The 250072-nt window shown below is 34.8% G+C and overlaps 10 protein-coding genes and 1 pseudogene across 24 annotated transcripts; 7 read left to right on the top strand and 4 right to left on the bottom strand.

Annotated features, from left to right (window-relative positions):
* The first annotated feature begins 810 nt into the window (after window positions 1–810).
* LOC138333385 (uncharacterized) lies at window positions 811–22774 on the top strand. 2 transcript variants are annotated; one of them, XM_069281734.1, is made up of 41 exons: window positions 811–895; window positions 1889–2001; window positions 2647–2838; window positions 3184–3279; window positions 3469–3625; window positions 4164–4273; window positions 4606–4800; window positions 5148–5243; window positions 5477–5630; window positions 6147–6256; window positions 6682–6876; window positions 6994–7089; window positions 7478–7631; window positions 8488–8597; window positions 8870–9064; window positions 9182–9277; window positions 9666–9819; window positions 10675–10784; window positions 11057–11251; window positions 11588–11683; window positions 12033–12186; window positions 12562–12671; window positions 12795–12989; window positions 13231–13326; window positions 13476–13629; window positions 13764–13873; window positions 14089–14283; window positions 14606–14701; window positions 14952–15105; window positions 15238–15347; window positions 15793–15993; window positions 16240–16338; window positions 16863–17031; window positions 17252–17365; window positions 17593–17705; window positions 17969–18055; window positions 19174–19254; window positions 19561–19660; window positions 20098–20247; window positions 20921–20988; window positions 21604–22774. In XM_069281734.1, the coding sequence occupies exons 1-41, from the start codon at window positions 850–852 to the stop codon at window positions 21697–21699; spliced, it is 5322 nt and encodes a 1773-aa protein (XP_069137835.1). In that variant the 5' UTR covers window positions 811–849; the 3' UTR covers window positions 21700–22774. The 2 variants fall into 2 exon arrangements, with proteins under 2 accessions (XP_069137835.1, XP_069137843.1); XM_069281742.1 differs by lacking the exons at window positions 9666–9819; window positions 10675–10784; window positions 11057–11251; window positions 11588–11683.
* Window positions 22573–33345, bottom strand: LOC138333399 (uncharacterized). Its single transcript, XM_069281755.1, has 5 exons — window positions 32968–33345; window positions 28552–28833; window positions 27848–28024; window positions 27364–27454; window positions 22573–26926 (listed from the first exon to the last, which is right to left on the bottom strand). Exons 1-5 carry the CDS (start codon window positions 33044–33046, stop codon window positions 26407–26409), a joined length of 1149 nt encoding a protein of 382 aa, XP_069137856.1. The 5' UTR covers window positions 33047–33345; the 3' UTR covers window positions 22573–26406.
* A 7613-nt stretch (window positions 33346–40958) lies between these two features.
* On the bottom strand, window positions 40959–43653 carry LOC138333421 (interleukin-1 receptor-associated kinase 1-binding protein 1-like). The gene is made up of 3 exons (XM_069281787.1): window positions 43300–43653; window positions 42520–42716; window positions 40959–42316 (listed from the first exon to the last, which is right to left on the bottom strand). Exons 1-3 carry the CDS (start codon window positions 43597–43599, stop codon window positions 42052–42054), a joined length of 762 nt encoding a protein of 253 aa, XP_069137888.1. The 5' UTR covers window positions 43600–43653; the 3' UTR covers window positions 40959–42051.
* LOC138333427 (protein jagunal homolog 1-like) lies at window positions 42608–50610 on the top strand. Its single transcript, XM_069281800.1, has 3 exons — window positions 42608–42749; window positions 43814–43975; window positions 46191–50610. The coding sequence occupies exons 2-3, from the start codon at window positions 43887–43889 to the stop codon at window positions 46672–46674; spliced, it is 573 nt and encodes a 190-aa protein (XP_069137901.1). The 5' UTR covers window positions 42608–42749; window positions 43814–43886; the 3' UTR covers window positions 46675–50610.
* Window positions 50611–50648: 38 nt separating this feature from the next.
* Window positions 50649–58181, bottom strand: LOC138333407 (quinone oxidoreductase-like protein 1). 2 transcript variants are annotated; one of them, XM_069281766.1, is made up of 11 exons: window positions 57853–58180; window positions 57250–57327; window positions 56771–56894; window positions 56428–56496; window positions 55945–56126; window positions 55043–55106; window positions 54633–54731; window positions 53171–53304; window positions 52655–52760; window positions 51872–51917; window positions 50649–50876 (listed from the first exon to the last, which is right to left on the bottom strand). In XM_069281766.1, exons 1-11 carry the CDS (start codon window positions 57919–57921, stop codon window positions 50780–50782), a joined length of 1068 nt encoding a protein of 355 aa, XP_069137867.1. In that variant the 5' UTR covers window positions 57922–58180; the 3' UTR covers window positions 50649–50779. The 2 variants fall into 2 exon arrangements, with proteins under 2 accessions (XP_069137867.1, XP_069137875.1); XM_069281774.1 differs by lacking the exon at window positions 50649–50876 and adding an exon at window positions 50883–51535 and having other exon boundaries at window positions 57853–58181.
* A 42-nt stretch (window positions 58182–58223) lies between these two features.
* LOC138333435 (intersectin-1-like) lies at window positions 58224–115109 on the top strand. Of its 8 annotated transcripts, none has more exons than XM_069281820.1 (45): window positions 58224–58375; window positions 71553–71597; window positions 71949–72038; window positions 72305–72368; window positions 73217–73440; window positions 74453–74566; window positions 75000–75081; window positions 75493–75587; window positions 75809–75872; window positions 76106–76296; window positions 76640–76756; window positions 78698–78848; window positions 79163–79274; window positions 79510–79659; window positions 79851–79991; window positions 80203–80290; window positions 80456–80595; window positions 80905–81056; window positions 81561–81583; window positions 81769–81939; window positions 82425–82534; window positions 82951–83093; window positions 83311–83467; window positions 84366–84512; window positions 84998–85062; window positions 85414–85511; window positions 86114–86283; window positions 90626–90689; window positions 91063–91184; window positions 91316–91447; window positions 94441–94516; window positions 94785–94979; window positions 104219–104340; window positions 104637–104743; window positions 105325–105400; window positions 105758–105865; window positions 106105–106203; window positions 106578–106745; window positions 107021–107092; window positions 107446–107577; window positions 107989–108110; window positions 108336–108418; window positions 109567–109644; window positions 111635–111808; window positions 113974–115074. In XM_069281820.1, exons 2-45 carry the CDS (start codon window positions 71582–71584, stop codon window positions 114126–114128), a joined length of 5160 nt encoding a protein of 1719 aa, XP_069137921.1. In that variant the 5' UTR covers window positions 58224–58375; window positions 71553–71581; the 3' UTR covers window positions 114129–115074. The 8 variants fall into 8 exon arrangements, with proteins under 8 accessions (XP_069137921.1, XP_069137912.1, XP_069137951.1 ...); XM_069281811.1 differs by lacking the exon at window positions 109567–109644 and adding an exon at window positions 110715–110792; XM_069281850.1 differs by lacking the exon at window positions 109567–109644 and adding an exon at window positions 110715–110792 and having other exon boundaries at window positions 82437–82534.
* A 9833-nt stretch (window positions 115110–124942) lies between these two features.
* Window positions 124943–164292, top strand: LOC138333474 (cation-independent mannose-6-phosphate receptor-like). Its single transcript, XM_069281880.1, is given in 43 exon segments — window positions 124943–125080; window positions 125082–125140; window positions 126252–126537; window positions 126898–127162; window positions 127708–127925; window positions 128734–128896; window positions 130599–130803; window positions 133055–133158; window positions 133353–133529; window positions 133680–133811; window positions 134859–135146; window positions 135470–135635; window positions 135855–136148; window positions 136307–136475; window positions 138721–138888; window positions 140930–141142; window positions 142342–142522; window positions 142762–143064; window positions 144813–145000; window positions 146079–146162; window positions 146703–146919; window positions 147246–147614; window positions 147813–147879; window positions 148338–148482; window positions 149092–149230; window positions 149581–149706; window positions 150471–150736; window positions 150854–151060; window positions 151289–151438; window positions 151902–152090; window positions 154061–154256; window positions 154540–154616; window positions 154948–155105; window positions 155476–155621; window positions 155983–156127; window positions 156572–156637; window positions 157270–157347; window positions 157871–158025; window positions 158742–158842; window positions 161357–161442; window positions 161713–161865; window positions 162141–162204; window positions 163545–164292. Coding segments are annotated over 43 exon segments (7251 nt in total). The 5' UTR covers window positions 124943–124957; the 3' UTR covers window positions 163710–164292.
* An 11608-nt stretch (window positions 164293–175900) lies between these two features.
* On the top strand, window positions 175901–183554 carry LOC138333484 (elongation factor 2-like). 2 transcript variants are annotated; one of them, XM_069281892.1, is made up of 14 exons: window positions 175904–176064; window positions 177675–177889; window positions 178217–178395; window positions 178771–178976; window positions 179430–179663; window positions 179945–180197; window positions 180346–180547; window positions 180669–180927; window positions 181135–181239; window positions 181472–181615; window positions 181978–182187; window positions 182444–182626; window positions 182763–182895; window positions 183096–183554. In XM_069281892.1, the coding sequence occupies exons 1-14, from the start codon at window positions 176062–176064 to the stop codon at window positions 183287–183289; spliced, it is 2520 nt and encodes an 839-aa protein (XP_069137993.1). In that variant the 5' UTR covers window positions 175904–176061; the 3' UTR covers window positions 183290–183554. The 2 variants fall into 2 exon arrangements, with proteins under 2 accessions (XP_069138001.1, XP_069137993.1); XM_069281900.1 differs by lacking the exon at window positions 182763–182895 and having other exon boundaries at window positions 175901–176064.
* Window positions 183555–184865: 1311 nt separating this feature from the next.
* LOC138333493 (NADP-dependent malic enzyme-like) lies at window positions 184866–197581 on the bottom strand. Of its 2 annotated transcripts, XR_011209985.1 has the most exons (14): window positions 197410–197581; window positions 195726–195855; window positions 194406–194689; window positions 194210–194285; window positions 193589–193750; window positions 193019–193122; window positions 192689–192798; window positions 192395–192492; window positions 192000–192113; window positions 191397–191508; window positions 191028–191170; window positions 190281–190451; window positions 189484–190005; window positions 184866–189401 (listed from the first exon to the last, which is right to left on the bottom strand). XR_011209985.1 is itself a non-coding variant. In XM_069281915.1 (13 exons), the coding sequence occupies exons 1-13, from the start codon at window positions 197469–197471 to the stop codon at window positions 189757–189759; spliced, it is 1815 nt and encodes a 604-aa protein (XP_069138016.1). In that variant the 5' UTR covers window positions 197472–197581; the 3' UTR covers window positions 184866–189756. The 2 variants fall into 2 exon arrangements, 1 of the variants encoding a protein (XP_069138016.1); XM_069281915.1 differs by having other exon boundaries at window positions 184866–190005.
* Window positions 197582–197878: 297 nt separating this feature from the next.
* On the top strand, window positions 197879–222841 carry LOC138333503 (centrosomal protein of 85 kDa-like). 4 transcript variants are annotated; one of them, XM_069281928.1, is made up of 13 exons: window positions 197879–197968; window positions 203992–204200; window positions 205531–205569; window positions 208284–209071; window positions 209650–209792; window positions 213201–213315; window positions 213519–213613; window positions 214122–214203; window positions 214363–214515; window positions 215739–216023; window positions 216277–216447; window positions 216656–216875; window positions 217159–222841. In XM_069281928.1, the coding sequence occupies exons 2-13, from the start codon at window positions 204125–204127 to the stop codon at window positions 217326–217328; spliced, it is 2337 nt and encodes a 778-aa protein (XP_069138029.1). In that variant the 5' UTR covers window positions 197879–197968; window positions 203992–204124; the 3' UTR covers window positions 217329–222841. The 4 variants fall into 4 exon arrangements, with proteins under 4 accessions (XP_069138029.1, XP_069138046.1, XP_069138038.1 ...); XM_069281945.1 differs by having other exon boundaries at window positions 197880–197964; XM_069281937.1 differs by lacking the exon at window positions 197879–197968 and adding an exon at window positions 203674–203812.
* Window positions 222842–223973: 1132 nt separating this feature from the next.
* LOC138333525 (Golgi-associated PDZ and coiled-coil motif-containing protein-like) lies at window positions 223974–239371 on the top strand (annotated as a pseudogene).
* The last annotated feature ends 10701 nt before the right edge of the window (window positions 239372–250072 follow it).

The following is a 250072-nucleotide window of genomic DNA, read 5'->3' on the forward strand; positions in this document are numbered from 1 at the left end:
AATTAATTATTTTTCATATTTTTAACTTGAAGTAAAATTAGAAGCTCAAACTTTTCAATGGTGATAATGGTGTAAATTAAGTAAATTTTGTAACTGGAGAAAAATACTAAATCGTCTGCTCCCGTTTTTGATAGTGAAAAAATACCATTTGTCAGCGGCATAGCATCTTTAAAAAGATGTTAGATTATTTTGCCTGAAAGAATTGCATGTCGAATATTATTACGTCATTCACGTGGAACGTTTACGCCTTGAAAGTTTAGAAGCGGCACAGTCATTGGCCAAACAAAACTACTAGCTAAACTATCAATGCTCCGTTTGTTTTATTGTAACAATATGTAAAAGCATAAAAACACATTAGTATATCGCTGATTTGATTATAAACATTATTCTCAATAATGCTTAAATATGTTTTTGCTTGTACAGCTTTGACAAACATATTTGTCATATCAGGATTTGAATGGCACATGTTAGAGCTTTAGAGCTTTATAAGTAACATATAGGTTATATAAAATGGGAAAAGAGCGCGCCCGGTGAATATTTTAACAGCAGCATTGCTGCTATAGAACTGATATGACAAGTTATTGAAGTTTTGAAATTTACAATTGCACGAAAATTTCTCCATGTTGGTAAGTGTCAAATAGAAAATCGTTTTCTCCTCCCCACGAAATTGAACAGCTATAAACCGTACGATGTTTATGATATGTATATATGAGATGCTGTACATTCCGTAAATCACTTTTATTGAGATAACACTACGTCCTAAGTCAGGACGCACACATGATCATCATGTGCCGGTTTATAAACTGCACCTGATGATAACACCAGGAAATCTGATATATTGATCTGATAATGTTATCCTGTGTTCTGTACACAGTGGAGCAAGGTACACACACAGGTGGGCAGCATATTCTTATTATTTTTCATTATTTTGATATTCGTGATGAGTTTCATTGTATGGCCCTACGGAATGGGAATGTTATTATAAAGTTATATTACTTTGACATCGTTAAATAGATCAACAGAATAATATCAAGTATATAATAATACTACCCTGTATAAATAGCAGCTGATACAGGTCTAACTAATTACATTAATAGTGATCTTTCGTGCTTTTACACATGATATTATTTTGAAATATTAGAATTGCTGAGATTAATAATAACATTATTATTTATGAAAACTGCCATATCCTGCATGCTTAAAACTTTTACTGATCGACTCTATTCACGTGACTGTCACGTGACTAAACGTGTTTGAAAATTAAAGTGAACTTCATGTACTGTTACTGATAAGCCAATCTGATTATATCCCATTTTGTAGATTATATCCCATTTTGTAGATTATATCCCATTTTGTAGATTATATCCCATTTTGTAGATTATATCCATTGTACACTTTTGCCGTTCATTACTCCACTCTCAGTAAATCGGACAAAATCTTCATATGAGTCACTGCATAGAAATAACTAACTAATGCTATGTAGCAATCACTATCATCAGTTTGGAGAAAAAACTGTTATTTGTAAATTAAATTATTAAAACAACAAAAATGAGAAAGGTAACATGTTTTAATAATTTATGAGCTACAGTCGACTTCAGGTTCCATTTTGCTCATTTCATATCTCGTTCATACATTCAATGCCACAGTTGACTTCAGGAACCATTTTGCTCATTTTATTTCTCGTGCATACATTCAATTTACTTTCTCTTGTGATTTCATTTAATTGAATGTTTGTCTTGTCAAAGAAAACTCGTGAAAACGAAAATTGATTCTCTGTCAGTCAGAACTAGCTATATTAAAGCACCGAAACTTTGGTACATTCCAAAAGCGTTAAAAAATCTTACTGGACAATATGTTGGTGTATGACCACATATTTCGACATTTGTAGATCCGGTACCATTACACGGGAGGATGAACCGTCTATTTTACGCGTGTATGCTTGGTTTGGCTGTCACTGTAGTTGGTACAGCTGACACTAATAACAGCACTTCTACAGTACAGGTACGTTAATCAGTACAAACACATGTTATACGAGGTTTTAAAAAACTAGTTAAAGGTACTACTAGACTCAAAATATCAGTCAAATATTTTTTACATTAAAATGCTAGAACAGACTACGATCTATTTTCAATATACTTTCAACAGAAATGCCCATGACGTAATATTTTTTGTTGTTTTTGTTTTTTTTTTTTTTTTTTGTTGTTTTTTTTTCATAAAAAAAAAATAAAAATTTAATATCCCAGACATGTTATACATCTGAAGGCTGCCAAGGTTGGGGCGTAATATTTGTATCGTAAATTAAGTATTTCTACTTCATCGACAATTATATGAGATGCAAAAATAAAAGCATTCAAAATTTCAAACAAAACTAAAGAATCAAATCAAACAAATATGGATACTATTTTCTTCAGACGTATGCAAGATCATGATCGTTATTTATTTATTTATTTATTGTGCTATTCAATTCTCATTATTTCAATTTGGATTCAATGAATACGGGGCAGAATTAAGAAAAAAATAAGTCATACACATTTAGTGTAGGAAGGGAAAACCAAACAAACACAATATGACTAAAACACACACAACAAAGCGATTGAAAATATATCAATACCGTCCATATATTGTATAGCAATCTTTTTCTTACAGCGACGGCGACTCGCACTTGATAATGACTGTGACACAGACTGTTTCCAGAAATGTGATAAATTTGGTTGCGAATTCAGAGTTAAGTGGAAGAAAGTCGGTGATTACGTGGAATTCGATGTTCAGCAGGATATATCGACTCTGACCATTATAAGTGTGTGGAACGCCATAGGATTTTCACAAGACCGCGAAATGGTATAACTAAATATTCTCTTCACAATCGTAGATACTCTAAAATGAACATTTTCAAATGTTCTTATATCTCTTTTATGGCAAATAAATAAAATATTTACAAATATAGACTTGATGTCATGCTAAATAGTTTCATAAATAATAGTTTGTGTTTATATTGTGTACATTTATGTTACTATTGTAGAATAAGTCTTTAAATGACATTAATGCGATTATTAATGATATTAAAAAAGATTGCATCTTTCAGAAATATTTTAAAAAAAATTCATACATAAAATGTACCTGTTATTTAACGTTAAATTGCTTCATTTGACTTAGTACATATAATGTATGATGACGTTCCTACAGCCAGGCGCCAGTGTGGTGATGTGCATATATAACGACTTATCGATGGAAATAGACATTGGCTACAACAAAGGACACAGCTACGAAAAGTTAAGAGGCGTATGTTTAGCTTCTTTTTTATTATTTAGAATATATATTTTCTGATGTACCTCTGTTCAATTCAAAAGTTATACATATTGTTTAGAAATAAAGAAAAATATTGGATGAAATCTACAAAATGATCTTATATCGTGACTATTGTTTCATTAACGTTTTATAAACCTAGAACTCTATTGTTTTATTTCTCAGGCATCCAGCACATTAAAGAACAAACATGGATCTGTCGTCGACTTTATTTTTACCTGCAGTTTTCAGCGTCGTATTGACCCCGACTTTCCTCACGAGGCTTCATTGTCACAACCGGCATACCTGATGGTTGGTCAGGGCGAAGTCGGTTTAATCACGGGTGATTACATACCTAACAGAAGATATTTGAAAATTATTCTTAATTACAATTTCATTAAGTATTGATGTAACCATTTTTTAATTTCAATGGGGTATGAAAAATAATGTTTGCAAACTGTGTGAATCCATAGAGCGGATTCTCAAAAGTTTACAAACAAAATTTTGACATCAATGCTTATAATTAATTTTACAATCTTTTTGATAAGTGTGTTAAAATGTATCATTCTGGTGATCAATAGTCAACGTCAATGTGTCTATTGAAAACATTAATTATAAAAATTAATAAAATCAATTATATTGATATATTTCATATGACTTCACAGCATAAGAGATTAAATGTTTTTTTAATGTTTCACAAAACAAAATAATCAAAGTATGCAAAAGAAATTATCATTGAGAAAATGTTTTAGAGATTTAAAGCATAAAAACTATCCCAGTAATACTTAAGCGGAGGACATCAAAAGGTCTACATCATGTTTTAATATTGAACTAGTACTATTATGACGAATTTTAGAAATTTTAACTTTTTTTAATTAAAGATCAGATATATAAGCATGATCGAGACCCTGTGATCTCTGAACTCAAGTTTGACTTCATACATAGTCCGGATCATCCAACAACTACCTACACTCCTGATATCACAATAAAGGTACATTTAGTTAAACATCACCATGTAAATGTTAGTCTTAATCATGTTCTAAGATGTTTGAAAAAAATACTATAATGATAACTGCTTCATAAAAAAAACATTCGCTATTTTCAGTACTTGAAACACAAAAAGTGTCTAGTTATCGTGGGGAAGCTAATTCCATCATTAAGGAACGGTGTTAAATAGAACATATGTGGTTTTTGTTTTGAAATTCCATCAGAGAAATCCGTGATTTGCGTCTTCTCCGGCACATTTTTGGCAAGCAAGCACTCACAACATATAGATACGTTGTAAATTATTGATATTTTAATCAATATTGATTCCTGTTTAAGCCTGCTCCATTTGTGCTGGATCCGGATTGTGGAAAGACAAAAGGTTGTTTCCGAAGCTGTGACGATACAGGGGAATGTTCTTTCCAAGTGACGTGGCAGGAGGCTGGAGATTTCATAGATTTCACAATGTCACAGAATATCAGTGCTCCAAACAACTATTGGGCAGCACTTGGGATATCGGACGATCAAAACATGGTAAGGAGTAACACTTTTAATAGCGAAGCAAAGTGGGTTTTTTTCCAAATCATCAAATTTGTCAATAATAAGTATTTATGTATTACTGGGATTTTTAATTATTACACATATTCTATGAAAAACTGTCACTTTTTTGAAACACCCATTTATTGTACTACAAAGGATTTAACTGAATAATCAAATGACTTAATTTATATTGTTAGACTGTTAATGCACATTATTATCATCTTATCGTTGTTCTTACGGTAGGTTTTCGATAAACAATTTTTGGGAAAGCATTGCATAAAAATATTAATATCTGTTTCCTATGTAAATGAGAAATATAATATAAACTTCAATACGTACAGAAAAATACAAGTGTGATCATGTGTAAGGATTTCGATGGAAAAATTACAGTAGAGCTCGGCTATACTCCTGGGTACTCGTACGAAACTGTTGCAAAGGTTGGTATTTCTTACACTTGGCTGTTATTCAACTTTCATGAAATTGGCCTCCAACCTAACTTCAAATTTTTGATTTTATTATGTTAATTCGTTCCGAGTTAATTCATTAAAAAGGAACATAAATAGTGTTCTATAAATAAAATAAAAAAACTATAATGTGTACTGACTTTTCAGAATACCAGTTATCTTGTTAACAAAATCTAACATATGTTTGGTGTGTACTGACTTTTCAGAATACCAGTGATCTTGTTAACACCAGCGGTTCACTTGAAGATGGAATCTTTAACTGCAACTTTCAGCGAAGGAAGATAATCACTGACTTTAATGACTCATTTCCTTTAATCGAAACACATTATGTTATTGTTGGTTATGGACAAGTTATAAATGGTAAGACATAATTTAATTTTGTATCGCGTCTCATGTTAAACTCTCCATCTTAAATACAACATAACTGGTTCATTGTACGAAAACACACGTGTCTGATGTAATATTTGCCATAGGGACTTCCTCTTTATAAAGTCAACCTGTTAATTAATAACGCTATCTGTTGGCTCAAATGACCAATTATAACACAATGTGACCAGTGTATAAAGACTCACCGCGTATTATATTCAGCAAAGCGTTCAAAGCACGCAGAACTAATCAAGTTATGCATTATTCAACGATTCCCAAATTCGGGTTATGCAAGGGCGTTTTGGGGTTTCAGGAACGTCCCCCATACATTTAATAGTCATATATTTCTCTCGCTTTTCTCAATTGTTACACTCATGCATTCCCCCTAGGCATTTGGAAACCGTTCAAGACACGTCTATTGCGATCATTTGTGTGTTTCAGTCATTATAAAACACATGTTCATGTCAGATTGATGAGTATACCGCTTTAGAAATGCATATGTTTGAACAGGCACACCTATAATGCATGAGCTTTTTCCGACGGTCAGTCAACAAAAAGAGGACTTTATCCATGTTGGACCAGAGATGACTACAGTACATCCGGGAGATATAACCACTGAGGTTTGGGGATTACGACACGTATATAACCGACAATGAACTAGCATTTTTGTTTTTGTCCTTTGCCTTAAAATTAAAAAAAAATCTTGCTGTCATTGATTTTAAGATGCAACATCACTGTGATTGCAGCAAGGAAATGTTTTCTACAGAAGTTTTGAGATAAAATTTATAATGTAGGTGAAAAAATGATGGTTATCCTAAGGTCATCATTCTGTTATATGACTATAAGGAAATAAACAGTCTTTCTGAACTATAAAAAAGACAAATAAAAAAATGCTACCTTTGTGAAACATAACAAAAAAATGCCTGTAACATTTACAATATTATTTATAAAATAACAATAAAATTAGGATTGAATATTAAACATAACGATGAAGGATATTTTCTTCTATGTATTGAATTTGCCATTCCTTTTGTTTTTGTCACAGCCGGGCCCGATCGTGCCTGACGCTGATTGTGGGGTCACCAAAGGTTGTTTCTATAGCTGTGACAGCAATGAAGATTGTATGTTCCAAGTGACGTGGCAGGAGGCTGGAGATTTTATAGACTTTACAATGTCACATAATATCAGTGCTGCAGACAACGTGTGGATAGCCCTCGGCATATCGGACGATACCAACATGGTAGGAACTGCTTAATGAATTGGTTCAAATTTTCAGCATCAGAATCAGATGTTTTCAACCGTCACTTTCATAAAATCTACTTACCGGGGTACATACATTATATCATATTTGTTACAGAAAAACACCAGCGTGGTCATGTGTAAAGAGATGAATGGCAGCATTTCAGTGGAGCTCGGCTATAATCCTGGATACGCATATAACACCGTGGCAACGGTATGTGTTCTATTAGCAATGATTTCAAGTTTTTGGTTAAACATATCACATAACACGAAAAATCAATCAATATACAAAAATAATATTGAAATACGGACGTCAATATCCGTTTAAAGAGAAATGCTGATAGTTCCCATGTTCGACAAATAATCAAGTTTGAAATACCACAACAGGACTAATTATCTCGATATGTCCCATCGATGACACGCATACCTGCTCACTCCTCCGAATAACTTGTTTCTAGGTTCATATTTTACGAACCTATAAGTCTAAATCCATGTTTCCTTTTATCATCACAGTTTTGGTTACCATTGTGCCCCATTGTCGATATTGTTTAAATCTGACACAGAGGTTTGATTCATCCTGATTTTCGTTTACTACCTTCCAGAATACCAGCGATCTTGTAAACACTAGTGGTTCACTCGAAGACGGAATATTCACTTGTAGATTCCAAAGGAGAAAGATAATTACTGAGTTTAACAACACTCTGTCGTTGACAACAAGACGCTTCGTCATTGTAGCTAACGGTTCCATATCATCTGGTAAGAGTGTTTACACTTAGAAAGATTGTTACTCTGATGATTTGATATCTTATCGCATTGTAGTACATAAAGTGATAGTATACTGGTTACACATATGGGTACTCTTTGCAATAATTCTCTTGGAAGCAGGCGCTATTGAAGTGGTGCGATATTTAACGTGAACGTATTGTGGCAACAGTATTACACGACGTCATTATAACGTTGCGCTTCGATTAAGGCGCCAAGATGGCAGACAGGCCGTGGTGTAGGTGAAGGAAACAAATGTTGCTTTTCCACAAAAAACAGCTCACTAAATCCTCATGAAACTGAATCTCGTTTTTTTTAAACAGAATTCTGTGATAATTTTGATAAGGTAGCAACGTTAATCAGCATGCTGTGGAAATAAGGATAGCGGTACGAGGGTTTATGTTACAATGAAATGAAAAGAGCCCATTCACACGGGAGGGTGATTTACTAAACCAATTATGGCTTGATTGAGAGGACACTATTGCCTCACAGTATTGCTTCATGATGGAATAGTGCCCTCGGCTTCTTCTCGGATACTATTCCATCCCTCGACAGTACCACGAGGCAATAGTGCCGGCTCAACCAGGCCATAATAGATCAGTATCATTGAAATAATTCCATTTGTTAACGATGAAGGTCGATATAGATTGTTGATATTGTTTCTTTAGCTAAGATTGTTGAATCGTTGATTATCATGCTGGAAACCAATATATTTGAATCCTCGACGTTCTCTCCACAGGAATAAGTTTTTTCTCGTCCCTTTACAGTTAAATATCATCCTATCCAATATATTGTTTAACGCATGTGCAGAGACATACAACTACATTACATAATATTTTGGCTTGAACAGGATTGCCACAAAAGCACACAACCCCTCCGGCCGTAAGTTCGCAAAAAGAAGACTTCATCAATATACATCCCGAACATACCACAGTCAACCCAGGGGAGATAACAACACAGGTATGCCACAGTCATAGACAAATCACTAGTACTAGTGTTAAAATTGATATAATAAACAAATGCAAAAACGGTTCATATAGGCTGATTGTAATTGTGAAAACTATTAAATAACGGTAAATTTAATAGTTTATCCATTCATTTTAAGAATGGTTCAGACATCATTTGTCACATGTACCGCATATTTTAAAGACTTAAGTTTCCAACAACGTTAACCCCTGTTCACTATACCAAGAATGTGAAAATTTAATTTTATCATTATAAATTCGTCACAGCCCGGCCCGATCGTGCCTGATGCTGATTGTGGAGTCACCAAAGGTTGTTTCTCTGAATGTGACAGCAATGAAGATTGTATGTTCCAAGTGACGTGGCAGGAGGCTGGAGATTTTATAGACTTTACAATGTCACAGAATATTAGTGCTGCAGACAACGTGTGGATAGCCCTCGGTATATCGGACAATACCAACATGGTAGGAACTGCTTAATGGTTTGGTTCAAATTTTCAGCATCAGAATCAGATGTTTTCAGCCGTCACTTTCATAAAATCTACTTACCGGGGTACATACATTATATCATATTTGTTACAGAAAAATACCAGCGTGGTCATGTGTAAAGAGATGAATGGCAGCATTTCAGTGGAGCTCGGCTATAATCCTGGATACGCATATAACACCGTGGCAACGGTATGTGTTCTATTAGCAATGATTTCAAGTTTTTGGTTAAACATATCACATAACACGAAAAATCAATCAATATACAAAAATAATATTGAAATACGGACGTCAATATCCGTTTAAAGAGAAATGCTGATAGTTCCCATGTTCGACAAATAATCAAGTTTGAAATACCACAACAGGACTAATTATCTCGATATGTCCCATCGATGACACGCATACCTGCTCACTCCTCCGAATAACTTGTTTCTAGGTTCATATTTTACGAACCTATAAGTCTAAATCCATGTTTCCTTTTATCATCACAGTTTTGGTTACAATTGTGCCCCATTGTCGATATTGTTTAAATCTGACACAGAGGTTTGATTCATCCTGATTTTCGTTTACTACCTTCCAGAATACCAGCGATCTTGTAAACACTAGTGGTTCACTCGAAGACGGAATATTCACTTGTAGATTCCAAAGGAGAAAGATAATTACTGAGTTTAACAACACTCTGTCGTTGACAACAAGACGCTTCGTCATTGTAGCTAACGGTTCCATATCATCTGGTAAGAGTGTTTACACTTAGAAAGATTGTTACTCTGATGATTTGATATCTTATCACATTGTAGTACATAAAGTGATAGTATACTGGTTACACATATGGGTACTCTTTGCAATAATTCTCTTGGAAGCAGGCGCTATTGAAGTGGTGCGATATTTAACGTGAACGTATTGTGGCAACAGTATTACACGACGTCATTATAACGTTGCGCTTCGATTAAGGCGCCAAGATGGCAGACAGGCCGTGGTGTAGGTGAAGGAAACAAATGTTGCTTTTCTACAAAAAACAGCTCACTAAATCCTCATGAAACTGAATCTCGTTTTTTTAAACAGAATTCTGTGATAATTTTGATAAGGTAGCAACGTTTATCAGCATGCTGTGGAAATAAGGATAGTGGTACGAGAGTTTATGTTACGATGAAATGAAAAGAGCCCATTCACATGGGAGGGTGATTTACTAAACCAATTATGGCTTGATTGAGAGGACACTATTGCCTCACAGTATTGCTTCATGATGGAATAGTGCCCTCGGCTTCTTCTCGGATACTATTCCATCCCTCGACAGTACCACGAGGCAATAGTGCCGGCTCAACCAGGCCATAATAGATCAGTATCATTGAAATAATTCCATTTGTTAACGATGAAGGTCGATATAGATTGTTGATATTGTTTCTTTAGCTAAGATTGTTGAATCGTTGATTATCATGCTGGAAACCAATATATTTGAATCCTCGACGTTCTCTCCACAGGAATAAGTTTTTTCTCGTCCCTTTACAGTTAAATATCATCCTATCCAATATATTGTTTAACGCATGTGCAGAGACATACAACTACATTACATAATATTTTGGCTTGAACAGGATTGCCACAAAAGCACACAACCCCTCCGGCCGTAAGTTCGCAAAAAGAAGACTTCATCAATATACATCCCGAACATACCACAGTCAACCCAGGGGAGATAACAACACAGGTATGCCACAGTCATAGACAAATCACTAGTACTAGTGTTAAAATTGATATAATAAACAAATGCAAAAACGGTTCATATAGGCTGATTGTAATTGTGAAAACTATTAAATAACGGTAAATTTAATAGTTTATCCATTCATTTTAAGAATGGTTCAGACATCATTTGTCACATGTACCGCATATTTTAAAGACTTAAGTTTCCAACAACGTTAACCCCTGTTCACTATACCAAGAATGTGAAAATTTAATTTTATCATTATAAATTCGTCACAGCCCGGCCCGATCGTGCCTGATGCTGATTGTGGAGTCACCAAAGGTTGTTTCTCTGAATGTGACAGCAATGAAGATTGTATGTTCCAAGTGACGTGGCAGGAGGCTGGAGATTTTATAGACTTTACGATGTCACAGAACATCAGTGCTGAAGACAACGTGTGGATAGCCCTCGGTATATCGGACGATACCAACATGGTAAGTGAATGTTAATTCGAAATAAACAAAAAGATAATTCTGATCTGAGAAAATTTGTATCTTACACCATATTTCTACTATACCATATATGTGTTTTCTCAACTCTTTGGATTGCAATTGTTACATAACAAGTATGAACTCTGTTTTGATTGACAGACAATGTGACTTTTGATGACGTGATTCTGTGCATCTTTTGATTGGCTCTTACCTAACAGATCACTTTCATCATAGACTAATGTAAGAGCCTACATTGAATAAAGTCCTTTCGTTGTTTTTATAATGTATAAATGTCAATTTTGAGGATTATTTATTTGAATTTTCTCTTTTTAATTAAAGAAAAACACCAGCGTGGTCATGTGTAAAAAGATGAATGGCAGCATTTCAGTGGAGCTCGGCTATAATCCTGGATACGCATATAACACCGTGGTAACGGTAATAGATTGAAAGATTTGTTCCTTCTGGTATTCGCCGTATTCACGAACAATCAATGATATTATTGGTCACATGAGAATGCTGACGACATGAAAGACATGTGTTCCTGAATTGTTCATGAAACAAACATATTAATTACATCATATCAAGAAATCTAGAATAATATTTTTATAGATTTACAATGCTGTAAGCAATATTTCGACATTATAAGTAGTTATTGTGTGTGTTTTAGTACATAAAATGTTATGTAATCCTTGCAAAAAAAAAGAGAAAAAAATTCTCTCCTTCTAGGGGATTTAACTTTTCAGAGCTCTTGAGTCTATAAAATTGATATTATATATTTTTCCAGAACACCAGCGATCTCGTGAACACCAGTGGTTCACTCGAAGATGGTATATTCACTTGTAGATTTCAGAGAAGGAAAATAATAACCGACTTCAATAACGCGTTTTCACTGACAGAAAGACGTTTCCTGATTGTGGCTAATGGTACTTTATCATCTGGTAAGATATCAAAGATATCAAACATATTATTTATCTTATAGCTCATCATTTGATATATATAGGATCCTAAATGAGCATTCATTTCATGAGCCTTATATTTGGTAACACAAATTTAAGATAATTTGTATCACATAACTACAACGACCTTCATTTCAAAGAATATTAACGCAAAAATGTGTTGAGAAAATCCAGCAGAAGCAGTCATTTTGTACTCCCGTCCGCGAATCCGAACGCCACTTTATTGTTTCATTCCTAAGTAACAATGGATTTCCTGTCCGACACAGCCAATGAAAGTCGCTCTAGGTTATATTACACTAGTGACATACATGTACATTAATTAAACACTCTTTATGTTGAAAGAATTTTTTCTAACAGGGATTCCACAGAAGCACACAACCCCTCCTAAAGTCAGTTTAGAAAAAGAAGATTTCATCAATATTCATCCAGAACATACCACGGTCAACCCAGGGGAGATAACCACACAGGTATGAGTTGACAGTAAATGAAAATAAAATGATGCTGACTGTTTACAATATATTTCTGCTACTTTCTGCTTTGTAATTAATTTGTATGTACAGTTACTTAGAGAGGCTTTTTTTCTCTTTTAGCCCGGCCCGATCGTGCCTGACGCTGATTGTGGAGTCACCAAAGGTTGTTTCTATAGCTGTGACAGCAATGAAGATTGTATGTTTCAAGTGACGTGGCGGGAGGCTGGAGATTTTATAGACTTTACAATGTCACAGAATATCAGTGCTGCAGACAACGCGTGGATAGCTCTCGGTATATCGGACGATACTAATATGGTGTGTACCCTTGTACCATAAATTTTATTTTATCATGAGGCTTAAGAATACCAAGAACCATGTTTTCTTTTAATCTTAAAGCTAATCGCACATTGGTTTGTAGAAGGAAAAGCTATTACCAACAACTTGACTCATTCACCCTTGTAGACACATTTAAGCTCTTCTAAATCAACGACTTAATCAGTCCATTATGAAATTTCAGGGATAGTTTACGTTATACGGGTAAAAATATTTGTTATAGAAAAACACCAGCGTGATCATGTGTAAGGAGATGAATGGCAGCATTTCAGTGGAGCTCGGCTATAATCCTGGATACGCATATAACACTATAGCAACGGTAGGCAAATTAGATTCTAAATAACAAGTAAAAAAAAGTTTTTGTTTTCATTCACTTCGAACTTTGAATCAGACAAAGTCATGTTGATGTAGTATTATACATTTTCAATTATATTTCTTACGCAAATATTTGCTTTAATTCATTTCCAGAATACCAGCGATCTGGAAAACACCAGCGGTTCACTCGAGGACGGAGTCTTCACTTGTATATTCCAAAGGAGAAAGATTATCACTGATTTTAATGATACTTTCTCACTGATTGAGAAACGTTACATCATCGTGGCAAACGGCTCCTTAGTGTCTGGTAAGTGACATTGCAATGATTCAAATACGTTCAATATGAAGTATAGACATATTTCAAAATTATCACAGAGAAGTGCCTCCTTCCACATTCAAAATTATTTGACATGAAAAAATATGGTGAACATTTTCAAACAGGGATTCCACAGAAGCATACAACCCCTCCTACAGTCAGTTCAGAAAAAGAAGATTTCATCAATATACACCCAGATCATACCACGGTCAACCCAGGGGAGATAACTACACAGGTAAGCTGAAGTTGTCTTAACACAGGAAATCTTATTTTGCAGATAGCTTTTCCTTGTTAGTCTTTTTATATGACTGTAGGATTTTATTGATGTATTTTTACTACAATGATGTATCACAGATCATTAAGAAGCCCTCTTTATCCAGAAAATAAAGCAAGAACATTGTTACATATTGTTGTAGGCTTTCGTATTTGTATACTAAAAAATGTTTTCAGCCCGGCCCGATCGTGCCTGATGCTGATTGTGGAGTCACCAAAGGTTGTTTCTATAGCTGTGAAAGCAATAAAGATTGTATGTTCGAGGTGACGTGGCAAGAAGCAGGAGATTTCATCGCATTTACAATATCACAGAATATAAGTGCTGAAGATAATGCATGGATAGCCCTCGGTATATCGGATGACACTAACATGGTAAGAGTAGGGGATTTATTTCAGGTACTGTACAGATACAAAGGGTAAATGAATGATACAATTGTTCACAGGCTATAATAGAAATATTTTTAATTCTATTTCTTTACTACAATTAGCATTTTGATTCGTCATAACAGTCTACTTTATATAATATAATTAGGAGACGAATAAATGAATATATCTTTATCGCTTTAAAGATTTATCAGTATAAATACTTTTTAAACATTATGGGGACTATTCTCACAATACTTTATTTCTTGAGATCTCTTTTACGGTTTATTTGGTTTACCCATATAACAAAACAAGCAATGTTAATTTACAGAAAAACACCAGCGTGATCATGTGTAAGGAAGTGAATGGCAGCATTTCAGTGGAGCTCGGCTATAATCCTGGATACGCATATAAAACCATGGCAACGGTAGATACAATTATTCCGATTCCTAGTTCTTCTGTTTCTCCGTTCTAGATCGGTTTATATATTTTGCTTAATATGCAGAATATCGCTTAATACGCAGCAACACAATTTTCATTATAATGATTCAATGACTTTGTTCGCAAAAAGATAATTATAAGATTAACGTTGATAAGTTTACATGCTTTGGAGGATTTCGGTTTCAGTAACTTTTATCAGAAACACTCTATCAGTGTACTGTTATATTTTATTTCAGAATACCTCTGATCTTATCAACACCGACGGATCTCACGTAGACGGAATCTTCAAATGCAGTTTTCGACGTAGGAAGATCATTGAGGACTTTAACAACACATTCAGTTTGACGGAAAATCGCTATCTCATTATTGCCAACGGTCTGATGTCGGCTGGTAATATATCATTTAGAATTCTATATAGAGCATATTTATAGAAAAGTTCGTCTCAGCAGTTCGATCAATAAATAGGTCATTGCTTATTACATATATGTATAGTGTGCTCATTATTTATTTTCGTACAATTAGGTATCCCACAGAAGCACACAACGCCGCCAGTTGTAAGCCCTAATAAGGAGAATTTTATCCATATAGTCCCTGATACGACTCCGGTAAACCCAGGAGATATAACTACACAGGTAACAAATCTTTTGTTGATAGGCGGTAAAATTGAAGTGTTATTAATCCATTCAGGTTATGAGCATAATGTTAAAAATATGAAATATATCATTAAACATATGATCACAGTCTTTCAGTCTCAAATTGATGAAAAACTATTTTGAACGGAAAAAAATGAAATTAAAGTTCTTGCTTACGAAACTAATGCTATCTCTGAATTGTCCGTAAGAATTTATTACAAAGGCCGTTTTCGATTATTAGGTTCTGATTAAAAGACGGACCTGGTGATTTTATATTGTTTTCAGACGAGCCTTGACAAAGCCCTCACAGGCTTGTATCAAAAGCTACAGCGTCAGGATTTGTACTTGAAATAATTACTTTAACAAACGGTCAAGCCGGCAGTTCCGAATAAACGAAAACGGCCGAAATCACAATGGACTTTTTTGTTTTGTTTCCCTATCACAGAGCGGGTCGACCATAGTAAAGGACCCGGAGTGTGGTAAAACAAAGGGCTGTTTCTCGGACTGTAAGGGACAAACATGTACATGCCTTGTCACATGGCAGAGTGAGCCCAAAACCAAGACCATACTGTTTGAAATAGCCTCCGTTGTAACACCTGGAGCAGACGACTGGATCGCTATAGGCTTATCTTCAAACGGGAAAATGGTATATACTCCTAAGAAACTTCACTTTACTTTTCGTATATACAAAAGTCCCGCATTAGTCAAACAAATGTATATAGGGATTGATACTTCTGTTCAATATCTATGAAGAACCGTAAAGTCCACAAAAGTTTCAATCATAAGAATTATTTTTTATAACCGTCACCACATGTTTATTTTTTCACGTTTGAATTGAGTTTTGTGCCTTATACAAGCGACATAGTAATGTATTGTATATGTATATTTACAGGCTAAATCTAGTGTGATGATGTGTATCCTGAAGAATGACGTAGTATCTGCAGAACTTGGTTACAACAACGACGACCCTAACTATCAACCACTTTCTAACGTAAATGTTTTGTTTTACAAATAAACGAATGATTGACAATGCATCCTTGTAAACGTAAAAAAATAGATAAATCAGGTGTGACATTTATACAACTCTTTCGAATGGAATTCTTCAAAGAAATGATAAAAAGAAATGCATACAAGATATAGCATGCATACTTTAAAATAGTTGGACGCGTTAAACAGTTTTTCATATCTCGATGATATTTAAGATGTTTCAGTTATATGAAAGTCGTGTGTGTTTTTTGTACAATTGGTACAGAGTAGGAAGAACAAGTTACTGCGGTTAACGCAATTGTTCCTCAACATAGACTATATGTTGCATCAAAAAAGCAAAGATCATGAAAAATCTTCTTTTCATATATATAGGACGTCACTTATTTTGTATGTAGCGGTATATCAGGATTAAAAAGTCAGGAATGAATATCTTATGTGCGTTTATATTTTTTACCAAGTTTGTCATAGATAATTCACACACAGCTGCGCATAGGGTGTCCGAATATATCATCTTCTAATTTCTTACAGAAAACTGAATTCCTGTCCGATATGAGTGGTTCCATAGAAGGAAACATCATGAAATGTGTATTCCAAAGAGCGAATCAAGTCTCGGGTGCTTTAAGTGCCGATAGTAGCAAGATCTTTGATCTAAACAAACAATGGTACCTGTTATTTGCCCATGGACTAGCGCCATCAGGTAAAACTATATATGCAAATATAATAGCTATATAGTGAAAGTAGCACAGAATATTGACTGGCAGATTGGGCATAAATATAGTTAAATAGCTGAAGTCAAAATCAAACACTATTTTCCTTCTTATATTAGATTGCTATTCTGTTGTTACATTGCGCTGTTGATACTCAGTTTTGTTTCAATATATAGTATGCTTAGTGTATTATGTAAAACATGATGGCAGGAGTTCCCGAGAGACATAAGGAGAAACCAAAGACCAGCAAAGGAAAAGTAGATTTCCTTAAATCATCAGACACGGGAATCGGAAAGCAGGAGTCTGGCCTCGTTAAGTTACACGGTAGGTAGTTTAGCTATGATGGCTAGAATAAGGCATCAACGGTATTCTGTATGTATAGGTAAACGGTTTCCGCAAATTACAATAGCTAGCTGGGATTAAACTTACAAAACTGCTATCAAGTAATAAGATTGAAATAATAGCAAAGCAAAAAAAATGTGAAATGTCTAACTATAAACAAAAATGATCTATAAAAAGATAAAATAGATTTTACATGTCATTTCGTGTAGGTTTTCTGATGATACTTGCCTGGATTATATTATCCTCTTCTGGCATGCTGATTGCGAGGTATTTCAAGCCAGTTCTACACAAGAAAGTCCTGGGGAAACACCTATGGTTCCAGGTAAAGTATCACGATACATTGTCACTATAAATGAGGATAAGCATAACTTATTTTTGTTGACTTTGATTTCCTGTCTATTTCATTTTAATAGGGAGCTTAGCACACAGCAATGCAAACACAGTAGTGCTAGGATACTATATAAAAATAAGATACATTAGATACAAATTGTATGTTACGTTATACATTTGCAATGACTGTACGATTTCTATGGGTATACCTTATTGGCACACAAACATGTATAATTGACGTTATGCATATTTCAGGTTCACAGGGCCTGTATGTGTACAGTTGTTGTTCTAACATCGATTGCCCTTATTGCTATATTTGTGGAAGTAGGAGGATATAGTCAGGTAAATATTATTCATACATGTATATAACATTTTATATTTCTCCAATATTTGACAGGGTTATACCGCTGTTGCTAGGGAAAATATTAAAAGGGTCTTTCCCTACCTTGAGGGTAGGACAGAGAAATCTCTACCAGAGAAGGAGATTCACGAATGTCTAACCCGAGGCTTGCCGAATAGATATTTCGCTGTCCTATTCTCTAGGTAGGGAATGATGTTTTTTGCCACTGTAATCCCCCCACCAAAGTCTTGAAATCAACAAATACGCGATTTATAAAAACAGCAAGGAATAATCAATAATGAATCAACTTGGCGATTTCCACTTTAGTTTGTCTAAAACTTTGTTTAACCTGTTGTACTGTGATAAACAAGAATCTAAATCATTTCAAAATATTCACAGCCATAGAAATTTTATCTTATATTGTATGAAAACCTGTTAAGTAAGTCATTTTACTTGGTAAATATAAAAGAATTATTGTGAAAGAACGATTGTGATGATTACTAGGTCAAAGATGAGCATGCGCGTGAAGGTCGAGTTCGAATGTGATATTGATTGTCCAATTGGTCTGCAAAGGTAATTTTTTATTTGCATATGACGTTTTATAACGTCCGGTTAATCACGCGAATATGTTCTACGCGTGCAGGCTGTCTTGCCCTGGGTAAGAAATCTTACCCTCGCCGGAAGTGCAGATATCTCTGTCCGATGGGGTACAAAACTCTGTCTTTTACCGAGGTAGGGACAACATGCAATAATGTGACATCATCATTACATGCAGTGACACGTCATTAATTTTGACGCATTGCGAGGTTCTTATGATGACGGCACATTAGAAATGACTAAATTTCCATAAGTACAGGGGGAAAAGAATCAAACATGGGTCTGTCAGGTGGACAGCCTCGGGTTGACAAGCCAAAAACTTCCACGAAGGTTGAGATATCCCTGTCCACCTGACAGATATGATATGATTTGTGGAAATTACGCTTTATTTTAACTATTTCATGTAACAAAATACTTGATGCAGAAAACTTTATCATTACTGTATCAACATTGTTCAACATCTGTAAGTTTCTTTTTAGATACATGCCTTTATAAAGTCATATTGCATTTCATTGCCTTGTAGATTAGTGTGCCAGACAGCATTTCTTACGTTAAAGTCCATCCTGTTCTTGGCATCATCATCGTGGTGTTGATGTTTCTGAATGTAAGTTTTGATAACATTAACAGTTTATTGTTTAATCTGAAAATGGAAATCTCGACAAAGAGGAAAACATTACTGATATCGATTTGATGAAAAAAGTTTTAAAACTCACACGTAATAATTAGAAAAATATGCATACTAGTAGCTTATGTAACATTACGTTTTTCCATACCTGTGATATTACATATAATTGAATAATATTTAAGATGAAAAAAATAATGACAGGTAATCGGTAGGGTCATATTTACGAAAATAATCATAACAAATATCGATGTTTCGGGGTACAGTAGTCTTTAACATTTTTTTCAGCCAATGATGGCGTTTTTCCGCTGTGACCATGAACACCCCTACCGACCTGTATTTAACTGGCTTCATTGGGGCGTGGCATTAATCGTTCAATTTTTGGCGGGTAAGATATTCAAAATGGGGCGCTGATTCTTTTCGAGATTAGATATCAATACTATCATATATTTCTTTTCGGTATATCAAAAGGACATCATTCGCTCAAAAATATTTAGTATTTAGATATAAAAATGATAATCAACATCATTTAGATCTATAATTCAATCACCTTATTTCAAAAGGTAATAAAATCAATATTCAAATTGCATCAGAATAAAAACTCATTTATCACTGCGAAAGTATTGGTATCATTCCGAACCTTAGTCAAACATACGTACTGATGTTTGACTAAGGAATATTTGACCATAAATAAGACTAATCTTAACTATTAAAATTCAGTATTTGTTTCTGTTGTTGCATGGACACCATTAACTCCTTTCCGCTTTTCAGTGCTCTAAGTATTATTGACTGCTTTAAGTATAATTGACAAGATTTGTTTTCCAGGTTTCAACATCAGCTTCGGATTTCACTTAGATAAGGTCAACATGCCAGAAAATAAAGCTGTGGCTGTTATGTTTTGTTATGCTGCAACCTTTATAGGCATGTACGTCGCCTTTGAAATCACCAAGTGCATTAGGAAGCGCTTATATAAGCGTAAGTAAAATCAGTTATAAGTCATTAATTGATATATATATACCAAATAAGTCTCAATTATACGATTGTGGTGATATGACAAAAAGGCAGTTTGATTATGTGAGTTCGTTTATGTTTGTCAAAGAGGATGATACATGGAGTCGTCGATTCTTGAATGTCTTTGGCAGTACGAGAGTTATGAATGAAAGTTTGTGTTAAAACTTATCTTTTACTGTACATGTATCGTTTATATTGTTTTCTATTTTCTGTACTTTTTTACGTATCTTGTCTATTTTTCTCGGAATTTAGATAGTAAGATAATATAAGTAGTGATATGCTACCCCTCACTACAGGAAGATAAAAGCAATAGTTGAGGCAACTTCACCAGACAAAACATTGTTTGGAGTGTACAATGTAGCTGATGGATATAATATACATGTATGAATGTTGAGTGCAGAATGGACCAGTCCTAATTGATGGCAAATAGGTGTATGTTGTCGTTTTTTCAAACCATTTTTATTGGATATAATATGTTTATTCTAGTCAGGGTTGATATTTTGGTTTAAACTGTCTTGACGGAGACATTACATAATGATCATATATATCGATCAATTATTGCTGCCTATGGGCTCCTTCTTTATACCAGAATCATATCGGACGTTTGAATGTTAAAATCTCTATTATTCTGCTCCAGCGAAACCCAATGATGAATCAGAGGAATTTGCAGAGGACATAAATTTAGTTAATAATGACGACGAAGAAGTAAGTGACAATAATACATAATATAATCGGAAAACAAGAAAGCTAATCGGGTTCACTTTTGTAGATAAATGTATTGCAATCTGTGATCCCCGAGGTACACATTTTCATATGGTGTTTTGAGATGTTACTGGAATGACAGTAGGGGCTATTATTCGGCACGAAAAGTGGAGGGTTAAGATATTGTGAACATTTAAGATATAAATACAGGTATTTTTAATACTTTTTATAGTATATATTAGCGTAATCATGCGTTTGTTTTCGCGAATTAACGATTACGTTTAACATTGTAACACGTAAAATTTGTAACATTTTTTTACGTAATAAAGCGTTGTCCAATACGATAATGCGATCAATCAGTCTTCATAAAGAAGTCATATGTGGTTTTATTTTCGTTATAAATCTGCCAGTTTATAAAACAACTATGTATAACGAACTAAACACTTTCGTTAAAAATATTGATATATGCCTTAATCCGGGTATTATTTACAATATCAAATTGAATAAAGAGAAATGAAGAAATTGTTGAATTTGATATATTCATAGTTATTGGTTCAGTAAGATTTTTTCTTTCTTTCGTTTTTTTCCTTATGAATTAATATTTGTATTTCCTTACAGCCGGGCTATACCAGTTTCAAGTTCATCTTTGGATTCCATGTCATAGCAATGCTTTCCTACGGTATAACGCTGATGGCAATGTTATTGTCCGGATAATAACCAGCAAAGTCCGTCTCCCATACAAAGGGTCTCCTGACTGACTAAAGTGGTGTTGATGTATAGGAGGAATACAGCTGTTCTCGTAATATTCATATAGCTCTCAGTGCTATTGACAAGTGATGATGGAATCAGCTTTCGTAGGAAATATTTTATACATACCTCCATGTTGCTAGATAATTAAAATTTTAACGGAATACTGTATTCTCTACCTTTCGCGTTAAATATTGATTGTATATGAATTAAGATTATTGATATAACCACAAGTCAAAAAACAACAATAACACATATTGGTCATTGCAAGTCATATTAACAATTAACTTGATTTATATAATTTTAAACCACACCTATTAAAGTATATTATTTGTTTACATTATTGTTAAGCTCTCGCCATGAAATGGGGGAGGGGCTAAGGGTGTTACCCCTGTCCGTCCTAGAGTGCCTCTTCCCGTCCCGTTTTGTCCCGCCACGCCTTGGTAATGAAGAAAGTATTACTCATGTACATGTCTATGTATCACAACCAGGGTTTGAACTTTTTGATAACCTTTCTTTCTGCAACTTATCATATTTCCGTTAGTTCACATAACTAGTGAAATCATTGCATAATACAATCCAGTGAGAATGTATTTAGTCGTTTCTGTAGGAATCGTTTGTCATATAACTGGGACGTCAATTCATGCCATAAATCTCCTAAAACCCACGTGCAATAACACTAATGCTTTGTAATATGAAAATCAAACTGGTTAAAGGATTTGATATACCATTAGCATTTAGACTAGGCTCATGTAATATTGAATGGCATATTGAACTCGTTTGGCATATTTATATAACATATGAACTCCTCCAATATCCTTTATTTGTAAAACAAAGACATTGTAACTTGATTAAGTATTTTATTCAATTGTAACAGCACTGAGTAATGAAGGTCATATTATTTGACAATGTAGTAACACTATCGTAACCAAACCTGTTATGTTCTTCAACAGGTTACATTCAAATGAATTGATGGAAGCATGCAATTATTGTAATGAACATATGCGTTTAATAAAATAATTAAACAAAGTATGTTTTAATATTCATTTGTTGGTTTGTTTTGTTGATTCAACGTAAATTATAGTTTTGATCGTTGTCATTTTATTTGTAATTTATTCGCATTTTTTTTTCTTTTTATTCATAATGACATTGAACAAAACAGAATATGTACAATAAACGTGGAAATTTTCGCTATTTGCATACATAAAACTTTCACGGTGTTGTTATTTTCGCGGTAGATACACTTTTAGACATTTAACAACAAAGTTCATACATGCAAATATTACGCACAGAGGAAATTTTCGCGATCAATTGACTTTCGCGTAATTTTCGTAAATCCCCCCTCACGAACATTTCCACGGTTACAGTATTTGATTCAATCTCGTGTTTCTGCTTGTGCCTTAACTTTATGATTCAAGCACACATAACTATATGACACGAACTTACATAATGAGGTACATATCTATACATAATTTGCAGCAAATAGCGAGTTTGTAACGATAATGATTATAATGATTGTAAATGGAAATAAAAACATAGGTATAGATTTAGCACGATCCGTGATTAGAGACGTAAGCAAACTTTAGCACCATCTGTAGATAGACTTCCGTTCTCATTCGTTCACGTAAAAGAAAATCGGAAAAACTATATAGATTTACAAGATAGATACAGAAATTAATACATGTATTATGAATCGGAATAATCATATATATTTCCAATCAATCGGCGTTTGACATCAACATCATCGAACTAAGGCGACACATAAACGATACAAATAAAATATGAACTATTCTTATTTTGGAAAAGTTACGCAATGAATTTACGCAACCAAATAAATATATTGACATCAAACTTAAAATGCAAATAGCAAAATAATATATAAGCATAAATTTTTGAGTGATTTTTTAGTTTATTTGTTTATGATTGGAAAAAGCAGGACCTCATTGTAAAGGGTAAGAATAGATCGTATGAAACAACTTGTGATGAATATTATTAAGTGGAGTAAGAGCACAGTAATGCAAGGAATATATATACAGGATAACTGGATACATACAGGAATGTAAATGTACAGGAATGTGTTTTGTGTAACAGGCATATTTTTGATTTGTATATCATAAATAATCTGTCCTCCTGGGTAGGTATTCATTGTAACAGTACGTGAGCATGACGTCATCTTTTTTTCAAAGAAGGACGAGGTCAAACTAATGACGTAACAATAAACAACTCTCAGGAAGGGGCAGATGACTTTGTAAATAGGGGGAAAGGAAATTCATAATACATTCAATAGTACTATACATACTGGTATATTGAAGAAAGATAGTAAGGTAAGGAATGTTATAATAGGGTGTATAAGTATTTAATGACTATTATAGAACTGATGTTGCTTGGATTCGATGATGCATGATTGAATATGATGGCAATGCACAATTTGCAATATCATTGAAGACCCTGATCTATCGTTTGTTTCATAAAAGATGTATTTGGGTCTTGTTGGTTTCAGACGACCAAATTTATTTAATGATATTAACATACAATGTTTGATATACAAATTTCAACTATATGATGTGCAACAAATAATGTTTCATGCTAGTGCTGGTTGGATACATGGCTATGATACAAAAGTATGATGAGACCTGAATATATTGCTTTTAACATACAGAAGAAGGATATATGATGTGTGTGGTACAAATGTATAGAATAGAATGGAAAGAATAGTGTGACTATGCACGTCTTATAGATGGCTATATTGGCAATATACAATTCCACAGATTGATGATGTACTAATATTGATATCAATACTCGGAGGGTGTACCGTATACAATGAACGAAAATATAGATATAGGCATGCTTAAGATGGATATTGGGTACTAACATATGAGGAGTTGTGAGTGATACAAACATAAATATTTGTGTGGGTATGGTAAAATGTATTATATGAATACTATAGATATACGCGTGTGAAAATAGGATATGTGTACATAGAGTTGCTTTATGTAAGAGGAATGAAAATTATAGATATATACATGGAACGGTTGGGTATATGAGTATGATTATGATGCATGATTAACAATGAATAAATAGTGTAGCTATACAATGCTAGAATGAATGAATACTAAAGCCATGAGCAATGGATGATTTGAATGAATACTGTGGCCATACACGTGCTAGAGTATATGAGTATGATACAAAGGTATGATTAACAATGAATGAAGTGAATGCATACTATGGCCATACATATCCTAGAGTTGGATGTATGAGTATGACACAAATGTATAATGAGCAATGTATAAAGTGAATGAATACTATGGCCATACATATCCTAGAGTTGGATGTATGAGTATGACACAAATGTATAATGAGCAATGTATAAAGTGAATGAATACTATGGCCATACATATCCTAGAGTTGGATGTATGAGTATGATACAAATGTATAATGAGCAATGTAAAAGTGAATGAATACTGTGGCCATACACTAGCAAGAGATGGGCATATGAGTATGAAACAAAGGAATGACGAGCGATGAATGAATAGCATGAGATCATACACATTCTATAGGTATAGGAGTATGATAAATTATGTATGGTGAGCACTGACTGAATTACATAAATATGGTTGAGGTTTATACGAAATGAATATTAAAAGATACACAAGCAGGTACAAAAGCTACATCAAAATGCACGGATTAAACTCGATATGTTATTGCTTTATAATTGTGTTAACATGTATGATAATTAATGAAGATTACGTGTTAATAACAGTGATGTATTTAGATACAAAGTATGGCAGAGGAATTCGAATGCATCTGTGGATTGCAAACCTACGATAGACATGCATATGCCACGTTATATTGGTTATATGGGTATGACTCGGTCTATATACCGGTATTACCTTATATGAATGTGATGTCAATAATAGTGTTAATAGGGATTATAATTCTATGATATAGGTCGGAAACTTGTGTATGTCAAAAGTAAATTTCGAGTGTTTCATCCTCGATGACCTTGGGTTAGAAACGAATATTAGCGAGGATGCTTGTGAATATAGTGCACACTGTTGATGCCTAACAGCGAACTGTCTATAAGTAAAATGTGTTTTTTCCCAAATACAACTGTTAATCAAGTACATTTGTATATAGATGGATAATACGATTGATAAATGTGATACATTCCATGGTTACTAGAAAACTCAGGCAAACTTTCATTCTACAAAGTCATGATATATTTACAGGAATAGGTATTCTCTAAATTAGATGAAGTTGTATGAAAAATGATAACGAATTATATATATGTAGCTATGAAATATATACAATGAAAATGAATATATGCATATATATATACATGATGAATATGATAAATGAATATCGGTTAGTTAAGTCATACATTAAATGATACCTAGATATTTGTTGTTGGCGCTAAACTTGTATTTGTCTTTGTATGATTTTAATGATGTTCTCAAGTGATGAATGACAAAATTATTGCATATTTTACTGACACAAATTCCTGATTTTAGTTAACTTTGTTAGATTAGCAAAATATTGAAACTAATCATACAATTAGCATTGGTTAATATCTTTAACTCTGGTGTGTATATACAATTGCAATTTCAAGGCCAACAATATTTTCCACCTCGTGAAAGGATCTGTTTACTAATGCATTAAGGAGAAGACGATGCACTACACCGCAGTCGTTCCTGTTTCTCCTGGAAGGCTGCCAGAAGAAGATGGGTGACTGTTCTTCCCCTGAATAATAACATGTTGAAGATGACGCTTGTTATCTGTGTCTTTTATCTTATTGGACTTGTTATTGAGTAATATGTTCTGATTATATAGAGACATACGTTCATCCAATACCGGTAATTCACGAACTTTTGATTCACATGCAGTTTTGATATCCGGACTAGGTTCGTTTCGTTTTCGCTTTCGTTTGCTTTGTGGAGTGCAATCTTGCGTTATTTCCGGTGTATTTTCTTTATATTGAATGTCATCTTGTGTGTCACTTACGACCGTTAATACTATTGTTGGAATAGTTTCGTTGCCATGGTTATTATTAGCCTCTCTGTCGACGGTAGCTGGACTTACGGCCGTAGTGTTACCGGAAGTTTGATTAGTACCATCCGGGTCTTCACATCCATCCGGCGGTTGTCTTGTACACATCCCAACAAACATGGATAAGAAACATTGTTTTTCACTTTGCCTGTAAAACATGAACGATGACATTTGTATAGCCGATATTTTATAAAGATTGATAAATTCTACATTTCATTTTTGGCGATTCACTATCGTAGCATATTCCGCCCGAGCTATACTGATGAAACTTAAACAGACAAAAACATGTGCTATTCCAGTCATTATGCTAGACTTAATTGAAGTGTTTGAAATGTTTTTGACACACAAAGGTATTTCAGATTTTAGACACTATGATGCTTGAAAACAAACCAGTTTGCAATTTTCTCATTCCTTAAAAAGATAAAGGAAATTTAAAGCGTTTTCAAAATGCGTTAGTATTTATTCCATATGAGCATGTTAAATCGTGTTTTTGAATGAACGAATATTTGTAAAATGATTCAAATCTCTAAAAGTATCCATAGTACATCTTTATAAATGCTAAGTGTTAATAAACGCATGACTTACCATTGATATTTCCTTAACATGAAAATGACAGTTAATATGGCAGCGAGCAGTAAGGCGACCAATGCAGCAGACCCAATGATGATGGTGAGATCTGTTGGCCGAAAATTTAGCAAATGATGTAAGTAATCTAGCAAAATATTCCAACAAATAATCGTTGTTCAGGTTTTGAAAGGGAAATGTAAATTTCAAATGCAATCTTTTTTTATTATTAGATTTGAACGATAAAACATTTTATTGTATTCCCTGCTCTAAATTTTATTGCAGCAAAAAAATATTTTCGGCGGGTTTTTTTTAAATACGTAAAAAAATGCAATAACCATCATCATCTTTACATCTGAATTGAACTAAAACACAAAAAGAAGTTTGCAAGCATCATTATATTGGCATTAATAAATCATTTTATGAAAAAAATAAGGAGTGACTCACGCATCATATCAGAAATAAATGTGCGAAGACATCAATACATTAGTAATCAAAAACGAACCTTCTCTGTCCTCGTTTACTGGGAGCGCCTCTTCTTTCCTTGGCCTTGATGGGCCAGTGTATGTGGTGACAGTGGGATGCATGTCGACCTGTGTTGTGTTGGGTATGGCCTCTGTGTGCAGCGGGTCTGGACTGGGATCGTCAGGGTCTACGTATACCATACACTCCGACTTATGGGCTAGAATAATATGATAAAGGAATCTAAAATAGAGGTAGAATGCTTAAACTGAAAGACTGATATTGCAATTATATGTTGAAGGCTAAAAATGATGATAACAGCCTTCGGTTACTTAATTACAATGGAGTGGAATAAGTCATTGGCCGGGGGGGGGGCTTTTTTTTAAATGCCTTTTCCCTTGATATCAATTCGAGGCGTCATCGATAAGACATAAAATGCATTTCACCATGAGCACTTGGTCCTATTATCATTCTACTTTGTCATGGCTATTTTGTCTGTGTATAATCTGTGTTCATTATTTTTACATTGTGTACAGTTAGTTTACAGAAGAATATCACCGAAGAGAGACACCTCCTCGTTTAATTACAGTACCATACAAAACGAGAACACGTTGTTTAAATATTCAATGATTCCTCAATTATTTTGTTTCAGAGTTGAATGAAATTCATTTCCGAAAAAATATCCAAAAATTTAGTACATCATATAAATCTATATTTGTTTTCACGTCTCATTATAGTTTAACCTACCAGGAATACAGTCGTATATGAGTCTAAAGAATGAGACGTAGTGTCCACATTTGGCAGAGAAAACCCGCCATATGGTGACGTCACACTGCCGACGCCCACAGCATTCGTTGTCCAAGTCGATGTTTTCTATACAATCGCCAACGGTGTACATGCAATACTTGAGCTGGTTTAGGCCGTATATCGCCTCGTTAATCCGGATCACCTTACCCTCCGAACACCGCACGTGCAAGGTCTTCTTACTGTCGTTAACATTTTCGTCTGTGCACTCGAAAATGCGTCCGTCTGAAATATAAACAAGAAATACATTTTACACTCCCATAAAATAATGAGATAAGATAGCATACTTTCGAACTAAAAGGAAAGGGATATGCTACCTGATAACAACTTGCTTTTGTCATTCGAAGAATCGTTATTTGTATGACTGACTGTAGATATTGTCCTGGTCATAAGGTTTACGCTGCAATAGTTTGATCATATATGGATGTTTTCCATGTTTTCCATGTGGTGGAAAGCTGGAGTGTTCGATGAAAGAACAGCTAACATACGAATTGTAGGGTGTGCGTGTTTAGAACCGGCGACCCAATGGTGTACAATGTTGCATGTAATCACCCGATAAATGCTTACCGTAACTGCATATGTAGTACAATGTAATGACAGATTGGTCTAACACATCATGTCACCCACATTATATAACTAATGTTAAACTAAAAGCGAAAACCTATTTAACGAATCTAATGGGGATCTACCGAATACGTAGATATATACTGGCAGTGTCATGTCAGATACATACAAACTTACTTCTGCACATAATGATTCCATTGTCACCGCTCTGGTTCTCAGTTTGAGGACGTAACATTCTTATGCAAAATTATCATATAAATCTAACGTCAATTTTCCAAGATTTGAAACTAAGGAATGGTGATATTTCACCCAATTCGATATCATTAAAGGATAGCTAGAATGTAATTATCATAGCTGTATCCCATGATCGAATGTTTACATTTTTGTACTTCTGACGAAAAACGCAAACAAACAAAGCATATCAAGTGCAAAAGACGCTTAATTTTCAAGTTATAAGTGTTTGTTTACTTATTCTCTCATACTGCAATTTTATGAATTGACATCATCAACAGCTATGCCATGTAGACAGCTAAATACTTATAGAGTACCGCCAGGTTGGCTGTAAATTTTTATAAATGTTGTTATAACTTATATGTGGACACTTTGAATTCAACAGTTAACAATGTTAGGTTGTTTTTTTAAGATCGCATGATATATCGCTTACGTAATAGTGATAATACATCATAAAACAGTAATAAACAATAGACAGATGTCAGTGATAGATATATGTATCATTTAGAAAACTTCCAGATAGAATTCACAAAGCATCATAAATATTCCACTTAGAAATAAGTTGTAAAGTTTTGTAAATACTTAAATCACAGATAAGTTCACCTGTTCTAATTACCATATTATCACACACGACAGGGATACGGTAGCGTGTCGTAGGGCGAGGACACACCATCATCTGCCAGTCAGGTGTTCTCACCTGTCGCCTACCTTAACTAATCACCTGTATACACAGGTAAGGAGATGGCCACTTAGCACTTAAAATGTGTGTAACAGAGAACAGGTTTCGATAAAGGTGCTAAAATGTTAAAATTGAGAGGCAAATCATTGAAATACTTTTTGGCAAAACAAAAAAATTAAAACCTGGATATATCAAAATTGTAATCAAAATTACACAGCGATCAAATAATAACAAAACACAAACAGAATGAGATATTATTAATCAATACACGATGAATATTTAAAATATTGTTATTTGGAAGTAACTGAAACTAAATATGAAAAAGATGAAAGAACAAATTAAAGTAGATTATTTATCCTAGTACATGTATTCATAAATCCAACTGAAGTTTAATACGAATATAGTACTAAGCCTTCTGCAATATATTCTCATGTTTAGGTTTCAATTAATTGATTATTGTGATGTTAAGCGGCCCATTCTTTTAACGATGTCAATATGTTTAGCTATCATGCCCTAGAACTCTAAGAAACTTTGATATCCGGCTGTATAAAAAGGGAATAAAACACCTGAAATGTCACAGAGAAGTCACCTTTGTGTTCAGTATGTCATGTTCCCTGGGGTAAAAAAAATGTGTCAGATACTGAGACCCGGCTGAAAATCAAACACAAATCTGTGTGAAGTGTTCTATTGTCAGATATAGTGGCAGTTAAAAAAGTCACGGAGAACTATCTTGTATTATACTGAGGTCAGAAGTTCGGACGGGTGGGAGAGGACAATTCCGCACCTGTCTTTATTTATTGGTCAAAATCTCACAAACTAGAAAATTTGTTCCGGGCTTTTTTTATATTCCTTATGATTGTCTGTCCAACAGGTAACAAGGGCCATTACTTTATGGAAACAATGGATGAATGCATTCCTGTATGAGGCAAAAATCCTTTCCCTTTCTACTAGACTTCAGCGAAATGTTTACAGCCGTCGGGCCTGGCCAAAGGAACTGATAAGTGACAAACGATTGTGATAAATTATTTGAGAACGCGATGGGAAATAAATGGAATGCAGTAACCAGTTGCTGAGAAATTGAGTACAAATTACCAGTTACAAGACCAAAGCATATTTCTGCCCAAAAGGATGTGTAAAACATGAAAGTGAAGTTGTATTTTCGATCATATGCAACTTAATCCTCGACAATTTCACAATTCATAAATACTAAAAAGTATTTTTTAGAGAAACATATCGTCTGATTAAATCAATTTCTATATTATGAACAGATAAATCATGTACTGAAGTGAAACTTTCCTGGCCTGAAATTTAAATACGTTAGATCGTAAAGAAATACCATGTCGTAGTCCCAACGAAGACAAACATTGTACTTTTTTGTATTATATTTACTGTTTAGATATTGGCATAGTGATATACATGTATACAAAACTACATTTTCGAATTCTAATTGATATAATGATTTATAAAACCGTTAAACAACCTCAAAATTAATTCGACAGAAAACAGACATCTCAGAGGTACAATATACCCTTGTGTTTCGGAGTTGAAAGCGCTCCTTGCTTCATCTTCGACACATATCATACAAATGTAGGTCAAATATAGGATACCAGATTACTATGTAAAATCGTATATGTATGATAACGGTGAAAGCAACAAATATATCTGACTTCATATTATATCAAAAGAAGGAAAATAAGGTCTTCATGAAGAGTCGTGGTGTTAACCGTAAGATTCTTAATACTAGTGTTAAGTTTTTTCAGCTTACATGGTCACTATGATAATAAATTTTATTTTACAATGTATGCAGTCTAAAACTTTTGTGTTTTAATGTATTAGGATAAAGTGCCTATATTACATATCATCAAAAGGAAAAGAGAAGTAGACACCTTAAAAGGAGGAACTTTTTTTTTATATAACTTAAACATTTGCTATAGTTTTACCTATCATAAGAAACAACACTTCTTCTATAGTTTACGTTAAACACATCCATCAATTTATAGTAAAGTCGGTTGATCAGTCTAAGATAAAATGCTGACTGAATTATAACAAGAAGCAGTATCTTAAAATACTGTGAGAAATATTCACTTCTCTGCAATCATCAAACAAATAATATCAATAAACTACTGAAGCTTGTTGAAAAATTAATCTATACATATTATTCGATAAAAATAATCTACAATAACATAAATAATTATTACCTACGAATAGCACATATGTAAATAGTAATACAGGGTAAAACTGTATTTTGTTTTAAACTTCTTAAAGTATTTACTTATATAGTAAAATGCGCCTAATTATAAAACCGTCAAGTGACACTCGATTAGATGGGAAAACAGATCGAAATATTTTGCAGTATTACACAATTTGACTCAATTTAGGGACATTATATTTGAAAATTTCTGGAATGTGTTGATCACACAAATCAAACAATACCAAAAAGTGAATGACAAAATAAAAATATTCAACGCAATCTTTAAAAGTAAACATATTCCTTTTTTAATTGACATTACAGTTGGCATTTAAATCCTAACTTGTTTAAAATCATACAATGAACTCTGTGTATTCTTTTGAAACACAATTGAATTAGATACTATATGCATTAAAACACAAAATACATTATAAGATTATGAATGTTTAAAATACCATTAGTGCTTTATCACAATCTGTAACATTTTATTAAATGGTTTTCAAATACATACTTCAGATATTTACCCTAGCTATGCAATCAGATTATCAGTAAATATAAAACGTAACTCAAATACGGAATATCAAAACTAAATCTCGTTTATGAAGATTTTGCCGTTAGATTAAGATAAAGGGCAACATCAGGTTTTTATCAGTGAGTATAAGCGATAGGCATCTTCTACTCTGTAGTATGTACTTACCTTGGCAGTGACAGGAACCGACCAGGAGAAGGAATACTGATACTAGTAGTACACTGTTAAAAGTGTTGCAGCACATCATCCCAAATCCATATTTCCAGATTGACGAGGGTTTAAATCACTGACTAATTAACATTCCGGCCACTACTCACATCGTCACTGGACAATGGTCATGTCGGATACATAGTGGTCAAGTCTCCGCGAAAGCTTGATAGATCAACTGGAACGCGAGTGAGGGGAGGAGAGTTAAGTCGGGGGAAATAATATACGGGAGTCTTTGTGTGGTTTCAAGGTTTGGGTGAGGAAGTTTTGTAACAGACCAGCTGTCTAACTTTATAATAGCCTGCGCTAGCGTAGGCCCGCCTTTGTGAGAACATCTGCCAGGCCAGGGAGCAATCACTGTACTGACACTGTCGTCTGCTGTCGAACGACACCTTGTCTTGGCTCCTTTAAAGGCACAGCATACACGGTCAAACTCTTGTTTTATCAGTGGAAACATACATCATGGAAATCTACTAAGTATACAGTTACACAAAATCACTTTCTTTTGTGAGTTAATCATTGTACCAGATTAATGGGTGCATCTTAAAGAATATGCATTACAATAATTGCAGTTCCAAAATTGAAAGCGCATGGAGAATGTAGCATCATATGAACATATACTTCACTAAGCATTGTTAGTTTAACCGTTTTAAAATTAATGAATTCCCTGTATATCATGTACATATATTTGCTAAAGCTATTGTAAATACACATCACTATGACCAGATCAGATCAATAATAGTAGTTCTATGGCAACAAGTCAAAAATATTGAAAGTGTGAATTAACCACCTATCTTTCATTCAGATATCTATCATTTTTAAATACTGGTACAGTGACAACAATTGATATCATATATGCATTGTATTTGCAATAAAACATGCAAATGAAATGAAAGGCAGAGTTACAAATTTATAATGAACCTGCGCAACATTCATTCACGTTTGTCATCAAATTACATTTAACCAACGAAAAGGACGCTATAACTTTCAAAGGCATCTCTTTCATACCAAATACTAGTAGCACACGTGGCTATGTTTAACTCAAACGTAAATTTGTAAGCACCTGTTCAGCATTAGCATACGTTCTGTGACGCCAATATTACACGTAGTTACATTTATAGTTTTTAAATCTCACACCATGCTTTGGCTAAACTCCTACACGATTTGACCTTGTTTAACCTTAAATCTAAACTTGTGAGTCAACAAAAATATTGATCTCATAAAAACATTTTCGCAAACATTTTCAATCTGTGTGTTTTGTCCTGCCCTAGACAATGGAGGCTCGTGTGATTGACTATCAGTTATTATCTGCACTGGTCCCCTACACGCGTGGATGGGATAACCAAGTGCTTTGTTTGGCACAAAAAGTGTGGATAAATATTTTTAGAATCGTTAGACCATGGCTATTCCTTCTTTAGCCACGTGCATCTGATGAAGCCGAACTATTTGGTCCCTGATATGGAAACAGCCATATCACGTGGCTTCCTTCAAGCAAATAAAACAATAGTTTTAAGACACAGAGGGAAAATCCAGACGGAATGCAAGATTTCCACTCATAAGAGGAATTTTGGATAAAATGTGTAAATATAAAAGATTATCAAATCAGCAGTTGTATGTTTAAAATAGAAATACACTGAGAATATCAATGTTGAAATAATTACTAAACCTTATATCATAAAATATATAAGTGATGAAATTCATCCAGCAAACACCATTTTATACGAAAACTACAAAAAACAAAAACATTGAAGTGTTTCCAAAAATAAAATGATATAGATATTGGTGGTATACTCATGTATGGAGGAAAACTAAAACAATACATGTTAACCATAGTAATTAATCAATAAAAGGTTTAATTCAACAGTGATTAGTGAAAATTAAAAGACTTAATTAGTGATATTACAGCAGATACACTAGTCAGTATACAGATACATATAAATTGAGTTTAGTACAAGCGTTACCACTAAAAGATGTAAACTTAATGGCGGGCAGCTTAAGTGATGTCGTTTTGATATATGTGTTGTTGTTTTTTTAAGTGACAGTGTTATGAGGTATCTATTGAAATGTGGAGAGAAACAGGTGTATACAGGTAAATTAATATTTCACGTAAAACGGCAGGTGCAACGATTATATCCTCATCGCGCGTCTAGCTCGCGAGGCAGCCACGTGTAGCAAAAGAAATCCATCAAATATGTCGCGTGGCACACTTGATAAGGGACGTCCCATCGCTCTACATGGACTTTTTTTTCCTTGATAAGAATAAATGATAAAATTCTTAAGTGACATGCATCAAAACTAAGATTTCAAATACTGTAAAGATTTATATGTAGAATGTGCATGTTGATAATATTTGCTATCATATTAAATATGTGGAGAATATATTGTTGAAAGCAAAAAAGAGTTATTACCTATTTTTCTTTGATAGAAAATATATACCATTTTTAAAGACTATGATGTGTCTCGGTCAGCGTATTAATCTGGAAAAATAATCCCTTGGAAAATCAATGGAATAGTAAGTGTTAATGTATTTTATTTTATCAAGAAGATTTTTAGCATTGATTCCACTATTTTTTTTTTATTTCATCGGGGTATGAAATCAATTTTGTTTGAAAACTTTTATGAGAATCCGCTACGCTTCGCACTCGTGAAAAATATCAAAGTTTTCACCTCACTCTATGAAATATAACTGGTATTCATCAAGAAACAAGGACTATCCTCTATTTATCCGTCTGCGGATAGCTCAAGTTCGTGTCATGACTCTTCTACCACAGAAAAGTCGAGTCTATCCATAGTTTTTCTATCTCTATCCTTCTTACAATGCTGCATATTTCGGTCTCGAAGTCAGCCTTGCGCCCTGACATATTCGGCTACCTTCTTTGTGTGAACTGTTAAATCCAAAATGACCAGCTTGCATGACAACATTGTCGAAATGATATTTGAGAACACTGATGACTTATCTAAATCAATCATGTTCTGGGGATTATTTTCCTCTAGTGAGCTACTAGATAAGTCTTCGCCATATACAAAGTTTTTGATTTAAACATATTCTATTTGTATCAAATACATACAATGGCATCGAGCACAAGTTGTCCAACTTAGTTTAAGCCCTCTCCCAATACAATTTGATAAATACAATAAACTACACAAACTATATGACAATGTATTTACATATGTACAATTTGAAGAGGGGGGATAGATGGAGACGGAAGGATGAGGCAGAAATTAGGATATACAAATAGGTAGAGGGAGACTACAAAGCTGAAAATGTACACACTTGTGTTTACATCCAATTCGAAACTCAAGAACGTTGATTCAAATATCAAAAAGCATTCTCGAAACTCGATCAAAAGAAATCTTTCTTTATGCTTATGCAACACGTTATATATTTTTATCTTACATCTGATGATTTTTTTTCAGTTACATATAATTATTTTTTCTTTGTTTTCCTACTAAATCTGGCTTATTAATTCTTGCATTTAAGCACTATTTTTTTTTTTAATTTCATCGGGCTTTTGTTTGCAAACTGTGTGAATCCGTGGCCGCGGAGTGGATTCTTACAAAAGTTTGCATACATTTTTTTTTCATTACCCAATGAAATTAAAAAATAGTGACATCATTGCTTATAGTAAATTTTGTAATTTTTTTGATAAAATGAAGTTATACGGAAACGTCAATGTCTTTATTGTGACGTCACGATAACATCGAGGTTTCACCTCATTTTTTTTTTTTTTTTTTTTTTTTTTCGTAGTATGCAAAAGAAGTATTTGCCAATAAAAATGCTAGGTTTAGTATGAAAAACAAAGAAAAATCAATATATCCATGGTCAAATATTAACCGTTTGCTCACTGTCTTGTTCCTTGCCCTTTAGAAATAGCAAACAATACCGATATTATAGCATTAACGTAGTTCAAAAACAAAGTAAATTAAATAAGGGCAGATATTATCTGTACCGATAAAATGCAAAACCGTTAAAAATATGTCTGTTAAATCATAAATCAATACCGTAAACACAAAGCCGTAAAGTGAATTAAACTAAAATATGAGCTCGCCATCTTTGGTATCCAAACTAATTGACACGATATAACCGTTAGTCTGTTGGATTGTCGTGGTGTTAATCTGAGATCTCATTTACCATGCATGGCTGTTGACAGTAACCAAACTGGGGTAAAAAATGAGATTATTTGATTTATGCTAGGGGTGATCAAATAGGAAATGTGTATTCTTCACGTTCCATTCAATATTAACAATATACGTACGATATCACAACCATCGAATTTCTGTTAGCAATCCTATTGTAGAAATTCTGATATGCATATCAACATTCACTATTTGTTTTAAACGCATTAACTCATTCAAAGCTATCTCACAGTGATGTAATTGTGTAGAGAATTAAACACTCGTTATGTTTTCTGTGGTTTCAACTTTTGGTGTTACAAAATTGGACAAATTATCTGAGACTATTGGATGCTATTTTGATACCATCAAAACTGAATAGTATTTCATCGATAAAAAAATGCCCTATGCATAGTCATCGTAAGTGACAATTCGTTAAATCAAATTAATGTTTCTCAATAATGATGTACATTGTATACTGTACTTGTAACGCCTTTTCTCCGTTTGTATGTGATATAACATTTAGCACACTAGTAAACACATCTGTCATAATCTGATGAATAAAATGTGAGTTCAGCAGAAAAAAATGCAAATATATGGTCAATATGATTATTCAAGCATATGATTCACTGATATAATCAACTGTTAGATTTAAAATTGAACTCAAATCTAAAATGTAAAACAACAAATCCTAAAAAAGAGTGAATAACGACTTGGCACAGTGCTACCCTTGCCGTTTGGGCCCCGAAGAACCCTCCCGACAGGAGTAGATACTACATAAGTCTGAGTAGAGAAGTTAAGTGTTTGTTCTTTCTACTGCGCCACGGCTCACCCCGTATACACACTGGGAATAACATATAATATACGTCAGTGTTTGATTGTGCAACTTCCGGTAAACAATAAGATCAATAATAAAATATATGTAGAATTAATATGGAGAGAACGAAGTTGGTTGTTCCGCTAGAATGGCACACACATGTAACTTTTTAAGAAAACGAACTTTAAACACGGAATTGTATTGTAATTACCCATATGTTGTTATATAGGATAATGCACCACATACCATAATAAGATTGGACATGTATGTTTAAATCCATTACTTGCACTGTGATAGTTTATAGTTTAATAAGAATAGTAGAATCCCTTTACAGTTAGGCAGGAGATTCTCAACCCGATGGGTAAGTTTCCTATAAATTGTAAAATACGAGGCATGCCAAGATTTTGGCAGGTACATAATGTGCTCCGGAGGGTTGAGATATTCTTTATATTATTTTGTCTTACCCCGGTTACTCTTTTCAAAGTACTAGGATGGTAGAACAAAGTTCTATCTCTTTCTTAGACGGAAAACATATAATTATAATATAACCTGTTGACTCGATCTTATTATAATTAGACTTGCAATTCGTATACGATACGTATCATCGTATTAGAACAGAAATACGAGTCAAATTGTAATTAGATTGCTCTGGACTGTACTTCCACAAGTCATCCCACTGCGCGTTACGACTTCTAACATGAAATGTCCTTTTAAAAGCAGTGATTGTCTGTGTGCGGATAGTTCAAGCTCGTGTCTTGCGGATAGTTCAAGCTCGTGTCTTGACAGTTCCACCACACTTTCGTAGAGTGAATGAACTCTGTCTATTGTCGAAATATATCTGAGAACACAGTCACTGGTTTTCTTACCTCAATTAATCATGTAATCTGGAGATTATTCTCCTTTAGTGAGCTACTTATCGCCATGTACAAAGTTGGAAATTGTACACACTACTCTGGTGTTTACGTCCACTTCTATTCCGTAATTGTCTTTCCTTCATAAAACATACCTGATCCTTTTAACGTTGTTCATCAGTTCAACAGATGCTAGTATTCAATACCGGTTACTCTTTACCCAGACAGTAACTGTTCTGGTATTGCTATTAACTGGTATCACGGTCACCTAAAACCCTGGGTATTTGTACACATTTTTCAAAATAATTGAATTGTTTTGTAGTACCGATGTTAAAACTCTAAGAAATTTTGGTAAATATTTAATTCGGGCAACGGCTAGAAGAAAGGTCTAGAACGTCTTTCTTGTTTTATCTCACACCCGCTTTCGTTGATTTCACTACATGGATGGTTTGGTTTCAAAATTACTCATCAAATAAATTTGCAATGCACATGATTGGGTCTTGGTGATTGATGTTTTCTCATATTGCGGATAAATTGTACAATCTTTGTCGTTTTGCATTGAATCAACGATCTTGGACCATAAAGTTTGACCAACATTCTTGCTCATGATGTTGGAGCTACGACTTAAAGGGACAATTCAGGCTAAAAGAACATTAAAATTTGTACATATATCGGGAAAACCCAGTTCTTATGGAAATTAGATCAGTTGGTTTTACTGTAATATGCCAGAAAAGCCCATGGTGGTGAAATGCGTGTGGAGTGTTCAAACTCGCTCGCTGTCCGCCATTACACATTGTGGTCGAACTTCTTGTATGCCGAACCCTGTCCCTTGCTCGTAGAGTAATGCTACTTTTGTCTAGAACTGCTCAAATCGCTCTGACAATGTAGTGTGTTTACCTTATTAGGTGAATTGGTTCGTCTAAAAAAATCATTTTATCACCTCCTCAGTGGTTATGCAGTTCATTTGTTAAACGTGCGTGACGTTGGCTCGGGTATAGATACAGCGAACATATTTTACCTGCTGAATCGTATTGATCAACGATTTATAATTACAACGGTATAGATTAAAATACTAAACAATGACGTGGAATTTGTCAATATTTTATGTTATATGTTTCATAAGAAATGTAGAACAATACATTTATGCCATATTTTGCTTGTTGGTTATGTAAAAGAATTAGCCTGAGTGAATTGTCCCTTTAAAGGCCCATTACCTTTCCGAAACAATAATTAAAAGTTTCTAAAAATATTCATAACAAAGAAAATTTATATTGCTAGCCTTAGATTAGGTTACAACACCAAACAAATGCTAAATTTCCTTCGTAATCGATGTTTATAGTGAAGATTCATTTCGTTGTTTTTTCATCTAGCGCAGCAATAGTCAACTAACGCGCAGTAATTAGGATGACGGCGGGAAACTTAAGATGTATAAAAAATCAATTAATCTAATTCAATTGTTCAAAAGGTGAGGATAAGTCTATTATTGACGTTGAACTTATAAAGTTTGCGATTCTACAAAATTATCGATCTCGTTTTACATTCCTATTTTAAAAATTAAAAGCCGTTTCGGAAAGGTAGTTGGCGTTTAAAAAACCGTCCAGCTATTAAATTTTCCCGGTTGTGTTGGATTTCTTTCTATTCTACTGGCGTATCTTTATTGATCTGGAAAATGTTAATAGTATATCCACGTGTTATTAAAATCAATAAATCACTAACGATCTTTTCAGTTGATGATGGGTTCTTGGGTGATCTAGGATATGATGCTGGCAGCCTAGCTGTAAAGCTGTTATTCTGATTTAGAGAGATGGTCTCAATTATCTTTAGAGGGTCTGAGCAGAAGATTTTACTTTCTACATACAACAGTAAAATTATACCCAAAAGTCTTGTGGATCGTACGATTGTGCCAGGACGCTTTTGGATTGCAACTCTACTGAAAAGTTTCTGGTCAGCCACTCTTGCTTCCAGTGCTCCATTAGCAATGCAATCTTTGTATTACTTCTCTATTGATCTTGACTTCATCTTTCCTCCCCCACAAAATTTGAAAGCACATTGCCCCTTGTGAATGTATGTCTGATATTGGACATAACTACATGTATCTTCAGGAAGGTAAATATAAGTTGACATATAGAGTATAAAGTATATAATGTAATGTTTGGACAAACTCAAAAGTATAATATGTTCAAACATATTTATTTTATTATATTTATGTATTCCTGATAATAATATACATGTTAATACATATATCACAGAAATTTAAAACACATGACAATCAAATAAAATTGTTAAAGTGAACAGTCGGGCAAGGATGGCTAAAGTCGGTAAAAAATGGTGTGAATGTATCCAGTATAATTTCTTCTGGAATAGAAAAATAAAAATTCTCGTCAAAATCTGTCTGCGTAAGTTGAAATTAATTTAAAGTATAGGGATCCTAAAACGTCCTCCCGGCTGACTATGTCCGTGGTTACATTTCCACGCAGCCTGGCTTTCATTGCTTTCAACTTTTCTTTATTTCAATAGTTAGAACTGGGAAACGTAAGCAGAACTTGACCGTCGTATTAATATGTGAGAACTTTTGGAAGGCCAATGAACGCATTTAGACTGGTTTTCTTTGCCCCACTATTCACTTTAAGCTAAATCTACAAGCAATTAATTTCAAATTATCCAAACTTCTAAACGTCATGACATCATGCTTTTAACTTTTTGTTTTTGTTTTTAAATCATTTTGCAAAACATTTAGAATATCCGAATATGTTATGATAAATGGATTTATCTTAATGCTTTTTTGTATGATTTCATTAAAGTATGAATTTATTACATTTGCTTCACTAACTCTACTTTCATAATTACAATAAATGATATATTATAGCACTAAGCAAATAGAAATTAAAGTGAACAGTCGGGCAAGGATGGCTTAAGTCCGTAAAAATGGTGTGAATGTATCCAGTACAATTTCTTATGAAATGGTAAAACAAAAATCTGTCTGCGTATGAAGAAATTAATTTAAAGTATGGAAATTCTAAAACGTCCTCCCGACTCACTATGTCTGTTGTTACATTTCCACACAGCCTCGCTTTCAATGCTTTCAACTTTTCTTTACTTTAATGGTCAGAGCTGGGAAACTTAGCAGAACTTGACCGTCGTATTAATATGTGAGAACTTTTGGAAGGCCAATGAACGCATTTATACTGCTTTTCTTTGCCCGACTATTCACTTTAAAATGTTATCACAGTTTCATATATTTGAATAAGCTACAAAAGTCCTCTATTATCTCACAGCTTTTGTCTTCACTTTAGGTTTTAGTTCAAAGCGTACAGACACTTTACATGAGACAGTGACTGTGCTATCGGTAAGTCTCTGTTGTACTGTCTTTGTGTTTTCAATATCTGCAGGCGTCTCCTGACTGCCCTGCCACTCTTTTGTCTCTTCCTCTGCTATACTGATTGGCTGACCAACAGTCTGATGCACAAATTTTGCCATTTCCTGGGCTTTTAATTTGGCATTGTGAATTGCTAATAAACTTGCTTGTTGTCTACAAAAGAAGCCAAAAATAAATATGGTAAAGACTGTAAGACAAAAATCTTTAATAAACTTTTAAACACATGGTCATAAAATCATATTTAAATACATAATTTTTACTTTAAATTGCAGATAGCCATAAGCCATATGTGATATTAATTAGGGATGTATATATGTCCTAGTCAAGCATATGAAAATATTTTCCCAGTTGCTTACCTAAGATTCTGCATTGTGGTTGAAGCATGATAGAACTCTGGAAGACACACTGTTACTGTCTCATCAAGCTTCTCTACCAACAGGTTGGCAACTGTCTGACATTTGTGTTGATCTGCAAAAATGGCCTGGAGCTCAGCCTCCATGGCAAAAAGTCCTTCAACTCTTCTGATGGTTTTATACATCTTTATATCCGACTCCTGAAAGGAAGAAAAGTAGAAGCAAAATGTTTGGTAATTTTTTCTATGCTTTCCCTGATGAAATTTTTCTATGCTTGTAAAATATACAAGAGAGGTTCTGTTTTTCAGACAAAAAATAGCATACATGCAGCACTTACTCCGACAATGTTAGAGGTATAGCATGACGAGACACTTTTGATCATTAAATGGTCGATAATGCCTGTCAGATGTTTCTATATATTGACGTCTTATATTATTTTGGATTAAAATTAACTTAGATACAATGTATCTACTTTATTATAAAGCGTGCGTTGATTAATTGACAATTGGCTGTTTAATATTAAATAGTGTAACACCATTTATATTATTACATTTAAAACAGGCAATAGCTACTGAAAAGGTGTCAGCGGAAAAAACGTTCCTTGTTCAACATACATTATTATGTACAAATCTACATCTACCAAGTGATCAACCTCCTTCATCGTGTTGAAGACTATGTTGATATTGAAGTGTGTGCTATGTACAGATGGTGTTTTTATTGTAATACACGTCTATGATTTAATTTCTACTACTGCATATAACTATTAGTCCTAGTATTGCATACCTTTACTGAGTGGTTATGAAATGTTTGAAGTACATAATCAACACGTCTTGTTATGCTAGTTTTAACTTCATCAACATTTTCTTTCTGCGAGTTTATACGTAGAGTCAATTTACATCTGTCGGGTGGCAAGCTCACTTCTCCAACTGCATTCACAGTTATGCATCGATCTGACACCTTTACATTTGTTAACGGAGTCACATTTTCAAAATCAATATCTTCCAACTTCAGTTGTTTCTTTGGAGGACTTGATACTGATGCAAACACATGAGAAGGTTGGAAACCCGCCATCTCTGAGTTCATCAACTGTTTGTCGAAAAAGTTCTGCGTCCAGACTTGTTTTTGTCGCTTAAGTACAAGAAAATAAATTTCCGGATTACATTTATTTATTTCATTGTGTAACTAAAAGTTATCAAGACTATCTATTTTATTCAAACAAATATTGCAAATAAATCTATATTGATAAAAGAAAGCCTTATCTTATTTGACCAACGTACCTTTTATTTTCTAATGATAGAAGCGTCAACCGGAAGTGGGATTCCCCAAGGTGTTTTTTATTCGCATCGTCCTGTCAGTCATATTTCGCCGATATGGCGTCCAAATATGGGAACAGGCCAACGGGTACTGACGGGAGTGACTTTTGGCACCGTGAGAGTGTTGCATGGCAGTACAAACACAGGTATAAAGCATATTTTACTCTCTTAAGTAGCTATGTTAAAATAAAACGGTCGAGTAACACAGACCACATGGATGTACACGTTGCATTGGTAGATATAGGTCTTCGTGTGCTATGCTTTTCTTAATATTCTCTTTTCTGCTATTTTATCGATGTCAAATAGATTATATGATTAAATCTGTTAACCATGTAATTGCTATCTTTTGGGGGGAATTTAGTGGCTTGTAACAAATTGTTGTCAGTTTGTAGCGGTTCCTGTATGCACGGTCGATACTGTAGTGCGTGTGTAAGGTTGCGTGTATGTAACATATGGTTACCGAGAGAATCCATCAGACGCGTATCAACGCCGCTTCACAAATATCCTAGCAGAAGCATCAGAGAACAATCAACAGTTACTCTGTGTGTATAAATACCTACATGTGTGTATGGTTACACAGCGCTTGACCTGGACTACACATTGCTTCCCAGGTCAGAGGAGTAACTTGTTACATTTGATGCCAAAAGCTAAATACGACATATTTGTTAAAAAAGAAAATGGAACATTTATTGGAATCCCCATTTATAGCATAAAATTTCCAACATATTACAGAATGTTTGTAAATAAATTTTAAATCTAAAATAGTTTTGGTATTTAAAAATGCAATAAAATTTGTCTCCTAATTAATCATAAACTTAGTATTGGTATAGAATTGTACCTGCTGCCCCTATTGCATGATCGCAAAAGGCGACTAAATTTAGGATCTTATCTTTTCTCTTCTTCCTAACTGACTTTATGTTTCCTAATGCCTCCCTTGGCACCGCCTCACTTTTGGCCTTGAGTTGGGCGTTTGCCCCCAAGAAGAAGGCTCTGGGTTCTGTCCCCTGGCCGAGACACACCAAAGTCTATAATAATGGTAGTTTCTGCTCCTGCTTAGCGCTCAGCAAACAGGGAGTGGGACGACTGGTTCGCCCATTGTCAATATAATGTGACCGGATGGAGTGCGTTGCTTGGTGTCTTCGGCAGCATGCTTCAGTGATATAGCACTGTAAAAAGGGCAACAGTTCCACTATACAAGAAGACACGACATGAATATACCGCAGTCTCCCAAAACATGCACCTCGCACAACATACACGCAACACACCGCATACATTGGAGGCCGTCCTTACATGACCATAGCTGTTAATAGGAAGTTAATTAATCAAACAAACAAACAAAAATAGTGAAGAAAAATGTAATTCAGGATTTGCTAGTTTTCTACAATATTCTGCAAGAAAGTAGACAAACATTTCCATCATTTGTCATAATAATCCATGTTTCTAGTGGCTGCTTCATTAATATTTGTTATCCAGTTCTGGACATGTTTACGATCACTATATAATACCACTTGAATTATGTTGGTCATGCCATTTTGCTAAATGTAGTAGGAATGCATCTAATATTACAACACAAATGTTTTATTTATCTTTAAATCAGAATTATATTCATCTTTTATTGGTTATCTTTACTTGATTTAAATATCAATTGTAATATATTTACCAGTCATATGTCAGTGATATGGCCATATTAGGGATTTGCTTAGTGATTGATTTGAAAGTCGCTCACTTAGGACCAAATATACACAAAAGAATGAAATTATCGCAAAGTTTATTTCAAATTTAAGTTTATTTACAAATTACATATATCAGTATAATAAAGAAATATTTATACTACCAGGTAATTTTATTCAAGAAGGTCAAGAACTACCTGTAGATGTAACCATGGCCAGTAGGTATTGAAGCCATTGATGTACATATATATATATCTTAGTCTTGCAAATGTTAGAAGATAACAGCATTGGTAGACAAGATCAATAGCCTTCCCTGGCAAATTTCTACACCATTAACAAGAGAAGATTAGATTATATAAAGCATATACATATTGATGGCAAAATGCCCATAACAGAATTTCATCATCATATGTCTGCTAGGATTATTCTTATCATGTGATTCACACTATTATAGTATTATATTATTCCGTGTTATTTTCATTTCCCTTTTAATAAAAATGTCGTCATCTTGAGATATGTACTATACAGTTCTAGTAATTCTACTTGTCATTTGTGGATTTTGATATGATTATCATAAACATCTTAATAGTATAAATTTCTCAAAGGCTTTGTGTTGTGTGAAGAAATTCCATAGACATGGATTTTTTTCTTAAAGTTACATAAAATTATTTGTTTTTTTCTTTCATTTCAGTACAATGAATAAATCCCGTTTGAAGATGGTGCTGGTACTACAGATACTATTATGCTTGATGCTGGTGATACGAGTACTGCCGGGAATGACTGCCTTTCTAGGACTTACAATGTTTGAACGCCTAAAACAATGGGACTTCCCTGCCCCACGTCCTTGGGAATACATATGGATCATCAACTTTTTGGCAGGAATATTAGGTCTGAAGTCACTCCCAAAGAATGACTTGCCCCTTTTGAGGCAGTATGTCATAGGAACAGTAGTTTTCGGAATTTGCGCCGTTGGCTATGGTGTTTTTGATCAGGCAGATGATTTATATGCCTACTTGAATGAGAAGAAGTCTATTGGAACCATTCAGGGATACCCAGCAGTGATTGTGTGGTTTATGTTTCTAACCATGGCTATACAGCTACATTGTTTTGGACTTTATTTTGCAAAACAGTTATACAATTCTTGGCGACCAAGATCAGAGAAGAAGAGAAAGTGAAGCTAATAACATTATTCATTTATTTTATAATTATGTGTGCTTGTTTTATTTGTCAGTTTGAAACTACAGTTTATATTTGTTCATTTTTTGAAAGCAAGAACATATCTATTCCTAGTTCTTTACTTGTATAACTTTATGAGCAGTTGAACCTTGTTAGATTATAAGACCCTTTCCAATTTTCTGCTCGAATTTTTAATTGTTTTTTGAGTCTTTTCTAGTGAAATAAAGTGATTGCCAAAAGTAAGATCTTTCCTTATTTTATCATCAATGAGGAAAATTAATTTGTTGCGACTTTGAATTAGGGTTTTGAAAATCTAGAGGAAATTAAAGATAATAGAAAAAAAAAATATAGGCGATAAACAAAATATCAAATGGCTTGGCATTGTGGTAGCTAACAACAGCAAATAAAGATGATAATGATATATATATATAGAAGTATATATATAACCTTTACGTGAAATCTTTCACTGAAATATTCATTTTAAATTTTAATTTATTGTGCGATACCAGGTATATACTCACCAACCATTCCTGCTGCCTGGTATATATACTCTGGAGAGTCCGCTGGAAATATCCCTTTTTGTTCTCATATGCTTCCACTCATTGGTAAATATCACAGTACAGGGTCTCGTCTATTTTTGTTATATATCTGTTTTTAATGAAATGTAAGTTTTGGTGCATTTTGTATTTAATTCTAAGGAGGAAAAAAAGACATAATTCAATGCATGATTTCTATTCATCATAGACACTAGTACTCCAATCATAATCAAATACTGCCTGTGTTATATAGATTGGATGGTTTCGAAAATTGGAAATTATTTATTCTTGTAGCTTTTAAGATTGGTTTGAATAACAAACTTTTCACTGTACATGACGTGAACTTTAGTTAAAGTTTCTGACAATTTTCTGTAATGAAATTTAAAGTATCATGGTACAATTACAGTGTATTTATTGAAACTCTTTTTTCTAAATAGGTTTTTCATCATGCAATTTACCTTAATTTTGCCTATCATAAGTTTATCATTATTCTAGAAAAAAAATATTACACTTTATCTGAACTAAGACTAATTATCCATATCTACTCCTAATTATCCATATCTACTCCTATTAAATTTTCCTTTTTAAGTTGTTTTCTTATTTCAATAGTAGATATTGTGTACTGTAAGATGTTGTGTTGTTGACAATTCCATAGTTCCATATTTTACGCTGTAACTTGTTATTATATATAGCAATATGATGTGTTCAGAATTTCTCCTTTTTGCCATTCATAATTACTGTTGATTATTCTACAGAGCTGTGTGGTAAATGTTATTTTTGACTGTTGTAGCATAACTGAGTGAGAATTGTGTTATATGATTTTAATTACCGTAAGCGTGTCGTGCTTTATATTTGCCTGTACATGTATTTAAGTATCCAGTAGGTTTCTTATTTGGAAAATTGTATTTTAAAACTTACTATCAGCTATTTAGATTATTGTTGATAAGTTACACATTTTTTCACAGATCTGTAATGTGTACAATATGTAATGATTATCAGATAACAGATTCAATTCTTCCAGCCATTTACATCTGTTACCATAATTTTTTTCCCAACATATTAAATTTGAACCAAAGAATACAAATGATCTACAAATAAGTGTGTGGAAGTGTATATCTTATTAGTTCACTGATTTTCAGTATTGTACTTTAAATCTTGTGATATTAAATCTTGTGATAACCAATCTTGTATAGAATCTTTAAAATTATTTTCAGAAATTTTGCTCAAGTCACAACAATATATATATCGTATCAATATTATATTATGGCATTTAGTTGGAAGAGTTGGAACATATAATCATGAAGTGTGAGACTCAGCATATTAGTTGAAGATTATGTTCTAAAAACTAAAACAAATTGTAGGAATTTATAATTTTGTAAATGACTGCATAAAATGCATCCAGGATGATTTTATTATATAAATAACAGTTTAAACAGAAAAGCAATACAGATGATTTATAAATAATAACAAATATTAGAAACTCTTATAGTATATACTGATATATAAGATGCAATTCTATTTCTTGCAAAAAAAATAGATTATTAGGACCAGGAAAGAAATAGGTGCCTACAAATGTTCCTACGATAAATGTGAAATAGAGACAATGAACTCCACTTTTACTTCTATGTCTATGCAATCAGGATAATGTAAAATATTGTTTTACTAATTAGGTAGCAGATTTTCTATATTTTTATGTAGAACCTTGAAATTTATGAACTTGTTTAAATCTTCTTATATGCACTTATGTATAATGAAGGCAAAGTTTTTGACAGGAAGCTTAAAGCACTTATTTGTTGTTGTTACATTATTGTGTTCAGAGAAAGTAATGTACATTTTTGTGTTACCATGTGCAATAGGACACCTTTTATTTACTACACAATCTTGAGTTGGTCTCTAAATGTATTCATCCTTGCTCTATAATATGCCAAATGTAAAGTTTGGGATTGCTTTGATCTTACTTTAATAATTATCTTTGAGACCTGTACCTGAGCTTTCATCTAGATATGTTGTTTGAAAGCAAAATGATGTTTATTAGATATTCCTTTGTATTGAAGACAGGATTTTTGTTTAAATATTAAGCTCATTTTCATGTAAGACTTTAACCAAGTATTGCAACATGACTGCTGGTTATATAAGTTTAAATTTTGCTGCTGTTCCTACTTTCGTTTTGTTTAAGTGCTGGCCCTGAACATGCACTTTGTGTAGAAGACTACATAAGTCTACTCAGGAAAATTTTAAGGGAGAAGAAATAGATAGATAGCCAAATGAACTTATCTTTCCTGTTGGACACAAAGGTTTAAGTTTGACCTTTCAGCATACATGTGGAACTGAAGTTGACAAGTTTTCTTGTACTAAGGAACTAAAAACTTTGTTTCATGCATGCCACACAAAGAAATTGCTTGCTTTTTCGTTAGAATTTTGTTTCTGCTGTATGCAGATTTTATAATGTAAGCATAAAGAGTTTCTACTCCATATGTTGAGTGTTAAATTTTGAGCATGCTCTTAGATATTTATCAAATCGGCTAACATAAATTTTATGAAACATAGACAAAAAGTGATAACAATTTTTGTTAGTTGTTGAACTCTAGTATTGATTTATGTGTGGAGCAACCTGAATTGTATTGCCCATTTTTCCAACTTGACATTAATTAGCATAGAAAAACATTGAATTATCTAACCATAATATCCTAGAATTCCTAAGACATGAGGGATTGTTTGTGTGCCATCTATAGCAGCATTGATTACCAGTACATTGTATTTAGTACATACCGTATTACAGAGGTATCTGCCCTTATTGGTATATATTTATTGTTGCATCACGTGTTTGTTGGCATAACATCAACTCTTTTTTGGAAAAAACAATATAATGTTCACTTACAAACTTATGATGTCACAATCAATACCTACTGGCAAGGGCAGATAACTCTGTAACATGTAGAATATTTTAAGTCTTGAACTTTTACACCGTTCCACTAGTCTGGTTTCACAGTGTCCCATTAATTTAGGAGGATAATTAAGAGAAAATACATTTTGACTGCACTCCTGGTTTCGAATGTATAGATTTTGAATAGTATCTTGATGGCAGCTTTATTACAGTTCCGTAGTAGTATCTCTTAGAAATACAACACAGAGACTTGAACATCGAATTTCAATCAAAATGAATTTTACTGAAGCTTGTGAAAAAATTGTCAAAGATACACAATTTGTTTTAGTGAGAACTATTCTCTGTTCTACAGTATATTAATGTGTGTACAACAAGCTACTTGCATCAGGAAAAATCATGTATATTGTAGATTGTTTGTTCAATATGGCCCTACATCCTGAGCTATATATGTTTTGATCATAACATTTTGTTACTATCCTAAACTTTTAAATAAAATTTCTCCCTGTGATTGACAAGTGTTGTTCGCATATATTTATTACAAAAAGTTGATTGGTTGACTTAATTCTTTTATTAGTACATACATGAAGATGAATTGACCATACAAAATTTTTCATTGGTTCTGCAGAATCACATGATGTTCTATCTTGACGTTTCAGTAGTGATCAAAGAGCTCCTTATCACATATTACATGGTTACCACTGCTCGTCCTATTCGTAGCTGGTCCAGATGCATCATGGCATCCACTGCCATATCCAATGTAAATTCCTTGGCTATTTTACATCTAAAACATAATTCAGTAAAACCTGTCATAGAAATCATCTCTGTATAAAGAACATTTTGTGTAGGTCTCAATAAAAAAAATAATTTGCAAATGGTCAATTTCAACACAATTTGGTATGTTTATAAATAAGACCAAACACACACGTCTCTACAGAGAACATTTTCTCTTTTTAAACTGTACAAAATATGACTTCAACATTCGCTCAACTTATATATTGAGTACTGTAAGGAAACTAAAATCAAATTCTTAATTAATTTGAAGGCATATTTTGTTTTGGTATGTGTGTAACCCTGGTCAATACTAGCCGCAATATATCGCTCGGCTAGAGAGAACTTCTCTTTAGCTCCATCGGTTGAGCGTCAGACTAGTAATCCAGAGGTCCTGAGTTCGATCCCTGGCAGAGGCAGGTATTAAATTTATTGTAAATCCTGCACCCTGTTACATTGGCGCCCATGTAGGGACTCTGGAATGATACTTCACGATACCTGCAAAGGAATCATTGTGACCCCTGGAAACTCGAGGACGAGTTGATTCCTGGAGGGGGAGTATGTAATCCTGGTCAATACTAGCCGCAATATATCGCTCGGCTAGAGAGAACTTCTCTTTAGCTCCATCGGTTGAGCGTCAGACTAGTAATCCAGAGGTCCCGAATTCAATCCCTGGCAGAGGCAGGTATTAAATTTATTGTAAATCCTGCACCCTGTTACATATGTTTGCAAAAATGGCAATTTATTTACAATATTCAAACTTGATATTAAATTATGAAAATTGCCTTATGACATTTAAAGATAGTTGAATCTATCATGTTCATTTCTGACCCCATACTAACAGGTCTAGAGTCTTGAACAAATTCAGAAAGTGTATTGGAAAGGAGTTGCAAACAGATATCTCCTATTATTAAATTTAATTACTTATTACATTCACCACCACCACCCCCAGATTTAGATTTTTGCATTACCAAAAATGTTGCAGCTAGTAACCTAAAAAGTACATACTTGATGACTCCTTTCTCCATTTTTTCTACAGCATCGTGTAGTATATCTGATAAGCAAGTCAAGGATTTATTTTATTGGTCATTAAAGAGTGATAGTAAAGAGGCAAGCTGTAACAAAATAAACAGAATAAGTTTTATACACTGTACGTCACAGGTACCAAGTTCAATATCAAGTCACTGTCAGTCACCATTCATACGTGATTACCTATTCTGTATTTGCATGTTATAGAGTTATCTGCCCTTATGGAAGGTATTGATTGGGATGTTGTTATTTTCTCTGAAAAATATGATGTGCTAATACTGTATATATAAAGTCGCAATATACCACTTACTCGCATGGGCCGATAACATATGCAAATATGGAATAATATTTATAATGTATATTGAGTATCAGGAAAGGACTTGTTGACATTTGTTTGTTTAAATAATTAATTACCTAAATAAAACAACCGTACATGAGCTGGGGCAAATTTCATGGACAAAAAAAAACATTTCTGAAAGTCCTATTTCAAACATCTGTGATCTTACCCTGCATGAGCATTACACATACATGTATTATACAGAGGTGAACTTTCCTTTCTCACAAAATGGGAGACACATTTAGTTGGTTATCACATAGCTAGTTATTTTCAAAAAATTGCTTGATTTTCACTTAAAAGGAGAAAACTAAGTTTACCAAGTTATATTCAATGTCCCATGAAATCAGAAAAGCAACACTTCAATGGAAAAACTAGTCATTAAAAGTCATTACCAACACACATAGAATATCTAATGTAAAGGATACGTTGATATCGTCCATGTTGAGAACATGACAAGTTCCATACTTTGTCAAACAAAAAGCTAACGCTTGCCCCTCGCAAGAACAACTGTTGGCAATCAGGTGGGTCCAGCTGCAGATGAGATACAATTTAACGTAAAAGGTATCACTATTTATACTGGTATTTTACTAAAGGTGTGTTCCGGATGCAGCAGTATCGTCATGTTTGTCTCCATGGAGACAAAGATACATCACAACACATGTATAATGGTAACGATTTATGAGTTCTATCTCACAGTTATGTATACCCTCATGTTGCTTGTCATCACAACTTAACATTGATTGTGTTTGATCATCCTGTGTCAAAATTGGGATAAGGTAATGAATTCAAATATAAGAGATATCTTTTTATTAATCAAATTTTAAGAAACAAGACAAAGAATAAGTTACATTTATAAGAGAAAATCTTTTTTCTTATACATGGAAAAGTAAATATTTACTGACTGCAACAAATCTTATTGCAATATGCAAATATATGTTTACCTGGAGATTATACTGAGATGTAATCCATTTCCCTGAAGCCCCAAGACAGGAAATTATTTCATGTTTGTGTGGTATTGAGTATTTTCTTTTCTCCTCCATGATGTTTATATCTTCTTCGTTAGTAAACATACAGGCTGTAAAAATATAGGCAAGAGAAACTCTGATGTTAATACATTTTGTATTTTAATCATGAAAACAAATGGCAATACCAGGATGAGCCTGAATGTTTTACCCTGAGAGTTTTAACTACTTGTGTATTAGGACACTGTGATATCAAGTATCCTTGTACAAGAACCTTTACCTGAATTACACTTCTATTTCGTTAACGCCCGCACCTCATGTCTCCTCCAACACATGTTTTAACTCGCCTCCATTGTCAATGACAAAACCAAGACCACACTCCCTGTCTCCTCCATCAACATGTCTTAACTCACCTCTGTAGTCAATAACAACATCCACGCCTACACCTCTTGTCTCTTCCATCAACATGTGTTAACTCACCTCCGTTGTCAATGACAACATCCACGCCTACACCTCCTGTCTCCTCCATCAACATGGGTTAAATCACCTCCGTTATCAATGACAACACCCACGCCTAGTACACCTCCTGTCTCCTCCATCAACAGATGTTAACTCACCTCCATTGTCAATGACAAAATCCAAGACCACACTCCCTGTCTCCTCTATCAACATATGTTAACTCACCTCCGTTGTCAATGACAACATCCACGCCTACACCTCCTGTCTCCTCCATCAACAGATGTTAACTCACCTCCATTGTCAATGACAAAATCCAAGACCACACTCCCTAACTCCTGTCTGTCTCCTCTATCAACATATGTTAACTCACCTCCGTTGTCAATGACAACATCCACGCCTACACCTCCTGTCTCCTCCCTCAACATGATTGACATGTGTTAACTCACCTCTGTTGTCAATGACAACATCCATGCCTACACCTCCTGTCTCCTCCATCAACATGGGTTAAATCACCTCCGTTATCAATGACAACACCCACGCCTACACCTCCTGTCTCCTCCATCAACATGGGTTAAATCACCTCCGTTATCAATGACAACATCCACGCCTACACCTCCTGTCTCCTCCATCAACAGATGTTAACTCACCTCCGTTGTCAATGACAACATCCACGCCTACACCTCCTGTCTCCTCCATCAACAGGTGTTAACTCACCTCCGTTGTCAATGACAACATCCACGCCTACACCTCCTGTCTCCTCCATCAACATGTGTTAACTCACCTCCGTTGTCAATGACAACATCCACGCCTACACCTCCTGTCTCCTCCATCAACATGTGTTAACTCACCTCTGTTATCAATGACAACATCCACGCCTACACCTCCTGTCTCCTCCATCAACATGTGTTAACTCACCTCTGTTATCAATGACAACATCCACGCCTACACCTCCTGTCTCCTCAATCAACAAGTGTTAACTCACCTCCGTTATCAATGACAACATCTACGCCCACACCCCCTGTCTCCTCCATCACACTACTAGCTAAGATATTGGTCCTCTTACTTATGTCTATCACTTGAGCTGTTGAAACAACAAAGCAGAATATAGAACAATATTGTGTATTGACATTTTTCTTATATTACATATATATATAAACCATAATCTTCAATAATATGTACCATTTAAAACATATGTCAGGGTGTCAATGAACATATCCATGCACCAAGTTAAAATGTTGATTAAAAAAATAAATGACAGAAGAATGTAAATATCAAAAATAATAAATGGCTATCCAAAAGATCAGAGAGCTAGTTGTTGTTATGGTTGCCCGTATGCCCTTTGGTATGAGGAAAATCATATGTGAGATGACGCTGTTCTTGAAAAAAACTTACCTACAGATATCTGCAGACCATCTATGAAGTTGCGTTCATCCTGACTACTAGATGTTGTGATAACCTATTACAGAAATAATACATTAATAAGTCTCAAATGTCATTTTTCTTTCACATTCTGGTGCTTTCTTTTCTAAAATTAAAGAAATTATTCATACCATAACTAACAGCTGTAATTATCCTATTAGGATCTTTATACACAGGTAAAAGCTGTAATTATCTCATTAAGGATCTTTATGCACAGGTAACAGCTGTAATTATCCAATTACTTTATACACAGGTTATAGCTGTAATTTTCTCATTAAGGATCTTTATACACAGGTATCAGCTGTAATTATCTAATTAAGGATCTTTATACACAGGTATCAGCTGTAATTATACATTAAGGATCTTTATACACAGGTATCAGCTGTAATTATCTCATTAAGGATCTTTATACACAAGTAACAGCTGTAATTATCCAATTAGATATCTGTATACACAGGTAACTGCTGTAATTATCCCATTTGTTTATACACAGGTATCAGCTGTAATTATCTCATTAGTTTATACACAGGTAACAGCTGTAATTATCTCATTAGTTTATACACAGGTATCAGCTGTAATTATCTAATTAAAGATATTTATACACATGTAATACCTGTAATTATCTCATTAGTTAATACACAGGTAACAGCTGTAATTATCCAATGAGATATCTTTATACACAGGTAACAGCAGGCGATATTACTACAAGACCTCTACCTTTGGGTTGCAAGTTCGACTCCCATGTGGGGCATATGCCAGGTACTGACTGCTGGTCAGTGGTTTTTCTTCTGGTACATTCTTAAATGATGCTGGTTGTTAATAGGAGATTTAACTAATAAAGCCAAAATCAAAGATGCAATGACAGTTCAGTTTACCTTGGCACCCCAGTGGCTGGCCAGGTGAAGTGCTACACATCCAAAGGGAGTGGCCCCGTCCATCACCAGAACTGTGTCTCCCCCACATACTCGTGCCTGGTAGTGAAGTGCAGTATATGCCTTCACGCTGTCCCCTATCCCTGCAGCAGCTTCAGCAAAACCCATTCTGTCTGGCTTTCTTACTAAATTCAAGATTCAAAGTAAATATCAATTTCTATCTCTTCCATCATTGAAGAATAGCTCTTGCTTTAAAGGGCTAACATTTATAGGAATTTAGACTACCAATACTATCATTTAGCACGGTTGAATTTCAAATATTTACATTTTTTCAAACTAAAACACTTCAGCTTGTGTCAAGAGTTAAATTTGTCAGTATTTGTCAGCAGCAAAGCATATCAAAATGGAGTAAGCATCTACAAATGTCTACTTAAGATACGTTATCAATACATAGTCTAACAATGATCTGTTTTGTTTAATACTCACCTATATCATACTCAGACATCAAGCAATATTCTCCACATCCTGAGTATCTGGCATTCAGTGGCACAACCCCTAGTATATAAAGTACTTAGTCATTCAAGGTGAACATTACGGGTATGTAAACAATGGTCTGAATGAAAACTTATAAATGAAAAAAACAAAAACAAGGTACACATACTGACATTCACCAGTAGAACGCGTTTTAAATATATTCATTAGTGTGTAATACATCAACACAGAAACTTTAAGGCCACAAGAACACAAAGTATACTGTTGAAAGATGAAAATTCATCTTTCATACAATCTAACTGTGTATAATCTTCAATTTATTGACAAAATATCTCACCAACGACACTGTCTCCGAGAGCTACACTGGTAACAGATTGGCCAATCTTGACCACAATTCCAGCAACATCATGTCCAACACTATATCTGTCTCTCTGACTTTTCTTGTGAATCTCTGTCAGTATCTGCAATATCAGGCACCATTCACTTAGAGGTTTTTTCACCATTTCTGATTATAACTAGGTAAATGATTAAACTGCACTATTTGATTTCTACTAGACTTCAGTGCTGCAACATCGTTTGATATCACTCAAATGGTATGGTATGATTTTCAGAGAATGAAAAAATACACCTTAGTTACACTACCTTTCTGAATCGACTTTGGATTTTCAAAATGGTAATGTAAAATGAGATTGATAATTTAGAACCTTTTAACCATTGTATGTTTATCATGAATGATAAATGAGATACATGTACTTATGTATGCTATACAGTAGGCTTTTGTATTAAAGAAAAAACTGTCTAAACAATTCAATCTACCTTTTGGTTATATTTAGCTAAAGCACATGCTTTTACTTGTACAACAATGTCAAATTTCTCTGGGGATGGCACCTCTATCTGAAACATAAGAGCATAATGTTTTAATTGTCAATTAAAAGCATGATATAGTTAGAAAATAGAAAAAAAAAAGATGCCAATTGATCGAGAACTCCATCACAACTTAGATGTTCTTATAAGAAATTCGTTAATTATGGATGCCAAATATGGTTAAATTGTAGCTACATGCAGCAAAAAGACTGGTAGACAAAACAGAGAATGACAAATAAATATTTTACCACCGAGACATATAGTACTAATTATGTACATATTACTGTAACAGGGCAAGAGTAGTGTGTCACCAACCGGGTCAAACCTGGACTTACTGGTCCACTGCTCTACCGACTCAGCTAAAGATATTTTCCCCCTAGTGCAAAGCTAGAAAGGAACCTATCTATATGAATAGTATTTACAATTAAAACTTGCTGCATTACCAATACTTTAATAGTGTATGTATTGCACAAAATGTTAATGTATATCTGGACAGTTGGGACATCTGAGAGTTAATAAAAATGTGTAATGGATAATTAAGCATCAAATACTTACATCAGTTTCTAAAGTATATTTGGGAGCTCCATCAGTTGGGCTCAACGCATCCTGTACCACGGATCTCATTATTTCAATAAATGTTTAGGGTCACCTATCTACTACTACTAGCCAATATAACTAAAACTGCCAATATTTGTAAAGCTGTGAGATTTAAAAAATATTACAGATTGTTACATTGTTACATTGTAACAATCTGATATGTAGTGAGTAACGAAATTGCGATAGACATTCTTTGTGTATCGATGAGGCCTAAAATGAAATATGTGCAGTGATTACATTACTGGTGCTGTAAAGAGCTAAAACGAAAATAAAACCGGAAGTGCTTCTTGAAACGACACGCCCCCAATTTTCCCATAGTTCATGTCATTTCCGGTAGAGCTGGGGTGGTGACTGCTGAAGATAAATTTTCATAATTTTTGAGTAACTGCAGACTATATCTGACCTTGGAGTTAACAGACAGACGACACATTCCAGGAAATTATCCATAATTCAATTATGCACGGGATTTAATGCGAAAACGGTACTTGATCTTGCAATTTTTCTAAACTTGGCATACGGATATTTTGGCCGGTGCCATGATTGCATAGGTAAAATGATGTCAAATTCTGTCTATTAAAATCGATTACTTGGCTAGTCCGAGTTATTTCAAAGTATTATCATATATGAATTCCTTCTATGTACATATAGTTTGTGATATTTTGACGACCGGATCTGTTAACAGCAACAACATTTTTGTACACTATATGTTGTATGAATTAGTGGAATTGAATATATGTATTATTATATTGATCACATTTATGTCAATTGGAGATTTTGTATGCTAAAAAAAATCTCATATATAGAGCATTGTGCTGATTTAAAGTATGAGGTTGAGGTAATTTCAGGTTTTGGGGCAATGTTAAAACTCAAATATTTTGCTATAAATTTTTTTGAATTGGTGTGTGGAAAACCAGGCTTTTGTTGCCAACAGTGATACAGTACTGCCAAACAGTCAGAGAGTCTATTTTCACCCTACTGCTGAACGTGTATAAAACCTTATTCCACCTTATAACTAGCTGCGATGACGTAGCTCTGAACGACGGACGGAAGATTTCTGACAGATGGTCGTCGTCAGAGCTACGATTCCGTCCCATTGCCCGTAGTGTTGCAAAACATCCAGCGGTTAAAATGTTGCATTTCATGTGTGTCATGTAATTTTTTAATTAAATTCAACAATATCAAACATTTTTAACATACAATGGTTATTTATTTACCCACCTCCATGTCTAAATTATGTTTTGAAGCACTTTTGAATGGCTCACATCTCCGACACGGCTCACTTGGCCGCCATGATGCTTCTCGTTAGAAAGTCTCGCGCTCCAGATATGGCACCTAGTACCATATATGGAATGACCTACAAATTTTCACTACGAAAGAAATAAATGTTACAAAGTTTTTAACATGAACTTTAAAAATTCTTTTTTGCTTAATTCTTATTAATACTTACATTTGTTCAGTTTCACCATATTTATTCTTAGTTTGTTGGCTTTTTAATACTTTTAAACATATTTTACCTGTTGAGTGTTTCATTTCGTCACGGTTTCCGGTAAATCAAACATGGCGGCGTATTTGAACAGAATTATACATGTGTTGTGTTTGCCTTGGATTTTACCACTAATAGTTGATGAAAGATTATAATCGAAAGGTTTGTGAATTGAATATTGATCATAGTTGTCAGAACAATACAGTTACATAAGGATAATACCCGAAAAATATATTTTTAGCAGTCTCAAAGTGATCACATCGGGGCTTGCAACACTAGCGGCAACGGGGTGGAATTCATACCCTGCCGGGAACCGGAGTGGAGGCAGGGTATGATTATTCGTTCTACCTTATAACTTGCATGAGGTTCCGGTGGCCATGTATATATTTCGAATCACAGTCGCATGACATATGTTTCAAAAGTGTATCCACTATTGTCATGTTAATCTCTAATTAACATTATATCTTCACCCCTGCTGAGAGATTATTAAGAGAACTGATTTTTGCAGGTCAATTTTGGAAGCACACTTATTATACTATACTTATGTAGAAGAACAGGGAAAATATACATTCCTGTCGAGTGCCCCGACCATAGTGTTTCCCACAGCCCCGATTAGCATGGCGCCGCGCCGTGCCCTTTTTACCTGACGCCATGCCCCTATGACCTAACGCCATGCCCTGTTTGTCCCCAGTACACTTCTACTAAACTACCAAAATACCAGGTAGTGGCTTGATAATTAAGTAAACAAAAGAAGTGTGACCACTCCCTTACCCCCTGACCAACACCCCAGTGGCCCTAATTAGCAGCCTTGGGCTTTTTCCACCTTGGCTTGTGGTGTCACTTTCAGGTCTGTGTATTACGTAAGCTGAAGTCAAGCAGCCGATCGGCAGCCTAGAAAACAATCAGCTGGCCTTTCAATAAGTTTTATGACTACAGCTAGTGAGCATTACTTCAAAAACAAATACTGCTTCCAACTGTAAATGATTTACTCACGTTTTTAATGTTTAATAGGCCTATCTATATCGGATGGATGTCAAAAGATTTGCAATCGTAATGGCCGCCATTTTGGGTTTATTGTAATAGTAGATCCGGAGGTATTGAATTTCAGGATTTTACTAATATTCACGTTTTTAAAAATGAAAACGGTATTATTTTTTAGGTCATCTGACCCGAAGGGTCAGGATGACCTATTGTCATCATGCACCGTCCGTCGTCGTGCGCCATGCGCCGTGCGCCGTCCGCCGTCCGCCGTGCGCCGTGCGCCGTGCGCCGTGCGCCGTGCGTAAACTTTTTATTCAAACGACTTCTTCTCAATAACCGGAAGGCCCAGGGTACTCATATTTGGCCTGTAGGTTGCTGGGATGGAGGGCTACCAAGTTTGTTCAAATGAATGACCTTGACCTTCATTCAAGGTCACAGGGGTCAAAAAGGCTAAAATCTTTAAACAACTTCTTCTCAAGAACCAGAAGGCCCAGGGTACTGATATTTGCCCTGTAGGATGCTGGGATGAAGGGCTACCAAGTTTGTTCAAATAAATGACCTTGACCTTCATTCAAGGTCACAGGGGTCAAATAGGCTAAAATCCTTTAAACAACTTCTTGTGAATAACTAAGAGGCCTAGAGACCTGATATTAGGCCTGTGGCATGCTGGGATGAAGGGCTACCAAGTTTGGTTCAAATAAATGACCTTGACCTTCATTCAAGGTCACGAGGGTCAAAAAGGCTAAAATCTTTAAACAACTTCTTCTCAAGAACCAGAAGGCCCAGGGTACTGATATTTGGCCTGTAGGATGCTGGGATGAAGGGCTACCAAGTTTGTTCAAATAAATGACCTTGACCTTCATTCAAGGTCACAGGGGTCAAATAGGCTAAAATCCTTTAAACAACTTCTTGTGAATAACTCAGAGGCCTAGAGACCTGATATTAGGCCTGTGGCATGCTGGGATGAAGGGCTACCAAGTTTGTTCAAATAAATGACCTTGACCTTCATTCAAGGTCACAGGGGTCAAAAAGGCTAAAATCTTTAAACAACTTCTTCTCAAGAACCAGAAGGCCCAGGGTACTGATATTTGGCCTGTAGGATGCTGGGATGAAGGTCTACCAAGTTTGTTCAAATAAATGACCTTGACCTTCATTCAAGGTCACAGGGGTCAAATAGGCTAAAATCCTTTAAACAACTTCTTGTGAATAACTAAGAGGCCTAGAGACCTGATATTAGGCCTGTGGCATGCTGGGATGAAGGGCTACCAAGTTTGTTCAAATAAATGACCTTGACCTTCATTCAAGGTCACGAGGGTCAAAAAGGCTAAAATCTTTAAACAAATTCTTCTCAAGAACCAAAAGGCCCAGGATACTGATATTTGGCCTGTAGGATGCTGGGATGAAGGGCTACCAAGTTTGTTCAAATAAATGACCTTGACCTTCATTCAAGGTCACAGGAGTCAAATAGGCTAAAATCCTTTAAACAACTTCTTGTGAATAACTAAGAGGCCTAGAGACCTGATATTAGGCCTGTGGCATGCTGGGATGAAGGGCTACCAAGTTTGTTCAAATAAATGACCTTGACCTTCATTCAAGGTCACGAGGGTCAAAAAGGCTAAAATCTTTAAACAACTTCTTCTCAAGAACCAGAAGGCCCCAGGGGTACTGATATTTGGCCTGTAGGATGCTGGGATGAAGGGCTACCAAGTTTGTTCAAATAAATGACCTTGACCTTCATTCAAGGTCACAGGGGTCAAATAGGCTAAAATCCTTTAAACAACTTCTTGTGAATAACTAAGAGGCCTAGAGACCTGATATTAGGCCTGTGGCATGCTGGGATGAAGGGCTACCAAGTTTGTTCAAATAAATGACCTTGACCTTCATTCAAGGTCACGAGGGTCAAAAAGGCTAAAATCTTTAAACAATTTCTTCTCAAGAACCAGAAGGCCCAGGGTACTGATATTTGGCCTGTAGGATGCTGGGATGAAGGTCTACCAAGTTTGTTCAAATAAATGACCTTGACCTTCATTCAAGGTCACAGGGGTCAAATAGGCTAAAATCCTTTTAAACAACTTCTTGTGAATAACTAAGAGGCCTAGAGACCTGATATTAGGCCTGTGGCATGCTGGGATGAAGGGCTACCAAGTTTGTTCAAATAAATGACCTTGACCTTCATTCAAGGTCACGAGGGTCAAAAAGGCTAAAATCTTTAAACAACTTTTTCTCAAGAACCAGAAGGCCCAGGGTACTGATATTTGGCCTGTAGGATGCTGGGATGAAGGGCTACCAAGTTTGTTCAAATAAATGACCTTGACCTTCATTCAAGGTCACAGGGGTCAAATAGGCTAAAATCCTTTAAACAACTTCTTGTGAATAACTAAGAGGCCTAGAGACCTGATATTAGGCCCGTGGCATGCTGGGATGAAGGGCTACCAAGTTTGTTCAAATAAATGACCTTGATCTTCATTCAAGGTCACAGGGGTCAAATAGGCTAAAATCTTTAAATGACTTCTTCTTAAGAACCAGAAGGCCCAGGGTACTGATATTGGGCATGTAGGATGCTGGGATGAAGGGCTATCAAGTTTATTCAAATGAATGACCTTGATCTTCATTTAAGGTCACGGGCGGCAAATAGACTAAAATCTTTAAATGACGTCTTCTCAAGAACCAGAAGGCCCAGGGTACTGATATTGAGCATGTGGCATGCTGGTAGCATGCTGGGATGAAGGGCTACCAAGTTTGTTCAAATGAATTACCTTGACCTTCATTCAAGGTCACAGGGGTCAAATAGGCTAAAATCCTTTAAACAACTTCTTGTGAATAACTAAGAGGCCTAGAGACCTGATATTAGGCCTGTGGCATGCTGGGATGAAGGGCTACCAAGTTTGTTCAAATAAATGACCTTGACCTTCATTCAAGGTCACGAGGGTCAAATAGGCTAAAATCTTTAAACAATTTCTTCTCAAGAACCAGAAGGCCCAGGGTACTGATATTGGGCATGTAGGATGCTGGGATGAAGGGCTATCAAGTTTATTCAAATGAATGACCTTGATCTTCATTTAAGGTCACGGGCGGCAAATAGACTAAAATCTTTAAATGACGTCTTCTCAAGAACCAGAAGGCCCAGGGTACTGATATTGAGCATGTGGCATGCTGGTAGCATGCTGGGATGAAGGGCTACAAAGTTTGTTCAAATGAATTACCTTGACCTTCATTCAAGGTCACAGGGGTCAAATAGGCTAAAATCCTTTAAACAACTTCTTGTGAATAACTAAGAGGCCTAGAGACCTGATATTAGGCCTGTGGCATGCTGGGATGAAGGGCTACCAAGTTTGTTCAAAATAAATGACCTTGACCTTCATTCAAGGTCACGAGGGTCAAAAAGGCTAAAATCTTTAAACAATTTCTTCTCAAGAACCAGAAGGCCCAGGGTACTGATATTGGGCATGTAGGATGCTGGGATGAAGGGCTATCAAGTTTATTCAAATGAATGACCTTGATCTTCATTTAAGGTCACGGGCGGCAAATAGACTAAAATCTTTAAATGACGTCTTCTCAAGAACCAGAAGGCCCAGGGTACTGATATTGAGCATGTGGCATGCTGGTAGCATGCTGGGATGAAGGGCTACCAAGTTTGTTCAAATGAATTACCTTGACCTTCATTCAAGGTCACAGGGGTCAAATAGGCTAAAATCCTTTAAACAACTTCTTGTGAATAACTAAGAGGCCTAGAGACCTGATATTAGGCCTGTGGCATGCTGGGATGAAGGGCTACCAAGTTTGTTCAAATAAATGACCTTGACCTTCATTCAAGGTCACGAGGGTCAAAAAGGCTAAAATCTTTAAACAACTTCTTCTCAAGAACCAGAAGGCCCAGTGTACTGATATTTGGCCTGTAGGATGCTGGGATGAAGGGCTACCAAGTTTGTTCAAATAAATGACCTTGACCTTCATTCAAGGTCACAGGGGTCAAATAGGCTAACAATCCTTTAAACAACTTCTTGTGAATAACTAAGAGGCCTAGAGACCTGATATTAGGCCTGTGGCATGCTGGGATGAAGGGCTACCAAGTTTGTTCAAATAAATGACCTTGACCTTCATTCAAGGTCACGAGGGTCAAAAAGGCTAAAATCTTTAAACAATTTCTTCTCAAGAACCAGAAGGCCCAGGGTACTGATATTTGGCCTGTAGGATGCTGGGATGAAGGTCTACCAAGTTTGTTCAAATAAATGACCTTGACCTTCATTCAAGGTCACAGGGGTCAAATAGGCTAAAATCCTTTTAAACAACTTCTTGTGAATAACTAAGAGGCCTAGAGACCTGATATTAGGCCTGTGGCATGCTGGGATGAAGGGCTACCAAGTTTGTTCAAATAAATGACCTTGACCTTCATTCAAGGTCACGAGGGTCAAAAAGGCTAAAATCTTTAAACAACTTCTTCTTCAAGAACCAGAAGGCCCAGGGTACTGATATTTGGCCTGTAGGATGCTGGGATGAAGGGCTACCAAGTTTGTTCAAATAAATGACCTTGACCTTCATTCAAGGTCACAGGGGTCAAATAGGCTAAAATCCTTTAAACAACTTCTTGTGAATAACTAAGAGGCCTAGAGACCTGATATTAGGCCCGTGGCATGCTGGGATGAAGGGCTACCAAGTTTGTTCAAATGAATGACCTTGATCTTCATTCAAGGTCACAGGGGTCAAATAGGCTAAAATCTTTAAATGACTTCTTCTTAAGAACCAGAAGGCCCAGGGTACTGATATTGGGCATGTAGGATGCTGGGATGAAGGGCTATCAAGTTTATTCAAATGAATGACCTTGATCTTCATTTAAGGTCACGGGCGGCAAATAGACTAAAATCTTTAAATGACGTCTTCTCAAGAACCAGAAGGCCCAGGGTACTGATATTGAGCATGTGGCATGCTGGTAGCATGCTGGGATGAAGGGCTACCAAGTTTGTTCAAATGAATTACCTTGACCTTCAATCAAGGTCACAGAGGTCAAATAGGCTAAAATCTTTAAACGACTATGTTGTATTGTACTAATAGTCAGATGACCGTTAAGGCCCATGGGCCTCTTGTTTTTAGAATTTTGGTGTGAATTTATTTTTAGAAAAGATATCTTAATAATAATAAAATTATTAATAGCAAAGTAATTAAAATAAATCAAATTAAAAAGAAATCAACTTTTTTCTCTATCAGATTAAATTGAAATATTTTGCATACTACTCTAACACTTATCTGTATTTTCTTAATTTAGTGCTTGTAAGTCCATTATTATGAAACATGTTATCTTATTCAAATCAATACAGTATTTTTAATATTTAAAAAAGATATATATTAAAATAAAGGTAATTGGATTGAAATAAAGGAATACATTTTGAATTTTCCCATTCTTTTGATTAATATAAATGAAATTTAGATCTTTATTGTGAATCAATTATAGTCATGATCATATGATCTGCAGATTGAATTTTCAAAATCATTTTTTTTCACTCAGAATAATTAAATAGATGTCAGAATAATTAAATAGGGGGGGGGGGGGGGATGTCCTGATATTACTTAGCAACTCAGAGAGTTTAAAGCATTTAAATGATATTAAGTTGAACCAGAATTAAATAAACAACAAGACAGTTTTAAAGATTTCCCCTTGTATTGGAAGTTGTCGATATAACCTTTGTGCCCCTCTGATGGTTATTTATCGCGGTCAAGGTGCCCTTTTCATAACCCAGCACCATGCCCTTTTTTTTCCTGTGGGAAACACTAGACCAGGAATCGAACCTGGGTCTCCGGCGTGGAAATCTACGGCTCTACCGACTGAGCCAAAGAAGCATGCTCCGTCAGCTGAGTGACAGAGACCGTATTTAACACTATGTACAAGCCACACCGACCTGCTCCTTTTACTCTTATATAGCTCTGTTTCATCAAGGATGTAGATGAGAAGGATAAGTCACTCTGGGTTTTTGACGAATATGTCACAAGCACTTTTGTGTTTGTGTACTGACCTTGACATTGGGCAACAACTGATTTCCTTTGATATCTGCTGGCACAACCTTTGATGTAGCTTGCGGGTGCAAGGGTTACTGTCTTACTGTCTGAAGTTTTTGAAGTTTAGTAACATTCTACTAGACAGACTACAGAGAAAGAAAAACAAATACTATCAGGATTCTCTACAAATCTATAATCTTAATAAGTACACACCGCTACTGACTAGCAATAATTAGATTTTTGATATGGCTGCTGGTTTATGTATGGTTACTGTGCAGGTATACATACTGGTATATACCTTAGCAGCAAGTAATGTTTATAAATCTTTTTAGCATATGTTCAGTTATATAACTTCAAATAATTGTAGGATAATAGGATGAAATCCAATTCATTTACATTTTGTTTTATTTGTATATTGAGCTCTGGGATTCAACAAATAGATAAATCCTGATGAGGGAGCCAAAGACCCACCAATGTGGCCAAGTAGTGAAGGCTACATCAAAATTTGTCATTCCTTCATTTATATATCGGCCTATATGTATCAATAATTGATATATTAGAAGGTAGACTTGTAAATAAATTGGCCTTGCATATTGTAAGTGCCTGGTTTGAAATTCTGATAAATGATTTAAATTGATACATTGATATCATGTTTTAGATGTTCGTCACATATACTGTACAACAGTATTAAAGACTTCTTTCATGGAAACAGGAAACTTTGTTTATTGTGCGTCCAAGCCTCTTTTGTAGGAATTATTGATTTCCTGAAATCTGCTTAACAGTTGAGTAGTGATATCGATGTGTCAATAATGATCTGTACATGTATATGGTATATATAGTACAAATATCCTGATTGCCTTATCAAACTCTATTGAATTGACCTGTTAGAATATGATCCATGTATGATGAATTATAAATCTATAATATATGTACAAATTGTACTTACATATATTGATGTTAGAGATTAACAAGATCTTCTTGGCTACTAGCTAGTGCTTAGCAATTCTTCTATAGACAAGGGGAAGAATTCAACTTAGAAGCTAAGTGACGGCCATCTCGAATGAATCATTAATTAATTAAATTCCTATTAGTAGAAAATTATACAGAATCCATGTGTAGATTAATTCATTGATACCTCCGGATCCAGTAAGTGTAATAAAAACTAAACTCTGGTAACTTAAGATCAAAAAACGCCTTAGCAAAAGTTGCTAAAACCTTTCTTTTATCTTTAGCAAAAAAAGAAATATTTTAGCAAAACACACCTAGTGCCCAACAAAAGCCACTTTTTTGTCTTTTTAAAATTACGATCTCTACAATAGTGCATAGGGCGAAATTTGCAATGCTAAAAGTAAACTAAGAAAATAATAAAAGAACATGATATTTTCATAATCTTCCACATATCCCTCCCTATTCCTCAAGGCCATAATAAATAACCAGGCCATTATTGTTTCAGTGTTACACTTGGAATGACAAATGTTTAGGAACTTAAATTCCATCTTGAATCATATGGATTTGATAGCTCAGGTATTTAGAATGAAAAAAAAATGAAACTACAAATTTTTTATTTTAGCAATTAGTGTCTTCTATTAGCAAAATGCCCAAAATGCTATCCATAGAGTGGGCACAGCTAAATATCCAATGTTTAGACCTCAAAATGCTTTTGTCTCATTGATGCAACATGCTTTTTAGGTCATCTGACCCGAAGGGTCAGGATGACCTATAGTCATCATGTTTCGTCCGTCGTCGTCCGCCGTCCGCCGTGCGCCGTGCGCCGTCCGCCGTGCGTTAACTTTTCACATTTTGAGCTTCTTCTCAAGTTCTACCAGTGCCATTTAGCTGAAACTTACATGAAATGATCCTGACATGGTCCTGACAAAGTGTTGTTATTTTTTGGGTCGATCCGAAATCCAAGATGGCCGCCACAGCCGCCATCTTGAAATCACATTTTGAACTTCTTCTCAAGTTCTACCGGTGCGATTTGGCTGAAACTTGCATGAAATGATCCTGACATGGTCCCGACAAAGTGTTGTTATTTTTCGGGTCGATCCGAAATCCAAGATGGCCGCCACAGCCGCCATCTTGAAAACACATTTTGAACTTCTTCTCAAGTTCTACCAGTGCGATTTGGCTGAAACTTGCATGAAATGATCCTGACATGGTCCCGACAAAGTGTTGTTATTTTTCGGGTCGATTCGAAATCCAAGATGGCCGCCACAGCCGCCATCTTGAAAACACATTTTGAACTTCTTCTCAAGTTCTACCAGTGCGATTTGGCTGAAACTTGCATGAAATGATCCTGACATGGTCCCGACAAAGTGTTGTTATTTTTCGGGTCGATTCGAAATCCAAGATGGCCGCCACAGCCGCCATCTTGAAAACACATTTTGAACTTCTTCTCAAGTTCTACCAGTGCGATTTGGCTGAAACTTGCATGAAATGATCCTGACATGGTCCCTACAAAGTGTTGTTATTTTTCGGGTCGATCCGAAATCCAAGATGGCCGCCACAGCCGCCATCTTGAAAACACATTTTGAACTTCTTCGTAAGTTCTACCAATGCGATTTGGCTGAAACTTGCATGAAATGATCCTGACATGGTCCCGACAAAGTGTTGTTATTTTTTGGGTCGATCCGAAATCCAAGATGGCCGCCACAGCCGCCATCTTGAAAACACATTTTGAACTTCTTCTCAAGTTCTACCAGTGCAATTTGGCTGAAACTTGCATGAAATGATCCTGACATGGTCCCGACAAAGTGTTGTTATTTTTCGGGTCGATCCGAAATCCAAGATGGCCGCCACAGCCGCCATCTTGAAAACACATTTTGAACTTCTTCGTAAGTTCTACCAATGCGATTTGGCTGAAACTTGCATGAAATGATCCTGACATGGTCCCGACAAAGTGTTGTTATTTTTCGGGTCAATCCGAAATCCAAGATGGCCGCCATCTTGAAAACACATTTTGAACTTCTTCTCAAGTTCTACCTGTGCGATTTGGCTGAAACTTGCATGAAATGATCCTGACATGGTCCCGACAAAGTGTTGTTATTTTTCAGGTCGATTCGAAATCCAAGATGGCCGCCACAGCCGCCATCTTGAAAACACATTTTGAACTTCTTCTCAAGTTCTACGGGTGCGATTTGGCTGAAACTTGCATGAAATGATCCTGACATGGTCCCGACAAAGTTTTGTTATTTTTCGGGTTGATCCGAAATCCAAGATGGCCACCACAGCCGCCATCTTGAAAACACATTTTGAACTTCTTCTCAAGTTCTACCAGTGCAATTTGGCTGAAACTTGCATGAAATGATCCTGACATGGTCCCGACAAAGTGTTGTTATTTTTTGGGTCGATCCGAAATCCAAGATGGCTGCCACAGCCGCCATCTTGAAAACACATTTTGAACTTCTTCTCAAGTTCTACCGGTGCGATTTGGCTGAAACTTGCATGAAATGATCCTGACATGGTCCCGACAAAGTGTTGTTATTTTTCGGGTCGATCCGAAATCCAAGATGGCCGCAACAGCCGCCATCTTGAAAACACATTTTGAACTTCTTCTCAAGTTTTACCAGTGCGATTTGGCTGAAACTTGCATGAAATGATTCTGACATGGTCCCGACAAAGTGTTGTTATTTTTCAGGTCGATCTGAAATCCAAGATGGCCGCCACAGCCGCCATCTTGAAAACACATTTTGAACTTCTTCTCAAGTTCTACCAGTGCGATTTGGCTGAAACTTGCATGAAATGATCCTGACATGGTCCCGACAAAGTGTTATTTTTTAGGTCGATCCGAAATCCAAGATGGCCGCTGCAGCCGCCATCTTGAAAACACATTTTGAACTTCTCAAGTTCTACTGATGCGATTTGGCTGAAACTTGCATGAAATGATCCCGACATGTTCGTGACAAAGTCTTGTTATTTTTTGGGTCGATCCAAAATCGAAGATGGCCGCAACAGCCGCCATCTTGAAAACACATTTTGAACTTCTTCTCAAGTTTTACCAGTGCGATTTGGCTGAAACTTGCATGAAATGATTCTGACATGGTCCCGACAAAGTGTTGTTATTTTTTCAGGTCGATCTGAAATCCAAGATGGCCGCCACAGCCGCCATCTTGAAAACACATTTTGAACTTCTTCTCAAGTTCTACCAGTGCGATTTGGCTGAAACTTGCATGAAATGATCCTGACATGGTCCCGACAAAGTGTTATTTTTTAGGTCGATCCGAAATCCAAGATGGCCGCTGCAGCCGCCATCTTGAAAACACATTTTGAACTTCTCAAGTTCTACTGATGCGATTTGGCTGAAACTTGCATGAAATGATCCCGACATGTTCGTGACAAAGTCTTGTTATTTTTTGGGTCGATCCAAAATCGAAGATGGCTACAATGACACTATATCTAATTAATTTCCTATATGTTAAGGCCCTTGGGCCTCTTGTTTGAAATAAAATTTGTTGAAAGAAATTGAAAATGGATCCTGACATGGTCCTGACAAAGTGACACCATATATAATTAATTTTACTATTGCCAAGGTAGTCAGATGACCGTTAAGGCCCTTTGGGCCTCTTGTTAAAATGACATATCTTGATAGTTTAAGTTTTGATGTAACCATCTTGTCTCAACAGTTTAAGTTTTGATCTAATGTTACCATCCTACTCCAGATTGGAGTGTTTTATATGTAATGGATACTGGTACTTATGTACGTAATAGATGTTTAATATATGTAACCAGGAACTAAGTATCAGAAACTGTTACATATACATGGCTTTCACTTCTGTCATCATTACTACATGATATGTAGTGTAGTGCTATATTTGTTGTGTATCTCTGACAGATCCACTTCAGAAATGTGTGGGAAAAGGAAATAATGACAAGTAGGAAAAAGTTGGATAGTTGATGCAGATACACATTACAGATATATCTACATCTTTATAAAATGGTTGATCAGGATATGAAATTGATTCAGATGAGATACAAGTACTTAGTATGACTATGGAATTAATGCAAGACAGTTATAACTTCTTTTTTTATTATTATTATTTTATATTCAGGAAAATTTATGGTGTGTGTAGTTATTTGCTAGTATTCTTTTTAGAGAGTGACTGTATAATCTAAAGAAGCTTGAAATCCTTTGAAGTGTTACGAAGACACATACATTACAGCAGTGTTTAATTAATATCTAGATCTATGCAAATTTGATGTTTTGCAGAACTGATGGTGTAACCAACTTGTAAGACAATGACAGCAGCAGGAGGTATGTTTATTATCGTATATCAAGTGTCAAAAACATTTCCATCATAGTCACAAATTATGAAGTTACATACTGGTAATGTAAAATGTGTACAAATTTTCATATATTTTCAAATGATGAACCATAGATATTATTTTTATTCTTATCCATCATTTTCCATATATCACATTAATATATTTATCTAGCTATTTTGTAGTATTTGATATTAAAACAAACTCGTCAGTCACTTACACTTGGTACTCATAATTCAAGATAATATATACATCTAGAAGTAGTTATGTTCAACTATTCTTGTAAATTTCACTGATTAATCTTATAATTCTTATTGAGTACCTATGCTATGATATCTTGAAGGTGGAGCTGCGTGGACGATCACGGGAGAGGATCGGACCAAGCATGACTCCCAGTTCTTCCAGCTTAGACCAGTTAATGGGTTTGTTACAGGTAAACATATTGACACACTGCAATATTATTATACAGTAGTTTGATGGAAAAACACATTGGTCTATGCTCATGTTAAATTAATTCAGTCGAAGAACTAAAGACCTGGATTATCCAGGAAAACAGAATTCAGAATTGACAATTTTTTTTTTTTAAATCTATCAGAATGGAAAATCTTTGATTTAATATCATCGTTACCAAAATCTTAGTAGACTTCTAAATGAATGATATAGTTTCTTCAGTTATAATTGTGATTTATTATATTGTAGGTGACCAAGCCAAAGGCTTTTTCATGCAGTCAGGTCTGCCCACTGCCATACTGGGACAGATCTGGTAAGTAGGGTATTGGTACTTGAAAAGCTTAGTTGATTCATTTGTAAGTTTCTTCTCATTATATAATAGATTCAATGTTGCTCTTTTCAAAGTTATCTGTTTTTCAGATCAATCAGAAACATATATACATAGAGATTGGAAACTCCTTCTTTGTCTATGTTGACAGGCAGAGAGACCTCCAGTTTATAGGCATTTTCCCTTGGCTAACTACTTTTAAGTGTATTCTTTTAAACATGAATTTTTTGCATCAACACAAAGTTTAAACATTATATCATGGTTTGATGTGATCAGTTTTCCCAATTGATGTTATTTAATATGATTTTTGAAAGTATGAAAATGAGCAATTTTACCTGGTTTTTCGAAAATCAGGCATTCAAAACCGGAAGTGCATTTTGTTTTATTTTCTTTCCAAAATCGTACTCAAACCATCTGAAAACTACTTAACTTTTATAACGTATCAAAGTTATTCTGCTGTATTTAACTATTTAAGAGTTTATCTAAAAGCCCCTAGGGACATACATAGGTACATCTGCCTATCGTAAAAATGGCGAAGTTGCCAATCTCTATGTATATATGTTTCTGGATCAATGGAAAACGTTAATTTCATACAGTCACTTTTCAGATTTCGTAGTGTATACAATTGCTTTGGTTATTATTGGTAGATGTATTGTGCTATTTTACTCTAATTTTCAAGATTTTGTTTATGTTTCTTTGATAAAATGGGAAGAAAGAAAGAAAAGTCACAAGTGCAATAAAATAAACATGAATACATATTGATAGTGTTCATATATTAGCCTTAAATGCTACTTTTCACACCAAAATTTCACCTTTCTTAATATATATTTCAGGACACTTGCTGACATGAACAATGATGGTAAGATGGACAAGAAGGAGTTTTCTATTGCCATGCACTTGATCAAGAAGAAACTTCAGGGCTATGAGCTACCCAAGTCTCTGCCAGCCTCACTGAAGGCTGACCCTGTACCCCCTATGATGGGGTCGTTTGGTGGCATGTCGTCCGCTGGACCAGGAATGATGATGGTATCTAAGCCTGGTGGTGTGATGGGCCAAGGTAGCTACATGTACTCATACTGATTTAAGCTTATCATTTAAAGATCTTTATAATTTGTATCAGAGTTTTTATGCTCCTGTCCTAAAATGGAAAACATTCATAGACGTTTCTAGTTTGTCAGTCATTTGAAATGTCAAGAAAACTCCCTTAAGGGCTAATTTTGGTCCTAAAAAGGACAAGCATGTATGTTGAAGATGTTTTGTGTTAGCTCAGCTGCTACCTGACTAACAATATATTTAGTATTAGTGTTAAAGGGACAATTCAGGCTAAAAGAACATTAAAATTTGTACATATATCGGGGAAAAAACCAGTTCTAATGGAAATTAGATCAGTTGGTTTTACTGTAATATGCCAGAAAAGCCCATGGTGGTGAAATGCATGTGGAGTGTTCAAACTCGTTTGCTGTCCGCAATTACACATTGTGTTCGAACTTCTTGTATGCCGAACCCTGTCCCTTGCTCGTAGAGTAATGCTACTTTTGCCTAGAACTGCTCAAATCGCTCTGACAATAGTGTGTTTACCTTATTAGGTGAATTGGCTCGTCTAAAAGAAATCATTTTATCACCTCCTCAGTGGTTATGCAGTTCATTTGTTAAACGTGCGTGACGTTGGCTCGGGTATAGATACAGCGAACATATTTTACCTGCTGAATCGTATTGATCAACGATTTTTAATTACAACGGTATAGATTAAAATACTAAACAATGATGTGGAATTTGTCAATATTTTATGTTATATGTTTCATAAGAAATGTAGAACAATACATTTATGCCATATTTTGCTTCTTGGTTATGTAAAAGAATTAGCCTGAGTGAATTGTCCCTTTAATATCAAAGTATTTATCTTCATCTATCATTTTGATTGTCAGATTATGAGATTATTTTATCATAGTCGAGATTCATTGTGTTAGTAAAGTGATAATTTTGCCTATATACCATAAAATGATATTTACTATTTCACTGGTATGTTAGTTTTAATCATGAAGAAGAAAATGTCTAAATGTATTTTGCAGCAGCCATGCCTGCCATCGGTAGTATGGCCCCGACAGCTATGGTGGCCAGTCCTATGACAATGCCGGTCATGTCCAATGGAGTGGCTCCACCCATGTCCCAGGCTGGATTTGGAAGTAAGATCATCTAAATGTAATCTGAAATTATTTGAAGTAGTTGTTTCAACACTGTATACTGTATGTGTCTAAAAAAAAGTGATTTTGCGGCTCGTCTAAAATCTCTATACAATGTTGAACCTCATTAACCCCTAACTTCTATATGTAACTTGAAGACCAAACTTTTCAATACATAATCAAATTAATACATTGGAATACTTTGATAAATTGAAATAGTATCATGGTCCTGCCAAGTTTACCAGGTTTGACTGTATACACATGTAGAATCGGAATATCCAGAATAGGTATTATGTGTTTCCTGGGAGCCAGCTGTAAAATTTCATATTGATACTTTGTTCCTTCTGATAATCATAGTAAAAAATATATTTCAACTAGCAAGATTTACCTTGACAAGAAATGACTTAATACATGTATAATCTTTTGTTTGCCTTAGTGATGGGGATGCCAGCTGGAATGGATGGTAAGCCGAGGGCTGGATCCTTCACTGCAGTTCCTCCACAACCAATGCCGGTCGGGTATGTGAGATACTCATCATGTATTTGTTATATGTATATAGTTTATTGCAGTGTTTGCATTATAGAGAATATGACACTGTAATATGAAATGTATCAAGTAACATACTTTCCCTATTGTCTAGTTTGACATGAGTATGCATTTAAATATAATAATTATATTTCTGCTCTCGAGGGTTGGTATAAACATGTTGTGGTTGTAATGCTATACACGTGTTTATGTTCAAAGACACAATAATTTCTATTGATATTCTGTTTTAAAGATTGTTAACTGCCCGAATGTGTTTGTATTAAAGAAGAAGTATCAACACAAAATGACTCCCTTTCAAAGGTTCTTAGAACTACAACTTTATCATATGTCCGAGCATAGATATTTACCATATCTCTGAAATCTCTGAAAATTTTCTTTTACAGACAAATGAGTTCGTTTGCGATGCCCCATCCAATTAAACTGAAGTACACCCAACTGTTTAATACCAACGATAGGAACAAACGAGGGAGCCTCACAGGTGAGATTTCACTTTAATAGCTTGGAAACAAGACATTTATTTCTGTCATGCAAAAAAGGTGTCAGTATCTCTAGCTTAAATTGGATCCAACCTCCAATCCTCCATAACATTAAATATTCGTATTTACAAATGTCTTTTGCTGGAACATCAATCTACGATTCAATTTCAACATATACATGCTATATTTGAAGAATACTGATATATTTGGTTTTGTTTGTCAGGTGTTGAAGCTAGGGCTATCTTCCTTCAGACCGGTATACCACAGCCAATTCTTGCACAAGTCTGGTAAGTATCTATATAGCTAGTGCATTTAGCATTTTACTACTCGAATGAATCTTGTGATAAGCTCTTCATATGATTCTATCAAAGTTGAGAAAGTTGATTTATTTCAAAATGAGCACAAAAATGATTAAGATGTCATTTCTAGATAATAACAGCCTTCAGCTTTATACATTGAGAACAATTTAGAATAAATGGAATTTTTGTTAGTTTTAAATTATTTGTATGGTGTTATACAGGGGTCTATCAGATGTAGATAAGGATGGAAAACTGACGTGTGATGAGTTTTGTATAGCCATGCATCTGATAGACTTGGTAAAGATGGGCGTAACGTTGCCACCCACACTGCCCCCAGAGCTCTTACCAACTAAAGGTCGCTCAGGTAGCTTTGGTCCACCACAAGTTAGCCAGGCACCACAACCTGTCCCAGGTTTGTGTTCACCTCCATTCTCTATTGTGAATTGCAGAAATTTGTGTATGATCTTTCCAGGGGCCTGTAACTTTTAATTTGGGAAAATACTGCATTTTTCCTTCCTTGAAATACATTTATTTAACAGATTTTTATTTATTTGGGAAAATATTTACATGTTTGCTGTCAAAAGTGCAAATATGTTTATGTAATTAACATATTTTCTATTTTTCCACAAATTATAAGCATGCGTTTTTTATAAAATCTGTATAATTTGCCAACTTATGTAATGTCTAATTTAGTAGAAAATTGTGTGACAAAGCTCTTTCCATGAGTTTTGTTTATTGTCCTGTATCACTGACAGGTAAGCCTAAGGATGCGTTTGAAGACCTGTTAGGAGGGATGGGTATGGCACCACCTCAGCCTATACAGCCCCAGGACAACAACACAAACCAGGAGCCAGAGGAAGATATGTCACAAGGTTAGCTGTAGAACATTCACCAGCAGTTGATAGTTATGTTCATTGTTTATAGGGTATATAGCAAAAGTCATATAGTTATGTTCATTGCCTATAGGGTATATAGCAAAAGTCATATAGTTATGTTCATTGTTTATAGGGTATATAGCAAAAGTCATATAGTTATGTTCATTGTCTATAGGGTATATAGCAAAAGTCATATAGTTATGTTCATTGTCTATAGGGTATATAGCAAAAGTCATATAGTTAGTTTCATTGTCTATAGGGTATATAGCAAAAGTCATATAGTTATGTTCATTGTCTATAGGGTATATAGCAAAAGTCATATAGTTAGTTTCATTGTCTATAGGGTATATAGCAAAAGTCATATAGTTATGTTCATTGTTTATAGGGTATATAGCAAAAGTCATATAGTTATGTTCATTGTCTATAGGGTATATAGCAAAAGTCATATAGTTATGTTCATTGTCTATAGGGTATATAGCAAAAGTCATATAGTTATGTTCATTGTTTATAGGGTATATAGCAAAAGTCATATAGTTATGTTCATTGTCTTATAGAAAAGTCATAGTATATGTTATGTCAAAAGTCTATAGTTATGTCATATGTCTATAGTTAGTTCATTGTTTAGTATAGCAAAAGTCATATATAGTCATTGTTATGAAAATCATATAGGGTATATACAAAAGTCATATAGTTATGTCTCATTGTTTATAGGGTATATAGCAAAAGTCATATAGTTATGTTCATTGTTTATAGGGTATATAGCAAAAGTCATATAGTTATGTTCATTGTCTATAGGGTATATAGCAAAAGTCATATAGTTATGTTCATTGTCTATAGGGTATATAGCAAAAGTCATATAGTTATGTTCATTGTTTATAGGGTATATAGCAAAAGTCATATAGTTATGTTATTGTTTATGTTATAGAAAAGTCATATAGTTATGTTCATTGTTTATAGGGTATATAGCAAAAGTCATATAGTTATGTTCATTGTTATAGGGTATATAGCAAAAGTCATATAGTTATGTTCATTGTATTATAGGGTATATAGCAAAAGTCATATAGTTATGTTCATTGTTTATAGGGTATATCAAAAGTATATAATGTTCTTGTTTTGGTATATAGCAAAAGTCATAAGGTAGATTCTTTGTACTCTAGCTATCTAATTTACACGGAATTTAACACTGCAAAAAATCTTAAAATATTATTTCTTCAACATGACATAATTGTGTCCTTTGAAACGGTCATTATCAGATGTGTATAAGGATCCTTTTATTCAAATAATAAATGATTTTTACTTTAAAGAGACAATTCACTCAGGCAAATTCTTTTACATAAGCAATAAGCAAACTATAGCATAAATGTATTGTTCTACATTTCTTATGAAACATATAACGTAAAACATTGACAAATTCCACGACATTGTTTAGTATTTTAATCTATACCGTTGTAATTATAAATCGTTAATCAATACGATTAAGCAGGTACAATATTAACTCTGTACCCATACCCGAGCCAAAGTCACGCACGTTAAACAAATGAACTACATAACCACTGAGAAGGTGATAAAATGATCTTTAGGCAAGACAATTCACCTAATAAGGTAAACACACTACTCTCAGAGCGATTTGAGCAGTTCTAGCCAAAAGTTGCATTACTTTACGAGCAAGGGACAGGGTTCGGCATACAAGAAGTTCGACCACAGTGTGTAATGGCGGACGGCGAGCAAGTTTGAATATTTCACACACGTGTCACCACCATAGGCGTTTCAGGCATATCACAGTAAAACTGACTGATGTAATTTCCATTAGAACTTGTTTTATCTGATATATATACAAATTTTAATGTTCTCTTAGACTGAATTGTCCCTTTAAAATTGTCTTTTGATTTTAAATGTATTATAAGAAAATAATCAGTCACTTACAACTATCATTTGTAGTAACATTTGAGGATAGACGGAAAGAGAACTTTGCTAAGGGACAGGCTGAACTTGACCGTCGTCGACAAGCGCTTCAGGACCAAATGAAAAGGGAACAGGAGGCTCGCATGCAGAAAGAGAGACAAGAGCAGGAAAAAAGGGAAAGAATTAGGTAAGTCATAGTACTTTTTTCTTTGTGATAAAACAATTTCAATAGTACATTTACTTAACAGGAACTTTATTTCTTCTTTATTATCTTGCATTGTATTGGAGTTTGAATGTATTTTTTATGTAGATTTACATTATGGAAAGAAAGTTTATGAGCACATTTCTATGATAATACCTGGGCTTCACCTGATTTGGAAATTATATTTGTCATTATTACGTAATAGATACATCTCATACGATTATTTGATCACATAATTTTTATGAAAAGGAATACTGCAGTACATTTTGTTTATAAGATTTCATTGTACTATTTTGAAGGCAAGAACAAGAAAGGAAACGACAAATGGAGCTAGAGAAACAAATGGAAAAGCAAAGACAGAATGAGCGAGAAAGGGAAGAACAACGTCAGAAAATAATGGAACAAAGAGAGGTACAAAAAGGATGTCCAAAACATGTATTACCAGTCAATCTTTTACAGCATTGTTGATTTTGTTTACTTGACAAAGTGTTAGTATATGTAGTATTTCTTTTTTTGAATAATGATAATTAAAAACCACCTTACAAACTGCAAATCTCTCATTATGTAATCATCATATTACCAACATACATGTGTTTTAGATTTTCTTATATTGAAATAATTGTGTTCATATTCCTATGTTAATTAGGCTGCCAGACGCGAGTTAGAGCGTCAGAGACAGATGGAATGGGAACGACAAAGGAAAGAACAACTACTGGCAGAGAAACGTAGAGAATATGAGCAGTTAGGCAACCTAAAATCTCGCTCAAGTAACCTCAAGTGTGAGCTGGAATCACAGGTAAGACTGATTCTACTAGAATTGGATGGAAGTTCATGTGAAAATGAACTTATTGTTTCAAACATACACATTTTTTAATATGTCATTCTCAGTTTGATATTAAACATAAAAAATCAGTGATTTAAGTGATATTCCTGTATTATTCCAAAGCTTTATGTTCAGTTTTTCTAAATATGCTGTTTTAATATCAGGAAGGAAAGAAAACAGAAATAACACAGAAAATCTCACAAGTGCGTAATGGTGTGACAGACTTCACAGGAAGTATAGAGTCTATGAGAGGCAAAAGGGATACCAAAATGTCTGAAATGGAAAGACTTCAAAATGAGCTACAGGTAGGTATCTGTAAATCACCACTTTATAAAAAATACTTATTATTTTTATTGAGATAGGTTCAGATTCATCTCCTGACTGACTACATGAAAACTAGTGATTGAATTGAAAAGGTTTTGAAAATTAATCTGTTTTTTCCCCATGTTATAAAATGTGTTTTTGCCCAAAAGTGTAAAATATTGTATTACGTATTTCCAAATGTTTGTGTTACAGCAACTAAACCAGAACTACCAGCGTGTTCAGCAAGAGAGAGAACAATTACACATTCAGATGCAGACAACTGTCCAGAGCAACCCTCTATGTAAGTGTTGGTCATCTGTGTAGACCTGTTTTATGATCATGACTGGAGGTCAATGTTGTTATCTTACATGTCATGTGTGATTCTGCAAGCAACAGTTAACGGCAACAGTTGAAAAGAATTTTCTGGTATATCAATGATGTAAAATTGATCTTATTTCTTTAACAGCGGAAACTCACAGAACAGTATTACATAGTGTGGAACTGAAGAAAACGACGATACAGAAGCTGAAGAAGGACCTGGAACAGATAGAGAGGGACACAGAAATCCAGCTTCAGGAGATCGACAACAACAACTCAGATCTCAGTGTTAGTACACTAAGTAGTGATCATTTGTTTGTAGAAAATATTAAGTCTTTTATAATGCCCTATAAATGTTAGATAACAGTCTCTGAGATAACAGTCTCTGAATAAGATCAAGGAGTTTTGTTATATAGAACTTTTATAAATGGGTGTTAATAACACCTTAATTCTTGGCTTTAAAGATGAAAAATCTGTGCATAATGATATAAGGACATGAGTGTAGTATGTCTATAAAAATCTATAAAGCTTACAAAAAAGAATTAAAAGCTGACAAAAGAATGCCTTCTGACCTGAATTTTGAACTTTATCTTTCAGGAACTGAATACAAAGCTGAAAGATCTCCAGAATGAATTGATTTCCATTCAGTCACAACAGGCTTCAAATCAACAGAAAAAATCAGAACCAGATAACGCTAGTAAATTAAAACAAGATAAATTACGTAAAGAATTAGAGGCTCAGAGACTACGGTAAGATTTAGTATTGTTTAGTATATACACATCATATACATCTGGGAGAATAAAATATTTGTACTGTGAAAAAAAAAAAATATTTAGTATTGTTTCATTTTGATTTCAATTTTAAAATTCATTTCTTAGAGTATTTTAGTTCCAGAATTAGCATGTTTCTTTTCATTGTAATTTTTATATGGTCAGAGATGAAAAAAGGTTTTGGGTACAAGTACTTTAATCTATCCAAATGTATTGCGACACAGATGCTGTTTGTTAATAAGTTAACTGTTACAGTAAAACATGGTTATAACTAACCTCTGGTGACCAATTAAATTGCTTTGTTATAAGTATACTTCGTTATACACACATTATAGACATCTAGGAACCATAATAGGAATGAAAATTAGTACAGTATAACCATGAATTTGTTCTAAACATGTTCTTTATAAACATGTTTTACTGTATTTATATACTGTTTTATTATCAATTTTGGCTATTCATTTCTGTTTGGCTTTTTTTCAGAGAGGAAAATGAAAAGAAGGAAAGTAAGTACTTTAAATATTTACTGCAGATTTTGTTTATGGTTTTATTTTGATGTAATTTTGACATCTTCTCCAGGAAAATCAAAGCTTCTTCAAATGAATACCTCAATGGTTTAAAAATCAGGGGTGCTGTTACTTTCAATTTTATGTCTGTTCCTATAACCTTTTGTTTATTGTAATATTTATAGAATTAACAACAAAAAGTGACAGTGGTTCGTGGTTTGCTTTTGGTAATGACAAAACAACAGCAGAAAGTACTCAAGATGATATATGGAGCAGTGCATTCAGCTCAGAGAATCTAAAAGCTGCCGAGAACAAACAGGACATTTGGGCGTCAGCCTTTTCTAGTCAGTCCACAGGTAAGATATTATTGGTGGCTATTGCACTTGTACTGAAAAGTCTGACAAGTTTATTTTCTGATTTGCTCAAATATTAATAGTACGTTGGAATTTGAACTCTGTAAAATTGAAGACTTGTAATTCAAAGCATTTGAAACTTTTTACTCCATATATTCAAGTGTACTTAACTCAAAGTACATTTTTTACCAAATTCTTCACAGATTTGAGATAAAAAGTTCTGAAACATTATGTCAGATCAAACCACTCATTAGTTTGTATTATAGATACATCGCACTACAGAACAATTCATTGATACAGGTTCATGCAAATTGATTTGTATACAAAATGCACTGTAGTTTGGCTGCAACTATTTTTTTCTGGGAAAAAATCACAGTGAAAAATTGCTATTCATACAATGATCTATTACAGAACCACTTATTGTTAGAAGTATTAGGTAGCAGTAAAAAAAGCGTATTTTAATGAAATGATACCATCTTTTTATTCAGATAAAACCACAGTATCCAGTGATAGCAAGAAAACTAAGTATAAAGTGATGTATCAGTTTGATGCCAGAAACCAAGACGAGTTGGGATTAATGCCAGGAGAAATTGTAATGGTAAGACATTTATCCAGTATTATCCTCTGCTGTAATTGTTTTTGTGCAATCATTTTTGGTACAATATAAGAGAGAGGTCATGATTTATGACTGAAAATTTTTGTCCAGGCATGATTTTGCTCAGCTGTTTAGCTTAAATCATCTACATGTATTTTCATTTTGAAATCTATAAAATATTGAAATCATGAGAAGCCTTGTTGAAATGCTTATAAGCGTTTTAATTTTGATGGTTCAGCCATATTTCTCAAGAGTTCTGCTATCTTTGATGTGAAGTCATGCCGGTATGCCTCTAAACATTGTTATCGTGAGCCTTATGCTGTAAAGAAGTATTTGGTAGTCTTTAATCTAAGGATTTATGTAAAAATTCACCTTTTCGTAAATCATTTATAGTTTGGTAATGTTATGTCTGTCCTCAGGTACCGGAGGATCAGAGCGGAGCTGAACCTGGCTGGATGGGCGGCGAGAAGGACGGTAAAACGGGCTGGTTCCCTAAAGATTATGTGGAGATAGTAAAGGAGGACGAACCGTCTAGTCAATTTCCTGGAATGAATGCTTTCAGGTAAAACAGTCTCTCCATTTAACCACTTGTATAATACCTTACCATTTTACATACTTTTCCAGTGGCTGGAAGTATTTATGAATGTTGATTCTACATAGAAGAATTACTTAAACTAATACATTATTCCATATTTTTAGTCATTATTTAACCATTCTAATATTTAGATGTTAGTTTTAATGAAACACGCATTATCTGCCTGTGATGTTTGTGGTGACAGTGGTGCTATGACCTCGACACAGAGTCCTGTACCAGTACAAATAACAACTGCAGAGACTAAAGCCGCAGACTCCACTCCACCTGCCAAGTTTGTTGACGACTCTTCCTTCTCTATTGTACAACCTAAACCAACTGCACCTTCACCTACTCCAGGCCAGGTAAGCTCTACCATACACATACAGGACTAGTTCTTTAGTTTAATGTTTGGATGTATCATAGTAAGAAATGTTTGTTTGTTAGCTTGTAATGGCCCCATCAACAGTGAGGGTCATTGAGTGCCAAACTTTAAAACAACAGTGGTATAAAGTGTAACTTTTACATATTTATATGTTGGCCACAATTCGTCTCCATTGTAAATTAACATCAGAATTCGACATCAACCAAACTTGAGTGTAGAACTTTCCGTACATTTAGTATGAATAATTTGCAGTTCAATTTTTATCAAACAAACAAAATATTTCATTTCATATGCAAATTCAAAGCTTAAGACATTAATGAAACATATCATATAAAATATTGACAAATTCCACGTCATTGTTAAATATTTTAATTAATATCGTTGAAATATCAAATCGTTGATCAATATGATGAAGCAGGTACAATATGGAGGCTGTACCCATACCCGAGCCAAAGTCACGCACGTTAAACAAATAAACTATATAACCACTGAGAAGGTGATAAAATCATTTTTAGGCAAGACAATTCACCTAATAAGGTAAACACACTACTGTCAGAGCGATTTGAGCAGTTCTAGACAAAAGTTGCATTACTCTACGAGCAAGGGACAGGGTTCAGCATACAAGAAGTTCGACCACAATGTGTAATGGCGGACAGCGAGCGAGTTTGAACATCTACACACATGTCACAACCATGGGCTTTTCAGGCATATCACAGTAAAACCGACTGATCTAATTTTCATTTGAACTTGGTTTTTTCCGATATATGTACACATTTTAATGTTCTCTTAGACTGAATTGTCCCTTTAATAAAACATTCAGAGAAATATGATGTCTGTGTATTTTGAAGACACATGTGGATTTCTGTCTTTATTTCCAGGGCACCGCGGCTCCAGATGGACTTCAGGCCCAGGCTCTGTATCCATGGAAGGCTAAAAAGGACAACCACTTGTCCTTCAACAAAGGAGATATTATTGTTGTTAAGGAGCAGCAGGAAATGTGGTGGTCTGGGGAGCTTAATGGACAGGTAAGCAGGTGACATAAGTAAATGGGGCTATGGTCTTGATACAAATATTTTTTGTTTCTATGGTTACACCCTTATTGATAGTCTTGGTCATTTTCCCTCGATAATTTTATAGTAGCTTATAGGGGTTACTTCAGTGCACCAGTTAGAGTTAAAGTAAAGTGTCTCGTTAAAGAACTTACTAAAATCAGAGAATTAATGATTTTAGTAAACTGAGATACATGAATTTTCTCTCAAAGATTCCAACCAGATTAATTTCACACCATAAGTTTTGATTATCAGGAGTAATATGAAAGTGAATGGAATGGTTTATCTATTATTGTTACGATCTGATTTTGACAGGTAAATAGCTTTGGTTTAGATAATTGCTCTAAACTTTACTCTGAATTACTTTTCCAAGTAGCCAAGCCAGTAAATTTCACTGCAGAGAAAGCTAGTTGGATGAAATCAAACTATAAACATATTTTGTTTCTTTCCTGATTTTAAAGGTTGGCTGGTTCCCAAAGTCTTATGTTAAGTTAAAAGGTGCTGGGCTAGCTGGGTCAAACAAAAGGTGAGATACTTACTATTTAACCATCCATTTTCTTTGGTAAAAAAATTGTTGATTTTCACTAATTTGAGGAAAATCGAATTTCACAATATGGCCTCAAGAGTATGTGTACATTTTTTATGAATCAAATTTTTGCAACCATGTCCATGTTCCAGGGAATCAAGAAAATATTGTCCTTGTGAAAATAGTTGGCTATGAAGTGATTTAATTTAAGAACCAAATAGCAAAACCATAATAGGATAAAATGTATTAAATACTATTATATCAATAAAAATAAGATATACCTGGTAGATAAAAAATGAAATGATAACTCAGTATCGCAATCAGTTGTAAAAGTTTCTCTGGTGATATTAGTTCCAGATCCCAGACACCCACCCTGGCCGCTGAACAGGTTGAGGGCGGAGGAAGTGCTAGATCTACACCACAGTTATCTGCCCCTGCACCAGAAGGAGGTATGGTATCATAAACATAAAATAGAATGTAAAACGATTTATATTTTATCACATAATCCGCCTGATATCCAGTGATTTCGCCTGTGTAATATTTTTGCGTATGTCACTAGTGTTATATGGTTTGGAGCGATTTTCATTAGCTGGAAATTCATTGTGACATCAGACAGAAATATTAAATAGACATGAAATTCTTTGTTATGTAGGTATTTGTAGTTATGTGATAAAAAGTATCTTAAATTTGTGTTCATTTCATATGAGATCTTATGAATCTCGTCTTGAAGTTTTAATTTTTGCTCGCCAAGGCTCGAAAAAATAAAAACTCCTTAGACTTGTTTCATAAAACCTCATATGAAATTAACACTCATGTAAGATCCTATACATAATTCCTTTCTCTTGATGTACTATTACCTAGTAACCAACATATGTGACAGTTTAGCAAGTGGTTATTTATTAATCTTGATCAGATACACATTGTTCATAAACTGAAAAAATGCGTATGTTTTATGATGTGTTCTGCCATTTTCCTTTCAGTTCTAAATAAAAAAAAAACATATGACTTTCTGTACAAGCTTATTAGATGGTACAATTTCATTACTTTTCAGAGAGCTATGTTGCTATGTATAACTACACCTCAGCAGAACCTGGGGATTTGAATTTTAACCAAGGTGAAATTATTATGATAACTAAGATGGAAGGAGATTGGTGGACAGGCTCCATCGGAGATAAATCGGGAGTGTTCCCAGCAAACTATGTCAAGAAGTCAGAAGTACAGGTTTGTAGAAAATGTTGGCGTATAAACTGTCGGTGTGTGTATAGTATACTAAATGTAGTCCTTCTGTTGTCTACTAATGCTATTAATGGGTCAAATCCAAGCTACTTTGTATGAGAGATAGCTGTGTTTCCCTCCATTCCTAATGACCTATTAACTTAAAAAGAGTAACATTTACTAAATTGTGAATTGAAATTATCCCAAAGTGAATGTGAAGTCTCTGACTATTTTGATATCAATACATTGTTCCACACTCTCATACAAATTTTTTAGGATTTGATGTGATGTGGAATGAATGCTGATAGAAATCTAATTATTATAGTGTAGTAATTAGTTGGAATATATTTAATCAATTCTTTATTTCCTTAAACTTTCATTTTAGCAACATCATCTTTAACAATGATTAGAGATCAGAACTACTAATTTTCATCTGCATGTCTGAATATTGTCTGGCAAGAAATCAATTCTTTAGTATAAACAGTTTTGATTTTGCACTTGCTTAGTATGTGTTTATTTAATTTGGATACATTTTCTAACACAATTCAATACATATCTACATTTTTCATGATACTTCATGTGCATGATTTTCTCCTGATAGGAATCTCTCAAATCCAGATATCTGTATTTTCAGGATCATCTTGTTAATAAGGTTTTGTGGAAATGTTTTGATAAACATGATGCTGTTCTGTCAGAGCAATTATTTGCATAAGATAATAATCAATATCTGGATTTGTGAGAATTCACTGTATATTGTAAATGGCAGTGACTGCTTGTCTTATTTATGGCATCATATCTTTATCCTAGATTGCTTCTGGTGGTTTTGATTTGCCTCGTAGCCTGTTTAACTCTGAGTATAACACCCCAGTACAGGCGGTGCTAGAGGGTGCTGCAGCTGTATTTAACAAAATTACCAACATTTCATCACAGTTTCCTCAAACTACTGATCAAGTAGATGCTAAACTCTCCACCAATGAAACATCTAAAGATGGCAGTGGATTAGATATGAACTTTGACCCTTTTGGCAGTGAATCATTGAAATCCGCAGGGGAGTCCACTTTTCCGGATCTTTTTGGAAGTGCATCCAGTAAAACACAGGAAGCATCATTTCCTGACCCATTTGGTTGTGATTCAAGTAAAACACAAGAAGAGACACCATTGCCTGATCCCTTTGTGGGCAGTTCCACCAAAACGGAAGGAGGAGGTATATTCCCTGATCCTTTTGGAGGTGATTCTAGTAAAGTTTCCGGAAATGTGTCATTTCCAGATCTGTTTGGAGGGGATTCAACCAAAACAACTGAAGACACACCTTTGGCAGATCCATTTGGAGGGGATTCAACCAAAACAACTGGAGACATATCTTTGCCAGATCCATTTGGAGGGGATTCAAATAAAACAACTGGAGACACATCTTTTCCAGATCCATTTGAAGGGGATTCAAATAAAACAACTGGAGATGCATCTTTCCCAGATCTGTTTGGAGGGGATTCAAATAAAACAACTGGAGACGCATCTTTTCCAGATCCGTTTGGAGGGGATTCAAATAAAACAACTGGAGACACATCTTTTCCAGATCCATTTGGAGGGGATTCAAATAAAACAACTGGAGACACATCTTTTCCAGATCCATTTGAAGGGGATTCAAATAAAACAATGGGAGACACATCTTTTCCAGATCCGTTTGGAGGGGATCCCTTTGGAGACACTGCTAATGGAGACACTGCTAGCAAATTTAAAGGGGGGACTTCTGATTCTTTTGGAGGTGATGCTAGTAAAACAGCAGTAGAAATGTCAATCTCTGATTTTGGTGCCTTCAACTTTGATGGTCCATCACCTGTGACTGTTATTCACAATGTGCCATCTTCTAAACCTGATACAGATGATGTACCACCACCACTGCCACCAATTAGAAGGAAAAGGTCAGGAGTTAAACAGACTGCAGGTATCAAACAGATAGGACAAGACACTACAACTAGTGGTACAGTTCAAAATCCTGACACAGCTTTCAATGAAGATCCATTCTCTAATACAGGAAATGCTGATCTTTTCGCAATGGAAGATCCTTTTGCAAATTCTACTACTGCAACAGTGTCTGACCCATTCACCAATATTCAGAATATCTCAACTGGTGGCTTGGATACACAATCAGATCCATTTGCAGGCACAGACCCATTTGAACATTCAAAGAATGACCGTGTGGTCGGGGATACTATTGTTGCTAGTGGAAACTCTGGAGAAGTGATGTCTGATCCATTCGGAGGTGATGACCTGTTTTCTACTACTACTACAGAAAATAGGCAAATGAGTGAAGTTTTAGCTCTTGGAAGAAATCTAATGTCTCCCAGCACTGACCAGGAGGTTTCTAATGTATTTGCCAACATTATACCACAGAATAACACTGACTACAATATGAATGTAAGTACATCAACAACCAATTTACAAAACTTCTCGCAGCCTAACTTCACCCCAACAGCACAACCCAGTATCCTAAGTACTAGTAGTGAAATCACAGGAACAGTATCCTTTACAGGCAAGACGCATGATGCAGAAAGTCCTGATTCCACATATGAGATTATATCTTCCCCTCCTCTTCCTTCTGTCAGTAAAATTCCTCCCAGACCGCCAAAGCCACCAAGACAACCAAAAACAGTACATTTTGAACCAGAAGCAATATACGAAGATTTGCCCAATGAATTTTGGACACAAGAATTAGGTACATCAAATGAAAACGGTGGAGGAGCAAGTATGGAGGAAAAGTTTGACCAAATCAAAGGTGAAGTTGATATATCAAAGAGCTTTGGGGGAGGTGAGCCACCGTTATCAAGTTCTACTCCACACGAATTAATGGAGGACCCTTTTGGAGGTGACTACTTTGCCTCTACAACAGATGAGCAGACAAAGACAGGTGAGGAAACCTATGATGATGCCTCTGTCGGAGGATTTGTGGCAGACTTCGGGTCAATGACATCCCCTAGTTCAGACGCTGTGAATAACCCAGTTCAGTATGGAAATGTTGATGCTATGTCATCAACTACTTCACCAGAAATTGTAGAAAATCCTTTCCCAGAATCGTCATATGAAAACACAGGCGACAATGTTCCAACTTCTGTATCACTGCCCAAACAAGCCTCCTCAGGCAAGAGTAAGAAAAAAGGTATAAGCTGGGTGAATAAATACATGAAGAAAATAACCTCATCTTCCTCAAAGGAACCAAAAGATGCACCTGCACCTAAAGAACCAAAACCTGAGCCTGCCCCCAAGGAACCAGATGTACCTGATCAGGGCCTCTATGAAGAACCTGTCAAGACTGATAATAAGAAACCAAATCTTGATAATGCCTTGACAAGTAGTTCTCAGCCTCCAACCACGGAACAGGATGAATCAGAGTTGTATGAAGAAATCAACGTACGATCTCCAACGGGAAGTGGTGTTGCAGGAATCACTCCAGCTAGTAACGTGTCTGGATCACTTGGTACAGCACAGACAACCAGTATAGCCCCCAGTGTTATTCCTGAGGTAGGAGACACTTGGAATATCCCAGCACATCGCAGCACAACATCCATAAAAATATTGTTCCTTCGCATTTAGTCAAGTGGTCAAATCCACATACAACTGTGAAATAGTTTCGAGAGCATGCCCCTGAGTAGAATATTTCCCCATGGCAAGTAAACATTGATAGCTTGATATAATATACCTCTATAAGAGATCAAATGCTGTAGGTTAATATTTAAAACTGATATTTGATAAAAACTCATATTTGTAGGAATACATTTTTGTTCTTGATTTAATCTGACCAAGCAAGCAATTTCGACATAACTGGTATATATTAATTTTTTGGGTCAGTCAACAAATTAAAACAGCTGTTGTTAATATGAGAGTATGTATTTATATAGTATTTCATGATATTACGTGATATGTATATTAGACAGGTACTAGAATAGAGCATGCTGAATTGATATGTTTTCTTCACAATTTCCCACCTTGCTTGACCTCTGATCATGACCTTCAGCACCTGTCACAATGCATTCACCCAACTATAATCACAATGTTTTTCTGCATGACTTTGTCACTTCTAACACTAACATTGTAATTTACCTAATACCTCTGTAAATTAAACATGCTTTAAATTTTATTCCTGTAAACAAAATCAAATAAATCTGCTGATAAATATTTCAAAATTTGCTTACAGAAGTTTATATTTTTAATAATAATAAACATATGTACCTATTTCAAGATTTTGTGGAATTTCTCTGAAAACTCAACTGTAATCCTTTATGTCATGAAGTTTTAACACCATGTATACTGGAAATTGAAATGATGATAATTATTCTTCGTTTGAATTATTCAGCCAGCTCCAGCAGCTTCCACAACACAAACAAGTAAATCCGGTTCACTTCCTTTAAAAAAGCCAGGTGAGAACAGATTACATTAATTAATGCTGAGTCTACTTTACTGTAGTAAAATGTTATTTAATTATCAAATTGAATCATTGTAATCTTAACAAAAAAAGCCAGCGATTGAAATACATTTACTTGGACAGTAGAGCTGCTATCAAGGGTCAAAATTGTTCAGTCCCAGAAATTTGCTCAAGAAACATTATTGAAATATTCATTGTCTCATATTGAATAAAGGTTAGAAAAGAGATTTTAAAACTTAAAGTCTATAACATTGCCCTGCTTGATACAAGAAATCTTTGCCCTGTTTAGTATTAAAATATTCTTTAGATAAAGACATTTTGTTCTTATGTAGAAAAGAATGGTACACACATGTACTTTTTCATTACAGAGATAGCGTCAGTTATAGCCTCGTACACAGCCACAGGACCAGAACAACTCTCACTACAACCCGGACAACTTATACAGGTCCGCAAGAAAAGTCCTAGCGGCTGGTGGGAAGGAGAACTTCAGGTAACATCACACAACCCCAGAATGTTCATTAAACTACAAAAAAGGTTTCAATTTGATAATAGTGATGCTAATAATACACACTTTATCTTTCTTTCAGTATAATTATCTTTAAAAAAAAAATTTATCTTCAGGCAAGAGGGCAAAAACGTAAAATTGGTTGGTTCCCTGCTAATTATGTGAAATTGTTAGGAGCATCCAGCAAACCGTCGACGCCTGACACTTCCCTACAGACACAGAGTGGTTCCTCGTCACCGGCCACCATGGTAAGCCTGACAGGAGAGAGGGATTAAACCTTTGATCTTCAAAACTTAAGCTTTGACTTATGAAACCAACTTAATATTTGAAATTCATGATAATTCAAGGTCAAAAATGAAAGATAGCATAATAATTGTAAATTTTGAAGCATACATAAATGCTGATGTTTCTTCGTCCTGAAGGACTTTTTGGTATGTCTTGCCAGAATGTACATAAGACTTGTCCTCTTTCCAGAAGTAGAGAATAATTTAACAATGAAATTAACTAATGTGAAAGTGGTGAAAGTTTGTGATTAAAATTAGAATAATCAATTGAAAAATGGAAATTGGTGTGAGAGTCCTTCTGTAAAAGGAAAATATTGTTATTTACAATGTCTATTGAATAAAAAAATATTTGAAAAAAAAAGAAAGAAAAAAAGAAAACAACAATGAAATTGAAAATAATGCCTTGAATGTTAAGTGGTGGTATACACAGTGGACCCGCGATAATTTGGACGCCGATAGTCCGGAAAACTCGCAATCCGGACGGAAATGTCAGGGAGCGAATTTCGGTAACGTAATTTATACTCACTAGTCCGGAAATTCGTATTCCGAATCCGGAACTCCATTTTGGGAACGGAACGTAATTTTCGTTAATAAATTCCCGCAATAATCCGGACAATTTGTTGTTGCCACGTGCCGAGAAAATCCAAGGCCATCTCAGTCATGTGTACAATACACACTATCATTTGACACTGAGTGTGTTGTCATAACGACGGCTGCCAGGTCATAGCCACGGGCGTTTACCTGAACACCTTTCACACGGGTACATGCAGTCATTAACGGTTCATTAGTTTTCTATATAGGAGATCAAACTTCATTGTTATCCCCCGCCCAACGAAGAATGGTTTCAGGAGGTTGTTATCCCCCGCCCAACGAAGAATGGTTTCAGGAGCATAACTGTAAAACCAGTAGAGATATTTCCACGAAACTTCATACACACATTGGTCTTATGGTCTAGTAGTGCCTTTTGCTATTTTTAGGTTTTCTTTTTTTGCATTTTTTCCATAACCATGGAAACATTGCTGAAAATATCATATTTTTGTACCAGGTTCGTTTCCGGAGCATTACTCTAAAACCAGAAGAGATATTTCCACAAAACTTCATAGACACATTGGTCTTATGGTCTAGTAGTGCCTTTTGCTATTTTAAGGTTTTCACTTTTTGTACTTTTTTCTGTAACCATGGAAACATTGCTGAAAATGGCAGATTTTTGTGTAAGAATCGTTTCCGGAGCACAACTCTAAAACCAGCAGAGATATTTCAATGAAACTTCATAGACACATTGTTCTTATGGTCTAGTAGTGCCTTTTGCTATTTTTAGGTTTTCATTTTTTGCATTTTTTCCGTAACCATGGAAACATTGCTGAAAATATCATATTTTTGTACCAGGTTCGTTTCTGCAGCATAACTGGAAAACCGGTTGAGATATATACACAGAACTCCATAGGCACATTAGTCTTATGGTCTAGTAGTGCCTTTTGCTATTTTAAGGTTTTCACTTTTTGTACTTTTTTCTGTAACCATGGAAACATTGCTGAAAATGGCAGATTTTTGTGTAAGAATCGTTTCCGGAGCACAACTCTAAAACCAGCAGAGATATTTCCATGAAACTTCATAGACACATTGTTCTTATGGTCTAGTAGTGCCTTTTGCTATTTTTAGGTTTTCACTTTTGTGCTTTTTTCTGTAACCATAGAAACATTGCTGAAAATATCATATTTTTGTAGCAGGTTCATTTCTGGAGCATAACTCTAAAACCAGCAGAGATATTTCCACTTCATAGACACATTCATTTTATGGTCTAGTAGTACCTTTTGCTATTTTTAGGTTTTCATTTTTTTGCACTTTTTCCTGGGTTTTTTTTCATACACATAAGTCTCCACAATCAAACTTACTTCAGCTTTGATATCTCCATTGGCAGGGGATCTGAATGACTATGTACTTGTTGTAATTGAGATACGCAATATAAATATTTATTTAGCCACACGCTTTTAAACATGAAGTTTGAGCTTGGGTACGGGTACGTATTCTGTAGATACCTTACTTGTTTCGCATGCAGAATATATCGATATGAGTATCAGATACAATAAAGTGAGATAATACTTACAAAATTAATAAGAATTTTAAATGTATGTGAATCTGTTCGAATTCATCGTCTGTGGTATAAGATATAAAGGCTACGGCACATGCCATAACGTGTGTGACATTGTGCACAAAGTTAGACGTGAACGGGCGCGTGGTTGTTACTCACGTCTGTAAGTCAGAAAGCAAAGACTTGTAGAGATTGTCATTAAAACACACATTATACAAAATAACAATTATATGAGTTCCTAAAGTGTTCACAACTATTTGTTATCATAGTTTTTTTATACCAAGAACGTAGATGATATTGATTCTTGCTTAGGCACTTTGCCGTACGACAGATCAAGAGTGGGATACGTAGCTATATGCATATACATAATATACAATTAATTATGGCTTTAGGTTTCGTATTTTGAAAAAGAAATACGTTTATTTATTATTCTTAACGTAATGATATATAAATACCTATAAAACATAACAAACGAAGTATTGATTATAATACACGTATATTACATAAAAGCCTGTCATCGATTACAAGGTCAAGGGGAGTAACTCGTACGTGACAATTTAATTGACTAAGAGCGCGGAATTTGGCAGTCCGGAAAACTCGTAATCCGGACGGTTTAGACTAGGAACGAAGGTGTCCGGATTATCGAGGGTCCACTGTATCCACATGTTTTTGTTTTCAATAAATCATACATCAAATCACAAAATATTTTCAATTGTTTTCGGGCAGCTGAGGTTACCTTTTAACATTATCAAACAGCTAAATAAATATTAATCCTGTGTCATAAAAAAGTTAGTTTTTGCATAGTCCATTTTTAAAGAAAAAGAAGAGAAAAATGCTAATCATTATCTAATTTAAATGTTTATTTTAGATAAATAGAACAAATACTCCCACCATACCCCCACCACAACTGGCGAGTCAGCCGGCCCAGCCTGAGGTCAAGTACAGTAAGTATAATACATGTGTATCTCCTTTTGTTCTACATATTATCTTATACCATAATGACAAGAGATTGAACAGCAAGCAAGGTCTACACAAGTTCCAAAAGTTATACATCAGGTCTGAAAGATGACTACACCTATGTAAAGTCTAATGCTTTCAGTTCAAATTTAAAATCATAACAAACTGAATGTTATCATACCTACTGAATTAATCTTCACTTAGTTTGGTTATCAGTTTTAACATACAACTATTGTCCTTTTGTTATTGTTTTAGTTGACCAGGTGGTGGCCCTGTACCCATACACAGCACAGAACGACGATGAACTGACATTCCATAATGGATCTGTGATAAATGTAATTAGTAAAGACGATGCTAACTGGTGGTCAGGAGAGTGTAACGGCCAGACCGGCATGTTCCCCGTCAACTACGTTGATGCCCTAACTACGTCTCCACCACAGGAACCAACATGTAGGTAAAACGTAAACCTTGACCTTTATACTGTAGGTCAACTTAACACTGTACACAACCAAAACACAGAAAGGAAGTATCATTTTGAATACAATATGACAGCCACATGATTTAATTAATATAAGAACTCAATGACTGTGTTTCGTAATGTCAGAACTTATTTCATTGCATTTCAATTGCATCTTCTGTATAAATGGGTTCAAAAATAGCTGGAAATACTTTCAAATAGAAATACAAAGTTTTAGTGACATATTTGTTGTATCAGCAATGCCAAAACACAGACAACTTTAAAATGTTCAATCTTATTAGACTTGAAATGGCCATGAGAACAGGTTTCTCAGCTTCCCAACTACTCAATATTTTGTAAATATGATTGCTGTAACGCTTGACAATTATAGTACCTGAGCATTGTACGGGAATGTATAATAAGTTTTTATCACTATTTAGTAGTCACCTCTAAAATATCTCTGGGTTACACTATTTGCATGATTCCTTTTTGGCTTTGCATGATTGGTAGATGAGGTGTGGTTAACAATAGTTTTAATTGATCTTATTACAATAATGATGGTTAGTGACATATTGATAACTAAACTGTGTGATGAAGAATCAACAGTCAACATTTTTAGCCAATCAATCTCAAATTGTGTGGGGAATTTTCAATTCAAATTTTAACTTGATATTTAACCATTTTATTTGCCGTGTGGAAAGACAGTGACCATTTCAGTTAGTCAAAGAGATTGCCTAGTTTGTATTTAAAATGACCTAGTTAGTTTTTCATACAAGCTCTGAATGAACTGGTTGCCACCATATTTTTTTCACTGTAATAAGTTGATGTCATCACCGTTTGTTGATTCAAGACACCTTTATATCAAGTTGTGTTAATTATAACGTAATCTCACTCTTTGCTTCAGGAGATACAATAGGCCTGATATCAATGGGTTGTTGTTGACACTTGGGACAGGTCAAGGGGTCAAAGGTCGAGGGCGGTTGTCATGGAAACTGGAAATGGCTGCAGATTGTTTGTCTGACTTCTGACTCACTACATTTTACATAACAACTCCTACATCTATTATGATCAGACGTTAGAACGTTGTGATATTTTTGCTCACCTTAAATAGTTGCAGAATGAATGGAATGCAATGTAAAAAGCTGATGACATTGTACATGTTGTCTTTTTCAATTACTGCTTTTTTATCTTGACAAGTTTTGTAAATATCAGCCATTGGTATATATGATTATACAATGTGTTCTATGGTCTGCTGCCACATTTTCATAAAACAGCCACCACAACCTTCCCCAGATATCCCCATATTAATCACCTACACTATACCCTCACTACCAAGTATGACAATCCAAGTCTGTAATCCAACAGAAGGTATGCATGGTATGCTTGATGTAAGTGGTTGTAAGCCTCATGGTATGTCTAGCTGTAATTCCTTTATAAATGAAGTATGAAATAAGGGCATGAAGAAAGGTTTCACCTTCATTATCAATATACAGTTCCTATTGTGAGAGATATTGTTCACAAAAATCCTTTATGACAATGCGAAAGATACACATGTATGTATGCCATATTCATAGCCAATATTTCCCATTATGGATTTTTAGCTTGTCACAAAAACAAACCCATAGTTACATATCATTATGTATTTCCCATATGAAGTTTTGATATAAATTGACTTTCATGGGAGAGACCAACTTCAATTGACTTTTAGACTGTTATTAGAAGACAATAGGACAGGGGTAGCTCATTGAGACACATTGCAGCACACATTTCCTACAATTTCCAATAGCTTTGGTGCTTCAAACTCATTCTTGGGCCCTTCATTTCATTTTGTATCAAATTAAAATGTACAGATCCTGAATTCAACTAACGAGTGGTGTTACAAAATGTTTAATGAAAATGTGGTTAGTAGTTTTTTTCTAAAATGATCACTGTTCCATGGCTGTGGATCAGTCAATACTTTCCTTGTTGTATTTTGTAAATGGTAATATGCAAGTGACGGTATCCATCTTTGTAGAAGAAAGAGACTTCTATATCATTTTCAGTTCAATCATATATATTTTTATTGATTTTATTTACAAACTGGGTTTACTGGGTTACTGTACAGTCTTGTCGGGAGTGGATAATTAATATGTTATTACCATATATGGACTTTTGTTGTAAGTAGTGGGTCAGACAGCCAACTGGTGGTGACCTGTCCTCGACCTTTGTGTGTTTTGTCATCATTTGCCTTATAGCAACTAGTTTTGTTTATTTGTTTCTATTTGTTTCCTTTTCTTTCTCCACTTTGAATGTGATTCTGTGTTCACCTCTCTCTTTATCTACCTATCGATACCCTCACTAGCATATTACCATCATAAGGAGATGTGATGACTTTTATAAGTGTTCAGTAGAATGAAAGTAATCTACAATCTATACAGGTAAATCTAATGAGCTGTAAATCTTGGCATTAAAGATCATAAGGAGATGTGATGACTTTTATAAGTGTTCAGTAGAATGATAGTAATCTACAATCTATACAGGTAAATCTAATGAGCTGTAAATCTTGGCATTAAAGATCATAAGGAGATGTGATGACTTTTATAAGTGTTCAGTAGAATAATAGTAATCTACAATCTATACAGGTAAATCTAATGAGCTGTAAATCTTGGAATTAAAGATCATAAAGAGATGTGATGACTTTTATAATATAAGAGTTCAGTAGAATGATAGTAATCTACAATCTATACAGGTAAATCTAATGAGCTGTAAATCTTGGAATTAAAGATTGAAAAAAATAGATAAATTTAACTTTGAAGCAAAGATGGACATTAGGACAGAATTATTTTATTATAGTACAACTAATACTGATATACCAGCTTTTTTCTTGAGGAAAAAAAACCACAATGCAATTTGACAAGCAGTCAGTGATACATGAATAATAATATACCAGGTACCTATACAGAATGAGTCAAAGTTATCCCTCCTTTCTCTCTATTCTATTAAAGATGCTCCACCGCCGACAGAGCATAAATGATATTCATCATTCGAACAATAATTTGTGTTTAATCGTAATATATATGCCTAATTAACACAAAAAATAATATAAAATATTTTTTTCGCCTTTGGTGCATGCGCAATCAGTACTTCATTGCATATAGATTATAGTGCCACGGAATTTTTTCGGGATGCAATTAATTATTTTTCATATTTTTAACTTGAAGTAAAATTAGAAGCTCAAACTTTTCAATGGTGGTAATGGTGTAAAGTAAGTAACTTTTGTAATAGAAGAAAAATACTAAATCGTCTGCTCCTGTTTTTGATAGTGAAAAAATACCATTTGTCAGCGGTGGAGCATCTTTAAATGGATGACAATAATAACAACATGCTGGTATGGGTGACGAAATTAGGTTGGTTAAGATATATCAAACTATGTTCATTAATTAACATCTGAATGATATAACTTAAAACTTGGGCTTTAACATATGGATAATGAAGCAAATAAAACTTGGGCAAATTTCAAAATACTAATTTTGGTATCTAATATGTAACAAATACTGATTAACAAAACCTTTTTATCAAGCAAACTGGTGAACGTTTGTGCTTCTCTTAAAAATAAAGTAGGAATCTCATTGGTTGAGGAATTTCTGTTCCTTTAATATTGTGATATTGAAAGAGTGCTACGAAGAACCATGTGATGTAAATTTTTAAAGGAGATGGTCTTTGAGAGAATTCCGCTGTTAGAACTGATTACATTACCTTTTAAATATTTCCAGGTGGCTAAGATCCTGTATGTGTAGATTATTTACTGGGATATTCTATCTGTGTGGTAACTATCATATTGGTAGACTGTTTCAATAACATATACTCTCAGAGTAAAGTTAAGATGAATTTATTTTGTACAACTAAAGTTTCTAGAGACTCTAGTTTCTTTTTAAGACAGAGGGGAGACTCTAGTTTCTTTTTAAGACAGAGGGGAGACTCTAGTTTCTTTTTAAGACAGAGGGGAGACTCTAGTTTCTTTTTAAGACAGAGGGGAGACTCTAGTTTCTTTTTAAGAAAGAGGGAAGTGGAGGGGGTTTGAGTTTCCAGAAGGCAAGGGAGTGTAAAATTTGTTAAATAGATTACATGAAGTTTGTCAAGGTTGGCCAGTTAATATGTAGCTGCCAGTATGGCTTACACAACTCTTATAGGTGTTACTGTACCCTTTTATAGACTAAATTGTACCGGGTGTTACATTGTGTAGCTGTGGTGTTAGTGTAGCTAGTGAGGGAGATATGGAACTTCTCTAATCAATCTGTGTATCATAAATCAAGTACATGTATAAACATTGAAGTCAGAGCATTTGTCCAGATCAACCATCGAAATTGTTTTACTGACAGTAAGCTGTCCAAGATATTCACTGTGCTTAGTGACGGATTGTTTAAAACATAATGTTATCACAACTATTCCATTTTCTTCTGTGACTTGAAGTAACATATTAAACTGAATGGTAATGCAAGTGTGATAATTAACCTTGGGAGGGGGGGGGGGGGCATTCACACTAATAATTCCCCCTGTGAGTAATATTTGGTATATGTATGAACCTATGGTGCAAAAAGTTAATGGGTGTATTCATCACTAAATTGAAGAAAAAAATTTCCATGCCTGTTTACAATAATCAAAGGTTTTGTTTCCATTGAAATATTAAAGATAGGGCAACAACTTTGATAATGAAATATTTAATAAAAGAAAACACCTTGTATATGCTTGATTTATGAGATACACACCTTAATTAGTGTGTGGGGTTGATGTTGTGTATGATAGCAGAAGTTTGTATCTAATGTAATTAAACCACCAGTTTATTATGCAAGCTCTGTCAATTTGATGCAATTAAATGTTAAATGCTGATATAGAAAATGTTACCTGGTAGTTAGGATAGGTATAGGAAGTAGGCCGTGTATGATAAATCATAGTACAAATATGGAGAATGTTTCACAAAATTTAGGACCTATACCTGGTACTTGTAATAGAGGTTTAAAGTTGTCAAAAGTTTCATAGGTGTTGTATTTATTCAAAGTATAGAAAAATGCTTTGTTTCATACTTCTAATTTTCATAGAGAAAAATCTTTTTGTTAATAATGATCCCATGGCATAATTCTCTACTTAACGTAATATAATTAAGCTTTTAAATGTTGCATCACACCCTTTTAAAACCAATAGTTCCAGCAATTGCAAAGTCCCAATTGAACAAACCCTGTTGCATCTAAGGACCTAGATTTATCTGACACACATCCCCATGAAAGTGAACAGGTTTAAGATTAAACCACCAGATGTTAAAGACATAGATTGAATATATATAATATAGCTTAATAGAATATGTATGCAATAAATGACATAATATGTTGACATGATTAAGACGATATATTTATTTGTTATCATTAACAGAATTACTAAATGTGAATTTCCAAATGCTTTTTGCTAAAAAATAATTCCGATGGAGAGAAAGTTTTGTGTCGCCATGGTGTAATAATGTATGGAGTGGGTCATACATGTGTTACATAGTTTATATTGTGAGTTACTCGAGTCATATTGTGAGTTACCAGAGTTCATTCCCTCACACAAAAGCATTAGATATCACGTTCATAAAAACCATTGTAGAAATTGAAATTAAGTATAATGTTTTACACCCATATTGTGTTGTATCATTTGAAGGAATAACTTTCAATTAAGCTTACCGTAGTTTGTTTTGAAAGTGAATTGATTTGGTAAGAAGCAGTGTTAGCAATATTTGTTCATACCGGGTAATCGTATATACATGAAATTGGCATGAGTGAAATTCTAGATTTGCCTTTCATATTTGTAAGGTAAAATGATGGAGAATTGTTTGTGGTATGAATTTTAGTAGTTGTGCAAATTTGTTTTATTATATATTTTCTTCCAATATGTGAGTGTTAAATGAGGAGTTATAAACTTCCATTATATTTATATATGAATTTTTGATTTCACTAATATGTTGTGAAATTGGCATGTTTTAAGCACATCGTTAAGTTTGAATCTTTTATACAAGTATGTGACTTTGATTTTATTAGGCTGGATAAGGCAGAATTGGTACAGTAACTAGTTGTATATGTGTGTTCTATTTTATCCTCCTCTATACATTATGACATATACCAGGTGGATTATTTATATAGTACTAACCATAGTAAACAGAATATATCTATTGTTAGCTATGGTATTTGATGACTAAGGTCTTGGTGAATTAAGTTTAAAAGATAAAACTTCATGTTACTAAGCTCTATTGACTTTTTGACTTTCTAAGTCCAGGAAAAATGGTTTCTTTGCATTAAATCCATATCATTCATATCAAATTGATCTTTTTTTTTTAGATTAACTCATCAGTAGTTTAATAATATCATAGATTTACTATCAAGAAAAAAAAAGATTATATAAAAGAATTTCTATCAAGGAATAGTGTGTAACTAGATTTGTCTTCCCATCAATATTCAATGTAATGTAATTACCTCAGTAAGTGTTAGTATGTTTAAAACATTCTCTAATGATATTCAAGAAACAACAACAGTTTTCCTGTTTACCAAGCTGCATTTCCCATATTGACATCATCATTAGTAGGTCTATCAAATTCATAACCTACTGGTTATATTAGTTTTCCTAAGATACCCTGATGTTGAAACTCTTGCAATCAACAGTGCAATATATATATTTGAATTTCGATTTCATTATACTAGTACTTAAACCAAATTTCAAAATAACACTAGTGGCATCATTCATTGGATTTATACGGAGTGTTACGCTTATATCAGAAATTATTCATTTATCTTTCATTGTTGTGAAAATGATAAAAATATACTTATACAGCTAAATTGTGTATGTCATTCTAACATATTTAGCCTTACAATATTCAACTTCTCCTGTACATAAGTCTGCCAAAAATGTTTCTAGTGTTGTGACAAGCATTATGTACTTATAACGAATGAATCTTTTTATCATGAAGCACAATTAAATGTAGAAAGTGTATGTCTGGTGAAGATAAAGTCTATCAGCTTAAGTAAATCAAATTACATAGCATCATTCCCTTTCACTAGAAATATTCTTAAGTAATGTTTGTGAAAGTTTTTATTTTCCATTTTGTGCCAATTTTGTTGTAGAATTTATTAGGTAAGTTTTGCAAACCACAAAAATAGAGTGCTCACTACTAAGAGTGTAGCAGCTATATGAGAGGAGGAGTTTGATATTAGGATTTGTATAAGACAATACTCAGTTGCTTATTATTATAGAAAACATTGTTTTAAGTAAAAGTAATTAGTTTGTAATGGGCAACAAACAAGGGAGCAAACTCTGACTGAACTCACATTTGAGAGACAATTTTAAATAATTCATTCAAAATTTTGCTTCAATGATGTTTTCTCTCATGCATACATTTACATATTTGATTATTTATTTATAAATTTTGATTGCAGAATTGTCTTTATTTTGTGTGAATTTAGCAGATTTTGTTCTTAGTCAAACACTTAATTCCTACCTGTTTCTGTTATTGGTCAATATTGCTCCATACAGATACTGGGCAAAGATCATTCATGTAGCTGAATTTTAGAAGGTCAAAGGTCATACATCTCACTGACCTTTAGAAGGTCATATGATCAGTTGTCACTTAAGATATTTTGTGTTAGCTGTAAACCATCCAATAAATTAAGAAATTCTGTGATTTGTTCTTTGTTACTTTGTACAGTAATTGGACCGTAGCTTTCCTTCATTATTACTACCTAAGGTATCATTTTGCTTGAGAAAAAAAAAATTGACCTTTAAACTTAGTAGACAGTATTACGTTGGATATTCTGTAAATAGGAAGAGTGGGATGTCATCATCTTTTGTCTTTCACATCTTTTTCTTGGTAAGCAAAAATTCCATATACCTGCTATGCAGCATATCCGGTACAACCTGCTGACCTCTATACTGGTCAAACAAACTAAAACATTCAGACTTTCGTCCAAGGTCATAGTTGTGAAATATGCTAAAATGTTTGAATGATTTTCAATATCTAAGAGACTAGTGGAAATAGTCGGGTACCAAAACACATTGGAACCATATCTGAACAAAACATTACAGGAAGAAGTTAGTTGTCTGGTTGGATACAGAATTGTACATACAAATGGATCTGAGAGATGATTCAGTAGTAACTATAAATTCAGGAGATTTACTGGTCCAGTAGCAACAGTTGAATAGGTTGTCACATCCTCACATTTTATCATTATAACAAAGATTTAAATTACTGAGTCATGGATACTATTCTAATAATTGTTAGAATTCAAGTACACATGTAGCTCTAAATCTTAACTTTTAAAAATACTGTGAAAATATCTAAAACTACATTTCATACTTTCAATTATAACCAGACTGACCACCTTCTTAAGAATATTGAAAAAATCACTAAAATTTGGCCTGAATATTTTTGCCTCCACTACATGTCTGATTCTAAGTTATAAAATAGGGGAGATAATCTGGTGAAGAACTGTGCTGAAAAAGTCCTATCAACAACTTAGGGTGTGGTGGTCAGTCTAAAAATTATTACATTTAGGGAAAATAAAAATAAAAAGACTTAATTTGAAATTGATTAAGAATAAATAAAGTGAGAAAATTGAACAGGGTTATCTGATGAAATATACTGGAATTCTCATATAAAGACAATATTAATCAAAACAAGTGGATACAGAGGTACAGCGGAGAACAACCTATCAAGTATAAAGAAGAAGAATTGTAAGGAGACAGGAAGAGAACCATGTTGATGTGGTCAAGTTGCCTCTGCTGAAATTATACAACATATGAATGTTGGTTGGGAAGACCTCTTCTGAAACTGATCTATATTTAGAAAAAGTTTATTAGGGATATTTGTGTGAAGTTTTTTAATATTGAAAGGAGTTTCGATTTTTTTGTTTTGTTTTAGAATTTTCAATATACATTCCATTTATTTATAAGTGTTAAAAAATTGGAAACATTTATGTATGGTAAAATATCGCACATTCACATTTATTTAACACCTATACAAACATTTACTACAAGTTATTTTATATTGAATCAATGCATATGTTCTGATTTGTTCGTAATTAATAAGCTCTTAATTAACTCACGATAAGCTGCATATTACTCTGATGAAATATCTTTAATATTAAAGTTATAAAAGTTCTTGGCCAATGATGTTGATCAGTTGCTATGACCAGAAGTCGGTTGCTATGTTACAGTTGATATCTAAATCTTACAGGGTCAAGTGATCCGGCTGTACTAGCGGAGACATCTGCCCAGGAGAGTAAACGACAGAACTACATCCATGAGTTGATTAACACAGAGATTACATATATGGATGATATGTCTGTTGTTCTAGATGTAAGTTATCCTGTATCAAGATTTGTTTTGGGTACTGTAGATTTATGGGGGAAAAGACTTCTATATTTCTTACACTAAATGAGAAACAATCCGTAATAAGCACTAATTGTACACAATGAGGCTACTTGTTCACATATTCAACTATATTTTATTTTACGAAATTTTACCTGCCTACTTTACCAAATAACTTACCTGCATGTATATAGGTGTTCTCTGCGTAACTGTGTTCTGATTCCAGGCAGAGGCAGCGATTTCAAATTATATGAATTATTTTTCTCTTACCTTTCTGTGTACAGGTGTTCCATAAGCCATTATTGGAAGGTAAAGGTATGACGGAGGAGGAACTAGCCACTATCTTTGTTAACTGGAAAGAGCTGATTGTGTGCAATACAAAATTATCAAAGTAAGTCATACTTTTAAAACTGATAAAGAAGCAAATTTGCATTCACAAATCTTTGTCGTCTTTCAGTTTTTGTGACAGTGCTGATAGGTAGAATTAATTTGTGAGGAGAAATATCATGGTAGTTGATAATGTGCAACACAGAATCATCAAAGAAGGTCAAATTATCAAGTGCTTTCAACCTTACTATTGTATAACTTTTTGTTAAGTAAGTGTAGAGAAATACACAGCATAAGTTTTATACTGGTGGATACTGGGTAATTGGGTCCCCCATCTGGTAACCCGAAGGTATGCAAGGTGATTGAACATACTACATGTACTAGAAAACTAAAAGAACAGAAGGCAGTTATATCAGGGACTTCATTGGTGTCTCTTGTTGTATGGATCTTCTCAGGTCTGAAGATGTCCATACTGCTGACAAAACTGGTAACATAGAATAGATGAACCATCCACTTTTCCACTCTCTGTGATTGTGATTGCATCTTTTTAAGCCTATCCCAAGTTCTGCTTTCTGTGAGAATGCTTTAAGTTGTGTTTCATATATCAAGTACCGGTACATAAAAATGATATCTATTCGCTTGCAGAGCCATGAAGGTGCGGAGAAAGAGATGCGGAAAAGGTCAAGTGATTGGTGTGATTGGAGATATCTTATGTGAAAACGTAAGTCTTGGTTATTTCACTGTCTAATACCAAAAAATGGATCTGTGTAATGGATGCAGTGTTCTGTTGTATCGTAGAACTTGTAGAAGTAAACACTAATAACAATAGAAACAATTTATTCCATTCAAAAATCTTTCTTAAATTGTCACAAACTTTTTTTGTCAACAATAGCTAAATGAACAGTCATAGACTTTGAAATTGATTGTTATCCTATTGTTATCCTAGAGTTAACATCAGTTTGTTCAGATATAATAGGAGACCTTTTTTCTGTTAATCCACCATCACCTTGATGGATAAATAGTCATGTTACAATTTGATGAGATTGAAATGAAAATATTTTATTCCATTTCCTGATAGTTGCCCCACTTGACACCCTATATCCGGTTCTGTAGCTGCCAACTAAATGCCGCAGCTCTGCTACAACACAAGACAGAAAACTCACCTGAGTTCAAGGAACTCCACAAGGTAAAACCATTAGGCAACAATATTCTTCATCTAAATCTGAAAGTTTTCCACATTAATATTTAATTCATCTTTTCTTCTACATGTTTTCTATGGCAAAGTTTCTTCCATCTTATATTTTCATACATATTGGTGTAGTAGATATAGCAAGCATCTTTTGATATGTCAATGTCAAGTATTTGGTGATTACAATTTTAAACATTGGTTCAAGGATATTTAAATATGAATGTTGTATTTTACAGAAATGTGTGACAGATCCCAGAACTAAGGGTATGCCTCTTAGTAGCTTCCTCCTCAAACCGATGCAGAGGATAACAAAATACCCATTAATGATTGGCAAGGTAAACACATTACCACACTTGTGAAATCTAGTCTTATGGCTGGACAAAAAGATATTAAATCATTTAAATCAATTGTCAGAATAGATGTCATCACATATATTGATTATTTTCTTTTAATTTTACAGTCAAAATGAAATAGAATTGTATCATATCCACATCATAAACATGAGGTTACTTTGCAATTACAGTCAAGCTTGGCTATAAAGACCACCCAAGAGACAGAGAAAAATATCTTTATAGCTAAGTGGTCTTTACAGGCAGGTTGGACCCTAGAAAGGTGGTCTTGTAAAAGAGATGATCTTTCAGCAGGTTATACTCTACACACAAGTTTTTGATTGTGTATTTGCTAGTTAGTTACTGATTTCTGTCCGTAGATCTTACAGTACACTCCAGTAGGCCACCCTGATCACCAGAATCTGATGGACGCTTTGTCTAAAGCCGAGGAATTATGTAGCCAGGTTAACGAGGGGGTACGGGAGCGGGAGAATTCTGACCGCCTCGAGTGGATATTTAGTCATGTCCAGTGTGATGGTCTTCCAGAGGTAAGTGGATTTGGTCAATTACCTATATTTAAACAATTATGATGGTATTCATAGTAAGGTGAAGAGAAGGTATTCTAACACAATTCTAAGGTATTCTAACATAAATGTTATCATACATGTATAAACATGAAGTGTGTATAGATAAACAGCTGTATTAGAAAAAAAATATTTGTGACATCTGATGAGTTTCAAATTTGGTGTATTTTTCTTGAATAAATGTTGGAAAAGGCGATTTGTTTTACAATTTTGCATCATGTGTAGTCTTTTATTTTCAGAAAATCACATTTAACTCGGTAACCAACTGCCTAGGACCTAGGAAATTGTTATACTCAGGGACATTGTACAAGGTAGGTTTCAGATGTTGCTGGAAAAACACTCCTGTCAATGCAATGGATTTTATGTCATTATTGGTTTGATTAACTCTTAAATGTAACATTATAATGTCAATAACTATACTGGTAGTTAATGTATAGTCTATAACATGGTACATGTACCTGATTTACAAAATTAGTAAAATTGTACATGTAGGCTTCCTTTAGTTACTCTCTGATTTTCTCCATAGTAAAACCCCTGGTTTATGGTACTTCTATTTGGGCAAAGAACATTGATTTGTACATGTATCAGAAGTTTTTGAAAATATTTTGTTATTACAGTAGATACAATGTATAGTTTGATATACATACATAATATTTTTTTGTAGAATAAAAGTAACAAGGAGCTGGTTGGTTTCCTGTTCAATGACTTCCTGTTGCTGACCGTTCCTCTCACCAGTTCTACATCTGTGTTCGTGTTTGACCCCAAAGCCAAGGCCCAGTATAAAATGTACAAGTCGGTGAGTAGTTCATACCAACTACTATCAGTCTAATTTTTTGGTATTTATTTAATGTTAAGAAAAAGGTAAAGCAGTCTGATTAGAACGAGATCTTTGATGACACTCCGATACTCTATGTACTGGAATGGAGAGTAATCAAAGAGTTGGTTTTAATCAGATTGAAGCTAGAGAACAGTTGGTAATATGGAAACTAAACAAAAATTGAAAGACAGTTTATAATTCATTGAAAAATCCCATTGTGTGATAATCATTGAGGTCATCCAAACGGCCATTGTCAGATCTTCATCAACATAGTATAATGATGACCTGTATTTTTGTTCTGAGTTCATCTTTTTGATGATCTGCTTAGTTACTCATATTTTTATTGTCCTGAATATCTGCCAATAACATCTTATAATAACTGACTTCCAGCCAATTTTCCTGAATGAGGTCATGTTAAAGAAGACAACAGAAGAAGATTCTGAGACCTGTCAGTTCCAGCTGTCACATGTGGACAGAGTGTTTAACCTGCGAGCTACGAACCAGACAGAACGGTAACATCCTGTAGGCTTTCAGAGCTCTGTGTTTGGTGTGTTAACGGTTCAGATTATACAAATGTAAAAAAAAAGCAGCAATTCTGGATGAGTCTTACAGAAGACACTCTAAATCTTAGGAATGTTTTGGTTTGCTTAGCTGTAAAATCATAAACTAAACATGATAATGTAACTTTGTAGACAATCATACTCAAAAATCAATTAATAATGCCATATCTGTTATAGTGATGCTTGGTGTAAGAATATTGAAGCAGCATCTCGACATTACCTGGAAACGGAGAAACGGAAGCGTGAGAAAACTCATCAATGTAAGTTTACTGTGTAACTCGTATGCATACCTTAGTTCACTTGATCTGTCACTTTAAATCAAATATATTTTCCACTTTTCTATGTTATAAAAATCACACAATTATTTCATATAATGGTCTTGTCATAGATTGTTCACTTTGGTTCATAGTTATTTATACTCTAATACTTTAGAAAGCATTATTGCATACATTTCAAAATGTGCTCAATATAATTAAGTAAATTTATGAAGTAAGTGTTCCATATCAAGATTATAGCCTGATGTTACTTTTTAAAAGTTAGGTCATCCTTTTTATCAATCATAACTCATACTTTAAAAGTACATGCCTTCTTTGTAGGGTCTTAATTACTATAAAATAGTAGGGTATATATTGTTACCTAAGTTTACCTGATATCATCCTGTCTGATTTTCGTATTAAGCGGAGGTATTGTCCTGTCTGTTTTTAGTATGGGGGCAAGGGTATTGATGACTTATTATTTTCTATATATTTTGTCTTATAGTGGGGCTTAGGATATAACACTGAAAAAAAATGTTGTGGAAAACACATCTACCCGGTATTACAAGGAAAAACTAAATGTACTGTGCACGACAGGTGTTGAAGTAGTAACCCTAGAATTCCTTTGAATTCTATTGTCTTAGCTACCTGTACCTAAATTTAACCACTATCACTATCGGTCTTACTGAACCATGCTGTTACCAAGCTGTTACTTCACACACTTTTGTAGACACCATTTTGTTGACTTTGTACTTTGTGCCTTGTGTCTTTTGATTGTATCATTCACTTTCAGTATTTCTACTGTAAATTCAAGGAAAAGTCAGTAAAAAAAAGTGCTGCAGCTATACAAATTTAGCCTTTAGATAGTATCCTTCTAGCTACTTAGCTGATTAAAGTCAAGGTCAAGTTCAAGTTTTAGATATTATTGAGGTTTTAGATTGTAATATACATTACTATTAAAAAAACAATTTTGCATTTTGAAGATTATTACAATGACACTTTTTTTAAATTTTCATGTCAATCAGAACTTCCTTGTTTCTCCTCAAATATGTAAATATCCTATAAAAAGTCCATTTTCTCTATAACTGTTGCTAGAGCTATGTGAACATTGCTCATCCTTTCCATCATACCATGCTGCTTTCCTTTCCTATCAGCTGTCAGTAAGGCCACTGTTGTTGGCCGTCTGCTGGTCATAATCACCGAGGGTATTAACCTCGCACCCTCACAGGATGGTAAGACTTCACTGGGTTATCTCCCCTTTTCAATATTAGTCAATCTTCATGAATATTCATTTGCTTCATATTTGTTTTGCATTTTTGGAAATTCATAATCTTTTTCTGCTCTCATTTCTTTTTCTTTCCATTGTTAGTTTTGTTGTTGTAAGTTTGTTGTTGCATGCTTCATACTTCAGAATTTATCAGAATGAAAAAACCCTTATACCGATATTGGATGATTATTATTTGATAATCAGTTGAAATTCTATCACTAATGTCTGTCGATAATTAGATAGCTGGTGTGAACAGCTGTTGTCATTGAAATCATATGTAACTTAAACAGAACTTTTTATAAGATAGTGCGTCATTCTGCTATGTTATCTGAAGGTTACAGTACAACTTATTGTATATATTTGATCCATCATTTCATACTTCCTTCCTAAGTCTACTTTTTCCTTCACTGGTAATCAGCAGGAAATCCATAAAATGAAATTAATCCATGGGTTAAAGAAATGTAAACCTTGTTTGTACTTATGTTCTATTAACTGGTCTGTAAAAATGTTTACATTAAAACCAATAGATTTTATCCGTTTATAATACACCAACAAACTTACCAGAACTACATACTGTATTAGAGCCTGTGCTTCCCTTAGCGAGAATGTACGTGTATAGTGATGGACAGGATTAGCAGGACTAATGTGTGAATAAACCTAAATAATACAAATTAGGATAGTGCATCACTCGTATTTGATTTAGAGAAAACATAGAACAAGAATGACCTGATACACTACTGTATTTACCCTGCAATAAGCCCAAGAGACCATAACAAATAGTTTTGACATGTTCATATGCAAAATCTCAAAAGTAAGGCTTGTACTGGTAGTGACTGAAGGACACAGTTAGGTGTGAAGAGTAATGTTCAGGTCAATAGCATGTAGAGGTATGGGCTTATTACCAGGCATGGGCTTATTGCTGTGTAGATACAGTACCCTATATATGAGATATAACCATTGTTTAGTTACTGCATGATGACATACCAATGATTAGTTCTGTTTGACTTGCATGCCTGTTATATCTGGGTTACACAGTGAGACACACAGGAGGGGTCGGTCGTCTGCTTGTGTTGATCCTCGAGGCCTGTCACCTACAACCCAGTGATGACAACGGTACTGTATACACCAAATAGCCCTCATGATTCTTGTTTCATAAGGCATGCATTTCTTTGCATGTCATCTTTCTATTGCTTTATATCAAAGAGAAATACAAGATTTTGTGATCTATACTTAGTTGAACCTCATTAACTAGACCTCCTCATTTTACTTTATTTGTACTGTCCCAGCTTTTAGCCATACTTACAATGTAACTTGATAACTCAGATAGCACAAAGATTTACTATGGCCCAGTCACCTTCGAGTTTCTGAGGTTTCACAGTATAACACTGTTCTTCATAGATGTCAGTATGCTCTTAAAAATTATTGTTTATTTGATATATTAAAGCTGATGAAAAATAGAATTCATGTACTAAATGTTGATTACTATTTTTTTGCTGTTTGTATGTAAACAGAATGTGATCTAAGAATGTTAGTAATTGTGGAAGATATCTAATGTGTTAGTTTCTTGCTTGATATTTTCATATTTGTTGTTGCTTTAGTAATGTGTTTGGACAGATTTGTATTGTAAAAACGTTGTAGTGTTCTCATTAGCTGTATGATGAAGATCATGTGGGAAATACCTTTTAATAGGCAATGTTATTGATCAGATTGAGGACCAATTTTAAATGTTACAAACTTCTAAGACATCTTACTTTGCATTATAAAACTTATTCCAGTACTGTTTAAAATTCTGTTAAAGATCATCTAAGACTTACCTATCAGTAAATGATGTGTGATCAGAGAATAGATATATAATATACATTGTGACTCAAATACAGAGTACCATTAATTTTATAACTCTACAGAGCTTACCCCCACCCAATGATCTTTCAAAACTTTCGTTTGGGTAATTACAGGAAAAAGTGACCCATTTTGTGAAGTTAGCATGGGAGTTCAAGAACACAAGACCAAGGTCATCAATTCGACCTTGAACCCTAAGTGGAACCAATCAATGCAGTTTACCATCAGAGACGTGCAACAAGATGTCCTATGTATAACTGTGTTCGACAGAGATCTGTTTTCTCCCAATGGTGAGGCTTTTGGTAGTTTTATTAGGTCACCTGAGACGAAGTCTCAAGTGACCTTTTCTAATCGCCTTTTGTCAGGCGTCGTGCGTCGTGCGTCGTCCGTCGTGTGTTCGTAAACAATTTACATTTTCGACTTCTTCTCAAAAACCGCTGAAGCAATTTCAATGAAATTTTGCACAAACCTTCTAAGGCATAAGGCCAATCAAAATTGTGAATTATATGACCCCCACCCCCCAGGGGGCTGTGGGAGGGGCCAAAAGGGGTAAAATTGACTAAAATTTCAAAAATCTTCTCCTCCACTCACAGATGTGGTAGAATCAAATACTCTTCATAGATAGAAAGGTCTCAAGGCCCTCTACAAAAATTGTGAATTATATGACCCTGGGGTCTCAGGTTTCCCCCTGGGGAGGGGGTTAAGTTTACTATAGTTTATATAGTGAAAACACATTTTGGAGCATTACTTGGTCATTTATAATAGAAAATTAGTCAAATGTTGTCAGAATTATCCCTATGAAATGGCCATTGAATTCTATTAACAAATTTTCCATGACTGACTCCCAGGGGCCTTAGGGGCGGGGCCAAAAGGGGTCAAATAGGCTAAAACTTCAAAAATCTTCTTCTAAAATTCTGGAACTGGTAGAATCAAATACTCTTCATAGATGGAAAGGTCTTAAGGTCATTTACAAAAATTGTGAATTATATGACCCTGGGGTCTCATGTTTCCCCCTGGGGAGGGGGTCAAGTTAACTATAGTTTATATAGGAAAAAACACATATATGAATGTTTTTTGCTTATTTTTCATAGGAAATTAGTAAAACTGGGTTAGAATGTTTAGCCTGAGATAGCATTTTATCGTCATAACCATATTGGTCCTGGCTGACCTCCAGGGGCCTTAGGGGCGGGGCCAAAAAAGGGTCAAATAGGCTAAAACTTCAAAAATCTTCTGAATTCACAGATTTGATGGAACCTGATACTCTTCATAGATTGGAAGGTCTTAAGGCCCTTTACAAAAATTGTGAATCTCATTGCCCTGGGATTTCAGATTTTCCCCTGGGTAGGGTGTCAAATTTACTGTAGTTTATATAGGAAAAACACATTTATGAACATTATTTGCTTTGTTTTCATTGGAAATTAGTCAAACTGGGTTAGAATTATTAGCCTGAAATAGAATTTAACACCATATCCATATTTGTCCAGGCCTCAGGCCGACCCCCAGGGGCCAGAGGGGCGGGGCCAAAAGGGGTCAAATAGGCTAAAACTTCAAAAATCTTATTCTGAATTCACAGATTTGATGGAACCAAATAATCTTCATAGATTAAAAAGAGAAATTTATGAAATGACTGACATTGACTGACTTCTTATTTGGTTTTGTTGTTTAACATTGGCAAATTGGAATTTTAAGCATAAGGTTTGGTAACATAATACACTATCAAAATCAAAAACAAAAAATAAAAAATTCTAAAAGGTTCAACTTTAAAGTTTATTCTAATTCGTAAATACTTTTTACAGATTTGAACCAACTTTGCAATGCTTTTCTGTAGCAGCACACAGGTGACCGTCAAGGCCTCTTGGGCCTCTTGTTTTACATTGTACAGTCGGTAGATGTTGACTGTTCTGTTTTAATAAAAGAATTAAGACAAAGTGATCTCTTGTGGAATACAAACTTCCCATCCATCATACTCCCAAGGGTTACTAACACTGTAGTTATATCTACCCCCAGAATATGTCATAGTAAAACTGAAGGCAGTTCAAGATAATAGAACTGACTAATCACAGGCCTGCAGAGACTTCTTTGAAGGTTACAGAGACAGCGATGTTGAACCTGGGAACCAAACTACCTGTTTCATCTGTGGTTGCACACATCTAGCTTTCAGTTTTGCTGACATACCTCATGGGTTAATATAACAGCAGTGATAGAAACCCCTGGAATATTGAGGATTCAAACTTCCCTAATTAATAAATAAACAATTGTCCAACTTTTAAGTGTTAAAGTTAAAGACAAATTAAGATCTCCCAGACTGAATAAAATAAAACTAGACATTGTATGTTTGATAAGTTCAGTATTTACCAGCAGGTAATGATGGCAGATTTTGTTGAAGTGAAAATACGAAAAGAAGGGGAATACAATTTCAATCCTTATTGACATACAATGTGACTGTGTTGTACAGATTTCCTGGGACGGACTGAGATTTGTGTGAAGGAAATAATGGACGAGAATAAAACGACTAAAGGACCAATCACGAAGAGGCTACTATTACACGAGGTGAGCTCCGGGGAAGTGTTGGTGAAGCTAGACCTGCAACTGTACGACAAGGACACGTAACAAAGGGTATTAGCTCCAGACATTGCCGTGTAATGTTACTGGGTCTATAATTAATTTGAAACCTACATCAAGAAACTTTATAGATGTGATGTGTCTTAAACTATATATTTTGGATCAAGTTTCTTACTAGACTTTGTTGTTAAGATTTTAAGATTTTTAGGGGGAAAACCCACATAAAACATGTTCAAAATATTTTAAATAAGTTGAAATATTTTAAAATCCTCATCTGATTATCAAGATTGTGATATTAATAATTTTTTAGGTCACCTGAGACGAAGTCTCAAGTTACCTATTCTTATCGCCTTTTGTCCGTCTTCTTCCATTGTCCACTGTGCGTCGTCAGTCGTGCGTCGTATGGCGATAAACAATTTACTTTTTCGACTTCTTCTCCAAAACTACTGAACCAAATCTGTTGAAATTTTGCAGAAACCTTCCATAGCCAAAGGTCAACCGAAATTGTGAATTATATAGTCCCAGCTCCCCAGGGGCCTGAGGGGTGGGGCCAAAAGGGGTCAAATAGGCTAAAACTTCAAAAATCTTCTTCTGAAATTCCAGAAAAGGCAGAATCAAATACTCTTCATAGATTGAAAGGTCTCAAGGCCCTCTACAAAAATTGTGAATCATATGAACCTGGGGTCTCAGGTTTCCCCCTGGGGAGGGGGTTAAGTTTACTTAATTTAATATAGTGAAAACACATTTTGGAGCATTATTTGGTCATTTAGGGCCCCGCATCGAGATGCGGGTGCCCTATAGTAATCAGGTTGTCCGTCCGTCTGTCTGTCCGTCCGTCCGTCTGTCCGTTTTTTTTCTTTTGCACATTAATGATGGAAGGGAGTGGAGTATTTTCCCCATATTTTACATGATGATTCCCCATCCATCCTAGATCTGCTTGGTAATTTTTCAGGCTGAAATTAAATTTAAAAAATCGGCCATCTTGGATTTTAACATTTAAAAAAATCACAATGTTGTTGCTCTTAACTGATAAACATTTTTGTTATAACATTATAATGCAAAGTTGTTCAGAATTAAACAAGGAGTTGACTGTCCAAAGGTAAGGTCATGGCCAAGGTTACTAAGTCAAAGGTCAAGGTCAAATTTATTTGAGTTAATTGTATGCTCTTAATGTAATGTTAGCTTGGAATCAGGATTCAAGTTAAATACTTGGAAGACTTTTTCCAAAGAATTATAATAATGTACCATCATCGGTTTCCCAATTAATGTTGACATTAATTATTTATTAGCAACATATAGCTAACACGGAAGAATTCGTTGTCAAAATACTACTTTTCCACTTAAGCACGTCAGACACATAGCGGGGCCCTTTCTGACATGTCAGTGTTCTAGTCATTTATAATAGAAAATTAGTTAAATGTTGCCAAAATTATCCCTATGAAATGGCCATTGAATCCTATTAACAAATTTTCCATGACTGACTCCTAGGGGCCTTTAGAGGTGGGGCCAAAAGGAGTCAAATAGGCTAAAACTTCAAAAATCTTCTTCTGAAATTCTGGAACTGGTAGAATCAAATACTCATTCATAGATGGAGAGGTCTTAAGGTCCTTTACAAAAATTGTGAATTATATGACCCTGGGGTTTCATGTTTCCCCCCTGGGGAGGGGGTCAAGTTTACTATAGTTTATATAGGAAAAACACATTTATGAATGTTATTTGCTTATTTTTATAGGAAATTAGCCAAACTGGGTTAGAATTTTTAGCCTGAGACAGCATTTTATCGTCATATCCATATCGGTCCTGGCCGACCCCCAGGGGCCTTAGGGGCGGGCCAAAAGGGGTCAAATAGGCCAAAACTACAAAAATCTTCTTCTGAATTCACAGATTTGATGGAACCAGATACTCTTCATAGATTGGAAGGTCATAAGGCCCTTTACAAAAATTGTGAATTTCATGGCCCTGGGATCTCAGACTTTCCCCTGGGGAGGGGTCAAATTTACTATAGTTTATATAGGAAAAATACATTTATGAACATTATTTGCTTAGTTTTAATAGGAAATGAGTCAAACTGGGTTAGAATTATTAGCCATGAAATAGCATTTTAACACCATATTCATATTCGTCCTGGCTGACCCCCAGGGACCAGAGCGGTGGGGTCAAAATGGGTCAAAATGGCTTAAATTTCAAAAATCTGAATTCACAGGTTTGATGGAACCAGATACTCTTCATAGATTAAAAAGTGAAATTTATAAAATCACTGACACTGACTGACTTCTAGTTTGGTTTTGTTGTTTAACGTTGGCAAGGCAAATTGGAATTTTAAGCATTAGGTTTGGTAACATAATACACTAACTATCAAAATGAAAAAAAAAAAATTCTAATACGAAGGTTCAACTTTAAAGTTTATTCCGATTCGTAAATACTTTTTACAGATTTGAACCAACTTTGCAATGCTCTTTCTGTAGCAGATTTCAGGTGACCGCCAATGCCTCTTGGGTCTCTTGTTGTAGTTAAAACAAATTTACGTTTTCAATGGAAAATTCTTTTTTTTTTACTACCAAAAGAATGTATCTCAGAAGGTCCAAAGAGGTAAAATATTACTAAGTCATCATGTTCTTTGCCCCATATTTACTATTTGAAGCCATTCGTATCCTACAGACACACATTTATAAGGATCCAGTGTTATCTGGTATACAACTTTTAATATTACTTATTTGACCCATAAGTTACTTTGTTGTTATATAAAGACTAGTCTTCCTATTAGAGATGACCTGGCCCAAAGCTGATCGTGAAACAGTCTTTAAGTTTTGCCCTAGCCAATCACTGATGACATAATAAAAAGTTACATCATTGTTGATTGCCGAAGCAAAATGTTCATTCTAAAATTGTTTTGTTGCTGGTACATGCATGTGTCAGAAAGGACTGTTAACAGCAAAGACAAACTTGGGTATATGTGTACATATGGTTTATATTTACAGTACCTGGGTAATTGTAAAAATTATCTCATCAACAATAGTGAGAGATACTTCTGTCACTTCATAGCCTAGGAACATACAAATGTATTGGTAACTACTTCTAGTTCTTACGAGATGTGTCTCTAAATCAATAGAAAACTACAATGGCTTCCTTAAATAGATATAGAGGGTTATTAGCTCAATCACTTGATTGTTGGACATTTTATTTCTCTTTTGCTAAATAACTTGAGATTGTATCTTTCCTGAAATGACCAGTTAGGTAATGACTAAAAACTTCATAATCTCCATAACATTTTGTTAGTTTGAAAAGAAATTATTTAACTTGATATAAACCTTGTTGTTAAGCTGTGATCAGCCTAATCACCTTTTGGACAGCTAGCTCCCTGGTGTCTGTCTATGTGTCAATGATAGTTTTGATTTCAAAGACACATTTGAATGATTTAGAGACCTTTTAGGTGATTTAATTTTATCATTATATATTAAACCTGAGTTGTGCTATGGTAATATAGGGACCGTTTAGTATCACATCGACAAAAGAGTCCCTAAAAACAATTAATAGGGTTTTCAAAATGGAATTTGACAGAAATGATATTTAGATAAAATTTTCAGTATGGGTTAGAGTATTCTTGTGCTGGTACACATGAATGATAGATTATCACTGTGTCCTCAAAGTTTTACTTTCGATTTCAAAATCCAGAGAAATCTACACAGTATTTTACACTACAGTTGGTGCGTCTTAACTATGTGTAAGATCAAACAACTTTGTATTGTGTCAAGTGAGTTACCTCCCCTGATTGTAAAGTCATTGTTATTGCATTTATTTTGATATGGCCTGAAAGAAATCCTTATTATAATGTGTTGGTTTTTTAATGTGTGGTATAGCTTATTCCTAAGGTATGATAAGTTTTATATTTTTGTTTTGTATTCATGTTTATACCAGATTAAATTATAAACTGTTTGAAATTTACTACCATATGCATCATTTGCTTTAGATTTAACTTCAACAAACTTGCTAAGCCTTGAAATCTTCATGTTTATTTCACTTCTCCTATTAGTGCACTAATTTAAGGTGTTATCTCGCCAACAAATAGTATATTGTATCAATTAATAACAAGGACTGGCAACTTTTTTTCTCCAGTTACATAATATTATGTTACACTTTTACTGCCCTTAAACAATTATTTTCTTATTCATCTTAAAAGTCCAAAATATGAAAAAAAGTTTGTTTACATTAATTCCATATTGAATAAAATATGTTAACTGTGCTAAAATCAAAATTACTTATATTTTTTGATTGGAGGTGTTAATTAGACTGTTTACACTGACTCAATGCTATCTATGTATTATCCAAATAAATAACATCTTTTGATTTTGATCTGTCCGCAGTGTAGCTCTTTAAGTAAAAATGTGATAGTTAGATACTTCTCTGTCAAAACAGATGTTCTTTATGTAACAACATATTAGCCCCAAAGTTTTTTTTACATGTCTCCCGAATCTAGTGTTCATTCTTCATTACCATCAGCTCTGCGTCCCATATACATGTATATTAATGGAATTGTCCTCTGTTTATAATCCTATACCATTCCACTTCTTCATTCCTGTCCTCACATTTTGATCACTATCCTCACCTTCTTTTAGCAAAATTTCCCAGTTAATGTGTTTGGAAAACTTCCGCATCATTTTCTTTAGAAATGTGAAGTGCTTATTGTTTTGACAATATTGTAGTGTAATTATTAGTGTGGATATGGTAAATCGGTAATAATCAGTAAACATTTTTCATTGGTTCTTTTTTTATATTATGAATACCCAATATTGATAACCATTGATTTCTATACAGGATAATTAATTACTCTGACATGACTTATTATGCTAATTGTGGGTTCTAGTCAGCCATGAGGCAAAATTAATTAAAAATACTCTTCACAAAATGTTTTAAATGATCTTATCACAAAGAGTTAGTACTTTGTGTAATTGTGTCATGATTAATATGTCACTTCAAACTAGCATTTTACCTGATATTTTGATGGATAATACGTAGTTCAAATGCATTTTCTTGATTTCCCTTTGTTTCCTTTTAAATACCTGGGATGTCAAGATATTAAAATATTAATTTTAATCTTATGTAGAATTTAGATAATTACAGAAACAATGTTATATCACCTAGGAAATAATGTGACTATTATTAGAGTGTATGTGTGAAATTTTTGTTATGGCGAAGTGAAAGAGGTGCATTTTATCCTAAGTTTTAAGGGGTTCTTACAGTGAAAATGTAATTAATTATTGGATTTATTACAAAACCCAAACTTCTAGTCTAAATGGGTACAATGATTACAGCTAAATACATATACAAGTATATTAAATATATCGGGTTTGTATTTAAAATTTTATTTTCTATTATCTATAATATGAATACATGTATTTTAATTTCACATAGTCCTATTTTAACTACTTTTGGACTTGTGCAAAATATGTAAGTCTTTATTGCATTTTCTGTATGTCATCAATATTTTATCAATTATTGTATTTTGATTGAGTTAACATATCATTCCTCTAATGTGTTCTGAATCAATATTGCGCTAATATTGAATTTAATTAACATAATAAGAACGGGTACAGTCAACCATAGATAAGATATACCGGTAGGTACTAAAGTCAAAACTTGATATCGTGAAGTTGATGTGGCTATAAGAAAAATCACTGAAACTTTTCAAATATTCAAGATAAGTCATAGTTAATCTCCATAGTGTGTTTACTAATGAAGTTGAGTGTCCACTTGAGTGAAGTCTTGTTGAGGCGTGTCAGGTTATCAGAGTTTGAGATAACACGCTGTATCAGATTTATAAGTAACATTGTAGTGTTGATACAAGATCAAAGTGTTTGTGACATCCTATCAATATTCCTAATACAATTTCTATCATCTTATTTTGATTCTTGAAACTTTAGATTTATGAATGCTTTTTTTGGGTATGTAAGTAATATAATTAGTGTTTGAATTGGGTTTTATTTCATAATTTTACCTATTTTTTTTTTTTTTTTTTTATTTATCTCTGAGCCTAATTCCTGAATGTCTTTATAACATATTTTACATTTATTTTTTCTGTTTTATTTGTACTTTGGTTTTATTTTTACATTCCCTTCCTAGCGGCAGGTTCACTTTCAGAATGATACATATGTCATATAGATAAGAACTGATTTTTTTGTGACAGCTGATTTTTTCTATAGTGATGATCAGATAACAGGATATATTGGTACCATACCTGCATCTAGTCCAAATCATTCATTTTGATTAAACAATTGCTAATTGTTGATGTGAATTTATGAACCTCCAAGGCTTAATTAGTATTTTGATTTTCTGTAAAATTTACAGCATGGAAGCCCTTGGTCATTATACATTGTGATTTCCGTGTAATGAGAACTTTTCAAGGGTTTAGGAATTACCTCCCTTTTACAATAATTAACAAAAATACACTGGTTAGGAAAGTGCATTTAAGTTTTGTAATTCATTGTTTATTTAAAGATAAGCCATCATGGATCTCACAAACAAACAAACAAGTGTTTACATAGTCTGACAGTCTTCCCATATTATCACTTCTAAGTCATTGTTTAAGTTGTGTAAGTTATAAGGCTAAAGGTTTGGGGTTTTATGGGAATTCGGAATTGCATGAACTTATGTTGAGAAGAAATGAAATTTTGTTATCAAACCAGGCCCCGATTTCTCGAAACAAACTTAAGTCAAAAACTGACTTAAGTCATAAATTTTCATATAAATTACATAAGGCGAAAATCTTAAGTTTTGACTTAAGTCTGCACTTTTGTTTCGAGAAATAGGGGCCAGGATCTTAAAGAAATTATAATGTTTTGACTTTTATTGATTTTTTTTATTGGAAAATTGTATTACTTTCTGACATATGATATTTTTCAAGAAAACTGAATAAACATTTACTGCACATTAATTTATATAAAAGAGTCACATGTGATCCATTTACAATGGTGAAAGCACAAATATTCTACCTTTTCTTATAAGTTTAAATCAGTTTTACATTTTCACAGAATAAAAATTGTTTATATCTGTTTTGTTTTTGTACTCTCTCTCTGATATGTGACATCAATGGCTAAAAAAGAACCTTGTGGAACTATGTGTTTTTGTTGGGTTTTTATTATCATTTAAATAAATAACATGTTCACAATATGTTATTGTTGATTTTCCAGTCCACTACTCTATCTTAATTGTGATATATTGAAAAGACCTTAATAGTCCCACTTTCGTGATAATATACATGTATTGTACATGTAAGATGAAAATGGCCTTTAATCACATTATTGTTAGGGAAGCATTTTGTACAAATTTTGGAAAATGGGTTTTGCTAAGATAAACTTGTTTTTTGTACTAATTGAAGATCTGAATGATTTGAAAATCTGCTGCAATTTTTTTTTTTTAAAAGCATCTTGAACAGAACTTGTATAAATTTTGGCTCTGACCCCCTGGGGCCAGGAGGGGCGGGGCCCAATAGGGGAAATAGAGGTAAATCCTATAAATCGCTACTAGTCATAGAGTTCTGCATGGATTGTAACCAAATTTGGCCACAAACATCCTGGGGAAGGGGAACAGAACTTGTATAAATTTTGGCTCTGACCCCCCGGGGGCAGGAGGGGCGGGGCCCAATAGGGGAAATAGAGGTAAATCCTTTAAATCGCTACTAGTCATAGAGTTCTGCATGGATTGTAACCAAATTTGGCCACAAATATCCTTGGGGGAGGGGAACAGAACTTGTATAAATTTTGGCTCTGACCCCCCGGGGCAGGAGGGGCGGGGCCCAATAGGGGAAATAGAGGTAAATCCTATAAATCGCTACTTGTCCTAGAGTTCTGCATGGATTGTAACCAAATTTGGCCACAAACATCCTTGGGGGAAGGGAACAGAGCTTGTATAAATTTTGGCTCTGACCCCCCGGGGGCAGGAGGGGCGGGGCCAATAGGGGAAATAGAGGTAAATCCTATAAATCGCTACTTGTCCTAGAGTTTTGCATGGATTGTAACCAAATTTGGCCACAAACATCCTTGGGGAAAGGGGAACAGAACTTGTATAAATTTTGGCTCTGACCCCCTGGGGGCAGGAGGGGCAGGGCCCAATAGGGGAAATAGAGGTTAAATCCTATAAATCGCTACTTGTCCTAGAGTTCTGCATGGATTGTAACCAAATTTGGCCACAAACATCCTTTTTGGAAGGGAAACAGAACTTGTATAAATTTTGGCTCTTACCCCCCAGGGGCAGGAGAGGTGTGGCCCAATATGGGAAATCGGAGGTAAATATTCAAATTCCTTCAGAAAAGAAACAATGAACCTGTATTCAGAACATGACTTGGCATTACAAACCAGGTGAGCGATACAGGCCCTCTGGGCCTCTTGTTTTTTTAAAGCATCTTGAACAGCTAGGTATTGTTAATTGCAAAGCATCATTTATAAAACTAAAAATATAGACAATAAATTATTTCAAACTATTTAAATGTAAATTATTTTAAACTACCATATTATTTGTGTTACCATTTTATTTTTATTTTCACATTTTTACAACAAAATCTTTATGTATCTACTTTTCAGATACATTTTTTTTCTTCCATCAAACCTAAATCTAAAACTCTTACAAAAAAGCTTTCATGTCTCTCTAAACTTAGTTACACTGATCTTTTATAATTACAAATGTAGTCTACCTACCTGGTATGTACGATGTATTGAATTTTAAATATATATATTATAAATAGAAAATAAACTTGCAGAATATTTAAGTACCAAGTAAATAAGGAAAGTCTCAAAATATGCATATGTACTTTCTTTTTGATATTTTTATCTCATTTACAGTTTATATGTGTACTTATAGCATCTTGTAGAGAATTTGTTTGTGCTGTGTATAAAAGTTTTATTTGTAAATGTGTATAAATAGGTAGTGATGTAGGTTGTAGCTTTCTTTGGACCATTGTTCTACTGACTGTATGGTGCAATATGTATAGCTGGTCAATGTAGTGGACAATGGTCATGTGACATATTGACAATAATATGGAATATATGATGTAAATAAAACAAATATTTTTAATTCTGTTTTCTGTTTCTTTTCTTTTACATAGACTAAAAGGATATTGTAATTGGGTTGCTTTCTTTTTGATTTACCTGTTATCAGTCGTGATTATTTAAGGACTGATAGGATTTGATGGTAGTGTTGGAAAGCCTGAATACTCTGAGGAAAACCACCAACCTAAATCCAGGACCTACATAACAACTGCCTCACATCTTGATTCAGAATTATGCTCACCATAATTGTCTTGAACTGCTTGGGTTTGATCCGAAAAATATTTTTTTTAAATTTGGAAAAATGATATACACTGTAGTGGAATATAATTATTGAGAATGAAAATGAGGATTCAAAATGTAGGAAAACTTGTCATCAAAGATACTAAAATGAGACAGTTTTATATAGTCAAACCTCATTAATAACCTGAAGGTGGTTGAGTCATGGTTAAACTTTAGAACTATTTGGGTGTAGCCAAACATTTTGTTGCCGTCACCAACAAAAATATGTACTTCAAAGTAAATCAGTTAACAATTTAAGTTGGGGTTAAAAGGATTTTATACTATTTGGAGACAACGCAGAAATTGCTTGAAACAAGAATGGGTAGTTGCAATGGCCTAATTGAAATTGTCAATGTTATGTCATTTCTAGATGTATATTGAAATAAGTGTAACAAGCAGGTTATAAGAAACTGCTGAAGCAAAAAAAAAGAAAAAAAAAAACAAAAACGCTTGCATAAGTCTAAAAAAAGGAGAAAGGAGAAACGAAAAAAAAAAACATGGTACGACTTAACAATAGCCGACTAACTGATTTATTAAATTCTTGGTGGTTCATCTGCTAGTGGTGTTACCTGGTCACTGTTGATTAACCAGGTCAAGTACAATAGTCAACCACCTGCAACCTAAATTTAGTGTACAATGGAGTAACTCATACCTAATTCTGAAGAATTAAAGCTATGTGTAAGTACTATATATCATGGCTGCTGTGATGAAGCATTAAGACTTGGCATGAATTTCCAACCAACGGTCATTATATACATGAATATATTAGAAATGCTCTGATTTTTCACTAGCAGTATTCTCATTGGCTAATAAGTAATAAATGGTTACATGATATTTGATATAGGCCCTATAGTATATCAACTTGTTTCCAATTTTAGAAACACAAAGTCAGTATTTTTGTGTGAACCTTTTTGGCCCATATTGAGTTCTTCAGGGTTGCATCCTATGGCCATCGTTTTTCTTCCACATCAGATAATACTTTTGACATTTGTCAAAGAATTTAAATATCTAATATAGAAATTGATGGCCTTTGATTTGGTTCATATGGTATTAGACCACTCAGGTAGAATTTGAAATAGTTTAATTCTACAAGGCGATATAAAACAATATGGATAAATATTGACTAATGAATATATAGAAATTGAAACATGCCAAGTCCTTGTGGTCTGAAGAAAGTACAAGCTAAATGTGATTTCAAGTCTATAGATGGATGGGTCGAAGGAACTAAGTATTCAATGTTTCATGATTTTTAGTTGATTTACCATGCCTTTTTCAAAAAAGTCTTGAGATAATAAACAGAGATTTAGATAGTATAAATCTCCTATGTCTCTGTCAAAAACAAATGCAAAACTTATCAGAATAAGTCAAATCTATTTTCATTTCTATATTTTCACATTTGATGTCAGTATATATTTAAAGATTATAGCTATGTTACCTAGTGTAAAAAATAGTTGAAAAATGGCAAAGAAGACTGTAATTTCCCGCCAACGAAAATGTTGTCACGTGACTGATCTTGTGACAGTCATGTGTTCATGCGCAAAACTTCCTGTGCACACAATCATGGCGGCGGCCAGATCGAGGAAGAAAACAAATGCCATGTCTTGTTTACGTAGCGTATCTGCAGTCGCCTTTTGCCTGGCAATTGTTCTACACAGAGGGAATTGTGATCAAACACCACAAGACTGTGTTTTTGGCGGCGGCTCACTGTGTTTTTGGCGGCTCGGACTTCTCTTTGATAAAGAAGTAAGCACATTTATATCGTTGACTAATCTTCTACTTCATTGCTCAGCTGATCAACAAACATGGTGTTACACACAACTAATAAGTATGGTGATGCATGGGTAGGCCTATAGCATTACAGAAGGATTTTCCGGAAACATCATATTAAATCAGTAGAGCAGATACTTTACTTTTATGTACACTTCAAATAAAAATTTGTTGTGGCAGGTCTCATTTACATAAAAGCTTATATGCATTTGTGTAGCCATATTATTACGTAGCTTTTGTGAAGTATCACTTTTAGGCCATATAGCCTGGTCACTTGAACCCGGTTAAGATAATTGTGTGACCAATGCATGAAACAGGGGACATGGTTCATTACTTAAGTACTGAAAAAATTATGAAACAGAATTAGGACATGCATGATTAATAAGTGTACATTATAGTTCATTGCTTCAAATGATGTACGTTGAAGCTCATGAGAATATGGTGCAAGGCTTGAATGAGCATTTGTGTTGTGCAGATGTAGGTATTCGACTTATTTATTTTAGTTGCACAGATAAACATGTATTTAAAAATTTAAAGTTGATGGTGTTATGTATCAGGTACTTATCAATAGCAATTAATAGGCAATGAAAGGTAACAGCATCTAATACGGGGGTTTTGAGATCCCAAAATGATGTGGGTAAATTTAAAGTACAATTTACTGTTGATTAGTCCAACCTTCCAGTGATTATGACGTTATAAAGATCTTTCCAAATGATGTTGTCATAATTACTGCATGGTGGGACTAATCAACGGTGAATTGTACTTCACTCGTTTAGGGATATCAAAACCCCCGTATTACATGAAGTTTGAGCACCAGTTGATATAAGCCTCACTCTTTCATTTAGTCTAGCCTAATGATTGATTAATACAATGTATATAATATAATGATATCTCCTTTCTAGTAAAAAATTTAATTCTCTGGTAATTCTCAAAACTTAACAAGGCTTCAAGAGAGGTCCTATAAAACTTTCCATAAAATAATACACAATGTTTAAAGAGAACTCTTTTAAAACGTTCCATTAAATGATATTAAACAATGTACTAGAGCCGTCTTACTATTAATGTACACTGAACTATATCTATACAGGTTCAATCCTTGGCCGATGGTATCTGAGGATGGGAACACAACTTACCAGATCAGTCTCTGTGAGGCCATCAAACAACACCAGAGTGGTGACTGTCATGATCAGACCTCTGTCTGTCGGACGGTTAAGGGACAACCACCAAAGTCTTCTGGTAATTTTACACGAATCGTAGCAGCGGACAACACGCAAGTCTCCGAACAAACGCTGGTATTACAGGGGGATGCATGTCCAGAGGTGGACAATGGTCATTATGCTACCATGATCACATTCCAGTGCAGTTTGAATGTGGTAAGAGTTAATGAATAGTTAGTTACATTGTAATAATTTGATTGTAAAAAAAAGGAATCCGTTGTTTAGGTTAATGTAAGTACACCAGTTAAATCAATATATATGAGTTAACTTGGTCGAAACCCCAATAGAATGTGTTTTTTATCTTGGACTGAATCCTTTCATACTTTGTAGGCTTGTAGCAGAACCTTTAGTTTGCTAAGATTTTTCTAGAAGGGGAATATGCATATATATTATGCATGGAAACTTATAAGCTTCACAACATAAGTTTTGTGTAAAAATTTAGTTTTAAATTTGGTGGTATGGCTATCATATGCATATTTTTCAAATTGCATTTGTATATTTATGAAATAATTTTAGGGCCTGGGTTCTCCTGAATTCCATGTATACTCGTTGTGTACAACATACGTACTGTGGAGAACAAACATCGTATGTAACGACACAGAGAGAGCGGTAAAGGAAGTACCTTGTTATGTGTACGACCAACACAACCAGAAACATAATCTTGCACCACTCACAAAGAAAGATGGTGGCTACCTAGTGTCGTCCGAGGAAGGATGGAACTTTTATATAAATGTGTGTAAAGACATAAAAGGAACCACAGAAATCCCCGGTGGAGTCCCAGGTAAGAGGTCAAGATTAGGTCATAGTTCAAGGTCAAAGAACTATTTATACAAAAGTATGTTCACGCTGTAGATAATTTTTTCATCCTAGTTCCTGTATTGTATGTATTTTGTTGTGCGTAGAATATTGAATTTAGTACTCAAGATGATTTAATCATGAAAATAAAAATGTGAGTTCAAGTATGCATTTATCCTCAAATTTTCGTATAAAGTGTGCCAGTGCAATTTTCTGACTACTTTTTTTATTTAAATTAGATAAACATTGCATTAATTGATGTGAATTCAAATTTGCAGATCTTAACGTTTATTGTAAACAGGAAATGGTCTTTATAAGCTGGAAGTTTTGGTTTAGGGGTTAGTTATCCTTTTACAGTATCGTACTACAGTCCGAAAGTTATTGCTGCTCAAAATTTTATACACCAGGAGATGCATGAACATGTAGAGGACTGATATATATAATTTGTAAGAAGACATTCACTTAAAGGTATAGCTCATTCTCTTGAAATCAAGTCATGTCTGATTCAACATTTTGTTTTATCTACAACAGATGAAAAAACGAAAAATTGTCCCCCAGGAGCTGGTGCTTGTCAGATAAATTCCCGTGAACCCAGTCATGCTATTGGGATGGGATTCCCACAGGAGCGGCTACAAGCCACTTCAGGAGACAACAAGTTCCTGTTACACTACAGCACAGACCAGACTGTTGATGGATGTACCACCAACCCCTCCACCAGCATTGAGTTTAGATGTCCGAGCGTGGGAGGGGTAAGATCAGATTTAAACAGATGTGTCAATACGGGGATTTTGAGATCCCAAAACGACCGGAGTAAAGTACGATTTACCATTGATTAGTCCCACCTTCCAGTGATTTTGATGTCACCAAATTCACGTCAAAATACATATAACATTGTATAATCACCCCTGAAGGTGGGACTAATCGATGGTTAATCGTACTTTACTCGTGTCGTTTTGGGATCTGATAACCGCCATATTCATTATGAATCTGTATACTTTATGAAATCGTTTTAATATTGAATGTTACGAAATGTCATTAAATATAACAAAGGCCTTTTACCACATAACTGGCCCATCCAGCTACATCATACAACCATGTCATAAATATCGTAAGACACATGTGTAATAACACTCTTATGACATCACATGTAGTTTCGACGTCATAATCTATATATGACGTCGCATGATTGTCTCAGTAGATGGAAACGTCACATCCGAGCCAGATTTCAACTGTTTTATATAGAGACCAAATTTTAAGTTTTTGTTCTATTTCTATTAATAATAGTTATGTGATAAATAGAATCTTGCACTAGTGGCTATGTAATATGAAATCCGAAAGGCTCGTGGCATATCAAATTATTGAACTCGTCTGATAAATTTCATATCACATAGCCACTCATGTAAGATCCTCTATTTTTCTTTGGTTGAAATTTGAAAACTGTAACTGGGAATTGTGAATTTTAAGTTGCATATTCTAAATACTATTTTAACTATTTGATGTTTTCATATTTCACTCGTTGAATGTCATGAATGATGAATCTTATTGCCTATTTTTCAGGGAAAAGACCCGGTGATGGTGGCCGACTTTAACTGTCAGTACCATATTGTTTGGGAAACTGAACATGCATGTTCAGAAATTGATATCACAAATACTTCATGTCACCTTGTCAAAGAATCTGGCAACATTGACATAGATCTGACTCCACTCCAAGTGTTCCCTGGTGAGTTAATCAGCAGTAATATTAGGTTTTTAGTATTATTTCCTAGGAATCGGAAAAGGTGAAAAACATAGTAAAATCCATTGTATCCATGTTATATAGAGGATTCCGCTTATTTGAATAAGTCATTTTCCAGAAGAAAAGATGCAAATAACTGGAGTATTCGAATAGGCGGAGATGACATTTTGCACCTTCGTTTAACCCCACACATACATATTTATTGTATGTATGTGAACAGGCAAATAGATATTGTTTCGTTTACTTGATAAATACGTAAATTATTTACACTTAAAACGAACAACAAGTAATTATTTTCAAAGTTGTAGATCGATTTTAATTGTTTAATAACAAAAAATATTCAAATATTAGATTCTTGTTTACGTTAGATCGACACGTGAATCTTTGAGAAACAGCTAAACGATTGATATCAAATGCAATAACTAAACAGGATTGAATTTGTGTCTACAATTCTGAACCTAAATAATAAACAAATTCACGTACATTTGCCTGGCAAAATGAACTTACGATCGTGATTAAACTTCAAAGTCCCAATCAACTAGCAGTGTTGTTTTTACACATGTGTATGAATTCGAAAATAGCGGCAGGTGATGAAGCCATGCGTTCACTGGACCTTAATGTGTTTTGAGAATTCTCCTTGTATTGTTGATCTATACGGCGAATAGCTTGACAACATTTCAGAAATTAATGCATATTCAAGTAGCAATGAAACAACATAGCAATTATCTTTTGTATCCATAATATTACATACGAAACTTGCGGTAGTCATTGCACGCCGACTTTGCATGCTTTTATGTCTCGTTCAACGAGACGCTTGATACGCACATGTCTGTCGTAGTCAACAAGACTCTGGTTGAACGAGACTACTCATGAATGGCGATTGTTGTAAGGAAGCATGGTTTCTCCAACCGATCGCGAACTAAGGTACGTTACGTTAATAAATAAACATATTTGAAAGTGCAAATGCTTTAATTAGATGTTTGAGTCAGTGATTATACTAAAGGAATGATCTACCGCTGCTGATGTAAATCGTAACAGCGTCGAATACCTTTGCAGATTCATGCATAAAATAACAAGCCATATGATAATGTTAATCTGTCACCATGATGATTTCTAGTAAAAGCGAAGTATCTTGAAACATATATCGGCGAATTTCGCTAAAAATATATTGCAAAATTGCAAAATATTCTATTTTATTTTTAGAATTTCTCAAATATTTTGTTCAAATAACAGGAGGTCATGTAAAAGTCTATTCAAATACACGGAGTTGAAAAACAAAGATAAAGAAGGAAAAAATCGGGACCGCAGAATTTTATGCAAATAACCGAAATATTCAAATAACCGTTATTCGATTATGTGGAGTCCTCTGTACTGGTTAATGCATATACCTACCAGGGTAATTTTACTGTCTTTTTGCCATATATATAAAAGAATTCCTACTAGTATGCTAGTGCAATATTTATATTTATGACCTTTTGTGTACAAACAATTTTATCGATGTGTTCAAATTACTCCTAATATATCTTAAAAGTAATTCTTTGTTACATCTTAAGAGAAATAATAGTAAAAAAAAAAAACCTCTAATGATGAAAAAAATATATAAATCCAGATAACATCATTACAGGTGAAAATATTTATATGGTCATACACAGTAGCTATACCTAACCAAACCTTATTTGTTTGATAGCTGATCGTAAGTACCAGGTAACAGTACCACCTACCACCAAGGGTGGGGACTACTACATCTACTACCTGAATGTGTGTGGAGAACTGGGTATACAGTGTCCCGACATGAACCACACACGAAACGTGACGGCCTGTCAGACTAAAGCTGGCGACTCAACCTACGGCCGTGTTATTGGAAAAGATACACTTGGTGATCAGAGATTAAGGTATACAGTAAAACATTTATAACAAACCTCTGGGGACCTATAAAGTTACTTCGTTATAAGCATAGTTTGTTATACACATATTATAGATATGTCATAGTAACATTGGTGAGGAATGAAAATTACTGCATTATGACTGTGAATTCGACGTAAGCATGTTAGTTATAAACATGTTGCACTGTACTAGATATTTAGTATTGTACAACTAAATGCAGTTTATAGCCTTGTTCATTCTAATTGTATAACTCAAGAACCTGGTGACTACTATATGTATAACGGTATTTAAAAAAAATTGATCCTACTCTGTAACATGCTAGTATTTCAAGTTAGAGATGATTGATTCTGACTGCTGAAATCTGCTTTGTTGCCATGGTAACAGCATACTTGAAGTATGCTTACCAGTGGCGTAGCGCCCGTGCATGCTTGCATGCTCAAGCATGCGAAAAATAATCTGACTTACATTTTCATACAGTCAGAAAAAAACACAACATTTGAAAAAACGTAACACTGCAGAATATAAATTACGTATAAATACATATGATATGTTCAACTGTATGTCATCCTCGATATTCCAGGGGTTCCAATCACTTACGATCTCTACACCCCTGGACTATCTAGTAAAACTAGAGGCAACAGAATAGAACAGGTAATTTAGTCATTTGATGTACATCAAAAGAGCCGTACAACGGTATACTGTGGTTGACTGTGTGACTTTGATGTTAGATGTCGCTCTCTCTGTAGTCTTCAAAAGAAATCTTTGCAGGCCTGTGATTGGTCAAATGTTTTCCGCTGAACTGCCTTCAATTTCACAATGAGATAGTCCAGGGGTGTAGAGATCGGAACCCCTGGAGTATCGAGGATGACTGTATGCCTAACATAACGTTGTGCACATTTGAAAGACTTGAAGATTGGCCATTCTGGAAATTTATTAGAATAGTCTATATATTTCCGGTTAACACGTGCATTTAGTTCTTACATTTGATTGTTTTAATCTTGTCGAATACAATATTAGACTTCTTCACCAAAATACCTCAAGCAAATGTGGATTTTGAATCGGGAAACACTTACGAATACCAAAATAAACAAAATCGCATGAAAAGTTAGAAATATTCTAAAAACATATAACTATATTAAAATGATAGCAAATCAACTAAAATAGCAATTGCAACATGTTCTTGGCCAAAGTGAATTTTTCCATTTCAGTTTACTTCCCGCCCTGTTAAAACGCGTGTTAATCCATGATTTTCAGTGTCTACTTACGAAATAGTTGACTTTTTATTTTTGTCAAATATGAACAGATTGTTGATTTAGAAAATAATTTTTGTTGTTGTAATTGTTAGAAATAGAACAGAATAGGTAGAAAAATAGGTCATAAATACTATGTTAATTTTTTTTGATTGAGATGATCGAGGACTGGTTCCTTCTTATGCGATTTACGCCATTTTGACAGTGGTCTTTGACTCGCTGTCATAAACAAACCAACATGTAAACTTGATTTTAATTTTGTTTGAAATATTCGCCTAAGTTTTTCATCAGTTGAAATAACAAAAAATTCTCCCATTGCTTACAATTTTAATTTTTACAGACAAAAATCCTTTTTTTTGTTGGAGCACTTGTCAGGGGAGTCTAGCATAGTACGAATATATGTATATAAAATCACCACTGTTTTAATTTTGTGTATAGTTTTGCATGGTTATCAACTAAATATCGTGACTTCCATTTAACCATTGGTATATTCGTTTAAAGTTACCATAGATGTAAAATGGTTACTACATTGTAACAATTTCCCGTCAGCTTCTGGGGGGTTTTGCCCCCCCCATACCCCCTTACCGGGGCTTTGCCCTGGACCCTGAGCAGGGTGCTGTCGCCCCCCTGCACCCTCAGGCATGCAGGCCTATCCAGACCTAGCTACGCCGCTGCTTACGGTGTTATATTTATATAAACAATGAAAATGATGAAAACCTGCATATAGAATTATTTAAGGTTAACATGAATAGATTTTTTATGTTATGGAGATATAACACAAAAATCTGAGTGTACTCTAAATAAACCGCTCTTCGCGGTTTATGATGAGAGTACACTCAGATTTTTGTGTTATATCTCCATAACATAAAAAATCTATTCAAATCAATCCTTATAATTCAACTCACTAAAGATAATCTCTACAATACTCAAAATTCATTTTGGGACTCTTCTGTCTATGAAATCATGAAAAAGTGACTTTGTTGTATACTGTCCATGCTTCTGTATATAGGTATGCTGATGGAGATCTGACCTTGACCTACAGAGGTGGGGACATTTGTCACAAGAACAATCCTCGTACAACAGTCATTAACTTCAAGTGTGACCCTAATGCAGGTAATCTCATATTGATAATGCATGTCAGTTCATATTGACAATGCATGTCAGTTCATATTGACAATGCAGGTAAATTGATAGATTTAAGCTTTCCTTTTCATATTTGGAGATGTATGGGTTTTAGATATTAATATGATTGGGGAAACCCTTTGTTAGCAAAAGGTCATGACCTTTTTGTCACTTACTTGTTTTAGGTAACATGGGGAAAGGATTCCCAGAGTTTGTGAAAGAGGTCAACAACAGCTGTATCTACATGTTTGATTGGTCAACTAAATATGCCTGCTCTGGCCATCCAGCCAATGAGGAGTGTCGGGTCAATTACAATGGCAAGCGCTATGACCTTTCACCTTTGACTCGACGGCATGGACAAGGTCAGACTTAGGATTTTGTTTTTAACATGTGACTAACAACTGTGATAATTATTTAATAGATATTTTATGTTTAACATGTCTTGCAGATTTAAAAAGATCAAGTATTGGAAAATTCAGATATGTAATTGTATTTTTGCTGAATGTTCATAGAAACTGATTGGGAAGTACTGCATAGTGACCAATCTGATACAGGGAAACAGTTCTACCTGAATGTGTGTAACGATCTACTGAACACCGGCAAGGCTGCTCGCTGTCACCCAGACGCTTCAGTCTGTCTTATAGGTCTGTATTATTTGGCGCAAACATTCAGTTGATGCAAATTGGTATGTGAATATTTAATAGCTGATGAAAATCATATGTTGACAAAGAAAAAGGTACATTAAGACTCGAATATGGCCTCAAAATTAATTCTCCAATAGAGAACAACATATTTTGCCATATAACAGCTGAATACATTTGCTAACACATTACATCTCGAAAATATCCCGCATGTGCCAATTATGTTCACTATGACGTCATCAACATGCAGTTTCCCGCCATTTTTCACAAAAATCCTTGAAAAATCATACTTTTTGAGTGGTTTTCTCTAAAAATGAATGTGGCCGCCTTCGTGGAGCAGAAAGATTTTCACACGTTGTGTATCGTGTATTTACGCATATCCATGCAAAATGTAAAGTTGCTCCAAGGTGGCGGCCAAATCCATCTCAAGCCTTTTCTAACCTAAAGATGATGAATTTCTAGCAAAATTTGGCGAGAAGAGGAAAACATCAATTTGATGACGTCATAGGTGGGACACATCGTGTACATGGTTATGAAAAATTATGTTTTGATGAATGGCAAGTATGAGAGTATTTATTGATATGAAATTGATGGGGATCAGAGTTAATTTTTTTCGGTCTGAAAAATTAAGGCCAAATACTGGTCCTATCATATCTACTTCTTTATCATAGGTAACTTGATTAATGAAATGTTTTGAGATTTCTATGCTCTTTACTATCTAGAATTGTCAACTTTTCAATACTAATTGGGTCTCTTAACTTTTCCTAGAGGCATATATGGTAGAAAAACAATAATGCCTAAGCACTAAGTTCATTATGTGAAATTTGGAGATAGTGACCATTGAATTTATTCAGATGTGTATGCTCCTAAATCCAGTTTTCTCCTGTTTTGTTTAGCCACATAGGCATGAAGTGTGAGGGCATATTGTGGTATCTATATCTGTCTTGTCTCACCTTGTTTCAATTTTATAATGGGACATGATATTTATGTTTTACAGACAATTCATGTTATTAGATCAGGTTGAAATGACTAAGTAACTTTTCGTTTCAGATCAAAATGGGCCCCACAACCTTGGTTCATACATCACGAACCCTGTGTACTCCAATGAGACTAATACCCTACAGATCACCTACGGTAACGGGGATCCATGTGGGGATAAGAAGAGTATTCGCTCTATTATAGACTTCATCTGTAAGCCAGGAGACCTGGAGAGTGGCCCCGTTCTCATGGATACCTCTCTGGACGGCTGTCTGTACAGGTTTGAGTGGCACACCTCTGCCGCCTGTGTACTCGGCCACTGGAGGGGAGACAACTGTCACGTGTTTGACAAGGAAGCAGGTATGTACTTATATTCATAACTTAATTAAATTAAAATTAGAATGATGTTTTACTGATAAACTCCTACTTATTATGGAACATTTTTTTGAATCCTGAAATATAAAAAAAGAGAGTCCTTTTGTATACAATTTTCATTTACACAATCTAACTTGCTTTATAGATTACAATGTTTATTGATGCTAAACATATGTTCTGTTTGCCAAGACAAATTATTCTACCTTTTACAAAATGTACATGGAAATAGATATTGTTTCATGTTTGCAGAACTCAAATTTGACCTTTCATCTTTTGAACTGAAGTGGCTAGTGGTTTTATATTTGCAGGATTCAACTTTGATCTTTCACCTTTGACCTTAACCACTGGATCCTATGCTGTCTGGGATAAAAATAAGACATATGAATACCAGATCAATGTGTGTGCCGCAGCCCATGACACTTTGTGTGACTCAGCTAGTACTCCTCCCAATGCTGGGGTCTGTCAGACTAAAGGGTAAGTCATGTGATATGTCATGTGATATTCATATGATTCAAATTAGGACAAAGTTCATTTAAATAAAGGACAATCAATGTGATCTTGATTCCAAGTTGGATGAATTGTTGCAGAGAAAGTACCACCTTGTGACTGAATTAGAGAAAATATTGGATGTTTCGCTATGATTTTAAAATATGGTAGTGCAATATGTTTCATACTTTTGATATTTTGTTTCAGAGGTGATCATGCCATAAACACTGGAACAGCCTCCAGTACACTGGAATATTATGATGGCATGATAAATCTAACATACACAAATGGACAGGAGTATAACAGTAACCCACCTGTCCCTAGAAAGACGGAGATCGTTTTCCTATGTGATCCAAACGCTGGTAAAGGCACACCGACTTTCCTCTCGGAGAGTTCCTGGGGGTACAGCTTTGAGTGGTATACTGTGTACGCTTGTCCCAACGAACCTGTAGAATGTACTGTGACAGATACAAAGCGCAACCAGCAGTATGATCTATCAAGGTAAGTAATACAGATACAAACTTACCCATCAATTTCTTAACCACAAAAGAAAGAATTCACAAATATTTAATGTTATATAGTAACTGTAATAATATTTAACATCTATTTGCTAGTTTCACAGATATTCTACTTGTAATGGGAATATTTTTAATCCTCAGTTTATCAAAGTCAGTGAGTCAGGACAACTGGGAGTTATTGGATGATAGTGACCCAAACAACAAACTCAAGTACTACATCAATGTGTGTCGTCCTCTCAGTGAAGTACATGTAGGCTCGGGATGTTCAACCTTCGCTGCAGCGTGCCGCACATCCTTCAAATCTGGACAGGTAATAACCAGTCGGCTCTTATATACATATCTACTTATGTACAATACATCATATGACGAAAAATTAAATTAGTTTTTAGCTTACCTGGCCCAAAGGGCCGGTGAGCTTATGTCATGGCGAGGCGTCCGTTGTCCGTCCTTCCGTCCGTCAACATTTCCTTTAAATCCCTACTAGTCATAGACTTCTGCATGGATTGTAACCAAATTGGGCCACAAACATCCTTGGGTGGAGGGGAACAGAACTTGTATAAATTTTGACTCTGAACCCCTGGGGGGCAGGAGGGGCGGAGCCCAATAGGGGAAATAGAGGTAAATCCTATAAATCGCTACTTGTCATTGAGTTCTACATGGATTGTAACCAAATTTGGCCACAAACATCCTTGGGGGAAGGGGAACAGAACTTGTATAAATTTTGGCTCTGACCCCCCGGGGGCAGGAGGGGCGGGGCCCAATATGGGAAATAGTCTGAACCCCCATGGGGGCAGGAGGGGCGGGGCCCAATAGGGGAAATAAAGGTAAATCCTATAAATCGCTACTTGTCCTAGAGTTCTGCATGGATTGTAACCAAATTTGTCCACAAACATCCTTGGGGGAAGGGGAACAGAACTTGTATAAATTTTGGCTCTGACCCCCCGGGGGCAGGAGGGGCAGGGCCCAATATGGGAAATAGAGGTAAATCCTATAAATCGCTACTTGTCCTAGAGTTCTGCATGGATTGTAACCAAATTTGGCCACAAACATCCTTGAGGGAAGTGGAACAGAACTTGTATAAATTTTGGCTCTGACCCCCTGGGGGTAGGAGGGGCGGGGCCCAATAGGGGAAATAGAGGTAAATCCTATAAATCGCTACTTGTCCTAGAGTTCTACATGGATTGTAACCAAATTTGGCCACAAACATCCTTGGGGGAAGGGGAACAGAACTTGTATAAATTTTGGCTCTGACCCCCCCAGCAGGAGGGGCGGAGCCCAATAGGGGAAATAGAGGTAAATCCTATAAATCACTATTTGTCCTAGAGTTCTGCATGGATTGTAACCAAATTTGGCCACAAACATCCTTTGGTGGAGGGGAACAGAACTTGTATAAATTTTGACTCTGAACCCCCAGGGGCAGGAGGGGCGGGGCCCAATAGGGGAAATAAAGGTAAATCCTATAAATCGCTACTTGTCCTAGAGTTCTGCATGGATTGTAACCAAATTTGGCCACAAACATCGTTTGGGGAAGGGGAACAGAACTTGTATAAATTTTGGCTCTGACCCTCCAGGGGCAGGAGGGGCGGGGTCCAATAGGGGAAATAGAGGTAAATCCTATAAATCGCTACTTGTCCTAGAGTTCTGCATGGATTGTAGCAAATTTGGCTACAAATATCCTTGGGGGAAGGGAACAGAACTTGTATAAATTTTGGCTCTGACACCCGGGGGGTAGGAGGGGCGGGGCCCAATAGGGAAATAAGAGGTAAATATTCAAATTCCTTCAGAAAAGAAACAATGAAACCTGTATTCAGAACATGTGTCATGTGTTCTGCGTCGTGCGATGTCCATTTTCTTGTGAAAGCAATAACTTGAGTAAATATAAACTGAGTTTAATTTGTATGAAGACTAACATTGGTAAGGTCTTGGATAAGTTTTGAAATCAGCTTGATTCGACAGTAATATACGGAGTTATAGCCCTTTGCACTAATAATTATTATTGGACCTTGTGAACACGATAACATGAGTAAATATGAACCAAGCTGAATAAAAATAAATTATGTAGACAAACATTGGAAAGATCTCGAACAATTTCGAAAAGCAGCGTGGTTCGACAGTGATTTACAGAGTTATTGCCCTTTGCACTAATAAATATCATTGGACATTGTAAATGCGATAACTTTAGTAAATATGAACCAAGCTTAATTAAACTTTACATGTAGACTAACATTGGAAAGATCTCGGACGAGTTTGAAAATCAGCATGATTTGCCGGTAATTTAGGAAGTTAGTGCCCTATTGACTTTACATTTGGAAGGAGGTGATGTTCAAAACCGCTTAAAGTATTAACTTATATTTTCATGCATGTAACTGTATCATTACAATTGGATTCTTGTAAATTAAGAAACCTGTGAAGTCAACTCATTGTTAAAAATAATTTTGAAAATCTTTATTTTATCAGACTGCTAATGTATATTATTAAGATTCATGCCCCTACCTCTCCCATAGTATGACTTGGAATAGCCCATATTGATATATATTGGATTGTTACATCACTAGGAGGCTGTGGACATTGCTGATTTAGGTAGTTTAGTTTCCCCACCAGTTGTGGAAAGGGAGGGGCAGCTCTCATTGAAATATCGTACAAAGAACAAAACCTGTGATGGCATCGACGGCAAAACTACAGCTACTACATCTATACATTTCATCTGCAGTAAAGGGGCCCTGGTAAGTAAGCAGCATCATGATATCTCCATTTTGTATTTCACATCTTATATTACATATTTAAAATTCCATGAAAGGAAAAATATCCTGATATCATAAGACATGAAAAAATAACACATGTTCTGTAAATTGATCTCAAGTATGTCAAGATGAAAATTTCATCAGTAGGAAATCAGTGTAACCTATTCTAATCGCCTTTTGTCCGTCGTCGTGCGTCATCCGTCGTATGTCCGTAAACAATTTACATTTTCAACTTCTTCTCCAAAACTGCTGAAGCAATTTCAATGAAATTTTGCACAAACCTTCTAAGGCATAAGGCCAATCAAAATTGTGAATTATATGGTCCCCACCCCACAGGGGGCTGTAGTAGGGGCCAAAAGGGGTAAAATTGAGTAAAATTTCAAAAATCTTCTTCTCTACTCACAGATGTGGTAGAATCAAATACTCTTCATAGATAGAAAGGTCTTAAGGTCCTTTACAAAAATTGTGAATTATATGACCCTGGGGTCTCTAGTTTCCCCCTGGGGAGGGGGTTAAGTTTACTATACTTTATATTGAGAAAACACATTTTTGCGCATTATTTGGTCATTTGTAATAGGAAATGAGTCAAATGTTGTCAGAATTATCAGTATGAGATGGCCATTTAATCCTGTTAACAAATTTTCTATGATTGACCCCCAGGGGCCCTAGGGGTGGGGTCAAAAGGGGTCAAATAGGCTAAAACTTCAAAAGTCTTCTTCTGAAATTCTGGAAATGGTAGAATCAAATACTTTTCATAAATAGAAAGTTCTTAAGGTCCTTTACAAAAATTGTGAATTATATGACCCTGGGGTCTCACGTTTCCCCCTGGGGAGGGGGTCAAGTTTACTATAGTTTATATAGGGAAAACACATTTATGAGCATTTTTTGCTCAATTTTCATTGGAAACGAGTCAAACTTGGTTAGAATTATTAGCCTGAGATAGCATTTTAATATCATATCCATATTGGTCCAGGCCGACCCCCTGGGGGCAGAGGGGCGGGGCCAAAAAAGGTCAAATAGGCTAAAACTTCAAAAATATTCTTTTAAAATTCTGGAAATGGTATAATCAAATACACTTTATAGATGAAAAGGTCTTAAAGTTTGTTAATAAAAATTGTAATTTATATGACCCTGGGATCTCCTGTTTCCCCTTGGGGAGGGGATCAAGTTTACTATAGTTTATATAGAAAAAACACATTAATGAACATTTTTTGCTCAATTTTCATAGGAAATGAGTCAAATTTGGTTAGAATTATTAGCCTGAGATAGCATTTTAATATCATATCCACATTGGTCCTGGCCGACCCCCTGGGGGCAGAGGAGCGGGGCTAAAAAAGGGTCAAATAGGCTAAAACTTCAAAAATCTTCTAAAATTCTGGATATAGTAGAATCAAATAATTATAGATGGAAAGGTCTTCAGGTGTTTTATAGAAACTGTGAATTATATGACCTTGGGGTCTCACGTTACCCCCTGGGGAGGGGTCAAGTTTACTTTAGTTTATATAGGAAAAACATATTTGTGAACATTATTTGCCCAATTTTCGTAGGAAATTAGTCAAACTTGATTAGAATTATTAGCCTAAGATATAGCATTTTAACATCCATATCCGTCCTCGATGACCCCCTGGGGGACCAGAGGGGCAGGACCAAACAAGGTCAAATTGATTAAAATTTCAAAAAATACCTCTAAGTTCACAGGTTTGATGGAAGCAAATACTCTTCATAGTCTAAAAAGGTCAAATTTATAAATCACTGACCAACTTCAAGGCCCAGCATATAGTGTTTATATGTCTTTAATTTGTTTCATTGTTTTTTTCATTATATATTCTAACTCAGGTGACCGTTAAGGATAGTGGATAGTTCATTATGTTTAGCATGATTTAAGTGTACACCACCAAACAATGTACACATGCTCCACAATAATTGTGTTGTACTGGTACCATTCACCATATTTATAGGTAACTGGACCAAGTAGTGTACAACAAGTAGGTATATTATGACTATGTGTTTCATTCCTATATAGGTAACTGGACCCAGCACTGTACAACAGTTAGGTAATTGTGACTTTGTGTATATGTGGGCTACAGAGGCTGCCTGTCCTCTCCAGATGACAGAATCCACCTCCAACTGTTCTATCAAGGACCGTAACTCTGACTATATCTTCAACCTCGGCCTGCTCACTCGTACGGGTGATACAGATTACTATGATGTCCAGGACGAGGATCACCACTTTAGAGTGAGTTAAGGTCTTAATACTTCTGTCTATCATAACAAACCATTGATAGACTCCCATTGTGATTATCATATTTCTGAATAACAGAATCCTTAACAAACAAAACATGTAAGGCTCTGTCTGTTATTGTTACCGTAATGTTTCAGATAAACGTCTGTGGTGTGATGTCACAGACAAACTGTCCCTTTGTGGAGGGTAAAGCTCTTGTCTGTTATTGTTACCGTAATGTTTCAGATAAACGTCTGTGGTGTGATGTCACAGACAAACTGTCCCTTTGTGGAGGGTAAAGCTCTTGTCTGTTATTGTTACCGTAATGTTTCAGATAAACGTCTGTGGTGTGATGTCACAGACAAACTGTCCCTTTGTGGAGGGTAAAGCTCTTGTCTGTTATTGTTACCGTAATGTTTCAGATAAACATCTGTGGTGTGATGTCACAGACAAACTGTCCCTTTGTGGAGGGTAAAGCTCTTGTCTGTTATTGTTACCGTAATGTTTCAGATAAACATCTGTGGTGTGATGTCACAGACAAACTGTCCCTTTGTGGAGGGTAAAGCTCTTGTCTGTTATTGTTACCGTAATGTTTCAGATAAACGTCTGTGGTGTGATGTCACAGACAAACTGTCCCTTTGTGGAGGGTAAAGCTCTTGTCTGTTATTGTTAACGTAATGTTTCAGATAAACGTCTGTGGTGTGATGTCACAGACAAACTGTCCCTTTGTGGAGGGTAAAGCTCTTGTCTGTTATTGTTACCGTAATGTTTCAGATAAACATCTGTGGTGTGATGTCACAGACAAACTGTCCCTTTGTGGAGGGTAAAGCTCTTGTCTGTTATTGTTACCGTAATGTTTCAGATAAACGTCTGTGGTGTGATGTCACAGACAAACTGTCCCTTTGTGGAGGGTAAAGCTCTTGTCTGTTATTGTTACCATAATGTTTCAGATAAACGTCTGTGGTGTGATGTCACAGACAAACTGTCCCTGTGTGGAGGGTAAAGCTCTTGTCTGTTATTGTTACCGTAATGTTTCAGATAAACGTCTGTGGTGTGATGTCACAGACAAACTGTCCCTTTGTGGAGGGTAAAGCTCTTGTCTGTTATTGTTAACGTAATGTTTCAGATAAACGTCTGTGGTGTGATGTCACAGACAAACTGTCCCTTTGTGGAGGGTAAAGCTCTTGTCTGTTATTGTTAACGTAATGTTTCAGATAAACGTCTGTGGTGTGATGTCACAGACAAACTGTCCCTTTGTGGAGGGTAAGGCTTTGTCCTTGTGTCATCTTCTCTCCAATGGCACCAAAGAAGGTCTCAGCTTTCTCAACTACACACTAGACTACGATGACGATGGGAAATTAATGTTGAAATATGAAGGCAAACGTCTCCAGACAGGTAAGAAATCATATCAATAGTTTTAAAAAGCAAAGGAAATAAATTATGAATGGGCCCTCTTTATTAATTTCTTAGGGCCAGTCAATTGTTATCTTATTTAAAAGACAAATGTTTTAATGTTTCTCATACATATAGTGATTAAAAATTGATGAAATGTATTTTGTCAAATTTATTATTTGATTTTAATGTTATATTTTTATCCATTTTCTTATTATTATTTTCTTTGTGGTTTGATCCAGGTCAAAGGGTAGAGGTCAGGGTCCTGTTCCTCTGCAGACAGAATGTTGACATTGGTAACCCTAAGTTTGACCGTGTAGATGAGGGATATAAATACATATTTACATTTGAGACGTCTCTAGCTTGTAAACCTGATCCTATAGACTGTTTGGCTGAGGATCTCCATGGTAACAGGTTTGACCTGAGCCCTCTGGCTCGGGGAGCCAGCGATACCAACTGGCAGGTGACTGATATGAATGGACGGAAATTCACCTATCACATAAACGTGTGTCGACCAATCAACACAGCCGGTACATCCTGTCCAGGTTGGTATACAAGCATAAATTTAAACTTAGTAACTGAACTGTTTAAGGAACTTTAGTGGATTGCAGTCAGTTTCATTGTGAATATTCATTAGAACTACAACAAGATAAAAACTCTGATGACCTACTATATTTGACCTTTGTCTTGGCTCTTTGTACTAAAAGTCATTGGAACTTTTTACTTATTATGTTGGTCTACCAAGGTGAGCTATAAAAATCAGGTCACTGACCTTTATTTTGACATTTGACCCCAATTAAAAATAACTTGTACAGGTTCTCTCTTCCTAATCTAAGACACTGAAGTATCATTCTTGTATATTGGTCCATCTAGGCAAAGGAAATACAACCTTATTGCAACAATGACGGTGAACTTCACTTTGTCAAATTAACTTGTTGATTTTTTGCTATTTTTTTATCCCCCGACCAACGAAGTTGGCAGGGGATATACAAATGGGTTCCGTCCGTCCGTCCGTACGAATGGTTTCCGGAGCATAACTCTAAAACCAGTAGAGATATTTCCACGAAACTTCATACACACATTGGTCTTATGGTCTAGTAGTGCCTTTTGCTATTTTTAGGTTTTCATTTTTTGCATTTTTTCCGTAACCATGGAAACATTGCTGAAAATATCATATTTTTGTACCAGGTTCATTTCCGGAGCATAACTCTAAAACCAGAAGAGATATTTCCACGAAACTTCATAGACACATTGGTCTTATGGTCTAGTAGTGCCTTTTGCTATTCTAAGGTTTTCACTTGTTGTACTTTTTTCTGTAACCATGGAAACATTGCTGAAAATGGCAGATTTTTGTGTAAGAATCGTTTATGGAGCACAACTCTAAAACCAGCAGAGATATTTCCCTGAAACTTTATAGACACATTGTTCTTATGGTCTAGTAGTGCCTTTTGCTATTTTTAGGTTTTCATTTTTTGCACTTTTTCCGTAACCATGGAAACATTGCTGAAAATATAATATTTTTGTACCAGGTTCGTTTCCGCAGCATAACTGGAAAACCGGTTGAGATATATGCACGGAACTCCATAGGCACATTAGTCTTATGATCTAGTAGTGCCTTTTGCTATTTTAAGGTTTTCATTTTATGTATTTTTTTCTGTAACCATGGAAACGTTGCTGAAAATGGCAGATTTTTGTGTAAGAATCGTTTATGGAGCACAACTCTAAAACAAGCAGAGATATTTCCAGTAAACTTCATAGACACATTGTTCTTATGGTCTAGTAGTGCCTTTTGCTATTTTTAGGTTTTCACTTTTTGTGCTTTTTTCTGTAACCATAGAAACATTGCTGAAAATATATTTTTGTAGCAGGTTCATTTCCGGAGCAAAACTCTAAAACCAGCAGAGATATTTCCACGAAACTTCATAGACACATTGTTCTTATGGTCGAGTAGTACCTTTTGCTATTTTTAGGTTTTCATTTTTTGCACTTTTTACGTTACCATGGAAACATTGCTGAAAATATCATGGTAAATGGTAAATGTTACTTTGCAAAACTCCACCCATCTTTGTGTATATAGTCTAATATAAATGTCAAGGCTGTATACCTGATTCAACAATTGCAGCCCCGCTCTACTTGAATTATACTCCATCTTTCTTTAGCTCAACTTCCTTTTTCCTGGTTTTTTTTCATACACATAAGTCTCCACAATCAAACTTACTTCAGCTTTGATATCTCCATTGGCGGGGGATCTGAATGACTATGTCCTTGTTCTACTTTATTATCATTGTTTTAGGTGGGCCTGTAGGGGGATGTGGAGTGTCCAGTAAGGGGGATAGCTTCAACCTAGGCTACATACACTCGCAGCCAATCGCAGCAGAGGACGGCACAGTCACACTTCATTATCGTAATGGAGACATCTGTAACAGTACATCAGGTGCTAGGTACAGCACAAGGATCCTCTTCTCTTGCTCAGGAGTCGAGGTAGGTTGTGATGGTCAGATTCAGGTTTGGTGATATTCAATAAAAGTATGGAAACAATCTCCAATGAAAAAACAATATCTTTTGTTGCCTTTCACATATTTTGCTTTTTCCAAAGTCAGTCTTCTGAAGCAACCCTATAGATGCTTTGAACACAGGATAAGTTGTATAACTAATGTACAACACAGAATTACAGTCCTATAACTAATGTACAACACAGAATTACAGTCCTATACCTAATGTACAACACAGAATTACAGTCCTATACCTAATGTACAACACAGAATTACAGTCCTGTAACTAATGTACAACACAGAATTACAGTCCTATACTAATGTACAACACAGAATTACAGTCCTATACCTAATGTACAACACAGAATTACAGTACTATACTTAATGTACAACACAGAGTTACAGTCCTGTAACTAATGTACAACACAGAATTACAGTCCTGTAACTAATGTACAACACAGAATTACAGAATTAACAGATACAGTATACTTAATGTACAACACAGAATTACAGTACTATACTAATGTACAACACAGAATTACGTCTTACTTAATGTACAACACAGAATTACAGTCCTGTAACTAATGTACAACACAGAATTACAGTCCTGTAACTAATGTACAACACAGAATTACAGTCCTGTAACTAATGTACAACACAGAATTACAGTCCTATACCTAATGTACAACACAGAATTACAGTCCTATACCTAATGTACAACACAGAATTACAGTCCTGTACCTAATGTACAACACAGAATAACAGTCCTATACCTAATGTACAACACAGAATTACAGTCCTGTAACTAATGTACAACACAGAATTACAGTCCTGTACCTAATGTACAACACAGAATTACAGTCCTGTAACTAATGTACAACACAGAATTACAGTCCTATACCTAATGTACAACACAGAATTACAGTCCTATAACTAATGTACAACAGAGAATTACAGTCCTGTAGCTGATATCAAACATTCGGTACTGTCCTGTACCTAACAGGTACCCCACATTCGATTCCTTCTGAAGAGCTTAATTTTTTACATGTTTCCTTGTTCTGTTTCAGCACAACCCAACCTTTGTTGGCAATATGAACAACTGTGAGTACCTGTTCAGCTGGCAGACTCCATTTGCCTGCGCCATGAAGAAGGTATTGGTTATAATTCTGATTCATGATATAGACAAAGATGTTAACATTTGTATGTCCCTGCTATTGAATTATGGATTTAAGTTCATTTACTGTTATCCCATCCCGTTAAGTGTTTTATATAGAGCTGTCAGCATTTGTATCCTCAGATTTTTCTAGCTTTTGAAAAAACATATGTAAAAAGCGAAACAAAACAAAAAGAATAAAAAATATGTAAAAAGAGAGGGAAAAAAATTTAGAAGAATATTGAAATTCGGAACATGACTGACTCTTAACTAACCAACATGTTATCTCCTCTCAGGTAAGTGTGATTTAGTGTTTTATTGGGTGATGTAAGGCGTCTATCAACTCTATTGATATTGATTTTTATTTCATTGAAATGAATTGACACTAATTAGGAAGTATTATCTTATATCATAGTCAGTTTCATTCACAAATAATGAGGAGACATCCAAGAGTAGCTACATTTCCATTTTAAAAATTATTCAAACTTTAAAATTTGTTTAATGATACTATCAATTGTAATTGTGTCTTTAATTTCAGCCTCATATAGGTTCTGACTGTAAGGTTCGGGATCCTCTAACGTCTTATGAGTTTGACCTGAACCCCCTGAGGAGGGCTATAGACTACCAGGTGATAGCACCAGAGTTTATCTACATAATGAATGTGTGTGGGCCACTTCACTCCTCGACATGTGGGACGGACCAGGTCGGAGCATGTCAAACCAAGAGTTCTGACACAAACTACCATATTAATGCAGGTTAGAATAGTGTTTCACCTAATTACATTGTAAAGTACTTATAGGATGTAACTTACTATGTACATATTTTTAAATATTAATGTTCTTCAAAATGGATAATGTTTCAATGTAACTTCAAAAAAAAAAAAAAAAATAATGTTATTGAACTCTGGTTCTTTAGATATACCAGTTTTTTGGATGAAATGTAATATAGAAATTGTCCCTTGCCATATTTGTTGGAAATTGCTGATTATTACTCAATTATGAGTTTTATGTAGTTTAATTACTTGGCTAACTATCAGGAGAAATTGAGATTATAGGTTAAACAAAATTTTCTGCATTTACAGGAATGCCTTCAGCAGAACTACGCTATCAGTCAGGAGAGATAACTCTGAAATATGTAAATGGAAAAGGAAACTGTCATACAAAATATAACCGTAGCACAATCATAACGTTTCTGTGTGACCATGCAGATGATGGATCCAGAGGGCCTGTTTTTATAAAGGAAGACGATGTCTGTACTTACTTATTTGAGTGGAAAACTAAACTAGCCTGTCCGCCATTTAAAATCGGTGATTGTAGTATCACTGCTCCAAACAAAAACCAGTATGACCTCAGCACGCTGGCCATGACCAGCACAAACTATGACTACATTGATTATCTTCACAAGAAAAAGTTTATTATTAATGTGTGTCGATCACTCGTCCATAAAAAAGGTCAGTAGCACTGAAGTATATAGACTGTAGTAGTGAAGTTAAATGTAATATTCTAGATCCCAATGGGCGATATACTATAGGATTATATTCAGTTATATTCAGGGTATAGGATAAAGGGGCTGCATTTTAGATAAATGTCAGATACATGTCCCTCATAAAGGTGTTAAAAGTAAACATATATTCCTTTCCTGTTTACAGATCAGACGTGTCCTTACAATGCCGCTGCGTGTATGATTGACCTGTCTCAACAGAATGATACACTCAGGTACTGAAGTTATCTAGATATTAACTACAATGTATATATGTTTAATTGTTTGACCCAAAAGAAACACTGAGGTACACCCAGGCTCTGAAGTTATCTAGAACTATATACATTTAATTGTTTGACCCAAAAGAAACACTGAGGTACTAATGTTTTCTATGTAGTGTTTGTGTTGGTCTCTATATCTATGTCTTCGTCAACAATTGTGGAGATTTTCTGTAGTGCGTAACATAATTTACATAGCAATTGTCATCAGCCTATCTTTATGACATTGCTTTTTTTTGTCATTCCATTATGACATTATTTAATGTCACAAGAAAATTTTCCATAAAAATGTTCCATGGACGTTTCCTTCAAATGTAGATTAAAGTAAAACATTTATTGAAGTTGTCTGCAGCCCTCTACTGTGTTATAGGATCATAACATGGACCAGAATAATGTATAATGTTCAACTCTTGTAGGTTTCATAACCTCGGGGAGGTAAATGAACATCAAGTCATAGTGGACAACGGCCAGTTAGAACTCCACTACACCAATGGGGAGCCATGTTCTTCTGGCGGCAAAACCTCGACTCGTATCATCATGTACTGTGACAAATCGACCATGGTAAACCATTGTTCTATTTATAGCTGATCTCTTCTGTTTGTTCTAAACCTCGACTCGTATATTCATGTACTGTGACAAATCAACCATGGTAAACACTTGTTCTATTTATAGCTTATCTCTTCTGCTTGTTCTAAACCTCGACTCGTATATTCATGTACTGTGACAAATCAACCATGGTAAACCATTGTTCTATATATAGCTTATCTCTTCTCTTTGTTCTAAACCTCGACTTGTATCACCATTTACTGTGACAAATCGACCATGGTAAACGATCGTTTTCTTCATAGCTTATATCTACTGTTTGTCCTATAGTAAGAAGCTTATTTTAAATGAATGTAAAAGATGAAAGTGTAAAAATTTGTAAATAAATAAAAAGATCAAAGTTTGATATTAATACAACTTTGTAAGTATATATATATTTGATTAAATACAACTTTGTAAGTATATATATATTTGATTAAATCACACAGACTGTTTTGACAAATGAAGATGATACATTATTTAATAGAATAACTGATGATTTTCAGGATAATTTGACTTTCTCTTACCAAAGCTTCAGAATAGGAATAATATCATTTTATTCTGGAATGTGCAATTGTCTTTTGGCAGTTTTCCCATCCTGTTGGCCATTTTACTGTGAACAATTGTGAGCATGAATTTACGTGGAGTACACAGGCAGCTTGTCCATTAAACACTGATACAGACAGTATAGAGACAGGTGACTGTACAGCCCGCAACCCTGCCACAGGTACTAACAAATGCTTATTTATAATAGAATTTGGTAGATTATGTATGTAATGGGGCATTGGTGGAGGCCTACCATTCTGCCATGAACTTAAGAATGAGACTCACACCTTGTACTTTCATTACTCAGTGCTTTTGCTGTGGAAGCTCTGACTTTCTACTCACCTTCCCATCACCAGGCTCATTCATTGATATTTTTGCTGTTTATAGACCACAAAGCACAAACAATCCTGATGTTAAATTGTATTTCAGCATGATTAAATTTTAGTATACAAATTACCTAGACTAGATATTTTGCTTTTACTTTAATTTAATAGATCTGTACTGAAACATGCATGGGTTTTTTTCCCGCAGGACATGTGTTTGACTTGAGTTCCCTAAACATACCCACATCCTATATGATAGGTGACAATAGAGGCCATGTCTTCAAACTAAATGTTTGTGGTAAAGTGACTGGGTCTGGATGTTCTGGTGATTCAGGTGAGTTTGTAATGACTTTTAATGGCTTCAATATATGTGATCATATACCATACAGCAGGTTATTTCCAAGGTCAAACGTTTTGTGACTTCAAGGGTATTTCCAAAGGTCAACAATTTTTAGCTTGCCTATTCGAAGAATAGGGGGAGCTAATGTTGTCACGTCGGCGTCGGCGTCAGCTTTGGCGTCCCATTTCACGTTAAAGTTTTTGAGCAAGTTTCTGTTTCGTCAATTGTTTAAGCTTAAGTCATCATAAATGTTCATGATTTTATTTTCCTAATGTGTATGGATGCTGAACGTGATAATACAACCAATTTGGGGCCCTTTAGTTTTTTTTTGAGTCTGTTAATTTGTCATATTTCCATGTTTAAATAGTAAATACTTGAACATCAACTTCTTCTGAATAAGGCGAGACTTTGTTGTTCTCCAACAGCTCTTGTTGTGATTTTGAATTGAAACTAGAGAATTTAATTTCAAAAAATTAAAAGTGTGATCTTGCAATAAAAGTGAAGACATTTTATCCATTCCTAACTACGTTTTTGGTATTTCATGGATTCAATTTTTGCAACTATGTATATGTACATATTACAGCTACAATGAAAACACATGAGTGCTGAGATTAGAATTTTGTGAGTAATTGTTCCCACTCTGTCACAGTAGGTTTAGGTTATTTCTTATTGCTCATGTATTGTCCTGTATCTGTCACAGTTGGTGTCAGTTGAAGTTATTTCTTGATTGCTCAGTTATTGTCCTGTATCTGTCGCAGTTGGTGCCTGCCAGCAGGAGACGGCCGGAGAGAAGAGGAACTTCAGTAGTGGACAGTTTAACTCTAAGTTACGGTATGACAACGGTGTACTGATGCTGAACTATGATGGTGGTATGGACTGTCATAACAAACAGTTCAAACGCTCTACCATCATTAACTTTGTCTGCTCACAGACCGCTGGAAATGGACATCCAGTATTTATAGACGAAACAGACGACTGCACATACTACATATCTTGGCATACCAACTTGGCATGTGAAAAAGAGGTAACCAATCAAATCACTTTAGATTTTCATGGTTAACTAATCAGATTTCAATATGTAAATGACTTCCCTGATGTCTACTTTAAGACAGAGGATTATCTTCTTTTCTTTCGATTTCAGGTTAAATGTTCTGTTGATACTGATGACAGGACAATTGACCTTTCACCTCTTGTTAAGCCAACAGGACAATATTTTTCTCTGTCGGTATCCAATGGAAGAAATGTCTCATATTACATTAACATCTGCCGACCTTTGAACCCCATCTATGGCATACTCTGTCCACCACAGGCTAGTTCATGCATGCTACAACCAGGTGGGAAACCAAAGGTAAATAGTCAAAATATGTAGGCTCATGGGCAGTTTCTATTGTCATTGATTTAAGGTCAGAAGTTATCAATGTTTTATTGTTTCATACATTAAAAAGTTTGTGCCAAGGTTTTTGGTGTCATGGCACCTCACTTTTAAACTGCTGAAGGGCAGACTTTGAAATATATATATGATCTATAAAATCTTGCTGCTTTCAGAGTTTAGGTAATAAAATCTTGCTGCTTTCAGAGTTTAGGTAAAGTGACCGGCCCCCCTAAAATAGATACAGTAACAGGAAAAGTGACCCTGGTTTATGATGGAGGAGACGAGTGCCCCACAAACCCAGCCAAGAACATGTCAACTAAGATCATCTTCGTGTGTAACCCCGGAGTGTCAAGAGTGAGTAACTCAACAGCAGGCCCTCGAGCAAAAACTACTGTTCACAGTAATTATGGTATCAGGTTTATAGATTTTGAAAATTTTTAAAAAGCCTAAATTTCTTTTTCAAGTAATAAAAAAATGTTTTATGAAGTGAGACAGAAAATATAATCAATACCATACCTTTGTTACTCTGAAGAGGAATGAAGATTTGGATTTGTTATGTCATGTATAAAGATCTGTCAATGTTATCACAACATATGGAAATGCTCTTGACGAGGCTGTCATCTTGGGGAGAACTCTAAAAGTAGGTCTAGCTCACATGAATGTCACCTTGAAGATTTTGTCATCACTGCCAGTATCCTGAATGGAAATCCATATGGAAAATAAAAGTATTTGTGATGCAAGATCTAAGTAAAATAAGGTTACTCTCATTAGGATATGGAGGACTGACTTTACTAATTCCTTGTTTCTCTTTATTTAGTCTGGCCTGACACTACAAGAAGTATCAGACTGTCAGTATGTGTTTGTATGGGATACTGCTGTCGTATGTAGCCGTGACGACACCAATCTACAGCCACAGACCTATCAGGACTGTTTTTACAAAGATCCCCAAACTGGCAACACCTATAATCTCACATACCTGACGAGGACACTAGAAAGGGCTGAACCGGTAGGTAGGACTAGAGTCTGTTCCGCTTACAGATCTAAAACTTAGCATACCTCAGGACACTACAAAGGGCTTCATTGGTAGGACTATAGTCTGTTCCACATATAAATCTAAAACTCAACATACCTGACCAGGACACTAAGAAGGGCTTAACCGGTAGGTAGGACTAGAGTCTGTTCCACATATAAATCTAAAACTCAACATACCTGACGAGGACACTAAGAAGCGTTGAACCAGTGGGTAGGAATAGAGTCTCTTCCGCATGTAAATCTAAACTTGACATACCTGACCAGGACGCTACAAAGTGCGGAACCGGTAGGTAGGACTAAAGTCTGTTCCACATATAAATCTAAAACTTAACATACCTGATGAGGACACTAAGAAGCGTTGAACCAGTGGGTAGGACTATAGTCTGTTCCACATATAAATCTAAAACTTGACATACCTGACCAGGACACTAAGAAGGGCTTAACCAGTGGGTAGGACTATAGTCTGTTCCACATATAAATCTAAAACTCAACATACCTGATGAGGACACTAAGAAGCGCTGAACCAGTGGGTAGGACTATAGTCTGTTCCACATATAAATCTAAAACTCAACATACCTGATGAGGACACTAAGAAGCGCTGAACCAGTGGGTAGGACTATAGTCTGTTCCACATATAAATCTAAAACTCAACATACCTGATGAGGACACTAAGAAGCGCTGAACCAGTGGGTAGGACTATAGTCTGTTCCACATGTAAATCTAAAACTTGACATACCTGACCAGGACGCTACAAAGTGCACAACCGGTAGGTAGGACTAGAGTCTGTTCCACATATAAATCTAAAACTCAACATACCTGATGAGGACACTAAGAAGCGTTGAACCAGTGGGTAGGACTAAAGTCTGTTCCACATGTAAATCTAAAACTTGACATACCTGACCAGGACACTAAGAAGGGCTTAACCAGTGGGTAGGACTATAGTCTGTTCCACATATAAATCTAAAACTCAACATACCTGATGAGGACACTAAGAAGCGCTGAACCAGTGGGTAGGACTAGAGTCTCTTCCACATGTAAATCTAAAACTTGACATACCTGACCAGGACGCTACAAAGTGCGGAACCGGTAGGTAGGACTAAAGTCTGTTCCACATATAAATCTAAAACTTAACATACCTGATGAGGACACTAAGAAGCGCTGAACCAGTGGGTAGGACTATAGTCTGTTCCACATATAAATCTAAAACTCAACATACCTGATGAGGACACTAAGAAGCGCTGAACCAGTGGGTAGGACTAGAGTCTCTTCCACATGTAAATCTAAAACTTGACACACCTGACCAGGACGCTACAAAGTAGCCCGTTACTAGGCTTTGTTTCACTGATTAATGTCAAGTGTTCCGTAAGCGTTAGATAGCATCGTAGTCCTTGACTATCACACAGTTCTCTCAGCTTTTCATATTGGTCTTGAGCCAAAGAATGTCGAAGCTATGTTAATTAAGTGACCCTAGCTTGGACCAGCTTTTAAATTTTTTTTCCCAATCAAATTCATAGGCATACCTTATTATATGGATAAAAAAAGTCTTTATCTTTTATACAAGTACATACAAGTACTATAGTGTTCTTCTAAACATAATAAGAATCATAAAACTTTGAGGTCAGTGTCATAAAGTCTAAAATTTAAGATAACTTTTATCACATAATTACTACAACCTACACATCAAAAAAGCTCAAACTCTAGTCAGTACAAACAGTTCAAGGTGTAACCACATTTTATGATGATGTTATAATGAATTTCCAGCCAATGAAAAGTGCTCAAGGTTATATTACACTTGTGAGACTGACATGCAAAACTATCACATTAACTAAGTCACTGGATATCAGGTGGATTATGTGATATATTGTAGTAATATGAAAACAGGTAAAACATGTTTTAGTACCTATTATTAACAAGTACAGTACTAAATTTGTGTTTTGTTTATAGATTGTAAAAGACGGTTACAGATATTCAGTGCACGTCTGTAACAAAGTGACAACAGCCGCCCCAGGATGTGAGTCGGCAGGTGTGTGTCAGACCCAGGGTAATACAGCAATCTCCTACGGCAATGTGGCTCACAGAACCATGTCTAAGACCGGCAACGTCATACAGCTGGAGTATACAGATGGAGATCCATGTGAAGGTAGAATTTATTATTGCTAACAACATACAAACGTATACATACTGTTTCAATAAAGGTAGTTTTAATGAAGTGCAAATAGCGTTACATTTGTCGTTCCCATCCCATTGCATCGTTTTATGCTCTGTCCATGAAATGGTTATGGGCTTATTGTGTTACCATGTCTGTCCTATCTCATCAGGTCTCATTCTGATTACATATGGAGGATGGGGCATTAATGTTTTACAAATATTCTTATTTATATTGTTTTCAAGCAGTTGTTGCTGATATTTGGTTCTTTTTTCAGACAATGAGAAGAAAGGAAGCGTCATTACTTTTGACTGTGATAATTCTGGTGTAGTAGGCCAACCCAAGGTCACTTACGTAAGTAGCCAGCCAATCCAATAACGTACTAGGTATCCAATAGATGTTTAATTTTGTGAGGAGAATGGTCTCATATTCACGATATAAATTTTCATGCATTGTCAGTTTCTTACAGTAATACACTATACAGGTAATACTTCTTACCAATCTTTTATTGCATTCACAGGTATATAAATTTGTGGAGATTAAAAGGAAATATATTGAAATTACTTCCCACAAACAAAAGCAGCTACACAGTAATCCATTTGATATAGCACATACATTAGACACAAAGGACAGTAAGTAATCTTGTTTTATGTAGTTATTTAAAGAACCTGTTGTTTATTTTCAGGTTGGACAATGCCAGGCCCTGTTTTACTGGAGAACTTGTGTGGTGTGTCCCAGAGTGGCTCCTGCTTGTTCTCTTGGCTTTAATTACAAAAGCTACGATCTCAGTATGCTGTCAAGTGAAACTGGTGGCTGGAATCTTACTGATAGCAAGGGCAACAGGTAAGGTCGAGGTTACTTAAAATTGTCATAAGGGCATCAGGCAAGGTCAAGGTTACTTAAAATGGTCACAGGGCAACAGGCAAGGTCAAGGTTACTTAAAATTGTAGCTAGGGCAACAGGCAAGATCAAGGTTATTACCTAAACATAGAGGCCAAGAAACTGATGGGTGAGGTAAATTTTAGTGATGAGATCAAGGTAATTGAAAGGTCAGTTCAAGGTCACCTAAAATCAACTGATACACATTGGATAGATATTTATCTTGTTTGTTATTGATATTAAGAAAATTAGTAAGAAGTTTCAGATTATAAAAGTGTTGTTACCACGGTATTTGTGTGTTACATTGGTAATAATGGATTTGGTATGTTCACAGATACTGGATCAATATTTGTCAGTCGGTGACAAATGGCCCCACAAATTCTGAGGAATGTCCACATATGGTAGCAGCATGGCGTAAGACTCCCAGCGGACTGGTTCACAGACTTGGACTCATCAGTACACAGAAACTAAATATGGACAGTAAGTATTCGAGTCAGAATTAGGGTTCATCAGTACACTCAGTCAGAAACTCACAATTCACTGTAAGTACACTCAAGTCAGACTTGAGGCTCATCTGTACAAAGAAACAGTTAGTAAGATACCATGTAAGGACAGAAGCACGGTCAAACTGCATGGTTTGAAATAGGATAGCGGCCATTAGAGGCATATACCACATTTGCAGACATGCCTGCCAGTTAAAGGCATTCACTTAAAAGTAACATTGCAGTTAAAGAGGTCTGGTGGCCATACAATAGGCTTTTGTTATAATTTCATTCAAATGTTACATCCATTTGCGATAAGTTGTGGTAGAATTTCAATTTCTTTTGAATTCTATTTGTAGCTGATCAAAAGACACTAATTCTTCAGTACTTCCAAGGTGACACAGCATGTTCCAACACCAAACGTAGAAGTGACAACCCTAGTGCCCAGACTATGATTAAGTTTACCTGTGGTAACACTGTTGGGGGCCCAGTCTTTATTGAAAGGTTTGTCATCCCACTAGTGGATAAAATTGTTTTATATAGCTCGTATTACATTGGCAGTAGATTAAGGCATAAATTGATTTTCAGTATGGGCTAGTAGTGTTATTGGTATATCAAAAGATAGCTTTTGACCCAGCCAATTTTATTTCCATTGACTTCATGACATGCACGAATATGAATGCAATTATTTACCTCCCACAAGTTTCTTATTTAAACAGATATATAGTGATTATTGATTGGTTGGTTTGTTACCTGGTAACACCCCCATAAAGAATTGGTCATTGTACATAGGTCAAAGAAGTAATATAATATAGATAAAAGTGTCGAATGCAACAGCCTATACTCTCTTTCAATATCAAAATTGTAACCCTTTTGTAAAAATGTAAAATGTGTAAAAAAAAAAAAAAAACACCCTGGTTCAATCTTTATCTCTGTGTTTTATTTCAGGGATAACGGAGGTGAATGTGTTTTTGAGTTCCACTGGAAGTCTAAGGTCGCCTGTAACATCATAAGGTATGGATGTGAACATAAAAAATTTGTTTATCCGATAAACCATCTGATGTCTGGTGAATATTTGCCGCTAGTACAATATAACCCTGAGCAGTTTCTATTGGCTGTGTTTTGTAGAAATCCTTAGTAACCTCATCATACATTATGTATAGACAAACATGTCAGGAATGACTATGGTGCTGTAAAATAACTGCTCTTAATTGCTTAAGATTTTACTGAAGAAAATCTAGGATTTCATAATTATTTAATATACACAAATTAAAATGTATATCAAAGTATGTTCATATGATATAAGGTTTCCAAAAATAAATTTGTATTTGAGTTTTGAACTTCTTGCCAAAGCTGTTCCCAAGGATAACTATTTCTGTGACTTGTTTCATAGAAAAACACAAAGTTTATGCCCATTTAAATTACCGGTATCCATCTTATAGTAATTTGATATATAGAATCTCAGAATTTTGAATGTGAAATATGCATCAATTTACATTGACCTCTCTATTACACACTTGTATAGCTACATATAATTGTGGTGTCTTGTAATGACATGAAGTTGGGTAGTTATCTATAAAGGTATATAAAATAATTCTGACTCTGTGTTGAGATTCTTAGCTTACATTATTTGTTACAATTTATAGTCAGGCAGTTAAGGACAAAGATGGAGCTGTGACTGACCCAGAGACAGGCAGTGTTATCTACCTCAACAAACTGTATGGGTAAGTTTAGCACACATACATTTTCTTATCCAAGTTCAGTGAGGTGTGAGGCACATGTAAAACGAATCATTAACTGAAATATTTACTGTATGCTGCAATATGAAATACGTGTTGTGTAGAATTTTGTGTAGGTTTTGTAGTTACTATATGGAACTATGAAAATAAAAACAATGAAATATATTTTGGAGATTATTGGAATACTGCACCAAGACTTACCATGATAATTCTACTCCCAAAATAATTTGAAAATACTGATCCATGAAAGAAAGTATTCACAGAGGTCAATACGAACATGTTTATTGGAAATTTACCATTTTTTTCCTCAAGCTGGAATCAGTTGTTAAGATAGGCAGTATTACTACTGATATGACCAATCCAGATAGAGCTAACATGACTACCAGCAAGCTATGAGGGAGCACTATAGTAATTCATGCACAAATGACCATCCTAGATAAAAAGTGTCAGACTGTTATTGATCTTGTTTAGTGTTTTAAGGAGCTTTGTATACATATAAATGTTCTAGGTCAAACAAAGTACCCATCAATGACTCGACGTACTATGACCTTGACCTCTCTGGGTCAGCAGGCAGTTGTACAGATTCTGTGGTATGTCTCCATGACGACACATCACCATCACAAAGTATTGGAGCATTCTCAAAAAGAAAATTCTCTTTTGAAGGTAAGAAAATGATTTTTTGTACATTTTAAGCAATAGTTAAGAAAAAAACACTTTGGCTTGTTAAAGCTTCATAATACACTATTGAAACTACTCTAACATTTAGAAGAGCCATTAGCCATATGAAACATACAGTAATCTTTTGATACAGATGCTTTATCTAAGGTACAAAGGACTTTGCACAAAATGCTGAATTGAACCCTAAATTGCCCGTATGGGAATTTTCATTACAAAATGCTGAATTGAACCCTAAATTGCCCGTATGGGAATTTTCATTACAAAATGCTGAATTGAACCCTAAATTGCCCGTATGGGAATTTTCATTACAAAATGCTGAATTGAACCCTAAATTGCCCGTATGGGAATTTTCATTACAAAATGCTGAATTGAACCCTAAATTGCCCTTATGGGAATTTTCATTACAAAATGCTGAATTGAACCCTAAATTGCCCGTATGGGAATTTTCATTACAAAATGCTGAATTGAACCCTAAATTGCCCTTATGGGAATTTTCATTACAAAATGCTGAATTGAACCCTAAATTGCCCGTATGGGAATTTTCATTACAAAGTGCTGAATTGAACCCTAAATTGCCCGTATGGGAATTTTCATTAATCATCCATAAACTAAACTATAGATCAAGTCTCATCCATGTTGTAGAACCCGTTTCCAGTTTAAAAACAATGTACATATTTGAAAAAAATGATTGTTTTTTTTAGATGGGCAACTGGAAGCAGAGTATGAGTCGGATAAAATATGTCTCACAGATAGAAAGAAAAAGGTCAAGGCCATAATATCATTCCACTGTAATGATAGTCCGGTAAGTAACACTCCAACTAAAGTAAACCTTTGATAAAATGCACTGTTGCAATGACCTCAAATGCTACAGATGAGTTTTTGTGCAGAGGCACCTTTTCTCAATTTATTACATATCTCTGGAATTTCTTTCCTGGTTCATACAGTGACCTATACATCACAGTGACCTATACATCACAGTGACATATACAGTGACCTATACATCACAGTGACCTATACATCACAGTGACCTATACATCACAGTGACCTATACATCACAGTGACCTATACATCACAGTGACCTATACATCACAGTGACATATACTCACAGTGACCTATACATCACAGTGACCTATACATCACAGTGACCTATACATCACAGTGACCTATACATCACAGTGACCTGACCTATACATCACAGTGACCTATACATCACAGTGACCTATACATCACAGTGACCTATACATCACAGTGACCTATACATCACAGTGACCTATACATCACAGTGACCTATACATCACAGTGACCTATACATCACAGTGACCTATACATCACAGTGACCTATACATCCTATACATCACAGTGACATATACATCCTATACATCACAGTGACCTATACATCACAGTGACCTATACATCACAGTGACCTATACATCACAGTGACCTATACATCACAGTGACCTATACATCACAGTGACCTATACATCACGGTGACCTATACATCACAGTGACCTATACATCACAGTGACTTATACATCACAGTGACCTATACATCACAGTGACCTATACATCACAGTGACCTATACATCACAGTGACCTATACATCACAGTGACCTATACATCACAGTGACCTATACATCACAGTGACCTATACATCACAGTGACATGAATACATCACAGTGACCTATACATCACAGTGACCTATACATCACAGTGACCTATACATCACAGTGACCTATACATCACAGTGACCTATACATCACAGTGACCTATACATCACAGTGACCTATACATCACAGTGACCTATACATCACAGTGACCTATACATCACAGTGACCTATACATCACAGTGACCTATACATCACATACCTAGTGACCTATACATCACAGTGACCTATACATCACAGTGACCTATACATCACAGTGACCTATACATCACAGTGACCTATACATCACAGTGACCTATACATCACAGTGACCTATACATCACAGTGACCTATACATCACAGTGACCTATACATCACAGTGACCTATACATCACAGTGAACCTATACATCACAGTGACCTATACATCACAGTGACCTATACATACATCACAGTGACATATACATCACAGTGACCTATACATCACAGTGACCTATACATCACAGTGACCTATACATCACAGTGACCTATACATCACAGTGACCTATACATCACAGTGACCTATACATCACAGTGACCTATACATCACAGTGACCTATACATCACAGTGACCTATACATCACGGTGACCTATACATCACAGTGACCTATACATCACAGTGACATATACATCATACTATCACAGTGACCTATACATCACAGTGACCTATACATCACAGTGACTATACATCACAGTGACCTATACATCACAGTGACATATACATCACAGTGACCTATACATCACAGTGACCTATACATCACAGTGACTATACATCACAGTGACATATACATCACAGTGACCTATACATCACAGTGACCTATACATCACAGTGACCTATACATCACAGTGACTATACATCACAGTGACATATACATCACAGTGACCTATACATCACAGTGACTATACATCACAGTGATACATCACAGTGACCTATACATCACAGTGACATATACATCACAGTGACATATACATCACAGTGACCTATACATCACAGTGACCTATACATCACAGTGACTTATACATCACAGTGACCTATACATCACAGTGACTATACATCACAGTGACCTATACATCACAGTGACCTATACATCACAGTGACCTATACATCACAGTGACATATACATCACAGTGACCTATACATCACAGTGACCTATACATCACATGACTTACATCACAGTGACTATACATCACAGTGACCTATACATCACAGTGACCTATACATCACAGTGACCTATAACCTCACGGTGTACATCACAGTGACATATACATCACAGTGACCTATACATCACAGTGACCTATACATCACAGTGACCTAGTGACCTATACATCACAGTGACCTATACATCACAGTGACATATACATCACAGTGACCTATACATCACAGTGACCTATACATCACAGTGACCTATACATCACAGTGACCTATACATCACAGTGAACGTTTTCCTGTCTACTGTTACTATGTATGCTGTCTCTGGAACCTCAACACTGTGTGATAGTCGATTTGAACAATGTGTTTGACCTGCATTAAAAAAAAAATGGTCAAGGTTTTGTTTTGCGCTGCTTTCAGAAATGAACTTTAACACACCAATTTATTTTGTTCCATTACTATCTTCATTGTCTCATTTATCCACAGATGATACCAATACTATTGTCACGATCTAAAGATTGTGTTCATATGTTCCGATGGGAAAACCCTGTGGCCTGTTTACACCCAAATGTGTGAGTACATCCATCATACGGTCATTGTATCGTTGTCCTCTTTACTGTTCAACAAAGGTTTCTTAGTGTAACGGTAATTTTGTTTGCTGTTTATGGCTTTGAATCTTTCCATAAAATATAAATTCTTTACATTATATGCTTATTGAAATGATTTGTTTCTGCTCAGTGAAATTCATAATCTACTCTGTATGATGTTGGTCTAGAAATTCTCTTGATGTTTTACTCTACAATGTAAATATATTTTGATAAGTTCCTGCGTTATGATTTCAGAGAGATTATTTCACCGACAGATACAGCGAAGGCGAATGCCGTGGCGGCTGCAGCAGTAAATAAGGGGAAGACTATAGGCACGGTGATGGCTGTGTTTGGAGTGGCCATCCTTGTCTGTGTTCTACTTATTGTATTCCATAAAAAGGAACGCAGGTAAGAAAATACGGCCTCCTGTTAGGATATAAATATGTGGCATGTATGGCCATCCTTGTCTGTGTTCTACTTATTGCATTCCATAAAAAGGAACGCAGGTAAGAAAATATGGCCTCCTGTAAGGATATAAATATGTGGCATGTATGATGTCAATATCCGCTTGACAAAATATAAAATTCCATTAGCACATATACTTTATAGTTTACATGTCATAGCACTTTTCACAGTGAACATTCCTTGGACTCACAGATAAAAAATTTGTATTCTGTTTACAGGGATTCCTGCCTACAGAGGGTTCGGTCAGTGGTGAAAAAAGACACAGAATACAGATATTCTATGGTAAGATTCTAGCGTACCAATACATATACATAGTGTTCATTATAGAATTTTCAACCATCAATTAACCCGGTGTCATCGGTTTTCGACGGCGGAACACCAAAATAGATTTTTACACATGATGCCAAACATATTAATTTCAAATCGTTAGTTATATGTTTCAGGAGTATATGTTGATAATGTTTTTGTGTAATCTTTCATAAATTTCATCAACTAAATGAAGCATTGAATCGGCAAACACGTCAATGCTTACCTTTGGCTTATGCGTACTACGTCATCAGAATTCGACGTTCATTTAAATGTGTCAATTATTGGCTACGCTGGCCCATAAGTGACGTAAAAAATATTGACAATAAGCGTCCTTATATGAGTTGAAACGATAACACACGAAAAAAAAACTCTTTTAAATAATTTCAAACATTTAGGAACAAGTTTTTGAAATAGTCATGTTTTGATACCATAAATAACTTATTGTCTTCTGCTGTTTTTCTTGTTTCAGTAACAGCAGATGTTAGGCATCCGATTACGCCTCATTATCATATTTTGAATTATAGGGTCGTTTGCCTGAAAATAATAATAATTTCTGATAGATTATATTCTTAGAGAATGTATATAATGGTATACACATCTAATCAATAGAGATTGATCAGATATTGTAAATCGAGTATGCAGCTTATAATCTGACGTCTGTGGGTTTTCATATGTTTTCCTTCCCCACAGAGTCTCCGCCCACTTCCGTCACATGATATTTATGGCATGCGATGTTAACAAAGCGGACGATATCTTTGTGTGTGATTGGGGGTCTATTACAATAATTTTATGGGTCTTAAAAAGGAGTTTACAAAATAATTATGTAAATTTTGGTTTTATCAACAACTTATAATAAGAGTAAGAATTACTTATCATAAGAATCATCATAACCGAACAAAAATCACGACAGCAATGCAAAAGAGTACTGGCATCAAAACGTGGTCTCTATGACCCCATTATGACCCATGACGTCGCGTTTGACTGGGATGTATTTGATCGTCAAAAAACTAATGACCGTCGAAAACACAACATATTGGAATAATACTGGCCATATATGGTATCAAAGCAAAAAAAATTTGTTTGTCGATCAAAAATATACAAGGAATATAAATAATAAAGTACAATATGAAAAATTTAGATACAATGTTAATGGAAGGAAAAGCCTGTAAAATACTTCGTTTGATCTTGATGATAAATAAAACCATATCGGTATCATCTGTATTTTATACATCTGAATGGCTGGTAGACACATACTATTACTTTGCTATGTATATATAAGATTTAGCATTTTCATCTGTATGTTTTGCCCTCAGTTACCTGATGCTATTGGAAATGACGAGGATGATGAAGACATTTTAGGAGCGGCAAATAATACAGCTGAGCCGGATGAACCACAGGCTGTCAATGTGATTTCTATAGAGAGAGACACGAAAGTGGACAGTTACCATGATGACAGTGATGTGGACTTACTCGAGTGAAGTTGAACCATGTTTGGCTTTCTGTGATAAAGAGAGGTATGAACTCTCGGAGATGTGATAATCCGTACAGAGCTGTTCACTCTGTGTTGTGATTTATTTCCAAATACCCATTACGTTATTCCAGTTGTTGCCCTGCTGTTCACTTCCTATTCAGATTTGAAGAATGTTTCACGAGTAAGTGATGTAAAGGTGTTAACCAAGCCCAGTAAAATAACCTAGAAATCTCTTCAAAACCATTGAATCATTAAAAGATAACTTGTAATAAATTGTCTCCCCTTGAATAAAGAATGAATTGATATGCTTAGACAGAATGTACGACAAAGGCTTCATTCTTCTAGGTTTCCAGTTGTACCCACAAGAGAATATTACAGACTATTTATCTCATGCTTGTATATATTATGTGGGTGTACATTTTGTTGGCTTATTTATCATGAGTGATGTTTAAAAGAATTGAGTGCTTTTAATTCCGCCCTTGCATGTTACTGAGTTATCTGCTGTTGAAAGTAGGTATTTATTGTTACATTGTTGATTTGGGCATGAAAATTACAATATTTTGATAATCTTTTTTGGCAAAAAAAAATAATAATACAATGCTACATTCAATACATACCCGCAAGAGCAGATAACTAAACAGTATGCAAATACTGAGTGAGTTCTGGAAAATTTAATGTGAGGTCAGTGGTATTGGTAAAGGAAGTGAAAGATGGCTGAAAGGAGGACTTTTACATTGATGCTGTTAGAAGGAATAAATAATATTTTGGGTAAATGTTTCCATTGTCCTTTCTGAATGGTTGATGTGTGATTTATGTCATCTGGAAACTAATTAATTTTACATCATATCAATGTTAAACTTCATGCTATCATGTTTAGGAGATGTTAATGATCATTCAATATTTGTACATGTTTCTGTGTGAGATGGAATGTTAATGATCATTCAATATTTGTACATGTTTCTGTGTGAGATGGAATGTTAATGATCATTCAATATTTGTACATGTTTCTGTGTGAGATGGAATGTTAATGATTATTCAATATTTGTACATGTTTCTGTGTGAGATGGAATGTTAATGATCATTCAATATTTGTACATGTTTCTGTGTGAGATGGAATCATCCTGTGCTATTGATGAGTGCTGCTCCCTACTTCTTATGGATCATGCTTATTGTGTAATACACAAATACAACATATCCTGTTTAATGCAGTAATGTATTTCAGATATTTTATTTATTTAGACTTTTTTATCTTTTGTTAATATAACATTTGTTATTTGCTTTCATTGATGGTTTTGTAAAGCTCATAATTTCCTATCTTGAATACTTTTACCTTAATAATATACCATTCAAGAACAGAAACTAAATGGAGATTAAGCCATTTATTATGTTATTGGTTGAAAGGGGGAAAATAAGCAATAAAATAATCACACAGAAGTATAGAAGAGATTGCCATAATAATGACGCCATTTCTTGTTTCTTGTGCCATAGCACTAGACTTGTTAACATGATGATAATATTTACTTTTGGCATAGGCAACACTTTCTCATTTAGAACAAAACATGTGGGACTTATGCACTTGCTAATCATAATGGCATTATTAAGTCCAGTATTTGTCTTGAAATCTGACATTTACACAATTTGTTCTTGGTCTTATTGGAAAAATTTAAGAAAATATGAATATATACTGTAATAATTTTGATGTCATTCGTTATAACTTTTACAGTTTCCTTTGGATGTAAACTAAGGTACATATAGGGTACCTATTGATAGAGGTTAATGTTCCTAAATAAATCCTACACCAGTAGTTTAGTTAGTGCTTTGTAGCTCTGTACATGTGCTAAGTTCAATAACTGAGATTATAAGTTAAAATTAAGTTTTATACTCGAAATATGCATGAAATGCTTAAATTATTATTTTGTTGTACCCAGATATAATTTTGTAGTACAAGATACCTAAGCGACGTGGCTAAAGTTACAATTTACCGTTGATATGTCCTGTCTTCCAGTCATTGTTACATCTCAAAAATCACAATCACCAGAAGGTGGGACTTACCAACTGCAAATCCTATTTCACTTTTATAGTTTTGGTATCCCGAAATTGACGTATCGAATAATTATTTTGTAGTTATCATTGTCAGTTGTGTTATTATTATTTAACAGTGAAACTTGTCATCAATTGTGTTATTATTATTTACAGATATGTTCACATTTATAATGCTCTTCCTATCAACTCCTTGTTGGATTTTCTCCACATGCTGTATTAACATATTGATAAGTTACATATCTGTCGTAATCGTTTGACCAATTTAATACTATCTGTAACTCAACCTTATTAAGTTGCAATATTGACCAGATATTGTGGTGTATTCAGAGATTGAAGACGATAACCACCTGAAGCTTTTCCTAATAACATCATATCTCATTAATCTTTGTGATACTGAAAAATATTATAATGTGTTCATATCGTTACTTGGAAAATCCTCAAATGTCCTCCAAAACTCCCTGCGTGTATAAGTTGTTGAAGGAAATAGAGAAATTGTTGAATGTTAAAAGGGAATAATGTTATTGTATGTCTTTGTTTCTTAGTGCTTGATATGCTGTATAAAGCAACTGTTTAAGTGGAGGAAAAAATATTAAGATAATTTCATGTTAGGTCTCTCATTATTCCTGCTTTGCATTAATAGTACCTATACAGCTCTAAGGCACCAGATTTTTTAGAATTTTAAGCTCTAATTTATACACAAGTTAAGTATATTTAATGAAACCCAATAGAAGAATTCATTATGTTATACAATTGACTAATAATGACTACATTAATAATTCTTGAGTGTCAAAATTAACTAGCCAATCAGAAGCTTATCAATATGCTGATATATTTTGATTTTTAAGTCAGAATGCTCGTTGAAATACAAGTCTATAATATAGTTGTTTGTTAAATCAGTCCTTTCTTAACAGGTCCTTACCGACCCTCCATTGATCTGCATCTATTGGAAAATCATGACTGCCTGTCATTATGAAGTTGGACCAATGTGTGCTCAATGGTGATTTGATTGAACTATTTTTTGAAGACATGCTACTTTATTAAAATGACCTTAAAAGGTTAATTAATAATATGTGGTGTCAGAGTTGTCATTGCACCTTTAGTGAAGTTTCCTTTTCATCCATTAAAATTATGTGCTGGGACCAAGCAGGAGAATTTAACAGATACAAACGGTCTTACCATGTGAGAAGTTAGCTGTTTGAATGGATGATTTCTGGTTATCTTGACAATATAAAAGATTTCTATTTCACCAAATTTTCTATTCATTGCTTTATACCTATTCCAAAGGAATCCAATTTCCTTCATTTCAAGTATTCATTATTGAATAATTTTCAAATGATTAAGCAACATGCTTTGTCTTCATAAGTGAGAATGGTGTTAAATATGATGGAGTACTAGTTCTGAGACCAGAATCCATCAATTATTTCTTACTAACTAACTCAGATCGCCTTTGAATAGTACTTGAAGTGATTCACAGACTACAACAGAGGTTCATGTGCACTTCAAAGCAAACAGATAACATTTCTACTAAAAGTGAGATCCAAAGATTTGCTATTACATTTAAGATATCCTGAAATTAGGAATGTTTTAAAGTATAATTGTATACCAAGCGACCTGTTATATTAAACATTTATAAGATTGTTTAAAATACTAATGCATGTTAAAAGATTTTTATGCTAAAAAGAAAGGCAATATCAAACTCCTCCAAAAATTGAGGACAATAACTTGATAAGCTCGATGAACAAGCTTACACGGATCTATCAAACACATGACATTGACTACCATTGGATACCATTTACTAAAGATATTCACGAGATCTATCAAAAACATGACTTTGACTACCATTGGATACCATTTAAAAACGATATCACGAGATCTATCAAAAACACGTGACATTGACTACCATTGGATACCATTTACTAAGGATATTCACGAGATCTATCAAACACATGACATTGACTACCATTGGATACCATTTACTAAAGATATTCACGAGATCTATCAAACACATGACATTGACTACCATTGGATACCATTTACTAAAGATATTCACGAGATCTATCAAACACATGACATTGACTACCATTGGATACCATTTACTAAAGATATTCACGAGATCTATCAAACACATGACATTGACTACCATTGGATACCATTTACTACTGATATTCACGAGATCTATCAAACACATGACATTGACTACCATTGGATACCATTTACTACTGATATTCACGAGATCTATAAAACACATGACATTGACTACCATTGGATACCATTTACTAAAGATATTCACGAGATCTATCAAACACATGACATTGACTACCATTGGATACCATTTACTAAAGATATTCACGAGATCTATCAAACACATGACATTGACTACCATTGGATACTTTACTAAACGATATTCACGAGATCTATCAAAACACACGTGACATTGACTACCATTGGATACCATTTACTAAAGATATTCACGAGATCTATCAAACACGTGACATTGACTACCATTGGATACCATTTACTAAAGATATTCACGAGATCTATCAAACACATGACATTGACTACCATTGGATACCATTTACTAAAGATATTCACGAGATCTATAAAACACATGACATTGACTACCATTGGATACCATTTACTAAAGATATTCACGAGATCTATCAAACACATGACATTGACTACCATTGGATACCATTTACTAACGATATTCACGAGATCTATCAAACACATGACATTGACTACCATTGGATACCATTTACTACTGATATTCACGAGATCTATCAAACACATGACATTGACTACCATTGGATACCATTTACGAAAGATATTCACGAGATCTATCAAACACATGACATTGACTACCATTGGATACCATTTACTACTGATATTCACGAGATCTATAAAACACATGACATTGACTACCATTGGATACTATTTACGAAAGATATTCACGAGATCTATAAAACACATGACATTGACTACCATTGGATACTATTTACGAAAGATATTCACGAAATCTATCAAACACATGACATTGACTACCATTGGATACCATTTACGAAAGATATTCACGAGATCTATAAAACACATGACATTGACTACCATTGGATACCATTTACTACTGATATTCACGTGATCTATAAAACACATGACATTTACGAAAGATATTCAGCGTGACTAAAACACCATTGGATACCATACCACTACGAAAGATATTCACGAGATCTATCAAACACATGACATTGACTACCATTGGATACCATTTACTAAAGATATTCACGAGATCTATAAAACACATGACATTGACTACCATTGGATACCATTTACTAAAGATATTCACGAGATCTATAAAACACATGACATTGACTACCATTGGATACCATTTACTACATGATATTCACGAGATCTATAAAACACATGACATTGACTACCATTGGATACCATTTACTAAAGATATTTCACGAGATCTATAAAACACATTGAACATTGACTACTCCATTGGATATACTATTTACTAAAGATATTCACGAAGATCTATCAAACACATGACATTGACTACCATTGGATACCATTTACTACGAAAGATATTCACGAGATCTATAGAAACACATGACATTGACTACCATTGGACTACCATTTACTAAAGATATTCACTCACGAGATCTATCAAAACACATGACATTGACTACCTTTGGATACCATTTACTACTGATATTCACGAGATCTATAAAACACATGACATTGACTACCATTGGATACTATTTACGAAAGATATTCACGAGATCTATAAAACACATGACATTGACTACCATTGGATACCATTTACGAAAGATATTCACGAAATCTATCAAACACATGACATTGACTACCATTGGATACTATTTACGAAAGATATTCACGAAATCTATCAAACACATGACATTGACTACCATTGGATACCATTTACTAAAGATATTCACGAGATCTATAAAACACATGACATTGACTACCATTGGATACCATTTACTACTGATATTCACGAGATCTATAAAACACATGACATTGACTACCATTGGATACTATTTACGAAAGATATTCACGAAATCTATCAAACACATGACATTTGACTACCATTGGATACCATTTACTAAAGATATTCCAACGATAAGAGATCTATCAAACACATGACATTGACTACCATTGGATACCATTTACTAATAGATATTCACGAGATCTATCAAACACATGACATTGACAACCATTGGATACCATTTACTAAAGATATTCACGAGATCTATCAAACACATGACATTGACTACCATTGGATACCATTTACGAAAGATATTCACGAGATCTATCAAACACATGACATTGACTACCATTGGATACCATTTACTAAAGATATTCACGAGATCTATAAAACACATGACATTGACTACCATTCGGATACTCCATTTACGAAAGTTATTCACGAGATCTATCAACCACCATGACATTGACGACCATTGGATGCCATTTACTCACGATATTCACGAGATCTATCAAACACATGACATTGACTACCATTGGATACCATTTACGAAAGATATTCACGAGATCTATCAAAACACATGACATTGACTACCATTGAGATACCATTTACGAAAGAGTATTCACGAGATCTATAAAACACATGACATTGACTACCATTGGAATACCATTTACGATTTATCTAAGATATTCACGCGATCTATCAAACACATGACATTGACTACCATTGGATACCATTTACTAACTGATATTCACGAGATCTATAAAACACATGACATTGTACTACTCCATTGGATACCATTTACTAATGACGATATTATCACGAGATCTATCTAAACTACATGACATTGACTACCATTGGATAACCATTTACTAAAGATAGTTCACGAGATCTATCAAACACATGACGATTGACTACCATTGGATCACCCATTTACTTTGACTAACACTGATATTCACGAGATCTATCAAACACATGACATTGACTACCATTGATACCATTTACGAAAGATATTCACGAGATCTATCAAACACATGACATTGACTACCATTGGATACCATTTACTACTGATATTCACGAGATCTATAAAAACACATGACATTGACTACCATTGGATACCATTTACGCTCAAAAGATATTGGACGAGATCTATCAAACACATGACATTGACTACCATTGGATACCATTTACGGAAAGATAATTCACGAGATCTATCAAACACATGACATTGACTACCATTGGATACCATTTACGAAAGATAATTCACGAGATCTATCAAAACACATGACATTGACTACCATTGGATACCATTTACGAAAGATAATTCACGAGATCTATCAAAACACATGAAACATTGTGACTACCATTGGATACCATTTTACTACGATATTCCACGTGATCTAACCAAAACACATGACATTGACTACCATTTGGATACATTTACGAAAGATATTCACGAGATCTATCAAACACATGACATTGACTACCATTGGATACCATTTACGAAAGATATTCACGAGATCTATCAAACACATGACATTGACTACCATTGGATACCATTTACTAAAGATATTCACGAGATCTATCAAACACATGACATTGACTACCATTGGATACCATTTACGAAAGATATTCACGAGATCTATCAAACACATGACATTGACTACCATTGGATACCATTTACGAAAGATATTCACGAGATCTATAAAACACATGACATTGACTACCATTGGATACCATTTACGAAAGATATTCACGAGATCTATCAAACACATGACATTGACTACCATTGGATACCATTTACTACTGATATTCACGAGATCTATCAAACACATGACATTGACTACCATTGGATACCATTTACTACTGATATTCACGAGATCTATCAAACACATGACATTGACTACCATTGGATACCATTTACTAAAGATATTCACGAGATCTATCAAACACATGACATTGACTACCATTGGATACCATTTACTAAAGATATTCACGAGATCTATAAAACACATGACATTGACTACCATTGGATACCATTTACTAAAGATATTCACGAGATCTATCAAACACATGACATTGACTACCATTGGATACCATTACGAAAGATATTCACGAGATCTATCAAACACATGACATTGACTACCATTGGATACCATTTACTACTGATATTCACGAGATCTATCAAACACATGACATTGACTACCATTGGATACCATTTACTACGAAAGATATTCACGAGATCTATAAAACACATGACATTGACTACCATTGGATACCATTTACGAAAGATATTCACGAGATCTATAAAACACATGACATTGACTACCATTGGATACCATTTACGAAAGATATTCACGAGATCTATCAAACACATGACATTGACTACCATTGGATACCATTTACTAAAGATATTCACGAGATCTATCAAACACATGACATTGACTACCATTGGATACCATTTACGAAAGATATTCACGAGATCTATCAAAAAACACATGACATTGACTACCATTGGATACCATTTACTAAAGATATTCACGAGATCTATAAAACACATGACATTGACTACCATTGGATACCATTTACGAAAGATATTCACGAGATCTATCAAACACATGACATTGACTACCATTGGATACCATTTACGAAAGATATTCACGAGATCTATCAAACACATGACATTGACTACCATTGGATACCATTTACGAAAGATATTCACGAGATCTATAAAACACATGACATTGACTACCATTGGATACCATTTACTAAAGATATTCACGAGATCTATCAAAACACATGACATTGACTACCATTGGATACCATTTACGAAAGATATTCACGAGATCTATAAAACACATGACATTGACTACCATTGGATACCATTTACGAAAGATATTCACGAGATCTATCAAACACATGACATTGACTACCATTGGGATATTCACGAGATCTTAACAACGTGACATTGACTACCATTTACATTTAATGATATTCACGAGATCTATCAAACACATGACATTGACTACCATTGGATACCATTTACTAAAGATATTCACGAGATCTATCAAACACATGACATTGACTACCATTGGATACCATTTACGAAAGATATTCACGAGATCTATCAAACACATGACATTGACTACCATTGGATACCATTTACTAAAGATATTCACGAGATCTATCAAACACATGACATTGACTACCATTGGATACTATTTACGAAAGATATTCACGAAATCTATCAAACACATGACATTGACTACCATTGGATACTATTTACGAAAGATATTCACGAAATCTATCAAACACATGACATTGACTACCATTGGATACCATTTACGAAAGATATTCACGAGATCTATCAAACACATGACATTGACTACCATTGGATACCATTTACTACTGATATTCACGAGATCTATATCAAACACATGACATTGACTACCATTGGATACCATTTACTAAAGATATTCACGAGATCTATCAAACACATGACATTGACTACCATTGGATACCATTTACTACTGATATTCACGAGATCTATCAAACACATGACATTGACTACCATTGGATACCATTTACTAAAAGATATTCACGAGATCTATCAAACACATGACATTGACTACCATTGGATACCATTTACTAACGATATTCACGAGATCTATCAAACACATGACATTGACTACCATTGGATACCATTTACGAAAGATATTCACGAGATCTATCAAACACATGACATTGACTACCATTGGATACCATTTACGAAAGATATTCACGAGATCTATAAAACACATGACATTGACTACCATTGGATACCATTTACTAACGATATTCACGAGATCTATCAAACACATGACCATTGACTACCATTTGGATACCATTTACTAACGATATTCACGAGATCTATCAAACACATGACATTGACTACCATTGGATACCATTTACTACTGATATTCACGAGATCTATCAAACACATGACATTGACTACCATTGGATACCATTTACTAAAAGATATTCACGAGATCTATAAAAACACATGATACATTGACCTACCGATATTGGATATCCATTTACTGACTACCATTGGATATTCACGAGATCTATAAAACACATGACATTGACTACCATTGGATACTATTTACTAAAGATATTCACGAGATCTATAAAACACATGACATTGACTACCATTGGATACCATTTACGAAAGATATTCACGAGATCTATCAAACACATGACATTGACTACCATTGGATACCATTTACTACTGATATTCACGTGATCTATCAAACACATGACATTGACTACCATTGGATACCATTTACGAAAGATATTCACGAGATCTATCAAAACACATGACATTGACTACCATTTACGAAAGATATTCACGAGATCTATAAAAACACATGACATTGACTACCATTGGATACCATTTACTGATATCACGAGATCTATAAAACACATGACATTGACTACATTTACGAAAGATATTCACGAGATCTATCAAACACATGACATTGACTACCATTGGATACCATTTACGAAAGATATTCACGAGATATTGACATTGACTACCATTGGACTGATATTCACGAGATCTATAAAACACATGACATTGACTACATTGGATACCATTTACTAAAAGATATTCACGAGATCTATCAAACACATGACATTGACTACCATTGGATACCATTTACGAAAGATATTCACGAGATCTATCAAACACATGACATTGACTACCATTGGATACCATTTACTACTGATATTCACGAGATCTATCAAACACATGACATTGACTACCATTGGATACCATTTACTAAAGATATTCACGAGATCTATCAAACACATGACATTGACTACCATTGGATACCATTTACTAAAGATATTCACGAGATCTATCAAACACATGACATTGACTACCATTGGATACCATTTACTAAAGATATTCACGAGATCTATCAAACACATGACATTGACTACCATTGGATACCATTTACTAAAGATATTCACGAGATCTATAAAACACATGACATTGACTTCCATTGGATACCATTTACAAAGATATTACATGATCTATAAAACACATGACATTGACTACCATTGGATACCATTTACTAAAGATATTCACGAGATCTATCAAACACATGACATTGACTACCATTGGATACCATTTACGAAAGATATTCACGAGATCTATCAAACACATGACATTGACTACCATTGGATACCATTTACTAACGATATTCACGAGATCTATCAAACACGTGACATTGACTACCATTGGATACCATTTACTCACGATATTCACGAGATCTATCAAACACGTGACATTGACTACCATTGGATACCATTTACGAAAGATATTCACGAGATCTATCAAACACGTGACATTGACTACCATTGGATACCATTTACTCACGATATTCACGCGATCTATCAAACACGTGACATTGACTACCATTGGATACCATTTACTAACGATATTCACGAGATCTATAAAACACATGACATTGACTACCATTGGATACCATTTAGTAACTATATTCTTGAAACCTAGAAGTATGTTTTATCATGAGTTAGCGTCCTTAGAATGTACACGTACAAATTGTACTCCGTTCCAGTATTTGTACCTATATATTTCGGAACATAAAATATTTGTTAATTTTTATGCTACTTCTTACTACAGTATACATGTACATATTAAAGTATTTCTTTTTACTTTTGGAACGTGTTGTTTCGACTCGCCATTTCAGTTCACTATATATAGGCCTATATGTAGAGTTTAAAGTATAAAGATTAAAACATTTCTTACATGTATACATATATCTTATGCCCTTTTTAGCTACGGAAATTGATTTAAATGAATTAGCGCATACGTGTATTTGGTCGTCTTCTCCATGCTATTAGTGAACTGTGCTATAGTAGTTTTAATAACGTATGAGGATATTTATAGACAATTACCAATACCCTGTCAATTGCTATACTTATAAACGTACTCCGCATAAACATTATATGTGAATCGAAGGTTCTCGACGCATTCCGAGAGGTGTGTATTTCGAAATACGCAGGCACTCTCTGCGTTTTAGGTGTGTATTGTACCGTACGTATTGCATCACCAGTATGAAATATTTGCGCGAGAGCTGGCATGGGTAGCCTATAAAAAGACCTGGCGCAGGTTTGGTAAATTACAAATAAAATGTGAACGACAGTGACTACTGTTTGCGCTTTTATTTCCCAGTCGCCTTACCAACAAGGCGGAGAAAAGCGGGCCAAGTTTTTGAGGAGAAAAAAGAAAGAGAAAATGGTTAGTATTTAATTGATGGACATTGACTATGTATGACATTGTTAATTTCAGGCGAACAGTAATTCTCACCAGATCTAGCAAGAATATTGCTACTTTGAGAGAAAATCGATATTGATTTTACTGCGTCGATACAGAATCGATTTTTTAGAATAACGACGTCAATGTTTTTTTTATTTTTTTTTTTAAGTTAATGGAGTAAAACTGCGGTTACAATTTTAAAATAGCGTCACGTTTTCGACGATGATTTATATTGTTTTTTTTTTTTTTTTTTTTAAATATTTTTGAAAATTACCGCTCAAGGGTAATATTTCGTATCATAGATACTATTTCATTTCTTGGAATGCCAATTAATGTTTTTAACTTATCTAAGTACGTTTATGACTTTAATTATGTTATGAAAACGAATGGTTACACACATGAAAGTAGAACGAATATACGTACCCGGCCTACTATACCTTTCGGCCGGGTACGAATTGGTCCCTATGTGTCGTAGTGGAGCACTTAGGCTGCCTCCGAAAATCACTCGGGCATAGTTTTCTATACTTTTTTGTAGGTTTCCAATTATTTTATGCGTATACATGCATTTACATATCATTTTTGTCCAAAACAAACATAACTACCATTCTTAATATCTACCATACCGCTCACAAGACGACAATTTGTGGACTTGCCGTATAAATTTCTTAAAATTATGTAAAAAAAAGTCTTTTGAGAATTCGCTATGTGGTTCAGTTTTATTGCTAGTAGGTAAGCGATATAACATGAAAATACTCCGATTTTCTGTCAAGTCTTTTGTACAAAGGAACTAACGGCATTGATCCCGGAGTTGAGCGGGGAGTATTCATAGATAGTGAGCTAAACCTGCCTGTATTAATTATTAGGCTTTTTATGGTGTTTTTTTTTGTGCCTAATATGTAGGCCAAAAAAAAGCCTTATAGTATCGGCGGTACTATAAAACCCCCTCTTCCTCTTGTACGAAAAGTGAAAATTAGACTTCTATTGAACGGAAAACTTTATTTTCCGTTCATTTATATGGCAAGCCAAGTTACTTTTTATTCCAATTTCCGATATCGGAAATTTCCGATAGGAATTCAATTTCCGATATCGAGAAATCAATTTCCGATATCGGGAATTCATATTAATTCCGATATCGGAAATTCTAATTCCGATATCAGAAATTCTAATTTCGATATCGGAAATTCTAATTCCCATATCGGAAATAAGAAAACAAATTCTGATATGGGTAATTCTATTTCCGATATCGGTATTTCAATTTCCGATATCGAGAATTCAATTTCCGATATCGGAAATGAAGTATAATCTGCAATGCAAATAATGAGTAGAGAAAATTTCCGATATCGGGAATTGAATTTACGATATCGGGAATTGAATATCCGATATCGGAAATTGAATTTCCCATATCGGAAATTGTTTTCTAATTCCCGATATCGGAATTAGAATTTCTGATATCAAGAATTTTTGTTCTAATTCCGATATCAGAATTAGAATTTCTGATATCGAGAATTCTAATTCCGATATCGGATTAAAAGAATAAAAAGTAACTTGGCTTGCCAGAAATTTTACTGATGGTATTTAAAATTTACGAACAGGTGAACTTTACGATGGACCAGTTACGGTCCGCCATGGACCACCGGACCGGTATTCGGAACCTGGCAGTGATCGCCCATGTTGACCATGGCAAGACCACCTTGACCGACTCTCTGTTGGCCAAGGCTGGGGTCATCAACACTGACCAGGCCGGAGACAAGTGTGCCATGGATACCAGGAAGGATGAACAACTCAAGGGCATCACCATCAAGTCCACGTGGGTAAACGGCGAGAAAAGTAAAAAAAAAAAAAAGAAGGAAGAAAGAAACAGTGCATGAGAGAAGAAAAGAGTAAAAAAGAGAAAGGAAACAATGAAAGAAAAAGCAAAAACTATTCTTAAAATGATAACAATAAATGATTACTAAGTTATTCAGAAGAACAGTGAATTTCAAAATGAGAAGGAGGACCTTGATGCTTCAGGGATTACTACACTGACGTTATACAACGTCTTGTGATATAACGTCAGTGATAGTAACACCTGGAGTATCGAGGATGCACTTGGGGCTGTCTACATTATAACTAATCAGGATATGTTTCCTTGTAGTGCCATTTCCCTACTGTATGAAGTAGACCCGAAGCTATTCCCGACCGGATCAGAAGCTGGTCTGAAGGAATGCATTGTCAACTTGATCGACAGTCCGGGTCACGTGGATTTCTCCTCAGAAGTGACGGCCGCGCTGAGGGTGGCTGATGGTGCCCTGGTGGTGGTGGACAGTGTCAGTGGTAAGTCACCCAAACCTCCCCCACCTCCCACGCCCCAACACACATACTCACATGAAGACATCTAAGGTCATTAGCATATTAGCTTAAGGGTGACATTGTAAATAGTTTTCCGCAAACTTTCTACTAATGGTAACATGAAGTAATTTAGTCAGAAGGAAACACTTAACTAAAGTCAAGGTCACTTGATCAAGTATATCTGGGTTCAAAGGTCAAGGACAAAGTGAACCTTTGAAAAGAAATGAAAAAAGGTCATCAAAAGTCAAGCAACTTCACTGGCCACTGGGTTGGAATTCACTTATAAGATAAAGACTCACAGAATGACCTTTGAAGGTCACCCAAATCTTTGATCATGTATCTGTAATTCTAATTCCTTAGGTAAATGTGTACAGACAGAGACAGTTCTACGCCAGGCTTTGGCCGAGCGTGTTCGTCCAGTCCTCATGCTTAACAAGCTTGACCGTTGTGTGATGGAGGTTCAGCTTGACCATGAAGAATTGTACCAAACTCTGTTCCGGACAGTCCAAGCCATCAATGCCACCGTGAGCTTATATGGTCAGCCTGACATCATGGGTAACCTTGAGGTGAGTTATATTGAAAAGACAAATTCTATACTTTCTGTGAAAGCATACAGAATCATTTATGATAAAAAAAAAAGAAAGAAAAAAAAGGTAAATAATGACACATTAATTTTGCCATGATTTAACCAGTAAGACCTTTAAGATAGATAATGCAAGACATAAACTTGTTTGTATTAAATATACCACAGTAAGCTATTGAGCTTGCAAAATGAACAACAAGTTACCAGATAGATTATCTCCCCTGAAAATATCCAATAGTGGAGTATTCAAACAACAGAGATTCCACCTTCTGCACATTAATTACAACTAATTGATTCTAAACATTTGAATGAATATAGGAATAGATTCATTATCTTTTAATCATCTGATTAAAAATGATTAAAGAATCATGTTATGTTCTTATGAGTTCTATGTTCTCATATTTGACTGATGACTGATATTTTCCTTGACTTCCAGCTTGATCCCTCGCTTGGTAATGTGGCTTTTGGCTGTGGTCTTCATCGCTGGGGTTTCACCCTGAGGAACTTTGCTCGTCTTTACGCGGCCAAGTTTGGTGTCCCTGAGGAAAAACTGATGAAGAGGCTGTGGGGTGAACATTTCTACAATCCCAGTACGAGAAGCTGGAACAAAATCGGAGGTGAAGGATATGTCAGAGGCTTCAACATGTTTGTTCTGGAACCACTTTACACTGTAAGAAGTCCAAATATCTATCTTATTGAAATAGTTTTACTTACATCAATAAAAATATTTCCTTATGATTTTCTTCTTGTGAGGAATAAAAAAAAATTCACAAGTGTTAATATTTTGACTGAAGATTATTTCAATGCCGTGATTCACATGACAGATTTAGCAAATGTGATATAACATTGTGCTTTTTGTTAAAGATCAAAATTCCTTCTATAATATAGATATTATAATTTTTATTGGATGAAATATTGACATAAACTGGTATATGGCTATTTATGTTACAGATGCTGAAAACTTTGAAGGCTTCAGAAAAGGAAGAAATCTTCAAGCTGACCGACAAGCTCAATATCCATTTGTCAGCTGATGAGAGAGAAGAGATTGGAAAACCTCTGATGAGGAAAGTCATGCAGAAATGGCTTCCTGTGGCTGATGCTTTACTAGAGATGTTTGTAGCCCACCTCCCATCACCCCAGATTGCCCAGACGTACCGTACAGACCTGCTGTACGAGGGACCCATGGACGATGCTGCTGCTGTTGGTATGTACAGCCAAAAATAACATTTCCTTAAAGTCAGTCTGAATTTTCTTCAATGGTTATCCGAAGTATATTGATGTCTTTTATTACTTTTCATTCCTGAAGTGATTCTCTGAGAATATATCTATATTTCACCACTTTGATGTTACAGCCATGAAGAACTGTGACCCAAACGGACCATTGATGCTGTATGTTTCCAAGATGGTGCCCACATCAGACAAAGGACGATTCTTTGCCTTCGGACGTGTCTTCTCCGGAACTGTAAGCACAAGCCAGAAAGTCCGCATTATGGGGCCAAAATATGAACCAGGAAATAACAAGTCTGCAGACCTCTTCATAAAGAACATTCCAAAGTGAGTAAATTGGTTTACTCTATATCTTCCATGCACATGCAATATAATAAATGCCTTAGTATTTCTGAGCTTGGGTTTGCTAGAATGTTGTTGGACTAACTGTGATAATGTTGTTGTGTAGGACTGTGGTGATGATGGGAGCAAGCACTATGGCCATTGATGATGTACCATGTGGCAATACTGTAGGCCTGGTAGGACTCGACAAATATCTTATCAAGTCTGGTACAGTCACAACTTATAATGAAGCTCACAACATGGCCGTGATGCGATTCTCTGTCAGTCCTGTTGTAAGAGTGGCAGTCGACCCCGTCAAAGCAGCTGATCTACCTAAACTACTGGAAGGTCTTCAGAGGCTGACGAAATCTGACCCAATGGTGCAGGTTAGGATTCATTCCTTTTTTTATCAAGTTTCTATGACCTTGAGATAAAAGTGAAGGACATTTGTCTGCTAGTCTGTCAAGTCTGCTGTCAAGGTAAATCTGATATATTAATTTTGTATAAAAAGAATAAATAATGGCAAAAATAAATGTGAACATAATACTTCATAAAAAGGATTCTAATGGTTGTGAATCTTCTGATTTTTACAGTGTTTATCAGAGAACGGTCAACACATTGTGGCTGGAGCTGGAGAGATGCATCTGGATATCTGTCTGAAGGATCTGGAGAATGACCATGCTTGTATCCCAATAAAGGTATGTTTTCTTTAGATTGTTAGGTATACATATTATATCATCAATTAACAGATAACGAAGCAAATAAAATAATGCATAAATATTTGTTTAAAAAAAGGAATGAGAAATTACAGAAAAAGTCAACAACATGTATATTAAAAAAAATTATTGAAACATTTTGTCTTTAGTTATTGACTTAACCACAAAAGATAGCTACTGCATTGGACTGACTTTTCTTTTACTATTCCTGCAGCGATCAGAACCTGTGGTCACGTACAGAGAGAGTGTGACGGAGAATTCAGATCGTGTGTGTCTGGCCAAGTCATTTAACAAACATTGTCGGCTAATGATGACTGCTGGACCTTTAGATGAAAATCTCACTCAAGACATAGAAGAGGTGTGTGGATGGTTTTGTTTTTGAACAAAATATTATTAGACAAACATCGGTTTAGTTTTGTTACCAGAGCCTTTTGACCTTTACCAATAAATATTCCAGTAGAACAGAGTGCTTTTCTTATTAATGTATTCCAAAATCAATACAAAAGTTTAATACATAGTACAATTTTCAATTTTTTTAAGTGATGAGAAAATTAATAGAATTTTTTTAAATATCTCCTCTTAGAGTTTTGTGAACTTTTATCTTTACGAAATGTTTCAAAATGTTTTCAAAATGTTTAAAACATAACCGAGATATTATCTCATAAAATTTGTAAGGTAGGATACATATATACATACATTTTATTGTTCTTGGTTCATTAGGGAAAGGTGAAGGCCACGCAGGATGTCAAAGAGAGGGCACGTTATCTGGCCGACAATTATGGCTTTGACAACCTTGAGGCGAGAAAGATCTGGTGTTTTGGTCCTAACAACAGTGGGCCAAACATGTTGGTAGATACCACAAAGTCTGTACAGTATCTACAGGAAATCCGTGATGTTGTCAAGACTGGCTTCCAGTGGGCCACCGAGGAGGTACATATCACTTACTATAGGATGGCTAGCAAACTCTATTATGTTGATCTTTAAATTAAAACAGGGTGGTTAACAGATCATTAAGTATATTCACTTAAAAAGTAAAAAAAAAAACTTTTATTTAATTTATATACATAAACAAAAAATATTTTTCTTTGATTTAAAACTATTTTGAAATAAAATTGATATTTACACATTTAAGAATAATTGGAGAATTATTATTATCCAGATTATTCATTATTTATTATATTTTCAGGGTGTGTTATGTGAAGAGAATATGCGTGGTGTCCGATTCAACATCAATGATGCCCACATTCACAGTGACCCAGCCCACAGGCGAGGCGCCCAGGTCTTACCGACCACCCGACGGTGTCTGATAGCGTCGTATCTCACAGCCGCACCCAGACTGATGGAGCCAGTCTACCTCGCAGAGATCAAGGTATGTACAACAATAAGGACTGACATTATGATATTATGTAATGTATCATAGATGTATTAAAGAATTTAGCACTAATTTTTGAAGACAGAAGTTTTTACTGTGTTTAGTATTTGATGTATACAATATTGTTCCTCAGGCTCCCACAGATGTGATAGGTGGAGTAGTGAGTGTCCTGGCCCAGAGAAGAGGACATGTTATGGACCAGCAGCAGGACAGTGGTACACCCATGGTCAATCTGAAGGCGTACATACCCGTCAACGAATCCTTCGGTAGGACACTATTCCAACAAAACAAAACAAATATAGTGTGGTATTTTCATAACGTAAAGTTTGTATCCCAATAGTATGAAGATCTCAAACAGCATTTTCTGCCATGGATTAATTCCGCTATACTCTGTAAACCCTAATGGTGTTAGAAAATAATTGGATGATTTTTTTTGTTATTTAATTCTCCTTGTTCTTATTTTCAGGATTCACTGAACTGCTGCGTGGCGAGACTGGCGGTCAAGCTTTCCCTCAGATGGTATTTGACCACTGGCAGGTTCTCCCTGGAAACCCACTGGATGCTAAGTCCAAGGCCGGAATGATGGTCAAGGCCACAAGAAAGCGGAAGGGCTTGAACGAAATGGTACCAGCTTTGGAGAATTTCTTAGACAAGCTGTGAAGGACATAGGAAATCCTGTTTCGTTGTGCTGTTAGACACAAACTTTCGATGCATGAATTTGACATGAAAAAATTTCCCTTTTGGATATTTAATTGGATTTCCATGTGACCAATAATTTAAAATAAATTTTTTATTTGTTTGGATATGATTTATAAAAGATTTCAGATCATCGCAACTGAATGAAAAACTACCATGGTACCTGGAAGACATTTGATTATAACTTCAGAATCACAGCTTTTAACAAATACACAAATTTTCAGAAGATTGTTTTTGTTTCGTTGTTTCATATTTTGATACATCTTATAGAGTTGTACAATCAACTGTGGGTCTTCAAAGATGACTCTTAGCTCTAGTGTTTTGTTAAGTATTTTCTCAGATATAGTAGCTGGTGGCTAACAAGAAATTTAATAACAAAAGATCCCAGAGGGATCTTGGCGCCCACCAAAGAATGATCTATGTCTGACAATGTATCTTTTTCAAACATACTACATATAAAATTTGAGACAGATCGCTTCAGTACTTTCTGAGAAATAGCAGTAACAAACTTCAACTAACAAGATGGCTCCTTGGTGGCCATCTTGTTAATCAATCGGTCCCAAATCCCAATATGCACAACTAGGGGAACTTACATGTGAAATTGAGAATGATCCATTCAATACTTTCTGAGAAATTGCGATAACAAACTTTAACTATCGAAATCCAAGATGGCTGCCTGGCGGCCATCTTGTGGACAGATCAGTCCCAAGACTCAATATGCATAACTAGGTCCCTAGGGGAACCTACATATGAAATTTGAGACAGATCCTTTCAGTACATTCTGAGAAATAGCAACAAACTTTGGTTGTCAAAATCCAAGATACCTAGCGGCCATCTTGTTGATCAATTGGTCCCAAAATGCTATATGCACAACTAGGGCCCTTGGGGAACCTACAAATAAAATTTGAGACAGATCCCTTCAGTTCTTTCTGAGAATTAGTGATAACAATCTTTAACAATCAAAATCCAAGATGGCTGCCTGGCGGCCATCTTGTAGACCAATTGGTCCCAAAATGCAATATGCACAACTAAGTCCCTAGGGGAACATACACATGAAATTTGAGACAGATCCCTTCAGTATTTTCTGAGAAATAACGATAACAAGAATTGTTAACGGACGGACGGACGGGTGGACCACGGACAAAAAGCGATTTGAATAGCCCACCATCTGATGATGGAGGGCTAAAAATCCTTTTAGTTTTCTCTAGTTATCATCTAGAAACGAATTTTTTTTAACAATCTCTTTGTAGTAATAGTGACCTTTGCAGTTGACCTTTTGACCCCAAATTCAATCCCAAGATGTATTTTCTCATCTGGAAACCAAATCCGGAGACAGACAGACAGACAGACAGACAGGGCAGGGGACTAAAAAATCCATTGAAGGTCAGTATCTGGATCTGCCCTAAAAAGTTTCAAACCCAGAGGTAGAGAGCTTGTTGAAATGTGTCTAGAACTGTTAAACCACTTCACCAACAGCACCCTCACTAAAATTATGTCCATCAAGTTTCAAAATTGCTAGAACAGAAACATAGAAGCAAAATTGAAATTAGGAAAGTTTTTATTTTAAATCTGTATTGCTATACTTCTTATATCATAAAATAGTATAATTTAGCTTAATTAGCTGTCTACGGTAGAGGTTACAATCAATCTACACCACCAGTTACTGGCGTATCTGTGAGCTGATCGTAATATAAATAGCATCACTCTACTCTCAAGAATATTTGTAAACAAGAGGCCCAGAGGGCCTGTATCGCTCACCTGGTTTGTAATGCCAAGTAATGTTCTGAATACAGGTTCATTGTTTCTTTTCTGAAGGAATGTTAATATTAACCTCTAAGTCCCCTATTGGGCCCCACCCCTCCTGCCCCGCCCCCAGGGGGTCAGAGCCAAAGTTCTGTTCTCCTTCCCCCAAGGATGTTTATGGCCAAATTTGGTCACAATCCAAGCAAAACTTTAGGACAAGTAGCGATTTATAGGATTTACCTTTATTTCCCCTATTGGGCCACACCCGTCCTGCCCCCGGGGGGCTAGAGCCAAAAATTTATACAAGTTCTGTTCCCCTTCCCCCAAGGATGTTTGAGGCCAAATTTGGTTACATTCCATGCAGAAATCTATGACTAGTAGCGATTCAAAGGATTTACCTCTATTTCCTCTATTGGGCCCACCTCTCCTGCCCCCAGTGTGTCAGAGCAAAAATTTATACAAGGTCTGTTCCCCTTCCACCCAGGGTGTTTGTGGCCAAATTTAGTTACAATCCATGCAGAACTCTATGACAAGTAGCGATTTAAAGGATTTACCTCTATTTCCCCTATTGGGCCCCGCCCCTCCTGCCCCCGGGGGGTCAGAGCCAAAATTTATACAAGTTCTGTTCCCCTTCCCCAAAGGATGTTTGTGGCCAAATTTAGTTACAATCCATGCAGAACTCTAGGACAAGTAGCGATTAATAGAATTTACCTCTATTTTCCCTATTGGGCCACACCCGTCCTGCCCCCGGGGGGCCAGAGCCAAAATTTATACAAGTTCTGTTCCCCTTCCCCCAAGGATGTTTGTGGCCAAATTTGGTTACATTCCATGCAGAAATCTATGACTAGTAGCGATTCAAAGGATTTACCTCTATTTCCTCTATTGGGCCCACCTCTCCTGCCCCCAGTGTGTCAGAGCAAAAATTTATACAAGGTCTGTTCCCCTTCCACCCAGGGTGTTTGTGGCCAAATTTAGTTACAATCCATGCAGAACTCTATGACAAGTAGCGATTTAAAGGATTTACCTCTATTTCCTCTATTGGGCCCACCTCTCCTGCCCCCAGGGTGTCAGAGCAAAAATTTATACAAGTTCTGTTCCCCTTCCACCCAGGGTGTTTGTGGCCAAATTTAGTTACAATACGTGCAGATCTCTATGACAAGTAGCGATTTAAAGGATTTACCTCAAGTAGCGATTTATAGGATTTACCTCTATTTCCCCTATTGGGCCCCGCCCCTCCTGCCCCCAGGGGACCAGAGCCAAAATTTATACAAGTTCTGATCCCCTTCCTCCAAGGATGTTTGTGGCCAAATTTGGTAACATTCCATTCAGAACTCTATGACTAGTAGCGATTTTAAAGGATTTACCTCTATTTCCCCTATTGGGCCCCGCCCCTCGTGCCCCCGGGGGATCAGAGCCAAAATTTATACAAGTTCTGTTCCCCTTCCCCCAAGGATGTTTGTGGCTAATTTTGGTTACAATCTATGCAGAACTCTAGGACAAGTAGCGATTTAATGAATTTACCTCTATTTCCCCTATTGGGCCCCGCCCCTCCTGCCCCCAGGGGGTCAGAGCCAAAATTTATACAAGTTCTGTTCCCCCTCCCCCAAGAATGTTTGTGGCTAATTTTGGTTACAATCCATGCAGAACTCTAGGACAAGTAGCGATTTAAAGAATTTACCTCTATTTCCCCTATTGGGCCCCGCCCCTCCTGCCCCCGGGGGGTCAGAGCCAAAATTTATACAAGTTCTGATCCCCTTCCCCCAAGGATGTTTGTGGCCAAATTTGGTAACATTCCATTCAGAACTCTAGGACAAGTAGCGATTTAAAGAATTTACCTCTATTTCCCCTATTGGGCCCCGCCCCTCCTGCCCCAGGGGGGTTAGAGCCAAAATTTATACAAGTTCTGTTCCCCCTCCCCCAAGGATGCTTGTGGCCAAATTTGGTTACAATCCATGCAGAACTCTATGACTAGTAGCGATTTAAAGGAAATGTTGACGGACGGACGGACGACGGACGACGGACGACGGACGACGGACGCCGCGCCATGACATAAGCTCACCGGCCCTTCGGGCCAGGTGAGCTAAAAATTCAAAGATACTGTACAATACAAAATCTGTATATGCCACACAAAATATGGTATCTATACAGATGTGTCAATGGTGCAATGTTGATATAAATATTGTGTATGAATCTATTCTAGGCAGTACACAATGTGCATGTACAGAGAAACAAACCATAAAAATAAACAAGACAACAATCAGATAGGAAAATACACTATTTTGTGGAAAATTTCACATGGAATTTTACTTAGTACAAAATAAAGCACTGGAAAGTACAATCTCTATAACTAGGACTTTGTAAATCAAACAGCCACAGGCTTGTTGGTATGGGTTAATGTCTAAGAAAATAGAATAACATCATTATTCTTTCTTTAAAATTGTTTTATGATTTTCACAAAGAAATTTTACAACACATATTAATTGACACACAAAAAATAAGAAAAGTTTAAAAACAATTACTTTCAACCAACTTTCCTTTGGTGCTACTAAGTTTTGCATTTTCTCTGAGAAAATTCTTAAAAATTGCGAAAATGCATTGCAAGTGAAGGAAAGTTGGTTAAAGTAGTGAGCTGTGTAATTTAATTTGCAGCTATTTAACTTCCTTTTTCATGCCTTATGACTTTATCATGGTGAATGATTTTCACAGTTTGCACTTTAAGTTCTCCTGTGCAAGTGATGATTACTATTTCAAGGAGAATATATTTCAAGAATTATATTAACTCGCAAAAATAAAATATAGCATGCAAAAATAAACACCAGTACCGGTAAATTAGCAGAATGATTTCCATGGTCACAATATGAGATTCAAAGAGCGGTGTTCTGAATGATAACCATGGCACCTAAAGCTGAGAAAGATTAAGTAAAATTGATGACTAGTTATAATTGGAATTATAAATTGACTTTAATTGAGTATTTCTAATTGTACAAAATGTATACAGTACTAAATATATAGGAAGAGTCTACAAAAGTAAATCTTCTCTTTGGTTCAGATCTGAATTATCACAAAATATAACGCTTTAATGTATATGGCATTTTTTGTTCTAATAAAACAGTAACCACATAGAAAATTATCAATCCTGACTAATAAAGTACTGCAGAAGATAGCTTGCAACATTAATCCTAAGGATATTATATGCAATTAAAGATACATTAAGTAGTTCAAGGTAATTTGCTAAGAAAATATTCCGGTAGTTTATCAGGTTTGAGAAAATCAATGCCCTTGGCAACTCTCTGATCAATTACAAGAATAATATACAGGTATCAACTTTAAAAATTTGGCCTTCAAACCATCAAAGTATATCTGCTTTAGTGGGTTAAATAAAAATCAACTCATTACAACAAAAAGACATAAAATAACACTGATAGCAAATATTTATATGTAAGATTATGTTCGCCACACTTTAAACTTTAGAAACCAGAGACAGATCAAAGAGACAGTGAATGCTTACTGAGATTCAGATAGAAAATGACAAACTAATAATGTAAGATTTACCTTTTTTGAGGTAATAATTGTAACCTCTACATGTCTTATTTTTCTTTTCTTTTTTTCTTGTTTTGGCAAAAAGAATGTGAAGTGAGAAGAAGCATCCTTGCCTTAATAGTAAGACCACAATGTAAATCCTTTAACTGAATTAGCTGTTGAACGCAATGAGGAAAACATTGATATTACGAGCAGCGTATCCTAACAGTTCACAATATTACCTGGCATTACCTGGGATTTCACTTATGGAAGTGTTACAAAGAAAATAGTCTAAACCTTGAGTATTTTATGCTTTGGAATAGTTGCATGATTGCATGTTAAATATACTGGAAATATTAAAATGGAATAACACAGTTAGAGATACATGTACAAGATATACATTGCAGTATGCGTCATCCTGCAGAATATTATCTAATCCATCCATACATACCATAAATACATTATCTTAGAAAACATTGAACAAACACTTTTTGATGTCAATGTAGCACTAGGAATAGACACAGGAGGGCAGTCTGTGTGAAGTCATGAACTATGGGAGAACCAATGTAGTCACCGTTGGAATTCCAGTGCCAAAAATATTGTTTACTAATTAACAACAGTGTATAGAGTCTAGCTTACAAAGAATGATATCAAATCTCTCTTTAATATAAACCATGTGGTAAGCAATATTTACATCTATGTAAAATGATTCTCAGTCTTATTTCTATTTTATACAGTATATCCAATGCCTCATTCCACTTGATTATCAGATAGGCCTTTATAAATCCAGTATTTGACAGTTCACACTAATTACCTGACAAACCCAAAATCCCTTGGCATATACATGTACTTATTCTTAAACAATATCTTTTAAAATATATATCCAGTATAATAACGTAATGTTATTTTAGTTTCCTTTACCCAAGATATTCCGTCTTTGCATATTACAGAGTTACCTCCCTTTGGGGTTGGTATCCATTGTGGCATCATTCTTATGTGAGAGCAATTCATGCAGTTTTCTCTAAAAAATATGACGTTACCCTCTGAAACACATGACATCACAAGCAATACCTACCCACAAGGGCAAACAACTCTGTAATATGCAAAATATAGAATATTTGTTTTTAACATTCTTTTTATCAGGCTTGACCTTTTTCCACCTTTACTTCTCACTGGTTTACACTATCGGGCCAGGTCCATGTCTCAGGGACAAAGGATTCATAATCTGTATTATATAGATGGTTACGGATGAACTCTTCTTTGTTCTCAGGCTCTGGGTAGGTGGAGGCATTATCTGTCTTGTATACCAGCTCGGCGATACCTGTCGCAATCTTCAGAGATACGTTTTGAATATCAGACAGTGGAGGATATAGTCTTCCTTGGGCCAGATGCTCTTCAGTAACAAGGTCACCAAGTGTCTGAAATAAACAAACAAAAATATCTCTAATTCAGCTCATCTTCATATAATGTAGTTCTCTAATTTTCACAAATTTTCAGGTTCAAGAAAAGAAAAGATTCATCTTATCCTGGCCCTGATCTGTTTGTCATCTGTCTTATAATCTAAAGTCACACTCAATCATAATATAATACATGTGTAAAATGTAATGCAAGAAATTTGACTTAATACATATAGTTGTTGCTGAAGCTACTCTTGCATCAGGACATCAAATCTAGAAATTCCAATTGTGGTTACCTGAGCTGCCCTGAGGAACACTTCCTCTGAGATATGTCGTACTCCACAGACAATGGAGCCCAGAGCTATTCCAGGGAAAATGTAAGCGTTGTTACCCTGTCCTGGGTGGAAAGTCTTCCCGTTTAATGTCACAGGCAAGAAAGGGCTGCCACTAGCAAATACACATCTTCCCTACAAAGTAAGACAAAATATATATACTACAGTACGAGTATGACATCAAAAATTTATATTTGTTATGCGTAAGAAAGACATTTATAAACACCATTTATGTATCAATCATTGTTTTATCATGTATTCTGTATTTGCAAATTTCAGAGTTATCTACCTTTGTGGGTAGGTATTGATTGTTAAGTCATGTTTTTATTAGTGCAACGTCATATTTTTTCTGGCAAAATGACATAGTTTGTGCCCACAATATCATGATATTGATAACTCTGCAATATGCGAAGACAGAATAGGTTATGCATTAAAGATAAATCATTTGCATCCTTATGGTTACCGAGGTACAGTATTTTTGGGAAAAAAATAAGTATTTAGTCAAAACAAATTAGAGAAAGAGAGATCAAGGGATGGAAGTTTGATTTGTGGATAATTGCAGGTATACATTCATAGATGAACTAATGAATTTGGAAGGAAGGGTCAGGAAAGATGATGTTTGGATTGAAGGCTGGCGGAGTTGGGATTGATTTAAGGATGTAAGAAATGATAATGAACATCTGATATATACAATATAGATTATAGACATACATCAGTGAATTTGTAAGCCTCCTCTGCTGTACATTCTGACATACTGGTGGGATTGCTGAGAGCAAATATGACAGGTTTTTCATTGAAGGATGCCATGTCTCTAATAATAGCCTCAGTGAAGGCTCCGGGCACAGCAGCGGCACCTTGTGAGAGAAATTAACAATGTTCATATTGTCATGTTACATGTTTCATGATGTACTACAAAATAAATCTTGGAATCCATTTTAATACATGATAAATTAATCATTATTCAAAACTCTTTCTCAATTCTTTTTTTTTTGTTTTTTTCTTTTTTTGCAAATATAGCATAAGATTTTATTTAATCATTAAATTGCATATCAATCAAATACACACATCATGTAAACCTACCTATAAGAATAGAGGGTTTGGTAGTTTTGACCACTTCGGCCAGTGTGTCGATGGGAGCACAGTTCTGGGCAAACAGAAGTTTGTGTTCTGTGAGGCCTCCAGCTGGCCTGTCCTGTAATTAAGTTTAGATTTAGATATTTGTAAACAAGACTCATTTTTGCACTTCATCAACACATGCCATGTATTTGTGTCAGTCTGAGAATATCTACCACAGATAATACACATATAGATAAAGAGTATCTTGCAATGTCCTTTTCAAAGAATTAACAGTGACAATATTCTGTGACAAGAAAATCAAATTAAATGTGTTTTCCTTTTGCATAATAAATTTCAACAAACATCAATCTATTATGTCTTCCTTCAACAAAAAGAAAGTTTTGATGACAAATGAAAAACAATGGGTCTGCCATCTTGTATCTAAGTGGCATGCTTAGAGAAACGAATCACTTGTACCGGTTTGGTTTGACTGGCACAGCGTGATTCATTAGAGTTACAGCAGATTTGTACCAGTACAACTGGTATGAACTCGCAAAAGAATGCACGGCTGATACATAAAGTTTCAAAAAGCATCAGTACAACACTCATAATGTTTTTCAAATTTACCTTCACAACCAATCCTCGACTGTCCACCATCCAGATCTTACTGACTGCCTCCTCATGACTTAAGCCCTCTTCCTCCATAGCTAGTACTAACAGACTGGCTATTCCTATAGAGGCCTACATTAAAAACAACAATATTTGAAGAAATTCTAAGATAGAAAGTGGCAAAATGTCAGAATGCTAGATAGAAAATTACTATTACAGAGCAATTTGTTTTATAACTGAAATAGATTTTGACAATTCCATCACATTATGTTCTAAGAATACACAATGTTCTGAACAAGTCAACAATAAAAGTACTATCATCGATTATTTTTGTGAATTTCTTCATGTATTTTTCATGTTTTGACTTAAACAAGTAACAGTCTTGTATTGAGAAATACATTGTGGGTACTTACCTCCCCTGCCCCCTGAAAACAGAACACGTTATCACCTAACTTCTTGCCAGTACACTTCAGGGAGGCAAACACTCCTGCTGCAGCTACAGCTGCTGTACCTATTATACAAATGTAATTAAACCATTATATAAACCATATAGAAAGATTTTTTTATCATAATACATGTAATTGCTAAATGTATAGTTCTTCTATCCCAGTATATTAGGGTAAGTAAATTCTATTGTGTTATCCGTAATTGATTAAAATCTTTATCCATTACTTAGCTGTACCAATTAATTAAGAAAAGTGTTTTACCTTGAATATCATCATTGAACACACAGTATTTGTTTCTGTACTTTTCCAAGAATCGGAATGCATTATGGTTGGCAAAGTCTTCAAACTGTATCAAGGTGTTTTGTCCATATCTGTAAAATGTATCAAAATGAAAATCAGTGCATGGTGCGTTAATTGTAAGCAAGATATGTAATTAGGCAAAAGGTACAGGGATAACACGATTTGAGATATTTCTAACTACATACATGTATTCTTGGTAATATCTGCCTGCTGTACCTGCATCCTTTTTCTACATAAATGTGTAATGATATACAAAACGGGGATCAGTATTCTAATAATATGTTTCCCTACCTCATCACAACAGCTTCCATAAACTCGTCTATGAAGTCATCATAGGCCTGGCCTGTTACACGGGGATGGTTATGACCAATGTATAATGGATCCTTCTGAAGTTTCTGGAAAAGTTAGGATGAGACAGAGGTAAAATGAAATGCATACACACTTTTCAAAAGAGAAATCAAAATGTGATCAGTGAGCAACAACAAACCAATATGCTGTACTAAATGATGTAATGTCATTTAAAGGGAAGATTTCATTTGACAGAATTCTGTTGTTTCAGAGAAAGGCGAGATAATCCAGCAGTAAAAACCTGGTTCACATGATGCAAAAAGATATCATTGTAGCTCTAGAAATAAAAAACAATGACATTTATATTGGTTCTTTAAGTGTACATCTATTCCTAATACATAGTTACAGGTTTTATTCTGAATTTCCATCCATAGAATTAAGCTATCAATTTCAAGGAGGCAAATGGAAAGAAATCAAAACTCAGATAAAAGTCCTTGGGTTTAGTGGATAATATGACAAGTTACCACATCATTGTGATGATATATAACTTATCCACTTGGTGATAAATTTTACCTCATTGTTTGTGCCAACATCTAGAACTATTGGTAGAGTCTGCTCTGGTGGAATTCCTCCTAAAGCTGTGTATAGGGCCAATTTACCAACAGGGATTCCCATACCATACACACCAAGGTCTCCCAGGCCAAGGATACGTTCACCGTCAGTCACCACAATAGCCTGGCATCAGATAAAAAGGGGTCAATCATTTCTACAGGATTTACATATTTTTATACAAACTACAGTTCTGTATAAATACATGTAATCACGATCTATCAGAGTTAGTTCCCTTCATTTCACTCAGTCTCTGACAGTACTGATTTACTTCATCAGTAACTGTTAAACAAATCTGTAAAACCTTGGAAACAGAAATATCAAGTGTGAGGAATTATGTTTATCTTAGTTCTATAAACCTAGTGATTAAAAAATAGATTATCACTTTGTTTTAAGAAAATTCAAGTACTTATTGCCATTTATAGTTATTCTGAAATGAAAAAGAAAGTTAACAACTTAACAGCCCATCAATTTTTAAAAATCATCCACAAAAGAAAAAATATTGATAGGTTGATAAATATTGATAATTGATTACACACAAAATCATGGAAAATCTAACAAACACCCTTGCAATTAAAAATTTACCTTAACGTCATCTTCATGCCAATTACACATCATGTCATAGATGTGACCTTTGTCGTGTATCGAAATAAACAGTCCCCTGCAAAAAGTAAAAATAAAAAATATATTATGAATGTTTACAGTTTGATAATATAATAGGGCACCAATGTTATTGACCATTCAAAACAAACAAAATGTAAAGTTTATAACAATGAGTTACCTTGGTTTCCTATAAAGGACACCATACTCCTGACAAGCCTGTCCAACCGTGGGTGTATATACAATGGGCATCATTTCCTCTGTATGTTGTGTTAGGCAGTGGTAAAATAGACGCTCGTTACGATCCTTGAGAGCCATAAGGTAAACGTAGCGATCAACATCCGTCTTACGATTATGGAAGTTGGCCATCACACGAGTCATTTGTTGCTCCTGATTGATTACACATGATGGTAGGAGGCCTTGGATACCCATCAACTGCCTTTCTTCCAAGGTGAAGGCTTGTCCCTAAAAGGGGAGATAATAAACAAATATTCAATTTCATAATACATTGTATACATGTATAATCACTGGCTCTATAAGATTACCAAGATAAATATAATTGTTTGCAATTTGTGATGAAGGTATATGAACAAGCAAGTTCATGGAACTTAAATCCTCTGCTTTCGTTTATCAAAGGCCCATAACTCTGCCAAATAGGGTCCTATGAAAGTGCCGATCGAACTTGGCCAAAGCCCTGAGAAATTTAACCATGTTACTAACTTTGGAGAAAATCTGGTCATATCTGCGAGAATTATTGAATGGAAACAGCCGAAAAATGCCGTTTTTCATTTATCAAAGGGCCATAACTCAGCCAAATAGGGTTTGATGAAAGTGTCTATCGAACTTGGCCAAAGCATCAAGGCATTTAAACATGTTACCAAGTTTCAAGAAAATCTAGTAATATTTGAGAGAGTTATTGAACGGAAACAGTTGAAATTGGCGTTTTTCGTTAATCAATAGGGTCCGATGAAAGTGCCGAGCGAACTCTTTCGAGCCCTTGGCACATTTAACCATGTGACCAAGTTACAAAAAAATTGCTTGTGGCAGTTATTGCATGGAAACCAAGCGTTACAGGCAGACAGAAAGAAGGACGGACGGACCCAAATTAATATCCCCCATTTCGGTGAAAGCGGGGGATAATGAAACAAAATGAATTTTTTGTAATATTGAAGGCATGTTCATGCCATGGACAACTGGTTATTTTAAATTTACTTCCTTAAAGTGAAGTCCTTGCTCTGTAAAGGGAGATAATTAAACAGTTTTATTCTTCATTATATTTATAATACCAGCAGAAGTTAAATTTCAATAGCATAAAAAATCAATATGATTTTTTTTAAGTGGAGTAAGTCTGGCTTTCTTCGGGAAAAAAAACTAATAAATTCTAATTAATTTTCATGTAAATTCAAATTTTGAAAAATCCCAAATCAACTTAACACTAGTAATTGCACCTATAAATACATATATAATATTATTATTACCATTCTTGGTATGTATATATTACCTTGTTCAGTTTTGGTGTCCGTAGAATATCAATGCCACGCAACCTTGAATGGTTGATGAGTTTTTTCTTTGGTCTTTCATCACTTTGCGATGAAGAACTGGTGTGGAAACCTGTACTTAAACGGACTTGACTGAAAAATAAAAAATGATTATTCTATGATTTCTTTCATAGTATATTAAACAATATATATGAAAACATGACCTAAAATCTGAGATATTGCTTTAAATGAACAATGTATAGACAAGATATTACCAAGGATATACCAGCTATAGTTCATCTTTCACATAAAATACTGTGAGAGATAGAGATCTAGCTACTGTAAATTGGTCTAAGATTGTATATACAGGTACCAGCTAGGTATTAATTAAGACAATAATTTAAATGTGGTACGGTTTGAGACCTACATTATTAACAAGGATTTAGGATGTTACATTACAATTACAAATAAGTCACTCTTTTTAATTTTAGTCATTTGACAGTGACAGCAGTCTATAGATACAGACTAGTACTGTAACAATGTATTATAAGATGTGTCAGTCAATGCCCTGTAGCTTAGTAAAGCATATTAGATCTAGTGCAAAGTTCACTATACAAACTAAGAACAATGACTTATAGGCGATTAGGCGGTGATAAAAATAGAGCAAACACTTGTAAGCACTTTCATTATACTTTTGTGTGTAGCACTGTCTGTATCATCTGACTAACTGCTAATTTAACTTTCACTCAACTATATATCTGGATCACCAATTGTGATTTAACACTTGTCTTCTTTCTATTTTATTTCAGAACATTTTATAAACCACAAATTACAAAGAATGAAATATATACAGATGTGTAGAAGAACAGGGAAAATACACATTCTCGGGTTTCCGGCGTAAAAATCTACGGCTCTACCGACTGAGCCATGCTCCCTCAGCTGAGTGACAGAGACCGTATTTAACACTATATATATGTACAAGCCACACCGACCCACTCCTTTTACACTACTCCCCCTATTTTTCTTGATAATCCCTAAATCTCAACCCGAGACTCTATATATATATATAACCACCGTCCATGGGTTATTTAGTTGGGCACCGATGTAGAAGAACAGGGAAAATACACATTCCTGTCGAGTGCCCCGACCAGGAATCGAACCCAGGTCTCCGGCATTGAATTCTACCGCTCTAACGACTGAGCCAAAGAAGCATGCTCCCTCAGCTGAGTGACAGATCTAGAGTGACCATATTTAACACTATGTACAAGCCACACCGACCCGCTCCTTTTACAGATGCAATATTAATATGAAATGCGTATGTCATGCATCATTAGTGGGTTATCTTTGTTAAAACTATTGACATGGCCTGTTTCAGCATACATTAGGCTTTATCAAAATTTAATTAGATCTAAGGAGAAAAACTTTAAATGAAAAGAAGACAAATGATTTGTTTGTTTACAATTTGTAACTGGTCTAAATAAACTCCACTGGTGAATTTGTTTACATGGTAGTTGTTAACAATAATTCATGTTATTCCAATGAAACAAAGAGTAAGTTAAACTTCAAACCCTAAACAGAAATCACGGTAGATGCACTGCTCATCTGATTTTGGCAATGTCATTGTGCTTCTTCAGTAACAAGAGAATCCTTCACTTTGAAGGTCAAGTTAAATGCATCATTGTTTATAAACATCTATGCATTCGTTACCTGTTCAAAACAGACGTTAAATTTCGAGTCCTTTGTAACTTGATAACTGCTCTGGAAGCCATTGTTGACAGTAATCGATGCAAATGTCAAGTATAATCAGCTGAGCATCGGCTGCTCGTATGAGAATCTCAGACACCGCGCAGGCTCGCTAGTCCCTCGCTAGTTACTGGCTCGTTTGACACACCTCCAAAAAATTGTGATCGGAACGTTTCGGACGTTACCATATCAGCAGTACAGGAACCTTACAGGGCACCTGTAAAGTTTTAATATTTAAAAGTCTATCCAAGTTTTATGCCGCAAAATACCTTAAACATGATGATTCCTATAGACTGCAGTTGAGTAATGCTGAAATTAAAGACAGTAATGAAATCTAGGAGAGACTGAAGTAAATTAATATTGAACTAGTTAAAATACCGCGGGGATGTTTATCGATATTCAGATTTACCTCCCTTGACACAGCTCTCTAATGTCTACAACCAACAAAAAAAAGAGCTCATCAACATAGCTTGTGTCACAGTGAAATGTAAACAGAACGAACAAGATGAGAAGGATGCCGTAGGTAAGACATTCTATTGTTTTATATATCAATCATAGTGCTACCAATATAAACAGAGCTTATTTATTTCAATCTGTGACGTGCTCGGTAGAAATAAGGATTTGGGCCAAACCAAAGTCAAAGATGCCTGAACTTGAATGAGCATGAAAGATGTACATATCGGTTACCATCTAAAGTTACTTCACCACGTTACGATATTTGTCAAAAATTGTATTATATGCGATATGTATTACCTTTAATGATCATTTCATAGCTTTGATACATTTGTTTTGTAAACCATAAATTAACCACGCTACTTTCAATCATGAATAAACGTGGTAATGTTACTTATCATATTTTTTCTGATATAAAAGACAAAGAATGCCATGTGAAAACAGCATATACATAGCAAGGTATTTTTCATCTTTAGTTCAATAGTCCAATATAATTGGATGTGAAGAAAGGACATTATTGTCTTTGTATTTCAAATAATTAACAGATATGGAATATCATAACTAGCAAAAAAAAAATGTTTTCTAATCAAACAATAAATAAAAAACAGTGTCAATGTCGTCTCAATTTTATGTGGGTTTTTTTGTCTAAATTTTTTAACATCATACTCACAATATGACACGAATCACGACGTACAATTTGTTATCATATTATCTCATGTATTGGTGTCTTTGTCGGAAGGAAGTTTTGTGTGTAATGTACGGTCAGGGATGTACCGGTACATGAGGTACATATATCCATGTATATAGGTACTTAAAAACTTAAGTCAGGTTGAATGGAAGTGACAAAGTGGATGCATAACAAAGATGTTGACACTCAGTCAAATGATACATTTGTGTAAGTTAAATACATGATGTTTTCACACCCTAGTTTAGTATTAATTGTTATCGGTAATTAAAGATAGAAATATAATTTTACATACCTGGAGTTTCAGTTTTCTCCATTTATATTGCTAATTGATCATGCATATTTGTTGTTCTAAAAGTAAAACCCGAATTCATTGAGATATGGCTTATATATATATATGTATATATGATGAATTAAGGTTCAAAAGGTTTTGATTGTTTTCTTATTTGATGAAAGGGAGATGTGGGCCTAAAAGAGAAAACAAATATCAAAAGTTTGTAATATGAAAAGTACATTTTTTGCATTGAATAGTTATATAATGTTTTATACGATAAATAGCTATCTAAAAAGTTTGTTCATTATTTACATGTCAAATAAAGAATACTCTTATTTGAATGAAATAGTTATTACATAACCTTCTGATATCCAGTGACTTTGCCCATTTAATATTTTATTACATTTTTTTACCTTTGTCACTTATAGTACTTGTGACCTGGGCACTTTTCATTGCCATGTGCTAAGCAGGAAATTCATTATGGCATAATGATTTGACATCAGCAAAACAATGATCTGACAGTGACATCAAAATTTGAGTACACAAGTACTGTGAACATGCAATGGCTGCTTCCACCAGATGTTCGTGCAACACATTTTTGTGATGTAATTCTTTCAAATTTAGGATGTTAAAGCTATGTAATAAAAAATATTCTGAGTGTTTATTTCAAATGCAATGTTATGAACCATGTTTTATTTTTTGTGTGCCAAGACACTTGTCATAAAATCTCTTATGAAGTGAACGCTCATTAAAACCATATTACCTATAAACGTTCCCCAGTAATAATGTTTCCTCTGTAGGATTTGGATCTGAATCATTTTAGTTTGAATGATTTGATTTTTGTTCAAACCCTGTGTATGTTTCCTTGCGTCTTGGAATTATCGAACATTGTATATAACAGTTTAAAATCATGGCAGTTAATACAATAATTTATCAATTCAATTTTTATCTGCTGGTGATTTAAAGGTTTTAAGTTATTTTTGAAAAGAATGTTTCAGCTTTAATTATCCCTGATTCAGTGACTAACTGTCACTTTGTAATTTGAGTTTAATGTGTACATGTGATTTTACTTGTAGATATATAGTAAAATTGCATATTAGAAATTTGATAACCGTATAAATAGCTCTTAATACTATGTTATCATTAGTAAATCAAGTGTGTACTTTATAAGGCCCACTACCTTTCTGAAATGGCTTTTAATTTTTTAAATGAGAATGTAAAACAAAAATTATTAGTTTTGTACAGTCTCAAAAGTTATAATTTTATTGTTAAATTACTACACTAATCATCACCTTCTGAACAATTTAATTAAACGTCAATTTTCATAAAGCCGGTCATCATTTCCTGTCATCATTCTAATAATATTGTGTTGACTATATATCTTACAACATGCACTGTGCCAAAGTAACTAAAAATGTTAAGATTTTTTTTTTTTTTTTTTTTGTTTAACTTCATCTTAGGCCATCAATATAAATGTTCTTATATTATTATTAAATTTTGTTTCTGAAACATAGTGGGTCTTTAAATAGATCTACTTAAGCTAGTCTAATATACCTATACATGTACATATTTAATGTATTTAGTTCGGTATATGCTATACACCATCTTAGTAGTCTTTATGGGCTTGTTAAGGCCTTATCGGTACTCATTACAGTTATGCTTATGAGGCGATTAGTAGATTAATTGATCCATTGGCTGGTTTGGGTTATTGTAGGCCAGTTTGTACCAGATAATTTTCTTAATTAATGAAGTTACTGACAACAAATCTATTTGGACTGTACGCATTTTGTCATACTAACCAACTTATTCATTATGAATGGAAACATACACACAGAATATAATACAATCTCTAATTAGTAATCTATGGGGTAAATTAAGTGTATTTAGAGTTACCTGCCATAACTAACGAGGTATATATATATATATATATATGAACATTTACACACAGAAACATGTTTGATGACACACTTGATAAAGTTTGACTACAAAAAATATTGTATACTCGGTACATTGTATATTGATAAACAGATAACCCATATCTGTGGGTTTGTTATTTTGTATAATTTCAGATGTAGCTGTTTGTAGTGGGACAAGAGATGCTCTTATTTTGTTTAAATAGTATCTTGTACTTATACATGTATGCATATGTGTTTGGGTCTAAAACAGTAACAATTTTACATGTAAATTTTATCTATAATGTACCGGTATGTAAAATAATAAATTTCAATGTATATATATATACTTAAATGGTTCAAGAATGTATATTAATACATCAGACAAATGATAGATTTATTATTTAGGTGTCATGTGAAAATGGTTTTACTAAGTAAGAATAGATTGCTTTCATAAATTTATGTATTATGATTTACGGTATATATTTATTTTTAATCTTTTATACATATCAATATATTTTCTTTTTGATTTAAAGTGAACAGTCTGGCAAGGATGGCTAAAGTCGGTAAAAATGGTGTGAATGTATCCAGAATAATTTCTTATGGAATAGAAAAATAAACTTTCTCGTCAAAATCTGTCTGCGCACGTAGAAATTAATTTAAAGTATAGGAATCCTAAAACGTCCTCCCGGCTGACTATGCCCGTGGTTACATTTCCACGCAGCCTCGCTTTCAATGTTTTCACCTTTTCTTTATTTCTATGGTCAGAACTGGGAAACGTAAGCAGACCTTGACCGTCGCATTAATATGTGAGAACTTTTGGAAGGCCAATAAATGCATTTAGACTGGTTTTCTATGCCGGACTATTCACTTTAAGTCAAGAGTTCAATAATTTAAAAGAAAGGAGTATTTAAAAAAAAAAATTTTGAAGTGATTTGTCAATAACATAGTCATTGCATTGGCAATCTATATATACCCAGTAATACATACTTGTTACTAAATTTTCTGAAAATTCCATAATTATACCGTAGAAGATTTGACACACAATAAGCCATTTAATTAGTTTTAAAAGTATTCATAGCGGAATATTGTATTAGATACACTGTAATTTTTTGAATAACTTTACATATATATACATGATTATGTCATCCTTTCTATTGTTCGATATTTAAGTCATTTACATAAATCAAAATACTGAAGATTTACATGGCATATAATTGCCTGTCATGATACTACCACATTTGTCAACAAAAAAACAAAAATTTTTTTTATAAAATGTGAGTTAGGACATATGTAGGTGACATGCATGTACCGTATGTAACTAGATGGGTTGTTTCCCTTGAACCAAAATCTACTGGTAATAGAAATTGTGGTAGCAGTTTATTTATTTCTGTAATAAACTGTATCCTTTATGTATGCTACAATTTACACATAGTTGTCTGAATTATAATGCTGGGTATTATGTCCTTCCCACTTTATCCTTACACAGGTCTTTTTCTGAGGACTTTTTGGGCTGTTAATGGCCCTGTTGAAACATTTTCATATTTTAGCTAAATTCGCAAAATTTGCAGTTTACTTATGAAAAAAACCTTCTCGAATTCACCAATTTTCTTTCCCGAAATGAAACCAAAAGCCAAATCCAAAACCTGCTGTGAGAAAAGGCCCTGTCAACACATCTGTTAATCTTTGTGTTGCTTCAACTATGTATTAACTTACTGTTTTATATATACTAAAAATGTTCGTCTTTCAAGATAACAGTGATCATGTAGGCGTAAATCATAAACAATGTCGTAATTATCTTGTATTTAATTATAATTAAGAGACCTACATACTAAATATTTAATGTTAAAGTGAAATACATGTAGTAGATGGTACATAGTTTGATCTGTGTCATATTGATGACTGCAAGTTCTATAATATCATTGTAAGATGAGACAAAAATGGCAGTTATCTTATAAGACAGGTGAATGTTAAGTCCATGGGCCTTTCATTAAATACACCTGGTACATGTGTATAAATTATTTAAATGATATTTTCTATGCATGTATATAATTAGAGCAGTTTTCTGCAAAATCAATCCAAGGATAAGGTCCAGATTCTAGATTTATGCCTTAAGTGTTGTATACGTATCTTGGAGACTGATATGAATACCGGTAATATTAGGTTAAAGCATGTTCATGTACGTACTATGCAGAATGGCATACAGTATGTACATACCCCAGTGTTTTTCCTGGGTATTTTGGGAAATTGCCACCTGGTGAAAATTGGGAAATTTGGGCGATAAAAGTAAGAAATGAAAAATTTGAACGGTGTTTATGGAAATTTTGGAAAAGGTAGAATAGACAATTATGCTTTTCTAAGAATCGAGTGTAAGAATGTTTACTAAAATACGATGTTCAGACTTGGGATTTCCTGATTTTTTTTAGTTTTGTCGCACAAAATACGCGTCAACTCACTGATTTGGGAAATTTAGACATAGATTTGGGAAAAAATTACAAAAAATACAATTGGGAATGGGGCCTTATTTCGGCCCCAAATATATAGGCAGGAAAAACACTGTACTCCCCGTACATCTTTTGTAAAACATTGATTTCTAAAATCATTGGTTACACTCATAATAATGATATTCAGATTATTTCGACCCACTGGGTAACATGTATGCCTTCATCTGAATTATTTAATAGATTATTTTTTGCTATTTACCTGTAATGTGTGCCTTTGTTTACACAGTTTTGCATGCATAATAAGTTAGGAATTTTGACACCTATATGGTCAGCAGGTAAATAGACCAACCCAGTTACAGGTAATATTGGTAAGGTGCTGACAATAGTGCCAGGTGCTACAATGTTAAAGCCCCATGTAAGATCTATCAATAATGATTAGTTGAGTGGGGCTACATTTCTTTGTCGTATGAATAATAGATAAACTTTGTAGTGGCAATATGTATATAAGGTTCCACACCAATAGGCAGTGAAAAATAGGATTAGGCTAGGTCGCTCTCTATCATAAACATGTAACAGGGTAACACAGAGGTTCTGTTTACCTTCGGATCAGCGTGTGTATGTAAGTAAAGCGCTTTTCACTCTACCAAATACCATGTATATTGGATCTTTATCAAAATAAATTAACAAGTAATTATATTGTAATGCTTGGACAAGACTTTAAACGATAAGAACCCCAAGGATTTATTATATTGAATTTAAATTCCTATATGAAAGTGTGTAATTTATTTTCATTTTCAGGTTGTATCAGCTGTAAATCATGTGGATCAATCAGAAATCATATCTGATGTGAAGGGAATGCGAAATTGAAGTTGTGCCCAAGTGACATCTGTGCTTCAGCAGGGACGTCGACGCTCCATCAGTGCAATCAGCCATGTCATGGAAAGGGACGACCCCTAGCACGCAGTTCGGGGCCAGCAGTAACTCTGGGACAGGCAGTAATGTCCCAGGTAAGTGTCTGTATATCAGGTAGATCACACTATTGTCCCATCATCCTTATAATGTCATACCTATAAGGTGGAGGTAGAGTGTCCCAACAATCGCCTTTATATAGATAGAGTGTCTCTATATTGATAGCAGAAACTACTCACCTGACATGTCAATAAATGCTCGTACAATAGACTCACGATCAGTATCACAAAAGAAAACAAACAAACGCAAGTGTATTGTTATCTGTAAGTTATGGCCATAGATGGTTGTGGACGGCTCCAGGTGGTATTTTAAACCAGTAAATGTATGTGGTATAGATATTGGAGACATGGCTCCAGGTATACATTGTGTAGTGTAAGTCTTTAATTGCCACACAATAAACAAAAGTATTCGCTGATCTTATATCTATTTCTGATCTAGTGAACACAAGGTCATCGAAATGCAAATATTGAATCGCAGTGTAGGTTCTCTTCTTCGATTTCCTTAGTCTTGTTCAAAGCACTCTTGTGGATTTTTTTATTTTCGTCTTTTTAAATTCAAATTGTTGTCAATGGTACCTGGATTAAGCTTAGTGTTTAATTTGATGAGCAGTCGTGATATGACAGTTTGTGTACATGTTACGGTCTGCTGACCTAAGTAGGAACGGACCACAGTTCACTTTTCTGTTCCGGATCTCCCATTGTTGGACTATATTTATATGCTATTTAATTTTAAACTCATGAGCATTTCTCGGTCTCTGTGCACAGTTAATCGTAGATAATTGGTGTGGTTATACTAAGTTCTTGTAAGGATCAAACTGATCTTCTTTGGGTTTTAAATTTGTACTATTGTGTCGACGGAGTCGCGTCCATTCCATCCTCACCCTATAGTTCTATAGGTACACTGACGACAGTAGAATGGTAGGTATTCAAACACTATTGTGTTTTCTGATCATTTTAATTGTTTTACATCCTTTGTTTATATAATTATTGTTGATGTTTAAATTTGTATGATCTCCAGATGTGCTTTACAAAGCTAAAAGGTCTCAAATATCTCTTTATTCATGAGATTTAATGGCTTATAAATTCCTTACAGGGTCAGACATTTGTTAATTTAAAGTCACTCTATGAAATGTACAATCTGCACTGTAGAAATGGACTATATTAATTGTGTTTTCATAGTTATTTCTCAAAAAAGGGATGCTAAAGTGAAGATGTCTGTAACTGATGTGTGATGAGCCTATATAATACCTAAAATGAGCAGATGAATACTTTGACTGAACTATGTCTGGTTCTTTAAAGAGAGCTCGGTTGTCATGTTTTGAAGTAAGGCAATATGTACAGAATTATCTCTTATCTCTTGCTTCCACAGATTACCAGAAAATGCTCCAGCATCATATCTTTTCATCAGGTATGTATTTCTGTACATTTTGTAAAAAAGTACAAAGAAGCAAAACATTGTTACAGTAAGCATTTCAATAATTTTCTGTCAGTCATAGGAAGATGAATAATTCAAAATACTTTTAAAATTTTTCTAATTTATTAATATATCTTTTGACTTCAAATTTAAACTAAGCCAAAGGGTTCCGATATCAATTTAATACTTGTATATAATATGTCTATAGCAAGATTAAACTTTCAAACATGTTTGAAGATACTCGTATAAAATACCTAATCAGAAAACGTTATTCTGTTATGTAAAATTTGTTGAAACAACTAACAAGTCATCAACAATCTGTACATTATGTTACCTTATGGTATATAGCATCTACCATTTGATAATGTACCTTACGGGTATGTTACCCTGGTACCATTTGATAATTGCCTGTATCTAGTGGAAACCTTTCATACATTATTTATTCATGACTAAGGGTCTAATATCTTTTGAATATAATTGCCCCTACCCAAGGAATGGTAATTGCTATGTAAGACATTGAATGACCTATATACCAATGAAATAAAAAGTTGCATACAATACAAAAACAATTATGATTTACAATTTTGCCTAGCCCAAAAATGAGTTTGACTACCTTTAATCTTCAGTATACAATAGTTATGGATGTCATAGGTCTAAATGTCGGTCATCAGTCAAAACTCTTTTTTTTCTCCACGAGGTGTTGGGACCAACACGGTGAATATTTTCAGAGAATTTGTATATACGTTTTTCATGCAACATCATGTCAGAAAACTGTTAAAAATACTTTATTTATATTTTATAGAGTCAGGTAAAAATTCTTGTACTGATTGGTCATATGTAAAAGCTGGATAATCTGACACTATAAAACAATAATGCATGCATGCATATTGTATATAAACCAAACTCTATACATGTATTCCAAATTTGCATATTACAGACTAGAGTTATCTGCACTCTGGTAGGTATTAATTGTGACGTCATGCGTTTGGGAATTGAATGTCATACGTTTCGGAGAAAACGACGTGAATTGCACTCACAAAATAATGATGTAACAATCGATACCTACCCGCAAGGGAGATAACTCTGTAATATGCAATGACAGAATAGATTACAATTTAGCTATAGATGTCTGCAATTAATAATTAAGCTTCCTATGTTAATTAGTATAATATAAACCTGTGAGACTAAACTAGTAATTGACAACAACAACCCCACCTTCGATTCCAAACTCTGAAAATGAATTTTAAAATTTGCATACCAAGGGTAATTAGGATGATTGAAATGGTTTTTTTCCCAAACGTGTATAATTTACACACAGGTTGTGTCTATATATAACATATTTCCCTTTAAATATCTGATGACATGTTGTGAACAGTTTCCAAATCTTTAAGAAGCTATTAGCATTAATACTATTACAGAAGTTATTACCATGCTCTGTGTTGACAGATAATTGACTGTTTGTTTGAGAGTCCAGACCTAAATGTATTGATGAAGTTTCATTATTATAATGCTACATTAATAAAACACCCTGCCATGATTTCAAACAGTATCAACATTATATAAAACTTTGTGATAAATGGACACTGTAATAAATGTAAACATTTTAAACAAAGAGCTCTTTTGATGATGCATTATTGCATTACTGGGTACCAGGTACATATACTTCTTAGATATTTCCAAACACTAGAATAAAAACTAATCCTGCAATATTGTCTGTTTGAGGGCAGTGATGTTTATACATATTGAATTCTTTGTCTGTAAATAAGTTGTACACTGTAGGGAGAGTGTGACATATGTGACAAGGATAGGTTTAAGGGGACCTCCCAGAATTACCAGTCTGTAGGCTTCATACTTAGTGTTATCAAGTACACTGAGTGTACTGTTGATTTAACTTTATTTAATGGTTATGTTACACTGTTATTAAATTGTATTTACCTGTTACACGCCTCAGCGAACTTTTTCAAATGTTCATATCGTAGAAAATTTCATTGATACATGTTGTGAACAGTTCATGAGAGTGATTTAAATCAATTGAGATATATGTAATAGATATAAGCATAACCATTACAGGTTAACAGAAAATTAGAAGGTTCAAGGGTGTATAGAATTACAGGTCTCCAGATTTACTGAAAACCATTATTAATTTACTCTATCGTGTGATATTTCAGTCATCAGAGTATTTGACATGGTTGTCAGGTACCGTCTGACTACACCGACTTGAAAAGCAGATTTGAAATATGTATATTAAAAAAAATCATGCATACTATCATTGCGGCTTCATATTTTCATTAGCTCAAAAAAAGAAAAAACATTAATAAATCCATATCATCAAACTTTATTTTGTCCATTAGGAGTTATTAAATAAAGAAAATATAATAAATAAACATAGAAGTGTGGATGTATAATCAAGATAGTATGGTATGGAAATTTACAACATTACCGCATACATCATAAGAATAAATTGCAAAGCCAGGCATGAATCAGAAACATTGATTTAAAGTCAATTCATGTATTTCACAAAAGGCATCATGAAAGTGTACAAGAATTCAAATTGATTTAAAAGGGTCTTTGGACAAAGAGATTCCTGTACTGCTCCTAAACAGCAAAATATGTGATTGCAAATCATGTATTTACACATACTCTTATACATGTATTTGATAACTTTTGTAAATTCATATTGACATTATTTAATGCTTTTGTTTCTCCAGGCTGGGGCACAAGCGCTAGTAAAGCTACATCAGATCGCTACAATCGTCACTCCTCCTACCCAGCTGTGTCCCCTCCTGGGACTATAAGTCCGCCTCTAGCCACACGGACTCGTCACACAGACAGCCTTGCTACCAATAACTATAGTGATCCTAAGGTATACAACAGCTACCAGCCATCTAAGTATGGCCTATCTTCAGATAGCCAATATGATGTGTCCTACGTCAATAAGGAGTTCGGGGAACTTAATGTGGAAAACACTGTAAACGTTTTAAGTGATGATACATTTGATAAAACTGCTCCATACGCTCCAACAAAGTATGAGTACAAGGGTTATGAGTCGTCTGATCCATACAAAAAGAGAAGTAAAACAAACAGTTATGTGTCACAACGACCAAGGACTACCGATTTTGACTTGGAGAGACCTAACATTGCGACAGACGAGACAGATTGGTCTTCGTCGTCAAAGAGAACTCTGGATATTCCACAACATTTGTACATGACCCCAGCACGTAGTCGGTCCTCAGTTAGTGAAGCAGTAGACTATGGTCGTGGAGAGAGGACTTCTAGACAAACCGCTTCAACAAAACCAACAATAGACAATTTGTACTCATCAGATAAACCATATGTGGAAAATGGTGATGCCCATGTGTCAGAGAGACCTCCTCGTGCCCGAGGGAGGGACTCTACAGGGCGTCGGCCTGTCTCTATGGGGGCCTTGTCAGGCGACCTAACTAAATGGCAGAAACATCATCAGGAACAACTCGTCCATCAACAGATAGAGAAAGAGGTAATATAACATTTGCTGACACACATGTACACTTTTATAGAAATTATGTAAACACATACCGCTCTACCACATGCACTCTCGTTTTGTATCAAAAGTGTTAACATGTTTTTTCTAGTTCATAGACATACCATTAATTAGTAGTCTGAATTTTACAATACCCTATAACATACCTGGTAGTGGCATTGTAAAATATAAAATGAAGTGAAAAGGAAACGGGTCACCTGCCAGATCATGTGGATTTTCTCTGGGCACTCCGGTTTCCTTCCACTCTATATGAATTAATTTAAGTTGACTGAAGTCATCTACAAAAAATCTCAGAATGGATTTAAATTTGGGGAATATATATATTAGATATATAAACAATAACAACTGACTAGTTACATGAGCGCTTTCGTCTTATTCAAGGGAGCTCTTCAGAGTCTAAAGAGCTTCCTTGAATGGGGCGAAAGCGCTCATGTAACTAGTCAGTTGTTATTATTTCTTATAAATTTCGTCCGTAAGGATTGTTTGTCAAATTTTATATAATATATATATATATATGTGTGTGTCTAATACTAATTGACCTTTTTGACAATCAGGGTGGATTTGGGAAATCTGGTGGTCAAGGGTTTGACCGTCTCTTCAATCAAGTCACTAATGGTGATGACAGTCCTGATAAGTGGAACTCGGTCAAGCATGCAGCAGATTCAGTGATATCAGATAAGGATATGTACATTAACAAGTAAGTGGATATCAATGTTCTACAAGTTTTACATTAAAATTCTTAGATATCTCTGTGTGTACTTCATGGGGTTGTATAATTGCTCCCAGAAAAGTTTAGTCTGACTTCTAATTAGATATACCAGTATATGGATTCAAGATCTAGAGGCAATGGTTCCAGAACAGTGAACTTTCATGATGTAGCTGTTTCTCTGTTTTGGTCCTTTAAAGTTATAGGTACTATTTCTACTTTAATATGAACTTTATTACTTTATATTATTTATACATTAATAAGGATCTTATACAAGTGTACATGTAGAAACAATACACAGTGAAACCTCGTTAACTTTAAACTTATATAACTTGAAAAGCCTGTTTCATTCAAAGTATTTTGTCATGACTAAAATTTTCACTATGTTCAAGTATTCCTATCATTGATGCTCAGTTTAGGTTATTGAATTAAATACTTGGTTGATTCAAAACATAATCATGGTACTACACACTTTTGAGTTATCTAGGTTTGGCTGCAGGATGTACTTAATCTGTCTCTACTAGTTACCTTACTGTTATTGTTTGTTAGATATGTTAATTACGTTATTCCTTTACTAAACTTAGACTAATACTATTTCATTTATTCAGACCTTTACTATACTAAGACTTATACTATTTCATTTATTCAGACCTTTACTATACTAAGACTAATACTATTTCATTTATTCAAACCTTTACTATACTAAGACTAATACTATTTCATTTATTCAGACCTTTACTATACTTAGACTAATACTATTTCATTTATTCAGACCTTTACTATACAAAGACTAATACTATTTCATTTATTCAGACCTTTACTATACTAAGACTAATACTATTTCATTTATTCAGACCTTTACTATACTTAGACTAATACTATTTCATTATCCCCCGCCCAACAAAGTTGGCGGGGGATATACAAATGGGTTCCGTCCGTCCATCCGTCCGTCCGTCCGTCTGTCCGTACGAATGGTTTCCGGAGCATAACTCTAAAACCAGTAGAGATATTTCCACGAAACTTCATACACACATTGGTCTTATGGACTAGTAGTGCCTTTTGCTATTTTTAGGTTTTCATTTTTTGCATTTTTTCCGTTACCATGGAAACATTGCTGAAAATATGATATTTTTGTACCAGGTTCGTTTCCGGAGCATAACTCTAAAACCAGAAGAGATATTTCCACGAAACTTCATAGACACATTGGCCTTATGGTCTAGTAGTGCCTTTTGCTATTTTAAGGTTTTCACTTTTTGTACTGTTTTCTGTAACCATAGAAACATTGCTGAAAATGGCAGATTTTTGTGTAAGAATCGTTTCCGGAGCACAATTCTAAAACCAGCAGAGATATTTCCATGAAACTTCATACACACATTGTTCTTATGGTCTAGTAGTGCCTTTTGCTATTTTTAGGTTTTCATTTTTTGGACTTTTTCCGTTACCATGGAAACATTGCTGAAAATATCATATTTTTGTACCAGGTTCGTTTCCGCAGCATAACTGGGAAAACCGGTTGAGATATGTGCACGGAACTCCATAGGCACATTAGTCTTATGGTCTAGTAGTGCCTTTTGCTATTTTAAGGTTTTCACTTTTTGCACTTTTTTCTGTAACTATGGAAACATTGCTGAAAATGGCAGATTTTTGTGTAAGAATCGTTTCCGGAGCACAATTCTAAAACCAGCAGAGATATTTCCATGAAACTTCATACACACATTGTTCTTATGGTCTAGTAGTGCCTTTTGCTATTTTTTAGGTTTTCACTTTTTGTGCTTTTTTCTGTAACCATAGAAACATTGCTGAAAATATCATATTTTTGTAGCAGGTTCATTTCCGGAGCATAACTCTAAAACCAGCAGAGATATTTCCACGAAACTTCATAGACACATTCTTTTTATGGTCTAGTAGTACCTTTTGCTATTTTTAGGTTTTCATTTTTTGCACTTTTTCCGTTACCATGGAAACATTGCTGAAAAATATGGTAAATGGTAAATGTTACTTTGCAAAACTCCACCCATCTTTGTGTATATAGTCTAATATAAATGTCAAGGCTGTATACCTGATTCAACAATTGCAACCCCGCTCTACTTGAATTATACTCCATCTATCTTTAGCTCAACTTCCTTTTTCCTGGGTTTTTTTTCATACACATAAGTCTCCAGAATCAAACTTACTTCAGCTTTGATATCTCCATTGGCGGGGGATCTGAATGACTATGTCCTTGCTTATTCAGACCTTTACTATACTAAGACTAATACTATTTTATTTATTCAGACCTTTACTATACTTAGACTAATACTATTTCATTTATTCAGACCTTTACTATACAAAGACTAATACTATTTCATTTATTCAGACCTTTACTATACTAAGACTAATACTATTTCATTTATTCAGACCTTTACTATACTAAGACTAATACTATTTCATTTATTCAGACCTTTACTATACTAAGACTAATACTATTTCATTTATTCAGACCTTTACTATACTAAGACTAATACTATTTCATTTATTCAGACCTTTACTATACTTAGACTAATACTATTTCATTTATTCAGACCTTTACTATACTAAGACTAATACTATTTCATTTATTCAGACCTTTACTATACTAAGACTAATACTATTTCATTTATTCAGACCTTTACTATACTAAGACTAATACTATTTCATTTATTCAGACCTTTACTATACTAAGACTTATACTATTTCATTTATTCAGACCTTTACTATACTAAGATTAATACTATTTCATTTATTCAGACCTTTACTATACTTAGACTAATACTATTTCATGTATTCAGACCTTTACTATACTAAGACTAATACTATTTCATTTATTCAGACCTTTACTATACTAAGACTAATACTATTTCATGTATTCAGACCTTTACTATACTAAGACTTATACTATTTCATTTATTCAGACCTTTACTATACTAAGACTAATACTATTTCATTTATTCAGACCTTTACTATACAAAGACTAATACTATTTCATGTATTCAGACCTTTACTATACTAAGACTTGTACTTTTTCATTTATTCAGACCTTTACTATACTAAGACTTATACTATTTCATTTATTCAGACCTTTACTATACTTCGACTAATACTATTTTATTTATTCAGACCTTTACTATACAAAGACTAATACTATTTCATTTATTCAGACCTTTACTATACTAAGACTTATACTTTTTTCATTTAATTAGACCCTTACTAAATTTAGACTAATACTATTTTATTTATTCAGACCTTTACTATACAAAGACTAATACTATTTCATTTCTAATACTATTTCATTTATTCAGACCTTTACTATACTTAGACTAATACTATTTCATTTATTCAAACCATTACTATACTAAGACTAATACTATTTCATTTATTTAGACTGAAGATGCAGAATATGCAATTGGAAGAGGATAACAAGCAATACGAAGCTAAACTTCGCCGGGCGTTGATGAGTGAAAATGACCAAGGCAATGAAGCATATTCTCAGATTAAGGTAAAAAAAAATACCTGCTGAATACAATTTACAGTGTAGAGTCCTAAATATAGGAGTCAACTCATATTAGATCTACAGATAAATAGGTTCATCTGTATTTGTCTTATAGCTGATGTTAATGAAATGCAAGTATACCACCCTGATAAATCACTTTGGGCTGCTTCTGTTTTAAAAACAAAATTTAAAATTCTTACCATCAACAGGATCTGGAGATGAAAAATGTTACTTTGAAGTCTGAACTGTCTGAGTTGAGGTCAAGAAACAAAGTGGAGCAAGAGGAGCTGGAAATCAAACTAGGGTAAGCAATGATAGCCTTAACTAAAACAGCACATATACATGTTTTGTAGGTTATGTTGAATTTTTAATGACATCTAAATGTAATAAATTTGTGTTATAGACTAAGATGTACAAACCTCCCGAATTGTTCTTAACAGAACACAACATGCAGAGAATTTATTGATAAATGAACCAAATTTTTTCCTTGCTTAATCGTCCAACATACCCAAGATAGCCAGCTAAAGAGTAAAGATATCTGACATGAATATAGACTTGAAATATAAAAGCAGTAAATAAATCGTTGTGCAGAAAACTTTTTACTTTATTCTATTACCCTATAATGAAATAGGTGTTTCAGGTTAGTTTTTGACCCATGTTTACCGTTTACTTTCAATAATATTGCCACAGATGTTTGGTCCTGTCTACAAATGGAGTGTGAGGCAATGACATTTATTTCTAGTTAAAAATGAAAATGAAGAATAAGTGTTTTTATGTCCGACAATGAAGATTAAGATTGTATTGTTTTACAGAGCTGCTGAACATGAAGTGATGCAGTTACGGACAGCACTGAGGAAACGAGCACCAGAATATCAGGGGGATATACACTCTAAGGTAATTAGTCAATGCTTACTAGTAGATAAATGATGTAGGAAAAAGGGTTTAGTGAGACTGAAACTTTCAAGATGTTTTGTTTAGAAACAAAATCTAATAAAAGATTTTAGTACCGATGTTATCTTTCACTGCATTATAATGTGATCTCGTCTTTAACAGATTGATCAATTGGAAGATGAAAAAGAGGAATGGAAAATGAAGTTCCTAGAAGTGAAGGATGCGCATCACAATCTGAAACAGAAGCAGAATGAGTTAGAACGTTACATAACCAATCTGCCATCACTAGAGGAGGCTGCCCGACAGGAGGATGAGATATCCTTTAATATATACAGTTTTTGGTCATACTTAATAAAGTTATAATGTGGTTGTTAAGTAAAAGACAATTGTCTTATACATGTGCTAAACAATAACATGACATCATCAATACCTGCTCTATATATAATATAGCCTTGATGAATAATGTTGATTTAAATACCTGGTTTGTCATTGTGATGAATACCGCCAAACTTGTGTTCATGGTGTGGTGAAATTACATCTTAACAACTGAAATGATATAAAATACGAAAATAATCAAACGTGTGTCTATCAAGTAAATGTTGGGATATTTTAACCCTCGTGGAAAAGATTAAGTCAGCATTCATCAAGTCAGTTGACCAGTAAAACTTTTTTTTTTATATCTTACAGAAAAGGAAGATAAAAGGAGTGAATGTATATTCATTTTAGACCCCATTTTACAAAACATTCAGTTTTGTAATATCTATTTGTAAACATTGCTGTAAAGATAGATAATTGGATACAACCTACTATGACTATCAGTATTGACACTGTCGGGTTTAAAGAAGTGTGTGATTATTCCTGCAGTCAAAAGGCTCCTGCTGTTTAGTCTTGCCACAGTTGGAAAAACTGAAGCCAGCTTGTAAAGGATTATATCTGGATTATAGATTAATCCTATGTATATTTCTTAAGCCGGATTAATGATTTGTAGTAGAGTCCTTCCATGTAGTGAGATTTAAGGTCACAAGTAAATGCTAAAAATATACAAGTAATATGTACGTTTTCTACATCCTTGTCCACATAGGTATCTATAAACTAAACAATACTTAGATTAAAAAGCTCAGTGCTGTAAATTTACTGATAAATAATTAAATGTATTTAATTTTTGCACCATAGAGAATTCAGAATACCAATAGTGTGATGATGAATTTATTAAAAATAAAAAATAAAAACTCTACTAATATAAGATACAAAGCAATGAACATACATTTTATCAATAAATCATAAGTTAGCAGGCTAGTGTCAGTGCTATAATTAGTCTAAAATAAGATTGTCGCTGATGTAAGTACAGTATATTGCTATGTGTTAAAAACTTTTAAACATGTTAAGATTGAGATAAAATTGATATTGAAGATTTCCAAAATGTACTTTTGTGTGACACAATCATGCACATTTATATAAATACAAAAAGTTATTTTGTCGCTACAGTGACTTAAAATTGTTTCATTACATTGCATTCGTTATTACCTTAACCTTTGTACATCAGAGCCTACAGTGAGGAAAGTAAGCTTCAGAAAGAGCGCATCGATGAACTGGAACAGGAATTGTTCGATACACGCAAAGTCTTGTCTTCTCGGGACCTCCACATAGAGGAAGTGGAGAACAAAGGGACACAACTTGGGGAGAAGTTGTCAATTTTGACTGATCAAATAGACCACTTTAAATCTGTTGGCCAGGGGGCAGCACTGAGACAGAAGGAGGAGGAGCTTCAGCGAGTACAGGAGGAGAATGATCGACTCTCTACTGATCTGGACAAAGCGAAGAAGGTAATCAGAATTCTCATACCAAACAAAAAATATGTGTGTAATATTTCTTCATTGGTTGGATGATGCTCAGAAGTTTATTATATTGGTTCAAGCTTGTTCTGAAATCGCTGTCTTTGTCAATATCTAGTGATTGGTTTGTATACATCTCCTCTTACTGTCATAAGAGCAGAAAAATATTGTGAAACATAAAATTTGATTTTACAATTGTACAGCAACTTATTTTTATGTCAACTTAATTTTGGTTTGGTTACAGTTATTAGAGACTTGCCATCGGAAAATTCGCCACCAGGATGTTAAACACCAGAACACTGAGAGACAGATGAAGGAGAGACTCAGTCAGGAGGAAGAGATGGTGAATGCATTGAGAGAGGAAGGACGACTGAGGGACGAACAAAGTAGCAAAATAAAGGGCACACTCAAACAGGTGAAGTTAGAGAGGAGGGTCAACTAGTTTAGGACTTTATAAAATTTGCTGTTTCTTTGTGTACATGTATTTCCTATTTAATTGATACCTATGTTAATTTTAAAAACTAAAATTTCAGGGATGAAGGAAAGCAGGAATTTTCAGTGAAAATTCACGAGCTGACATTATTCAACTTACTGGTTCTTGATAAGTAAACTTATTATTACAGCTACAAACACAGAACCAGGAGCTCCTGGATCAGAACCTTACAATGAGGGAGCAAATCAAGCATTATGAGCAGCAGCACTGTGAGGACAACCAGCGCCTTCAGCGACAGTTCACCACTGAACTGGGAATCTGCTTCTCTGAACTTCAGGCACTGGTCCAAATCTGTGTACAGCGAGCAGAAGGGCAGGACCCAAATATGTCTGCCCTTCTAGGGGTCAGAGGTGAGTAGGTCATAGGTGACGATTCTTTTTATAAACGGTATGTTTATATGTTATATACTTATGTATGGGATAAAAGTAAAAAACATCACTGTCTATAATGATTTTAAACCATTCTATATTCTTTATCAATTTCAATATGCTGCATTTATCTGGAGAATCAAAAGTAGCTTTATAAATTCCTATCATAGTTCAATAGAATTGTTAGATTTCTTTTGATTCTTATGAAAAGGTTTTAAGGTTTTGTTTTGATGAAATTGTAACAAACCATGTGTTGTATGTACAGCTGATGTTGAGACGGCAGCCAATGGAGGACCACAGGTCGAGGCCCAGACTATGAAACAGTGGCTATCTAAGACACGTGAACTCAGGACGGAAATAGAACAACTCCGGGTGATGATTTGTAACAAATATGCTGAGGATATTGGGGACAACCTCAACTGTACTACCCAGTAAATTCCTCAAGTATGGTATCCATCCTCAAACAGAACCTCAGATAATCTGTGCTAATAAAGGACTGAAGGGAAAAACCTCTAGCGCACTGTAATCTCTGAAGGTGTTAGTCACCAAAGTTTAATCTTAATTATATGACCTTGTAACCTCTAGTGAAGGGCAAATGACTCAAACCTCAACCTTATATGAATCCCATTTATTTTCTACAATGTGTTGTAAAACTCAATTGTTAAACATGGCCACAAATATGGCTACAAAGGATTGCCTGTCTCGTGTCATCCTGTAATTGTACAAGTGAATTCCATTATAAACATCAAATGTGTGTGTTATATATCATGGTACTCAACATATGATTGTTTCACTCTCAATCATACCCAATATATTAAACAGGATACTTTTAAATATTTCAAAATAAAAGATAACGTTCTTAGATTTTGTCTACATAAATGGCAAGGAAATTAATTCTTCAGATATGTACAGATTGAGTACATTGATTTAGACCAAATGTCACTTTTAGTGATACAGATATCTAGTCATGGTAAAGGTGTTATGCTGTGAGAAGTTTTATGTAGTTTAGAATTAGAAAATTAGGCATGAAATATATACAGAAAAGGACAGGGAAGTAGGATAGAGTTTTAATTCACCTTGGGTTTTTTTTCAAAACAGGAGAAATTATCTCTTGATTAAAGGAGCATATCATTAGTGATAGAATGAGTTTAATTATTCATACCAATACAAGATGCTGCTGCAATATTAAAACAAATATAGCTTTGTAATGATTGCAATTTGTGTAACTGATTGAAAAGACATGAAATATATACATATGTGCTGATATCATTTCACTATGATGTGAAATATTTCAATTTATTTATAATTTGAAACTTAAAGCTTTAAATCAACTTTTTAAAAAATCTCAAATATTTACTGAAATACACATGTCCCTGGTATGTACTCTCTATAAAGTAAATTTGCTCATTTTCCTCAACTTGATTAAATGAATATGTAGCAAACCAAAGCTATAGATTCTGGGTATCTGATAATGTATTTTAACCAGATTGCTGTTATTGTAATTAAATGATGGATTTATTATGGCGGTTTGACTATGTTGTTGCCGAGATTGCAACTGTGTATCAAACAATTATTGAGTTGTATTAATGTAATAAATATATTTAAGTTTAATGATTTCATGATCATATTAGACAGACACTAGATACCGTATTCGACCCAATAAGCGCCCATGTCCCTATAAGCGCCCTCCTCCTTTTTGAGGCCTCAATTTCAATTGCCATGGCATAAATAAGGACCAAACCTACATAAAACGGTATAGATTTGCAATAATTTTAACTTATTAGCACCTTTTCATTTTTATCAATTTTTTAAGCGCCCTGGGCGATTATTGGGTCGAATACGGTATGTATAACCAGCATGATCATAAAAACATTGCCTATGTATATAAATCATTGTCATCCTAGTTTTGTAGAAAAGTAGGCTCCACTCCATTTCGTTTTTCATCATTTTTTTAAATCTCTATGATGTGTATTCAATTTGAAATGTTGAATTATAAGAAAACTGAGGCAGCTTGGGTGGGAAAATATGACTGAAATCTACATTTTATGTGCATCATTTTGTGTACTTCATTCTTTGTGTTATCACAAGTTAATACACTGCTGGTACTGTTGTACATTTGTAAATGTGTTTGTTATGGAAATTGAAATCAGTTAAAATATGTGCTCAAAACGGATAACAACTTACTTCGAAATTATTGTTTTATTTTATGATCACAATATCCTTTGGTAATTATAACAAAGAATGTAAACATGACATATAATCTGGAAATCTACATATCTATGGCACCAAGACAAAAAAGACTTTTAGTACTGATAGCTATTCAGAGCTGATATTTATCCAGGGTAATTTTCTTAAATATTACTACTGCTATTAACATTTATATTTTGTGTGCAATTTAGATACATTATAAAACTGTTTATATCCATCATACCTGTATGACTGAATCATCCTCTTGTTAATTACATTTAGTATCCAGGTAAGATTTGATCTCATCGGGCAACGAATGTTACAAAAATTGAGACAAAAATCATCTTCATGATAATTTGAAATCCACAATATAAATTCTTGAGTATAAAGTTTTGGTTAAATCTGATTGTATTGTTTGAATTGCATTTGGAATCTCCACATAAATGCTACCGGTAAATGAACATGATATTATTATTGTTTGTGAAATTCTATTGTAATTGTATTTTTGTTGCAATTTGACAATTGGAAGTTAAACATGTATATATTCATTGTACTTCCATGTTAAGTGCCTTACAGATCAATTTTGTGTGGAATTATTTCTGTATCACAAACCAGTTGTGTATTTTGTATATAGACTTAAATATTATTTCTGTATCACAAAACAGTGATGTATTTTGTAGATAGACTGTGATAGTATGTTTTGTGTATGACGGCTCCAATATTACTTACAAGAACATATAAATAGGTGCTGTAGAGATTTATATTTTTTATGCAAAGGTTGTTGTTTTTCATGGTTTTGTCTGTTGACTGATTGAGACTTTGTTTGGTTTTTTTTAATGATTTTGAAAAACAATCATATGAACATCTGTTTAAACAAAAAGTATTTTACCGGTACTGGTAAATGAAAAAGTTAGTTAGGGCCCCGCATCGAGATGCGGGTGCCCTATAGTAATCAGGTTGTCCGTCCGTCCGTCCGTCCGTCCGTCCGTTTTTTTTCTTTTGCACATTAATGATGGAAGGGAGTGGAGTATTTTCCCCATATTTTACATGATGATTCCCCATCCATCCTAGATCTGCTTGGTAATTTTTCAGGCTGAAATTAAATTAAAAAATCGGCCATCTTGGATTTTAACATTTAAAAAAATCACAATGTTGTTGCTCTTAACTGATAAACATTTTGTTATAACATTATGATGCAAAGTTGTTCAGAATTAAACAAGGAGTTGACTGTCCAAAGGTAAGGTCATGGGCCAAGGTCACTAAGTCAAAGGTCAAGGTCAAATTTATTTGAGTTAATTGTATGCTCTTAATGTAATGTTAGCTTGGAATCAGGATTCAAGTTAAATACTTGGAAGACTTTTTCCAAAGAATTATAATAATGTACCATCATCGGTTTCCCAATTAATGTTGACTTTAATTATTTATTAGCAACATATAGCTAACACGGAAGAATTCGTTGTCAAAATACTACTTTTCCACTTAAGCATGTCAGACACATAGCGGGGCCCTTTCTGACGTGTCAGTGTTCTAGTTCCATTGACCTTTTACCCAATAAAACAAATCTGGATTGGTAGAGAAACCGTTAAAGACAGTAACCTTTTCATTTAGTTTTGTTAGTATTTATTTGTTAGTTTTGTTGTAAATATGTTTCTTATTTATGTATCCATTGTTCTGTTCAACTACTGTACATGAGTGATCATTTTAGATCCAGGGTCAATGTTTTCTGACCATGCTGTTCTGTAAAAAACTCTGGGATTTAGGCAGAAGTTAGACCAAGATGATTTATAAAATGCATTAAATTATTTCATATATATATATATACACATGAAATTACTGAAGCTGAATGATCTGAATATTATAAACTCTGATAAAATTGTCTACAGCTCTACAAGATGAAAGATATTTGTTTTGAAAGATTTCATGTACAGATTTTGACATATCACTAAATACCAGTTCTGTAGCATTCCGTTATTATCTCTATACAATATAGAATTTTGATCCTTAGTTCTTTGTTTCTGCCTAGATTTTGTAAATTGATTTTTTTTTTCAACCAATTATCAACTTACCATTGCCCAAATGATTTTATCCATTTGGTTTTGATAACCCATTGTGACCTCCTCTAGTTTGTCTCTTTGCATATTACAGAGTTACCTCCCATGCCGGTATGTATCCATTGTGACATCATTATTTTGTGAAAAAACTTCCATCATTTTCTCTGAAAAGAATGATGTTACACTCACAAACACATGACATCATAATCAATACCCACTTGCAAGGGTTGCCAACTCTGTAATATCCAAATACATAATATGTCATATGGTGATAGAAAGCTATAGACTGTCAGAGGAGATGGGGAATACGAGAAAGTGTTCAACAAAAGCAAATAGATATCATTCAGACTATTGTTTTATGGTTTTCTCTCATTTTCTGTTCGAATCTCATTTGTTTATACATTAATGTACTCCATTACATCATTTGAAAATGTTTGTATATGAAATTCTCTGTGTATAAATGTTTCACCACAGATTTGTAATTGTCACTATCACTTTTTGCACTATTTAGACAAAAGCTTGCCATTGTATAGAAAAGGTATACTCCTTTTTTGTCACATTTGTTTGTTACTTGAACAATTTACAAGTTTTTTTATGAATATATATATATATTTGTATGATTTGTTTAAGTTATCATTAAAATGTTTGCTTTGTGTGATGAGGTTAGGGGAAGAGTAAAATAATGATTGTCTGCCAAAATATGATTTAAATAAACATATTCAAAATGTGATGAAATATCAACCTTAAAATTCTTCTGATCTAAGTATTATGCTTTATCTAAACAGATATTTATGTCTAAAGAGTGAATGTCAAAATTTGTGAAAATATTTGTGTCTATATGGAAAACTTTAAGATTTACAAACAAAATATTGGTTTTTAGTGTTCATTTAATAGTACAAATAGCTGATATGACAAAATATTGTTCAATTTTCTTGTAAAAACATTATGTAAATGCATTCTTCAAAATTCTTACAAATTATTCATAAATAGGTAACTTGTCAGAATTTCTGGAGTCCATCACTATAGCTAGATTAGGCACAAACCTGCTCCTCCCACCGATGGTCTAGTCACATATGACTACAGTCCCAACAGTATTGTAAACCACTGCCAGACCTTTTTGGTCTCCTCAGTTCCCTGTCAGGCAGGGTCCAACTGAGAAAACATGCCAAAGTGCTTCATCCGTCGACATACCTGGTAATCAGTAGTAATTTCAATTATCCCATCTATAATAACTTTAAAATGATTTTCTACATACATGTATATATTATAATGTCTTCTTTTGTTTGATCACATGGATTTGGCACAATTTTTCTTAGCTTTTTATTTCTGGAGCATCAGAAGTATCAAGGCTAGTTACTTCTCAGAATGGTAAAGTGGTCAGACTAGAAAGATGTACAGTTGTATTGGGTTAAAATCAATTTTGGTCAGCTTTGTTTTCTCTTGAGTCACTGTAATTCTCATTGAGAGATGAAAAACTGTGCCAAGTTGCTGTGAAATTGCTACTGCAAAATAAGGAATAGTTTAATGATGAAATTAATTGTAAGAAATAGACTATTGATTTTTTTTCAGTTTTGATACTGTACTTGTTTTGATATGTCTGATCTACCAGGTGAGCAGATTTTGATCATTTGAACTTTGTATATAGTTTTATCATGTGTGTCAATGTAACTGTGTTTTTTCAGTTTGTTTATTAAAATGGTTATAAAATTCCATCAGTCTCATCGTATTTCTTAGATATGAAATAAGCAGATAACTTTCTCCTTTAGACATTAGATACATAAGGATATTTTGGAGTCTGCAAATCATTTGTACTTGTCTCCTTGTGATAACCGGAACTATTTTTTCAACATAGCTGCCAAAGACATTCAATTGGATACCTTTGTCAATCTTACTATCCTGACACAAGACAAACAAATTTTCCACTGTCACCTGTCAGCCAAGGCCTTATTCTCGCTGTAAAGAAGAGACACTTTTGTCAAAGAATTCACTCAACAACATGTTTTTTTTTCGCAACTATTGTATTTATAGGTACATGACTATAAGGTACTGTAAACCAACTTTCTTTCTCTGCTGTTAAATTTCGTGATTTCCATTTCAAAAAAAATCGCAAAGATTAATATTCACAGTTTTAACAGACTATTGAATGATAATTTCAATCAATATAGATGACGTAGATATTAATTTGCAGAGAGAAACTTTCACTAATTTACTTGGATAAGTGCTCTGACTACTAATTATTATCCATATCAGAACAAAATTTGAAGGTTAAGTTTAAAAAAAAAATAGATTTTAAATAGTACTGTACGCCATAAGGGGTAACTTTAAAACAGGTTTTTACATGTATATCAACATTTTTTGAAAGCTTAAATAGCCGAATTAATTAATTCATAGCTTGAGTTGTACTTCTTTTAATTAATGCTCATTGTGATTTAAAATTAAGGTCAATAGTCTACTTGATTAAAAGTGCCAACTAGAACTGCATTTCAAAAATTCTGTTCTCTGTGGGTTCACAGTATCAGTGGAAAACTTGAACAACTAAACGAAATTCTGATTTTCATTTTTCAAGGGGCAACACATTTTAGTTCAAAATTTACTTATAATGCAACCATACTAATTCACTTAAACGTTTGTCTTTAATATCCTATTAATAACTTCAGAAAATAACACTTTCTTTGTTATTTTTGCATTTTTAGTGTGGCTCATCAAATATTTCGTAAATTCCGGATAGTAAATTGCAAGGATTTCTAAAATTAGAACGTTCATTATCAGGGTTACAAAAATGTTTATCACGAAGGTCGATTCAAGGATAGCGGATAAATAACAATAAAAACGTTGATTTTTATTATTTTGTGAAAATGGCAGCCACTTTGTCATTCCGTTGGCTGGAAATTCTCGAAAAGGAATTTGACAAGTCATTTGTAGATCTGGATTTACTGCTTGGAGAGATAGATCCTGACCAATGCGAACTCACATTTGAAGGGCGACAAAAAATGACAGCACTAAGTGCCGCCTTCGCTCAACTGTGTCACAAATCACAAACAATTTTTCAGTCAAATGCCAAAATAGAAGTAAGAACGCACCCCTATCTACAATGCAAAGGCTTTATCAACAGATTGCTTCTATCGATTTCTTGTTTGATATGCAATATCAAGTTTGAAATTTCAATAAACATTATGCTTAATGTTATTTCGGAAATTGTTTGGAACCCATAGGAAGTTGCCACGTCACGAAATATTGCCCTGATAGTGCCGGCATGTTTATCTATGTTTATGCTTTTTTGCTCCAATGAAAGTCTATATGAAGCCATTTTTATGAGAGAAAGTATATGTTCTAACAATGATTATTTTAAAAAGATGGGAAGTCTTAATTTTGCTAGTCTTAATTTTTGAAAAAATCAAATCAGAATAATATTGATAAAATTTAGACCTGTAAACTGTACTATAACAGTATAGGAAATTTAATAATTCATCAGCTGTTCATCTGTCAAAGTGTACATAATTGCAAACATTTGGTTCTGCTTTTATAATCCCCAGGAGATCAAATTTTAAATCGACTAATCAGACAGTTTCATTAATTCTTCTTGTAAACAAATGGTAATTATTAAAAGAATTACCAAATGGTATGCAGACAAAGGAAAATCGTTTGATTTTGTTAAAATGGTTTTATGAACTGAATTGAGCTTGTCAATTAATTAAATAATTACTGTTGACGCAAGAATAGTGTGAACGGTTTCGGTTGATCAATACATCTGCATTCTGTCGCTATTGCCTGGCAGGCTGGCAGTACATTCTCGATACCTTGGTCACAGTTATGGTTATGTTATCTTGACTGTGCCGTATGGTGGCGCTGTTACGTCACACACACTTGTTGCGGGAAACGCGCTTGTCAGGAGCTGAGCCACTGTCAAAATGGACGACTTTGTTGAGCGCGTTAACCCGGTACTGTCGTTAAATACAATGAGAAGTTAGTCGTTGCTGTGTCCACTTATCTATATTCACGACCTGATACCAGTACAACAACTTGATTTGATTGTTTTTGTCATATTTATTTGATTAGTCAAGAGATTGAGGCAACACAGTAGGACCTAGCTACAGTAGAATAGGCCTAATAAGCATCTGGCGTTCGTAACACGAACTGTACAATACGTCCTTGCTTAAGATAACTTTTAAAATACGTTACCATTATCTGATAAGAGTGTTAACATTGAATAGTTTGATATTTGAGATTTTGATGTCATACAAGTGTTCTTTTCCGTAATATAGACTAGGATACAGTTGTTACAGCATATTAGGCCTACTCCTTTTCCGGCAGTTCCAGTATCCAAGTTAACAGTAATATAACGCTGTAGAGCTAGACAAGTCGCAGAAAATTAAAGAAAGAGGTTTAAAACAGATACTTACATCAAGATCATTACTTGTATTACATATTATGTCTAAATCGGCAACACGTAAGCACTGACATTGACTGTACATTGTCATCTGAATATTGTTGGTTCGGTTAATTTTTATTACAGCCGAAGATCACCTTTAGAAAGTTGTCTGCAGCATGATCTAGTTAATGTTACACATGTTTCATCTCGGAAGTATGGTATGGAAGCACAATGTGTTGCAAACAATACAGCTGTCGTACATTGACAATACAGTATGTAGACCAACTTCTGTAGATTAAATGAGCATGGTTTTCACGAAAAAAAACAAGAACATTCCTACCATTCCAAATATTTTTGGCATCGTTTTTAGATTAAATAATATTTTATTTGTTTAAAAAAACACCGAAACCCAACTCACAGAAATGGTAAAAGTAAAGTACCTTTAGCTTCTGTACGTGTAGTCCGGTTTCCTAATTCATACGTTTAGTATTTTTTGGGTTACATTTCAGTCTTCGATTTCTCCATGATAATGTTTCAACGCTTGCCAAAAACTATTCCATACTGATGTCCAATTTGACTACGGTAATTACTGTTCATACTGAATGTAATATTACAATATGTAAACTAACTTCAGTAACATTGCTTGGAGTCTTGTAATGTACGGTACGTTTCGTTAAAAACATGTGTAATCGTTGTCGCACTGTTCACACTATTCTTGCGTCGACAGTAAAGGCGATACAATGTAAACAAGACAGCATTCCTTTTGTATTGATTGAAACAAATAAATCTTAATATAAAGGGGATATGGAATTACATGTTTGTATCTAGGTTCATTTACATGTGACATTGATTATTTTATTTATTTTGGTAATGGTTTCACCTAAGATAATGCAGTGATATCTTATATCTGTTTTGTAGTCAACCGTTGCATATATGCAACAATGCATTATCTTTATATTAAATCCAAGACAGTTGCAGTTATTTACAGTTATGTTAGATTATTAGGGTTCTTTAAACCTCTTTCCCCTGGGTTGGGGGTTTAAATTTGAGAGACTGGTGATATGGTAAAGCCAAGACAAGCAAGTGCTTAAGGTACTCTGTTTTTTTAGGATGGTGGGTGGCTTTTACTTCTCTCACTAGAAGGATTTATCCATCGTCAGCTTATGTTAAATACCTTCTTTTCAATTAGTTGTGTTTTTGATGAAAAATATCACAGTGTAGATGAAAGTACAATTGCTGAATAGAGCTAAGTACAAGTGGCCAGATGATATTGAAATTAAATGCAGATATATTGTGTACCATTATTTTAGCCCACCAACATTCAGATGGTAGGCATATTCAAAATCAGCCAACTGCGTCCGTCTTCCGTCGTCCACGCGTCCTCCCCACGTCGATTTGTGGGGTTGAGGGGGGTGGTCCGTAAACCAATTCTATGTTAATGCACTATTTCTATTCTTAAAAACTGCTGCAGGGTTTTTTGTTCAAGACTTGACATGGAGGGTCCCCTTAGTGTCCATTATTTGTTGCCATACAGATTTTGAGGCTGATCGGAAAAACAAGATGGCCGCCAGGCAGCCATCTTTGATTTTGGCAGTTGAAGTTTGTTATCGATATTTCTTGAGAACTACTGAAGGGATTTTGTTCAAACTTCACATGGAGGTTACCCTTGGTCCCTAGTTGTGCCATATAGATGTTGAGGCTGATCGGAAAAACAAAATGGCCGCCAGGCAGCCATCTTTGATTTTGGCAGTTGAAGTTTGTTATCAATATTTCTTGAGAGTTACTGAAGGGATTTTGTTCAAACTTCACATGGAGGGTCCCCTTGGTCCATATTTGTGCCATACAGATTTTGAGGCTGATCGGAAAAACAAGATGCCGCGCCAGGCAGCCATCTTTGATTTTGGCAGTTGAAGTTTGTTATCAATATTTCTTGAGAACTACTGAAGGGATTTTGTTCAAATTTCACATGGAGGGTAACCTTGGTCCCTACTTGTGCCATACAGATTTGGAGGCTGATCGAAAAAAAAAAAACAAGATGGCCGCCAGGCAGCCATCTTGGATTTTGATAGTTAAGGTTTGATATCCCTATTTCTCAAAAAGTGCTGAAGGGATCTTCCTGATATGTAGGTTCCCCTAGGGCTCCTTGTGGTATTTGCATATTGAGTCATTGCCATGGGGGGCGAGGGGAGGGAGAGGTGGGGATGGGGCAGGGGGGGGCGAGGCGGAGGGGGACGTGGAGAGGGAGGAGAGAGCCAGAGGCCGGCCATCTATGGTGTGGGCGGGGGGGGGCTTGGATTTGGATAGTCATAAAGAGTTTGGTATATGTGCATATATTCTACCATGAAAAGTACCTGAGAGGGGATTCCTGTTCTCACATTTCATATATGTACGGTACCCACCGTAGGGGACCTTAGTTGAGCATACATATGCATTTGGGACCGGTCGGAGCGGCCGTCAAACAAAAAAGCTGGCCGAGGTCAGTCACATTTTTGGATTTTTTTTATTATATACAGAAGTTATATGTTATCGCTATTTCTCATTTCTCAAATTGAATGGAATGCGATCTTTCCTATACTCAAATTGATCTACAATGATAGGGTTCCCCCTGATGGGGAGGGTGTGCCCTAGTATTTGTGCTATATAGTATGATATTGGAACCGATATGCGTATCAGACGGATATGGTGCCACACGCAAGGAGTCAACTTGGATATTATTGTGAAAATGAAGTTTTGATAATTAAACCCGGACGGCCACCTCCCGCAATTTCTCTCAAGGAACTGAAGGAGCGTCTGACTGCAATTATATACATAGTCGTATTTATAATGAAAAACGAAATGATTATAAAAAATTAAGAGAGAACGAGTATCAAATCTTTTCCTGTGGTCAGATATAGATCAATCTTTGGTGGAGGTGGGATTGTACGTTGTACTGAAATATTAAATACAGGCATAGGGAAAAAAATTCACAGTACTGGTAGCTCAACAACATGAGATAATAAATGGGTCTGATAACGCTGCCTACATCAGTATCTAATTTAACTTTGTTATTGAAATATATGCTGTATTTAACTTCCTTGTGTTTTACTGTTTTCAAGGCACAGCTGTTGGACATGAGATCTGGCTTGGCCCAAATAAAAGCATCAAAGACCATGTTAGAGAAGGAACTGGGAGATGTATTATTACAGCTACACTCCTCACAGCTACAGAGACAGGCAGAAAAAGGTGTGGAAATAGACTCGTCAGTCATCAAAAAGAAAGTGGTAGGTATATCACAATGTATGTGGTGGTTTTGTGAATAACAAACTACCATATGGTAGTTATTACCATCTTGAGTTTCTCATTTCCGGTAGTTTCTCATTTGATATCAATTTTCTTAATTTAACAAGCATATGGGTACCACTGCTTAGGAGAGTGCAAATTATCTACGATTTCTGAACTTTTCATTAAAGTCTAGCTCTCCTGGCGCTGAAGGGCCTGTGAGCCTTATGTCATGGCCGCGCGTCCTGTACCGTCCGTGCGCGCCGTCAACATTTCCCTTAAATCGGAATGTAACCAAATTTGGCCACAAACATCCTTGGGGGAGGGGAACATAACCTTGTATAAATTTTGGCTCTGGACCCCCCAGGGGCAGAAGGGGCGGGGCCCAATAGGGGAAATAGAGTAAATCCTTTAAATCGCTACTCTAAGTTTCCCCTAGAGTTCTGCATGGATTGTAACCAAAATTAGCTACAAACATCCTTGGGGGAAGGGGAACAGAACTTGTATAAATTTTGGCTCTGGTCCCCAGGGGCAGGAGGGGGCGGGGCCCAATAGGGGTAATAGAGGTAAATCCTTTAAATCGCTACTAGTCATAGAGTTCTGAATGGAATGTAACCAAATTTGGCCACAAACATCCTTGGGGGAGGGGGAACAGAATTTGTATAAATTTTGGCTCTGACCCCCCGGGGGCAGAAGGGGCGGGGCCCAATAGGGGTAATAGAGGTAAATCCTATAAATTCGCTACTTGTCCTAGAGTTCTGAATGGATTGTAACCAAATTTGGCCACAAACATCCTTGGGGAGGGGAAACAGAATTTGTATAAATTTTGGCCTCTGGTCCCCCGGGGGCAGGAGGGGGGGGGCCCAATAGGGGAAATAGAGGTAAATCCTTTAAATCGCTACTTAGTCATAGAGTTCTACATGAATTGTAACCAAATTTGACCACAAACATCCTTGGGGGAGGGGAAACAGACTTGTATAAATTTTGGCTCTGGTCCCCCAGGGGCAGGAGGGGCAGGGCCCAATAGGGGAAATAGAGGTAAATCCTTTAAATCGCTACTAGTCCTAGAGTTCTGCATGGATTGTAACCAAAATTTGGCCACAAACATCCTTGGGGGAAGGGGAACAGAACTTGTATAAATTTTGGCTCTGGTCCCCCGGGGCAGGAGGGGCGGGGCCCAATAGGGGTAATAGAGGTAAATCCTTTAAATCGCTACTAGTCATAGAGTTCTGAATGAATGTAACCAAATTTGGCCACAAACATCCTTGGGGGAGGGGGAACAGAACTTGTATAAATTTTGGCTCTGACCCCCCGGGGGCAGAAGGGGTGGGGCCCAATAGGGGAAATAGAGGTAAATCCTTTTAAATCTCTTCTTGTCCTAGAGCTCTACATGAATTGTAGACCAAATTTGGCCACAAAAATCTAAAACATCCAAATTTGCTATGCAAGTTTTAGTATAATTTATTGATTAAAATTTAAATTTTGCCTGAAGGGTGGGGCCCAATAATTTGTTAATATTAAGATTCCTCAGAAAAAACAATAACCTGTATTCAGAACTTACTCAAACCAGTTACAGCCCTCTGGGCCTCTGTATTTAAAAGAAAAAACCTGAAATTTAGTTACATTACAGTAAAATGTTGTTCAATGCACAAGGATATCTATGCAAGTTTTAGTATAATTTATTGATTAAAATTTAAGAATGATATCTGTAAGACTATTACCAAAGAAAAGTTTAATTAATGCATTGAAAATCTAAAACATCCAATTTGCTGATAATGGAATCAGAAATGGCTGAACTTCGCCGTGAGAATGATGAGCTTCGCCAGTATGTGTTAGCACTGCAGGGGAGAAGTGTATGGGGCAAGGCTCGCTGCCAAATACCTGGATAAGGAATTAGCTGGAAGGTAGAATTTTGTGTGATTTGGTTTTTATCTTCTGATGAATCCCTGACAAATAATACTGTATATAAAGAAAGCCATTATACATATGTATAAACAGTCAATAGGTTATATATATTTATAGATAATGATAAAATATTATATTGTTTATTTATGGAAGTTCCTTGGACCAAATGCTGGTAATCTTCATTGACAAATTGATATCTAACATTTAATATATGACATTGATGTTTGCATGTAAATGAAACAAAAATATTTATGTAGCATTCTGTTAAAAAGAATACATTAGTGATAATAATTGCAGTTTTTGAAATAAATTGTTAAAGTTAAAGGATTAAGTATCAGTCATGTTTAGTAAAACTCTCATAACTTTTATTCAATTTTAATATCAATGTTTATTCAGATGTTTTCAGTAGATTGTTATGCATATTGGAATTATATTGTCTAATTCAGAATACAACAGATTCAGTTGTTGGGACGAGATATGAGGGGGGCAGAACACGATAGGCTATGGAACCAATTGGAGGCAGAGATTCACCTCCACCGACACAAAACTGTGATAAGGGCATGTCGTGGTCGGACCACACGGAAAAAGAAGCTCCCTGTCCCTGCAGGACATGTAAGTTATCTAAGATAAAAAAGTTATACATTCACTACCTCAGATTCTGATGACTTGCATTCCAAGCTTATGCTTCACTGCCCAAATCCGAAGAATTTCTAACATTAATACATTGTGAACTCTTTGCCTCATATTTGACACATCTGCTACTTTTTTCATATATTTCTAACTTCTGTTTTTATCACTCTTAAAATCATTATGACTGCTTCTTTAGATTTGTTCATTTTGCTTTAGTTTTGCAATTATAAATTAACATTAAGATACCTGTCTTAGTATCGAAAAAAACCATTGAACTGAACATGTAAAAGTTATTTTACATTTGAAAAAGATTTATGGAATCATTATTTGTATTTATAGGACTTTCAGTCACTTAGGAAACAGCATGGACTGGGAGATGTCCGCAAGGTCGTGCTCAATAAAGGGGAAGATGATGGACTTGGGTTGTCCATAACTGTAAGTACTCCACTGGATGTGAGATGTACACCGTCAAATAAGAGGTTTCATGTCACCTTTATATGAAATCATATGACGAAATTAAAACTGGAAAGTTATCTTTGTTAGCAATATTTTACCATTTAGATAAATTCAAGTGATGGCCACATGTTCGAAACATTTTTTTTGCATAAATAGGGAAAATACATACCGGGTATACTGGTAGATATGAACAAAGAAGACCATTGCTCCATCAGATAATTTCTAAAGCTTCATTGGTCGCAATACCCACAAAATGATATTATGGTGTATATTCTATATGAAAGCATAATTTGCCAGCTAACCACTGGTCAAGTTCTTTCAAAGATGACCTGTTCTCCTCAGTGGATGACGATTTACTTCTTTATTTTCAGGGAGGTAAGGAGCATGGTGTTCCTATTTTGATATCAGAAATCCACGAAGGACAGCCAGCAGAACGCTGTGAATCTCTGTACGTAGGTGACGCTATCTTATCAGTGAATCAAATAGATCTCCGTAACGCCAAGCACGCAGAGGCAGTTCAAGTTTTATCACAACAAGTAAGTATTCCATAAGTGTAATAACAACAGATCAATTGTTCTTTGAAAGAATTTCTAAACATTCGATACTTTGTATAAATTTTATTGGCAATAATATGAGTCCATATTATTTGTCCTTACTGGGTATCAAATATTGTTTGCTCTTATTACTGAATACAGATTACAAAAAGAACAAGAATGTTCCTTCTAGGTTTCATTAATAAAAATGTTATTTTCTGAAATGCTAACATAAGTAAGTAGAAAATACATAAATGTATGATAAAATGTTAAAAAAGATGATTGAAATCATGAATTGGTTTGTAGCAAGGAGAGATAGAACTAGAGGTCATGTTTGTGGCACCTGATGAGGACAGTGATGAAGACAATAATGAATATGATGATGAGAATGGATTTCGGTAAGTCAGTCCTAAACCAAGAGTTCTTGGAGATATATTGCAAACTTTTTTCAATGTTTTTTTTTAAGTAACTTTACTGTAAACATACCCAGAGTTTGCTGTACATTCACAATTAAAGGTAACTAAATTCTGTTTTGACAATCATGATCATGTGAAAACCTATCTATGCAACAAAATGTTACAATATGTACTTCTACAGTATACTGCCATTATTAACAGATTATCCTGGCAGTTATTGCAGTTTGATTTAAAGCTCAATCTATTCAGATTTTACTTGTAGCTGGATGTTAGTGTTTCCTTACTTCTTGGATATGTTAGATAATGAAAACCAACTTGATGAAGAAGGTATGATAAATATACAATCCTCCCTTCTTTATAATTTTTTTCTCCTTCCTGTCTCAGTTACCGTATCTATGATGAAGAGGTGTTCAGCAGTGGAAGTGAAGTGGACCGACGAGAACAAAAGATGTCGATGTCAGCCTCCGCATCAGCCGACGGTCCACCAATGTCACCACCCACCCCCAAATCTCCCATGTCAACCAACACTAGTCCTGGAAGGTTGGTATCATATGGAACCATTGTTATTATGGCCATTCAATAGTTGAAAACAAGTAGAGTTGTACAGAGATATTATTGTGGCTAAATGGTAAAGCTGTCCTTACATTCTACTATATAAGGCCTGCCTCATGGTTGTAATATCTAAAACCCATTCAGGGCAGTTGTCAGATATTGGATGTAGTCAGACAGAAGTATTTCTAAGTACTCCAGTTTCATCCTCATCCAAAACCTGACATGACCCTGATAGCTGTTAAAGGGTATTAAACAGAATAAAACAAAAAAAACAAACCCAAGGCAAGAAAGTCAAGCTGTAGTATAGGCATTTGAAGGTTTTAAGAGAAATAAGAAATATAAAAAGTTTTAAGCTTTCATATTTAATCAATAATTATTTCTATACAAGGGGGTCATATTTATTTTAGTAATACATGTACTTGCAACTTACATTTTGAATACATGTACCTTTAATGTATTGTAATTTGTATTAATTAAAAAAGAGTAGGCCTATAGCATGACAGACAAAAACTCTCAATTAACAGGTACGCAAATGTAGGTGTAATTGAAATGGATCTCTTAGTCTTTTAAATAATAATGTTTCAGATCAAATTTAGAGAGTGCTTCACCTGAAAAGAGCCCTATACATGAGAATGGACAGCATAGCCAAGAACCCGTACAGGTGGGTTCACTTCAGTCTAATAGCATTCAAGGCGATGTTGGTGAGAATGAGGCCCCAACATTTAACAGTGACTATCGATAGGCCTGGAACAGGCATAATCTACAATAAGTTAACATAATAAACGTTTTATCATGTACTCAAGAGGGATCAGTCTTCATATAACTTCTTTTAAAGATGAAGCCAAGGTTTGTCCAAGTAGGAAGTCTTATGTAGGCGAAATGCACAATACTAGTGTAGCTGTTTTAAGTCTTTTGAAACGTCTGTCAGATCTGATGCATACTTCTGCAAGTGTCTAATCAGAGAGTTCATGTTTTCTCCTGAAATACACTAAATAACTATTCTAGTCAATCTTTTAAAAGATGTTCATTAGTAAATGATATCAAACAGAGTAAGAGAAAGAAGCAAACAGATCAAACTTACATAAAACCGTAAGAGATTGTGATTTATCCTGCAACTGTCCCGCATACTGACCGATAACTACTGCCGGATAAACTTGTGCTTTATCCGTCAATACGATATGCTTTATCCGTCAATACGATCACGTGAATTTGTTCCATATCTGACGGAACTTTTTCTAACTTGACCCAGAACTTGAACTTTCCGGTGAATGAAACGTCATTCCGTCCCGCTAAAACGTGACGTCACATTCATCGAAATGACGTCATTTTTACGATATCGAAAATCTCGTATGGCGGTGTCGTCTTTTTCTTGGCTCATGACAAAGGTATGTATTGTTAAGTAATTCTTTAATGGGTATTGGTTGTTATTTGAGTATTTTCATTTCCTTTCAGTGATATATCACCCTGAATAGAATTACGGTTACTGTTTGTGAATGCGCTTATTTATTTCCCACGGCAGTAAAAAGGAGTACACTCTCATTCGGTTAAGGGAATGAATCTTTACCTCCGCATCAAAGAAGCGTCTCGCTTCGAGCGAAACAAAGTAAGGAACTGTCAATTTGCTTTCGTTTTGAAAGCCATAATGGTTGCAGGATAAACAGAATACACGGTTAGTATCTTACAATACAAGTTTTATTTTGGTGCTCGACACGGAAAGCCGAGATGACTCGGCAAAGCCTCGTCATCTCGGCTTTCCTAAGTCTCGCACCAAAATAAACCTTGTATTGTAAGATACTAACCGTGTATTCTCTATTTCTGTGTCAATTATTATAGAAGTACATGTATATATATAATTACTAAGTGTATACATCAGGCTGTGTAAAGAAGGAGTGAACTCTTTGCAATATGGAAATTGTTTGTAGTCCTTTCCTTGGATACTCCTTGGCTTTATCCAGGTTTTACCATTATATCTATAAAAAAGTCATAGTTTAGATATAAGGATCTTTCTTTTCTTTAATGAATGCATCAATGGTGGACATTTACAGAAAAAATAATTGAAGACTTAAATTGTTTTTAATCAATTGAGCAGTAAAGGTACATTTAATGTTGATCATGTAAGGTTTTGAATAATTAAGAAATGCTGCTACTGGTAAATAGAAAAGACATCCACAATGTTGTAGCAAAACTACTGCTATGAGGAGAAAAATGATACTATACATAATCTCAAACAATTTATCTATTGAAGAAAGATTTAATTTTGCAGTTGTATAGCTAAAATATTTCTGTTTATTGATTCAATTATTATTACAAAAAGGAGATAATTAATTCACTCAGCCTTGGAGACACATTTGAACTCTTCTGATTCAAAGGCAGGAATAGTTCATTATGAATTCTCAGGGGTGAATGAGTTAATACTAATCATAATGATGCAGCGCCACCATTCCAAATGCATTTAGCTTGAAGAGTTATGTCCCCTGGTATAGACAGGGATGATTTGTTGATCTTTGAAGAACATGTTCTATTGTATTTATTGTATATGTTTGTGAGCACTTTGTTTAACAGTATATGTAAGTGTATTTTATTGAGGGATTTCCATCATTTACATAAAATATAACATAGTTATAAATTTTCTTTTTTTATTCTGAGATGTCTGTTGAAAATGTTGGTATTCAAATAATGTGTTTAAAAGAATGCAAGTGTGTGTATTTCAGTAAATATTGTTTTTGTGCCATTTCTTGTATAATATGAACTTGGAAAGACTCCAAGATAGGAAATGATAAATAATTTAATTTTTGATATTGATAAGAGTTTAGTGCTTTTCATCGTAATTATTAATCTTCAAACTGTAACTGCTGAAGATATTGGGATAGTGATTATCTGGTAGAATCAGGTAGACACAGGACAATCATACCTAATAAACAGTGATAAATATTAAAAAATGTCAGATTTTAATATTAACAAATTTTTCATTGCTTTAAAGAAAGTAGCTGATTTGTTTTTATTTACTTTCACTTTTACTTTAAAGTTCCTAAACATTTTGAGACTAGCAATTTGTTGCGTGCGAATTCACTTGTAAAAGGATATGCATGTACAATATAATTTCTTACAGTTTTTACTATTTATTTTTATATATTGTTTTAAAGTCGTCAGAAATGAGTGGTTGGATTTCATAGTCATCTACAGAGACACTTGAGTATTTATTGTCTTAAATACTAAATAAAGAAGTGTTCTTTCTGTTAAAATAACATCACAATTTAAATTTCCTATATCTAAATGCATCATCTTACAGTACAAAACAGTTGAATCTCATTTCCAACAAATTCACAATACTGGTCGTTTTGTAAAATTGTAAGGTAGGCCAAAATTATATTAAATTTTACATTAGTGAATCTGTACATGTATGTAAAGAGTTGTTAGATGTTTGATATTGAAAATGTAAAATTTGTGTCTATTTGGTGTTGCTTTAGAGTGAATCAATTGCAATGTTCAACGTTACATTTAAAGCAGGTGTTGATATCACATAAAATAATCAAAATGTTTTGTTGATGTGAAAACTAAGTTTAACCTGGTGCAGAACAAAGAATGAAAGGGCTTTAATATTATTTTGATATCTTGAAACGCTGTAAGTATACTGTATGTAAAATGTTGTTAGCAATGGTTCATTTTTTGTTTTTTATCTCAAAATAATGGAATATCTATCCTGTATACATTCTATGTGAGTGATTGCGTGTTGATAAAACTGAAGAAACAATAACTGTTCAGGAGCAAACCATGTGATATGGCATGTGCAATAGCAGAATGAAGAAATGTACAGTACCATGTATAATAACGCTCAAAAACAAATGTATATACAGTTTTATTCCTGTAAACCTTTGATTGATTTTGATCCTCCTTTAGAAATAAAGTTTGACATTGATATACATTGTATATATATGTTACCCATATTTGAATGAATTCTTTATGTTGTTACACTGATTGTTATATGTTGAATAATTCAGTATCAAAATGTGATGTACTTCCTTCAGTAGAAAACTAACATTTGTGCAGAATAAGAATGGAATATTGTTATAAAAGTATCATAAATGCAAATTGAAAGTGATATTGTGGTTGGTTCAGCTGTCTTTGTAATTTGTATAAATACTGCTATAAAGTTAAGTCTGTACAAAAATCCTTTCAGTTTTGTGATAGATATTATAGTTTCAAAATTTAATATCTGGCTTAATAGTTTCATTATTGAAAATCAGCAGAAGCCAACTTGATAACAGTATTTCGTATGAGCTTACGTTATCCAGATAAGGTTTGAAAGTTACAATTGGCCACTTGTTCCCAATTATGAAACTTTTTTTTATAACCCCAATCATACTTATAAGGCATCAGTTTCTGTACTTTGAATATAGGGTGCCAGTCAATGTTTGTTTTTTATTTTCTAGTATTTATTATTTTGAATTTGTGATTAAAAGTTTCTTTGTTTAATTGTCATGCTTTGTTTACAAACTACAGTGATAGCTGTTAAGATTCACCTCAAAGATTGTAGGTAAGTATTGATTAAGGAAATCCACTTCAACATGAAAAAATGTCTTAACAATTTGGCATTTTGGTAGCTTTGTATATTTTACTTGAAATGAACATAATACAGATATTCAAGTAATAGTATTATATAGTACTCCAATAGAAGAGCTTACCTTGTGGTGAAATTTATGTCCATAAATGCATGCCAAAATCCATACATCAATGTAAAAAGTTTACTGATTAAATGTGATTAGGGATGCGGAGTGACGGGGAAGGGAATTGCTGTTGTTTTTATTGTCAAGATTTTGTTGATTTTTAAAGATGACACAATTGTGCAGTAGATCACAACACAGAACAACCTTATTACAAGTTATAAAGAAGTAATGATCAAATGTACAGATTATTGTAATCGTAATATATGTATGTGGGATTTAATTCAAAATGTTGATGAGATTTTTCCAATCATAAAAATAGATTTAACAAGATTTTCAACCAATTGCATTTTGAAAAGTGATATAAACTTGCAATGTATCTTTAATTCTGTTGTTGTATCCTTTCTTATTTCAATAATATATGTGCAATCAAAGAAAGTGGTAAAAATTGTTGTCAAAAATGTTACTCTATATATAAAGGGCACTCTTGTCATTTTTTTTCTCATTTTATAGACAAGTTTTAATTTCAGCTATTTTAGTGATTAAAATTGTAATTGAATTTTGTAATCAAATGATAGCGTCGGATAAATAGAATAATTTCTATAAATCATAATCATGGTAATCACTCCTTCTCAAGCTTAAAGTTTTGAAGTATTGATATATTTATCTGTTCAGGAATATCTATTGTGGTATAAAGATATACAACTACAGTCTATTGTTTTCAAACTATCAAAATGAAAGATCATCTACAACTTCAGTTTACCAAGTCCCTGACATCAGATTCAGATCTATGAATGTGTCCCATAGTAAAAATTTTGTTTGACATTGAAATGCCTGTAGAGATTAGTTAAAGGAATGGATGCCCATAAATTTTACCTAAAAATAAGAATAAGACAACATATATGTATACCATATTAGACTACTTATGTCTGTTTAGGATTACCCGACCGACCCTAATTTTTTACCCCGACCCTATTTTTTTTTCCTTTTTTCTACGAAAAAAAATAAAAGTCGGGATTTCGATCTCAGGCTCTGGTTCTGGTCTTTATTTTAGAATGGAAGACACCATAACAAAACAAAAAGTCTCCAGACCTACCGACACTATTTTTTTTGCCAATGTTACCCTAAACAGACATTTTTTTTGCCTTAGCAATAGGTATTTATGTATTTAAGATTCCATTGAAGATGCCGCCAATAGAAATCTTCATCACATACATAATAGGAATGATAAATTTGAACCAATGGATATTGAAGCATATTTTCATTATTAAATGTCTAGCATAATCCTTTCAATTGTACAAAAACATAATTGTATTTGATACATTTTAATATCTTCATGTAATTTATCTTGTCTTGTCACTACATTTTGCGAGGATACTATGCTTATACTGTGAACAGTACAATTGTTGGGAAGCATTCTTCATTATTAGAGGTTTGTAAATAAATGTTTATGGAATACATATTGTGTGCACTTACCTATATTACGTATATTTACCTTCCGTTCAATATCTCTGAAATATGGTCTAGAAGGTATCTACATCTTTTATGCTATTATAAAGAAAATATGAATTAATCAAGAAATTGAAAGATCGAACATTCTAAATGTTGATAGTATGTTCTTTTTGGCAATTGTGATTTTAAAATACATTCAATAAAGTATTATGGCTTCAAAGGCTACTGTGACAAAATTGAAGTCTATGTTAAAAGATGTAAAACCAAAAACGAATCAATTATGACACAGGATTAACAAAATATTAAAGAATCATATACAACAATAAAAAAGAAACGAAAATCTTGGAGTTTGAACAACCATCGTAAGCCATGCAATAGACCGGATGTTCGAGACATTGTACATTGCATACGGTAATTTTTTTCCGAACACGTCATTGGAAAAAGAAACTTTTGCGTTTTAGGATTATATAGGATATTCAACAATACAAAAAAGTAGCACAGTACATTGTCATCAATGTTCATTATGTTTTGTATCATTTTCACACTTCCATATATGGGGTAACTGAGTGATCACTTGAGATGACATGGTCAGCTAAGGTGTTGTCAACACCTGGCAAATGAGCGGCAGTCAGCCAGTTGTTGTTTTGTTTTGCCCACAACCATATCTGTTTCGTAATGTCATTACAAGTCACTTGTGTACCCCCTTGCTTGTTCAGATATGTGACAGCAGTCATATTGCCCACGAACAACTTGATATGTGCATTCTGAATGTCACGACAGAATGTCTGTAAGGCCAACAGAACAGCTTTCAACTCTAATATATTAATATGTAAGTCTGTCTCAGAATCTGACCACATACCGCCTGTAGATTCTGTAGTGTCAACTACTGTAGCCCCCCATCCATATCCTGAGGCATCAGATGTCAATGTCATTTTGGGGGGTGGGGGTGTTAATGTCACTTCCTTGCTTATTGATTCAATATTATCTATCCACCACATTATGTCCTCTTTGGAAAAATGTGAAATTTGCATGTCAACATCATAATTTCCTTTAGTTTGCCTAAGATGAAAGTTTTTGGAAATTTCTAATTGTTTGTAATGTAAGGCAGCATATTTCACTCCTTGCTCACAAGCCACCAAGGTGCCTATCAATTCCGAAAATTGTCTAATAGTACAAATTTCTCTATGTAAAAAGGACTCGCACAGTTTCCTAACTTTAGTAGCTTTGTCAGCCGCTGGTTTTACAGTCATGTCCACCGAGTTCAAAACAAATCCTAGATATGTAATACACTGTGAAGGTTCCAGGACAGACTTGTCAGGGTGATTAAACCCTAAGGAATCCATAAGAGTGATGGTGTCAGTCACATTGTTCAGGCATAACTTATGCGAGTCGCCCAATAAGAGTGAATCGTCAATTTAACTAGTGTTGATATGTCCCCATTTCCTTAATATCGAAAAAACACATTTCATGATTTTAGTAAAGACACGTGGTGCACATGCTAACCCATTTGCGAGACAGGTAAATTGGTAAAGTTGTTCTTCCCAATAAAATCTCATGAATTTCCTGTCACATTCATACACCGGAATGGAATAATAGGCGTCTTTTAAGTCAACTGAGGCAAAGAAACAATTTTTCCTCATCAACAGTATAGCCGACTTTAAAGTATCCATTTTAAAATAATGATGTTCATCAAACTTATTAAGGAAGCTTAAGTTTATTTAGAAAATTTTATCAAAAAACTGTAGCAACGTCAACAGACACTGCTTTCAGTAACTCTATCCTGAAGGACGTTGGTAGTAATTAGAACTGGGAATAACGGAACCATTAAAAGGCACATGTGAACAATACATATAGCATTTAGAGACAGATAATATAACATGCATATGTTACACATGCCCGATCTGTAAGGTTTTGATTATGTGTGATCAAAGAATCAAAATGTATGTAGTGTGAAGAAAACGTGTTCTTTTTTAAACTAATATTCAGCTTGAGTGTTTTATTCAGAACAATTGTAAGATGGCTCTAAAACTCTCACGTGATCACTCAGTTACCATATATGGAAGTGTGGAATTGATCAATTAAACGAGATTTATTGAAGTTTGATTAAGATTCCACACTTGTATATATGGTACTGAGGGATTACGTGCCCGCCCTGTATACTATATATGGGTATATAGTATCATACCCTACCCAAAAATTATCACATATATACATCTTACTATTGTTGCTTTAAAGACTGACCACTCGCACGACTGTGTCATCTCACGTAATCCCTCAGTACCATATATACAAGTGTGGAATCTTAATCAAACTTCAATAAATCTCGTTTAATTGATCAATTAAACTGAACATTGTATCAATTAAACTGAACATTTATCAATTATACTTAACATTAAGATAAGATAAGATAAGTTTATTTCTGGTTCAGGACTTGTATGTAAAATCCTCTATACCAGACTCAGACAAGATACAAGATACAAGATACAAGAAACTTTATTTAGTGTCGAATATATAAAACATGGTAACATAAGCTCGTTCGAGCTTGTATTTCGACAAAACAAAGTATATTGTATATATAACAGAAATTAAAACTAAAGCATCACAGTTGTCAGTAATTATAAGTACAGGCACTACATAAGCTATCACAGAATTTTTCACAAATTTATATTAAAAGGGGTGACAACACAAGCAACAAAGCAAACCAAAATAAAAAAATAAAATAAAGACATAAAGACATGTGTTACACCACAGGATGCAGGGAGACATTAAGAACAAAGTTTACACTTACAGTCCGGGCCGTCCCACTTACGGAGCAGCCTCCGAAACTCTGCATAGTTTTCAACCTTACGCAGGTCATTTGGGAGGCTGTTCCATATGCGGGACGCCTCGTACCTGAATGATTTCTTACCATACCTGGTGGTGTTAACTCTGGGTAGGTTTGCTTTGTTTTCAGATCTGAAATTATAAGTGTTTTCTTGTTTTTTAATAAGGTTACGTATGTAGTCAGGAGCAATATTGTTAAAAATTTTAAAAACCTCACAGGCCATCATTTTCATCCTGTGGACATGTAAAAAAGACAAATTTGATCCGGCTAGCAGTTCTTTAAGGTTAGAGGTGTGGTCATTATGAATGAATCGCAAGCCCCTCTCTTGCACTCGTTCGATTTTTCTAGTTGCAGAAATACTGCAGAAATGCCAAATAAGGGGACAATAGTCAAAGTTTGATAAAACAAAACATTTGTAAATTAAAATTTTGGTTGCTTTAGGTAAAAAATGTCCGATCCTTTTCAGAACTGCTAGTTGCTTAGATGCTTTCCTGCATATATCTGAAATATGTTTATCAAATTTTAAAAGATGGTCGATTTCGATACCTAAAAGTTTAACACTATCTTCACAAACAATTTCAGTGTTAGAGATATTAAAATGTTTCACAGTGTTCTTACCCAGAGAGATAGCCTGAAATTTCTCTGGATTTGCCTTCATTCCATTTATGTCAAACCACTGAATTAAAACACTGGCTTCATCTTCTAAAACTTTCTTAAGATTGTTTATATTTTGACTAAAATAACCTAGGGTATTGTCGTCGGCATAGTTATATAATGTGGCTTCTTTGATGAAATAAAATATATCATTGATAAAAATGTTAAAAATCAAAGGCCCCAGTATCGAGCCCTGGGGGGACGCCTTTAATGAGGGACACCCACTCGCTGGTGATGCCCCCCAAACCAACCCTCTGCTTCCTGTTCCCCAGGTAGCTACCCATCAGACGAACAGCATCACCCGATGCCCCATAAGTTTGCAGCTTTCTGAGGAACAGGTCATGCGGAAGACAGTCGAAGGCCTTGGAGAGATCCATCAAAATAGCCCCAACCTGGTTGCGGCAATCCAAGGCCTGTCTCCAGTCCTCCAGCATGCGCAGCAGAGTGGTCTGGCACCCAAAGCCCGATCTGTAAGCAGCTAAAAAAGGATGGAAGATATCTTTAAAAAAGGATGACAGCTGATCATGCAGAATTCTTTCAAAGATTTTAGAGATGCTAGGAAGTATGCTCACTGGTCTATAATTACTTTTGTCTAAAGGGTCGTTTTTTTAATACTGGTGTTACTTGAGCATATTTTAATTGACAAAATATAGAGTTTACAGTTAATACATTTTTATCCGGTAATAATAATAAATTAATGATGTATAAAGGCCTTGTAGTTGTATAAGAGCTCTTGTTCTTTCCAATGTTTATCTAACGCATTTTTGAAGGAGTTTATATTTGGCGCCATCACTACATTCTCTGGTAGATCGATCCATATCTTAGTAGCTCTTAGTGAAAAAAAGTTTCTCCTAATCTCATAGTTAGATCTTGTATGGAATAGCTTCCTCCTATGCCCCCTGCTGCTCTCGCGGTCCGTTGCATCTTTCCATAAAGATAAAATGTGTCAACATTCGGAGTCATATACTCCATCTAAAATTTTGAAGAGTTCTATAATGTCTCCTCGTATTCTTCTACATTGTATCAATTATACTTAACATTGTAGCAATTATACCTTTAAAACATTGTATCAATTATACTTAACATTTTGTCAATTAAGAAATAGAAAGTGTAACATTGTTTTAATGGGAACTAAAGTTGCATGCTAATATTGTTAATTATGATACATAATCTTATTAACTATAATTATATACACGTGGCCATTGTAACATAACAAGTTAATGAAGTAGTGACATATACTCAAATAAAAACAACAAAAATTTCATTATGCGAATAAAAAGTAATTTATTTCTCGGTAACACAATGCTAATTCCGTTAGTTTCCTCTCCCTGTGCGGCGTTCATCGCCTCGTAAACCGTTTGATTCTTCATTATAAAATCCGTATAAATGACAGTATTTACGAGTAAACGTATTAGCCTAGTCGCCGTGTCTTGTGTGTTTTCGGAGCTGTATTCACAGAGACTACAATAAACCCTGGCCAGCAAGGCCTGTTCCCAGCTGTGTCCTACCATTACACGTATTTTGGGGTGTTGGGGCCCGATACCCGATCCTTCGTCTTGGCCCTTGTCTGAAGGAACTGGGAAATGGTGGAACAAAATACGCCGCGTTATACAAATCACACACATTATTTGGCACCAAGATTGATTTTCATGTTAATTTGTTCATAAAATCCCTTTTCAGTTCTAAGTTAATCAATTTTTTATGCTCCCCTGTCTATTCAAACTGATACAAGGCCCAGCCCACTCTCCGGGCGTATTCGGCTCGCTCATAGAATCTCTTCTGCTGACGAGAGTCAAATTTTAAGTGTGAAGTTCAAATGTCTTAGGTTGGCAATTTATAGTGTTAAAACTACTCATTACAAAGAATGAACATCCTACCAACATACCTGATATTGAAAGTATCGAATTCATTTTATAATTTCATCATTGTTTTCCTGATGTCTTCTAAAAACATCTTTAACGATTTACAAATTAATAACGAATACTCATTTATCACGACGTTCAAAACATTCAGGTAATCATTTTTTTCTTTTCGGATATTCATTAAAAGCACCTTTCAAAGTAAACTTAACATTTTCTATTCTTAAGATGGTATTTTGAGACTCGCTGGTAACATGTAATAGTATACTTTTTTGAAGCACGTAACGTTTTTATTGTAAACCTACAATTATTATCTAGCTGCTCTATTTGATATCTCGCATCTAATCATTATCTTTCGAATTCAAGCCCGTCTTATTTCCTTTTGTTTTGACAAGTTTTGTACCTAGTTCCAGTTGTTTGTTTTATATCATTTTGTTTACTGCATTCCCTTCCTTCTGGTGCATTTCGGTCTGTCGCGGTAATTGTGAACTTTTCAGTTAAATGTTGTATGACTAAAGTTTTCACGTTTCCCTTATGGTTAGTGTTTTCCTTTTCTGTTTATTTGCTCGGTTCTTTCCTTCTGTCTCTTTTCCTTGCTCTAAATCCATGCGTTGTATGACAAAAGTCTCGTGTGTGTTTCTTTACTACAAAACCACATTTATGTGGTATGCTGGAAGTTCTGCCTATTGCTTTCAATTTGACGTCTTTTCTAACTGCACATTTAAGATAAAGTTATGATAGGTGTTTCCCTATTTTAAGTTCCATTCCGTTTCTTTTACCTTTTGTATATTTGTTCGTCTATTTCCCTTAACAGGTTCACTTAAATTCATCTTACCACTTTTCCTTATTTCCACTCCACTTATCTGTTCATGTGATTTGACCAAGATTCAGGCTGTTACCTTTCCTTTGTTTCCTTTTTTAATTTCATTTATCTTGCTGCCTCTCCTCTTTTTCGTTCATCTTAAATGTTTGCTCTGCTTTGACCAATAGTCTGGTTGTCCCCCCCACTCTCCTTACTTTCGTTGGTCTTATTTCCTTTTGTTTTGATTTAACCCAGCACATCGGTGTTGCCTTCCTTTTCATGTCTTGTATCTTCAGTTCATATGGTTACGTTTTTCTGGATATATCTCTAATGTTATTTTTTTTCTTATTTTTTTCGTTTGTCTATTGGTACCCCTAGTTTCGTTTGTTACCTGTTCCCTAACTTTGGTTATTTTCTCTTCTTGTTATCTTTATGCAGCAAAACCATTCGAAGAGTAATTATTGTACTATAGTATATAAAATAAAATGCAAATGCACAAAAATAAAATATGAATTTATTTTTTCATGTTTCCGTATTAAAAATTCCTTCATTTTACAACAAATAAAACGCTAAGATTTAGTTTATTGTTTTCCTAACTGAAAAGTTGCCAGTTACTTTCAGAACTTTCCTTTTAAAATTTAAAAGAACCAATTGACTTGAAAAATCCAAATAACCGTATGGTTCTGGTAGTCCATAATCTAATCAAGTTTCCAATAGCATCAACCTCATTTAAGTCGCTGCTTCATAATGAAGGCAAACATTCAACCTTAACTCTGCGGTAAGCAAAATGAGTTCGTTGGCTTCTCCATCTGTTAAATTACTATCTCTGTTTTTGTTGCCGTCCCACCATGGGAACCCCTCTGTGACGACATCCTTACAGAATCTTAACACAGAAGAAAACCTAAATTAATGAAGATACAACCCTGTGATTAGACCGTGTGGTTTGTAGACGCTTCACTAGATTTAATTATCACGCGATAGGCGTATTTTGTAAACAATTGCTGACTATAACACTCATTGCCCTTGGTTTAGAACACTGGCACACCTTTGACCCAAGGCTTGCATCCTGGTTATAATTAGCCTAGGTTGGGACATACAGAACATGTTTGAAGTTTAGGATACCGCCACTATACTTTCCGCCATCCGTTTCCCAAACGACAATATCTGCCCGGAAGCGTCCAGTGGTAATTAGCCTATCCCCCGAAATAACCCCCGCTCCCGGGGCCGGACCATACAGGAAACACGTACACACAGCGGGACGGACAGATGATTCTGTCAACAAAAGGCATAAAGGTAATATATTGACAATGTAATCGTGAACCAAGTCACGTGATTAAGGTTAGACACAGGTGGATATTTCTTCTTTTTAAAGGTGTTGCTTTTTGTCGTCAACGAAATTGCTTTTGAAAATTATGTTGTTTTTTCATATATGTATACATATATTGCTGTCATTGTTTTGCCTCTAAAGTGAATATTTCATTTAAGTTACAGATGAACAAAATAAAGCTTAAATGTTTGACCAGCCATATGTATGGTGACATTATTGAGTTTCATAAGTTGCCTTGGTTATTCAAAAAGCATCACTGTCAAGGTTTCAATAAGAATTGTCATTTCGGTGCTGACAATAATCTCCTACAATTTCTCCATTTTGTAGACATTAGGAAACGTGGCCATGCTCAACTATGTTGACGAAGCACAAGGAAAAATGCATCCGAAAGTCGTTTAACTTGAATGCAGGTAAGCTGTGTACAAGTTTAAACAGAGACAATAAAACAGTATCGAAATACAAGTAATGTACCTCTTTGTCCTATTTATATGGTACTTAATGTGGCTTTACTTAATCGCCAATTTAAGAGAGGAGCGCATTCGGTAAATTGCTGTATTATCACAATGAAATGTTATTTCCTATAGAGCGATCAGGAGTCAGCACGAAACCATGCGCCAATTTGAAACCAGGTTGCCATCAAATGAGTACAGTAACCAAATGTTAGGTCAACATTTAAGCTTATTAGCAGCCAATTGGAAAAAGTCAAAGGTTCACGTTTGCCTTGAGATTGTCAGACTTTTAACCAGATTTACATGTCAGACAAAGGCGTACAGCTTTGCTTTCAAATGTAATACTGTTTTCTCTTCTCTAACGTGTACCAGTCCTATGCCATTTTTGTGAACTGCTCTAATTTCAAAACACTACAGTACTTAGCATGTCTCCTTCGTGTTCCAAGGCCATTTTAGTAAACAACGTGATGATGCCGTCCTCCTCCCCACACCTTCACTGTCATGGTGCTCTCGGTGACGAAGGCTATGGTAATATAGCAAGATTTTCATTAAATGTTGGTAATGCCCTTGACAAAATACCTCACTACTCCGGGGTGAGAAGCAGTAATGACTGACCCATACTGACACGAACCATTCACGGGTAAGTGACAGTGACATGGCGGGTCCTCAAACTGGATGATACAATACGTCCATTAGAACTGTCAAAATGGTGGGCTAGATAGTAAAATATGGCCGTTGTGTTGTGCCGGCATCGACAGACGCCGAAAACACGACGCCATGTGTTACGTCTATAGCTCTACAGAGGATCCGTATGTTTTCCTCTCCCCGGGCATATTGCACAAAGACAATTGATCGAACAGCAATTATAGGGATGACAAATCTTTATGTCAACTTCTTTTTATATTTTCTTGTGAAACAAGCACATTTTGTGTCGCGTCATTCACCAAACTGCGACACCTACCGGGTACAACTGATTTAGATTTTCTAAAATACAAAACGGTTCCGGATGTCAGCATCTGGGGACACGCATAGAGTTGTAATCGCATCCGTCATCGAGGTGCGCGGTTATGTGTGGCCCTGACGGTCGTTGACATAAGGTGTAAAAGTCGGTCCAACACAACTCTCGCTGATTAGATAAAATATCAGTAGTTTGTAGAGTAAATACAGAAACAGAGGCACCACACAAAAACCAATGGTTTTCCAAACTCATTACCCATTCCGTTTTTGAGTTAACGGTATGGGAGTGCCGTCATCATCCTAATGGATTCAAGCTTTAACCGGGACTAAATGAAATTGTGGTTAACAGCTTCACGTAGGTTTTAAAAACCTTCTTTTCGATTTGGCATGAAAGTCATTGAATTTATCGCCTGGGCGGTCTGCCGATATTTACTTTGAAATGGATAATTCCTTGAAGATGAAGCGCCATTTGATCTGTTATCGGTGTTGAGACGACAATTGATAACTGTTAACACAGACACATATTTACTGACTAGAAAATAATATGGAGAATATTTGTCAGCTTGTGATAAGTATTCCTACAGGCCCTGCGTTTTGGTTCTCATTTTCTAGAAAATACCAAACAACGTTCCTTTTTGATAAAACTGTCTACCGACTTGTAATGATATTGGTATGGAAAAGGATAAAACATGGAGATGTTCACGTTAATCATCTTAAGCAAATGCTACCTGAAAATACCACGAAAATTTTTATTTTGAAAAAAAAACGATTGGTAGAAACAAATGAAATTTGGTTTTCAATATTCTGTTGATAAATTATACCAACAGATGAGATTTGATCATGCAAAAGGAGGTATTTTCATGACATATACTTTGCTATGAAAACACTCTAAAGGATCCAAAATTCGTAAAAAAGGATGATAAACTGACAATAGGACTGGGCATCTGGCATGATAAAAGGAATAAGGGCCGATAAGGAAACCAAAAAAATATGAAGTGCTATTAAAACAACGTGTTAACAGCAGCAGACTGATAAAGATACTTTACAAATAGAGGAAAATACCAAAAATCTTTCATTGATGACATAGTTGTTCAAAATTACTCATCTTGAGTTAGCTTAAGCAATAATTGAAAAAAAAAGTTGATAACGAGTGTTGCCGACACCTAATTTGCTACGTTTAACAAGATCTGCAAAGTTAAGGATGATTAAGATTGCTGACGGCGTTTCCCATTTAAGAAAAATGGACATAGAAGGTGAAAATAGAAGCAGACGACTGTTAGCAGCTGGCAGAAATAAATACCGAGAAATATTTAAACACTGGGTTTCAGATGGAATTTCACACACCATTACTAAACATAAATTGTAATGGTAAATAGGAAGCTATGAAATATCAATTTCTATTGTCTTCGAGATGTTTGAAATTCGTGAAAGATTTTCGGATAGTCGTATCCTCCAATGAAGCATATGTATTGACAAGAGACAAGCGTCCTAGGGCTGACCGGTGGGAGTAAAAACCCAGCCCAGTGTCACCGGCCAACAGACACCCATCGTCCGACACCTTCTGTCTGTTTATCGGTTCGTAAAATCAGCGCCTTTTCGTAAATTGTAAATCAAAAATTAATGACTAAAGAATCCACGCGTGTAATGTCCGTTGCAAATCTGCACAATTTGTCTCTCTTGGTGTGTTTGTAATCTTTTATTCTTCAAAGGACGGTAAATGAAGCGGACTCAAACGAATTTGTTGCCTTGTGCGGAAGGCGTCTCTCCCATTGACGGACGGCTGGGAGACAATGGGTCAGAGTTAAGAGACAGAGATACCTCTTCAAGGCTATGTGTT

This window comes from Argopecten irradians, chromosome 1, assembly GCF_041381155.1.
Source record: "Argopecten irradians isolate NY chromosome 1, Ai_NY, whole genome shotgun sequence".
In the NCBI taxonomy this organism is placed as follows: domain Eukaryota; kingdom Metazoa; phylum Mollusca; class Bivalvia; order Pectinida; family Pectinidae; genus Argopecten; species Argopecten irradians.

What these genes read in the sequence shown, in the direction of transcription:
- LOC138333385 (XM_069281734.1), top strand. Translation starts at nt 850, where the DNA reads ATGTTATCCTGTGTTCTGTACACAGTGGAGCAAGGTACACACACAG. An exon ending in TTATGGACAAGTTATAAATG is followed by an intron (nt 5,631 to 6,146) that starts GTAAGACATAAT and finishes ATGTTTGAACAG; the next exon opens with GCACACCTATAATGCATGAG. An exon ending in ACTATCAACCACTTTCTAAC is followed by an intron (nt 16,339 to 16,862) that starts GTAAATGTTTTG and finishes AATTTCTTACAG; the next exon opens with AAAACTGAATTCCTGTCCGA.
- LOC138333399 (XM_069281755.1), bottom strand. Translation starts at nt 33,046, where the DNA reads ATGATGTGCTGCAACACTTTTAACAGTGTACTACTAGTATCAGTATTC. An exon ending in CATATACGACTGTATTCCTG is followed by an intron (nt 28,025 to 28,551) that starts GTAGGTTAAACT and finishes ATATTATTCTAG; the next exon opens with CCCATAAGTCGGAGTGTATG. An exon ending in ATGTTAAGGAAATATCAATG is followed by an intron (nt 26,927 to 27,363) that starts GTAAGTCATGCG and finishes CATGTTTTACAG; the next exon opens with GCAAAGTGAAAAACAATGTT.
- LOC138333421 (XM_069281787.1), bottom strand. Translation starts at nt 43,599, where the DNA reads ATGAACTCAGAGATGGCGGGTTTCCAACCTTCTCATGTGTTTGCATCA. An exon ending in TTCATAACCACTCAGTAAAG is followed by an intron (nt 42,717 to 43,299) that starts GTATGCAATACT and finishes TCTTCCTTTCAG; the next exon opens with GAGTCGGATATAAAGATGTA. An exon ending in ACCACAATGCAGAATCTTAG is followed by an intron (nt 42,317 to 42,519) that starts GTAAGCAACTGG and finishes CTTCTTTTGTAG; the next exon opens with ACAACAAGCAAGTTTATTAG.
- LOC138333427 (XM_069281800.1), top strand. Translation starts at nt 43,887, where the DNA reads ATGGCGTCCAAATATGGGAACAGGCCAACGGGTACTGACGGGAGTGAC. An exon ending in GCATGGCAGTACAAACACAG is followed by an intron (nt 43,976 to 46,190) that starts GTATAAAGCATA and finishes CTTTCATTTCAG; the next exon opens with TACAATGAATAAATCCCGTT.
- LOC138333407 (XM_069281766.1), bottom strand. Translation starts at nt 57,921, where the DNA reads ATGAGATCCGTGGTACAGGATGCGTTGAGCCCAACTGATGGAGCTCCC. An exon ending in TAGCTAAATATAACCAAAAG is followed by an intron (nt 56,895 to 57,249) that starts GTAGATTGAATT and finishes CTGATATTGCAG; the next exon opens with ATACTGACAGAGATTCACAA. An exon ending in TGTTGTCATTGATAACGGAG is followed by an intron (nt 53,305 to 54,632) that starts GTGAGTTAACAC and finishes ATATTTTTACAG; the next exon opens with CCTGTATGTTTACTAACGAA.
- LOC138333435 (XM_069281820.1), top strand. An exon ending in CCACAACCAATGCCGGTCGG is followed by an intron (nt 75,082 to 75,492) that starts GTATGTGAGATA and finishes TTTCTTTTACAG; the next exon opens with ACAAATGAGTTCGTTTGCGA. An exon ending in CCAATTCTTGCACAAGTCTG is followed by an intron (nt 75,873 to 76,105) that starts GTAAGTATCTAT and finishes GGTGTTATACAG; the next exon opens with GGGTCTATCAGATGTAGATA.
- LOC138333484 (XM_069281892.1), top strand. An exon ending in GGTGGTGGACAGTGTCAGTG is followed by an intron (nt 178,396 to 178,770) that starts GTAAGTCACCCA and finishes CTAATTCCTTAG; the next exon opens with GTAAATGTGTACAGACAGAG. An exon ending in TCACTCAAGACATAGAAGAG is followed by an intron (nt 181,616 to 181,977) that starts GTGTGTGGATGG and finishes TTGGTTCATTAG; the next exon opens with GGAAAGGTGAAGGCCACGCA.
- LOC138333493 (XM_069281915.1), bottom strand. Translation starts at nt 197,471, where the DNA reads ATGGCTTCCAGAGCAGTTATCAAGTTACAAAGGACTCGAAATTTAACG. An exon ending in TTAACGTCTGTTTTGAACAG is followed by an intron (nt 195,856 to 197,409) that starts GTAACGAATGCA and finishes TTTATTTTTCAG; the next exon opens with TCAAGTCCGTTTAAGTACAG. An exon ending in GGCATGAAGATGACGTTAAG is followed by an intron (nt 193,751 to 194,209) that starts GTAAATTTTTAA and finishes ATCTGATGCCAG; the next exon opens with GCTATTGTGGTGACTGACGG.
- LOC138333503 (XM_069281928.1), top strand. Translation starts at nt 204,125, where the DNA reads ATGTCATGGAAAGGGACGACCCCTAGCACGCAGTTCGGGGCCAGCAGT. An exon ending in AAGCATATTCTCAGATTAAG is followed by an intron (nt 213,316 to 213,518) that starts GTAAAAAAAAAT and finishes TACCATCAACAG; the next exon opens with GATCTGGAGATGAAAAATGT. An exon ending in GAGCTGGAAATCAAACTAGG is followed by an intron (nt 213,614 to 214,121) that starts GTAAGCAATGAT and finishes ATTGTTTTACAG; the next exon opens with AGCTGCTGAACATGAAGTGA.